This window comes from Globicephala melas, chromosome 1 (assembly GCF_963455315.2).
Source record: "Globicephala melas chromosome 1, mGloMel1.2, whole genome shotgun sequence".
NCBI classification, from domain to species: Eukaryota; Metazoa; Chordata; class Mammalia; order Artiodactyla; family Delphinidae; genus Globicephala; species Globicephala melas.
The window spans coordinates 38,027,462-38,257,046 of NC_083314.1; the positions used below are offsets into that span (position 1 = coordinate 38,027,462).

The 229,585-nt window shown below is 43.3% G+C and overlaps 5 protein-coding genes across 16 annotated transcripts; 3 read left to right on the forward strand and 2 right to left on the reverse strand.

The window, feature by feature from the left end:
* The first annotated feature begins 2,536 nt into the window (after nucleotides 1–2,536).
* On the forward strand, nucleotides 2,537–47,339 carry HSD11B1 (hydroxysteroid 11-beta dehydrogenase 1). Of its 4 annotated transcripts, none has more exons than XM_030872919.2 (7): nucleotides 2,566–2,759; nucleotides 17,950–18,085; nucleotides 18,827–18,957; nucleotides 19,680–19,791; nucleotides 19,923–20,114; nucleotides 44,991–45,134; nucleotides 46,744–47,339. In XM_030872919.2, the coding sequence occupies exons 2-7, from the start codon at nucleotides 17,998–18,000 to the stop codon at nucleotides 46,959–46,961; spliced, it is 885 nt and encodes a 294-aa protein (XP_030728779.1). In that variant the 5' UTR covers nucleotides 2,566–2,759; nucleotides 17,950–17,997; the 3' UTR covers nucleotides 46,962–47,339. The 4 variants fall into 4 exon arrangements, with proteins under 4 accessions (XP_060150148.1, XP_060150152.1, XP_030728779.1 ...); XM_060294161.1 differs by having other exon boundaries at nucleotides 2,570–2,759; nucleotides 17,972–18,085; nucleotides 46,744–47,338; XM_060294165.1 differs by lacking the exons at nucleotides 44,991–45,134; nucleotides 46,744–47,339 and adding an exon at nucleotides 40,919–42,793 and having other exon boundaries at nucleotides 2,537–2,759; nucleotides 17,972–18,085.
* Nucleotides 47,340–65,729: 18,390 nt separating this feature from the next.
* TRAF3IP3 (TRAF3 interacting protein 3) lies at nucleotides 65,730–89,379 on the forward strand. Its single transcript, XM_060294181.1, is given in 16 exon segments — nucleotides 65,730–65,957; nucleotides 69,512–69,915; nucleotides 71,552–71,699; nucleotides 71,832–71,895; nucleotides 72,178–72,202; nucleotides 72,464–72,493; nucleotides 72,587–72,682; nucleotides 79,342–79,413; nucleotides 81,682–81,822; nucleotides 81,945–82,082; nucleotides 84,059–84,194; nucleotides 84,727–84,789; nucleotides 86,279–86,338; nucleotides 87,432–87,473; nucleotides 87,476–87,558; nucleotides 89,046–89,379. Coding segments are annotated over 15 exon segments (1,515 nt in total). The 5' UTR covers nucleotides 65,730–65,957; nucleotides 69,512–69,570; the 3' UTR covers nucleotides 89,118–89,379.
* A 47-nt stretch (nucleotides 89,380–89,426) lies between these two features.
* C1H1orf74 (chromosome 1 C1orf74 homolog) lies at nucleotides 89,427–91,528 on the reverse strand. Of its 3 annotated transcripts, none has more exons than XM_030872922.2 (2): nucleotides 91,323–91,528; nucleotides 89,427–90,621 (listed from the first exon to the last, which is right to left on the reverse strand). In XM_030872922.2, exon 2 carries the CDS (start codon nucleotides 90,524–90,526, stop codon nucleotides 89,735–89,737), a length of 792 nt encoding a protein of 263 aa, XP_030728782.1. In that variant the 5' UTR covers nucleotides 90,527–90,621; nucleotides 91,323–91,528; the 3' UTR covers nucleotides 89,427–89,734. The 3 variants fall into 3 exon arrangements, with proteins under 3 accessions (XP_030728782.1, XP_030728785.1, XP_030728783.1); XM_030872925.2 differs by having other exon boundaries at nucleotides 91,319–91,528; XM_030872923.2 differs by having other exon boundaries at nucleotides 91,245–91,528.
* A 3,275-nt stretch (nucleotides 91,529–94,803) lies between these two features.
* Nucleotides 94,804–131,740, reverse strand: IRF6 (interferon regulatory factor 6). Of its 6 annotated transcripts, XM_070043693.1 has the most exons (9): nucleotides 108,516–108,561; nucleotides 107,875–107,961; nucleotides 106,664–106,840; nucleotides 102,894–103,098; nucleotides 101,746–101,874; nucleotides 99,164–99,322; nucleotides 97,736–98,128; nucleotides 96,906–97,024; nucleotides 94,804–96,249 (listed from the first exon to the last, which is right to left on the reverse strand). In XM_070043693.1, exons 2-9 carry the CDS (start codon nucleotides 107,923–107,925, stop codon nucleotides 96,025–96,027), a joined length of 1,458 nt encoding a protein of 485 aa, XP_069899794.1. In that variant the 5' UTR covers nucleotides 107,926–107,961; nucleotides 108,516–108,561; the 3' UTR covers nucleotides 94,804–96,024. The 6 variants fall into 6 exon arrangements, with proteins under 6 accessions (XP_069899794.1, XP_060150196.1, XP_030728791.1 ...); XM_060294213.1 differs by lacking the exons at nucleotides 107,875–107,961; nucleotides 108,516–108,561 and adding an exon at nucleotides 131,598–131,740; XM_030872931.2 differs by lacking the exons at nucleotides 107,875–107,961; nucleotides 108,516–108,561 and adding an exon at nucleotides 111,269–111,554.
* UTP25 (UTP25 small subunit processome component) lies at nucleotides 131,725–163,448 on the forward strand. Of its 2 annotated transcripts, XM_070043692.1 has the most exons (13): nucleotides 131,725–131,981; nucleotides 133,144–133,183; nucleotides 133,881–134,112; nucleotides 136,117–136,287; nucleotides 138,516–138,604; nucleotides 140,313–140,723; nucleotides 142,411–142,630; nucleotides 149,740–149,942; nucleotides 151,110–151,292; nucleotides 151,429–151,541; nucleotides 151,909–151,947; nucleotides 152,266–152,511; nucleotides 162,867–163,448. In XM_070043692.1, the coding sequence occupies exons 1-13, from the start codon at nucleotides 131,875–131,877 to the stop codon at nucleotides 163,108–163,110; spliced, it is 2,298 nt and encodes a 765-aa protein (XP_069899793.1). In that variant the 5' UTR covers nucleotides 131,725–131,874; the 3' UTR covers nucleotides 163,111–163,448. The 2 variants fall into 2 exon arrangements, with proteins under 2 accessions (XP_069899793.1, XP_030728787.1); XM_030872927.3 differs by lacking the exon at nucleotides 151,909–151,947 and having other exon boundaries at nucleotides 131,729–131,981.
* The last annotated feature ends 66,137 nt before the right edge of the window (nucleotides 163,449–229,585 follow it).

Genomic DNA, 229,585 nt, shown 5'->3' on the forward strand with positions numbered 1-229,585 from the left:
CTCAACTATAGTCTGAATCTAATGAGTTTCACTGAGTTCTCACGGCTTCTAAAATTTCTAACCAAGTACGTCTTTGTATAAAATCATTAGATCTCAGTCTTTGTGTAAAGTAAATAGAAATTTTAGTTTACAGATGTACATTCTGGTAAATAATTATACCTAGGCCTTTGTATATGGCCATTAGACATTTTGTCTGGGAGGTATACTATTGAGTAATTAGACATAGGTCTTGTACAAGTTCATTAGACTCTTTTATTGGAGGCATACCATTTGATAACTGCATTTGCCATTAAACTGCTGATCCCCTGCTGCTCACTTTGCTTTTGCTTTTGTTTATCTATATTGTAAAGTTTTATTTTACGTGTTTTTGTTTTGTACTGAAAAGCCTTATTTCTGATACACAAAGAAGTGTTCCATATGGAATGGCCCAATAAGTCAACAATCCAATCCAAGCTGGTCCTAGGGGACAACAGTTGGAGCTCCATTAGATTGTGACCAATTCAGGCAAAGGTAAATGATCAAACTTGGCTTTGGGTCTCCTTAAAACTTTGTTGAGAGCCGCTCTCTATCTATCTCACCAAGGTGTAAAAGAAGATCACTTTTAGTCTGTATTCTGAGGTCAAAGATTGTCAGGTCATTGATTACATGGCCCCTTCCTAACTTTTGCATAGAAAGGGAACCCAAGATACCATTCACAGGCACACATTCTTACTAAGTAGCCTTTCTTGTCTATCTTGGGTTCTTCTAATCTGCAAACTCCTCTTGGAAGAACTCCTGCTTCCTGTTGCACTATAATCCCAGTTCTTGCACTTACTTCGATAAAGCACAAAAACTGAGTTTAGAATAACGATCGTCAACATGGGGGAACTTTTGACATATCAAAATCAATAAATTAATTCATTTGAGGAACCCCCAAATAAATTAATACATTTAAGAGGAACCCCAGAAATCTAAAGAGTCAGTAGTTAGCTTCTTTGATTGGTATGCTGAGGTCTAAAAAACAAAATTCTAATTCCAACATGGTCTCCCGCAAAGACTCTAGTACCTTCTGAGCTCCACCCTAATTTCATTTCTCTCTCTTCCACCCACCTTTCTCCGACCTTCTATATGAAACACCCTTTTTTTCAGAGTTTTCTTTAGAAAAGATGCAATTACCTTGTAAATCTGCTAAACCAGAAGGCATCCCTAAAGAAGTTAAATTTAAACCCTGATCTGGAGCCATATTAAGAGTTAAAATTAAGGATCTTCCTAAATCTCAGGAAGCCAGGTAAAAAATTTTGACATAATTTAGGATTCTATTTGGTACTTATTCTTCTGGACTAGATCTTTACCAACTGGTTCAGTGAATTGTTAATCCTCCAGCTGGAGAAAAATATTTAAAAGCAGCAGGGTTAGAAAGGAAAATTTTAAATAAGTCAGCTGTGTAAAACGAAAAAAAAAGTGTTTTAAGGGGGGCAAGAAAAAAAAAACAGAAAACACAGTACAAAAGACAATTCTAGGGCTTCCCTGGTGGTGCAGTGGTTGAGAGTCCGCCTGCCGATGCAGGGGACACGGGTTCGTGCCCCGGTCCGGGAAGATCCCACATGCCGCGGAGCGGCTGGGCCCGTGAGCCATGGCCGCTGAGCCTGCACGTCCGGAGCCTGTGCTCCGCAACGGGAGAGGCCACAACAGTGAGAGGCCCACTTACCGCAAAAAAAAAAAAAAAAAAAAGACAATTCTAGAAGCCTTTCTTTTAAAGATACAGTGGACAAAAATTCAAAATTATAAGTTAAAAATGAAAACAGACTTCGGGAAACTTTCAAAGAGCATTCTGGAGTAAACCCAGCAGTTGAAGTATTAACCCAGGACCTGGCAAGGAGCAGGTGTTCATTAAATATTTGTTGAATATAGAATAAGTAAATGGATGAAGAAAGTAAACTTTTTGATGACCCATTGTTATCCGTGCCTTTAGTCCAAAAGAATGGAAACCTCTGAATTGGGATGTGACCCTCCATCATTAGTTGGTGTGAATCAGGCTGGCATTACTGTCCCTACTTGTGGAGACCCTACCCGATGTGGATCTGTCTCCCCACTGCCGTCCACTCCACACTCCCGCTGATGTGATCACCGTAATGGTCTATAAGTCATCTCGATGATTCCTAAGCAGTTTATAACTAAGAAACGCGTAGACACGCAGCCTCACAGAGTACATTAGGTTGCTGGTCTCTCTGGGTGGGAAAGAAAAATCTGCCCAAACCCAGTTCTTGTTTTAATTATTTACTTTGAGGCAAAGCCAGGAATCTGAGAGTGAGCGCTTGCTAAGGGTGGAACAGGGGTTCTGCCTGGTGTGCCTCTGGCATGTTCCGAGCTAGCAATAGTAATGGACAAGTCTCCAGGGCAACCAGGACCACTTCCAAGCATTCCCACCGTGGGCCGCTGCAGGGGCCCTCTATTCTTTGGGGAGCCCTGAACTGTGCTCATCTCCCAGTGCCTCCTGGCTGCAAGCTCAGTCCTAGCATGAGGGCTTTCTTCCTTGGCCCTTCCTTCACCTTCTTGTATCAGGTGGCAGACCAGCTGGTTCCAGTTCCGAATCAGATCTTCTGACTCCTCCCAGAAACCAACCACCTTCTGAGCAGGAAACCCTGCCCCTCCCCAAAGAGTGGGAAACCGCAGAGGAAGAGAGAGATGAAACAGAAGGGAAGGCAGAGGAGGAGGGAGAAAAGAAGCAAGAGAAAAAAGGAGATCAATAAAAAGAAGTCAAATCTGGTTGAAACCCCAAGGTAAGACTTTTTTAAATCACAATAATATGTAATAGCATCACCATTTGTGTCAGGGCCTAGTCCATCGCAGGTCCTCAAAAAACCGCTATTGAAATAATGCATCTATTTGGAATAAACCGGAGGGCTGGGCTGAAAGAGATTTCAATGTCAAATGCTGGTCAAAACAAGAAACCAAAAGAAATGCCCGATGAGCTTTGCATTCTTTTTTTTTTTTTTTTGGAGCTTTGCGTTCTGTAGGAGGGAAGATGTGATAAAACACAGATGGAACCAGATGTCTGTTACTGGCACTGAGCACATTCTGATCATTTTGGGACAGAAAGTTAAGTTGAAACCAAAAATTGCAAAAATAGTTTCAAAAATGTCTGCATGTTCTTTTGAAATCATACAAAGATTGCAGGTCTTAAGCATTTTTATAAAGCAGCTTTAAAGTAATGACAGAGCACAAACACTATGCTGTATCTTGGGAACTGCTAAGAGTGCAGATATCTGCCTTTTGCATCCAATCATCAGCTAGTTTCATATTTTTAATATTGAGATCTAGAGCTTTGAAGAAGGCATGTTTTATCTCAAGGAGTCTTATTCAAAGGACCAAGGGAGGCCTATAGTTGTCATTCAAAATTCTTCCTGTGCTGTTCATCTATTCCTTAATCCCAGCCCAGCCTGCTGCTTAGGCTACTGGCATTCTGAGCCTTAGAAGGGTCTAATCAGATTTCAAAGCCCCTGGTTTCAGGGCCATTAGAGGAAACCTAACAGGAGCAAGAAATAGCATTCCCCACGCTTTACACCCCCATTTGCCCAAACGTTCCCTTGCCATCGATAGCTAGTACCATCCAGAAGGTTGCAGTTTACTGATCCAGTCACTTGGGGGAATTAAAATAGTTAAACTCACACTTTGGAAAATGCCTGTAGACCATGATGGTGTGTTTTCACAACACTTGGCTTTGAAGAGTCCTGCTCCCGCAACTTTTCCAACAGAGCTTACCAATTCAAAGGGACACACTTGAAGTGTTTATTTTTCTTTTAGTGCCAGTATTTTCCTTTGGGTTTTCTGTGAGTGCATCACAGACGGAAGCTGAAAGGAAGGCGGGAGAGGTAAGGAGAGATGGAAGAATCTCACTTCTGCTTGCTTGCCAAAATTTGGAAGGAATTGCCTTTCCCTCTTATGTATGATATGAAAATAAAATCCAAAAATCCTAGCTCTTTCTTGATGCTGATTTCAGTACAGCTAAAAAGCTCCATGCATCCAATTTCTGAGCTGGAACAAATCTTAAAGGTAATCTAATTCCCCTTGTTTGCCAGGTGAGGGAATTGAAGCCAAGACAGGGGCAGGGTCTTGCCCAAGGTCACATATATGTCAGTGGAGGAAGGGAGACTGGAACTCAATTATCTGGGTCCCACCCAGGCGCCTTGCAAGAAACTTTATACAAAAGAGCCCCAGATACCCAAGGACACATAAACACGGCAACTCCTGATTAAATAAAATAAAATATTCAGTTAAAGATGCTCAACTAATCCTTACTTGGCAGAAATGGAAAATGGGAAAAGATTTTCCTAATAGTTAAGCTTTTCTAGATCTGTTTTGTAACTGTTAGGAAACTGGAGAGTAGAAGGATTCAAGACAGATTTGTCATGAAAGAGCCAGGATATTTTACATTCCTACCATTGATCCAGCATTTTACATATCTTACCTCTTTATATAATCGCATAGTATCCTCCTTTTACAAGTAATATATTTTTTAATTTGCTCAAATTCACAGAGAGAATAAGATATTATTATTTCTGCATCTTTCGTTAGTAGGCCCAGCATCACGCCGTGGACTAACGTGAATATTTACAGTTCAGTGGCTGTTGCATTCTTACACAGGCCATTCCCCAACATGGACCCCTGCTCCAGCCACTTCAAACTACTTGAGGTCGCTCTGAGGTATCAAGCTATTTCTAGACTCCTTACCTAAACACAAATAGCTCCCTCTGCTTGGTGTGGCCTTCCCCCAATTTCTTCATCTCCATAACTTGTACTTATTTCTTCAAAACTTAGCCCCAGGGTCACCTCCTCCCTGAAGGCTTTCCCACTCCCTGGGATGACTTGGCTGCCCTACTCTGTACTCCGTTAGCACCCTATGCACGTTAGTATTACACTACTGTGAGCTTTGACTTACTTCCCTACCCTCCTTATAGTTAACTAGAATCTCCTTGAAGGAAAGCATCAGATATCGATCAGCTTTTACAATACATTCCTGGCACCAAGCACAGTTTTGGACATTTATTAGTGCTCAATAAACATTTGGGGGAAATGGATGAATGAGCAAATGAAAGATTTCCCCTCCTTTTCTTCCACGTAAATGATTTAATAAAAAGTCTCACTCCCACACTCTTGAATTTTGGGTATCTTGGGAGGAATAGAAAATGGCACTACTATAGGCTTCTTCTCCCTTCAAACCTGACAGCCTGCTCAAAAGCACTCTCTAGGGTTATACGTGCCAGTTGAACAAACATTCATTTCTGCTCCCTTACAAAATGCACTGATCACAGTACAGCAGAAGAATGTGCATGCTATAAATCACAAGGACAGAGGACCAGGATGGAGACAACAACAGATGAGAAATGTCAATACCCTTTCAGAAGATGGAAAGTGGATGGACGAGGGATAAGGGACTTAGCAAACTGGAGACTGCTGAAGCCCAACAGCCCATGGAGGCCAACAAGAAGCCACAGAGCCCAGGAGAGTCCCAGGGATCAGGCCACCAGAAACCTCAATTCAGAGGGAGAGATGGGAGCAAAAATAGGAAGAGATGCTCCAAATCCCCTTTCTTTCCCTCCAAGAAGAAGGAAAGTTTATTTTCTGGAGAAATCGGCCAAAGAGATGCCAGGCTCAGGGACATCAGGCACAGCAAAGGGTGGGCTTAGGCAGGGAGCTAGAAACAGAGGGTTAGAGGAAGACGCCATCCTGAAAGATGAGACTCCTCAGCCCCTATCCTGACTCAGATCCCAGAACACGCACAGCCCTCTGCATTCTTATTCCAGCCCACCCCAGGCAGAAGAATGAAGCATTCCTCCTTGTAGAAAGTATACAACTAAAGAAAAAATGATTACAGACACTGATATTTGGGGGTCCCCCAATGATACTGCCGACTTCCCTCTGGGTTATCCTGCAGTGCATTCCCATAGTTGACAAGCCCTGCCCTTACACACAAAGCTTCCAACAGCCAAGGAATTGACTCCAAAGATCACCAAGCATAAAATGAAAGCCCCTGATATTGCCGATGGAGACCCCAACGTAGGTAATTCAGGGAGCAGAAGAAATCATTAACAACAGCCCTGGCAACGTCAATATCCCCCCCAGAGATAAAGGAAGGCAGTGTATACATCAATGAAGATCAGGAAGTCAGTGTTTCTAAAAATAGTGGAGAACAGAAAGGAGCTTTTTAAAATAAAAATACAGCTAGAAATTTAAAAATTGAAAAGAAATACTGGAAGATAAAATTGACAAAATCTCCCAGAAAGTAGGACAGATAGGTTAAGAGATGAAAAATAGGACAAAAACAATAAGAAACTTACAGGATCCATCCAGGAGCTCTGACATCTTCTAATAAGAATTCCAGGGCTTCCCTGGTGGCGCAGTGGTTGAGAGTCCGCCTGCCGATGCAGGGGACACGGGTTCGTGCCCCGGTCTGGGAGGATCCCGCATGCCGCGGAGCGGCTGGGCCCGTGAGCCATGGCCGCTGAGCCTGCGCGTCCGGAGCCTGTGCTCCGCAACGGGAGAGGCCACAGCAGTGAGAGGCCCGCATACCGTAAAAAAAAATAAATAAATAACAAGGATCAGAAGTCCAGACAGAAATTGAACTTCTCAGTATCAACACTGGAAGCTAGAAACCGAAAGGCAATGCAGCAATGTCTTCCAATTCCAGGAGAAGATAATCTCCAATCTTGAAATCCTTACCCAGCCAAACAATGAATCAGGGAGAGGGTAAAGTAAGGACAAGCAGGCAGGGCTGACACACTGGGCTGTATGTGGCCAGGGTCTGATGGACTAAAGCCCATGTAAAGATGTTTGATGTAAAATAGCACTCCTGCATCCAAGGTCTCAAAAAAAGTTCCCTACCATCATGAAGAAATAAACCAAGAAAAAGTCGGGGTTGCCAGGTGGATGGCAAAGGGAGGTCCCATCTACCAGCCTATCAGGCTCCTAGTCCAGATTGGAACAGGAAGAATGGGGCTCCCAGATGGATGTCTCCAAGGGAAAAATAGAGAGCTTATCCAATTAATTTGATCACTTTATTTGAGTTGTATTGCCCTTACTGGAGGATTTGGAGAACATGACAACTGAGTAAGCAAACAAACAAAAATGAGGTGATTATTGAATCCCGGGTCGGGGGTGGGGAATAGAAGAAAAGAAATGCAATCATAGTACATTATATTGCTGAGCTGCAAAAAATCCATCATAATAATATGAACACTGACTATTGATTTAATTAAAATTGTAATTTAATAGTGTTAGGAATCTAGAAGGAAGGGAATGAGTATCTGTGTGTACTGTTTAAAAAAAAAAAAGGAAAAGTCCTAATACTCCGTAGTGGAAAATCAGTACATAATCTCTAAAACTGCAAAATCAAGAAATAGCAGTAAATGTTTTTAAATATGCAGTTAATTCCCAGAGGAAAGAAAGAAGATTTTAAAACGTGGTTGCCTCTGGATGGGACTAGGGCATGGGGAAGGGAGAAACAAGGATTGCTGTTATCATCATAAGCCTTTTGATATCATGTGACTTTGTAACGCCTCTCATGTATTATATTAATAAATACAAAAAAGAAAGAAAGAAGAAAGAAAGAAAGAAAGAAAGAAAGAAAGAAAGAAAGAAAGAAAGAAAGAAAGGAAGGAAGAAAGAAAGAAAGGAAGGAAGGAGAGAAAGAAAGAAAAAGAAAGAAAGAAAGAAAGAAAAGAAAGAAAAAGAAAGAAAGAGGGAGGGAGGGAAGAAGAAAGAAAGAAAAGAAGAAAGAGAGGAAACGGCTCAGTTATAACAACATTCATGGATTACATTCTACTTACCACTCAACATGTTGATGGCTGGAGCCATTAGATTCAGTCTCAAACAAGCTATATTTAAAGTATTTACCTAATTACCCAGAAGAGTTTCCCAGTCTGTCTACCTAAAGATTACTTCAGAATCACCTGGGGAGCTGTGCAAAAATACAGATTGCTGGGTCCCACCCTGGATGGTTCTGATTCAACAGGCCTTGGTGGGGCTTAAGGATCTGCCCTTAGTTCCCCCAGATTATTCAATTGCACAGCAAATTTTAGGAATCACTGGACTAAAGCAGAAATTGTGAGTGCGTGTAGGGAGGAGTGAGGGAGGGGGGATTATGTGATTTGTGTGTGTGTAACTGTTTCTGTGTATATGTCGGTGTATTGCGAGTCTGTCTTCCTCCCTCCTTCCCTCTTTCATCTTCTTTTATCTTAACCCATAAACCCCTGTGGACTGCTGAAAACAATACCAGAAACAAAGACCCCATCCCCAAGATTTTAAACCCCAGCAGTCTGTGCTTTCTTTCTCAGCCCTGGGGCTCCCTCTTCTGGCAGAAACCTGTTAAAACTCGTAGCATCCTAAACCTAGAAATTCTCCCTCCGTTCCTGTAAGGCCATTTTCCTGGGTGATTTCCAAGCCCTCAAACTTCGTGAACCTCCCATCAGACAGAAAAGGAAAAATTCAACCACCCTGGGAAAGACTTTCCTGCCTTACAGGTGTGAATGCACGAAGATCAGGAACGGCGCGGGATGAGGCAGGTATGAGAATAGAAGTTACCTACTGTGGCCAAATCCGAGGAAAAGGAGACCTTAAGGAGTTCAACTCCCCGCCTGCTTCCTCGCCCTCCTCCAAGAGAGATGGACACATGGGGAAGCCTTAGCCATCTGCCTCTCAAAAATCGAAGGAAGGACACACGCTAGGCTAAAAAGCTCACGGAATTTAGAAGCAGACCGCAGGAGTTCAACAGCCACCCTCACCTTCCTTCCTTGAGTCTCCTTTTCTGGAGCCACGTGCTAGATCGTCGGACCCTGTAAATCCAGCGATTCCGTCTATGGACGCTGTTGGATCTTTCCCATACGCTGAAAATCTGCTCAGCCCAGCACAGTGTCTGGCACAGAGAAAATGCTCCAAAACTTTTGAATGAAACCTTAACTCACCGCTATCCTAAAAATCAGAGCCCTCCTTCAGATCTGCGTGCCTCCCAAGCTCCTCGAATGTCCCCCTTCTCCACACTCACACGAAACATGTCCTTTACTTCTATACATCACTCCTCAACCCTTAGCATCCTGGCTTTAGTGCCTTCACGACTCTGACAGGTCTCCAGCGATTCCCATTCCCAGACCCGATGTATTTTGGTCGCTTCTCATCCTCCTTGACCTCTCAGAAGCTGTGACCTCTCGCATCTCGTAGAGACCACCCTCCGTCCACCCCCACCCCTCCCCCAGGTTACCTGTTGCCTCAGGTCCTCCCGCTGCCTGTTCCTCCTTTGCTCCGCTCCACCAGTTCTCATCTTCTGTGATATCCCACTGTGCCCTTCACCCTCTCCCTGGGGGTGTCATCTGTCTGCTTTTAACTTTAGCTTATATGATTTCATTCTCCCAGATCAATATCTCTAGCCTAGAGATTTCTCCTGACCTTCAAATACCTAGCAGACATATTTATTTGTGTGTATAAGAGTCTGTTTCCATTAAGCACTCAGAAAATGCTTTCTAGCACTTGCACCATGTGCAAGCACCGTGCTAAGCACGGGAGATACACTGGTGAGATAGATCAAGCCTCTGCCCTCTCAGACCTGTGTGTAATGGGAAAAACAGACAAATGAGCAACTGTGAGTACAAAGTGATGGGAGCTATGATAAGAGAAATACCCAGTGTTTGGTGATACGTTACATGTCCAAGGGAGGGCAGGGAGGGTGACTTCAACGGGTAGAACCTGAAGGATAAGAAGGAACGGGGGTAGAGTGGTGAGAGGTTCCTGGGAAAGTATTTCAAAGCTTACAAAGAGCTTGTTAAAGCTAAAATAACGTGTTTGGACTGTATTCTAAGAACAATAAGGAGTCATTGAAGAAGAACTGGGTGCACTGAAGCCCACAGGGCACTTCCACAGTGTTGGCAACAGTCAGGTCTTAAGGTGGTTGGTAGGCCAGCAAGGCTTTTGCCTTATTATCATGCCGCCTAAATTGTTCATGTCTTCATCTATTGTTTTGTGCATATCAAATGTTTCACAAACTTTTTAAAAAATAAATCAATGTATTGGAGAAGGTGGGATAGGCAGAGAGAAGAGTGAGGATAGTCACAGCGAGGGTGAGGATGGAATGACATGGGTCTAGAGATATCCAGGAGGTAGAATTGCCTGGGCTTGGTAAGTAATGGGATGTGGGGAGATGGGGAAGCAGGAGTAAGGAAGGACTTCCAAGGTTCTGGAGCATTAACTGGATGGATGCTAAAGCCCTTGATTGAAATAAATCACAAAGTCATTGGAGAACAGTTTAGCAGTTTCTTTAAAAGTTAAATATAGATTTACCTCACAACCCAGCAAGACCACATAAAGACTTTCACACCAATGTTCATACAAGCACTATTTGTAATAGCCAAAGAGTGGGAAATTCTAAATGTCTGTGAATTAGTGAATGGATAAACAAAACGTAGTATATCCGTACAGCGGACTAGGATTTGGCCATAAAAAGGAACAAAGTACTGATACATGCTACAATGTGGATGAACCTCAAAAACAGGATAAGTCAAAGAAATCAGGCTCAGAAGATCACATGTTATGTGATTCCACTAAAATGAGAGACAGAAACTTAGATTATTGGTTGCCCAAGCCTGGGGATGGGGACTTGTCAATGGGTAAAGATGAACCTCTGGGGGGTGACGGAAATGTAAAATTGGATGGTGGTGATGGTTTCCCAACGTCGCAAATTTATTAAAAACCATTGAACTGTACACTTACCACGAGATACTTTTCTGGTATAAAAACGGTACTGGGCTTCCCTGGTGGCGCAGTGGTTGAGAGTCCGCCTACCGATGCGGGGGACACGGGTTCGTGCCCTGGTCCGGGAAGATCCCACGTGCCGCGGAGCGGCTGGGCCCGTGAGCTATGGCCGCTGGGGCTGCGCGTCTGGAGCCTGTGCTCCACAACGGGAGAGGCCACGACAGTGAGAGGCCCGCATACCGCAAAAAAAAAACAAAAAAGAAAACCAACAACAAGAAAAACGGTACTTCACAAAAGCTGTTAAAAAAATAATCAGGGCGGTTTCGGCATGTTGAGTTTGAGGTGTTTAGAAGGCATTAAGAGGGAGAGGTGGAGTAAACAGGTGGTTATGCTGCCTGAAATTTAGGATATAATGCGGCACAGGAAATAGAGATTTTTAATACTCATCAACTGAAAGATAGCAATTGGAACCATGAGAATGAGAGAAATCGCCCAAAGATAGAAAGGAGGAAAGAGTGAGGACAGAATCTAAAGAACACCAAGGGGAAGTAGTCTGAGGAGTAGGAAGAAAGCCCAGAGGCTATATATGGACAGAATCCAAGGGAAGAAGATCCTTGGGAGCAGGGGAGAGAGGCAAGAGCAGAAAGGGCTCCTGAGACATCAGATAAGTAAACAGAATCAAAAAGCGGAAGACGTGGTAGGAAAATCTACCTGCGTGTGGCTTGGGGAGCCCAGGAACATCACTCAGCAGAGCTCCAGAGCTGTAAGCCAGAGGGCGAGGCCAGGCCCAGCGTGGCCCTGGGAGAGCGAAGTGTTGATGGAGGCAGGGGGGCTGGATTGATGAGCCTGAGGTGGGCAGGGGATCCTGAATTTTCAGCATAAGGCTGTGAGGGATGCAAAAGGCCAGTGAACAGGCAGAGCGCTGGGAAGGGATTAGGGTGCCGAGGCTTCATGTCTGGCCGTAAACGCCAGAACAACAGATTCCAGCAGTAAATGTGTATGGCCCTCAAGGATGCGGTTCTGCTTACTTCTCCTGGCTGATTTCGCCCCACGTAACCCCACCCCTTGAAATTCAGTGATCCTGCCACGTGGAATTGTTTGCAGTTTCCCAAACACTCCATTCTCTTCCACACCTCCTTCTATTTTCTCACACAGCTTCCTCTGCATGGAATGTGCTACGGACCAACCCTCCTCTCTCTCCCACACACTCTGGAACCCTAGCAATGCTCCCTCCTATCCTTCTTCGCTTGCCTGGAGTATTCCTGCTCTTGCTTCAATACGGATCAGGGTTGACCTCTCCTCTGAAGCCTGCCCTACTGGCCCATCCCCCACTTTGAGAGACCTATTTCCTTCTTTACTCCCCACCGTAGACTTCCATCACAGCACTGACAATACTTTACACATTTCATTTATTGCCATGTCTAGTGCCTTCTAGGACTTGGAAGGCTTTTGTTCTTTCATAGGTCATAGGATCTGATCGGTCATACAACCTAAATAAATGAAGTCACTCAGCCAACATGCGGCATGTACCCTTTTCCTCCTTTGCTACTTATAGCCCTTTGGGAGCTGTCTGTGGCCGGGCAGCTGGATTCCATTGCGGGGAAGGTACACAAGGTATTCTCACCTTTGCTATCACTAGCCATGGTCAAGGATGCTTTGTCCACACCTAAGGTACAGTTTCTCCCAGCGTTCCCAAAGTTCTGTGCCAATTCCAGGGTTGCCAGATAAAACTCAGGGCACCCAGTTAAATCTGAATTGCAGATAAACAATGAATAACGTTTTAGTATTCGTATAATCCCGTGCAATAGTTGAGATTATATAAATCCTCAAAAAGCATTTGTGGTTCATCTGCAATTCAAATTTAACTGGGTGTCCTGTCTTTCTATTTGCTGAATGTGGCAACCCTACTTCGCCCCTAAGGGAAGTGGCCTCCCTCTAATGCTGTAGTCACTGGCACCCTAAGAATCCCACCTGGCGGAGGCTGCTATGCCAACCTGATGTGCTTCCTGAAAGCTGGGCTGAACAACCAAGAAAAAGCACCGGGTGGCCGAAGCCGTGCGGTAGCTTTGCCGGAGTCAGTCCTCTCCTCCCCGCTGTGTGGGCCTCTCCCATGGAGCCCTGGTGCTGCCCCTGTTTCACCAAACTTTCTGGGGAGTAACTTTACGGTTACTGTTCATGGCTACTCGGAGCTCCAGGGCAAGTTCACGTGCCATAGACCAGAGGAAAATCTTGAAAAACTGCATGCAAGTACATATTTAGAATTGTCTCTGCCCTACCCACACTGAGGGGGCAGGGATCGGGCCAAACTCTGGGCCTCATTAGGGTACTTGCTCTTTCCCAGGAGGCTCTCGGCTCTCCCAGGCAAACACATTCCAGGTAGTCTGCCTCATCAGTCCCCCTGCCATGGACTACATGTGACTGGTAGGGACAGGATGGCAGACACAGGGCAGGTTATCCCATCATTTTCCTGCATCTGAGCTTCCATTAGTTGGAAAAAATGAGTAAATCTGTACATTAGGAGTAGGGTCCTACAAAAGGGTTGACAAATAGAACTTGCCCTCTTGTTAGGTATACAGGGGAGGGAGAAGAAGGGGACGGGGTAAGGGAGGAAGGGAATCCATGTTATCAGACAAAATGACGTAAAATGATAGTTGTGTCGACAAAAAATGAATCAGTGGATTTAAGAAAGAAAAGGAAATTTTTATTTGAGTCAAATTTGAGGGTTACAACCCAGGAAAATCATCTCAGAAAGTTCTGAGAATTGTTCTGCCCGTTAGAAGTCAAGCCACAGTTATGTAAGTTTTCTGAGACAGAGGGCTGTATTATTGACGTATAATGACGGATTATTGACAATTTACATAATCCACATCTAAGCACCATGAAGGACTGTTATCTTTAAGGAATTGTCTTATTGGTGCTAGGAGAACATCGCTCTTATGGTTGAGCAGGTATTTCTGTCGATGGGGAAGGTTTGGGCCATGCATAATACAGATATACAATGCACAGTGGGAGGAGAAAGGAGGCCAAAGGGCAGCGAAGATTTTTTGTTTAAATTTTTCTTGTCTTGCCTTAAAATGAATTTAATGAATTTCATTTTACAGCTGTTTCCATGGCTAGAAACAGATTTTGGCAGCCATGGCACAGACTGAGGAGTCCTTAAAACCATCGGACCAGAGGAACTGGATTGGGGTGGGGAACAGGGTGGGAGGATGGAGGAAAGGGGAGAATTTTATGCGTTCTAACATTATGCTAAGATCCTTTCCTGTCTCAACCTGTTGGTGCTACTTTCCCAGAGAAGGCAGAACCTCGGAACAGAGAGCGTTCACCCACCTTTTACTCCAAGGTCTGCCCACTGTTCCACTGGCAGGATCAGTTTTCACAAGGAAGAGACCACTTTCTTAACAAAGCTACCAAACAGTCCCAGAAAGCCCTCCAGATGCTGCTGCTTCAGAAATGACAGGTGCTCCTTGCACGATCTACATTTTATGCCAAATGCACAGGAATTCCCCTGTGGCCGCCCCCCCTCACGTGTTTGCCACTTCCTGTGAGTCCTCCCAGATCTGGCCCATCCCTCCGAGGCCCTTTCCCATTCAACAACCCTGCACGTCTTCTCACCATCTCGCTTTTCTTGACCCCATTTATTTAGGTGGGGCTGATCAAGTCGGAGAGAATTCCTGGCTGGGCTCAGCCATGCACCTCCAGCTGAGAGTGACCCATGCTACGTGGGTTTTTGAAAATGACCAGGTCATGTTGAGGGCATTTCACTGAAACCCTGCTCTAAAATGTAGGTGGTCAATGCCTTACAAAGGAGGAGCAGCGTGAAGGAATGAACAGCTCAGTTCGTTGCTATGGCAGTGAAAGAAACTTTACTTGATTGGTGAAAATTCGTCCAAACAAATGCTAGGTGAAGTGTTCATATTTCCTTTGTCTTTTTTTCTTTCTTTTTTTTTTCAATTTGTTGAGCATCGCCAGAAGAGGATTAGGGGGGCAGGGGTTGATCAGCTCTGGCCAGAATGCTAAATCTCAGTGACTTCCCTGGATTAAATCAGGCTCCAGAAAGACAGCCATTTTCTCATCGCTGCAGTGCCTCGGAAACACTAAAACAGCAAAAGTTCACTGAATGCCTATTTTGGAGCAAAGCTAGAAGGAGATGGAGAGAGGTAAAGATGAAAAAGACATAGTCCGTGTCCGAGTTGACAAGCTAATGAGAGAACCAGACATGTAACTCTAGACATACAGTGGATCCATGTGTATTACATAATGTGGTCCAAGTGTGGTTCCCCGGGTCCCTGAGACCCTCTTGGGAGTTTGAAAAGTCAAAGCTGCTTTCATAATCATACTAAAACATTGTTTGTCCTTTTTCCTTCTCCTTCTCTCATGAGTTTCCCCAGCCTACAGGATGTGTAATAACACAGAGCTTAATACGTGGATGCTCATGCATTCTTGAGCTAAAAAAGAAATTCTCAGTCAATTTCTAATACATCCATGTCAATAGGTAAAACCACATACGCGAAAATTCTTTGAGATCCTCAATGATTTTTAACATTGTTAAAGGGATCCTGAGACCAAAACTTCTGAGAGCCTCTAAGATTGAATGTCATCAACCATTACGCAGTGTCCTCATTCTCACTGATGCATTTTATTGATTAAAAATTATGTCATCAGGGACTTCCCTGGTGGTCCAGGGTTTAAGACTCCGCACTCCACTGCAGGGGGCACCGATTCGGGTTCGATCCCTAGTCGGGGAACTAAGATCCCGCATGCCACGCAGCCACAAAAAAAAAAGATATAAAAAAAATTATTTCATCAAAGTCCATGAAAATTATTTTCTTGGATGCTCTCTCTGTATCCCTATTTTCCAACATGATAGCTCTTTGGCCATCTAATTATTAATCTGTTTGCAGCGTTTTTTATGTGTCTGCATTTAAATGTCTTTGGGGGCAGCACAACATTGGACTTCATTTTTTTTTTTTTTTTTTTGCGGTACGCGGGCCTCTCACTGCTGTGGCCTCTCCCGTTGCAGAGCACAGGCTCCGGACGCGCAGGCTCAGCGGCCATGGCTCACGGGCCCAGCCGCTCCACGGCATGTGGGATCTTCCCGGACAGGGGCACGAACCCGCGTCCCCTGCATCGGCAGGCGGGCTCTCAACCACTGCGCCACCAAGGAAGCCCTGGACTTCATTTTTTAATTCAGCTAACAATGAGCAATAGTTGACTTGTTTTATGTTGTCATCTACAGTTCCTCCTGCTCGTTGCTATTTTTGCTTTCTTTAAATTTATATTTTCTGTAGTGCACTTTAAAATTCTTTTTTTGTGTGTGTCAGGCAATAAACTTCCCTAATCTGTTCATCTTTCTATCATTTTAGCATCATCAGATTTGAAAGTCATTTTTCATTGTTTCCTATATTTTTGCTATTAATAGTATAGTATTAAGAAAATAAAACTTAAATTCCTTTTCCTGTAGAGATGAAAATGGAGTCTAGTGTGTAACATATCTTGGTGGCATAAAGTCCTTTATAAAACTATGCCTACAGGTCTTGTAGTTCTGACACTATGTAATGTAATTTTCCACTTGATTTTTAAACAACATGTTTTCTGGGCTTCCCTGGTGGAGCAGTGGTTGAGAGTCCACCTGCCGATGCAGGGGACGCAGGTTCGTGCCCCAGTCTGGGAGAATCCCACGTGCCGCAGACCGGCTGGGTCCGTGGGCCACGGCCGCTGAGCCTGCGCGTCCGGAGCCTGTGCTCCGCAGCAGGAGGGGCCACAGCAGTGAGAGGCCCACGTACCGCAAAAAAAAAAAAAGTATTTAAAAAACATGTTTTCTATTTTGTCCTCCATGAACCTTGAGCTCTATGTAGCCTTCAACTGTTCTCAAATCTGCATTGTTTTCTGGAAGTGAACTTCACAGCTGTGGGCCTTTGTTGGCAAATTATTTCATCTCCTCTGGGTCTTAACTTATTTTCCCTTGCTCTGAAGTGAAAATTCAGTGAGTGTTTCCAGATACTGTGCTTGGGGTCATAATTCAATTTCTCTTAATCTTGTGTGAATCCTCCAACCCCCGCCCTCAACCCACATTCCTCCTCCAAAGCACAGGTACCTATTCTTATTGCCATATTTAAATGATTTTCTTGGCTACGCTGGTAACTTGCAGAATTCTGGATTTGCTCTGTGATAGGGTAATGTGTATGGTTTGGTTAGTTGTTTTTAAGTCGAAAAACTTAACAATACTATATCTTAAATTCTTTCTTTGAAGATTGAGCCTTAATGAATTCTTGCTACAGACATACCAAGGTGGTTATTTCTATATTTCTGTGATAAATTAGTAGGGGTTTCTCCCCCCTGGTCCTTTTACTGTTACTAGATCAATTTTTAGCTGGATGTGGGCTTTTCAGGCTAGCTTTGCTTCAACGATGCTCATTCTTTTTTCTTCTACGTCAGGTCCCCTCTTCCTACCATCCTGTTCACGTTCTTGGTCCTCTGTCGCATTTATAAGACCTACTTTAACAGCTTAATGCCTTTTTTTCTTGGCACTCATTATTTCTTCTGTATTTGCTGCTAAATTAATAAGTGTACATTCCATTGCACTTGCCTGAGAGTCTTGACCCGGTCATGGGTTTCCCGCCATCTGGGTTCTGGCTGGCTTGCATTCCCCTTTGATGTTGTAATATTGTTCATTGAACTTAAGTGTGGGATTTATAGGGCTTCTTTGCTTTTTTTTTTTTCTCCAAAATGTGCACTTTTTTTTTTTTTAACTAAGCTTATTTTTCTGTTTTGTGCTGTTATTTTTAATTGCTTCCGACTAGGAGGTGGGGCTGAGAATGAGACTTGCTTGACTTTGGCTCTCTTTGCTATTACTCACACTTCCCCAGAAGCCCTGTGCACACTTTCTCTCTGCCTTTGATATACCACTTTTGAAAGGCCGTTGATGCTTGGAGTAAACGGCATTAAGAGGAAGACGGGCTCAGGGTAGGGATGCTCTGGAATCCGGTCCTGTACAATCATGAGCCTGGCCATCTGGAAGTCTCTTCTTGCTCAATGAAATGGAGTAAACATTGTCCATTATGAAATCCACCACACAGGCTGCCAGGGACGAATGGGATCCCACCCAAAGCCAATCGCTGCTCTGACAGGGAAATTGGCTAGGACTGCCTGAGACTAAACCAGCCTCCCCCATCCCTGATGTCACAATTCAGAGGCCGCTGCCTGCCTAGGAGGTTGTAGAAAGCTCTGTAGGTTCTCTCTGTGTGTCCTCCAGGGCTCCTCAGGCCAGGTCCCTGTCTGATGGCTTTTATGAAGAAATATCTCCTCCCCATTCTGGGGATCTTCTTGGCCTACTACTACTATTCTGCGAAGGAGGAGTTCAGACCAGGTAAGTACCAATGTGTCTAATTTTGGAGGAATAGATTTAAAAACCCAGGGATGGCTAGAGTGTTTCTGAGGATAAAAAGGAGTTCTTGATCCCCAAAGTTGCTGGACAAGAGGGGACCCTGAGGTGAGACTGTGTTTCTATGTCTTCCAGCCACAGGCTGGGTAATAGGGGTGTAGGGAGGGGTAATCATCGCGTTAGAAGATTACCAAATAGTCCATGTTTTATTTGGCACCTTTGATCAAAAGCAATTTCAGATCTCTTACCAAAAAAATAGGGCTATTCCAAAATTCACAACTTAGCCAGATAATTGGGCTCTGTGGAGAGATGGATAAGTGGCAAACAAGAAAGAATTCTGGAGTTGATGACTAAATAGAAGTGAGAGAAAGTATCTGGAATCTCTCTGAGCACATGTGTTTTGATGACTCTTTGAATTTTATTTCAATTGAGCAACTGGATGAATCCAGAAATGTCTGGAACTCCAGTGTTTTAGCTGTTCTCTTTCCATAGGGGTTTTCAGAAAAGGATAGCAGGAAGGCTTGGTTTTGAGCAACCAAAGCAAACTCCCATTTCAGAGAATGTTTACGGAAGAGTTGATCTGTTCCTTCATTGATTTATGCAATTTGAGATGAGTTGATCTGGGCTCATAACCTTTAGACACTGAGATAAGGCTGTCCACCTCTAAAGTGGGAGGAGGTATGTTGCTGACAGCTATGGTCCTTATTTTCTTTTGGGGTTTCCCAGAGATGCTTCGAGGAAAAAGAGTGATTGTCACAGGGGCCAGCAAGGGGATTGGAAGAGAGATGGCCTATCATCTGGCGAGAATGGGAGCCCATGTGGTAGTGACAGCGAGGTCAGAAGAAGCTCTAAAGAAGGTGAGGGTCCTGTGCCCACAGCCATAGGTACCCTCACGTGCCCAGATGTATTCCTATGTATGCTCACATATACATGCCAACACACAGAACTGGCACACTCAGACATAGATGCATACTCACACACACACACAGAGGGTTCAAACACCCAAACGAATATAAAAGTATGCATTTAAGTATTCATTCTCATGCATACATATCTAGACACAAAGTTCTTGGGCTCTATCTCTATCTATGAGATAGGCATGCCTATTCACACACATTGACACATGGAGTCACAGACATACATATATGTGCTCAGATACCAACATTCCAGGACGTACTCAGGAATTCATACTCTGGTACCCATGCAGACACATGCTCTCTTATATACTCAGACTCAGAAACCCAAGGATACACAAATATTCACAAACTTAGGGCTACCCACACAGGAACTAGCATCCCTACCAATAATGTGTTCAGAAACATCTGTTTACAGAAACTCATGAGCACAGACTTAAACTCCAGCACAGTGATTTATCCATTTATACCCTATCTTATTCCAGACAGTATTTCAAACAGGGGACTAATATTGTGTCAGTTGCATTTAGCAACACACACACACACACACACCCCTACCAAAACAGGGCTGTGAGCAACCTCTCATTTAAACCCCCATTATGTCAGAGACTGCCCCCCAAAAGTCTTCAGCCGAGATTGACGCCATGGCCGCTGTGCCTCTGCAGGTGGTATCCCACTGCCTGGAGCTCGGCGCATCCTCCGCGCACTACGTTGCTGGCACCATGGAGAACATGACCTTCGCAGAGCAATTTGTGGCCAAAGCTGGAAAACTCATGGGTGAGACAGCTTCTCCTCTCTCCTCTTCTGGACTTTGCCCTAGGGATTCACCAGGGAGCTTTTGAGACGGGGAGGAGGGGGAGAAGGTATCAACCTCAGATGGTTTCTCTCAACACAGCCGTCTCTTACAGGGGGACTAGACATGCTCATTCTCAACCACATCACCAACACCAACAATCCTATGACTGTATTTATCGATGACATTGACCACGTGCGCAAAAGCATGGAGGTCAACTTCCTGAGTTATGTGGTCCTGAGCGGGGCCGCCATGCCCATGCTGAAGCAGAGCAACGGGAGCATTGTGGTTGTCTCCTCGATAGCCGGTGAGTGGGGCAGGGGCCAGTGTGGAAGGCAGGAGTGGCAGAAGTGCCGGGGATGGTGTTGGGGGCTCTGCAGTGAACATGCATGTTATCAGTTTCCATCCCGAGAAGTAACACAATAGAAACTGGAAGCTGAAATGCTTGCCCAAATGCGTGGACAGGCAGATGTACGAATAAGAGCCTTGGGTATGGAAACTCACCGAGATGCATGCACGCTGAGTAAAAGACACAGTGTTAGGAACAAGTGAGACCATGAAAATGAGGGCTTGTTCAGGGTGGATAGACTACAAGATTCCTGGAAGTAACAGAGGAAGAGCAGCAGTTCGGAGTGCTTCCCTGAACTCGCCTGGTGGTTTGTGATCAACAAATGGGAGTCCAAAGGGTCATCGAGAGGCTGCTGGAGGGACAGCCTGTCCTGAGTTTCAGGGCGAGACCTGGTCATCATAGATAAACAAGATTTTGCTTCTTCCATGACCAAGAGCTCTAGGTTGGTAAAGTTAGTTGATACAAAGGTAGAACTGAGAGGTGAAGTGTTTGAACAACATACAGTTGTCTGATAAGTGGGTTGAGCCAAGACCAAATGAAATGAACAACAAAAACAAATGCACCGTATTATAACAGACCTGCCTGTATTGGGGTGTTCTCCAAAATCCGAACTTGCTACATCAAAATCCATTTTAATCCACCAAGAGGGTAGGGAGAGAGTGTGTACAGAGAAATATAAAGAGAACTCTGCGTGATCAAGAGGAGTGCCCTATGCTTCGGAGGGTGACAGCATTCGAAGTTATCACCAGTGAAAAGCCAGAGAGTTTCCAGCTTGGGGGATTCCTAGGCCCCTTTCATTATGGGTCCAGTAGAGAAGTTCCACACGTATTTGTCGATCAGTCCGTTAGAAGGATGTGCATGGAAGATGCAAACACCAGGATCAAAATTAGCCATCTACATGTGATTCCTAGCAATGTAAAAACAAATAACCTAGACTTTGTAATTTCTTAAGTACTTCACAAACATTAGTTATTACTGTGACTCAGAACACCATCTATGTTGTAAAGAGTTCTACTTCCAGGACGGAAAAGGCCTGCATAGTGATCAGTGATCAGATAAAAGGGCAGTGTGTCTGTTCTACCCGCCAAACAGGGTGATTGATATGCAACCCTGTGCTTCCTGGACAACACAGACTCCCCTGCCCCTCCCCAGACACAGCCTCTCTCTGGGCTGAAAGGAAGGGAGAGATCCTGGATGCATACTGAGTGAGAGGGTGCTGGGCACATCCCCAAACCATCCTAGGGCATTGGCCCAAACCCTCGCATCAGTCATGGTGTAGGTGGCTTTAATGATCTCAGTTGAATAAGTAATATATCCACTTTAGCCTTACAACACTACAGCCTAAATGTCCTCAGAAGGAACAGAGTTACTGTAGAAGTCCAAGGGTGTGATGAAATTCCGATAACCTCTGCTTCCACACATCTTCTCCACCTACCAAATGGCACCTCGTAATTTCTATGGACTCTGGGAGGTAGAAATCTAGCTGGACTACTAACCTTCGTGTCTATTGTTTGTATAGCCAAAAGTTCAGCCTGTTTGCTTTGAAGCATGTCTGTGAATTGGCAAAGTACAAACACTTTGCTTTCTCGCCCTAACTGAAGAATTTCTCTGCTCTAGGCTATATTCTTTCTTAAAATTGAAGCATAGTTGATTTACATAAGCTATGTTCTTTCAGACAGTCAGCAAATATGTTCCTTAATCCTTCCTCCGTAAAATCTGAATTCCACAAACATGGGACGCTAAACCGCAGATTGGTCCTAAGGTCAGCCAAAGAGTGTTGGGTTGGCTTTTTAATAATTCTTTCCAGGGACTGCCTTAAGTGTTTATTGAATTGCAGTAATCAGCAATTGTTTTTATCCCCAGTGCATTTCTAGGTATTGTGTTACATGGAAATCCCATACTTGTAATACGTTCTTTAAAGCCTCAGCTATTTCTTTAGCATCATCAAAGACAGTATGGCTGCCTCTGGGAATTTCCTTACAGTCCACATCCATCCACCACTCAACACTGTTTCTGGCAGCTACTGCTCAACTTTCTATGTATATGTGGCATCGATTAGTCTCCCCTCCTTCCTCCACATGCTAGTTTGGATATATTTTGAGCTACTATCACAAAAACCTAAATTTACAATGGCTTGAACAAATAGAAATTAATTTTTCTCTCATGAAACAGCCTGGGGTAAGCAGTTTAGAGCTGCAATGGGAGTTCTGCCCCATGGGATCGTCTAGGAACCTTCTATCACAAAACCACCATCCCTGGGTGTTATCCTCACCTGTATGTCCAAGGTGGCTCATTATCATGTCAGAATTCTAGCTAGAGAAAATGGAGAAAGAAGAATACAACTTGAATGTCATATACTTCTGCTACAGCTGATTGCAGTTGTGGACTTTATTCAAGGTGAACTTGTGTCCAGCTGAAAATCAGGGGTTCTATTTCTATAAAAGACACTGATGTTGACAATTAACAGTCTCCCCCATATCACCCATGCATATAAGACCAGAGGCAGTATTCCCTCTAGGCCACCCCACATGTGTACCTCACACCATACACACACACCCCAGACCCAATCTCTCTCACATTCAGGTCCATCACGAAAGCAAAACCCCTTCCACTGATGCAGGAGACAGTGGGGCAGGAGAAAGAATGGGAAGAAAATACCTAGATGGTATTTGTGAAACAAACTGAGACAGAGAGATTAACACTCCAATTTGCCTGAGAAAAATCACTGGATTGGGCACAGAACATGTGACAACATCTGGAAAAAGTTTATTTGCCCTGAGTCAAAAAGGTTGTCTTAGGTTCAATTTTAGAAAAGGAAAAGTCATTCCATTTTTGAATTCCCTGGTTCTGTGAACCCCATAACTATGGTAGTTACACACATGACAGCTGGACTCAGCATCTAATACTGCTTCTCTGCCCCTTCTTTACTCCCCCTCAGGGGGATCATGGACAAACCTGTCACCCCCACCAACAGCCCCACCTTTTTTCCTCTAAGGATCCATTTAACCTCACCTTCTATGAAGACTTTTTCAGTCCTCACCAGCTTCCTTTAAACGTTTCCTCTTACCTACTACATTTTCCTAAGTTACCTTTAGAAACCCTACTTCCTCTCTATTTCTCTTTTCTGGCTTCACTGGTAATACAAATACTAACAACAGCAATTATAGTACAAATGCCAACCACACTGGACCGGTACAAGTGTGAGGATGGTGATTCGTCTGTATCAAGAAAAATCCAAGGCCTATTTTGAAATGAAACTAGACATAATAAAACACTGAGTTTCTTTAAATATTCAAAGTGAAAAACACATCAAAAGGAGTAAAAGAGCCTTGCCAATAACCTCTGAATGCTCAGATCTCTCTTTGGAAGCTCCATTAAATGTCTCCAGTTACCTATTCATTTTTCTCCAAGTAAATCTTCTTTTAAAAAGATCAACTTTATATATATATATATATATATATATATATATATATATATATATATAAAGTTTAAGTTTAAGTCTTATTCAAATGTATTCCTTTCCTGGTTTACTCATTCCCAGCATTGTTTCATACTATTTTTTAGACAAATGTGTAGTATTTCAGGCTCATTATAAGCTGACTAGCCAGAGGCAAATACCTTGTAAGACAATGCTTTTGTGGGAAAACTCAAACCAAGGCATGAAGTCACTTGTTGGACCTTAAACTTTGTCGGTTGAGGGTTGGCTGTGCAGTCCAAACCTATTTCAAGAATTCTACATTACAAAGAGGAAAAAAGAAACAGATTTCTCAACTACACAGACCAACTAACAGGATTTGGAATATGCAAACTGCTGCTCTGCATAAAGACAAGAATGTACAGGTGTTAATCTCATGCCCCACCTTCACCTCTGGCACACACTTTTTCCTAAGAGATAGATCAATGCTTAGTGTATGGATATAACTTGAGTGGGGGGGAGAGGGTGGCAACCAAGGTCTAGGATGCAAAGGAGACTAAGAAATATAGTAGAATGGGGTAGTTTATCCCTCACCCAATTGTCCTAATTTTTCTAAGAAAGATGAATCTTTACCCTTAAACCTGATTACCTCAGAAATAATGTTCAGGGACCGCAATTTCCAAGGTAAGTGGGAGTGTATGCATGTGGATACAGGTATTTACGTGATGGGGGAGTGCTGCAGGTTTGGACTGTGTGGAGGGGCGTGGGGAGAAACACAGGGAGGTGAGGCCGGTGTGTGTATAGATTTGGATTGAGATTACTATGTTTTGGTACATTCATTAATGGATGTTATTATATGTATTGCTGTATAAAAACACTCATTGCTATGGGAAAATATTTGTAATAGAAAAATCATGCTACAAAACAGTGTGCATACTTTTATAAACAAAATATTTATGTATATAGAAAAACTGGAAGGCAACTGGAGTTAAATGTATATTGGGTGATGGAATTATACAAATTTTCCTTTCTTAAAAATATTTTCCAAGTTGTCTGTACTAAGTATGCAATCAGAAACAAATCTAATAAAAAATGTTAAAGCATAAAAAAAAAAAAGGATTTCAGAGTAAGAATCAACAGCCTGGACATAAAAATTTCAGGAGTCGTTGTTACCTAAATTCAAGAGACTGGGCTCAGGCAGAATCTGGAGGATTGAAACAACTTGATGCACTCGACATTGGAGTTCAGTATTGTATCTGTCCCCCCAGGAGGGGTGACTGGAGATTTTAAAGGGAAAGAGAAGACTCCCTGCTGATGACAGTGACAATTTAGTGCAGGCTGAGAACACTGTAATGCTATCCATGTGACCATTACTCCATTTACTCCCTTGAAAGGGGTGGGTGGGAAGAGCTTAAGTAGTCATGGCTCCTTAACCCTGCTGGACCATTATTTTTGTTCAAGTACTGTTCTTGACAAAAATAGCAGGGTTCTACCATCATCCATGCCTTTACGTTCACTCACCAAGGAGTTTCAAAAGGCTTACAACAAATACATTCTATTTGGAAACACCCAAATAAAAAACTAGGTCTTAAGAAAGAAAAGAAGAATATAAAAACACCAAAATTAAACTCAACATAGAAGCTGTGCTTAAGTTTCTAATTTGGCTCTTGAGTTTCTTAACAAAAAGGAAAAAAAAGAAAAAAAATAGTATCAGTATATACACAAGATTATATCCAAAAGGAGGAAGCACTGCAGGAAGCCAATAATTTCTGAAATAAACCTCTCATAAAAGATTATAAATTGAAGGCACAAAATAATGGAACTAGCAAGGCCCCTAACAACTTTTTTTAAATGTTTCTGTGATTATAAAAGCTACACATACACACACATTATGAAAATTGGGAAAATGAAGAGAAGCACAAAGCTGAAAATAAAGATCATCCGTATTCATGACAATATTTTGGAGAATTTCCTTCCAGGTACATATAGGTACAGAACAATTATTTTCCTACTGCCAGATATTTAGGTTATGTTACTGAACCAAACTCAGGTCTGCTCACCTGTCTCACAGCAAAGCCAATCTACTGACACCAGGTTGTGGTGAAGGAATGTACAGCATTTACTGCAGGTCACCCATGCAAGGAGAATAGGCAGTGTGTGCTCAAAAGACTCAAACTCTTTGTTGGCTTTTTTTTTGGCCAGCGTGTGGCATCTTAGTTTCCCAACCAGGGATCAAACGTGTTCTTCACTGGCTTTTAGACAAGGGTTTTTAAAGACAGTGTTGGGGAGAGGGTCATAGGATCAGCTTGAGGACCTTCTTCTGATTGGTTGATTGTGAGGTAACAGGGTGATGTTTCTGAGATCTCAATCGTCAGCCTTCTGGTTCCAACAGTCTGGGGTCCACAAGCTTGTGGTCAGCATGTAGTCATCATCCTCCACCGGAGTGAGGGGCTTAGTTCCTGCAGAACAACTCAAAGATATGCATCAGATTGTTACTTATATCCCTTCAGGAGGAAATAGGAGTCCTACGACTCTTGTCCTAATCATTAATGGCTTGAGTCTGCACTTTGGAACTTGGGGAAGGCCTAGGAGGTGAAAACCTTTTTTCTACAAACAAGAAATGGGGAGCATGGAAGGCCCCAGGAATGCCCCTCAGGGTCATGCTTGGTTTCAATCCCCCCTTTTCTTTGATGCTTCTCAATCTTGAGGGGAACAAGGGTGGGACAAGAAAGGGAATAAAGTTTTGGATAGAAAGATTGTTAACTCAGCAAGGGAACTCAGTTTAAGGGGGACTTGGTTTCAGTTACTCTCAATGTATTTTAAAAATTCTAAACAAGTATCTTGCACATAAATCTGTGGCCTGGTTGATGATTATTTCCTTGATAAATTCTTAATACTAGATTTATTGGGTGAAATGATGGAACCAATTCTAAGGTTGTTGGTACATATTTCCGAATCGCTTTATATAAAATGAAAAATAAAGGACCTGACTTTTTAAATATATAAAAATAAAAACCAGTTTAAATGAACATGAACATCATGTCCCATTCCCACCCTGAGTATACATATGAGTGTTCATCTCACACCTGCTTTGCAGAGTTAACAAAGTTTTCAGCCATTGACAATTTTGTAAGTAAAGGAGAAAGGTGTTTAGTGGTTATAATTTGAATTTCTTTGTTAACTTGTGAAATGGAATGTGAGGTCCCTGTCCCCTTGAGAGCAGTAGTGATCTCGGGTGGCCTCGTCCTGCAGCAGCTTGAAGCAGGGTTTCGGTTCCCGGCCAGTGATTGAGGTTGGGTCTCAGCGGTGAGAGCACTGATTCCTAGCCACTAGACCCGTGATCAGTGACAAGGCCCTAGCCCTACAGCTTTGCAGAAAAAGAATTCCCACAAAGACAGAAAGTAGTGAAACAAGTAAAGTATTTATTAAGAGGAAAAAAGAGTACATGTGGATAGACACACGGGCAGGCTCAGAGAGAGAGTCACGCCCTCGTGTCAGTTTGAATCACTTTTATGGTGCATTCCTTCCAGATTTCCTTTGGCCAATCATTCTGATCTGCCTGGTTCAAAGTCCATATTTGGTATAGCTCATGATTTCCCATGTGTGCATGCACATCTCTTAGCCAAGATGGATTCTACCGAAGAGGCCTATGGGTAGTGAGCATTAGTTGGCATCACTCCCTTTTTGACCTCCAAGGAGCCTTTCTGCACATATGTAGTCAGGGAGGTCTTCTGACTTCGAGAATGAGGAATATGTGGTCTCATCTTCTCTCTGGGCAGGTGCCAGCCTCCTCTCTCAGTTGCCCTGTTATTCCCATCTCGGAGGATTTGTCCACAAGGAACAAACTCAAACCGTTTGCCCTGGGGGCCCATCTGTCTCTTGTCTTAGTAGTATTCTATTTTTGGTTATACTTATTTCCTTATTTCCTACAACAGCACCTGGCACGTGGTGGATATTTCATAAAAGTCAGGTAATTAATGAATGAATGAATTTTCATGTGTTTATAGGTTATTTATATTTTCTATTCTGTGAGTTGTTTTTCTATGTCCTTGCCCATTGAGATGTTAGCAAAACTTTTCTAACAATATGTATAGCAAATCAATGTCATATGCAGCTTCTTGTTGCAAACTTTGACAAAGGTATATTGTTGAGACACAGCTAAACTTAAAGTTAATAAAGTGAAAAGTGAATGTGACGTGGTGTGACTATATAGCTTTAGATGGTTGAGCTTGACCCAAGGAGGATTCCTCTTGAAATAAGCATTGATTTCAATGAGGAGAAATCCACTTAAGCTACTTCAAAATGAGGACAGGGGATTTCCCCGGCGGTCCAGTGGTTAAGACTCCGCGCTTCCACTGCAGGGGGTGTGGGTTCGATCCCTGGCTGGGGAACTAAGATCCCACATGCTGCACAGCACAGCCAAAAAATAAAAAATAATAATAATAATAATTAAAAAATAAAACCATCTAAAATTTTTAAAAATCTTTAAAAAAAATGAGGACAGGCTGGGGAGAGAGAACATCACTTTACACCTGAGAAATATATTCTACAGATAAACTTGCACAAACGTTCCCCAAATACGTTCATTCATTTATTCAAAAGATATGAATGGAGGGTCCACTCTGAGCCAGGCACAGTTCCAGATGCCAGCCCTGTGACAAGGCAAGCCCCTGTCACCTTGGAGCCCACATTCCAGTGCAAACCGATTGCCACTGAATTGTTCATGGTCATAAAAAAACTAAAAACAACCTACATATCCACCACTAGGGACAGATTTCTAAATGGTGGTGAAATACTACATAAATTTTTATGCATACTGACTATAAAAATCATAAATTCAAGGAAAAATAATTTAGAGAACAGTATATATAGTATGAGCTCAACTGTGTCTAAAGAAAGGGCCTTTTACCTTTCATTTTATACACTTTGGAACTGCTTATTGTACAACAAGCTTGGTATGAATTTTGTTAGAATAACTTTGTTAAAGAAAAGTAAGGGGGCTTCCCTGGTGGCGCAGTGGTTGAGAGTCTGCCTGCCGATGCAGGGGGCACGGGTTTGTGCCCCGGTCCGGGAAGATCCCACATGCCGCGGAGCGGCTGGGCCCGTGATCCATGGCCGCTGAGCCTGCGCGTCCGGAAAAAAAAAAAAAGAAAAGTAAGGGATGAGGTTCTGTATGGTAACCAAAAGCAAAATATTTCACCTCTCAGGATGACTGACTTCAGGACGAAAGAGATTGTACTCCATCTCACAAGTAAACAAATAAATTGAAATGACTGAAAGTACTAAAACACCAAATTCAAACTATTAAATACCATGGAGTGGGTGGAGGTATTGTTTTTTCTTGTTTGGTTTGGTCTTTTGTTTGCCTACAACATTGTAAATTGTTGCAAACTTTGTTAACTCCACAAAGTAGGTGTGAGATGATGGGAAAGGGTATAGTTTTTTTATTCATTTTAACTGATTGCACTATTGATTTTTAAAAGTCTAGTACTTCATTTTTCATCTTACCTAAAGCAATCTAGCAATATGCATTCTATATGTAGAATATGAATATTCTATATTCAATATGTAGCCTCAAGTGTTCCCATCATTTTGTTACTGAACTCAGGTTCGGCTGCTCCCCACTCAAAAGCCAATAATTCAAGAGGCAAGTGTCAGTAGAAAGGAAAGTCACTTTAATCAGAAAAGCCAGCAATCTAGGGAGAAGGTGGACTCATGTCCGGAGACCAACTCCAAAGAATCTGCTCAGCCATGACAGTTTTTAAAGGGAAAAAGCGGGGGAAGAATCCCAGTGAATCACTGAGGCAGGAAGTTGGGTTCTGCATCATTCTCCATTATGTTCGTGCAGGCTGGCTGACTCTTCAGATGTTATCTTGCCCTTGTGTTCTGCCTGCAGGATTGCTAAGAGGGTTATTGGGGGTAGAGAGCTAGTCACTCTTTAACCACTTAATTCTCCATTCTTAATTCTTTTCATCTAAAAAAAGAATCAACAGCTTAGGCAAGGCATGGTGTGCATTCAGGAACACAGAAGTTAGTTTAAATTGTCTAGTGATCTCATTCTTATAATTAGGTTCTTTCAAGGTTAGACGGGAACAGAAATGGGCAAACAGGAAAGAGGCAAAAGAGCTGCTTTCAGTTCCCCACCGTCCAGCATCATTCCATTTCTATGGGATTAGGAGCAAAGGTACATCTTCCGTAACTTCTTCACGCTCGCATAGGGTGCCGTATTTTCAGAGTTGAAGATATCAGCATGGGTCTGTAGCATCTCTTTGCTGACAAGTTTAATTGCCCACTTACATATACAGGCAGAGCAAGCTATAATTATTTTGATGACCACAAAGATATAGATCATTATGAGCAATAATGTTAATCCCATTCTCTTGAGGCCAGTTCTTGGAATTGCATTAGGCATATATTTAGTACTGATCAAGATGGAGCAGCTTATGTCATGTCCTCTGGCGGCAGTTATAGTATCTGAAAAACAGCTCAGGAGTGTGCATGAGACACTGAGTCTGTGACTCTATTGTCCTAATCTTTGACTTCTCGAGCCCGCTCTTTTGTGACTGTAGGAGGCCTGGGAGACTTCAGGTTTCCTACAAACAAGAGGCAGGGGACATAGAGGGGCTCTTGTACTTGGGGTAGTGTGGAGTCTGCAGGGTTCTGCTTGGTTCCAACTTCACCCAGCAAATATAATGTTAAGAATCTGTCAAGGAATAATCATCAATCCAGTCAGAGATGTATGCACAAAAACATTTGTTGTAGGATTTTTTTCAACGTGTCTATGCACCTACAAGCAAAGCTACCAATGCTGAAAATAGGCAATGGACATGTGCCTGAAGTCAGATTCCGATTAACGTATGGCAGAGTTGAGTTGATTACATGGCTTTTAAATTATTTAACATTTTTCCATGAAGTTGTCTGGTTCAGGAACTTCCATGTAATAAGTGTATATAATAAATCCTTTACTTATAGCATTAGAAAATTAGTCTTTCCCTGTACTCACTAAATAATTAAATGTGAACAATATTTAAAGAATATTATTTGAAGGGCTGCCAAATTACTGGCCCACACTGGGCACACATCTGTCTCAGTCCATCCCTAGGGAGACAACTGGCCTTGGGGGAACTGCAGCTGGGATATCCCAGAGGTAGCATGGTCAGGTCATACCAGCTTCCCTCAGCACATCTGCTCCTCTTCCTTCTCTCCCTATTAAGCTCTGCTTCATGTGAGACAGAGTTCAATCTGGCTGTTACAGTCCTTTCTCAGCATGACAGTTCTCAGTGCACTCTTGACTTCAACCCCATTGCCAACATTCTTGGTCTCTCGATTTTCCAACTCTAAATTTCCCCCAAAGAAGGGGTGTCTAACTGGCTCAGCTGAATTTTATAAGTCAACCCCCCAAATTATTTATGAAGACCAGCCTAGAGAGGTACAGTCATTGACTCAGGTCTAATCAGCAAAGCCATGCTGAGGGAAGGCAGAGTTAGGCTAGAAGCAAGGTAGGCAATGGTAGACATGTCTGAGTTGCTTGCATAGCCTTTGGATAATCTGGCACGGGGTGTCAGAACTAAGAAAGGCAAAGAGGGTATGTGCAAGGGGGCTGCAATGGAACAGGCCAATGTGGAGTGAAGAGGGCATCTGTGTAGCCTGGCATGGGGGTGTCAGAGCCCAGGTACACTGGAGAGGGCATCCACGTAGAGGGCACAGAAGCCACTGAAGAATACACACATACAGGATCACTAATCAAATAAGTAGTATCTATTGAGGATAACAGAAGCTAGGCTCTCACTTTTGGAGTTATAAATATGAAAATAGAATGAATCCAGTGATGTTGAATTGGAATTGGAGGTGTTGGTATGAATCAATAGTTTTTAATATACATGGATAGATATGGAAATATAGATATATGTGTCTATATATGAGTGCATATATTCCCTAGCTCTGTCATCTGAGAGGCCCTGGGAGCACACTTAGCACCCAGATCTTAGTTTCTAAATATCATTCTCCACTAAAAGAAACCAAGACTTTCTGGAGAAGAGGTTGATTCCAGGACAATGGCCAGAAAGATGAACCCGAAAATCTCGTTGTGCCTGTAAGTAAAGAACTGCTCAAAGAAAAATAGGGACACATTACTAGAACACAGAAACTTCTCATGGGCTCCCACTAGCCAAATCTGGGACCACTTGGACAGTCAAATAAATAGCAAAGATAATAACAGATTATAAACCTTTACATACAATAAGAATTCAAAATGATATAAATAAATACATGAATAAATAAATGGGGAGAGAAGAAGGTTTTCCCATACAATAAAAAGCCAAGTGATAAATATAGATGGAATAATGAAATTAGTAAAATCACCATTTGGCAACTATCATAGTAATAATTTATCCAGGAAGCATAAATCGATGCTAAACCTAGTGGGTAAAAGTTTAATGAGAAACATAGTATTTACATAGTCTCAAAGTACCACCCTACCCAACAACCTGATTGAAAAATGGGCAAAGGACTTGAATAGGCACTTCTCCAGAGAAGGCATACAAATGGACAACAGGTATATGAAAAATGCTCAACATCACTAATTATCAGAGAAATGCAAATTGAAACCACAAGAAGATATCACCTCACAACTGTTAGGATGGCCTATATCAAAAACAAACAAAAAATAACAACTGTTGAGAAGGATGTGAAGAAATTGGAACTCTTGTGCACTGTTGGTGGGAATGTAGAATGTTGCAGCTGCTGTGGAAAATAGATGGAGGTTCCTCCAAAAATTAAAAATAGAATTGCCATATGATCCAGAAATTCCACTCCTGGGTATATACTCAAAAGAACTGAAAGCAGAGTCTTTTCTTCTTTTTTCCTTCTTTTTTTAAGTTGAAGTATAGTTGCTTTACAATGTTATATTAGTTTCAGGTGTACAACACAGTGAATCAATATGTTTGGAAAGCAGAGTCTTGAAGAGATATTTGTACCCTCACATTCATGGCAGCATTATTCACAATAGCTAAAACATGAAAGCAACCCAATTGTCCATCAACAGATAATAGATAAGCAACTTGAATTGTGGTACATATATACAATTCAGTCTTAAAAAGAAAGGAAATTTTGATATATGCTACAACATGGATAAACCCTGAGAACATTACTCTAAGTGAAGTAACTCAGTCACAAAAAGACAAATACTGCATGATTAAACTTATGAGTACTGAGAGTAGTCAAGGCCATAGAGAGAAAGTAAAATGGTGGTTGCCAGAGACTCAGAGGATGGGGGAATGGGGAGTTACTGTTTAATAGGTACAGAGTTTCCATTTTGCAAGACGAAAAGAGCTCTGGAGATAAAAAGTGGTGATAGTTGCACAATAATGTGAATGTACTTAATGCCACTGAACTGTAGAATTAAAAATGGTTAAAATATTTTTTAAAAAAACAAAAAAAGTATCATCCTACAAAATACTTATTGATTACAGAAGAAAAAAAGAGTAATTTTACAGTGGAGAGACCTGACAGACACCACATGAATCAAATGATCAAAGTTACTTAACATCGCCAGTAATGGAATAAATCGAAATCATGTATAATTTTATGGGATACAGTGTGAAAAGAAGATAATTATTCGTATGATTCTGCCAAAAATATATGCCTGAATCAAATCATAGGAAAAGAGAAATCCAAACTGAGGGACATTCATCTGCAGTGAGCTGGTAAATGTTTACCAACTAGCCCTTTAGAAGGGAAACATTAAGAACTCTGCTTGGTAGCATTTCCATGGTGTAAATAATCTCTTGATAGCCATATCAAGATCAACCTGCTTGCAAAACTCATGAAAATTGCACAACCAGCTCTCATGATCCAGGATAAACCAACTCCAGTACAAAATGACGTGGCATACTCTTCGACAGTGTCAAACTCATGAAAGTCAAGGAAAGACTAGAGAATGTTCCAGCTTGAAGGAAGCTAAAGAGTCATGACAACTATATGCAACATGTGATCCTTGATTGAATTCTTTGCTATAAAGAATATCATTGGGACATGTGACAAACTTGAATGGGGTCTTTGGACTAGATGAAATGGATACATCAATGTTGATGGAGTAGGTTGAATGGTGGCCTTCAGAAGATATGTCTACATCCAAACTCCCTGAACTTGTGTAGATGACCTTATTTGGGAAAAAAAAGAGCCTTTTCAGGTGTGATTAAGTTAAGGATCTTGCAATATATCATCCAAGATTATCTGGGTGGACCCTAAAACCAATGACAAATGTCCTTATAAGAGACAGAAGAGAAGACAAAGACAGAAGGAAACAAGGAGAGGTCCACGTGAAGATAGAGGCAGAGTTTGCAGCTGTAAGGAATGCTGACAGCCATTAGAAGCTGGAAGAGGCAAAGGAAGATTCTCCCTCCCCTAGAGCCTTTGGAAAGAGTGCAGCCTTGCCAACACCTTGATTTCAGACTTCTGGTCTTCAGAACCGTGAGAAAATACATTTCTGTTGTCTTAAGTGATCCAGCTTATTGTAATGTATTACAGCAGTTCTAAGAAACTAATAAATTACTTTCTTCATTTGGATGGTTATGTAGGAGAATCAGGTCAGCAACTACCTAAATTATAGCAATTACTCTCAAATAGTTCAGGAAGAGGGGTGGGTCATTTGTACTATTCTTGCAACTCCTCCATAGATCTGAAATTATTTCAAAAGAAAAAAAATCCCCACCTTAGGGCTCTATTGACTTGGAGGAAGAGAGGGTGGATTCTGTGGGGCTTTATTGTGGGTTCCTCAGAGATCCCCTGCAGGAGACCCCCTTGGCATGAACAGTGGTCCCTCTAGCTCACTCCTTTAAGTGTCCTCCTCAGCTCCAGGGCTTCAATAAATCCAGCCTTCTTGACACAGTCCACCCACCGTCCCTGAGTAGGTGACACCAAGCCAGTCCCCCTTCACCCTTCCCAGGTCTCTGGGAAGCCTGCTGTGTGTGGATATATTTGATCCCACAATGCACTCAGATCCACTCTCAAGCTAGAGCAGTTCCAGCCCTGCCTCTTGCCTTTAGACTTCCAGGTGTGTGTCAAATACCAATCCCCAAACTCCAGGATACTTGTAAAGGTCTCCAAAAAATCCTCTTGAAGTCCCTCTCATGCTGATTAAGATGAAGGCAATGCAAATGCCTCCCCTGACCCTTGGTGGAGGAACCTGACCCTTAGTGGATGAACTGACCTCTGGTGGATGAACACATAGGACACTGACAACTCTCCTCTCTCCAAGTACAACTATTTAGGCTGCATGTGGGAGAGGTGGTGATGCTGGTGGAACTGGTTTGGGTCCACCTTTCAACTATGGGGGTTCTTAAAATCTATTCTTTTATTCTTGCCTTGGGAGATGTGCTAAGGATCTAAGGAGGAGCTACATTTCCCAGGTCCCGTACCTGCACAGAAATGCTCTTGCCAAAGTTGCCTTGTGAAATTTTACAGGTTTTATCTCATCTCTGCAGGATTTTGTGCTGATTCTACACCATACACTCTCTTGTCTTCAGCCAAAATCCTTCCTTGGGTTTCCTCTAGCTGCTCTGACTGCCTGTCTCAGTTCTGTCTTGTTGGTTTCCTCAGGATTCTTTCCATTGTAAGCCCTTGTGTCTCTTTTCACCCGACATACCCTCCCTGGACAATCCCATCCACTCCCATTATTTCAATTATTATTGGATAACTGTGGGTTGTCTCAATACCTATGACGACACCTCAGGTTACCAAAGCTTGGAGTAAAGAGATGGATTTATCTTTAGCACCCAACTCAACCCAAACAACTAAAGAGTTTAGACCATGAGGGTCCTAGCTGAGAAGAAATATTCTAGGAAGAGCTAGAAAAAACGGGCAGGACCCAGGCTTTGAGGCATGATGAACCTCAAGCTGGGGCTTGCTCAACAGAGGATGTGGCACATTTTCCTGGGGTCACTCTGAAAGTCTAAGGGCATGCAGGAATGAAGCTTTTCAATCCTGTGCACTTTCTTCCGAGTTCTCAATTAAAGTAGTTTAAAATCTGCCTTTGAAATGGAAATCATTTCAAAATCTCAGCAAAGCAGTTGGGGATGGAGGGTGTGGAGTGGATGAACAAAAGCACCGAGGCCTGCTTTTGACCTCTTCTGCTCAGCTAACAAGCTCCAGCGCGCAGCTGATCTGCCAGCTCTCTGGCTCTTGCTGTTTCTACAGTGGCTAAGTCCCTGTGTTTCTGGGACAGAGTTAATTGCAGTCTGTCCCATTTATCACCAAGTCTGCACTCTTACTTGTCAGATTCCATGTCCCATATTTTGCTTCAGGAAATACGGTCACCATAGCTCTGGTTCTTTGTGGTCTAAAACTTCCCGGAAGATAAATCTCACTGCAGGCTCCATTCTCCCGACGTAAAGAAAAACTTAATCCTGACCAAAAGCACTCAGGCTTCTAATCCCTTCACTTTCATGACTGAGTCATGCATATTAGAACAGTTTATTTATTTGTTTGTTTTATTTATTCATTCATTCAGTTATTCATTTGATTTAATTAGGTTCATATTCTGGCATATTTTTTATGAGCAATGGTTGAACGGTGGATCTCGTAAGGCGCAATCAGAAAACAAACTTATTCTTTCCTTCAGACCTGTTCTATGGGTGAGTTCTTCTCTGAACCTGGCTGTGACTGAGGGCAGATGGCAACACTCTAGGATAACAAAAGATCCTCCAGCTGCTTCCAGTCTCAGGAAAGGTCTCACTTCAGTAATTAAAACGTCCATTCATTTGTAATTTAAGTAAAGCTTCTCCCCTCATCAAGCTTGAACCTGTTGTCATAGGAGACCTGGGATAGGAAAGAGACATGTGTTCAACTTTTCCTCCTGTTCCGCATCTCCCTACTCATCAGGCTCCCTCTAGCCTCTTCTATAAAAGGAAAGGGAGGATGCAGGGAAGAAAAGTTCAGGGTAGGAAAGATCTTCCTTGGCTGGTACCCAGCTATTACAGCATCAGTCTCCTCTGGACACAGTGCATGTTGAAAGCTCATGTTCTCTGGACTGGGAGGATGACCACACCTGACTCTTCCACTGGGTGCTTTCATGGGTTCTCTGGAGGTCCTTGCTGGGATATTGAGAGTTCTTCCTGTGAGCTGGGCAGCACTTGCTTATGTTATTTCCCTCAGACTCTGAGAATACAGTGGGAGTACAGGCGAATACACTTATCACATAGGGCTGTCCTTTTGGGCAGGACTGGAAATGACTCTAGGGGAGAAGGGATGAGCCCTGGGACAAGACCCGCAGGTTGGCAAGCAGAGTGTGGGCTGGATTTCAGGCCCCCCACAGGGAGAGTTCCCTTACGTACGACACAATTTGCACTAGCTCTGCAGTGGCCTTGCCCGTAACCAGCGCCTCTCAGGTTGGGTCAAACCCCAGCCCTTAGTGGCCCTCAAATTCCTGGGGACAAGTTCTCCACGAGGTGCCCTTGAAGCTCCTCTCACAAGGATTAACCCCTTCTTCTTGGAAGCTCATTGAGACACTGTTCTTTTCCTCTCCCTAACGCCTGTCCTTTCCAACCTCTTCACCTTCAGTCCTTTTTATTCCCTTGGGATGGTTAAGGGTCTACGTGTTGCAAACTAGATTTTATGTTTAGGGTTTTGGGGGGGGTTTGTTTGTGTTGCCACATCCTACATAAGGTGCACAGGTAGTCTGGAACCTCCCTTCAGAATACGGAGGCTTTCGCCATTTACTATGTTCTCAGTCTTTGAACCTCAGCTGAAATTAGAGCAGGAAAAGTCATATTTTAACATCCGGTTACATATTATTTATTCCATTTTGACCGGGGCCCCTTAGCTCAAAGATCCTTTTTGAAAAATAAAAGTGTGTGTTTTTAGAGGGCTTTTGCCCTTTTCAGCTCTCTGAAACTTCGAAATGTATTTCACCTAGAGCAGAATGCAAAGGTTTCCTCACACAAGCTAATTAGCATTATGTGGGGAGATGATTCATAGTGCTGTGAAGAGAAAACAGACTTTAACGAAATGCACCAAGATTGTTTGGAATCGTGAGAACCTAGGAGGTTTTTTCCTCTTTCCTCTTTTTTCTATTTTTTGATATGTTTCACCTTTCCTTTAGCGAGCCTAGACTGGTTTACAATCCTTTATCTGCAATTTCCAAAAATCCAAAAAGCTGTGTGGGGTAAAAGAAAAAAAAAAAAAAACACTCTGAAAACCAAGGATTTTTAAATTAATTCTATATGCAAGTAAATCCCCTACATACGAACCTTCAAGTTGCAAACTTTCAAAGATGCGAACATGCATTCGAATGTCCAGGCATGTAAGTTAGTTCACGTGTCTTGTGTACATTGTTACGTACGTGCATCCTCTACAAGTGGTTGTGCTTTTGTGTACTTTACTGTACAGTACTGTTTATGTGCCACACGAGGAGCTTACTAATGAGGACCTGATGGTATTGAAGGTCCAGAAAAAGGACAAAGAGAGACAAGAGGAAGAAGTAACTGAAGAACCAAAGAGATTCACAACGCAGGAAGTGGCAAGGGGATTTTCTTTATCTGAGGAGGCGCTGTTAGTTTTGAGGCACAGGACCCGAATGTAGAACGGTACATGAAGGTTGCAGCAGCCATTCAGAATGCAATCCAGTGCCACTGTGTCATCTATGACAAGAAAAAAAAAGAGCTACTACCCAGACATCACTGGATCGTTTTTTCAAGAAGGTAGATAGAACTGAATCCACCAAGGAGCCGGAACCTGTGCCATCAATGTCAGGCGTGAGTGAAATGGCAGCTCACCCCCCGTCTCCTATTGCTGACGATCCTTCAGCTCTACCACCTCCCACCTCCTCTCCCTCCTCCAGTCAGTAACTCTTCTTGCCTCTTCACTCTATGCCAGCCCTTGTATGCCAGCTGTTGTATTGTACTACTGTACCTTTCAAGGTACTATACTATAAGATTAAAAATGTTTTCGTTGTTTTTTTGTGTTTGTTTGTTTTTATGTATTATTTGTGTGAAAAGTATTATAAACCTATTACAGTACAGTACTATATAGCTGATTGTGTTAGTTGGGTACATAGGCTAATTTTGCTGGACTTACGAACAAAGTGGACTTAGGAACGCGCTCTCGGAAGAGAACTCGTTTGAATGTAAGGGACTTACTGTAATTAATTTAACTTGAACTAAAGTGAGGCTACTTAAAGCCTTTATCTCTGTGTGAACTTTCAAATATCTTAGTGCAGAAATAATAATGTGTTTGCTTACAGGATGCCTCCCCAGGCCCTACTGGGAGTGTTATGGAATACACTGCATAAGCCTCACACCATCTTCTAAATTCCAAAAATAATTCCATAACACGTCAGGCCCTAAGGGCTTTGGATAAGTGCTTATAAGCCTTTACTTCTACAGAGGAGAAAATATAATAAACTTTGTTGTTATTTCTCTTGTTCCTTTGGCTTCTCATTGTAACTAACTCATTCCCACCCCTAGTCTTTGTACAAACCGTTCCCCCACCAACCTGGCCCTTCCTGCACTTTCTTTCATCAAAGCAGAGCTCAGAACTTACCTCCTGCAGGTGAAGTTTCCTGGTTAGTCCAATATGTTTCTTCACCTGAATATCCACTTTAGATTTGGGACAGATGTTTTCCCTGATCATACTAGTGTGAGCTTTAAAGAGATCCAACAACTCATAATTTACTGATGGCTCATCCGATTATCATTGTAAGAGACTTCAGCCCCTTCCAAAGACCTTCCCCCTCCATTTCTCCTGTAAGTTCCTAGATCAAGTTCAATAAGCTTATGTCGCCATACCTTTCCTGCTCCCATATCCACCTTTAAAACTACCCTAGATATGGTTTATGACCCTCTTTCCTACTGAACCCTTCAGCACAGCCTCTACCCCAAAACACCAACTAGAAGACTCTGAGGAAGAGGTGGGCTCAAAACTGCATGTTCTTGACACATGGTGCTTACGGGAATTAAATATGAGAACTACTGGTTTAAAGGTTTGCAGATCAGTGGCAGGTCACAAAATTTAAGAAATGAAATATGGTTATAATGAATGTCAATGACAGCTGCAGCCTTCAGCTGAAAAACTGACAGTGCCCATAGGTAGTTAGGTTAAAGTGTACCTCATGCATAATTTTCATAATAAAGGTGAAAAACTTTCAGTAGTCTGTTCAATCTTGACCCTTGTCTAATAGTTCAGTATTTTGTGTGTGTGTGTGTGTGTGTGTGTGTGTGTGTGTGTGTTAGTTTCAGGTATACAGCAAAGTGATTCAATTATACATAATATACCTATTCTTTTTCGGATTCTTTTCCATTATAAGTTATTACAAAATATCGAGTATTGTTCCCTGTATTATAGTAGGTCCTGTTGGTTATCTGTTTTATATATAGTAGTGTGTATATGTTAATCCCAAACTCCTAATTTATCCCTCCCCACCTTTCCCCTTTGGTAACCATAAGTTTTCTATGTCTGTGTGTCTATTTCTGCTTTGTAAATTAGTTCATCTGAATTTTTTATTTTAGATTCCACATATAGGCAATATCATATGATATTTATCTTTGTCTGACTTACTTCACTTAGTATGATAATCTCAAGGTCCATGCGTGTTGCTGCAAATCACATTATTTCATTCTTTTTATAGCTGAGTAACATTTCATTATATGTATATATATTTCATTTTATACACACACACACACACACACACACACACACACACGTACCACATCTTTATCCATTCATCTCTCGATGGACATTTAAGGTGATTCCATGTCTTGGCTATTGTAAATAGTGCTGCAATGAACATTGGCATGTGTGTATCTTTTTAAATTAGAGTTTTTTCTGGATATATGCCCAGGAGTGGGATTGCAGGATCACATGGTAACTCTATTTTTAGTTTTTATGGAACCTCCATACTGTTCTCCATAGTGGCTGTACCAATTTACATTTTCACCAATAGGGTAGGAGGGTTCCCTTTCCTCCACACCCTCTCCAGCATTTATTATTTGTAGACTTTTTAATGATGGCCATTCTGACCAGTGTGAGGTGGTGCCTCATTGTAGTTTTGATTTGCATTTCTCTAATGATTAGCAATGTTGAGCATTTTTTCATGTGCCTGTTGGCCATCTCTATGTCAATTCAGTATTTCTCTTCACCATTTAAAACGTTTTTTGAAACCATACAGCTATCTGATGAATTTTTCAAAAACTCTTCTGCCATGGCTCCTTCCGTACCCCTCTCCTTTCTTCCTCTTTCCCTTTCTCTCTTTTCTCACCTTCCTCTCAGGAACAACAACAATAAAAAAAAAATCTGTCCCTTTTCTCCTGCAAAACAACTTAGAATCCTTTTTATTATTTTGATCGTTACCTAGGTCGTAATCAAGAATACAAAACGGGGGCTTCCCTGGTGGCGCAGTGGTTGAGAGTCCGCCTGCCGATGCAGGGGACGCGGGTTCGTGCCCCGAATCCGGTCCGAGGGATCCCACGTGCCGCGGAGCGGCTGGGCCTGCGAGCCATGGCGCCTGAGCCTGCGCGTCCGGAGCCTGTGCTCCGCAACGGGAGAGGCCACAGCACTGAGAGGCCCGCGTACCACAAAAAGAATATCTTTTACCTTGAGGTTATATATTCACACATATTTTATTATCTTATTTTCCACATATATTCTCTAATATAATTTGAATTTATTTATTAGAATGGCATTTTTCTTTTCTCCAAATAGCTAGCTATTTGTTCCAACGTGATTTTTGGAACAGCTCATGCTTTTCTCACCAATTTGAAATACTAATACTACTAATAATAGCATTTACTAAGTGTCAGTTTGTCCTAAGTCTGTTACATGGATTACTTCAGCTTAGTAATATCATTATCCACATATTACAGCTAAGAAATGGCATACTTGGGATTTCACACCCAGGTCATCTAACTCGAGAACTCATAGTTTTGACAATTGTGCTATTCTTATAAACAATTTGGATCTATTTTTGACTTAAACAAGAGGGAAATTATTGACATAAGTGGAAGCAGATGCAGGGCAGGCAACTGACTTGGCTCGAGCTCAGGGTCCCCGTGACTCTCTTGGCTCTGCTCTCCTCCATGTGTGGCTTCATCCCCAGGCTGACAGTGAGATAGATGTAGCAATTTCAGCCCTCATATCCATACACAGAAATGTCCAGCAGAAGAGAAACGGGATTTCTACTTTAAGAAACTCTCCCACAAGGAAAAGCACTTTCCCAGACACTCCAACAAGATTCCGCTCAAGTCTCATTGGTCCAAACTGGGCCCCATGCCCATTCCAGTAACAATCATGGGCAAGGAGGATGGTATTAAATAAATCATACAAGCCACCCCTAGAGTTAGAGATGGTATCAGCTTTCCTTTGGCACATGGGCTACATAAAAGTGAGGGAGACTCTCAACATGGATTAGGTGCAGCTCTCTGACACAGAAAACCTAAAGTAACAGTGGATGTAATAAGTTAAAAGGCAAATCAAGTCTGGAGGTAAGCAGTATAGGGCTAGGATGGCAGCTCCATGGTCACCCAGGTTCCTTCCTTTTCTCTAAATGCTCTGCCATTCTCAACATACGGCTTCTACTTCAAGGTCCATGATAGTTCTGGGGTCAACCTTCAGGAACCAAGAAGGAGGAAGGATTGAGAAGGGAGAGACTGATTTCTTCCTTTAAGGACATATCCCAGAAATCACGTGACACACTTTTGTGTACAACTTATTGGATGGTACTTAGTCATTTGGCACCATCTGGCTGAAAGAAGCTGAGAAGTGTGGACTTTATTCCAGATAACGGAGCCCAGCTACAAATCCGGGATTCTACTGCTAAGGAAGAGGGGCAGAAGATATTTGGAGAGAATACTGCAGTCTCTGCAACAGGTGGAAACATGAATTCAGTTGGGGTTCTGATACAGAGGAAGAAAAGGGAACTGATTTCTTGTTAAGCAACAACAATGTATCTTGATGCCCTGCTTGGGTCGTTGGTCCAACCTTAGACTAGTCAGTAACCCAGTGGTATCAGAAACTGTGATTGGCCATCCTGTGTTACACACCCATTCCTGGAACTTGACTGTAGAGTTATCTCAAGCCAAAACTCATGATTGAGGATTGAGGATGGAGTGTTTCCCTACAGAGATTTGTTTGTATTTTTTGAATTTTTAAGAGTTCTTTATATACTAAAGATTGATGATATTAAGCTTTTGTCTGACTAATATGTTGAAAATTATTTTCTAGTTTATCATTTACCCTTTATCTTTATAGTGAAATTATTATAGTTACCGTTTTGGCATATAGAAATTCTACATTTTGTTTAATAAAATATTCTTTGCCTTTACATGTTTTTTTACTTTTATGTTAGAATGATTTTTCATAAACGAGAATCTGGTAAGTGTTTGCCTATATTATCTTTCTATGATTGAATGTTTTCGTCAGTGAGGAGATTCATTCTGCTCCATGTAACAAAAACTCCACTTAAAATGGCTTAAACTAAATAGGATTTCCTTTTCTCAGGTAATAAGTTCAGGGCTGGTTTGATGGACTTACTATATCTTCAAGAATCTAAGCTCATTCCACATTTTTGTTCTATAGTCCTTAATTACATAATTAATATACAGCTTTTCCTCAAGTTCATAAATGACTACTGCAATTTTAGGCATCACATCTGTAGTCTACTTAGAAAAAAAGAGAAAGGGCAAAATGTAAAAGCTGCATGTCACCTGAATCCGTCTAGTTTATCAGGTAATCAATATCCTTCCTGGAGACCCCAACTACTAGATTTCTCATTGGCCAGATTTAGATCACATGACTACCCAAAAGAGCAAGGGAATCTTGAAGAAGTAAATATTTTTATCTGAACACATTGCTATCCTGAACAAAATTAGATTCTTTTATTAAAGAAAGGGAAATGGATATTGGGTAGACAACACCACCTGCCATAATTTTCCATGGATCATTTTCTGATATATGACATAAAACAAAGAGCTAACAATTTGTTCCAATTAGTTAACCAACTTTCCCAGCATCTTTACTGAATAAATCATTCTTCCTTCATTGGAAGAATGGAATTGGAATTGGAAACTTCATTATATTTTAAAAACTCACAGAGGTTCCAATTCCAATAATGGCAGGGTAATACCTAATACACCAACCTTCTCCAGATAACAAACTTAGACAAAATACAGAAAACAACCATTGAAAGCACTGAAGAGAAGAATCAAAAGAAGAAACTGGAGAGTTGTTGGCACTTGAAAGAGGGAAATGACACTAGATGAGTTTCCCAATTTTGTAGCTTGTGCTCAAGGGCAGACCCCAATCAGTGTCATTTTTAGGATTGAAATCTGCCATCTTACTACCTTGTAAAAGCAGAAGGAAGAGTTTGGGGTTTCTGTAGCAGCTGGAAAGTGAAGGGAGACATCCCAGAAAGGAAAGAGCCACAGTGCAAGAGCACCAAATTCTGTCTGTAAACCCTTCTCAAATCTCTATTTGTCCCCTGAAATACTCACAGGGCAGTGTAGATACCAAGAAGCCCAGTTAAGATTCAAATAATTAAACAGAGATTTCATCTGGTACTTACTGCAAGAGACACAGAGTTTCAGCCAAGTTAACTGCCTACCAAAAACTAAAAAATAAAAATGAATACTCTTTGGAGGAGTATGATAGAATCCAGAGACTCTTACAGTATCAAGGATACAATGAAAAATTACTGCACATACAAGAATAGGAATATGTGACCCATACTCAGGAGGGAAAGGCAATCAATGGATATCAGTCCTAAAATGACCCAGATTTTAGAATTAGCAGACAAGGATTTTAAAGTAGCTGTTATAATAATGCTGAGCAAAGAGTCTAAGGTCTCAGGACACCACTACTCTCTCATCTTGGAAAGGGTATAATGAATAGGTTATGCTATCAGGCATATGTCCACATATCCTCTAAAAACCTGAGTGAGAATTAACCAGGCTGATGAAAGTAAGAAAAGTGATATGGAGTAGAAAACAAAGACAGGAGTTTTCATTCCCCTTGCATAGAAAGTAAATCAGTGATAGGTTTCCGTGTAGACAGCCCTTGCCAAACCCTTCCAGCGCTCTTGGGTCAGAGGTGGAAAAGTTAGCAGCTGTGGAATTACATGGGTCTTTCATAATCCACATATTTACTATCTTTACTAAAAATCTAACTAATCCCTCTTCAGTGAAGGCTTTCCTGCAGCCCACTCCACACTGCATCCCAGTCTCATCAAGGGGAGTTTCTTTGATACCTTAATGTTTTTTCTCTTTCAGAAATTCAACACAGCATAATAATCTCTTTGGGGAGTAGAGAAAAACTAAGATTCAAAGGGTAAAAGGACTTCACAGGGGTTACAAAGCCTGCTACTGATAAAACACAGATCAGCTCTGTCAGAGTTGAAATAGGTCCCCGTGTTAACCCATCTCTATATCATTTAGGGAAAACAGCTAATCCACTTATTGCTGCCTATTCTGCAAGCAAGTTTGCTCTGGATGGGTTCTTCTCCTCTATCAGGGTGGAATATGCAGTGACCAATGTCAATGTGTCGATCACCCTCTGTATCCTTGGCCTCATAGACACAGGTAAGGTCAAGAGATTGGAATAAATGGCCTGTAGATGGATTGCCTTTCTTACCATTGTGGGTAAAGAGGGTGCTGAACTCCCTGATATTGTCATGTGTCATGCACTGAAAACCAGTGACAGCGCTATTCTCCCTTTAATGAAGGGGCTCCACTGTCATTAGTGGAGCCTCTGACTGCTCTTTGACCCTTCTTTCCATTCTGACCACCACGTGAGCTGAGTGACACCACACTCATCATTTGACCCTATTCTAAACACCTTATGTCCTCATGAAAACTCAGTGGCCATTACTTTCCTATGTGAGACTTATCAAATGTGAGTTTGTTTTCCTTAATAATACACCAGTAATGAGACATAGATATCATGAACCCTTTGATATGATGCACTGAGAAGGACACAGTATCATTTGGGGGGTATTCTTACCCAAAATTCATAACTTCATTCTAATTATAAGAACAGTGGACAAACCCAAATTGAGGGGCATTACACAAATCAGTTGAACAGTACTCTTCAACAGCATCAAGGCCATGAGAGACAAGGAAAGACTGAGGAACTGTCAGAGAGAGGGAAAATAAGAAGTAATTACTACTAAATGAAATCCTGGATAAGATCCTGGAATATATAAAGGATATTAGTGAAAAAATAAAGCCTGCAGTTTAATTAGTAAAGTTGTTCCAATTCTATCATATCTATTGTTGGTAATTGTACAATGGTTGTGTTGTTGTGATTGAAGGATATAAGGAAAAACTTTGTACAATTTTTACAACTTTTCTTTAAGTCCAAATGCAAGTTTATCTAAAACATGTGGCAAGTATGATAAGAAAACTTTATTTAAGGGACTTCCCTGTGGTCCAGTGGTTAAGACTCCATACTTCCACTGCAGGGGGCATGGTTTCTGTCCCTGGCTGGGGAACTAAGATCCCACATGCTGCGTAGCCAAATAAATAAATAAAAATTAAAAATTTTTTTAAAAGAAAACTTTATTTAAGAGGAATTGAATAAATTGAGTAGTAGTTACAGAACGAGAGAGAGAGAGAGAGAGAGAGACAAAGAAACACCATGAAACAAGGATGGAGAGAGAGACAGAAGCTGGGAAGAAGGACACGAATACCTGGAGGAAGAGAGCAGGTAACAAGAGTTTCCTTCTAAGTGAAAGTGATTGGTGTTGACAAGGGAGCAAAGGTCTGGATTCTCTCCCGTCATTTCCTTTTACAAATCAGTAGTCGTTATCATACCTCGCTCTGGTTTTGCCCACTGACACTTCCCATCATATGACCTCTATCCTCATTCTGCTCCCGCATATTACTCCCTCACTCCAGCCAAAACACCCGAGAGGAGTATGATTCAAATCTCCCAACAAGTAACCTCCAGCTGCCTCCACAAATCTTCATCCAGTTAGACGAGGCCCATATGAACACTAAGCCTCTCTTTGCCCAATAGGCCCTAAACATACCCAGTCTTCTCCACGTATTCCTGCCAGGGCCCGTGGACCTTGCCGAGGAAGCACTGGCCAACAGCCCCTGAAAGCTAAGCTGTTGGTGTCTGCAGGCCTTCTATCGTGTAGACTCTGCTAGTCTTAGATAACCCCACTCTTCTCTTGTCGTTCTACAGAAACAGCCATGACAGGAACTGCTGGGATATACAATGCAGAAGCATCTCCAAAGGAAGAATGTGCCCTGGAGATCATCAAAGGGGGAGCTCTGCGCCAAAAGGAAGTATATTATGACAGTTCGGTCTTGACTCCGTTCCTGCTGGGAAATCCAGGGAGGAAGATCATGGAATTTCTCTCCTTACGAAATTATAATATGGAAATATTTATAAACAACTAGGTACTTCCTTAGGGCTAGGCATGATAAGGGGGCTTGGAACAATTCTGCCTGATATTTACATGAGCTCCATCCTGAAGGTATCTCCCCAGAGAGATATGAGTGTTCCCAGGGGGTTGCAAGTCACATATCACATCTCAAAATTTAAAGAAACTCCTCTAACACTTATGCAGTAGAAAGTGTACGAATGTCATGAACCAGCAATTATGAACCTGATAGTAACAATAGATATAATTACAAGATAGTTATATCAAATTTATCTCATATGTAATTATGTTATAATGCTTAGTCAATATCAATTATAATAAAGGTCACATAAACTTTATAAATTCATATCTCATGGCTGTAACTTCAGTTCATTCAGTACGGCTCCATTAAAACCATAACCTATACATGTGAAACTTTTCAGTGTACATTTCTTATTTTGTGATATGAACCTTTTATCTCTTTTTGAGTCGAAGAAATCATCCTACTCTTCATTTAGTGAAGATCGTGTCTTTACCATTTTGTATATTTCAGATACTCTTTATATTATTTCATACTGCTCCTCTGGGAAGGAGGACATCTGGGTATGAACAACCAGGGCAAATCCAAAGAAGTGGAGGTTCCTGGAAACTGGAGTCATAGCACCTGCACTTGTTTATTGTACTCAGAGTGCATCAAGCAACTGTACTCTACATGTGAACGCTCAGTAGTATATTAGAAGTTTGTAGAGGAGGGGTTGGAGTTCAAATCCTGTCACTCACACATTTAGTCATTCATTCATTCAACTCACACATTTAGTCATTCATTCATTCAACAAATATCTATCAAACACTGGCCAGGCATCACGTGACTACAACCAAAGAGGAAACAAAACATTAACAACTCAACAAAGCCCTATACTGGCCAGGTCCCCCAACAGGTAAGAGTGGCAAACTGGATAATTTTAGTAGAGGCTAATGAAAAGGAGATTTTTTACAAAAGTGTGGGCAAGGTTATAGGGAAATCACAGAGGTAATGTAGCATCTCAGGGTTAGTTGCAGCTATTTCCAACCCTAGGCCCACCATCGGGAAAAGAGGTGAGAATGTTATAAAAGCCCAGATAGAAAGACGTGTTTGCAGAGTGCCACACGACAGGAGCTATGACATTCAGTTAAAGGATACCACCAGCCCATCAAGGACCACAGGGGAGGGATCTGGGGAAATAAATATACCAGCCTCATTCACTTCCCTCCCTCTGATTTCTGGCTGGTATTTTCTACTGGGTGAACAAAGGGGCAAAGTGTAGATTGATATAAACCATACAGGTCAGCATACCCATACACAGAGCGGGGTGGAAAAGGATGGAGAGCGTTTGGAGGGATAGATGGTGTATATCCAGCCCAAACCCAACACTCCCAAATGTAGAGTTTCCACGGGAAGTAATGCTGGGACACAAGACATGGGTCTGGAAGTGTAGGGTAAATTTCCTTTTCTCACTTCTTAATCGAAATGGCTGGTCAGCAGAACAGATTGGAGTCCATTGAGCTGCCAGCCGCATATACAAGGAGTTGGATCTGGGAGTGTGAATATGGCTGGACTTTTCTCAGTCCATAACATGGACCTTCTCAGGTTATGTCCAGGGCAAAGGGAGCAGGAGAGGCCTGACTGAACCTGTGTGTGAGAAAATGGACCAAAAACATGAAGTCTGGTTTCTGACTATATAGCATAATACACACACACACACACATACACATGTAAAATGAGGTCTAGTAGATGTCTTGGTTTCTGACCAGTCAGATTAACACTCCTCAGTCTCCTGTAGAAATGAGGCTCCCTCTTCACAGACTTTGTTGATGACATAGAGTGCAATAATTCCTTAACTGAAGGGTGGGGACAATATTAAAAGCGACTTAGCATTTGCTTGGGTACAGGTTAAACATCTTACTACACGAGGTTTTCCCCAGATTCCGAAGGGGATGATCTCAGAAATTAGGTCTGAGAACCAATACCATTGACACCCTCATCATTTGCTGTCTTCACTAACCTGGACATTACAATTCCCTTGTCTTCAGCAGCATGACCTTACTATTCCAAGCAATTTCTGTCCAGGAAGATAAATGTTGCAAACGCATTTAAAAATGCTCAGCTTGTCAATAGACAGCATCAAATGGCTATTCTCTTCAAGGCTCTTTGGAACCTGATGTCAAACCCTGTCGTCACCAACCTGAAATGTCTGCATCACGATCCTTCCCCAATCCTAATCAAGCCACCACACTGAAAGTCCACCTTGAACTAGACTCCAACACTTCATAAATACCCCGACTTTGCCCTCCCCATTCTGAAAGGCTGCTAAGTCTCCATCCAAGGTAGTACTTCCCCTTACCTGAGTGAGCAATAAACTCAGCTCTTTCTCTCACCCACAGGTGGTTGTAGTGATCTTTTCAGGGAGCCCTTCCCAAGATGCCCTCTCACGGTCCCTAACCCAGCTCCTTACCTGGCTTCCCTACCCCTAGATATCTGCCCACTGTCTCCAGAGGCAAGGTCCAATTTCAGTGATACCAGCAGCCTAAAGGCTTTTGTCATTGGATGAGTTCCATGTAAGAGAATCTGGCCTGCCTAGCTCACTTCATAATGAACTCAAAAATAGATGTGCAAGGATGTCTGTTTTCACCCACAGTGACACAAAAATTCAGCATTCCTTTGTGGATTCTAAAACCAATTCCACTCTCACTGAACGTATTAGTGAGCAATGTCACCTTTTCCTAATATTTCAGAGAGGGGAAGGAAGACTGGGTTTACATTCCATGGCTGGGCATCATTTAACTCAAAAGGGCCCCCTGGGCCAGGTCTCTTTCAGAGTGCTTCCTCCCAGCTCCACATCTTTCCTGACTCAGACCCCAGTGTGCTCAGCCCCCACCCTCCTTCTGCTCCATCATTTATCATGCAAAGTGGATTATGACTCCACCTGGAGGTCACCCAGAAATATTTTTTTAACAAAAATATTCTCTTACCATAAGGAATTACTGTCCTAACTGTTAGGAAAATTTTAAAGTCACCAAACATTACATTTGTGGTTACGGCTAATTCGAATCAAAACATTGAAAACAACTTTACTGTCTACCCACAGCCTATCAATACTATGAAATCACTATATCATGATAACAAGGGATGAGGTAGATTGAAACGTACTCACATGGAAGGACCTTCAGGACATACTGTTAAGTGTATAAGGCAAGTTGTTTACATATGTGTATAACATAATCCCATTTATGTTAAAATTATATATATAATATTTATATTATATATATATACACACACATAATGGGAGGCTTGTGCACACGTGTGTGTGAGTGTGAGTGTCAGTGTGAGTGTATGGAATGGGGCGGCTAACTTGCATGAAACACTCTTCTCAGACCTGACAGAATTAGGACTGGTTTCCCTCTGAAGAGCAGACCTGTGTTTCTTGCAATGGCAGTGTTGTGGGTTGAAGTGTGTCCCCACTAAAGATATGGTGAAGGCTTCATCTCCAGTACCTCAGAGAAACATTTCCTTCACTCATGAGTCTGCAGTCTGGGCAGGGCTCAGAGAGGGACAGCTCACTTCTGCTCCACTCAGCACAGCTGGGCTGGCTCAAAGGCCAGGCATTAAATCATCTGCAGGCCCCGTCGCACATGCAGCCTGTGCCTGAACTGGAAAGACTTGGCTAGCTGGAGCCTGGAACAGCTGAGGGTTCCTTGGGCCTCTCTAGCTTTCTGTGGCCTCTCCGCGTGGTCTCTCAGAACAGCAGCTTCAGGGCTGCCGGACTTCTTACATGGTGGCTCCGGGCTCCAAAGGCATGTGTCCTGAGAGACAGAGCCAGGCAGAAGCTGTACTGCCCATTACGACCAACCATATGCTATTAGTGAAGCAGTTTTATGAAGATCCACCCCATTTCAAGGACAGGACATACAGACCCCAGCTCTTGATAGAGGAGTGTCATGTCACATCGTAAAAAGAGCACGTGGTGTGCTCATAAGGAAGATCATAAGATGTGTGGATGCAAGTGAGAGACTGCTGTTCCGGACCCAGAATCGGGGGCTTCTGTGGGTGGCACAACTGGGGCAAGAAGCTGGGTTTGCAAGAGCTGAGGCCCTGTAGATTGTCGACAGGATGGGGGCAGGAGGCTGATGACGTGGAAAGGAGACGAATGCCGAGACAGGGGCTTGACCGGATGGCAAATTTACAGCCAAAGTCAGATTAAAATTAGTTTTGCCTTCAGGCTGAACTTTTAGGGCTCACGTTAGGCCCAAAGACATAATAAGACTTCAGCCTGGGACTTCCCTGGTGATCCAGTGGTTCGGAATCGGCTTTCCAATGCAGAGGATGTGGGTTGGATCCCTCATTGGGGAACTAAGATCCCACGTGCCTTGGGGCCACTAAGCCCATGCCTAGAGCCGTGCACAACAAAAGACCCTGCATGCCACAACTGAGACCCGACACAGCCAAATAAATAAATAAGTAAATAAAATTCAAGGATCTTTAAAAATAAATACATAAAAGACTCCAGCCTGAGTTCAGTAGAAATCAGCTGCTTCTTGATTCTGCTCACTTATAACTTACTAGACAGCATGGGGAAAGCAGAGAAGCTATGAAACGATATTAAGGTAGTTAGTAAACTAAACTTGTGGTCTTTCCAAGGGTGTGTTGGTAAATGCTTAACAACTGGCTCTCCCGAAAAGGAAAAAAAAGAGAAAAGCCCTGATGTGTAATATTTGCCTACTTCCATGATACAAGTACTCTCACCATGGCCAATTTGAAGCCACCAGCTGCCACCACTGAATCTGTATTAGCAGAGCTAAGCACCATCAGTTCGCTCAAACCTGCACAGCCGGCTCCAGCACTCGCCCTGACTTTCACTTTCCACATTCTTAACATAATTAGTTATTCTTAAAGGGCCAGCTCAATGCTGCTCTCCTCTTCCAAGGACTTGCAAGTAACAGGACAGCTTGTTTCCATCCTTGCTGGAGAAGAAGAGGGAACAAGGGCTCCCTGAGACAGGGGACGCTCACGCTCTTCAACTCTAAGGACGTCAGCATCTTGCATGAAGCCATGGCCTTAACCCAGGTGTCTGCGAGCCCTGAGTCCACCTTCATGTTCGCTAGCACTGCATTCCCCTGGGAGCAACAGAAAAACCCCTGCAATGGCTGAATCAAATAGAGATTTCTTTTCCTTCCATAACAAAAATTCTGGGAAGAGCAGACCAGCACCTCCGGCAGCCAGGCTCCTTCTATATTTCCAATTATCCATCTTCCTCCTTGTCACGGTGGGGTCACAAGACAGCTGCCCCACCTTCAGCATCATGCCAAAAAAAAAAGAGGAATGTGAAGGGTCAAATGTGTGCCCCGGCTGATTCTGACCCCTAACAAGCAGCCAACAGGAAAGCCCCAGTGAGGACTTCAGCTTACATCCCCTGGGCTAGGGTCACATCTTGGGATGTGAATATCCTAGGCCTCCCACCTCTTCAAATTCCCCTTTGAGAAACTATGAAACCTCTCCTCAGCAAAGAATATAATAAAAGGCCCTAAGATATCAGGTAGCAGGGGACCCTGAGGTTGATCTCAGAGGCTGTGACTCACATGGGCATGGGGGACAGTCATCCAGCTGCTGTTTCTGGAGAGCTCCCTCTCAAGGACAACTAAGTCCCACCTCGCCGCCAAGTCTGTCCACACAGGCTGGACCTTTCTCCTCAGCTGGGCTGCTCTGGGCCAGCATCACAGGCCTCCGCTAGAGTTCATGGCAAGCTCCAAAGATTCTCCAGAGCAGGGATCTCTGAAACTCTGGATCCCACACTTCATCATTAAAAAATGATTAGGCACATGTATTTCTGATAGATATATAGCTACTATTTATATAATATATCCATGTAATATTTACTAGCACAAAACATATGCAAAAATAGAAATCTTAAAAAGACAAGATTAAAAAAAAAGAGAAATTCTAATATTTTTCTCCCTACACCCCAGTAGTCCCTGCAACACATCCCCTTTGGAGACTAAGCCTCTAAAGTTGTGTGAGAGGAAGCAGTCAGCATATGTTATGCTACTAACCAGTCCTTTGGGACCTTAGTTACAGGCCTAACCTTCCCTTGGCTCAGAGTGTACTCCTGTTCCCCTCTGAGGATGCTACATGTTGGGTAGAACCCTTACCCCTTCTGGCATTGCCTGCTGTCCAGGGAATTTGCCAAGAACCCACATTCTTCTTCATTAATGTCCATCCCAGAGCACGGGGACACATATGCTAATGAAGTCCCAGAAGCATCCCTTAATTTCTCAAGGGAGGTATGAGAACCAAACTAACTTGGAGCATTGAGGGAAAAGAAAAACACATAACTACCCATGCTGTCTCACAATGTCTCCAGCAAGTCTGCCTCAGTGTCAGCCTCTCAGCGCCCCTAGATCAACAGCCCACCCCAGAGGGTCGCCAGTTCATGAAGGATGCCAAGAAAAGTCAGGATACCCCTTACTTGCTATATCCTCCCCCGCTAGTTGTTAGACTTTAACTTCTCTAGTTGTTAGACTCACAAGTTTTCTAGTTAGACTTAGAATATGTCTACATTCTTTGGTTTTTAAAGGTGGGGGAATGGGAGACAGGGACGAAGACAGGGCAAATGTGAAAACGAAAGGCAGACAAGAAAAGAGAGAATTTTTAAAAAGGTAAAATAGTATTTAGAACTACAACGCCCAGAGGCAGAAAAGCCAGGAGAAGCAGAATTAAGTCTGCACAGATCCCGAACACACAGGGTGAGGACACAGACACAGCGAACAGCAATGCCACAGGAAAAAGGAGAGGGGGAAATGGATTCCTAAAAAAGAAAAGTCCCAGATGAACACCCGCTGAATGGGGAGGCTTTGGAGATGGGAGTTGCTGGGAAGGAAAATAAGGAAAGAGAAGCCAAAGGGAAGGGTGTATTGGCTCATTGCATGACCTGGAACCAAAGGGTGGAAACTGGGGACAAGTCAAAAAACACACACCGGCCAGGGGTGAGGCCTGAAGGACCCGAAAAATGGCAGTGTTGGCTGACCTGGGACTTTTGGGTCGGTGTGCTTCCAGACCTCCCTCACACTGTCCTTGACCAGTCCTGTGGCCCCCGAACTCCAGGTAACAGAGTGGACGCAAAAGTTACCCCACCCCAAAGCAGCAAAGCAGTCCTATCCAGAGACTTACCCTTTTCACAGGTCTCCCTTTCTGCGGTCAGTGGTGGCAGCGCCACCCAGTGGCTGACTGCGGTGGTGTGGTGGACCGCACTTCACCACAATTCCTTCCCCCAGCTTGCCCAGGTTCTTCTCAAGGGCTACCACCACCTCCTCACTGCGTGTCTACGGGGAGTCACCTCTCAGGACGGATGAACAGACCCAGAGGAGGCGGGGCACACTCAAGCATCTGGTAGGGCCGCCGGGAGCTCGCAGCCTAGGACACCACCATTGGCCTTTAGCTGTGGGCAGCCAGATCTGTTCAATAGCGACAGCTAGTGGTCAACCTCAAAAGCAAGGTGCTCTGAGCCTCCAGGGGAAAGAAATGTCAAGGTATAGGGAAATCAAGACAGAGTCTTGGCTGCGAGTGGAGGCTAGCATATACCCAAAGCCATCCTTGGGTAAAATGGTACATAGAAAACCTAAACTCTTTACAGTGATGTGCAAGGACCCCGGCCACCTCCCCAGACACACCTCAGGTCACCTGCCATGCTTTGGATTCCCTGAGGACACAGAACCGCTGGCCCTCTGAAGGCGCCCTGCTATTCCCGCTGTACCTCTACCCAGGCCACCGCTTCTGCCCAGACACTCTTCACTCTCCCCGTAGTCTGCTTAAATCCTGCTCATCCTTTAAGACTCAGCTCAACCACTACCCCCTCTAGGAAAACTTGCCCCCTTCTGCCAGGGCCCAACCCTCAAGGCTGGGATGGGTGCTCTCCCACCCCTCTCCCGTGCCTCTATAAATTTCTGTATTTGCCTGCCTTGAGTTTACCAACTCTAAATTTACCTTTTAAATTGTCTTACATGACTACATCCAGGGACTTGCTGTATTTTACTCACTGTTGCATCCTTAGTACCAAACACAGATCTTGGCATGTATAAAGTATTTAATTAATATATCAGAAATAGAGGACTCTTAGACCCTAATACTGGGAAAGGCTTTAGGGGAAACTGAGACCCACAGGGACAAAACAACTTTGCATTTCAGGAGAGAGGCGTAGATGGATGTAAAAGTCATTTCTCCAGATTCCAGACCATTACTCTTTTCACCACACCACCCTGGTTTTGCCTCCTTGCCAACACCCAGCAGCACTGAGCTATCATGCTGGTAGGAGGGCCCTCCCCTCTCTGCAGCTCTCCTGACTTTGCCATCTCCAGCAGTGCCCTATACCTTAGCTCTACTCCTTCCGGCCCACTTCCTGCAAAACTTTCTCATCAGAAGGAAACCACGTCTTCCTGAAACCGCTCCAGCAAACCCACTGCTGAGATCTTCATCCTCAAGGATATATTTTAAAAGAAGAAAACGCGTAACTGTATGCACGCAGGTGCTCACTGGCAGCACCGTAGTAAAATCTAAAAATTAGAAATGACCAAAATCTCCATATAAATAAAATTAACCTCCTCCGTATAAATCAAATTATCAGTCACATAATGCAAAAGCTAAAGAGTATCGACATACTGGGATGATTGTTTAACTTCATTTATTAGCCAACATTTCCATATACTCACTATGTTCAGACATTATTCTACTGTATGAATATTAACTCATTGAATGCTCAAAATGAGGTAGCTGCTATTCTGATTCCCATTATTTATGTCAGAACACATTTGATTTGGTCCAATAAAAAATAGAAGTTAAGTGACCTACCAGACACTTATGTGGGGGGAGCTCTGTGAGGCACGTCAAATATTTTTCTTCCACAGAGTAGTGTAACACGTACTCTTAAAAGAACCTGGTCTGTTCAGTGAGTTTTAAAAGTTACATATTTTATTAAACACAAAAAATAGAATAATCATAAAGGTATTTAGATTGTCAAAAAATTACATATTTTAACTTTTGCCATCATCTCATGGATGGAGAGTTTCCACGTGTTTATTGGTCTTTTGAAGTGATAACTTTAAACATTTTTATCCTATAGATATACTTGTGAAATTATACCAGACAAAAACTCACTGAAACCACGCCTTCATATTCATGCAACTGCAGATCCAAGTGAGGATCCATTACCTCCACCACTGATAGGTCACAAGGGCTAAAATAATAGTGAGAGCTAACATGTACTGAGTACTACATAAGTGTTAGCTCATGTAATCTTTATTTATTTTTTTTGTGTGTGTGTGGTACGCGGGCCTCTCACTGCTGTGGCCTCTCCCGTTGCGGAGCACAGGCTCCGGATGCGCAGGCTCAGCGGCCATGGCTCACGGGCCCAGCCGCTCCCCGGCATGTGGGATCTTCCCGGACTGGGGCACGAACCCGTGATCCCTGCATCGGCAGGCGACTCTCAACCACCGCACCACCAGGGAAGCCCTCATGTAATCTTTAAATAATCCCATAGGGTAGGGATTATCATTATAGTCATTTTACAGAGGAAGAAACTGAGATAGAAAGAGGTTAAATAATTTACTAAACTGAAACAGGCAGTAAAGGTGAAGCCAGGCTTCCAACACAGGCAGCCCTACTTCGGAGCACCCTTGCTGCTTTATTGCCCTGGGCTGCCACTCAGGGCAAAACCCTTCAGAGTGAGCAAAAGGACGTATCAGATATGATACGTAAAGTAATCTTGTTCCAAAGTTGGAAGTTATCCCAGCTCTGAATTTATCATTGCAATCACAGAAAATTATAATATTATAACTCATAGTTATTTTTATGTCTATTAAATGGTATTAACCAGTGGTTAATCATTATCCTGAGCAATGCTAGGGAGGCATGGCTGTCATTCAATAATAAGGAAATTATTAAACAGATCGTAGCACACTCACATTATGAAAGATTGTGACAACACTAAAAAATAAAAATATGAAAAAAGGTAAAAATATGAAAAAAGGTAAAAACATGAAAACTATTTATAATACAGTATCAAATGGAAAGAAAACAATGGCAGGTTCACAACACAAAATCTATATTGTTAAAAAAAAGATGTGTGCATACAGGCAAAAACTAGAAGGGAATGTAAAAAATATGAATCTAATTTGTGTTTGGGTGGTAAGATGAAGTCTTTCTTTTTCTATTTTAAAAATTCTTTTAAGGGTATCAGATTACCCCTTTTTAGAACTGAAAAAAAGAAAATGAAAGAAAATCTGAAGGCTTTCTGACCCATTTCTCCACCAAGCTGCTTTCATCATTAGTCTTCAGAGCCCGGAATGCTCTCTGCAGAGCAGGCTGACAGCCGGCTAACATGTCAGCCCTCTGGTGAGGTCAGTCTGGGTTCATTTTACTGCATCAATTCAAATATTCTCTGTTATGGATAATAGATTGCGCTGAGTCTAAAACAGATCTGAAAGGTAAGGGTATAGATGTAGAGGTAAGATGTATTGAAAAGGCTCTGGAGGATATTACAGTTTGGGAATGTGAGGCCATCTGTGAAATAATTAGTATTGTTTAACTGAAGTTGTGGCCAAAAAATGACAATTGAAACTAGGAAGGAAAATTGTCAGTTTCAGAAAGAGGATAACACTATCAAATAACCTAATTTTACCGGAGAGCAAACGTCTCTGGAAGTACATTGTTAGTGAGCACAGTTCCTCTTGTTGAGGCTCTTAGAATTCTTGGCTTAAGACAAAGGTACTGGTTCCGACGACCCAGGCTATCCTGAAAAAACAATCTGCAAGTGAAGTAAAGTAAGTGAAAGCATGTTTTAAAGAATAGAAGCTTCATATTTTTAATTTTTTCTTAAATGGCTTTTGGTAGCTGAGTAATTTGTGTAAGTATATTGTTTTTAATAAATAAGGTGGCTTTTTAGTGATAAACTAGAAGTTCTCAGAGTCCTGTTATCGGACAACTCACCCTGGGGAGAGGAGGGCAGTGCTTCAATTGAACCCGAAAAAGCAGTAGTTTTTAAAGTTCAGAAAGGGGTATGGCATACCTAGGGGTTAATTCACGATGATATCTGATTCCGAGATAAGCCTTATTTTGTATTCTGACAGGCCCAAGGGGACACAATCCGAAACAAAGTCTAAAGGGAGAAACTAAGTTGCTCTGAAGACTAACACCCAGTTTTTCCTTTTAGTCCAAACAGATTGGTGTCTGGGAGGCCCTCCTTTTCTGGCCTACCTTCTTCTTCACTTTTCTATCTGTCCATTCTAACACACACACACGCACACACGCACACACCTTCCACCCCACCCCCAGGCTTAAAGTTGCATCCTGTCTGGGCCCTTCCAGGTCAAAGCCAGTGAGATGGTCCTTCTCAGGAGCCTCGAATGAAAAGTAACTTGTTCCTTGCTCAGTGCTGAGACCCACAAGAATGGATCCACAGTTAGTTGTGTGTTGGGGTTAAGCCTTTCAGATTCTTAGCATCTATACAATAGATGAATCTCATTCCAATGTTGATCATCTCTCACAGCGTAACCTGGAGGTGTTAGTACAGTAAAAGGTCCTCTTTCAACAATGATGACACAAAGCAACAAAAGAGAAGAGGACTGAGAATTCTGTCCTGCAATGAATGTGAAGTTGTAACTCCACTGTTAGAGAAGCAGACTTGCAAATGGACAAGTTAAGAAGATATTCATCTTCTCCTGATGAGTTTAGACTGTATCACCTCTGAGAATGAATATTTGTCCTAGGGATGTTTGTATGGACATCTGATTAAACAGTTACCAGCTAGACACTTGGAAGACTAAAGAGGAAAGTCCGCAAGTCTGCACTGGGGAAAACTTGAATGGGAACAGACTTAAGTATGCTCACCCTGAGCTGCTCTGCAGGACTTGGAGTTCCAAGCTCCCCTCACCACACACCCCTGGTACCTTCTGCAGAATGTGGGTTGCCAAGGCCACCAGGTACTATTCTGTTGAATGTCTGTGAACTTATTCTTTTTTTTTTTTTTTTTTTAAACATCTTTATTGGAGCATAATTGCTTTACAATGGTATGTTAGTTTCAGCTTCACAACAAAGTGAATCAGTTATATATATACATATGTTCCCATATCTCTTCCCGCTTGCGTCACCCTCCCTCCCACCCTCCCTATCCCACCCCTCCAGGCGGTCACACAGCACCGAGCTGATCTCCCTGTGCTATGCGGCTGCTTCCCATTAGCTATCTACCTTACGTTTGGTAGTGTATACATGTCCATGCCTCTTTATTGCTTTGTCACCGTTTACCCTTCCCCCTCCCCATAGCCTCAAGTCCATTCTCTAGTAAGTCTGTGTCTTTATTCCTGTTTCACCCCTAGGTTTTTCATGACATTTTTTTTTTCTTAAATTCCATATATATGTGTTAGCATACGGTATTTGTCTCTCTCTTTCTGACTTACTTCACTCTGTATGACAGACTCTAGGTCTATCCACCTCATTACAAATAGCTCAATTTCGTCTCTTTTTATGGCTGAGTAATACTCCATTGTATATATGTGCCACATCTTCTTTATCCATTCATCCGATGATGGACACTTAGGTTGTTTCCATCTCTGGGCTATTGTAAATAGAGCTGCAATGAACATTTTGGTACATGACTCTTTTTGAATTATCGTTTTCTCAGGGTATATGCCCAGTAGTGGGATTGCTGGGTCATATGGTAGTTCTATTTGTAGCTTTTTAAGGAACCTCCATACTGTTCTCCACAGTGGCTGTATCAATTTACATTCCCACCAACAGTGTAAGAGGGTTCCCTTTTCTCCACACCCTCTCCAGCATTTATTGTTTCTAGATTTTTTGATGATGGCCATTCTGACTGGTGTGAGATGATATCTCATTGTAGTTTTGATTTGCATTTCTCTAATGATTAGTGATGTTGAGCATTCTTTCATGTGTTTGTTGGCACTCTGTATATCTTCTTTGGAGAAATGTCTATTTAGGTCTTCTGCCCATTTTTGGATTGGGTTGTTTGTTCTTTTGTTATTAAGCTGCATGAGCTGCTTATAAATTTTGGAGATTAATCCTTTGTCAGTTGCTTCATTTGCAAATATTTTCTCCCATTCTGAGGGTTGTCTTTTGGTCTTCTTTATGGTTTCCTTTGCTGCGCAAAAGCTTTGAAGTTTCATTAGGTCCCATTTGTTTACTTTTGTTTTTATTTCCATTTCTCTAGGAGGTGGGTCAAAAAGGATCTTGCTGTGATTTATGTCATAGAGTGTTCTGCCTATGTTTTCCTCTAAGAGTTTGATAGTTTCTGGCCTTACATTTAGGTCTTTAATCCATTTTGAGCTTATTTTTGTGTATGGTGTTAGGGAGTGATCTAATCTCATACTTTTACATGTAGCTGTCCAGTTTTCCCAGCACCACTTATTGAATAGGCTGTCCTTTCTCCACTGTACATTTCTGCCTCCTTTGTCAAAGATAAGGTGACCATATGTGCGTGGGTTTATCTCTGGGCTTTCTAGCCTGTTCCATTGATCTATCTTTCTGTTTTTGTGCCAGTACCATACTGTCTTGATTACTGTAGCTTTGTAGTATAGTCTGAAGTCAGGAAGCCTGATTCCTCCAGCTCCATTTTTCGTTCTCAAAATTGCTTTGGCTATTTGGGGTCTTTTGTGTTTCCATACAAATTGTGAGATTTTTTGTTCTAGTTCTGTGAAAAATGCCAGTGGTAGTTTCATAGGAATTGCATTGAATCTGTAGATTGCTTTGGGTAGTAGAGTCATTTTCACAATGTTGATTCTTCCAATCCAAGAACATGGTATGTCTCTCCATCTATTTGTATCATTTTTAATTTCTTTCATCAGTGTCTTATAATTTTCTGCATACAGGTCTTTTGTCTCCTTAGGTAGGTTTATTCCTAGGTATTTTATTCTTTTTGTTGCAATGGTAAATGGGAGTGTTTTCTTGATTTCACTTTCAGATTTTTCATCCTTAGTGTATAGGAATGCCAGAGATTTCTGTGCATTAATTTTGTATCCTGCTACTTTATCAAATTCATTGATTAGCTCTAGTAGTTTTCTGGTAGCATCTTTAGGGTTCTGTATGTATAGTATCATGTCATCTGCAAACAGTGACAGCTTTACTTCTTCTTTTCCGATTTGGATTCCTTTTATTTCCTTTTCTTCTCTGATTGCTGTGGCTAAAACTTCCAAAACTATGTTGAATAAGAGTGGTGAGAGTGGGCAACCTCATCTTGTTCCTGATCTTAGTGGAAATGCTTTCAGTTTTTCACCATTGAGGACGATGTTGGCTGTGGGTTTGTCATATATGGCCTTTATTATGTTGAGGAAAGTTCCCTCTATGCCTACTTTCTGCAGGGTTTTTATCATAAATGGGTGTTGAATTTTGTCAAAAGCTTTCTCTGCATCTATTGAGATGATCATATGGTTTTTCTCCTTCAATTTGTTAATATGGTGTATCACGTTGATTGATTTGCGTATATTGAAGAATCCTTGCATTCCTGGAATAAACCCCACTTGATCATGGTGTATGATCCGTTTAATGTGCCGTTGGATTCTGTTTGCTAGTATTTTGTTGAGGATCTTTGCATCTATGTTCATCAGTGATATTGGCCTGTAGTTTTCTTTCTTTGTGACATCCTTGTCTGGTTTTGGTATCAGGGTGATGGTGGCCTTGTAGAATGAGTTGGGGAGTGTTCCTCCCTCTGCTATATTTTGGAAGAGTCTGAGAAGGATAGGTGATAGCTCTTCTCTAAATGTTTGATAGAATTCGCCTGTGAAGCCATCTGGTCCTGGGCTTTTGCTTGTTGGAAGATTTTTAATCACAGTTTCAATTTCAGTGCTTGTGATTGGTCTGTTCATATTTTCTATTTCTTCCTGATTCAGTCTTGGCAGGTTGTGCCTTTCTAAGAATTTGTCCATTTCTTCCAGGTTGTCCATTTTATTGGCATAGAGTTGCTTGTAGTAATCTCTCATGATCTTTTGTATTTCTGCAGTGTCAGTCGTTACTTCTCCTTTTTCATTTCTAATTCTATTGATTTGAGTCTTCTCCCTTTTTTTCTTGATGAGTCTGGCTAATGGTTTATCAATTTTGTTTATCCTTTCAAAGAACCAGCTTTTAGTTTTATTGATCTTTGCTATTGTTTCCTTCATTTCTTTTTCATTTATTTCTGATCTGATTTTTATGATTTCTTTCCTCCTGCTAACTTTGGGGTTTTTTTGTTCTTCTTTCTCTAATTGCTTTAGGTGCAAGGTTAGGTTGTTTATTCGAGATGTTTCCTGTTTCTTAAGGTAAGATTGTATTGCTATAAACTTCCCTCTTAGAACTGCTTTTGCTGCATCCCATAGATTTTGAGTCGTCGTTGTGAACTTATTCTAAAGTGGATAACTTAGACTTCAGGAAGGCATTGCTGAGAAAATATTGGACGGACAACTTCTTTTGAGCAATGTTGCCATTTCCCAAAAAATGAATAAGGAGTCATCCAGTAGAGTGGAAAGGCAGAACAAGATTAGAACTAGTAGCACCCATAGGGGGCCCTCCATGGGTTAACTAGGGGTTAACTTCATAGTGTTATTTCTTGGAGTATAGGAAAAGTCATATTAGCATACAGTTTAAAATTTTTTCTTTCATGATTGAGATTCCCGGTCATTACCCCAACCCTACCATAAACTCTGATAATCCTATACCTCCTTGTGTGATGTTGTGAAGGGTAAAGCAACAGGGTTCTAAAGCATAGCGTTTCTTATCCTATATTTACCCGTTCATGGGAGCTCATAGAGGGCTCAGCATCTATCAAGGAGACCATATCCCAAAGTTCAGAATATGACCATCAACAAAGGGACCTGGAAATAGTGAGGAGAAGCACAGAATGCTGGCCAGTAAATGCCAGGTGGTCAGTTCAACCGGGGCCTGATCTAAATCCTTCTCTTTACGAACCCACACTAGAGGAAGGGAACCCTCAGGCAGAGGCAGGCAGATGATTAGACCATCTACCTCTACTTGAGTCTAATTTGGTAAAGCAGAGTTTCTTAAATCCATCTTATCCAGATTTTCAAAACACTAGCATAGTTACACAAATAACTCTAAATTTACTTTAGTTTCCATTGAATTATGTTTACTTTCCATGTATCGTTAATACATTTTTACAGATGTGCTTTTGCTTTTTTAAATTGATTTGGCTTGCTAGTAGTTTATTTTATTGCTTTTTTCTTTCTATTGGTATTTATACCTCTCTCCACAAACACACACGAGGACCAGTTCCTGAATTTATTTATGAATAAATAAATGAATTCTACTCTAAATTCCAATTTATTCTATTGCTTTCCCCTTTTATCTCCCTTTTATGCTTACCTCCTTTCTTTTTTTAGAAATTTATTTGAAAATAAATAAATGGCTAATTTGTTTTTAATCCCCCTTATCTAAGTAATGAAAATATTTAAGACTACGAATACAAAAATATTTAAGACTATGCCTTGGCCACATCTCATAGATTTTGTTCTTAATATTCTCATTAGCATTGTTTTCAAGTCATTCTTAGTTACAGATTTGGTCTCCTCTAGATTTCAAGAGTAAACCAGGAGGATTCTTTTTCCAAGAGGTTGAAATGTTTATTTCTTCCAACTTTTGCTATTTATTTCTAATTTTACTGTACTATGGTTAGAAAATCCTGCTGTAAGAGATAAACTTGTTTTAACGTTGTCTCTTTTTCTATATTCTTTTGTATGCATGAAATATAATAATTTTTATTGTGGTGAAATATACAACATAAAGTTTAGAATTTTAACCATTTTTAACTGTACAGTTTAGTGGCACTACTTACGTAATTCACATTGTTATGCAACCATCCACCATTATCCATTTCCAGAACTTTTTCATCATCCCAAACTGTGCTTTTGGTGTCCCATTCAAGAAATCATTGCCAAATCCAATGTCCTGAAGATTTTGCCTTAAGTTTTCTTCTAAGAGTTTTATAGTTTTAGCTGTTACAGTTAGGTCTTTGATCCGTTTTGAGTTCATTTTTATTTATGTGATAAGGGTCCAACATCATTCTTTTGAGGGTAACACATTTTTAAACAGAAAGCAAAGAATCAGAAACTATTAGCTCCAGAAGGGGCCCTCCCCATTTATGAATGAAGAAATTGGGATAGAAATAAAATAATAAGCCAAGCTCACACAACGGATTGACGGCAGCAGCAGACTAAAAGTCAAAGCCTGTCTATTTTCAATGCATTACACTAATGTTTGCTTTTTTTAAATGAAGTTTGCTTTATGATCAATACAGTGAGTTTTTTGATGCTTCATGGGCATTTGAAAATAAGGTACATTCTCTGTTTTCAGAGTTCTGTGTGTGTGTGTGTGTGTGTGTGTGTGTGTGTGTGTGTATCTTTCTTTCTGTCCATATAACTAGATAGGTATGACAACCTTATTAATTGTATTATTCTCAGAACATAGTGTTAAGAGCTCAGGCTCTGATGCCAGGCAAACCTGTGTGACCTTGAACTCACACTTGTAACCTCTCCAAACCCCAGTTAAAGTACAGGTGGTATCCCATTGAATGCATAGCCCTAAAAGGGATTTCAATCTTCATACACATTTCTTTCTGACTTTCAATGGAACCCAAATAGCTGGCCCACAGGAACTCCTATTACCGTCACCTGTCCTCTCTTATGCTCTAGCGCCATAAACTCCCAGAACCCTCTCATAATTCTATGCCCATAACATTCTCTTGCTCTGCCATCTTGGGCTCCCCAGCCCCTCTGTCCTCATTCCCATCTCCATGTGCCAAGCTTCAGGCACAGGACCTTGGGCTATTGTCTCTCATCCTGAGGGAATGTCATTTCCCTTCAGTCCCAGTGCTTGAGAATTCATCCTCTTCATTTTCCCCTGCCTTCTCCTGTTCTCTCTCTCCTCAGAGAATGGAGGCAGTAGTAGGCAACCGAGAAGATTGTGACATACTCCCAACCTCTTAATAATTGTTGTCTTATCACAGCTATTTAAAAGTCTCATTACGTGCCTCACACGTGAAGTCTTAGACTTCATGGGAGACACATAAATCCTCCATTCAGACACTGAATGGGCCATTCAGACAAGATGAATTGCACAAAGGTTACAAAGCTACTCAGTCGACTTGTCCCAATCCGGTTCCCTCCCCACCGTCTTATACTGAACTTCTTGGAAATTTCCTATCGCATTTGTAATAGTTTCTTTTTAATGCACACAGATAAGTTCCTTTTAGTTTTTCCCCAAATGTCCTAGTTCAGTGGACTAGGAAATATTTTCATAAGATTCTGCCTGCTGTTGATCCCTGATTTCCCAGCCACCCAACCACCATCTTTTCACCTTCCCCTACCCCCTGTGTCCCGTCCCATTGCTTCAGAAAGAGGAAGTTCAGAGCTGACCTCATTCCAGAATTCTGAAAAAAAATACCAGTACTTTAGAAGAGCAGAAAGCCTTTACAACACCAGGATTGGGAAGAAATAAAGTAAGAAAAGAGAAAATCCTTACACAGGGAACTACCTGATACACATGAAAACCTACATTGGAACCTCTCTTCTAGGTCAAAAAGACCTTTTCTTCCCCTTCATAGAAACTGCAAGGTTTGAATCTGACCCAGAGACCCATCCTTGTCTAAGCTAGAAAGGGAATTTTGACTTGAAACTGACCGAGAGCTCAGACCAATCGAAGAGCAAGAGAAAGGGTGGCTGGGATGCCCGCTGGTGGGAGGAGCTCCTGAGCCCAGCCCTGAAGGCCTCAAGGGTTCAGGCGCCCCTCAGATCGCACCAGAGAGGAAGAGAGAGGAACTGGGGTGAGCAAGTATTGTGGTTTCCTGTTTCAGCAAGGCTGCTGTGCAAAAAGAAAGACAGTACCAAGAAGGGAAATGCTAAGGGGGCCCAGAGCCATGGATCGAGAGCTTGCCCCATCAGAGACCAGAGCCGAGATCTGCCCAGGAGCTGGGATGCTTTCCTGAGCTGCTTGGGTTGGAGCCTGGGACCCAAGGTAACTTAGGAGGAGGCTTTTGTGTCCAGGTTGGGGACCTCCGATTCTGGGGGGGGGCAAAAGAGGCTCTGTCTGCCAGCTTCCCTGGTCTGAAGGGGGAGACACTGGAGTGGATGTTGTAGTTTGAGTGTTGGGGGTTGGGTAAACAGGAAAGTGTCCCGCGTTGGTCTCCAGAGGCACAGCTTCCATCCCTCTCTGCTGCTTCCATAAGGTCAGATTAGCAGCGAGTCAGATGACTAAGGGTTCAGGCTCCCCAGTGACGGGAGGTACATTTTACAGCTCCCTTCACAGCAGGGACCCCATAGCACCAAGCTGCCTGCCCAGCAGCTTGCGTGCAGGCCCTTCTCTCCTACCTCACTCTGAGAGCTCTTGGCTAGGAAGGCCAGACCGTTCATTCATGCGGGAGGCCATTTATCACACACACAGCAGGAATTAGGAGCAAAGACCGGGAAAGGCAGCAACAAAGCACTGTCAGGTGAGGGCAGCGCCCTGATCTCCCCCTGGAGCAGTGAGGACAGTCTCCCCCAGCCAATACCACCCTTTCCCAGAGCCCCAGCTGGGCCCTGTCATGCCACCAAGTGCGGCCTGGGCAGTGGCCCAGTGACCTTTCTTTGAAGCACACGGGGACCCGTTCCATTTTCTTCTACAGCCCATCTCTGTCAGTCAGCCGTCCACATGACTTCTTGTGTTTAAGCAAATCAGAATAGCCAAGACCTCCCGGAGAGCTGGGTATGATTCTACCCAGGTGTGCCACACCAAATCCTACCCAGTGTGAGAGCCTGGGGGCCTGAGAACGCTCACATCTCTGAGGAGACTTTCCCACTGCAACTCCCAGCTTGGGTAGCAAGGGCTAACGTCTGCGCCCCCCCACCCCGGAAACAGAGCAGGGCAGCCATGCGTTTCAGTGAACTAGTGTAGACAGAGCCCACACACTTATCTCTCCCAGACAGCCCTCTCTTCCTCACAGCAGGAGGCAGGAGGATTCTCCACAATCAAGGGATCTGCCTCGTCTACGAAGCCTGAGGGATTACCTGGAACCAAACAGGGAGGGGACCTAGCGCCCCACATTTTAAAGGTGGGAAAGAGGCAGTCCTCTCTTCTTTGCCTTTCTGCCAGGCCTAACTGAAATGGCAGTTGTATCCAGACCACAGAGTAGTCCTTTCTCCCTGTAGCCTACACCCAGAAGTCAGAGGAACAGAGCAACAGTAAATATGATTTCAACTAGGGACCAGCATCGCCTCCGTGGGGTAGACAGTGCCCCTTCAAAGAGAAAGGGGCCAAGGGAGTTGGAGGATGAGGCATTCTTGGTCCTGGAGTGCTAGGTTAGCTCGGGGCGTTTGTCTTATCGCACTGAGTCTTCAATATCCAAGATCAGTAGGACAGGAGTGATAATAATCATATTATTATAAAAAGCTAACATTTATTGTGTGCTATGTCCCAGATGCTTGACGTGCATTTTCTCTTTAATCCTCATAACCTTAGGAGGTAGGTTCCCACTTTATAAATGAGGAGACAGAGACATAGAGACAGTTAATAGCTTGTTCAAAAGCACGTGGGTAGTAGATGACAGGGCCAGGACAGGAGTCCACACAGTCTGAGTCCAGGGTCGGGACACCCCGCCTCCCCCATTTACGGCAGAATCACTAGGGCCTATGGCTTAGGACACCACAAGTATAGATTCTGAAAGTGGAGTTTACCTGCACACCCAGTCCTTCATAATTTAATATGAATGGGCCTCTCAGATCCTTTCCTAAGTTTTTAAACAAAGAAAGTGGCAGGTGAGAAGTGAGGGGACCCTACAGAGTAGGAGTGAGGAGAAAAGCCTAAAGAAAGGGGAGAGGCACCCAGGGATGAGACGAGCGGACAAGCATTGACAACCTAACAGTTCTGCTTGGGGTCAGCACTGCCCAAGGCCAGGAGATGCCCCTCCAAGCCTGGAGAGTCAGGCATTGGAGAGCGAACAGGGTCTGACTGTATAAGACCCCCTCTCAGGGTGTGATACGACCCCACCCATGAGCCCCCGGAAGGAGTCGTATGACCAGAGAGAGAAAGAGAGAGCAAGAATCCTGCAGAGAATTCCAGACTGATCCAGGAGGAGCAAGGAACTCCAATGAAAGAGCGGAGAGGCTGCTACCTGTCGAGTCTGTTTGACTATAAATAAACCCGAAGGGCCAGTGCCAGCAAATGCCTCCTGGTTGGTGAAGCTGAGAAATCCCTTCACTGACCTCCCCGGGAACTAGATTCCCAGGGCAGTGGGTAGTGAGGCTGTGGGACAGAGAGAGGCGGCAACTGTAAGGGGAAGTCCCCCTCCCTTCTTCATTCTCTGGGCTGACCCCAGGGACCAGAATTTCCAGTGCTCAGAATCCAGCTTAGCCATGTCCAGCCCCAACTCAGCCAAGCTACCAGAGGGTTCTGGGAGAATGAACAAATTTGCAGAAGGTAGGTGAGGGAGCGTAGGAAAGAGAGAGAAGGGCACGGAGAAGGCAGAAGGGGTGAGGGTGGGGTTATGTGAGTAGCAGGTGAGGCCATGTAGAGGGGCAGCAAGGGTGGTCTCTACTCCAAGCCTGGTTCCCTGGGGACTTTTGGTTACTGTTTTTGTTTGTTCGCTTTGGTTTCCTTTTTCTTGGCAATAGCCTTATTTACGTATAATCCACATCGTTGCTGGTTTCAATGGCGCAATCTGTGTCTGGGCTGAGGAAAGCAGACTCGGCACCATACTTAGCCCTAACAGGGAGGTGATGCTAAAAAAATGGAACCTGCCACTTGAAGAGATACTGAGCTGAAAGCTCAGTATGAAATGAGTTTTGGCCCGCGATGGGCAAGTGGCAAGTAATCAGCCAGTACGGATCTGGGTTGTCCTGTACCTCAGAGTCAGAGCCCAGTCCTGGGCCAGGAGTGGAGTGCCAAGGGACCGAGGTCAGGGCTCCATGACTGTAGGCAATAGCGTGGGGTGTCCCTCCCGAACCATGCCCTGGACCAGGCTGGCAAGATAGCTGCTAAAGGCTAAACAGAGGACAGTGAGTGCTGGTCATAGGACTGGTAGCACCTCGAGGGGTTTGGCTATCCCTCCAGGCCTTGAGAAAAGTTGCTCACCTATGTGAGTAACAACTGGGCCAAGAGAGCAGTGAAGATTCTGGCTTTCCTTTTAGATTGGGGATCAGGGAGCCAATTTAACTGGTTCTTTAGAAGTCCCTGGAAAAGGAACACAGCCCCATCTGCCCTCCAGAAGGCTAGACGCTTTTAGTGATTTTTATCAATTATTTCTCACGTTCCCCTAACTTGGAGGCAGGGTGAGACGTTTGGTCAAGGAAGAAGTGGCAGCAGAGGAATCTCGCCACTTTGCAGAAGGGGAGACGCAGGCCAGAGAAGAGCAGAAATTAGTCTAGAGGCTGAATCCAGATGTCCTGAGTTCCCGTGTGACATCATCCCCTCTTCAGTTGTCAACCCACACATATGGGACGCTGTGCTATTTCTGCCCCCTCGTCCAGGAAGATGGCCATTTTTCGGCCCATCTCCTGACCCCTCCTCTTCGCCTCCCTGTTGGCACTTGGCAGATCCGGGCAGCTATTCCAGGAACTGGAAGCCAAGCACAACAGGTGCTCGGGAGGCCATCATGATCAGCCCAGACCCTAGGCCTGCCTCTGGCTTGGCCCGGTGGGCTGAGAGCTACGAGACCAAGTACGAGCGCCGGCAAGAGACCCGTGAGAGCCGCCGCTGCCGCCCCAATGTGACCACTTGCCGCCAGGTGGGGAAGGTGCTGAGGACCCAGCAGAGGGAACATCTCCAGAGGGCACGACAACAGCAGTTTTTCAGACGGAGGAACTTGAAGGTGGAAGAGAAAGGCGAGGCACAGAGCCCGCAGGCCGGGGAGCCAGGTCCCTCCAGGAGGCAAGGCCAGGCGACCGACCTCAAGGAGCCCTTGTCTTGGGCCAACAGGATTTCTTCCCCCAGACAGCAGGTGGGCCATGTTGAGGGACACAGTGCTCTGGAGGGGATGGGGTGCAGCACCAAGACAGGTGGGTGGGCTCAAGGTCACTAAGAAGTGATTTAAATGAAGTCTGTCCTTCCTCAGTCATCATAAAGTCTCCCTTAGCCACTTACTCAACAGATATCTTTGTTGTTGTGTTTTGGGGGTGTTTTTTGTTTAGCTATTTTTTTACTTTGCACTTGCCTTTTAGGAGAGAAAAGAATAATTTAAAAACAATTCCATAGCTAATTCCTAGTATTAGTTCAAATTCAGTCTATCTAGACATATCTCCTACAGCATTCATTCATCCGTCATTCAACATTCAATGAATGCTTACTGTAGGCCAGGGACACAGACCAATCTTCTTAATGTCTCCCTCAAATCACACACACACACACACACACACACACACACACACATTTCTCATCTCTATTCTTCTGTAAGGCTGCTGCATCACCCACCTTCTCTCTTTCTCTTGGGCCATCCCAATTCCAATATCGTTCACCTAAGGCCGCATCTGGCCCAGGAAGCCCTAGCTTCCCTAGCTTCTCCAGGCCACCTCTGCTCTCTGTGGTTTTTATGAGGTTATAAATCCTCTAAGATTGTATAACTTTTAGAGGGCCCATTAGTCCGCCCTGGGAAGGAGCAGTGTGGCAAAAGCCAGGGTACGTTGAAATGAGCTCAGCCAGCAAACCGTCTGTGTCTTCCTATCCACATTGTGAGCATGTGGACAGCAGGGATGGGTCCTCCGGATTCCCTGGAAGTAACTGGTATTGTACTGTCCCCAGAGTAGGTGCTCTGTTGGGCCTTCTTAACACAGTGCATGTGTTATCCACAACAGGAGGTGCTGTTCGGAAAAATGATCCTCGAGCCCAGCTGTAAAATAAAACCAACTGTGTACTTTCTAAGGCAAGAAGGTTTCTACGTGCTTTCGGTTGAAAAAATAATTTTAAGGAGAAATAGAACAGAAAACACAGTTACCTAAAGAACTCTTCCTGAGCCTATCAGTTATTTAAGGTTTCTTGAGATAGAGTTAGTCTGCAGGATTAGCTGCCACATGCATTTCTTAGCCTTTTAGTGTTATGTTACAAACATAAATTTTTTTAGTTTGTAAGAAGAAAATATAAAAATAGCAAGCAAAATTGTGACAACTGCTGCTACGTTCCTCCCTACAGCTGCCTAATTTACCTTCTCTTCACACAAAACCTCAACAATAGTCCAGCTGTTACTAAGAGGAAGGAAACCACCTCTAGAATAGGAAGGCACCTTGGACACCATCTACTCCAAGCTCCTCATTATACAGCCAGGAGACTGAGACCAAGAAAAGGCAGGACCTGATCCCAGATCCCCTCACTCCCACCTCAGACCGGTTCTCTTTCCGGGATCAGGGACTCTAGAGAGAGTAATTGGAGACAAGCCCAGCTCCCCATTTGCCTGAACTGAGGAGGACCGATCCCACCAGCCAGGACAAGAAAGGGCAGGAGCAGGGATAACCTTGTAGCTTTGAAGGCTTGAATGGGTTCCTTTGGTTTTCTGGACCTGAAACTTGATCACTGGCTCATCTTTCTGCAGTTAGCTGGAGAATCCTGTTCTAAGATGCTCTCAGCATCCCGCATTTGCTTTCCAGGTGTCAGGGACCAGCTCCGAGGTCTTTGCAACGCAACACCAGCCTCCCTCAGGCTCCTGGAGGGATCCGGCTGACCACCTCCCCTCCCAGGCTGGGGGCCTTCCACCACAGGACCCTCCCATCAAGAAGCCACCCAAACACCACCATGGTAAGAGCAGGGCCTTCCTCACTCACTGGGCCGAGGCATTTCCACTCGCTGGCAGTGGAGAGTCCCTATCCCTCCCCACTTCCCTCACTGCCTCTCCCATGGGTTCTGAATCACCTTATCCCTATCCCTCAGGCACTCAGACAAAGGCAGAAGAAACACAGCCAACAATTAAGCATGATGCCAGTCAGCAAACCAAGTGAGTACCTTTCATGTTCCTGACCTCAACTCCTTCACAGCCCATCCATTCCTCTCTCCTAAGCTTTTACCTGAACCCTCCCCCAGAATGTGGAGAGGAGCACAAGGAACTTCCACGTCCACCTTAATTAAGAAAAAGGAAAGCCTTCCCCCCCCCCTTCCCCATTGGCTCTTCAGAAGAGATCAGAGAAGGAATCAATACAACTGCCTCCTGACACTCTTATTTCTTTGATCCATTGTCATTTTTGTTTTTTATTTTTTTTGTTTTTTTCTTCTCTTCCAGTTATGGAGTTGCAGTTCTAGATAAGGTAAGAAAATCCTCATGGTGAAGGTGTTGAATCAGGTGGCATCTAATCTCCTCCAAGCTCTGACATTCTGGAATTCCATGGTAAACTCAGCTGGGATGGAGGGGTACCCTCTTCCTAGATGAGCATAGACATGGGGGCCTGGAGGGACCCTGAGTCAAGGAAGAAAGTTTACTCAGCACAAGCCAATCCTGGCTCGGGTTCCATGTTCTAGGATTTCAGGGAACCTACGATCTTCTTAAATACCTTTTTCTTTCTCTCTAGGAAATCATCCAGCTTTCTGAGTACCTCAAAGTAAGTAACATGTGAATTCTCCCTGCAGCTCCTCCATCCATCTGCTCCCTTCTCCTCCAACTTAATCTTACCCTCTTGCATTTTGCCCCCCAGGAGGCCCTACAGAGGGAGCTGGTTCTAAAACAGAAAATGGTGATTCTCCAAGACCTACTGTCTGCCCTGATTCGGGCCTCTGACAGCTCTTGGAAGGTAAGGGAAACCTTTGCTTGAACAAAGCTCATGGATTTCTATGTGTGCCTATCTCATTCTTCTTTCCATACCATCCCAGCAAGAGAAGGGGCTTTTTTGCTACTGAAGAGGCTGAAGGTGGGGGATGGTGCTAAGACCTAAAGGTCAAACATGTCACAGTATTGAGCTTGGCTCAGTCCAGGGTGGTCAGCTGAGGACACCCCCAGGGAAGACCCAGAACCAAGAGAGGCAAGATTTTCCATTTTTTAATTTGTTGGAAGAAAGAAAGGACGGTCCCAATTCAGTTAATATTACTGACTGTGATAAATGCAACTATTTTCATATGGGATTCACACCAATATTAATTCCAAGTCATCCTACACCTACTAGTCAGCCCAGACGTGAATGTCAAAGCGGGAAGGGACCTTGGAGATTAGCTAATTTTCTCATTTTGCCAATGAGGAAACTGAGTGTCAGAGAGGTCAGGTGACTAGTCCACATTCACACTTCTAGTTAGAGGCAGAATTGGAACTAAAATTCAGACCTCCTGATTTTAGTCCATTCATTCAACAAATATTCATAAGTCATGTTCTCTACACTGAGCACGGGAAATGAGATTAATTAGACAGGGTTCCTGCTTTTAGAGAGGCTGCGGGTCAGGGAGACAGAAGCCTAAACAATGCAGAGATGTGAGAAATAAATGTTTTGAGGATATAGTAGAATACAAGGAGGAATGAACGACTCCACAGAAGGGGAGAACCAGGGAAATATTTATAGTTATATTAGTATTTTCCAGGCAAATGTGGAAACAAGAACTATATTCTGGGCAGGGGATACAGCATAGGCAAAGAACCAGAGGCATGATATAGGCTAATGCAATGGGTCTCCAGCTTTTTAATCTCAGGACCCCTTTATACTCTTTAAAAAAAATTATTAAAATCCAAAGAACTTTTTATATTTACCACTTTGAAATGAAAAAAGGAATCTTAAAATATGTATTAATTTTAAAATAACAATAGTAAATAGATTACATGTGAACCTAAATTATATATTTTTGTGAAAAATAAGTATATATTTTTTTAAAAAAATAGTGAGAGGAGTGGCATTGTTTTATGCTTTTTCAAATTTTTGTTTGGTTTTGTTTTTTGGGTTTTTTTAACATCTTTATTGGAGTATAATTACAGTGTTGTGTTATTTTCTGCTATATAACAAAGTGAATCAGCTATATGCATATATATATCCCCATATCCCCTCCCTCTTGCGTCCTCCTCCCTCCCTCCTTATCCCACCCCTCTAGGTGGTCGCAAAGCACCGAGCTGGCAAATCTTTTTAATGTCTGAACGGAAGACAGCTAGATTCTTGTATTTGCGTCTGCATTCAGTCTGTTGTTAATACATTGTTTTGGTTGAAGCATATGAGGAAAATCCAGCCTCACACAGATATGTAGTTGGAAAAGGGAAGACCTTGCAGATCCTGGATTCCCAGGGGTCCTTGGACCCCACATCGAAACCCCTAGACTTTAATGTTCAGAGAGCATAAGCAGTTTGATGCGACTGGAGCAGAAAGCCCCGGGTGCACAGAGAGAACACACAACCTCCCAGCCTCCGTGAACATCTGACCTTACCACGTAGATGGCTGTGCTTAGACAGAGAGATGGGATGGGAGGACGTGGGACAAAACTAAGAAGTTTGCAGTGATGTCGAAGAGACTCCTAGGCTCAGCCCTCCCTCTTCGCGTCGGTCACTGTATCCGGATTTAGGTGTTTATGTTCAGGGCTCCTGCTGGTTAAGGAAGTTGTTTTCATAGCTGAGTAGGAGCCTGAGACAGACAGCTGTGCCTGCCAGGTGGTTTCCGGTGCTGAACTAAACTGAGATTGTCTCATTCGTTTATTCAACAGACATCTGATAAGTTCCAACTATGTGCTGGCTTGGGTGCTACAGGGACAGAGGTAGGGTCCTTTGTCTTTAGGAGTTCCAGTAGCAGCCAGGAAGAGACAGACAGGTCATAAATAACTCTACTGCAGTGTGCTAAAGCTGTAACAGCACTTTCTACAAAGTGACACAGAGAAAAGAGAAGGGAGCAATTCTTCTGCCTGAGGTGGTATAGGGCAGACTCCAAAGGAAACGGACCACTTTAGCGGGGTCTGGAAGGATTGAATAGGAGTTTACCAGTACAGAAGCAGGAATGATGAAGGGTAAGAAGAAGGAAAAAGGAAAAGGGTGCTTACAGTAAAGGAATCAGAATGATTACAGGCCTAGGTGTAACAAAGCATAGGGTATAGCAGAGTGTGATGGAAATGAAGGGACTGTGTCAGAGTAGCTCCAAAGATAAGACCGAAAGGGCCTCCGATAGGTCTCTAGAATTATGGCGCTTAAACTTTTTCTGTTGAATAGGGTATCTCAAACTTAATAGTTATAGATTCCCTCTTAAAGGAAAAGTATATATATATATATATATATATATATATATATATATATATATATATATATCTCATGAGAATGCATGCCACCCCAGTTTGAGAAACACTGCCACAGGCAATAAGCAGGGGAGCAGTGGGACCACATTTTCCTCAGGTTTAAAGCCCTACGCTTAGCAGTGTCCAGCCCATCCTGAGAAGGAGCTTGTCCAGTAGCCGTGGAGTTGCACTCGCTTGGCAGCACGTGTACTAAGATAGCTGTGGTGGGACTTCCTTGGCAGTCCAGCGGTTAAGACTCCACGCTTCCAATGCCGGGGGTGCGGGTTCGATCCCTAGTCGGGGAAGAAAGATCCCACGTGCTGTGCGGCGTGGCCAAGAAATAAATTAATTAATTAGATGAAATGAAAAAGATAGCTGTAGAACTGAGTTGAAAGCGATTGATCAGATCTGTGTTTTATAAACCTTATAAAAGGTTCTCTGACAACAATGAGGACCCTGGCTACCAGTGGGTGTAGGGGTGGTGAAAGTTCTTGCAATACTGCAGGTAAGACACAATCAGAACTTGAATTACAGCCAGCGTGGTGGGAATGGGGAGGATTTATTAAGAGACATTTCCAAGGTAGACTCTGAGGGTGGTTTAGCTCCATGCTCCTGCTGGGGGCAGGAGTTCCTCCAGCTGTGGTTTTCTCCCTCCCTTCTCCCCCCACCCCCTAATATTCACCCTTTTTGTCTTCTTCCTCCCCACAAACCCCTCAGCTTCCTGTTTTTAAGAAAAATAGTCTCAGGTTTTTTCAGTTAACAGCTCTTGCTTCCCCCAAAACAAGACAATTCAACCCCCTACCCCTTCCTTGGAAAGCTCAACTTCAATGAAAAGACAGTCCCAGACTGCCGTACTTGGGAAAAGTAAGTGGAAGAATGTGGCCAGAACAGGGACTCCGATATTCAGCCAAGTTCAGGCCTTTATTTTTTTTCCATTTGGCCTCCATAATTTGAATCTCCAACTGCACATGCAGAGAAGCTCACCACAAACTCTATTAGAACACCAGAGATCAGCTCCCTCTGTTGCCTCCACCTTCAAGCTGACTTTGGGCCTTTTGGATGTGACAGGCCCTGGGGCACAGCAGAGACTCCTGACTGGCTGCAAGCTTCAGAGCAGAAACAGTTCGGGCAGTAGAGAAAGCAAGCCCTCAGTATGGGGCAATACAAACCCAGAGCAGGGCACACATGGGTTTTAAGTCCTGCAAAGTGGAAATGAGATCTTAAGATGACAGCGCAGTGGGGGATTGGCTGCAGGCCCTAAGCAACCTCTAGTAGAGCAGAGAGATAAGTGGGCTGGTGCTTCTGCAGTGAGGCGGTGGTGTTTCTGGAGAGCAGATCAGAGGCAGGGGAAAGCCAAGCAGAGGCAGGAGCTGAAGCCCTCAGACCGGGTGTGTATGGCCTCCACCTTGCTCCCTTTTACAAGCGGGGGTACTATGCTCTCTGAACCCTGGGTTCCTGGGATGCTACTGCCAAAAAAGTTCCACAATTGGCCTGTAAAAAGTGCTCCTTTCCTCATACTGTACCACTGGGCTTCATGTGGGGAGAGCTGGGGCTCAGACCAGGAAACCACATGCCCCATTTGCAACAACTTGGCCGTAACTTCCCTGCCTGCCTTAGGGAGTCTGGGCAGGCGGAGCTGTGGATCAGAGATGTTTTCAAGCCCCAGACTTGGGTGGCCCTTCGTCTCCACTGAAGGGGCTAACTGAATTGTCTTCTATTACAACATGAATGGAAAAGTAATCTGGGGAGTGGCTAAAACACAAAAACAGTTGGAAGAGGCAAAAATACTGGATAGAAACCATACTAAGGAAGGAGAAGGGAGCTACCCAGAAAGGGTAGGAGACTGAGGGAACTGTAAGAATATTGCCTTGGGCTTGTTTGTTTTCTTCTGAAACTACCACAAGATAAACTGTCAAACTTAGTGGGTTTCATTGCATCCTGCAAAGTAAGAGTTTAGGCAAAGGAAAATACACAGTCAGACTCTCTGAACCCGGAGCTGCGATACAGGTAGAGGGAGTTGATTTCAGGACCTGTGGATTAAGAATGAACAGGCCATGCAGGGGAGTAACTTTTCCCAGCTACTCCAGAGCCCAGAACAGTGGAAGTCTTTTCCATCTGTTCTATCTGTCCCAAAGCCCTGTGGTTATTGTAGATGCCAAATCCTGACTCTCGGCTCTCACACCAGACATTATGAAAAACGTTAATAGCAGGAGGCACTTTGAAAAATTATTTTTGGCAAAGCCTTTTGCTTTTGCAAGGCCCCGCTGAGGAATACAGGAAGGAAAAAGGGTGGAGGTGCACCCTGGCTCCCAGGGTTAGAAGAATCGGCCAAACAAGATCAAAACAGGAGCTGTGAGATACCACTTCCTGCCTCTCCCAGGTGCCCTGAAACTCAGTGAGGGGGACAGACCTCAGAACAGAGGCTCGGGCTTCCCTGGTGGCGCAGTGGTTGAGAGTCCGCCTGCCGGTGCAGGGGACACAGGCTCGTGCCGCGGAGCGGCTGGGCCCGTGAGCCATGGCCGCTGAGCCTGCGCGTCCGGAGCCTGCGCGTCCGGAGCCTGTGCTCCGCAACGGGAGAGGCCACAACAGTGAGAGGCCCGCGTACCGAAAAAAATAAAACAAAACAAACAAAAAAAACAGAGGCTCCTCTGCCCTCTGGCCATTACAGACCAGAAACGTTGTAGGGGTTGGAAACGTCCAAGCCTTGTCCAAGCCGTCTCCCGACGGAGAGGGACGGTGGCGTCTCAGGCCTGAGGAGAAATGTAATTTCTAGACCTCACAAGCGTCCCACGGGGCCTGGTTGGAAAAGCCAGCGAAAGGATATGAGAACCGGTTACTGCTAAAGAGACCCATGGCCTTTTCTCTGAGAAACTGGCTCTCATCCACGGTACCTCCCCACCCTCACCCCCTCACACACACGACCTTAAATCAGACTCAGGACTGGAGGGACAAAACCCCTACCTGGGAAAAAGGAAGATGTCTACACGTGGAGGAAAGAATAAGGCAGCAAGGAAGCTGTCGGCTGCTCAGCAGAAATACTGCAAAACTGAGAAACAGATAACGGGCCTTCCTGCCTGCCTTTCGCCACCCCCGCCCTTGAGATTTACGTCCCTCTTGGAATGTCCAAAATGCCACTAGACAGACCCAGATCGTGAATAAATAGCGTGTGGCTCTCTGGGAGGTCCTCTCACCACCACCGTCACTACCACGCACGCATACACACCCTGCTCTAATATCCCTCCTCCCTTTCCTGCTTTCTTAAAGAATTTCTCATCTTGAGTCATGTGTGTGTGTGTGTGTGTGTGTGTGTGTGTGTGTGTGTGTGTGTGTGTGTGTGTGTGTGTGTGTGTGTAGGGCAGGGAGGGGACTGTATTCGTTTGCTAGGGCTGCTATAACAAAGTACCACAGACTGGGTGGCTTCACCAATAGAAATGTATCTTCTCACAGTTCTGAAGGCTAGAAGTGTGAGAACAAGGTGTTGACACGGTTGGTTTCTTCTGAGGCCTCTCTCCTTGGCTTGCAGATGGCTTTCTCCTCCCTGTGTCCTCATATGGTCTTCCCTCTGCATATCCTGATGTTCAAATCTCCTCTTCTTATGAGCACACCAGTCATATTGGATTAGGGCCCACCCTAAGGACCTCAATTATCTCTTTAAAGAACTTATCTCCAAATACGGTCACCTTTTGAGGTACTGGGGATTAGGAGGTCAACGTATGAACGTTGTGGGGAGGTTAGGGGGACATAATTCAGCCCATAACAGGGGATAAGGGAGGGATGTATGTTCCCCCTGGGAGGGGAGACCCCTTTAGTCCTATTGGCCTTTAGAGGTAAAGGGCCATGTACTAGACTGGGAGGAGGTGCGGAGTATATAAGTGCCTGGACAGACAGGGGAGAGAGGTAATGAAAGAAGAAAAGGAGAGCTTAGAAGCTTTCCTTCAAATGGGCCCCTGCTACGATACCCTGAGCCATTTGATACAAAACCTCAAGGTACACAGAAGACTTTGGGGGCCAGTCTGATTCTTCCTTCTCCTATTACAGAGAAAGAGGAAAAGATCCTTTTCTTTCCAAACATCTGTCATCTCTCCCTCTCTCTACCTCCTGAAAGAGCTCAATTCCACAAACACTGTTTATTCTAGGCAGTAGGCTGGAAATGCGGAACAAAACTCTTTGCATGCTGTATTCTGGCCCAAGCTGTGTTCTGGCTAACTCATCCCATTTGCTCCAGGGCCAGCTTAATGAAGACAAATTGAAGGGCAAACTGAGATCTTTGGAAAACCAGCTGTACACCTGTACCCAGGTAAGCATTCCGGAGGACACTTCTAGCCCAGGAATCTAGAATTAAGGGAGAGAATGCTTGAACGTCAAGCTTACTCTCTAGAAACATCACCTGCTAGAGATTAATGCACCCATCCCTACTCACCCAGTTCTGGCCTTTACCATTTTCACTTTGGTCTCCAATTCACCAAAACACTATCTCCATCCCCCTCTCCCTTTCTCCTGGTGTCCTTCACTTTGTACCCTAGGAAAGGAAGCCCAGCACTAAGCGCTTTGCCAGCTCCAGGGGAACCTTGAGAATACCTGGAAACGTAGGGAGAGGCCCTTGGTAAAGATTCAGCTCACCTGGATAGAACTTCACAGGCCCGAATATTTGAACAGATGAGTTGGATATTACAATGAAGTCTCGCAAAATGATTTTCATGCCATGGGCAACTTTTATCTAGCAGCAATCCCTGGGAGAAAGTAAAAGACTGTGACTCCTGGCTTTCTGTGGCATTGTTATCCAGCTCCGGTAATCTCTTGATTGGCCTGATCTTGGATTATATGAGATAGAAAAAAGTCAGTTTTCACACTCGAGAAGTGATAGATTTCTGACAGGCGGGGAGATAAGTCAAGAGAACGAGATGAACCGGCCAGACTGCTCCCACTTGATGTTAGGAAGATAAGGTGGCCATGTAGTTAGAATTTTGCAGGGGAACATAGTCTATATAGTCTATGGGTTTGCGGATCCACAACTTTTATTTTTTCAGTAATGCCAACCAAGCTCATAAGAGACTGACATATAATCCAGAATGCCAGTCTACTCGTTTTCAATGGGGGATAAAGCTGGTCAGTGACCAGCATGGTTAAGTCCAATAACCTGGACATAACCATGTATGATCTCAACCAGTAACTCCTGTATCTGGTTTCTAATGACAATTCCAAGAACATAAGACCCACTCAACATTTAAATCCAAACTTTCAGATGACTCCAAAGCTAAATGGAAATGATTTGATATTGAACTCTAAATTTGCATTATCTAGACTATCTCTTACCCAGTTGGGTAACCCAGAATTGATAGTAAAAGACTCCTGCTTTCCCAAAAATCACAGGGCATAAAAATGAAAAGCACTGGAAGGGCAAGACCCCCAGTGAATTTGCAAAGCTGCTCGTGTCTTTTTCTTTTTGATCTTGAAGCCAGGAGAAATTCTAAAAATACAAATGTATTAATTTTTAAAACTTGACTTTACTGAATATTGTTCAGATCCCCAAGCCTACAAAAATAATTTTATTTTTTTAAAAATGCTCCCTGCCTCAAAGGAGCTTACAGTCCCTTAAAGGAGACAGATGAGTCAATAGATTAGAAATATAGATACTATGTGAACACCAGTAAAACCACCTAATCCATAAAGAGTCGGGGGGTAGGTATGGTTGGCCAAGTTTATCAGAATTTATGATTCTAGGGCTGAATCTTGAACATGGGTAGAAGTTAACCAGGTGAGAAGTGTGGGTCACGATACTCTAAGTAGAAGAAGCTTTATGGGCAAAGGCAGAGGCTGAAAAGCACAGTGCTTAGGGGACCTACAAGCAGTTCAGCTTGCGTGGAGGCAGCATGAGATGAAAGTCTGGGCTTGTAAGTAGAAACCATGCCAAGGAGTTTGGACCTGATTCTTAGAACACTGAGAACCACTGAGAGATTTAAGCAGGTTGTGACGTGATCAGATTTAAGTTTTAGAAAGAACCCTCTAGCTGCAGGACTGAAAAGGGTTTGAAGGGAGGCAAGGCATGAAGATAATATATAGTCTCGATATAATCCATATAATAGTATTACTGGGGTCTGAACTAAGGAGGTGGCAGTAGGGATAGAGGATACAGGTACGAGCTGTTAAAGGCATTGACTTGACAAAGCTTGATGTTGAACTGATTCCTTGAAGAAGGTGAGAGAGAAATCAAGGGTGATTCCCTGGTTTAGGGTTTGGGAGACTTGGTGGGTGGTGATGCTGGTCACTGAGATAGGAGCAGGTTTAGAAAGATGATTTCCCTTTGGAAATGTTGGATTTCAAGTGCCTGTGGAAGGCCTAGGGGAGAATGCCCAGCATGCCCAGGGCAGTTTTTTATCCCCACTCACCTCTCAACATCACCTGAGGGACTCTCCCTGCCTGCCTCCAGCCTGGAAGAAGGTCCACCAGATTACTGACATCTCTGCCCTGTGGGCAAGGACCAATTTCTTTTCATTTCTGTATCCCTGCTCAGGCTTTAGCACACAGTAGCTCAATGTGTATTTGTTGAATTGCCTCAAATTTACAGAAATACACTCCTTGGGGAATGAATAAGGTGCTATTAGAGATGGAAGACCAGAAAAACAGCTATGAGCAGAAGGCCAAGGAGTCACTGCAGAAAGTGCTGGAGGAGAAAATGAGTGCAGAACAGCAGCTGCAGAGCACACAGGTGTGGGGACGCTCCGTAACCCTTGGGGCTGGGAACCCTGGGGCAGTCTGGGTGGCAAGGGAGCCAGCTGCACGACCTCCTGGAACCCCCAAGGCACCACCCTCTCCTCTGATCTCCCTCAGCGGTCCCTGGCTCTGGCCAAGCAGAAGTGTGAAGAGTGGAAGAGCCAGTACGAGGCTCTGAAGGAGGACTGGAGGACCCTGGGGACCCAGCACAGGGAGCTGGAGAGCCAGCTCCACGTGCTTCAGTCCAAACTGCAGGTACCAGGCCCTGGGAGTAGGGAGGTGGGGAGGGAAGGCAGGGTTTAGGGGAGGGAGGTGTTGACAGCAGTGATGAGAGAAGCTGCCGCTGGGCAGGGGGACCCAAAGCTAATTTTGAGTTTAGCAAGGATGTCTGCACTGCTCATGCAAATGACCTAAGTGTTCATTGAAATGACATCATCCGAATGCAAAGGGCTGGGCTGGAATAGTCATCAGCCTACTGTCATGCCCCAACCCACTCTCTGCACCCCATCCCAGCAGGGCATCCAGTTCAGAAATGCCCACTATTGGGGCAGAATAAACGTCACCAGTTTACTTACAGTTTGAGTATCAACTAACACATCTTGCCAATGTGTTTTTAAGTCATTACAGTAGACCCTTGGCATTCTCAAGGGTTCCATCATTTCCAATCCGTGTTTACCTTGGAGAAGTTAGCTAACCTCCTAAGCCTCAGTTTCCACATCGGTAAAATGAGGATAATAATGGTACCTCTACCATAGGATTGTTGTGAGGATTAGGTGAGGAAATCCATGCAAAGCACTTAGCACAATGCCTCGCACATATAAGCTCTCAATAGATATTAGCTATTGTTTTTCGCAGATTTTACTTACTTGGTTTGGAATGTTGAGGACCCACCTCAAAAGTGTCTCTTTATACTTTTACTGAAGCTGGGATCTGAGAATCCTAGTGTGTGCCAGTTCTAGAAATAAGATCAATTAAGTGTGAAAGTTGTTTTTGTTTGATTTGTTATGTTTTTTAACAACCTAAACCTTAATGTGTGGCTCTAAGGTGAGCAGGGAGAAAGGGGAACATTTTGAGTGATTGTAAAGAATTTGTTGGGGGGATGGTGGTCCAGATATCAATGTGTTTGAGTTTTATATACAATATCCTATTAGCAATGAAGAAGAGTGCAACTCTAGTTCAAAGTCATTAAAAAGACATTTGTAATTCCCTTATTACCTCGAGCAGTTTGTACTCATAGACATCACATTTGTTTTTGAAGAATTAATGTTCCAAATGTAGAAAAAGGAAGAACTGATCAGACAGAGGAATGGAGGTTAAAAACATTTAAGGTTGAGCTTCCCTGGTGGCGCAGTGGTTGAGAGTCCGCCTGCCGATGCAGGGGACACAGGTTCGTGCCCCGGTCTGGGAAGATCCCACATGCCGCGGAGCGGCTAGGCCCATGAGCCATGGCCGCTGAGCCTGCGCGTCCCGAGCCTGTGCTCCGCGACAGGAGAGGCCCGCGTACCGCAAAAAAGATTTATCTATAGATTTCCTTTCAAATCTACTAAAAAACAGAAACCTTAGAATTTGCTTCTCGCTTTTTTTGCTTTTTATATTCTTATGTACAAATTATTCTTATATTGTTCTTTAATTTTTTATTTTAAAAGGCAAAGAATTTCTCAAAGGACATTAAAATTCTTCTTTTTTTTTTTTTTTAAAAAAAAGCCCATTTGATAAGAAACAGCAAGTGAGTCGTCATATCACAGGAGGGAACCTCGCTGGGCGCTGCACCGCAGCCACATCTCACCCACTGTTCTCTTCCTTGAATCACCTACAAGGCAACCCTCCTGAAGGCCCTTTTCTTTTTAACCTTAATCCGTTGTGAAAAATGATCCTACCCGCCTCCTCCCCGCCCACCCCGCCTCCCCCCGCCACCCCGGATAGCGTGAGAATGAGAAGTAAAGACAAAGTGAAGACATCTAGAAAAGTGATGATTCAGTATTCCTTAATTTGGGCATTTACCCAAATGTATCCCTTGTGAACATCAAAAATCTAATGCACTGTTTGCTGTAAGCGTCAGGAATAGAGCAAAGCAAAGAATTTAAAAACTTTTCCTATTTTTCCATTTCCCTAAGCCTCCTTCCAGCTCTAAAATTCCACAGTTTTCTACAGTTTTCCTCTTCCTTGGGATCTGCCCCCCACCTCCACCCTAGCACTGACCTGCTTGTGTCCACCCCTCCTCCTCCTTCCAGGGAGCAGACAGTAGAGACTTACAGATGAACCAGGCCCTAAGGCTTCTGGAGAACGAGCGCCAGGAGCTGCAGACCAAGACTGAACGCCTGCAGCGGGACAGAGACCTGTGCAGCTCGGATACCCAGCACCTACAAGGTACCCTTCTCCTTGGAGGCCTCTGGCTGAAGGAGCCCAGAGAAAGGAAGCTGGGTGGAAAGGCTTCAGTCTTTCACTTGTTCTTTTGGTTGACTTGGCGATTTCATTTGACTTTGAGAAAAAGTCAAGGCTGTTTTAATCATCCAAGACTGAAAGTATCCAGCCCATTCCTCTAAGCCAGAACACAGCAGTCACGTGTCAAGGGCGCATTCCTAATTTAAAGGGAAAGGTCAGTTGAAACACAAGGCATAGTGAAGGTTTCCCAGTCACAGCCTCTGTCAGCTGAGAGAGGACCAAATTATGTGCACATATAACCCTTAATTCAGCCCACTGTTGATGCAGATGAAATCCCAGGTAGTCGGGTTCTGGTTCACCTCTTCCAAACTGGGACAAGCAGAAGAAAGAGCAACTTCCACTGGACACTTGTCAGATGCCATGGGCAAGACAGCATCTGTTACTAATTTCCAGCCTCAGGGGTGAGCTCATCAAGTCTTAGGTTCGTCTATTTTGGTTTGCATTATTTCATTTTCAGATCAACTAAAGAGGTCAGAGGAGGAGAAACTTGCCCTGGTGACCAAAGTACAGCAGTTGCAGAGTAAGTCCCTTTTCCAGATTCTGAAAGTAGCACAGGTGGCTTTTTGGTATTCTTGGGGCTCCTGCCCCACGATAGGCACCCAAAGGAGGGATGGGGAGCCTGGTCCTTGGCATATCCTCTACCTCTGCATTTTCAGACCCTCTTCTTCTGCAGTGAGGTCATTTACAGCTCTTCACAAGTTCCACATTAGCCTCTGGGTTTTTTTGTTTCTACTTTTCTCCGCCATGTTCTCTGACAACCACCTGCATTTCCCCCAGAACTGCAGATTTCAAAACGTGTTGAGTTTTCTAAGGTATTTCTTATTTTATATATTCTAATTTATTATGTACATATGTCACATAGACCTGTCACTAGGAATGGTTCAGAAAATAAGCTCACACCACATATGCCTCAGTCCACTTCAAAATTACATGTTGAGGCCAAAGAAGAAAAGGGACGTCTCAGAAGAAAAGCAGGCAATTTCTGAAAAGCTGGAGAACCTGATTCAATTAATAGCTCACACCTTAACCTCTGACACCCTGACAGAGAAGTTTCATGCAAACAGCAATGAATTTGAAAACAGCAAGGCAGCCACAGGGCTAAGGGGAAAAGAACACCAGCAGAAGCCGGGCTCCTACACAGCGGGAGCTGAATGGGCAAGTCACTTCAAAATCATGCCTTTATTTATTCAATACATATTTATTGAGCCCCTACCAAGTGCCAGACACCCTAGATACTCACTGGGGATACAGTAATGAACAGAGCTGGCACAGTTTCTTCCCTAACAAAGCTTACATTCTAAGGAAACACTACAGTGGACTACGGAGTTTCTGTGAACAAATATGTGGCAGGTATTAATAACGGCTACAGAGAAAAAAATAAAGCAGGTTAAAGAGAAAATAGTTGCTATTTTACACAGGGTCATCTGGGGAAGTCTTTCTTCTAGGGTAACATTTAAGCAGAGACTTAAATGTACATAGTAGGAAAAGACATAAGGATGGTGTGTTCAAAACACAGCACCACAAACTGGGTGACTTAAAGAACAGACATTTACATTCTCATAGTGCTAGAGGCTGGAAGTCCAAAATCAAGGTGTCAGGCAGGGTTGGTTCTTCTGAGGGCTCTGGGGGAAGGATCTGTTCTAGACCGCTTTCCTTGTTTTGGAGATGGCTGTCTTGTCCATCTCTTCACACGTCTTCCATCCATCCACGTCTGTGTCCAAATTTCCCCTTCTTATAAGGACGTCAGTCATATTAGGTTAGGGCCCATTCTAATGTCCTATTTTAACTTGATTACCTCTGCAAAGAACCTATCTCCAAATAGGGTCACATTTCTGAAGTACTGGGGGTTAGGGCTTTGACATATGAATTTGTGGGGGGCAGGTGGGGGAGACACAATTCAACCAACCACAGATGGGAACACAATCATTAAGGTTCTAAGCAAAGTTCTGAAAAGATACTCTTCGCAGTAAATATGCTGGCCCAGAAAAGTTCCTTGTGTTTTCCAACAGGTCTGCTTCAGAATCAATCCTTACAGCTTCAAGAACAGGAGAAACTCTTAACAAAGAAAGGTCAGCAAATTTATTTCCACAAATTCTAAGATATTGCCCTTTCCCTGTCCGCCTAGAGACAGAGGGATGGACTACATGACCTCTTGGAGTCCCACCCAGTTCTGGGAGTCTATTAGGTCAGGGAGCTAGAGGGCCATTTTAAGGACTCATCACTGGCTCTGAGAATAGTTTAGTTAGCCTCCTATCCTGAGAGGTATATAAACTGTGAAAAGGATTCCTACTCCCTCTGAAAACATATATCTGCATTGAATATTTCAATAAATTGATTCTGAACTCAGGATTTTATGTTAATTTTTACCCTTAACTTTCCAAACCACATCCAGCTCCCCACGTAGAAACCACGTCACATGGAACAGTCACCTCACTCTCAGTCCTCAAGTCTGCTGCCTTAGCGTCCTCAGAAGAATTCATCATACATCTGGAGGGGCAAAAGCTCCTCATTTATCCACTGCACATGGCCCTCTGTTTTGTCATCACAATCACTGGGTAGAATATAAAGAAGGAATTATTATGCCCACATAGGATGGATAAGAAAATGAAGGTAAATGAAGGTCTGTGGTCATACAAATTAAGGACACAGCTATGACCACAATCCAGAATTTCTGACTCCCAGGCCAGGGCTCTCTTCACCACGATGCAGACTGCCAGGTGGCTGAAAAACCATCTTTAACTACATGAAGATGAGTTATATGACTGCCATTCTCATCTCATCATTTTGAAACAAGGACAGAAGGAAAATGGAGTTATACTGAAGCATCCAGCAAACCTCCCAGTCTAAAAGATGTGCCATGCAACCAAAGAAACTAAAGTAATGAGTATTTTCTAAAAGTATCTGGCTTTAGACAGGACTAGAGATACAGACAAAAGTAAAATGCCAACCTTGCCCTCAAGGGGCTCAAATTCCCACTCTCTGAACAGTCTGGGCAGGATCCCAATGGATGTTCTTTAAAAATCAGAGAATTGCAATCCACACGGTCTGGCCAGGGACAGGCCCTTCCTTATTCCCTCCCGCTTAGGGCTTCTCTCAGTGTGTAGGGACCATTCCTCAGAGGTATGGGCCTCACTTTCACTGCGAATCTGGCTGATTTTTTAGATCAGGCTTTGCCTGGGCGGAGTCCAAAGCCCTCCCATAACGAAGTGGTCCAGGGAAGGAGAAGGACTGGGATTTCAGAGACCAGCTCCAAAAGAAAACTTTGCAGCTCCTGGCCAAGGAAAAGGAGGTGAGATGGTGACCTCCGATAGTAAGGGGCTCATCCTACAGTGACAGGGAAACTGCTGGGAGGCAGCCAGACAATAGGCATTTCTGAGCTTAAGTTGTGATTGGGTGCCTGCAGGTATTCATTTAGGCCTGAATAAAACATCTTTGCTTTCGGGTTAACTTGTCAATCTTTTCTCTTGTTTATACCAACCCTTATTCAAGGTTTTACTAAAGAGTTACTTTTCAGAAAGTCAACCTAAACTCAAACACATTTAACAAACACATTAACTCCTCAAACTTTGTCCTACATTGAAGCATCTTAAAACTTTATACAGTGTCTTTTAAATAACAAAACTCTTCCTATCTCTTCCTATCTTCCATACTCACAGAAATACGTAGCTCCTGAAGTGTTCACATGCAACTAGTTCCCAGCAAAGAGACTTGCACTAAGATCTCTTCCAGGTTGTGTGTGCTATAGGAACTTCATTTTTGTGTGTCTCCATTTACAAAGCACTGGCACATACAACTGTCACACATGTGTAATATATAATAATATGCATTATAATCAATCATTTAAATAAACACATTACAAACAAACTAGGTGAGACAGTCAGAAGGCAAACTGAAAGCTCTGAGAAAAGCTGGGAAGGGAGGATGGAGGTAAAAATTCCAAATGAATGACAGGGCAACTTACACAGGGCCCTCTCCCCTACCTGGGCTCTGTCCCTGACAGAACTGTCTTGATGACCTTGGTGGTGTTCTCCCGCAACGCCCCCCCCCCGCCCCCACACAGTGCAAAGAACTGCATTCAGAATTAGACAACCTCAGTGATGAGTATCTCTCCTGCCTGCGTAAGCTGCAGCATTGTCAAGAAGAGCTGAACCAGAGCCAGCAGCTGCCTCCCAGAGTAAGAGGGTCTATCCTCCCATACAGCCCTAGGTGATCGTGGGACAATTCCTCCTTTAGCCAAATCTTGCCCATAAAATTGTTCAGCCCCTGCCAACATCTGACCAGCCGGCCCCGTTCAGCTTGGTTTATACTGTACTGAGAGTATAGCAACCATGTAAAGAAACACTGGCTCATGCCTCCAAGCCCAATTTTCATGGAAAGCCTGAGCCTGAAGGGAAAAACTTACTACTAGCTGAAGTATGAAATGGTGTTCTTTTAGTCTATTATGAGTATTGTGGCAAGGACAGAGTGACGAGAAAAGGAATATAAACAGAATACAATTTCGCTGAGTTATTTTCCACTTTTGATTATTCATATCAGTATTGAAGTACCTGGCCCCCGCTAGCTGTGGTTCGCTGGGCCAGTGACCACTGGAAAGTGGTTTTATCCCGAGGGAGGTGGCAAAGTGAGAGAGACAGAGATATAAAAAGCTTTTTCTCCTCCACCAACCCAAGATTTTCCACTGGGCTAGAATGGGAAGAAGGAAGATTATTTTTGCCTGCATCTTCTCTGACCAACCCATGGCCTCTTTCTCTTCTCTCCCCCTCCCTCCTCACAAAGGCAATGTGGCCGATGGCTTCTGATGCTGATGGCACTGATTGCTATAGCAGTGGCAGTGTTCCTGGCCAATAAGGACAGCCTGAAGCTCTGAATAACTGGTGACAGCTGCCTTGGGTGAAAATCAGAAGCAAGAAATTCAGTAAAAAACTCAGGTCTGGGGCTTCCCTGGTGGCGCAGTGGTTGAGAGTCCGCCTGCTGATGCAGGGGACACGGGTTCGTGTCCCGCTCCGGGAAGATCCCACATGCCGCGGAGTGGCTGGGCCCGTGAGCCATGGCTGCTGAGCCTGCGCGTCCGGAGCCTGTGCTCCGCAACGGGAGAGGCCACAACAGTGAGAGGCCCGCACACCGAAAAAAAAAAAAAAAAAAAAAAAAAAACTCAGGTCTGGGTACTTTAATGTGTGGGTTTTTCCAACTCAACTGAGATTTCTGACTCTCATTTTTTTAACCTGCTGTAAAAATAAACAAACTTCACCTGATGGCCTCTGTTCCAAAGAACTCTGTTTATTCCTGAAGCATCCTGGTCTACTCTCCCTAGTCCAGTTCAGCATAAAAACGGCAAATTTATTACAGCATTCTTCCCTAGGTCCCCGAGATGCTTGGAATTGGCACTTGAGATGATTCCTATGTGCCATCTCTGACCTAGAGCTGATCATTTACCGAGCTCCTTCTACACAGGAAAAGAGTTAAAGTCAGAGGGCCACAGCCGGCAGTGTGACTATCTCAGAGGAGATGCTGAGGTCAGCGAAGTCATTCTGAGTCCTACATCGAGTTCTAAGGTCCTTCTCCCAAGTGTTTAGAATGTTCCTCAAGGATGGGAACAAGCTCTCTGGGACACTAAAGGAATAGAGCAAGACTGGTGGTTGACCACGTAGCCATGAGATCCGGGCGGTGAACACCCGTAGTGGAGTCTGGGCTAAGCAGTTGTCACCTCCCTGGTTCATGTGAAAAGTATAGGGGACAGGATAGCCCAGGAGGATCCCAAACACAGTACAGAGATTCCAGTCTGAGGAACGGAGCCTGCTGCAGGAGACTGCCAGGGATTGGTTCCTCCGTGGCCCCTGCAAATGTGTGATGATCTCAGCCACGAGGGCCTTTAAGTCCTGAAGCTGGTCCAGGGAGCAGATGGAAGGGTGAAGTTGAGAGCTGGAAACATCCACAAAGACTATGGTACCAAGCAGCACCTGCTCCAAGTGCCGACACACCTGCTCCGGAAGGACAATCAGGCTGTTTTCTCCAATCTCAAGGATGTGAAGTCCCTGGGCCGGGAAGCCCAGGCCCTGCAGCTCCTCCAGATAGCTCTGGAGCTCCGCTGCCCCTGCACAGTTGCAATCATAGAGCAGAGCTGGCTTCAGTCCCCTGGCCACAGCCAGCACCTCTCCGGCTAGATGAAGGCAGACAGCTCGGGGTGGGCCTCGTCTCTTTCCCATGCCCAGGGTCTGCTGAGCAGCTGCCACCAGCAGCTGAGGACTTGGTGCTGACATGGGACCTGGCAGCAACAGTAAGCATGGCCTCCTCAACTAGTCACATTTCCCTCCCCTGGGCTGCATCTCTGAGCTCCAGACACTTGAAGAAGGGCCTAAAATCAAAGCAGTAGCAGTGAGTTATTAACACCAGCTAGTGACATACCAGGAAACCTGCCAACAACTTTCCCTTAAGTCTTACAGCATCTTCCAGAGGCCATTTTCCCCTCCCTCTGCTTTGGAATGCTAACCCAGCCCAGACAAGATGGGGTCAACAATGCTATCTGATTTTTTGGTTGACTTGGCCTCCATTAGTCCCAAATTCATGTGTCTTTCTAGCCTACGCCTAGATTTATATTTTCTCTGGCTGAATTTTACCTGTTGTAATTTATTTTCTCTGATTCAAACGTTAAGGAGTTTGGGGCAGAAAGGAAGCAGGGGAGTTTTTGGCAAAATTCTGAGCATTTCACCTAAAACTGCCCTCTGAGATGGAGTTCTAGGTTCCAAATGCACTCTCTTCACTGCCAACTCCCCCTTCGCTTCCCGCCAATAGTTGTAAGAATAGCAATCTGATTAAACTAATATACACTAGAATGTGGACTACCAACCATCTCACCCTGAGACAGAAAAGTAAATAAATGAAATCGGGTAGAATTGCAAGAGGGTTGTACTTTAACTTCTGCTGGTCCCGCCTTCCCCTACTAGTGGACATCCACGGACCCTCGGACGATGGGCTCACCTCAACCCCTACACCGTTTCCTGAGCATAGTATCGTAATTTGTTAAATGAGGCAGAGGTCTCTCTCACACATACATACGTTCTTCTACTTCCGCTGCACGTTCAGGCTCAGGAACTCCTGCCAGTTTCCTGCCCGCTGCCAAGAAAGCCGCTAGGCGCCCGCCCTCTGCCACAAAACTGGAAATCCCACCCGCGTGGTCAGGTCCTTTACTGACGGCGGGGCCAGGGTGGGCGAAGTCGATCTATTGCGCATGCCCAACACGTCCCCCGCCTTCCTTGACGTCACCCAGTCCTAACGCGCGCCTCGCGTTAGAACTACCCGCAGGGCAGCCCGGCTGAGTGCCGGAAGTCTGGGCGCCTGCGGCCCGGCCCCTTCCGGCCCCTTCCGATTCTTACGCAGATGTGGGCCCCACCCGTCTGCGTAGGAATGGAAAGAGGCGGGTGAAGCTAGTATCCCGCCGCCGCCCGCCCTCGGCTCCGCCGCTTGCCCTCCTTCTGTGTTAAGTCCGGTGTCCCGTTTGACCCGGAAGGCGGAAGCAGGGCACTCGACGCAAAAGCACGCTTTGATTCGTTTCTGGAGAAATGTACTTTCCCCTCCAAACGAAACTTATCTCAAGACAAGCGACGTGTTTTGCATAATATCCTCACCTGTGGGTGCTGGAAAGTTTTTTGTTTTTTACTTTGACCTACCTAAATCCTGAGAGGCTGAATTCCGAGAAGTGGGTGGACAGGTGTCCTGGCCAAAGTTTGTCATCTCTAAGCAGGGTGTGAAGTGCATGAGTATTCACTCCGAACAAATGTGTGCTAGGTATGCTTCTGGGCGCTGGAAGTATTACAGCGTAGAAAACAGACAAAAACCCCACCTTCTTGGAGCTCAAATTGAGGAATTCAGTTTGCTGACTTCACATGAGAAATGAGAGGCAGAGGTGCAGAAGCTTTTCAGGTCATTAGGAAGAAAAAGTTATTTCACTGAAAGGTTAACTACCAGTGATATGACCCATACCACGAAGGGAGAGAATTTCTTGAGAAAATTCGTATCTGAAGAAATAGCCCAAATTTATTGATACGTGGGCAGGGCAGAGGCTAAGGGAACTGCAGTCACCTACGCTGGAAGTTTCACTCCTGGCTGTACCTTGGTGGTATCTTCAGACTGAAGAGACCACTGTAGAGTAAAGGTGGGGCCAGTCTGGAAGGAGGTCCAGCTTGTAGGGGCTCCCACACTAACGTGGAGCCAGAAGCAGAGCAGAAACTAATTTTAGAATTTTTTTCCATCCCCATATTTACTTTATTTTCCCATGGTAGTTAGCAATCAGTTTCTGAAATGAAGGACGTATTGAGTTAATGCATTTATTCTAACAATAAATATTTGAGAACATACTATGTACCAGACATTGTGCTAAGGGCTGACAGCAAAGTCCAAGACAAACAGTCCCTACCTCCAGCAAGTCTGTAGTCATGCAGGACACAAACTGAGTAATTACAAGGGAATTGATTATTCTGAAAGAGGAACTATAGGGTGCTATGGGAACATATAGCCAGGGACCTAATTATGTGGGCAAGGGACCAGTCCAGATCCAACATTTGCCCTCCCAATTTACACCTACAGCTAATCTAGTTTAGTGGGGTGGACAGTGAGAAAATGAAAAGCTGGGGACACCACCTAACTCCCTTCCCAGTCTTAAGCAAGCTGAAGGCAAGGAAGTAGAAAACACCAAGGGAATGAGTGGTGTAGCCACCAAAGAAGATAGCAGGCTGAGTCTCCAAGAAAGGACACCTGGCATCAGGACCACAGAAGGAGCACTGAGGGAGATCAGTGGAGAGCCCTGCATGCACTCTCCCAGTGTTCTGAAAAGGATAAAGAACAAGGAAGAAACTACACTACTGGGTTAAGACTACATAAAACCACTCATCCATTCCTCTAACATATTCATCAGCTTTTCATTACAATCACATACTAAAAGTTCAATCCTTCTTGGCACTTAAGAACACTGTTCTCTACACCCTTTGCCAGCTCACATTTTCTGGGCCCCCACCCAGGTGTACAGCCTGGCTGTTAGCATCTCACAGAATAAGGGGAAGGGCCCAGCCCAGATCCAGCAGTTGCCCTCCCAATGTATTTTCTGTGGGTTCTTTTTAACTTTGAGCTTTGCAGATAAGAGACAGAGGGAGCCAGACATCAAGACCAAATCCCTCACTTCACCCACTCAACAGAATGCCCCCAAAATATCAAGTTCCTATACCTTGCACATTTCCTGGTCTCTAGAAGCCCAACTTCTGCTCACAGCTGAGCACCTGAGCACCCAGATTTCTCTTGGTCATGCTTTAGTAACAGCAGATTCTACTAGGTCCCTTAGAGAGAACACCCAGATTTCTCTTGATCATGCTTTAGTAACAGCAGATACTACTAGGTCCCTTAGAGACCCTAAAACCACAGCTTAAGCTTTCTAAATAAATAAGTCCATTGCCACTTGTGATTGAGGGGTTTTTGAAATAAAGCTAGCCCAACTTTACAGCTAGCTCAACTACAGTAGCAAGTAGGAGGTGGCCTGCTTTAAGGGTAGCAGACCAGACATGGACTTTCTTAATATGGCATGGCACACATAGGTATCAGTATTCAGGAGGGTTGGAACCTGCAACCAGAGATAAGCATCTTGTTTTCCATTTAGGCCCTGGAGTTTAAATTATGTATAATTTCATCCTAAAACACAAAACAAAAACAAAACAGAGTCAAAGGGTCAGGGACAGAGCAAAAGTTAATAGATCAGACCAGTTTGTGGCAGCCAGAGCTGCAATGTTCTACACCTTAATCTACACTCTTCACCTTAAATGTTCACACCCAGCTACCTCCACCAGGAAGGGAGGCAAGCAGGTTTGTGCTAGGTGAGCCATTTCCAGAAAAGCACTGCCCAGCCCTTCTTCACCTTGACCTTGACACATTCAACACCCCATTTTTCCCATCCACAAAAACTCCAAATGACAGGAAGACTGTAAACATCTCCATACAAGGAGGAACTGTCCCTGTCTCCTCTGTGGTTACAGGAGTTGGTCCTGGATGCCCAGCTCACTCTCAGGTCTTCCTCAAAGAGGGGAAAAAAGAACAAGAGAGCTCTATCCTCTCCAAAGGTTATCACTGAGTTACATACTGTTGTCTACCGCACACACACAGTGGTACAGACATACCTCATTTTATCGTTTTGCTTTATGGCACTTTGCAGATACTGTGTTTTTTACAAACTGAAGATCTGTGGCAACCCTGCGTCAAGCAAGCCTATTGGCGCCATTTTTCCAATAGCATTTTTTCACTTCATGTCTGTGTGTGATGTTTTGGTAGTTCTCACAATACTTAAACTTTTTTATTGTTATGTTTGTTATAGTGATCTGTGATCAGTGATCTTTGATGTAACTATTGCAAAAAGATTATGACTTGCTGAAGGCTCAGATGATGGTTACCATTTTTTAGCAATCAAGTATCTTTATTTATTTTTATTTATTTATTTATTTATTTTTGGCTGCGTTTGGTCTTTGTTGCTGTGCGCGGGCTTTCTCTAGTTGCAGCGAGCGGGGGCTACTCTTCATTACAGTGCACAGGCTTCTCATTGCGGTGGCTTCTCTTGTTGTGGAGCACGGGCTCTAGGCATGCAGGCTTCAGTAGTTGTGGCTCGCGGGCTCTAGGGCGCAGTCTCAGTAGTTGTGGCGCACAGGCTTAGTTGCTCCGTGGCATGTGGGATCTTCCCAGACCAGGGCTCGAACCCATGTCCCTTGCATTGGCAGGCAGATTCTTAACCACTGCACCACCAGGGAAGTCCCCAAGTATTTTTAATTAAGGTATGCACATCTGTACTTTTAGACATAATGCTATTGCACACTTAAAAGACTACAGTATAATGTAAACATAACTTTTATATGCACTGGGAAACCAAAAAATTTGTGACTTGCTTTATTGCAATATTCACTTTATTGCAGTGGTTTGGGACTAGCCCTGCAATATCTCCGAGGTATGCCCGTATTTCAGTGGTGATAAGTTGAAAACCTGACAGCCAATTCTTCTACAGAATCCCTAAGCCTCTACATCAACACCTTCCCCTTAGAAGCTCAGTGTGTGAGTTTTTACTCCACAGGCTGGGTGACTTTCAGACTTTGGCACCTATTTCTATTTAGATATCTAGCTTGGTTCCCAAGCAACCAGCCGGCGCCCCTCCCTCCCTCTTCCCCCATCAGGGAGCCAGCTTACTATACTAGCAGAACAGGTCAAACGGAGATCAATCCTGGACAAATCAGTGCTTGAGGGAACTTTAATGAAAGCAAAAAAAAAAAAAAAAATGTGGTGCAAGAACAAGGCAGAAATGTTCTGTTCCAGGCAGTTTTGCCTTGTACAAGTAGAAGGAAGTCACTGAGTCAGAGTTTTAAAGCTGGCATTATTTCAGGCATCATTCCAACTCCTTCATTTTACAGTAATGAATCTGAAGCCCAGAGGCTAAATGACTTGGTTCAAGGTCACACCACTGGAAGCAAAGCTGCAGCTAGAACCCTGGTGTCCAAACTCCCAGGCCAAATCTCCTTCTACTACATTACACTACCATGGGGAGGTTTAAAAAAGAAAGGGAAAGTATGAAGGGTGATTTTTCCATAAATTAAATCAACTTTAAAAGCTAGGCATATTTGGAGAGTCAGAGAGTACTAATATTGTTAGAAAGAAGAAAGGTTTAAAAGCTGGTTAAATCTAATAAAAAATATCCATATGTACAATATTGTAAAAAAGAGAAGGAAGATGGCATTCATGATTACTGGGCTGGCAGGGCAGGGGACAGTTGCATGCTGGGGGTGGGCTGCATGGGCTGCCAGCTTTCCTGGGTTTGCAGGATGCGGTACAGCTGCTTCAGCTGAGCAACAATGTTATCCTTGATGTCTGGAGTTGAGATCTGCAGGCGGACACTGCCACTGTCAAAGGATCGTGTGAAATCACCAGAAAACATCTCATAGATCATCCGAGCCACCACTGGAATGACCTGTTCAGGACACAGAGCACACAGCTATCCACTGAGGAAAGGGTATTTTTAAACAGCAGGAGGGGCCCAAGATTGACGGAAGGACCAGTGAGGCTGTGGGGAACCCACCACTTTAATGTCTAGATACAGACTATGCCTTCATCTCTCTGGACCATCCTGCCAAGGTTCACTTTAGAATGTGGTTCAAATGAAGGTAAAGAACCTAGAAGTAGCATCACATCACATGCCTAAATAAATAACTGCCTATTTAGCAAGACTTTTACCCGAATTTCATCTGCTGCCTGTCTTGATGCACAAATCCACAGCCAGACCCAAGTGGTCTTGCTGCCATTTTCCAGAATGAGAACACGTTCTTAAAAGTACCTCAAAAGGTTTTACTGAAAGAGCTAGAAAGAGTCATAGCCTGTTAGGTTTCAGCAAGACTCTAACGTCAGTAAGAGAATAAGGTCTCCCCTGAATCAGTCACTCGCTTTGAGGACACTGTATTCTCCAGCCTGGTCCTACTTTGTACAACGTACAAAGCTCAAGTTGCTACATCTGATGGGATTAAAACCCACAGAGGCTGATGGATCCTCACTCAGGGCTCAAGCCCAGACCTAGGGGCTAAAGCATTGATAAAAAGGCAAAGAGTTGTTGACACATTATTATCTCCTCACCTGAACCAAGATGAGTTTCCTTTCCTGAGGTTTCCCATCTGGCCATTCTTCCCCAAAGCATAAGTAGATCTCAAATGGTGGCTGTTTCTCTATCTGTCCTTTCTGGTGGGCAATGAGATCTGCAGAACATGGAAGAGCATGGAGTTTGGGGTACTGGGTCATTCCACACCTACTCAGTAAACACTTTCTTTTATACTGTCCAGAATAGTAGCCACTGGCCACAACATGTGGGTATTGAATTTAAATTCATTAAAATTAAATAGTTCCTTAGTCACATTAGTTACATCTACATACTCAATAGCCACATGTGGCTAGTGGCTACCATATTGAACAACATAAATATAGAACATTTTCATCATTTCAGAGAGTTCTATTGGACACCGCTTAAACCAGACTTAGGGTTCAAATCACATTGGAAAATTCACATCTCAGTGCTCTCCCTAAATATGTCTGCTTAAATTTGCCATGCAAATATGTCCCAAATGAGAAGAGTATACGTTTTGCTGATTATGATGAACAGGGTCACCTTCCAAAGTTAAGGATAAGCTGGTAGAATGTGGGGAGCAATATCAAGGCTGTCTTCTTCTGCCAATAAAGGAGCCATAACCACCTAAAACTGGCTTCAAATGCACAGCTTTGGAGTGGAACACGCTTCTTTGTTGCCCAGGTCACTTTTCTTTTTCAGAATCAAGGTCCCCTTCTACCGTGACTTCCTCCAGAAGAAACTGTTTGGTTAAGATCTTTGCAGAGATAGGAAAAGGGGGAAGGAAGGAGGAAGACATACTTGCAGGGAGCAGTTCCCATCATCAATGGTCTGAAAAAAGACTCACCACTAAGGAACGTTTCCAGACAAAACAGTTTGACCTTCTTTTGTCTCTCGATCAGGTTGGGGGCAACAAGCGATGGGGCACATGGCCCAGACCAGTACACCTTGCACTGGCACAGCCTGATAGCATAGATGGCATGACCGCTGACCTCCAGGATCAGTCCTCTGTCCATGACGTCTAGCAGTTTGCTGGTGAACAGCTTCTGCTTCTCATTGGTGATGTGCTCCGGACCTGGGAACTTGACCTGCTCCAGGCTGACGGGACCAAAGAGCTCCTCCTGGTCAGGCATGGGACCCAAGTCTCCATAGAAGAGCCTGCAGCCCTGGGGGTTGCTCACCGTCATGGTCTGTGCATACTCCTTCCCACGGTACTGAAATTTGATGTCCAGGTCAGTCACTGCAAGGTGAGGGGGGACAGTGAGAGTCCTGCTCTGCTGCTCTGCCCATCCATCCCTAGGACTCATGCAAGTCCATCAAGATCAAGCCACCTTTCAACCAGCATTCAGGAAGGCCATTGCCATAGTTATCCTTCATGCAACAAAGGGAGACATCAACATATCCCTGGAATATTCACTCAAGAGGCTGCCTTGAAGCAAATAGCTCAAATTCCATCTATACTATCACTGTTCAGTCACCACACCCTAAAGCTAGAATTTCTCCAACCAAAGTTCTGGGTCCCGGTCTCCCCATTTTGTACTGACTGAGTCTTTACATCAATAGGCATTGGAAGGAGCTGAAAACTAAGGCAGCATCTGGTTTGTGTATCATCTTTGACTCACTGTTTAAAGAAACCAGAGGAACAATAAGAAATACCAAGGCATATTTCTGAAAATTACACAGATGAGCACACACTGTTGATATGTTCTAATAATATATCACAGAACGACACAGTGCACAACAAAGTAAATTTTCACTCAGCAAGTGTCCATTGAACCCTATAGGTCTTATCAAAGCTATCAGCCTCTTGGACAAAATGCTAGTACTCCCCTGGCACCTCCCCTACCATATGTAGTGTGAAAGGGAGGTGCAATGACAATGATTCTTCACTGAGATCAATTTGTACCCCATTCAGAAAGAGATTTTCTCTGGGTCCTAAAGTCCCTCAAAACCCAAGAGCCTCCTTGATCAAATCCAGTCATTAACTTCCCCAACCCACAACTGACCTTGTCCTCAAATCCCCTGGGCAAACTGATAAACCCAGGCCTTCCACCCACCTAATAGGTGAGTAACCTAGAGCTGCACAGCACCAATCAGAGAACCCCCATGGGCAAGTAGGTATGGGCTGGTGACTCATCAGCCAGCCAGGAACCAGACACAGAGGCTGCCTGGGGGACTATTCTATACATGGCAAAGAAATGGAGGCAGAAGGTGGGGCAGGAAATGGACTGTAATAGGAGCTGAAGATCCACCTAGAATATCAAGGCTCACTTACTTGGGAGAGAGCTGATCCACAGCTCTGGAGAGCTATAGAAAGGCTGTATAGGTGCCTGGGGTACTTCCATCTCCAGAGGTTCCGTTTTGGGCCACACTGCTTCGGGGCTGCAGTTGCCCACACTGCAGTTGCCCACACTGGCTGGTGCTATGGGAGAACCTAGAAAAGAAGGATGTGGGTGAGCAGGCAGGAGCACCACACGTGCATATCACCTGGGTCCGAAGCTCTCAAATCTAAAAGGTCCAACACTGGACCACGACTCAGTGTGGCAGCCCATCAGTAATTCCCCCAACAAACACCAAAAGAAATAAGGTTCCCCTGCTTCTGCTTCCTAATCTTATTAGTTCTCTCATAAACTCATAATTCTGAAAACATGCATTTGCTGATGATTAACAGACAAGTGGGTACTCTCTGGGGTTAAATTAGAGCAGGCATGAATGAGAGACTCCCTGTTACAAAATTTGAACCCAGCGATTAAACAGAAACTGGTTGTCTTCCATAAAATGAACTCAACTAAATTGATTGATTAGCTTCGAATAAGTGTTAATGTATAGAAATTCCTTTAAAAACAAACACATACGTTTTTACATGCATGAAACATCTGGAAGGATACTCAAGAACCTGGAAAGATCTGTCTCCTCCAGGGAAGGAGCTGTTCAGACAAGTTAGAAGGAAAACCTTTCAGCTGATTTCCTTTTTGTACCATTATGAATTTTAAACCATGTAAGAGTATTATTTATTCAAAAGTATCCAGTTAAAGCTTTTAAAAGAGAGAATGAAAAACACATCCTATATCCCTGCTATTGTCAAAGTTGGCTCACTCCAAAGTTTACAGATTTTTCCTCCTAGCCTCACCTTTTAAGCATCTATTCTTCAACAATTCTTCTTCCTCTGCCCAACAGCTCTGAAATCACAGAGGTTAAGGTTTCTTTGACCCTTTGTGTACGAGTCTGGTTATATCTATGTATTTTACTTTTTTATTTTTAATATATGTTCACATGTTTCCATAAAGGATCCAAGGTGGCCCATAACATAAGGCCACACAACATTAGCTTTAAAAAAACATGAGGGGGGGCTTCCCCGGTTGCACAGTGGTTGAGAGTCCTCCTGCCGATGCGGGGGACACGGGTTCGTGCCCCGGTCCACATGCCACGGAGCGGCTGGGCCCGTGAGCCATGGCCGCTGAGCCTGCGCATCCGGAGGCTGTGCTCCTCAGCGGGAGAGGCCACAGCAGTGAGAAGCCCGCGTACCGAAAAAAGACATGAGGGGCTCCCCTGGTGGCACAGTGGTTCAGAGTCCGCCTGCCGATGCAGGGGACATGGGTTCGTGCCCCAGTCCGGGAAGATCCCACATGCCGCGGAGCGGCTGGGCCCCTGAGCCATGGCCGCTGAGCCTGTGCGTCCGGAGCCTGTGCTCCACAATGGTAGAGGCCACAACAGTGAGAGGCCCGCGTACCGCCAAAAAAAAAAAAAAAAAAAAAGGGGAAATCAGGATTCTGGAAATGGGTTGCATCCTTTTAAGGGGTGAGAATAGCAGAATGAGTCAGCCAAAGATTTGGGAAAGGATCTCACATTTCCAAATGTCCAAATCTTAAAATTGCACCAAGTGGGAATGTAGCTGTAGCAGTATTAACCTGAGAGAGCTCTATGATCGTTGTCTTTACTCATCACTTGGTTGCAAAGTTATAAATGACAGGGTAAGTGAAGGAGGGCAAGTAGACAGATACGAGTCATTTCCTAATTCTCAAGAGAAGGGGCATCACCTAGAGTAGGGTACTCCAAAATCCTACAGGAATCATCTTGATATACTAAAGTTCCTAGGTGGCAAAAGTATCTCATTTGACCCTAGCAGCCAGATGGAACTTAGAAAAGTAGTGAAAAGCTACTCAACTGAATGCAAGTCATATGACTAGGAGCATGTCAGTGAAAAGTTCAAGTGAAGATGCTGTGGAAGAGCAATTCACCTTGTGTTTGAGCACCCTCAGAATGTGCAATGGGAGATGCAGTACCTGCTCTGTCTCACAGTGACCCTGCAACCTCTAAACTCATCTTTCCTGGGAAGTTGAATTCAAAAAGTCAATTCAAAAAAAAGATAAAAGTCTCTAGTAGATAAATTTTATCAGAGCCTAGTATTAAGAGCTGTAGAGCCACAAGTTTCCCATGATACAGCCTTAGCAGACGCTGTTAAGGCAGTGACAGAAAATTTATACCGAGGGAAATAGCAGAAGAGTTTGCCTACAATTCACGAAAATGATCTCTGCACTTGGCCTGAAGGAAATCAGCAAAATTTATAACAGCTTGTGTATTTGTATGCGGGATTGAGAATTAATTTAATTTTTTAATTTCTCTGAATTATCACATAAGATTCAGAAGATGCTCGCTCTGCCTAGAAGCCACCCCACTGGGATAACTATGCCTACGGAGTTCCTTTGCCTATGACTCCTACTTGCTAACAGACTGGCAGCCTGGCCACAGGGCCTGGTCGCTGCTCCCAGTGCAATGGTGGATATGGTGTCAACGGTTGCAAAATCAAAGCCCCTTACATCTTCTCCATGCCTCTGTCCCACCCCCCACCCCACTCACCATTGATGTTCAGGAAGGGGAAGGTGTCCTGGATGGGAACGTGGTGCTGTGACTGGTCCAGCTCATCCTCCTCATCTTCTTCATCCACATCATTATCTTTCTCATCCCAAGGAGCAGATCCAGTGGATCCTACCCGAGAAACAGACACACACAAAGGTCACAGGTGAGCCGCTCACCTTGCACTGTCATCCCTGCAGCTGACCCACTGTTCAAGCTAGGCACTGCCAGCACAGAGGCTCCTTGGGTTCAGTGTGCACCCTCAATGCCAAAGAGTGGGAACCAAGGGTGTTCACCCCACTCCCAGCTCCTCCTACGGAGCCCCAGTGCAAGCTCTCATCCCCTCCCCTATCCAGGAGCTGCAGACCCTACTCCCTTCTCCTAGAAATCTTTTAATTCCTACTCTAAACCCCTTTCTACACATTAGCATCCCTTCTAAGGACCCAAGGAGCACAGCTTCTCTCCTTTGTAAGCTTAATGTGAAGACAGACCCTTCCCTCATGGCAGAGCCTCACTAGATTCACTGGAGGTCAAGTCTAAATAATCTGGCTCTTAGTCGGAACTTGCTAAACATAGAGTAAACATAGGGATCAGGTGGTATTCTCCTAGGAAAAATACCATACAAATTAAATGATCACTTACCCATCATTTATAAAGAGAACTTAATAGCCTTCATAATGTCATGTCAATTGATTCTTAGAACAGCCTTTGAAATACACAGGAAAGATGAGAACCCAGATTTTATAGTGGAAGAAGCTGAGGCTCAAAAGGTTGAATGACTTGATTCAATGTCCCACAAGTAGTGAAATGGAAAGAACGAGGTTTATAACTCAGACCTTCTAAGTTTTAATCCCTCCTTCTTCTAAACTATCTGGCCTCTCTTCTCAGTGTTGAGTCCCAAGAGAAGTTATTTTTTTACAGAACTCAATACCCCCTCTTCTTTCTAATGCTTTACTGTTCCACTGGGTGGGCAGGAAGACTTTGCTGAGTTTATATCTTTTGTTCTCTGGGTTCTTTCTAGGGACAGGATTTCTTGCTTTACCAGTCTTCAACTTTGTAAGCGAGGCGACTTTCAAGTCGACTATCGCTTTAAGGGTCCAGCCCGGAACCCGGCACACTGTCCACCTTCTCCCCAGCAGCTGGGGTCTCACCTGGGTTAATGATAGAGCCCTGGGGCTGGGGGATGTCACACACTTGATATATCTTCACTGGGTTCATGGGCACCTCCTTGGTGCCGTCGTACATCAGGTTGAATTCCCTGCTCTTGTTGAGCGCACAGCGGAGCTGGGCCTTCCATTTAGCTGGGTCGGGGTCATCCACCCCTTCCTGGTACTTCCCTGTCTCCACAGCCCAGGCCTGAGGGATAGGAAACTGCAGTGAGTGCCTGCCTGTTGCCCAGAAACACTGGAAAGTGTGCCCGCCCTCCCTCATACAGACACAGATACACACAGCCCTGCCTGACCGCCCCATCACCCCAACTCCAATTTACAGAGACTGCAGCAGGAAACACCACACTGGGGACCAGGCAAGGCAGGGCCTGAGAGAAATTAAGCCAAATGCAAATACAATATTTTAAAAAGAGGAGCCTCGTCTCAAGTGCTTGTGCCAGCATCATCTGTCAAGACTACAATGGCCATAATGAAGGGTTGAAAATAAAGAAAAATCTGGAACAAATATACACCAAAATACTAATGGTAACTTTTGGATAGCAAGATTTCAGGTAATTTTGTTTTGTTTTGACTTATTTTTCACATGAATTGCTTATATAATAAGAAGAGAAAGGGAGATGCCGTATGATATGAAGAATTTAGGCTTGCTGTTCCCTCTCCCTTCAGTCTTCCATCTGATGCACAAAAACTGTTGAAACCAAGTACCTTTAGGAGTAGCAGACCATAGGAGGGCAGGAAGCACGCTCTGGGGGTTCAGCCTGCCTCAGTGGGAGGCTGAGGGCGTCAAGTCCTAATAAACTCACACCACCTGCCTTTCCCTGCTTCCTCAAACTCCCACATTGGGAACATTTTGCTGGGAACACCAGTGGCTGGTGGCCTGGGCCAAAACCAGTGTGGCCCCGCCTCTCTGGTTTTCAATTTCCAGCTCTAACAGGCATTTATGTGTCTGTTCACGGGATATCAGCCCTCCCCCATTGTGAACATATCTCAGATGTCTACACTTTCTTCAGGGCTTGTGACGTATGTGCTGGTGCAGAAAAGGGGGATGTCTTTTGCAGAGGACTCAAGATCAGGAAGTACACGGCAGCTTGTTCAAGTGGACAGGGCATATCGCTTGTCCAGTCCCAACTCCCCGCCTCCGCTCCTGAACGTAGACCGCTTCCTCAAGCCGAAATGGAATTTTTCTGGCCCCATCCTTTGAGCTCTCTGGTCTCCCTCAGTCAATCCCTGCAGAGCCTCACAATCACGAGGAAGCTTCTCCCAATAGCCGAGCTAAATTCTTCTCCTCCAATTCACTCATTTCTTCTTATCATCTTCTCAGACCTGGGGGCTCCTCCACTTGATGCGCAGTATGGAATGAAGCAGTCTGACAAAGCTGCTGCCCTTGGGCACTCAGCAGGCTCCACTCCATCCAATCCCCGTAGGGGATTTCAGCCTCACCAGTCCCTAGTGTCGGAGAGGCACATCTCCAGTTGCACCTGGCAGTACCTGGCTGCTGCCTCCTCACGTTTTCCCCTCTCTTTGTTGGATCCTCCGTGCCCGCTCCCCCTCTGGCCCCATCCAGCTGGCTTGGGCTGTGCTGACTTTGGCCCAGGTCTGCAAGCTTTCTGTGGCTCCCTGAATCCCTGCCCCTCCACAGAGAGCAGCCAGACTAACATCCTGCTCACGACACAGCCATTCCCCAGGGCCCACTCAGATGATGCAGAGAACCTGAGGCTGAGGCAGCAGAGGATGGTACACACCACGTGGCAATCGCTGTGCTTTATAAACATCCCTTATTCAAACCCATTCTGAGTCTTGCTTCTGAGAGTCTGGTCACTGAGCAGGTCCCTATTTCTCTTCCTAAAATGGACACAAGTCTCTGCATTTTTATGGCAATGTATGAGTCCCTTCCCATACACTGAGTTCACTCAATTCTCACAACAATCCTGTGAGGCAGGCAAGACTGGTTTTAGCCCCATTTTACTGAAGGGGAAGCTAAAGCCCCAAGAGATTATGTGACTTGTTCAAGACCACACATGCAAGTGATGGTAGTAGGATCTGAAGCCAGGTCTTCCAGCTCCTGGTCAGGAGGGGCCGTCTGATAATGGGGGAGCTGATAGGCCTGGGTTCAAAACCTAACCCCACCACTTATTGGCTGTGTGACTTGGGCAAGTTACATAGCCCCTCTGAGACTCAGCTTCTGCATCTATAACATGAGGGTGCCGCCCCCCTTACAGTGTTGTCGAGAAGCAAATGAGATAACGGACCTAGGGTAGGCAGCGGGCACCCACTTAATGCTAGTCAGAACTGCCCACACCCCATATCCTGCCAAAGGCCTGTCAGAGCTTGGGATCTGTGAAAGCACCCTCACTCTTCTCCTGACACCCAGGCCCTCCCTTAGCATTCTGCAAACAGATACACAGATATAAGTAAGACAAAGCAGCTTCCCACAGTCAATTTTTCCTCAAGCCCTAAGCATACAGAACATTCTCACGAGTGGAGCTTTCAGGAACCAGCCTCCTCCCCCGCGGCCAGCCACCACCAGGCACTTCAACAGCAAGTCCAGTTTCAGACCAAGGCCACAGCGAGAGGCCAACTGGGCCAGGGCAGGCCCATCCCCCTCTGATGCCAGCTCCAATAATTGGTGCTGATTTACGGATGTTTTCCTTACCACTTTCATGTCATTATTTAATTTTTACATTAAAAGCATTCATTTACTTTCTAAGTATTCACAGGCCAATTTTTTCTCTACCTCTCATCTCTACACCCAATATAACTGAGTTGGGTGGGAAACAACTGTAAGTTGGCTCTCCTTTGAGGTGTGAGCCCACCTTTCCTGGCCCAGTCTCAGCAAGAACCTGGAGCATCAATCTTGAGGGGCTCAGGGTAGGGACTGGATTTCACTTCTGACTTCCAGCTTATAGTCAGGGAAGAAATGGGGAAACTCATTTCTCCGTGTCTTGGGAGTGCAGGAACTAAAGCTACTCATGAGATGGAAGACTGACCAGCACAGAGAAGCTGGTCTGGAGCAGAGGCATGGGCTCCGGAGTTACAAACCACATAATACCCCTTCCCACAACTAGCTTCCCACCTACTTCTGTCTTAGACTTTGGTTTCACTTACATTTTATGAAATGCCATGTGATTCAATCTTATTTTCAGTGAAGCAAAATAACTCTCACATCAGAGCTACTCTTCGGTTAAGAAAACATATTTGTAGAATAAAAACCTGTAATTAAATCGCCTTTCATTTTTAAGTGGAGGTTATGGATGGGGCAAAATGTTTTAACATCAAAAGAAAAACTTGCAAAGGGCCCTCGACACCCATGCTACAGGCTGTTAGGAGCCTGCTAACACTCAGTAGCTGTACCCTGATCTGGACAGCCATTCCCGGGCCAGGGCAAGAGCCCTGAGCGAATGAAGGGTTGATTGCTGGCTGACCCTTGGGAGCTCTAGAACAACCACAGCATACACGCACTTACAGGAGTTTAGCCAATCACACCTGGGATCCCTTGGGATGTGAGTTGAGTAGCTTTGACCAATGGGAAAGAATAAATGCCCTCAACCATAACAGACATGCCCCAACAAGAGAAATTACTATGCCTGCTAAGTTTGCCCCCGCCCCACATCATAAACATTCTCTTTGTTGCATGAGCATTTTGGATCTAGTACCTTCTTCAAGCCAAAATTGAAAACAGAAGAACAAAAAACCAGAAAGGTCTGAGAGAACTAGAAAACACTTCAAGTCAGATGGTAAAAGAATACCTTTACCTTGAAAATGGTATTTTCCTCCTCCTGTTGGGGGCTATGCCGGGTGGCATGTTTCCAGGGAATCTGGAAGCGTTTGGAGTCCCTATGTAGCCAGATGAGCCCAGGGTACAGGCCACTATCCACTTGGGCCACCAACCAGGGCTTCAGCCGAACTCTGCGGGGGTGGAGAGCCATGATCTGGGTTGGCGGGAGGGGGAAGAAATGGGGAGAGGAGAATTAGGCCAGCCCCTGGGAAAAGTTCCCAGCCACTGTTCCCATATGATAGAGCTACAGTTTCACTAGATTACAGCAAAGAAACTAAATATGGGAATAAACTGTGCCAGGTGGGGAAGAAAAGAAAACAGGTTAAAAGGTTCTTTTGATTCTTATTCCAAAGCCATTTATTTTTCATGCTCTAGCCAAATCAGACTTATCACGTAAGTAGATCACATTTCTTCTATTTAAATCCTGAGGCAGAAAAATAAAGAGATGATGTCATCCCTGCTGGAAAACAGTCCTTCCGCAAGTACCAAGGGAAGAGAAGAGAAACTGCTCTTTTCAATCTCATCTCGGGAGAAGGAAGGAAAAAGTTATGGAAACAGCAGGTATATAGGCAAGAACTTGAAGCATGCTCTCTTCTTAGACAACTAAGGTGAATGGGAATATTTTAGTAAGAAATGACAGCATCGTGATAAGAGAGAAGTAGGCGAGGGATGGTCCCTGGTTCCAAAGTCCTCACTTACATAGATGAGCAGGCAGTGTATCCACAGGGATCTGAGAGCTGGGCCTCAAGTCAGTTTTCCTTTCTCTGGGCCACCCAAATGCGGGGTGGGGGGGGGGGGTCTGAGCTGGTTATCCCCATGACAATCCAGTGTCTAGGAGAAGGCTTGGGAGCACTGGAGACAAAGTGTAAGAACCCTGCCCTGTATCTGAGTCTGGTAAAGCTAAGATGCCCTAGAATGATCAAATACCACAGTTCCTAACCCTATAGAATACTAAAACCAGTCATAAGACAAGCTCTGTACTGCTAGGACAGCCTCCTCGCCTGGGTCTGTTTACCTCCCCACAGAGGCTGAATTGAACTGATTGGTTGCTGGAGCCAGCCTGGGTAAAGTCTGCAATTGAGTCTCATAAAGGGCATAGCGTAGCAGATAACATTCGGTGGCAGCCAGCACTCACAGCGGGAAACAAAGGCCTGCCCAGATTGGGTGTCTAAAGGAAAAAGCAGTTACCGGAGAAGTGTTTGCCTGGGGTGTTGTGTTTAGATTTTTTGGCGTTCTCATTTCTCTTTGTTTTTACTTCAGGTGAGAAAGACAGGCCTGCAAAAGAACGTTCATTCAACAAATATTTGTCCGTCAGCTACTGTGTGACAAGAGCGACATTAGTTACTAAACACAATGTCCTCATCAGACTCCCTGAAGAAATCCACATTGGAATTGCTCAAACATCCACTGACCTGAGAAAAGGAAGATAAATAAGTCACCTTCCCACCCAGAAAGATTCCCACCTGGATTGCGGTTCAGAAACCAAACCAGCTGAGTCAGCCGAAGGCTTCCCCCTCGGAGGAACTTAGCTTAAGGGGTGGGTCCTAAGGCCACTTCTCTCCCCAGCCAGGCTCCCAGCAAACGGGAAAACTCAAACCCAGCTCGGTCACTGGCACTTTAAGAACACGGCAGGACCTGCTCTCACCTGAGCCTTCTGACCCAATTACCAAATTCTGCAACTGAAACCTTCCCCCCTGGGAGCAGCTCACAGTGGGCAGGTGAGGTAGTACCCGGTATTCAAGGGCCCCCCACCCCCATGTTCTTGGCCTTGATGTAGATTGCTCTGTAGGACAGCAAAGTCAAGCTATCAAACCACAGAGAACATTTACCTTATAAGGAGGAGGGAATGCATATTCTCCCCAGGGCAAGTTCTAGCCTTCTCTTCCTCAGTCCTGGCCTGCGGGAAGGGGGATGGGGTAAGGGAAGAACAAAGAGAACAGGGAAATGGGCAGCAAACTGGTCCACCTAGTGAGGGACTTTCGAGAATTTCTGTTGCAATATTGGTCAGTCTTGTGTCGAGGCCTGGCAGACACGTGAAATCCACCTCTTGACAGATCATGGGCTTTGAAGAAAAGGGCTTATCCTAGTTGATCCACAGCACATCAAAAAAAAAAATTAAGGCAACCAGGCCAACGCAAGGAACTGCACAGAGTGACGGGGAGGGAGAGGCAGCCGCCCTTAGAGGTCGATGACTAAGATCTAGAGCCCTGCGTTCTCAGCGTTCTCCCAAGATGGCAGTACACAGGAGCAACGCTGCCCCAGCCTCCTCCTCCTCTATGCCCCACCTCCATCACAGCTAACCCTCTCCACCTTCTGAAAGTCCACCGAGATCTCCACCACCAGCCACCCAGCACCTAAGACTATAAGAACAGGCAGAGAGGGAAACTTTGGAACCAACCAAAATCACAGAGAAAAATATCTAATTAGACATTCGTAGGCTGCAATATCAAGTAGCCATTAACATCGAGGCATCTGAAGAATGTTTACTGGATTTGGGAAAATGTTTAAATATGTACTTAAGGGGGGAAAAGGCATCATACAATATTGACTGTATAGTAGTGTCTCCATCTTGTACCATAACATGCACTTGTGTACATAAGCACTGAGAATTGTTGAAAAGGGAAAGAAATAATACATCAATGCAACAAGAAGTTCTTAGTGGTTACCTGGTGATAGGACTGTGGGTGAATTTTATACATGCCTAAGTACTTTTATATACGATTCACATTTTCCTACAATGACGTGTTTCGATTCACAACTTAAAACACTACGTAGTATTTTTTTTTAACCACAGGAAGCTAAGACATTTCTTGGCCACTGGGAGATATAAAAGATGATGGCCTTCAGCTAATGAAACCACGGTAACAGCAATCCTCTATCTACATAGGCTTAACAGTTTTTACATGCGCTTTTATTTAACGTGTCTGATTTCATCCTCATAATGAAATTATCATCCCCATTGTTATCATCCCCATTTTACAGCTGGGTTAACTGAGGCACAGCAAAGTGTTTTATCTGGGGCCTGGACCCAACACTTCTCAGTCAGAGTCTGCTGTACCATATCCTGCCACTGCACCCAGGTTTCTAAGTCCCTCCCTTCTTCTATACACCAAGAAAGTAAATGAAAAACATCAACAAAGATCCAAGCAGCACGGAGGGCCAACGAAGTGGTTAGGGAGGAGACTGCATGACACCCAGCCTTAAACACACCTAAACCAGAGTTCTCTTTCAGAACACTCTCACCACCCAAATCCCAATGCCCACAGAACAAGCTTAGCCTAGTTTAACTCAGCTCTGGTATCTCTAGCTGCCATCACAGCAAAATTCAAGGCCTGTGTCTCCAACAGGTATTCAACTAGCCAAAGAACAAAGATTTAACCCATCCACTCCCCTCATACTGGGCACTGAGCAGGGACACTATCAACCTCCCCAAGGCATAAACCATCCTCTCTCACACCCCCATTCCAGGGAACAGGTCCCCTACAAACACCTGTACTGCCACCTCTGCGGCCCCTGCCCAGACTAGTTTCCAGGAACATGGCCACCCCAAAGCCAAGATTCAGTCGTCAATGGTTTGGCTCAGAGTAAAACACACACCCTCACTTCTTGCAGACAGGCCTCAGGCGTGGTCCTGCTTTTTCCCTTCCTCCTGGAGAGACCTGAAATGCCATCTTCCAAGTTCCCCAGTCTTTCCTCCATTTAGTTTAGCCCTGTTTAGGGGTAAATTCTGGACCTCTAACCATAATTCCCACGCCCTGCCTCCCTGCTTGATTGAAGTTGAGGGCTGGAGAGAGGGAGCTACAGGGTATAGGTGCGGCTGTCACGCATTACACAAACATCGAAAACTACTCTCCTAGGTCAACACCAGCCTTCACCAACCCCTACTCAAACGCCTTCTTCCTCTCCCTTCCCTGGCTTCCACTTGTGACATCCACCAAGCGAGCAGGGCTGGGGTAGGGATGACCCCTTTACCACACAGCAGGCTCCCTGTAAACAGTGGCACCCTGGGCCTGCTTTCCAGTCTGGCCTGGAAGACTTTCCCCACTTCTCTACACCAGGCCTCCAGCCCTTTCAGGCGAAGAGGGCCTCACCCCCCGAGCAACCACGCCCGGCGCCACCCTCGCCGGCAAGTAGCTTAGCTACTTGGAAATTCACGGGTGTCTCTCAGGCCCAGGGCAGGGGCCTGACTGCGCTAAACAAATCCCAGGAGAGGAAACAAACTGGCTAAATTTACTGGCCGCCCCGACGCGCAATTTCCCAAAACACCCACCAAGATCAAGGGCCGGCCGGCCGGCCTGGGAAATCCCCTCTTCGGGATCCAGGGGCCTGCGGAGCGGTGAGCTGGGAGGACCAGCGTGGTGGAGGAGCCTTAGCGCTCCCCGACGGTTGGTGGGTAGGGGCCCGAGAGCCGCACACTCCAGTTGGGCGGGAGGGAAAGGGAGTCGACAGAAGTAGGGGGTCGGTAAGGGCCCAGCGCCCCCGGGCTAGGACCGCCCGAAAGCTACCTGAAGCAGAGCGATGGGCACCCAGCCCTAGAGGGTATCCCGAAACAAACAGATGTCCTTAAGCAAGCTTTCCTCACCCCCACAAACTCTGGAGGGGACGCTTCTTCACCGGCGGGCGTGTCCTCCCTCCCTCAAGCGAGGCTCCAGACGTTGGCGCCCCCCCCTTTCTTCAATCCGGCTGCCAGAAGCGAACGTCCCTCCGAACCAAGTCCCAGTTAGGATCACCCGTCGCCACTGCTCTCCTCGGCCGGTTGGGCAAGCAACACCTGGCTCTGCGCAGGTAGGGACTGCAGGCTCCGCTCCCAGTCCCACACCGGCCCTCACCTTCCCCGCCCAGGTAAGCCAAGCTCACGTCAGCGCCTCGCCTCGGGACGCCGCGGACCCATCTGCCGTCCGGCCACGCCTCCCAGGTGTGGCCACGCCCCCATGCGTTCAGGATTGGCGGGTTGCGAGAAATATGATACTCTGTGTTCCAGGGCAGCCCAGCCCCCCCCAGCCCCTTCCCCACCGCCCTCCCCCGCTTCTAATCCGGGCTGAGAAAATTCCGGGACTGGGGTCTAGACCTGACCCCTTGGGGCTAGTGGTCTTCTGAACTGGAAGCGACTGGGAGGAAAAATAAGTCGAAAAGACTTAGATCTAAGTCGAGAAGGTGCCTCCCTTCCTTCATGCCCCATAATCACCCTGCGGTATGGAGACGGTTAACTACAAATAAGGATTTAGAGATTCTGGGTTGGCCCTAATACCTGTGGGCCTGTGTAAGTGGAGTGGGGTATTGGGAAGGGACTCAGGACACTTGGTCCCTTGTGAGGGAAGCCCTGTGGCTTACAGGGCAGGAATTCTGCCTTCACTCTGCCTTTTACCCCTATGACCCTGAGTGAGTTGCTTAGCTGCTCAGTTTCAGTTTCCTCATCTATTCAATGAGAATAATAGTCCTGCCTTTTCCAAACACTATCAGGTAATGATTAAAAGCATGGCCTCTGGAGCCAACTACTGATATTCAAATCCAACTCCATCAGTTACTACAGACTTGGGCAAGTTTTTTAAGCTGTCTGGGCCTCAGTTTCTTATCTGTAGAAGGAGGTAAATAATAGTACCCACCTCAAAGGGGCGTTGTGGGCATTCAAAAAATTACTTCATATAAAGTGCTTGGAACAGTATTTGGCACTTTCCAAGTGCAGTATAAATACCATTTTTATTGGTGTGAGGATAAAAAGTACCATATTGGCATTGCCTCATGGAATAAACAGACATCTACTGTTACGTGAAATTCAAGGCCTGTATGTCCCCTAACAGGTGCTTGATAAAAGTTCCCTCACCTTTCCCACTGCAGAGAACTCCAGTCCATGTAAAGTGCACGCTTACAGTGAGCTGTGTACTAGCACATGAGATGTGGAAGCACTAGGCTGTCACAGGTAAGAAGGGGCATAAGCAGGGTACTTAGGTTTTGGAGTTTCAAACAATGAGTTAGAGACCATGATGGAGTAGTGTTATGACTGAATTATGTCCCCCCCCAAATTCAGATATTGAGGTCCCATAACCTGCAGTATCTCAGAATGTGATTGTGCAATACTGTGGACTTGATTCCTAGTCCCAACTCAGCCTAGTGACATAGCCAGCAAAGGCCTGGGAAGGCAGCAAGGTCCAGATCCTGACTCAGGCAGCCTCTGTCTCAGTCACTGCTTGTGGCCACTCTTCCCTTCACTTAGGGGAAGGGAAGGGCTATCTCATCAGCACAGCCAGTCTATTACTGCTGATGAGCTCACCGGACAAGCCAAATCTTCCATCTGGCCCAGGGCTGGGCTCCTGAGACCAAGCAAACAGTCCACTGCAGGTGTGTGTGATGGAGGAAGACCACCAGGGGAGTATCATTTGAGGGGAGCCAAAAGCCCAATGGCATACAAGTATGAGTGCACACACGGACATTCACTTTTCCAGTAGCTGAAATTACCATAACTAAGGTGATTTCTTAGCGATCTTCTCTGGAAGACACATTTTTTTTTATTCTGCTCTGTGTGGCTTGTGAGGATCTTAGTTTCCTGACCAGGGATTGAACCCCGGGGCCACATCAGTGAAAGCTCCAAGTCCTAACCACTGGACTGCCAGGGAATTCCCTGGAAGACACATATTTTAGAATCAGAAAATTTGAGCTGGGAGGGCCCTTCAAATCCTCTAGTCTCGGGATGAGACTGGCTTAGAGATATTTGTTTGACCCACACGTTTTTTGGTTTTTTAAATTTTTTAAATTTTTTGCCTACATTGGGTCTTCGTTGCTGCACATGGTCTTTCTCTAGTTGCGGCAAGCGGGGGCTACTCTTCATTGCGGTGTACGGGCTTCTCATGGTGGTGGCTTCTCTTGTCGCAGAGCACGGGCTCTAGGCACATGGGCTTCAGTAGTTGCAGCACACGGGCTCAGTAGTTGCATCATGCGGGCTCAGTTGTTGTGGTTCACAGGCTTAGTTGCTCCGCGGCATGTGGGATCTTCCCAGACCAGGGCTCGAACCCGTGTCCCCTGCATTGGCAGGAGGATTCTCAACCACTGTGCCACCAGGGAAGTCCCCCACACAGTTTTTTAAACATTGGGAGATTTCACATACACATCCAGATCCTTAGCATCTCTTGAAGAGTCAAATGCTCTGGACAGCCTAGGTCAGCATTTCCAACAGGCAACAGCTGCCCATTTAGAGAGAGTCTACAGGTAGCAGTCAGGACAACCCCATCATATTGGATTCACTCATTTACTTTAATCTCCCGATTCTGTAGGCATATGAGTTTGCAACCTCTAGTCCAAATATCCTTTTTTTAAAGGTGAGAAAACTGAGGCCCAGGGAGGTCAAGTGATTTGCTTAAGGTCACATAGCAAATTAGCCACAAAGCCAAGACTAGAACCCAAGCCCAGAGCTCTTCCCGCTTGGACTCTGTTCAGCACCCCAGCCAGACTCTATTCTGACTGTGCTGCACTGGTCGTTAAGTTTTTTTTTTAAAGTTGCCCGTGCATCTAGACACTGTCGATACTATGGTGAACAACTCTTGTATCACTCTACTGAAGAATCAATGAAAGGGAATAAAGCCGGAGGAATTAAGGTAGAGATCAGGAGGAAATTTCTGGCTCTTCAAATTATGAGAGCTGGCAATAGGCCACCCTGAAGTCTCCTTTGCTTGAGACATACCTCATCTGCTTGGTCTGAGGAAGAAGAACACCTTGTGAGTCCCTGCAAGGGCTCTAGAGGAATCAGTTCTTCTATGTTCTCAAAAGAGCTGTCACGGGATTCAGACATCCCCAGTATGGCTTGAGCCTGCAGTGTTCCCAGCATTTTGCCCTATGTCCCTGCTCAGGTGAGGCATTACTGAGTCACTTGTGAGCCTGAGTTTCAGGCAGTGAGATGTACGTTTGAGCACAGAGGCCGTGATTCACAGCTACAGGGAATCAGGGAATTTCCCTCTCTGGCTCCCAGGCAACTCTTACCTGGTGAGGAGGGGTCTTTTTCACCACCCTGTGGCTTTAGCCTCTGCAGTATCAAACATATGACAATAAAGCCCAAATGTGACCCAAATCCCACCCTCTCCTTGGCAGAGCAGAGGGCATGGCAACTGGAACCTTTCCCAATGGCTCGCTATAGTGGAGAGTGTTCCTGGAATCAGTGACAACGAATAATCTCAGAGACTGGGCTGCACGTCAGTGGAGCTGCTGAAGAAGGGGTATTAGGGACTTCAAGCTAAACAATTCAATTCTGTGCTCTCTCAGAGGAACTCAGACCCCAGCCAGCCTCTGGAAGGCAATTCTGGAACCCATCAGGTCTACCCCCAGTCCTTTCTGTGCCCTGGTTTATCTCTGGCTCCATCAAGTGTTTCAAGGTACTGGGGCCACAGGTGGGCCTAATGCATTGCCTGAACAACAACCTAAATTGTAGTGCACATTGGTGTTGCCCCTTCCTCTGTCCCCTTACCCTCCATAGACTGCATCCCAGAATGCAATCCACATCCTAGAATCACTGAGATTTCTGCAACGGAAGCTGCAGTAGAAATCCATAAATGAATCTCACTTTCCAACCCAGACAATGAAACAGACTTTGGCTTGGGACTTTAGGAGAATTGCCCACTAAAGTGTTCAGAATTATTTGTTTCTGACTCTCTTCTTATCCTTGGACCAAGCTGAGCACTGGTACGTGTTCTCAGAGAAGCAGCTTTCTTTATTCCAAACTTGGATCTGTATAAGAGGAGGAGGAGGAAAAAGAAGGCTCAGTAACTCCCTTGGAAGTATGTTGCCCACCTGGGGCCCTCGCTCCAAACTTCTTCCCTTCAGCACCAATCTAACAGTCCACTTCCATCTCCCCTGGCAAAGAAAGTTGTCACTGGACCTGCAGATAAAAGAGCCAAACAAGAAGTTACAAGTACCATGAACATGAGGGTTCATAGTCCTGATTTCAAATATGTTTCCCTGTTGGGACAGAGCAGTGTCTTGACTTTGGTCAGCACCAAACTACCTATCCTGTGATTATCTATGGCTATGATATGAGATCGTGGATATGAAAGCTCTCTGAAATTGGACAAGCGCTGTGTGGATGGGAGGGCTTCTCACTGCTATTATCTGCTTTTTGTTTCCTCCTGTAAATCATTCTCTCCAGGCCTCAGTCAAGTCCTTGAGGGCAGCAAGGCACAGGCCAGAGAGGAACTCCTGTACGTCAGGAGCTCCTGGCACAGGGCTAGGGGCAGGGTGATCTCCGTGAGCAGCGGAGAATGTGTTGACTTCAGAAAAATGAGTTACCTGGGGATACAGGATCATTGGGGGTCAGTGAGACGAAAAACTGGACTTCTGTTCAATAAGACTGATTGACCAAATGTGTTTTATCTTGTCTCCCTCCCCAGGCCATTCCAGTAAAATGACAATGAAGGAATAAAAAAAAGATTTTAACCCACAAGGTTAAGAGAGGACAAAAGCACAGGCGGGGAGATAAGATGGATGAAAGATTTCAACAGAAAATATTAGGAGATGAAATATTATGTTAACAAAAATAAGGAGTGGGGAGGGCTGATATTTTGATTATAAAGATTTCAGTACTATTTAATTTTTAAAGCAGATATATATAAAATTTAAGAAAAATATTATTATCAGTATTTTTTTTTAAAGAAAGAAGAAAGAGCACCTGCGACTCAGGAGAGACCTGGGTGTCAGATCTTTCTTTGGTACTTGGTGACACGCAGAGCTTGTCACCGTCGCTGAGCCTGAGCCCCTTTATCTGAAGGAGTTGAACAAATCCCACAATCACCTTCCAGTTCTAACAATTCCTAGTTCTACAAGTAAATTATAGAGGCAGCACTGACGTCCTCAGAAAAACAACCTGTGCTTTGGAATTAGTCAAAAGTTGTCTCAGATTTCCCCTCTTTCAATTCCTAGCTGTGTGAGCTGGCTGGGCCTCAGTTTACTCAACTCATGCGTGAGGATACTGCCTATTTCTCAGGACTGACAAAAGGATTAAATGAAATAAGTAAAGCAACAAATAAGTAAAGCAGCAAATGTATGTTTTCTCCACTGCTGCACCTCCCGTATTTAGGCAAGGATCCGGCATAGTTCTGGGCACCAGGCATTGGTTTAATTAAAACCCGAAGAGTTCAGAAATGGGTTACTCTTATATTTATTCTTGGGGCAGGGAGAACGTGAAGCACCTCATTTCTGTTGATTGTATTAGGGGCAAGGTCCAAGTGTGGATATCAGAGCCTAGTATAATTCCTTTGAGGAGAGGTAGCTAATTAAAGGGCAGACAAGGGAGGGCATGAATGAGAGGTTCTTTGACCAAGTACCCTCCATCCTTCCACCCCTCCACTGTGGGAACTTTCTCTTAACAGTGTCCACGTACACAGCCTCAACCTAGACTAGCCTCCTATTCCATTACCTATAGTTCTGCAGAAAAGGTAAAGATGGTGTCCACAGGGATTTCCTCTGTCTTGAGTGGCTCTGGACTGGCACACTGATTTTCCACACTATGGGCTGCCTTCCACACTAACTTCTCCTCATCACTTAAGACTTTGGTTGTATAGCATTCAAACAGGTCATTCAATCTGGATGCTGCTCCTAGACACCTACAGCTCGACCCCCCTCCTCAGTTACCACAGTCTGAATCCCAATTTGTCTGAGTTGAACTGAGGCCTACAAGGTGATTAAATGCCATGGAGGGTTAGCCCAATCTAGGAAGAAAGGGAAGATGTACATACAGATATAAGAGTTCAGTGTTGATCTCGTGTAACCCCTGACCACGAGCACATCCGAGTCAAGATCAAAAAGGATTTATATCTTTTCTAAGACAGACCCAAACCAGAGCCCTGGGTCCATCCCACATGAGACACAAGCATCATTCCTTCATTCATCCTTCAGTAAATATTTATTCAGAGGCTCTTATATGCCAGACAAAATCCCTACCCTCATGAAACTTACTGCCTCCTATTGTTTTCTTTTATTCCTACTGAAGCCCTCTGTTTAAACTTTCACATGTGTATCCTTCTACTATTGTGGCCCTATCCTATCCCCTACCCTAATCTAGCCTAAGCCCCTTTGTGAGCTCTGATCAGTTTACTCTTCTGGTCAAAAACATTCTGTGATTTCCCAATGTTTATTGAATCAAGAAACTTGATTCACTCATCCAACAAATGTTTATTGTGTGTCTACTATGTGTCAGGCTCTGTTCTAGGTGCTGGGGATACAGCAGTGAGCAAGAGAAACAGATAAAAACTTCTGCTCTCATAGTGCTTATATTCTAGTGGGGGAGAGAGACAATAACCAAGATAAACATGTACGATAAGTAAAGCGTGTTAGTTGGTGATAAGTTCTAAGAACAATAAGGCAACAGGTCAGGAAGTGGAGGGGGTGAGGGAGAAGTAAAATTTTAGATAGACTAACCAGCAAGAAGAAGACATCTAAGTAAAGATCTAAGAAAATGAAGCAGGGAACCCTGGGGATAGCAGAGGGAATATGGGTCCAGAAAGAGAGGCTGGCAAGTGCAAAGGCCCTGAGGTAAGAGCACACTTTAAAGGATGAGCAGGGAGGTCAGAATGAGGCCCAGTGTCTGGCAGAGTGAGGAGAGAGGGGAGACGGTTGGCATGTGAGATCTGAGACCTAATAGCTGCAGGTTTTGCTCTGATAGAGATAGGGGGCCACTAGGGGTTTTGAGCAGAAGAGTGACGTGGGGTGACTTGTTTTGCAGGATCACTCTGGCTGCTGTGTTTAAAATAAAGAGAAAAGAGAAAATGGCCAAGCAGGGAGATGAGTTGGAAGGCCCCTTGCTGGCCCTCTTCTGTTTGTCCAATCACATCTCTTACTATTCTGCTACCCTGTAGCCCTAACAGACTCTTCTTCCCTGAACACACTTTGTAGCTGCTGACCTATCATCCTTGATGAAGTGGCCTCCACTTTGAATAATAATAACACCTGGAATAACAGCTGCTACTTATCCAGCATCAATAATTCCATTCAATTTTTTAAAAAGTATTGTCTAATTTCACTTACAGACATTATCTCATTTAATGTTTATATTTTGTCCCCACGTATTGGAAAAGCTGAGGCTTTTTACAAGTTGCCACCAATTCGAAGGTCCCTGGGCCCAACCATAAGATAAAGAACAATTGATTCCCCTTTGGTCTCAAGTGGACCATTTGCATCTTTGAGGGTCTCCAGAACATGTGACCCTCTAGGCATTTCCTCACAGGAAGCCTGCACAAAGGGAGAGGGAGATGTTTAAGATGACCCTTAAATGTCAACATTAATTATCTGGATAGAAAAACAGAAGCAAAGGACATTTAAGGCAAAGAAAATAGCACTGCACAGGTTCAGAGGTACCACATGGGATGGTCAGGAAACTGCAGTTTACTGGTGTGTAGCATTTATAGGGATGCATTAGGCAGGAAACAGATCTGGAAGGCCTTGAATGGAATGTCATATCGAAGAGCTAGACTTTCTCCTATTTACAGTGAGGGAACTTTGAAGGGTTTTAGGTAAACAAACAAGTAAACAAAAATATTGTTTAAGCTTGAACAAGGTAAGAGTGTCCGGGAATGTTGAGGACTGTGTCTACTTGGAAAGCCTGCGTTCCTTTTAAAGGAAGCAGCCAGGGTTCTGGCTGATGGTTGCTGAACAGAAAGACAGGCCCAGTTTTGCCACTGGGAAATCTAGATTTTTATATAAAATCTTCCAATTTTTTATATGTTTGCAACAAGTTTTTTTAAAAATTTTGATTACGTATAAAATTTTAATTGTATATAAAACCCCGCATAGCAGCCACCCTCTGGGGGCTTCTGCCTGGAGTATAAGTAAGCTCCAGGAGGACAGGGACTTTGTCTTATTTCCACTGTGTTCTCAGTGCTTGCCACAGAGCCTGGCACACAGTAGGTGTTCATACATGTTTGCTAAATGTATATGTATGTGTTAGTTACTAGTATTCGTATTGTACGCTTGAGGAAACTGAGGCTCATGGAGGATAATAGATGACACGGGAAGTGGCCACACTCAGGTTCAAGTTCAAATCTCTGAACTTGGAAATAGACAAAATGTCTTGCAAGAAAGATGGATTAAGATAGTCTAAGAGTAGAAGAGTAGAAACAGCTCTTCGTCACACCCTTACACCGCCCCCCATCCCCTATCCAGGATGTGGGGACAGCTCAGATGTCCTGTGTGTGGCTCCCACTTGATTTTAACCCCCCTGGGAAACTTCTGATCCCGTTCTCTGGGACTGTTTTCCCTCTCTTATCTTATTCAGACCTAGGAATCAGAGATGAGGCAGCCCACTCACCACCTGTCCCTCCCCAGCACAGTGACATCTGTAAAACGTTGAGTTGCTAGCAGTAGCAGTTTCTTCTGGGTATTTCAAATCCAAACAAGGACCCACCAGATCTTGCTGGCCAGGATCCTGGACGACTAAATCCCTAGGGGTACCAGGTAGCTACAAGGCTTTTTCTGATCTAGTTCACTCTTTTACAAACATTATTAGCAGAGCTGCTCATGGCTGCTGCATACGTAGAAATGAAAGGAGGTGGGCTGTACAGCAGAAACTAACACAACATTGTGAAGTAATAAAAATTAATTTAAAAAAAAGAAAGAAATGAAAGGAGGTGGGAAAACAATAGAGCCAGTGAAGGGGGATTTGGGGAAATAGAATTTCAGTGGTTGAGGCTTCTAAAATCAGAGTCAGGCTAAGATCTACTCAGTTGACATAAAATCAATCCTTCCTTCCTTTCCCTCTTTCTTCCTCTCTTCCTCCCTTCATCAAATCAGACAGTAGTTTAGTCAGTCAAGAAACATTTGTTGTTCAGTGTTCAACAGACTCCCATAATTGGCAGGTGATGATTTGAATGATGCCCGTGAACTGTGTCACATTTTATTCATATATTCATACACTTTCAATTTATTAAGAAGGGATAAGGAGAGAAGGAGACACTAGCGTGTTTTGCCAACTATTACAATTCGCAGGGGAAAGCTGTTGTTGTTCCTCTATACAATTCTGAGAGTAATTTACCAATTTCTGGACTCTTTCCAGAATCTTGTATTTGAAGGTACAGTCACGGCTCAGTGCTCTGCTTTCTGAACCAGAACCCCATGCACTGCATTGCTGGCCAGTCAGTTCATCTTGCACACATTCATTTTCCTTAAATGGATTTATTTTCAAGTCCATCAGGGGATTTTTCTTAAATTTAATCTTTAAAAGAGTCTTATCCAAGGTAAATGGATAAATTACCAGCTGGTAAATGGCGAGTAGGAAGCTGGCCAGGCCCGACCTGCCTGGCTCTGTGTCCTTTGCATTAGGTCATGGAGGGGAACCCAAGCTTTGGAATGTTAATCTTGCCCACGGGCCTGAAGTAATATCCCAGGATGTGAATGTGCATGACCATCTGTCTGTCCTGGGGGCGTGAAGAAGGCAAGACGCTCTGTCCTTGACCCTGACTGACTGAACCCAGGGGCTGGATCTGGAGGTTTAGGGGCCTGGGAACCTCTCTCTAAGTGCTTCAATGTCTGCAGGCCCCAAGAGTTTCGCTGTTTCATAGCAGGCATGGCCACCTCCCAGTTGCTATTCTGTGCTGTGGCAAGTGCCAGCTTGTCTTCCCTTCCCGCCCAGCCTGGGAAACCGGAGGCATTTCTAGCTCAGGCCCGGACCCGTCCTGGTGGCCTGGATTCCACCGCCTAAGCAGAAAGCTCATCTCAGCCCAGGGACCATTTCTCCCTGGGTTTTGTCACAGAGGAATTTCTATTCCAGCAGTTCAGGGCGATGGGGGTGGGTGGGTGGCCACAGGCTTCTTCTCTCTTAAGCTACAGAGTGGTGGGTGGATATCAGTGTGTAGAGAAGGACAGAGGGGAGGGAAGGGAAGCTTGAGACATTCCATCCCTGAGGTTGTTTCATCCCCAAATCCAAGGCAAATAAGGGAGTTGGGAAGGCTGGACTGTCTTCCCAGCAGCCCAGTCCTGAGTCCCTGAAAGGAGGACTTTCTCACATTCCTACAGGAGGGTGGGAAAGAGGCTGGGTCTGGACAGGTCTGGAGAGCACCTGTTCCCTGTGGCTTTGGGAGAACACGCCCCGACTTGCTGAGCTCTCAGGTAGGAGTCTCTGGGTAGGAAGCCCAGCCTCTGATTGTGCAGGGGCTGTGTGTGCGTGTGTGTGTGCGACAAATAATTGTTTAGTGCATCCATGCGCTTTTTGCTTAAATGAAATTCAAATTTAACTGAACTTATCTGGCAACCCCAATATAGGAGGCAGGACTCGGTTGAACTGGACTGAGGCTGACACTCCATCCCCCTGTCTCTCCAATTTCAGGGAGGCAAGGGCCAGTTTCTGGACACATAACCCTGTTTTGACCTGCTCCCCACCCTGAAGCAAGAGAATTCCTTGGGCATTGCCTGTCCCACACAGCTAGGGCCCCTCGGACTTCAGACTTCAGTTCTGAAACTCCAGAGACTTTCATGTCAACCGGTAATGCTCCATCCTGGAGTCCCTTTGAAGATGAAAAGCTCTCCTGAGAACTGAAGTGCTCTGTTATTGTAATTAACATAATTAACAGCACTTTTGCTCATAGCCCTGTAGGAAACTGGGGGACTTTGCTTTTTGTAAGAAATACCTACCTCACTCTCCCAGGAGATGGCCAACCTCTTCTAATCCAATACGAGGGTAGATGTCCCTGCCAGCCCCAGTCCCTGCTCCCACCTACCCTGACTTAGCCTTGTCTTTTTCCTTGTTCAGATGGTTTTTCACTACAACAAGGCACCCGGCTCTCCAGGCACAGTAGCCACCCTCTCCCGGGAGATGTCTGTGCCTCCTTGATGAATGGTAAAGTCCGGAGTAAAGCCTTTTGGTAAATGGTAAAAAGCCTTCTGTCCGGTCTACCCTAGCTCTGGAACGGACAGAAGGGGTGCCAGCTGCTGCCATCTCACTTCTCAACCCAAATGCCCCGACCACTAGGAGCAAACTCTTCCTTGATGCCAGGAATCAGGTTGTTGCTGTGTAGAGCGGCCATGTGGGAGGTATATAGCATTTCCTTCTGAAGGTAGCTGGTCACACAATGGTAACCAGGGCAGCTAAAGGTCATGCCCAGAGGCCTTGTCCAGAGTCTGTTGTCTTCATTATTTATTTCCAGGGGTGCATCCTTCTGCTTTCCCCAAGGAGGTGATCAACTCTTGCACAGGAAGAGCCAGAGCATTCCATTCCCTAAAGGCGTAGCGTAGAGGAGATGCTCAGCATTACTAGTTGGGTTGCGAAAAATGGATGTTTGTGATAGACCAAAGAAGCATGTCTGCCTCTCTCTGCATTCCCAGGGCTCTCAGCAGCTCTCTCTGGGTTTCCTGACATACCTACTGTATGAGTTTTATCTGGCCTGTTATGTGATTGTAAAAACGTACAGAAGTGTTCTATGTTGTTACTATTGGCAGTGCAAGGCCTCTGCCCAAACTGGCTGAAGGTTCAAGAATTTTAGACAGTTGACTCTGATGACGGCTAGAGGTTATAAAATTTCCCTGTCACCCCAAATCTGTCTTCAACATCTTGGTATTGTCCTTCCCTAGACTCTTAGGAAATCACAAGAAGGAAAATTAGAGTCCTGGACCTCTGTAGAATGTGCTCTCAGGTCTTTATAGCCTGTTCCTCTCCCCACAACATACACAAACACACTCATCCGTGAGTGGCAGAGTCAACTCCTCCCCACCTTCCTATTTCATTCAGTTTAATTTAATAGGAACTTATGCTTAGACAGCAAATGATGCTCAATAACAATAATGGCTCATATTGAGCTTTGTAGATCTAGTCTCTTTGAGATTCAGAGTCACCAGAACATGTCAGATGAACTAGAGGGGCCCTGACAAGGCTCAGTGACAGACAGTTGTGACAAGGCCACTGAAATGACCTTCACCGTAAGACAGTAGTGACCTAGGGCCTGGAGCCCATCATAGGGGTGAGTTGGCTCTGGGAACGGCATGAGGCTGACGCTGAAGCCTCCTTCCAACCCACCTGCCTTGACACTATGGGTGTGCCAAGGGAAATGGCCATGCACTCATCAAGTGAAGAACTCGGACCCTAAAGAGCTATACCACTGGGAGCTAGTGGCATGCCTGAGACTGAGTATAACAAATTGGGGGGAGCTGGGGGAGGGCACAGGGAGAGCTGGGGAGAACGTCTGCTCTCGCCCCCTGGAGCACAGCCAGGCTTCAGCAGTGACTGCTGATGAATGTAACCAGGACTGACCCTTTGGACTGGGTCAGCATCATTGAGAGACTTGGCCAAACCAGAGGGAAGACTGAACTCCTTGCTAATCTACTCATGGAGAAACTTGGTGTCTTAGTCCATTTGGGCTGCTATAACAAAATACCATAGACTGGGTGGATTATAGACAACAGATATTTATTTCTCACAGTTATGGAGGCTGGGAAGTCCAAGAAGATTTGGTGCCTGGTGAAGACCAACTTCTAAGTTCTTAGAAGGCCATCTTCTTGCTGTGTCCTCCCATGGTGAAAGAGACGAGGTTGCTCTCTGGAGTCCTTTTCATAAGGGCACTAATCCCATTCATGAGGGCTCCACCTTCAGGACCGAATCACTTTCCAGAGGCCCCAGCTCCTGCTACCATCACATTGGGGGTTAGGATTTCGACATATGAATTTGGGAATGGGGCGCGGGGACACAAATATTCAGTCCATTGTACTCAGTGTCATTGGGATTCCTACTTTAAAAGAGACTTGGTCCCTTTAGTTAAAGGCTGAAGTACAGGGACAACTCTGAAGAGCAGTTATTCTTCAAATAATATATACCCTTCATAGGAAATAAACCTTAACTATCTTTTCTAAGAGAAAAGGCTAGTGTTTTCTTCATTTTTGAATCAGGGCTACACAATTGTCTCATTTTATTTTTCTTTTAATGATTCTTCACGGTCTTTTTGTTTTGGGAAGAACAAACACTGGTTCCTGGGTATATTCCTGGCTGGTTGAAGAGAATGTCCTCCTTGGGTCCCAGCTAACAATGCTCAACACTTACCCATGCTGCCTTCATCTCTTTTCCTGCCTTGTCCCAGATACATTCACTGTCATCCACCCCAGCCATCGAAGAGACTATATAGTACAGTTACTTTAGGATTGGAGGACACAGTGATCCAAACATTCATCTGGCTCCCAAATCCCCTCTTCAGGCAGAGCTGGAGGAGCTCTAAGTCTGCAGAATGAAGGTAGTCCGCCTTCAACACTGACTTAACAAGCAGCTTTGCAATCTGCCTTTGTGGAATTTTCAGTGCAAGAATTTATGGTAAACTCATGAAGGACATCTTTAGCTGCAAACTTTATTTCTAAAAATTTTAGTTCTAGTCAGAATAAATGCACAGAGAGGAAAACAAGGAGAAAGAAAAACCACAAGAAGATGCTAGAAATCTTCTTCATGAGAAATGTATGGTTGTTCAATATGTGAAAGGCTGACATTCTTGGGGCTTCACTATCTGAATAAGAAAAGCTGCCTCCAAAATGGAAGGTAAATCATCGCCCAAGGAAAAAGATTAAGATCACTGAAGCCTCCCACACCAGATGTAACAGGCTGGGCAGTTAAGCCTGTGATGGGAGAACCACACCGGGGAGTGATTTGCTAACAGTCAAAAGTGGGAGAACATAGCAGTTGCTGTCAATTTGGGCTAAGAGGCAATTATAGATTCAATTTCATTCAAGATGGTAATTCTTAACTTCATTTTTTTAAATGTAGGACCGTAGTCTATATCCTGAGGATTTTTCCCCACTTCTTTTCTCCTAAAGAAAAGCATTCTCATAAACTGTCATGTAGGTTAACTGGTGGTGCTCAGAAGAGTCATGAATTTTACAGGCAAAATGGCACGTAAAAGGTGAATGAGAAAAAAAAGAAAGCATCACATTTAAGTCAGGTCATCGCAGCCTGGATTAATCACTCCTCCTCTGTTCTCTCGGTGCATGGCTCATACTTTCATTCAAGAATTTATCATGTTGTGATGTCATGGACAATCATCGGCTTCTAGGACTCCTCCTTCCCTCAGGACTCAGCTCCCTGAGGCCAGGGCCTCTGTTTTATTCTTTCTCATAAACTCCCTTGCCACTCCGTATATGCCCAGTGTACATTAATGCGCTATCAGTGATTACTGAACAAATACCCTCCAGGTCCTATACTAGTTCCAGTGGCATATATGAAGCGTAAACTCATTTTGTACTTACCGTGATGGAGATTTGAATCCAGATCCAGCTGAGTCCAATACCCTTGGTCTTAAGCCCTTTGTAAACCTGCCTTTCCTGAGAAGGATTGATCAGTGAATGGGAGACGATATCAGCTTTCCTGCTCCCCAAATGGCTGCTTCTTCTCCATCACCTTGCTGGTTCTTCCTCATCCCCCCACCCAGCCCCTGAAATTTACAAGGCCCCAGGGTTCAGTTCTCAGGCTCCTTCTCTGTATTTACATGTCATGATCTCATTCAGTCTCATTTCTAGGCTGACCACTCCCATTTGGGCATCCTGGACTCTCCCCTGAATCCCAGATGTGCATGCATATTTGACTGCCTCCTGGACCTCTTCATTAGATGTCTAACAGCAACCTCAAATTTAATGTGTGATTTGAGTGATCTTGACATTCTTTTTTTTGATATACCAAAGTAATAAATGCTGTTTATGACTCCTTTAAGTTTACATAGTGCTCCAACATATTAATACCCTCTGAGCTTCAAAAAACCAAATACATTTACAGGAGTATTATCAGTCACCAAAATGACAAGGAGGGAAACTTTACCTTGCGAGAATGCACAGATGTTCTCATTAAGGCAGTATTGACCCAGACGATCATTTTAGTATCTGTCAAGATGGATATAAGCGTCTCTGAGCCCCAGGAACAGAGGAAGAACAGAAGCAGTTAACAGCAATGGGGAGCACAGCCCATTAGCTTGGCCCCTACGATCCCCTCATGTTGTATCCACGCCCCACACAGGAACTAGCATGGATGGCGTGGATTTCACAAAGTGAATTCACTACAGTCTCCACTGAGGATAATTCTATGAGGAGAGACTTGAAATACTAGTTTCAAGAAATGTTGAGAAGTGGGAGGAAGCCTTTGGTAAAAACATGAAAAAGTCTCCAAAGTCTTTTGGAAGTGGGCAGCATCAGTAGCAAATCAGCTGCTCCAGGAAGGCGTCGGAAAGGAAGATTTAATGTCCTTGTCACCCACACAGACGTCACCGTGATTTTGCTAAAGTCCAAATCGGTTCACATAACCCCCTTGCTTGAAATCCTTTAAGGGCTCCTCACCTTACATGGGATTGGGCCTCAATGCCCCAGCAAGGCACGCAAGGCCTTTAGTGGGCTGAATCCTCACCTGTCCGTCACTCCAACCTCTCTACTCCCACCCACTCACCTCAGCAACAGGGACTACAGAGAGTTCTCCAAACACATCTTTCCACCTTGCTCATGCTACTCCCACTCCCTGGAACCTTCTTTCCCAGGAAACCCTGACTCAGTGCATCCTCTGTGCAACTCCCCATGACCTTTCCTCTCTCCTCCACAGCAAGAGGAGCTCCTTTATCTTCTGGGTTCCTAAAACCCTTTGTAGACACCATTCTAATCTATCCCATGACAACATAATTATTTGTTAATTGCTTTGTTTCCCCAAAGGTCTTCAAGGGGAAAGCCTGAGGTCTGAGCTTTTTAAATCCTTAATGCCTAACATTATGACAGGAACATGGTAACTGTTTAGAAAATGTTTGATGAATGAATGAAGGTTTGCCTGCTAAGCCTCTGCCAGAAAAATGTGAAAAACAGAATGTAGTTACACCAACATTCCACTAGAGGGAGGGATGTAAAACTTTATCCCCTCTAGTGTAGCATTTTAGCCTTGTTCTCAGTCAGATGAATATAATCTGATAAAATATTTCAGTTTTAGGCTAGATCTAATATAAAACAACCTCTGATAAGCTTGAGGAAACGTAATTATTACAGGTCACTCTATGCCAGGCTCTGGGTTTGACAATGGGTAGTTCTTCTGGGTACAGATGAATAGAAAGGGTAGGCACTATATATAACAGTGTTTTACATTTTCAAGTTATGTAGAGTGGATTGAAACGCATTACAAAGCTTTTCTCTTTCCAGACATAATCTTGTTATCTAAAACATGCTCCACCTAGAAAGCTCATTGCTCCTTACACAATAAACGCTGTGGAATCCGATGACTACCCAGCTTTCTAATTTCCTGTTGCCCTATATCCCTCATATCCTGTCTTGAACACACACACATGCTGTTCATGAAGTCAGCTGAAACAATTCATACAGCCTAAAATCTAGAATCTAGATTAATCTCAAGTTCAATACCGATGTTCAATGAACGTGACAGACTGACAAACGCTCAAGGGCAGCAGATGACCCTCCCCCTCAGCCCCCCAACCCCCAGCGGCCCCAAAACCCCGACCGAGCTGCTTCCTTAGCACCCAGCATCTATCAGTTTAGCATTTATCACAGTGTCTCGTAACAGTCTGCATACTTATCCATACCTGGGTGAGGCTGAGAGCTCCTTGAAGAGGCTGGACTGGATCTTATTCTTGCCCCCAGCCTCAGCTGCTAGCACAGCACCTGGCACATGGTGTTTAGTACATTTTTTTAAATGAATAAATGAGCTCATTTCATTATACGGGTAGCAAGAGACTGATTTCTGCCAGCAGTCTCAGGAAGAGGCTGGATGGCTTTGGGGTGTATACAGACATGTACGCATACATGTGGTGGAGGAGACGGTCTGATTTGAGGCATCTAGCAGACAGATGTGTGGGTGCACACACACCTTCCCCAGAATCTTCCCAAATCAGTAGCTAAGGTGTCGGAGCTTTCATAATTAGAGAGTCATACCTTTGGATTATTTATGGCTCCTTGTCAACATATCTTGAACACATGTGCCCTTGTCATCACTTATATTATCACATAAATTTCAAAACTCAAACTTCCGCAGCATCTGATCTGTATCCTCAAATTGTGCTCCTTCCCCACCTTCCCATTCCTGCTCTGTTGAGAATCTCAGATAGACTCCTGTTTACTTTCTGTGGTTTGTATTAGGACATAGTTTGTCTTTTCAAATACATCACCATATGTCAAATAAGCTCTTTCAAATCATGTACACCATAATATTTGCAAGGGATTAAAACACATCAATTTGTATAATTCCATGAGTTCATAATGATACTAAAAATTTTTTTGAAAACTTGATTGGTCAACATTAGAAGATCTAGTGAATTGACTCCTTGTGTTGAAAATTAGTAAATGAAAGGAGAGAATCAAGCATTTCTTCTGCTTTTCCTATACAAACAGCACCACTGGGTAAGCAAAATTTAGGGGAAGGAAAAGCTTGCTTTCATAGAAATAGTCCAGCAAGTAAGTGAAGAAGAAATGATAGAATATCACCTCATGATAGAATTAGAATGTGACCTCTAATGAATGAACGAATTTAGACATTGACTACCAATGACTGGTAACATCACAGAATGAAAGGCAACCAGACGGTATACGCCTCCTGATGGAAGTATAAAATATTAGCTATAATGAAATCTGATCAAAGTTCTAAATCCCACAATGTATTCACGAGAAACACAGAGAACAGCAGAACATGTTCAACTAACAGTGTAAAAAAAAAAAAAGACGACAATTATGAGACAATCAGAAATCTGAATACTGACTGGTTATATGATGATATTAAATAATTGTTATCACCTTTTTTTTCTGGGTGAAATAGTGCCATTGTAGCTATGTTAAAGAAAGAACCCTTATCTTTCAGATATTTAAAAATAAATATTTACAGATAAAATAATACACTGTCTGGGATTTGCTTCAAAAATAATACGGGGGCGGGAGTTAGGGGTAGTGTGTGGGCATACAAATGAAACAAGATGGCCTTGCATTGAAGCCGAGGGATGGGAACATGGGAGTGTGTTATACTGTTTTGTCTACTTTTGTATATACTTGAAATTTTCCAAAGAAAAAGTTTTTAATAAAGAAAAACTAACACTTTTCTAAATATTCTGACCATCTTGTCCTAAGGGACAGCCACCCCCCTCCCACCCCTTGAGATCGTTATCCTAGGGAGTCTCCCCGAATTGAAAATACCCAAGTAACATTAATTCATCAGCCTCGCTTTACAAACTAGTACAAAAGATTATTTCCTGGACTGTTTTTACCCCTGAAAATACTGAGTCCCTGAGGGCAAAGGTCAAAGAAAACCCTGCAGGAGGGAAAAGGAAGGGCTGAGTGTGGGAAGAAGAAAAGGAAGAACAAATTTTGCCTTTATTACAATTTTCCCAGGGCCTTCACTAGTTGGCACATGCATCTTCTTTGTGTGGGTTTTACTAAGAGAACTTTCACTGGAGGCATGAAAAATATGTTTAAATTCTGAACTCTCAGGTTAAAATTTCACAAAGCATACCCTTTTATGTTGTCAAAGGCTAATATAAATATTTTCAGAAGCAGGCTCAGTGAGCCAATGATGAGAGCACTTGGGTGGAGCTAGGGCACAGTTCTGTCTGAACCTGGGAACAGTCTAGACCTGTCCATAGGACTACAATGACATGGAAACCAGGAGAGAGTAAAGAGTCACATCAAATGCTCAAGAGTATAGCTTTTCATAGCAGATCTCTGGAAGAACACCAAGAATCTGGTTGCCTCTGGGGAGGGAAGCTGGGGCACTTGGAATAGGGTGGGAGGAGAAAAAACATTGTATGACTTTATTGTCATAGCGCCTTGATATGTATGATGACATTTGCAAACAGCCTTTTGTTGATGTAAGTGACTGTACTTTTTATCTTGAAATTAGACAGAAGACAGATGTCTCTTTGTTTATGGGTTCCTTGGCTGGGCCATCTGCTGGCACTACCTGCTGTTTGCATATTTTCTTGATACTCCCTCCCCTCGCCTCCCTACCCCACCCTAACCTCCCAGAATCTAACCACAAAAATAGGATTTTAATAGTTTTAGTGTGACTTCTATAGGTGTGACATGGTATTGGACAAAGGTCAGATTCTCTCACAGACGCTCCTCTATTAGCAGAGCCAGTGAACACTGTCTTTGATGGCTCCTATTTCACCTTATTCAGGTGAATTCTGTGGTTTATGATTGACATTGTAAGTTACTATTAGAAAAAAAGTGTCTCTGTGTTTATCCTGTGGTTTTTAAGTATCCCTGCACACTCTGCCTGTCTCTAGAGTATTCAGTCCAGTTGCATTGTTTTTTCCTCTTTGTTTATTGAGATTATTATTTACTTGCATTAAAATGTACCCATTTTAAAGGTACAGTTTGATTAATTTTGTTAATTGTATACAAGGTGTAACCACCACCACGATCCAGATATAGAAAAGTTACTTACCCTTTAAAAGTTTTTCATCCCAATTTGCCCCAATTCAGTTTTGAGACACTTTACTGAGTTTTACTGCTTTCTCTAACATCGACTCTCCGGGTGATTTAGGAAAGGCACTTTACCTCTCTGGATGTGTTTTTGCTTTTATAACATGAAAAATGCCAGAAGACATTTGTTACCAGGGGCCCTTGCAATACTTTCAGAAAATGAGGGGGTAGGGTAAGGGCGGGAATCTCAGCCTTGCGCCCCCATTCTTCACATAGCAGACGCATGTGGCAGATCCTAGTGGGAAAAGCCTGTGGTCGCCTGTGGTTTCCATCTCCTCTCTTGCTAGTGTGTATGTAACCTTTTGTAAGCATCAGCTTTCTCATCTCCGATATCAGGCTTATTAACAAGGCCTATTTGTTTACTGTTGTGAGGATGAACTGAGATGCGCCGGCAGCCTTAAATGTTAGTTGGTATTTGTATTATGGCATAATATAAAGGCACTGCATTCAACCATCTCGGTTACTACACGTTTATGCAGTCTGATTCTCACAGCCAAAACAGACTCACAAAGTACACTCACCCATTTACCCACCTGGGTAAGCCCGAAGCCTGCCTGCCGGCCTTCCTTTCGGGGCTCGGAGAAAAGCTGCGCACGCGTGCATGCGCTTCCAAAGAGCCTCGCTAGGGGACGGAATGGGAAACAGAAGTTCTAACGCCTGTCGTACAAGCGCGACGTAAAGCGGGTCTGCTTTACGGCACCCTGCTTCCGCCGTAAAGCGCCGTCAGAAATCCCGCGTGAGTGGGTTGACGAGACTACTTCCAGGTGGAAAGCGCGGTTCTTGGAAGTTGGCTGACTTGACGTCTACCCCATGGGCAAGCGCAGGAGCCGGAGCCAGAGCCAGCTGCTCAACTCCCTAACCAAAAAGCAGAAGAAGCATCTAAGGGATTTCGGCGAGGAGCATCCCTTCTATGACAGGTATGGAGAGGCAAGGCTGGGACCGGCGCTGCCGGCGTCCTTTCCCGGTGGGAGCCCGCGTGTCCCCGCGTTTGGTCCGCCGGTGCCCCGGGGATAGTGACAGGGCAGCTCCCGCCGCGTCCCACGCTGCCCCGGCGCCGGCCTAGCTCGCCCGGGGATCCTGGCGGCTTCCCGCCTGAGATGGGGTTCTTCACTCGTCTTTCTACCTTTTGTTTAGCCGGTAGCTTTATGCTAGACGGCACGCCTCCTGTGTGGCGACTGGGCAGAGATTTTATAAGCTTCTTTTCGTTTTATATGTTTTTAAAGAATTGCTTGGGGGCTTCCCTGGTGGTGCAGTGGTTAAGAATCCGCCTGCCAACGCAGGGGACAGGGGTTCGAGCCCTGGTCCGGGAAGATCCCACATGCCGCGGAGCAACTAAGCCCGTTCGCGCGCCACAGCTATTGAGCCTGCACTCTAGAGCCCGCGAGCCACAACTATTGAGCCAGGGTGCTGCAACTACTGATGCCCGCGAGCCTAGAGCCCCTGCTCCGCAACAAGAGAAGCCACCGCAATGAAGCCCGCGCACCGCAACAAAGAGTAACCCCCGCTCGCCACAACTAGAGAAAGCCCGGGCGCAGCAACGAAGACCCATAGCAGTCAAAAATAAATTAATTAAATAAGTTAAAAAAAAAAAAAAGAATTGCTTGGGACCCTGGACATCACCGATCTATTCAATGACAATGAGGAAACTAATGTTTGGGTAGTTGTGGGTTCCTCTATTAAGTGTCCAGACTCTCAGTTATGATCTTTGCGCTCATCCCACCACTTTGAGCTGCTTTATCAACAGTTAGAAGGATAGTCTACTTAAGAAATTTGCTAGAAAAGGTGAACCCCGAGGGCTTTTATTTGCCAAAATTTCCCATCTTTTGGATGAGAGCCTGTTACTATGTGACTGTAGTATTTGTCATGTGGTCTTGTTAGACTTTTTCATTTGTCTGTTATTATCTATTTGGCATATTGTTACAAAACCTGTCCAAATGCATATGGAGTTTTTACTTGACAATAGATATAATGTATTTATAACGGTATAGTCTGCCATGTTCATTTAAAGTTGTATCATTAGACTTTTCCTAAATGCTACATGCTAGTAGTTAAAGTTTAACATTACCTGTTTCTTCTCAGGGTTTCCAGAAAGGAAGCAAAACCACAGACTTGTCAACTGGTAATGCTTTATACCTTCTTTATGATAGTTGATTCTGGACTGTTACTTTTAAGATTATATAGTAATAAAGTTTGGCTATATTTCCACTCTTTGATTTTAGATGTAAGCTATATTTTAGTAATATTGCTTAGTTTTAAGTGCAGATGTCTGTTAAAATGCCATTGTGATAACTAATATAGTATAGAGTATGAAACTGTCCTGAGAGATAAGCCTGTTAGAACCTGTTAAGGAAGCTTACCAGAGGGCTCTTGGTGAATCCTAAGAGGGAACGTCTTGTTTGCTTAACATAAAATAGAGTGCAAAATCATCAAAGGTCTTATTTCATTACCACAGACTCAAAAGTAAACTACACTTTTTAGTTGTAAGTTTTCCTGTTGCTCCTTTAAAGGTGCCACATGTCTGACACATAGGTTAGATCGCCTTATAACCTAAAGCTCCATGTGTTTAGTTGGCTGTCTTTCCACGTGGAACATTAGCAGTTCAAAGAAGAGGAAGAGCTTCTAGAATCATAGCTAGATTCGCTGTTTTAAACAAATTTGGTGCTAGATTTGGTTGAATAGATAGGATTGCATATTTGCAGAAAAGCTAGTGTTTATTTAGAAAAGTCTGAACTTGGTTCCACTGTGGGCCTGATAGTCGTGGGGTAGCAACAAGAACAATATAATTTTTGTTTTTAAAATCCCTATTTTCCTTTTAGTCAGAGAGTTTAGATACTTCAAGTTCTGAAAGTGAAGCAGAGAGTGAACCAGAACAAGTTTCTGGTTACAACAGACTACTTGCCACATTAAAGGATGTTTCCAAGGAAGATGAGGAGGAGGAAGAGGAAGAAGACAGTGTTATAGATGAGACAGAAATGAATCTTGAAGATGGCGATAGTGACATCAGTGTGGAGGAAGAGACGGCAGTAGCGTCTACTGATGTGCAGAAGAGTAAGTGTCTTTGATGTGGGTTTATCATCTTTGCAGGGACCACAGACAGATTGCCCCAGGGGCATGGTGCCTTGTACTGTATGAGCTGGGTGAAAGCACATGGATTCAAAGCAGAGATTCTTAACATTGTTGGGCTCTGTGATATCGTCAAGAATCTGATGAAAACACAGGACCCTCTGGCCATAATAATGCAGAAATGACATTTTTGCTTATGATTTCCAGGATTTCATCAATCCTAGTTCAAATTCCCCTGATTGAGAGGAAAGGGAACATAATTCTGTTTTTGTAATGGTCTCAATTTATGAAAGATTATTGTTCCTCCCCTAGAGGAACCAAGTTTAATGGAAGATAGACATAAAATATACAAAACTTTTCAAGCATCAAATTTGAATGGAACCGATAAATATAAGGTGTTAAAGAGATGCAAAGTGGTCACATGCTGCCAGGGTAAATGAGGGGAGGCTTCAGAGAAGAGCTGGGATTGAAAGCTTCAAGGAACTCTGTCTCACTCAGACATCTAGGTGACTATTTTTTTATTATTATTATTTATTTATTTATTTTTGGCTGCATTGGGTCTTTGTTGCAGTGCGCCGGCTTCTTACTGTGGTGGCTTCTCTTGTTGTGGAGCATGGGCTCTAGGCACGTGGGCTTCAGTAGTTGTGGCACGTGGGCTCAGTAGTTATGGCTCGTGGGCTCTAGAGTGCAGGCTCTGTAGTTGTGGCGCACGGGCTTAGTTGCTCCGCAGCATGTGGGATCTTCCCAGACTAGGGCTCAAACCCACGTCCCCTGCATTGGCAGGCGAATTCTTAACCACTGTGCCACCAGGGAAGTCCCCATAGGTGACTTTTTAATTTAACTTTAAAATCATCTTTATTGAGGTATGAATTACATTCAACAAGGTGTACCCTTTTTAAGTATGTAATTTGATAAGTTTTGACAAATGTGTATATCTATATTGTCACCACCAAAGTCAAGATACAGAACACTTCCAATACTTACAAAAGGTTCCTTCTTGTCCTTTTACAGTCAGTTTCCCAGGCCTGGCATCAGGCAACCACTGACATCTTTCTTTCTGTATGTATTAGTGTTTCCTATTCTAGAAATTCATATGAATGGAAGCATACAATAAGTACCCTTTTGCGTGTGGCTTCTTTGGCTCCTCATGTTGTGACTCATCCGCGTAGTTCATGTTAGTAATTCATTTCTTTTATTACTGGAATAGTAGTCCATTGTCTGAATATATCTGGGTAACTTTTTATATCCTATTATCTTAATGCCTATTTGCATTACTGTATTTTTTTCTATACTTTAAGGTGTCACACACCATTCTTAGTATTTTAATTTATCACTTGTACTGGGATAAAAAACTCGTTGCCTCAGACTTAGGGGTTTTTTTGTTTAATTTTGTTGGTTTTCCAGTTTTCTTTCATGTTTTGGGTTTTTAAAAATGAAAAGTTTGTTTTTTTTAATTATAAAAGTAATATATATTTACTGTAAAATTTAAGAGGGTAATATAGTTAACGTATATCTCCTCCACCCTGAGATGAACACCTTTAACATTTTATAGAACCTTCCAGACTACATTTTTATGGATATGAGTGAATACAAGTATCTACATATATTTGTGTGTATGTGCATAATGGTCTTGTACATTTCTGTAACTTACTTTTTTCTTTAATAATATAACGTGTGTAACTGTGGGTTCACATTAGCTTAATCACATAGTATTTCATTGTAAATAATATGTGGTAATTTAATTAGTACCCCATCGATAGAAATGACGAAATCATTTTTTTTCTAGTTATTTGTTATATCAACGCTGATTTGAACATCTTTACATGTACTGGGTCAGTAGTCAAGCTCAATTTTGAAACTTATGTCTTCTACCTGAATTTGCTTAAAAGTAAATGATAGCCTAAGGAATTCGATTTCATTTGTCAACAGAAGTGTAATTATATTTATGAGTAGTAAATAATTTCACAAAATGTTTTATCAAAACTGCAGATGCGGCCTTACCTGCTGACCCTAAGGGAAAAGATGGGCACGGGCCACCTGGCACATTAGAGGAATCCCCAGAGGAGTTTACAGATGCAAAACATGAGTCACTCTTCAGCCTAGAAACCAACTTTCTCGAAGAGGAAAGAGAAGGCAACTGTTCTCTGAAAGCATTACAAGGTCACAGCACAGCTCGTGATGTTTGAATTCAGCTGGTGCTTAGTATGGGTGGTTGTGGTCTAATACCTGTTAAATCTCCTGTTATTGGAATGAGCAGTAATAGAAACAGATAGTTTAGCAGCGAGATGTAGAGCTGGAAAGAAATGCTTCTCCAAGATCTTTTGTGTTTTTCAGGGTTAGGCAGTGTTGGGAGTGGGCGCGGCTGTTCAGGAGAACAAACAGTTGAAGAATGATAGCAGGGAAGGCCAGTTCCCCAAAGCTCACATCCACAGCTGGAGTCAGGGGAAGACTTCTGATTTTTTTCCCCAAGCAGGGAAGGGAGAGAAAGAGGAGAAAAGTACTTTGCAATTTTCTCTCTATCCTTCACTTGCTCTTCCTCATTGGAGCAGTAATTTTCCAGATTTGTGAGACCCGGCAGTGGCTAATCTGATTGGTCCTTATTACCAGGAAGCACCTCAGAAGCCAGAAAGCTCCACCCTGTCTCCCCAGTCTCTCTCTTTATTTTTGGCTGCATTGGGTCTTTGTGGCAGTGGGCAGGCTTCTCGCTGTGGTGGCTTCTCTTGTTGTGGAGCACAGGCTGTAGGCACGCGGGCTTCAGCAGTTGTGACACGCGGGCTCAGCAGTTGTGACACACAGGCTCAGTAGTTGTGGCTCGCGGGCTCTAGAGCGCAGGCTCTGTAGTTGTGGCTCACGGGCTTAGTTGCTCCGCGGCATGTGGGATCTTCCCAGACTAGGGCTCGAACCCGTGTCCCCTGCATTGGCAGGCGGATTCTTAACCACTCTGCCACTGGGGAAGTCCCCATAGGTGACTTTTTAATTTAACTTTAAAATCAACTTTAATGAGGTATGAATTACATTCAACAAGGTGTACCCTTTTTAAGTATGTAATTCGATAAGTTTTGACAGATGTGTATATCTATATTGTCACCGCCAAAGTCAAGATACAGAACACTCTGGGCCATGCCTCTGTCCCCATGACTGTCACTTAGACAAGCCTCTGGTAGGCTGAGACAGGGCTCTGCTGTCTCTCAGATCCCTGTGTCTTAGCCTGTGCCTGGGTGGGCGAGTCAGGTTGGTCTCATTCTGTGTCCTGACTGCCTTTTTTTTGGTCCCAGTGCCATTCTTCAACCAGCTGTGCCATTGAAGTTGAAATTTTAATCCTCCTTTGGTTCTGTTAGCTATTCTAGACAAGAGGAAGAAGTAGCAGGTAGAATTTGGGCACAAACTGCATTCTGAACTCAAAAAAACTTAAAAAAAAAAAAACCTGGAGGAAACACTAGGAAGCTTGACTATCCTGAAGTTTCTCTGGTTGTTTGGTCTGTACTGATATATTATTACCTAGAATTCTTATTTCCTATTGTTCACCTTTATCTTAGGTCTTAATGTAAGGTGCACTGCATTTGAAGTTTTACTACCTGGGTCCTTGAATGAGTCATTTAACTTTGCTTCTTACATGAGTGGGACTGGAAGAGAAGATTGGGTGGCCAGCGCAGAGCACTGATACCCTGAGCAATGACCCTACCATTTTGATCATTTGTTCACCTCAGTTGAGTGTTGAGCATTTATATTTGTCTTCCAGTGCAGGTTAAATCAGACATGGAATCTGCCCTCAGGGATCTTGCAGTCTAGTTAGGTGAGGTAGGACATGCACATATATGTGTTGGTGTGGATAACTGAGGGCAGGGTGGGGCACTTGAGAGAAAGTGATGACTGTCTATAGGGGACCAGAGATGGCTTCTTTGGAGCCAGAACTGTGCCTGACACAGTAGGCTCCTGGGAAATAGCTATTTATTGTGATAGCTATAGGGGGTATAGCTATCACAATAGGGGGTAACATTCAACTGATACTATTTGGATATATAGAAATGTGGTGAACCAGAGAATAGAATTTTCAGTTAAAGGAAGGAAAGCCACAGTGGCAGAAGAATTTGAGAGCCATGTAATTCAAAAATTACATTAGAGAGGTAGGTTAGAGGTGTATGTTGAATTTCAGACCGAGACGTTTCTTCAAAGGTTTTTTAGCTGGGGAATAATGTGATTAAAGAAATGCTTTAGGGAGATGAACCTGTCAGAAACTTTTAAGCTCTGGACTGGGATAAATGATGGGGAAAGTTGATGGGGAAAAAGATGAGTTAACATCATGAAAACAGGATGTCATTCACAGGGGAAGACTGGAAAATCCCTGTCATTTGCTCTAAGTGTTCTAATATTCTTTATTTCTGAATTAGATCCATTTGCACAACATGTAAACAAAGAACTGAAAGAAAAAGAAATCCAGGCTGTTGCCACAAATCCCAAAACTACCCACCAGCTAAAAGTAAGCATTGTTCCATCATCACAGTCACAAATGGAGAAAAGCAGTGGTCTTGGGTTTTAGTGGTCTCCCTGAATGTATGATACACACCCGTGGCAGATGGCTTGATAGGGAGCAAGACAGAGGAAGACTGGAAGAGCCCAGTAAGGCACAGACATAGCTAGCAAAGGCACTGGGAAGCTGGAAGGTGGGGACCAATAAGATAAGAATGCTTTGGAGACAGGTACACCAGGGTTTAGACCAACGTCTTCAAGGGGCTATCTCATGACCTAAGGCAAGTTAATCTACCTTTTTAATCTTCACTGTTCTCATCTGTTAGAGGGGGACAGTAATGCCTGCATCAAAATAAAGTAATTTATTTTACTAGAAGATACATACAAAGTGTTCAGTCAAACAGTAGCTACTGCTGTTCATTTGTTTGAAATATCTGAGATAAGTTCACACCTAAATTATTCAGTATGGAGCAGTTTTTGCTTCTTTTTTTGGTGATTTTTTTTTTCACCACTGATGCTATTCATAAGAATTGGTCATCCTTGTTTCCTTGTTTCATTGAAATTTTTATTGAGATAATAATTATAGATGCAGTTGTAAGAAATAATACAAAGGTATCCCATGTGCCCTTTGCCCGGTTTCCCCCAGTGGTAGCATCTTACAAAACTGTAGTACAATATCACAAGTAGGAAATTTCCACTGATACAATCTACCTGTCTTATTCAGATTTCCTCACTTTTGCTCCTGCTCCTTTGTGTTATTTAGTTCTGTACTGTTTTATCACGTGTAGGTTGCCCTGGCCACCACCACAGTCAACATACAGAGCATTTCCAGCACCAAAGATCCCTCCTCTTCGCTGGTGCCATTTTATAACCACACCCACCTCCCTTCCCCCATTCCTAACCCTTGGTAACCACTAATCTGTTCTCCATTTGTATAATTTTGTTATTTCAAAAGCGTTATATAAATAAAATCATACAGGTTGGCTTTTTTCACACAGCATAATTCCCTGGAGATTCACCCAGTTGTTGGCATATATCAATAGTTAATTCTTTTTTATTGCAGAGGTCATCCTTTCTTTATTGCTAAGATCAGCAGTTTTGTTACAGTGCAAAAATTCCCAGACTGGTATTCCACAAAATATTATTCTTTACGATTCTAATATATGTCTCCCCCCAAAAAAAAAATCCAAAACAACAACAAAAACCTTGTTCTATATCCAAGTAAATTTGGAAAACTCTGGGTCAAACGAAGTGGAACAGAGTCCTTGTTACAGGACTCAGCAGAACCTTTAGTGTCTGATCTTCATGTGACTCTTCCTGAGGGGGATTAGGTTTTGTGGTGTTTACCGAAGTTATTTGACCGTCAGGCCCCCTTTTCTTTTGTCTAGAGTAAATTTTGACTTCCTACAGTGTGGTCCACAGGACAGTTTGTGACCCACTGATCTAGTGAAGAGCTCACAAAGTTTCTAAAGTCAGAAACCTTGGGCTCTAACCCTTAGCTCTGTTCTCCCCTGTTTGTCTGACTCCTATAACCTCTGAATCTCAGCATTTCCTAAACTGCAAGAAGAGCATTATAGTGTTTACCTTGTAAGGTTGTTGTGAGGATAAAGTGAGAGGATCTGTAAGTTGTGAAAGGCCTTGGTAAATTATAAAGCACTATATGAATGTAAGGTACTATAATTCATTTCTAACTTAGTTCTTGATCATTTCTCCCACAGTGGCCCATCCTGGGCCAGCTTGTCTTTTCATCCAGGTTTCAACAGTTGGAAACCTTTAAACCCCCAAAGGACATTGACTTAAAGTCACTTCATCTCCAGAAGCCTCTGGAATCCACCTGGATCAAGACCAACAGCCAGTTCCTCTCTGGCCCCCCAAATTCAAGTAGCCCCTTCACACCCCTCCAGAAAGAGCTCTTCTTAATTATGAATTCTTACCGGGACCTATTCTACCCAGAAAGGACTGCCCTGAAGAATGGGGAAGAGATCCGCCACGTGTACTGCCTGCATGTGATAAATCACGTCCTCAAAGCCAATGCCCAGGTGCTTGCCAACAACAGCAGATGCCGAAGCCAGAAACTTGGGGTGGGTGATGATGATGACTTCAGGGACCAAGGGCTAACGAGGCCCAAGGTGAGTGGCAGCAGCAGAACTTTGCCCTCAAGGAGGCTGTAAGGCACTAACATATAGGTCCTGGCACTTAGCAGGTTCTCAGATGTTTTAATGATTGGAATAATGAATGAGTCCAAGAATGAGCATATTAGATGGGCCAGGTAATGTCAGAGCAGTGCTGCAGACAGCTCAGTGGACTGTCTCTAACAGCAGATCTAACTGGAAACTGGAAACATGGAGGTACCTCCATGATAATTCTCTCCTTAAAGATAAACCCTGATCGTACATAAGTAACACTCCACTGTAAATCTCTTCTTTGTGATTGTCAGAGCTGGATGGGACCTTAAGGAGCCTTTTATTCAATCCCTACTTATTACACATGTGGACAGAGACCAAGGACTCTCTTCACTAAGCCACATAAATATGTAAACCTTGGAAAACAAAATCCCTATTTTTGCATTGTATCATTATTGCTGCTTAAAGTGATGATTACATTTATGTGGGCTCATAAGCCTAAGCTCCAGTGGATTGGGGGCTTACATCTTTTAATTCTGTCTACATTTTTCATGATGTCCTGGAGCTAGATACTGTGCCGCCCATACCCCCTTACCCCTTAGCCTCTGTGTCTATATTGAAGAAGCCTCATCTTCTTAGATTCTTCTCATTGAGCTTAATAGGATTTTAGGATTTTAATACTGATATGGCTCTTAGAGATTTCTTAGTCCAACCCTCTTGTTTGATAGTTGGGGAAACCAAAGCCTAGACACTTACTTAGTGTGACAGCCGGGACAGTAACTTGGCCCTCTTCAAAACTGATCCATCATCCCTGCACTGTACCAAACTGAATCACTACACCCATCTGGCTGTGCTGGTTGCCCTTCTGGGAAACTACCTCAGAATCTTGAACATCAGGATAATAAGATTATCTGTTTCCATTTAGAATTGCAAAATAGAATATGAGGTAGATTACCCATGAATCACATTCAGAATTTGGTGAATTGCCTGATCTGACTGGGGTTATATCCATTGATTGTATTGTTTACACAAGGGTAGTTAGAAGTTAATCATTTGTTAAGCATCTTCTGGGTTTTTACCTCAACAGTTAAAATTAAGCACTTTTGGAAATGTTTGGAAAACTGAATCCTATATTTCCCATTGAAATATGATCTTATTTCAGAAATCGTTTATCATTTCTGAAAAATATACTAGGAAATGTACTAGAAAAGTAATGATGTTTTAGTCCTTTCCTTACTAGCTTTATTCTCTACTTAATACATCTAATTCATTTGTTCAGCATATTCCTTGGGTCTTACGGATCAAAATACTGAACTTAGTTCTGTGGGAGACAGAAATGAGTAACATTTCTTGTCCTGAAAGACCTTTGTGTGTTTATGCCCTTGAGTTTTTGCTAATGGACACCTCTGTTAAAGGCATTGACTTAACCTCAAAAAGTATTTCTACGTTCTGCTTAAGAATTGCCCCCCCCGCAAGGAGCCATGAGATTGAAGTCCATAGGACATGGTGCTGTGGGTCGGAAAGATGCTCAGCCTTCAGTACTGAGCCAGGTCCTGTGTAAAGAGGGTGACACGGATGTGGTCCTTGGCCAGGGGCTGCGGAACAGAGGGCTCCTTAGGTCCTCAGCAGGCTCACCTCGAGCTGTCCTTCCTTCCCCTTGCCCGTCCAAGGCTGCCCATCACTCCCTCCACAGGTGCTGATAGTGGTGCCATTCCGGGAAGCTGCTTTGCGGGTGGTACAGCTCTTCATCAGTCTTCTTGAGGGCGACAGCAAGAAGAAAATAACTGTAAGCAACAAAAAGAGGTTTAATGGAGAGTATGGCTCAGATCCCGAGGAGAGACCACCCAACCTGAAGAGGCCTGAGGATTATGAAGCTGTATTTGTTGGCAACATCGATGACCACTTCAGGACTGGTAATTCCTCCTTGTCAAAACTGAGACCCTGAGGGACCTGAGGTGTGAGGTGCGCATAGCTGGAAGCTAGAAGCCTGGAATTAGGCATTCCTTCAGAGGGTCACTGACTCAGCCTCCTAGCAGAACCAGGATGCATTTGAGACGACTCGTCTGCCAGGGGAGAGTCTTGCCTTGGCTAATGGGGTACATACTCGGCTAATGGGATGGAGTGTCTGTGAAGGCATGTATGAAAGGCACATGCATGTTTATAACAAATGTCTCAGCATGCCTATAGCTGGTAGCTCATGGTCAATGCTACAGGGGTTCTTGGGGGAGTTGGAGGTGATGGGGCTGGGTGGGTCAGTCTGGGGAAGATGAATAAACTAGATCATCTGTACATAATGGACTTCCCTCCTGCCTGCCATGTGGAGTGCCCACATCTGAATTATCTCCACTCTGTACTTACTGACTCCCACCCAGCTTTGCACATTTTTGCTTGTCTGTCATTCAGCTCCCATGTACTTGGCTGGTTGTACATTGAAAAAGTTCCTGGAAAATATTTTTAGTCACGTATGCCCATTTACCAATTATTAAGCATCTACTATGTGCCAGGCACTGTTAAGAAGCTGGAGACATGGTATTAAAAGTTACTGTTAAAGAAGTCCAGCCTTAAGACAAATAAGACAGTATGGGATGAGATGTGTTATGGTTAGAGGATAGTGGGTGTTCTATTTAAAGTATTTAAAGCAAATATCCTTACTCAAAATGGGCACAGGACTGTTAGGGAAGGCCTTCTGTTGGAGGTACCTTCCATACTAAGTTGAAACCTGAGTAGGATTTAGCCAGGTACAAAGTGTGGTGATGAGAGTGGAAGAAAAAGTTTCAGACAGGAAACTGCATGTGTGGAGGCATCAGGGCGAATAAACCAAATAGACCTAAGATTCAGAGGCTGTAGCATGGCTGGAGTGTGCAGTGCAAGGGGATGAGAGCTTATGGTTAGTTTTGAACATATGCAGGTGGCCAACAAGCAGCTGGTAAGTCAGTCTTTTGTTTAATTGTTATATATAATTGACATATTAGTTTCAGGTGTACAACATAGTGATTCAATGTCTATACTTTACAAACTTATCACAACAATAAGTATAGTTACCATTTGTCACCATACAAAGTTAATGCAATATTATTGACTATATTCCCCATGGCATACATTGGATCCCTGTGACCTGTTCACTTTATAACTGGAAGTTTTATACCTCCTGATCTCCCCCATCCATTTTGCCTACCCTCCAACCCCGCCCTCCCTTCTGGCAACCACCAGTCTGTTCTCTGTATCTATCACTCTGGTTTTTTGTTTGTTTTGTTTTTTAGATTCCACATCTAAGTGAAATCACATGCTATTGATATTTGTCTTTGTCTGACTTATTTCACTTACTGTGATACCCTCAAGGTCTATCCTTGTTGTCACAGATGGCAAGATTTCATTCATTTATGGCTCAGTAATATTCCATTGTGCGTGTCTGTGTGTGTGTGTGTGTGTGTGTGTGTGTGTGTGTGTGTGCGTGTGCACGTGCACACCACATCTTTATCCATTCATCATCTGTGGACACTTACGCTGCTTCCATATTCCATATCTTGGCTATTATAAATGTTGCAGTGAATGTAGGAGTGCATATATCTTTTTGAATTAGTGTTTTTTTTTCTTTGGATAAACACCCAGAAGCTGAATTGCTCAATTGTATGGTGGTTCTATTTTTAATTTTTGAAGAACATCCATACTGTTTTCCATCGTGGCTGCATCAATTTACATTTCCACTAACAATGCACAAGGATTCCCTTTTCTCCACATCTTTGCCAGCATTTGTTATTTCTTGTCTTTTTGATAAGACCTATTCTGACAGGTTTGAGGTGATATCTCATTGTTTTTTTTTTTCTCTCTATGCTTTGGTTAATAGCAACTTATAATACATGGTGGCTATAAGAATTTATAACTCCAAAATCACAGCCTATCATTTTATATTATTTCATTTTGATCACAGCACTTACTAGCCACCTGATACATTCTTCTTCTTCTTTTTCTTTTTTCTTTTAATTGGAGTAGGTATAGTTGATTTACAGTGTTGTGCTAATTTCTGCTGTATGGCAGTGACTCAGTTATACACATATATACATCCTTTTTTATATTCTTTTGCATTATGGCATATCCCAGGAGATTGGATATAGTTCCCTGTGCTATACAGTAGGACCTTGTTGTTTTCCCATTCTAAATGTAATAGTTTGCATCAACTAACCCCAGACTCTCAGTCCATCTCTCTCTCCCCACCCCTGACCTTGGCAACCACAGGTCTGTGAGTCTGTTTCTATTTTGTAGATAGGTTCATTTGTGCCATATTTTAGATTTCATATATAAGTGATATCATATGGTATTTGTCTTTCTCTTTCTGACTGACTCCTCTTAGTATGATAATCTGTAGTTGCATCCATGTTGCTGCCAAATGGCATTATTTTGTTCTTTTTTATGGCTGAGTAGTATTCCATTGTATATATGTATCACATCTTTATCCATTCATCTGTCAATGGACATTTAGGTTGTTTCCATGTCTTGGCTATTGTGAATAGTGCTGCTATGAACATAGGGGTGCATGTATCTTGTTGAATTATAGTTTTGTCCAGATATATGCCCAGGAGTGGGATTGCTGGATCATATGGTAATTATATTTTTAGTTTTCCAAGGAACCTCCATACTGTTTTCCATAGTGACTGCACCAACTTACATTCCCACCAACAGTGTAGGAGGGTTCCCTTCTCTACACACCCTCTCCAGCATTTGTTATTTGTAGACATTTTAATGATGGCCATTTTGACCAGTGTGAGATGGTACCTCATTGTAGTTTTGATTTCTCAGTGTGATTTTGATTTGCATTTCCCTGATGATTAGTGATGTTGAACATCTCTACATTTGACTGTTGGCTATCAGTACGACTTCTTTGGAAAAATGTCTATTCAGGTCCCCTGCTATTTTTTAATTGGATTGTTTGGGTTTTTTTTTTTTTTTTTGCAGTACGCGGGCCTCTCAATGTTGTGGCCTCTCCCATTGCGGAGCACAGGCTCCGGACGTGCAGGCTCAGCAGCCATGGCTCATGGGCCTAGCCGCTCTGCAGCATGTGGGATCTTCCTGGACTGGGGCACGAACCCATGTCCCCTGCATTGGCAGGCAGACTCTCAACCACTGTGCCACCAGGGAAGCCCTTTAATCCATTTTGAGTTGATTTTTGTAGATGATGTAAGCTAGTGGTCCAGTTTCATTCTTTTGCATGTAGCTGTCTAGTTTTCCCATCACCATTTGTTGATGAGACTGTCTTTTCCACATTGTATATTCTTGCCTCCTTTGTCATAGATTAATTGACCATATAAATATGGATTTATTTCTGGGCTCTCTATTCTGTTCTGTTGAACTGTGTCTGTTTTTATGCTATTACCATACAATTTTGATTACTGTAGACTTGTAGTGTAGTTTAAAATCAGGTAGTGTTATACCTTCAGCTTTGCTCTTCTTTCTCATAATCAGTTGGGCTATTCAGGGTCCTTTGCAGCTCTCTGCAAATTTTAGAATTATTCTAGTTTTATGAAAAATGTCATGGGTATTTTGATAAGGATTGCATTAAATCTGTAGATTTCTTTGGGTAGTATGGACGTTATTTTTGAATTTTATTTACTTTTTTATACAGCAGGTTCTTATTGTCCATTTAATACATATTAGTATATACATGTCAGTCCCAATCTCCCAATTCATCACACCCCCACCCCCACCACCACTTTCCCCCCTTGGTGTCCAGTATGGACATTTTAACAGTACTAAATCTTCCAATCTATGAGCATGGTGTATTTTTGCATGTTTGTGTCATCTTTAATTTCTTTCATCAATACCTTGTAGTTTTCCAAGTACAAGTTTTTTACCTTCTTGGTTAGATTTTTTTTCTAGGTATTTTATTCTTTTTGATGCTATTGTAAATGGATTGTTTTCTTAATTTCTCTTTCTAATAGTTCATTATTAATGTATATAAATGCAACAGATTTTTGTTAATTCTGTATCCTGCAACATTACTAAATTTATTTATTAGTTCTGACAGTTTTTTGGTGGAGTCTTTAGGGTTTTCTCCATAAAGTATCATGTCATCTGAAAATAGTCAGTTTTACTTCCTCCTTTCCAATTTGGGTATCTTTTATTTCTTTTTCTTGCCTAGCTGCTGTGGCTAGGATTTCTAATACTATGTTGAATAAAAGTGGCAGAAGTGTGCATCCTTGTCTTGTTCCTGATTTTAGAGGAAATGCTTTCAGCTTTTCACCACTGAATATGATGTTAGCTGTGGATTTATCGTATATGCCTTTGTTATGTTGAGATACATTCCCTCTGTACCCACTTTGTCAACCCATCCTTGCATCCCTGGAATAAATTCTACTTGATTATAGTGTATGGTCCTTTTAATGTATTGTTGGATTCAGTTTGCTAATAATTTGTCAAGGATTTTTGCATCTATGTTTATCAGGCATAGTAGCCTGTACATTTCTTTTTTTGTGGTGTTTCTGTCTGGTTTCAGTATCAGGGTTATGCTGGCCTCATAAAATGAGTTTGGAAGTGTTTCTGCCTCTTCAGTTTTTTGGAATATGTTTGAGAAGGATAGGTATTAAATCTTTAAATATTTCGTAGAATTTACCAGTGAAGCTCTCTGGTCCTGGTCTTTTGTTTTGGGGGAGTTTTTTGATTACTGGTTCAATCACATTACTAGTAATTGATCTATTCACATTTTCTGTTTCTTCATGATTCAGTTTTAGAAGATTGTGTGTTTCTAGGAATTTATGTATTTCTTGTAGGTTATCTGACTTGGTGTATAATTGTTCATAGTGGTCTCTTATGATACTTTGTATTTCTGTAGTGTCAGTTATAACTTCTCTTTCATTTCTTATTTTATTTGGGCCCCTTCTCTTTTTTTCTTATTGAGTCTGGCTAAAGGTTTGTTAATTTTGTTTATCTTTTCACAGAACCAGCTCTTAGTTTCACTGATTTTTTTTTTTTGTCTCTGTTTCATTTATTCAGTATTTCTCATCTGGCTTTTATTATTTCCTTCCTTCTTTGTTGGAAGGTTTTTTTTCCTTTCAGCATATTCGAACATATCATGCCATCTCCTTCTGGACCACAAAGTTTCTGATGAAATATCAGCTGATATTCTTATGGGGATTCCCTTATCTATAATTAGTTGTTTTTCTCTTGCTGCTTAAGATTCCCTCTTTACCTTTGACTTTTGACATTTTAATTATAATGTGTCTTGATATGAATCTCCTTGGGTTCATTTTGTTTGGGACTCTTGGTGCTTGCTGGACCTGAATGTCTGTTTCCTTCACCAGGTTAGGGACATTTTTAGCCATGATTTCTTCAGATAAGTTTTCTGCCCCTTTCTTTCTCTCTGTCCTCCTTCTGGGACCCCTATAATGTGGATGTTAGTACCCCTTTCTCTCTCTTCTTCTGTGACCCCTTAACACCGATGATAGTACACTTGATGTTGTCCCACAGTTCCCTTAAACTGTCCTCATATTTTTAAAATATTTTTTCTCTTTGCTGTTCTGTTGGGGTGATTTCTACTACCTTGTCTGCCAGGTCACTGATCTGTTCTTTTCTACCATCTAGTCTGCTGTTGATTCCCTCTAGTGTATTTTTCAGTTCAATTACTATAATCTTCAGCTGTGTGAGTTCTGTTCAGAACTTTCTTATATTTTCTATCTCTTTCTTGAGTTTCTCACCGTGTTCGTTCATTCATCTCCCAAGTTTGATGAGCAACTTTATGACAATGACTTTGAATTCTTTATCATTAAATATTTTTTCTGGGGTTTTATCTTGTTCCTTCATTTGGAACATGTTCCTCTGCTTCCTCACTTTGCTTGACTTTCTGTGTTTGTTTCTATGTATCATGCAAAACAGTTATTGCCCCCTGTCTTGAAGGAGTGGCCCTGTGTGGGAGATGAACTGTGTTTTTAACTTTTTCCTAGTTCTTGGCTGTCTTATAAATTCTCTCTCTGTTTGTTTCACTCCCATGGAGTCTAGAAATGCAGTCCCACCCCCATCTGCCTGAGCCTGGTGCTCAAGGAGTGTCCCCTGTGTGGGCTGCATGCGTTTGTTGCCTCAGGTCGTGTCCTGCAAGTGGCATGAGATGGGGTAGGCATGGCTGCTGGTTGGCCATGTTTGTCAGTGCTGCACACAAGTAGTGCAGGGAAGTGGGGTGGGGGTACTCACCCACCACCACTGTTAGCAACTTAGAGTGAGAGTGCAAAAAACGGCACCCACCCGTGCCATCACGGTAGAGGGAACCTGTAAAAGTAGCATCTGCCAGCATTCTGTCCCCAGAGAGAGTCCCAGCCAGCTTCTGCCCCTCTGGTAGGTGCTTTAAGATTAGCAAGTGAATCTCCTTCACGTATGATCTGGGCTCTCTACAAACTGCTACTTGTTGCTTAGGAGAGAGATGTCGGCAGGAAATATAAATTTTTGTGATGATAATGTCAAAGCCATAATTAGTGAATATATTTATCCAAAGCTTTATGTAGAGTGAAAGAGAACTTGTGGGTGAATCCAGGGATTTGTAGAAGAGCTCTTTGAATATGGAAAAATAGATAAGGACCAGGTCAGTAATAGGAGAAGTAAGTGTTAAAGTCGTGGAAACCACCGGTAAGGAAAAGAACATTTCAAGGAGGGTGTGCTTATGCGTTCGTGACAAGAAACACTAAAGTGCCATTGAATTGGGAACTGAGAGCTGTTGGTGACCTTAGCAAGAGTCATTTCAGTGGTGTCCTGAGACTCAGGCAGATTGCAGTGCATTAAGGAGTGAGTGGGAGATTTTAAAGTAGAGACAATTTTCTGGAAGGTTTGCCAGTGAAGGAAAAGAAGAGGGTGGGAGCTAGAAGGGACCGTAGATGCAAAGGAGGGATGATGATGATGATTTTAATAATTAAAGCAGTTTGAGCACAATTATATGCAAAGGGGAAGATGTGGAAGGTACAAGGGGAGGCTGCAGTTTGAGAGGGTGGAAGCTAATGGCTTGGTGGTGACTTATGAACTGATGTGTGCTTGGCTGTTTTGTGTATAGGAGTGGCAATACTGCAGAGAAGCATCCGACTTTATGCCCCCTTCTATTCGTCAGACATCCTCATTGCCTCTCCTCTGGGCTTGAGGACCATCATTGGTGGAGAAGGAGAGAAGAAGAGAGATTTTGACTTTCTGTCTTCTATTGAGCTTCTCATCATTGATCAAGCTGACATTTACCTGATGCAGAACTGGGAGCATGTCTTGGTAATGCTGGTCATTAACATTTACAGACAAGAAGCTCAGTGGTTTGAGTCTGAAATGGTTATTAAAGTCCAGATTAAAACTCAGCTTGGAAATGGAAATATTCCACATTTTCCAATTTGAAAATGGGAAATGTTGTCCCCTCTTCTACCCACAAGTTGGTCAGTAAAGTATCCAGAAAGATAAAAATTCTTGTCAACATTTTCAAATCTCCAGAAAAGATTTCTTCCCCTTAAAAGTTGCTTCTAGTAATAGACCAGTTTAGTGTGGTTGGTTGGTTGGTTGGTTGAAATTCCTCCTCACCAGGAATGTTTTTATCTAAAATAGTTCCTCCTATTTATGCTCGTTCTCTTTTGTTTGGTCTTCTCTTCAGTGGAGATGGGAAAACATTGCTCATGGTTTCTTAATTTGTGATGCTTTGCAGAGAAATGTAAGATGTTTTTGTCCCCCTACTATAATTTGTGCTGTAATTTTTTTTCTCCCTCTCAACATACCCTGCAGTGTTTTGGGGTTTAGGGTTGTGCTTTGGAACAATCCTCATCACAGAACTATAGGTTTATTTTTCTAAGGCATGTGAGAATTTACCTTTTCTGCAACCCCAGGACTTGGAGTAAGTTTGGGACAAATAAAGGGGAGTACTTATTTATAAAGTAGGGAATAATCTTATAGTACTTGTGACCCTTCAATATACATTACAAGGTAAAAATATGATTAAAATAGAAAAGGCATGTCGATGGTTGAGTCATCTTTATTTTGAGCAAAAGGCACATGTAGTCACTCAGGGAATTTTCTAACATTGTTGGGAACTAAGTCATGGAAGGACAGCAGCTCTGTTTTCCATGTCATTTCCCTTCTTGTCCAAATCTGGAACTGAGTTGCTTATAGAGTGACCAGAGTGGCATTTCAGAATTTCCTTTAAAAGAAATATTCTGTATAGGTAGCATCTTGATCCTTTTTGAAAGATCCACGAGGTGGCCAGTTTGAGCTTTCTTCTTGTTCACTTGACTATGGGCAAGTCACTCAGCCATCTGAGCCTGTTTTCTTGTAATTTGGGAGATGATAGTATGTACTTCATGGGGTTAAATAAGATGATGGGCTTATAGAAAGGTTAGCAATGCCCAACAGGTAATTGTTCAATAAGTATTAATAGAGTATTATTTCTGCTCAAAGCATTTGATGAACCACATGAACCTACTGCCCTTGGACTCACATGGGGTGGACTTTTCTCGAGTGCGCATGTGGAGCCTCAATAATTGGTCCAAGTACTATCGTCAGACGCTGCTGTTTGGGGCCCTGCAGGATGCCCAGATCAACTCTGTATTCAACAAGTACTGCGTCAATGTGCAAGGCCAGGTGGGTTCTCTCCTTCTTTCTCTGAATTTTCATGAAGTATTGTGTATTGTTTGGGTCATGAGGCAGAAGGAGAGGATAGCATTTGGTCAACAATGGGGATAGCTCACTTCCTAATGTTCTCACTGACTCCTGGCAGGTGGCTGTGAGGAACGTCCCGATGACAGGCTGCATCAGTCATGTCCTGGTGCAGCTCCCACATGTCTTCCAGAGGATGGAAGCTGAAAACCTAGCTTCAGTGATTGATGCCAGGTACCCTCCCCTGTCCCATTGGACCCCTGGGGGTCACAGAGAGGGATTTTACTTGGGCATTCAAATTTAGAATTGTATTCCATGTTGGCTTTATTAGTTAACCATTTACAAAATGAAATGAGATAGTTGAATCCAGTCATGCCATTGACAGAGGAGGACACTGAAGGCCAGAGAAGTAGTGTCTTGTCCTAGTTCCAATAGTGGCAGGGTTAGTAAATCAGGGGTACTTTCCCCTAGACTGTGGCATTTTAAAATTACATTAATTTTTTAATGCCGCATGTCAACAACTTAATTCTAAGCCCTTCAGGGCAAGAACTGTTTTTCTAATTCTCTATGTAATTTTCCCCTGTCTTCTCATTGTGTTTAGTCAGGGGACCCATGGTAGCAGAATGGTGCTTAACACATGGTAGGTGTTCAGTAATTATTTGTTGACTGACTGATTGACACCTGAATGAATGAATGATACAGTTATGTACTTCCTAGAATAATTCTCTGGGATATACCAGCATCACATCTATTCTTCATGATGAATAGTGTTAGCACTTGCTTTTTAATGTGCTTAACAAGTTTTATCCTTACATAATCTCTTTGCAATGAGGTAGGCCAAGTTGGCCTCTTAGGGGAGGTAGAAGGAGATTGTGACTTGCCCAGGGTCATGCAGTCGGCAGTGGCACTATGGCTCACCTCTAGACCACTGACTTTGCCCTTTGCCTTTCCAAATCAGGTTTAACTTTTTCGTCAACAAGATTTTGCCTCAGTATCGTGATGCAGTCATGTCTCACACGCTTATCTATGTCCCCTCCTACTTTGACTTTGTGCGTCTCCGAAATTACTTCAAGAAGGAGGACCTGAACTTCACTCATATCTGCGAGTACACCCAGAAGTCTGGTGTCTCCAGGGCCAGACACTTCTTCCTTCAAGGAGAGAAGCAGTTCCTGCTCCTCACAGAGCGCTTCCATTTCTACAAAAGGTAAAGTAGGGCCAGGTTTCAAGTGTCCTCTCTGGAGGGCCTGCTTCCAAGTGCATGGTGGGCTTTGCTGTGTTATAAAGTCCTCCCTTGCTTCACCTCCTGCAGACAAGCCAGAGTCTGGGGGGCTGGACAGACTTTTCTTGATTGGTTGGTTGGTTTTCTTCCAAAATGGGCATTGTTGGAAAAGGTGGTAGAAACGAATGAGTGACTACAGCATAACCTGTATATAGATCTGGAGTGGGTCCATACTTAGGGTACCTCCTGTAGCTGTGGGTATACCCCTCAAGAAAGACATTACAGAGTTGAGCAGCTCTCAGCTGAATACAGGAAAGGGAGGAACCTGTCACAGAAGCACAGATGAAACATTGGGGACTGTGTGGTCTGTGGAGATGGAAGTTGAGTACAGTGTCAGTGTTCAGAAAGTTCTCATTTGTCCTGAGGCAGTGCACACACAACTTCTGCACCAAGGAGAACCAGGACTAAGGGGCTCCTTGAAGTTTATGAGAAGCAAAAGGTGAGGGGCTTAAATCAATAGAATTAGAAATGAAAAAGGAGAAGTAACGACTGACACTGCAGAAATACAAAAGATCATGAGAGATTACTACAAGCAACTCTATGCCAATAAAATGGACAACCTAGAAGAAATGGACAAATTCTTAGAAAGGCACAACCTGCCAAGACTGAATCAGGAAGAAATAGAAAATATGAACAGACCAATCACAAGCACTGAAATTGAAACTGTGATTAAAAATCTTCCAACAAGCAAAAGCCCAGGACCAGATGGCTTCACAGGCGAATTCTATCAAACATTTAGAGAAGAGCTAACACCTATCCTTCTCAGACTCTTCCAAAATATAGCAGAGGGAGGAACACTCCCCAACTCATTCTACGAGGCCACCATCACCCTGATACCAAAACCAGACAAAGATGTCACAAAGAAAGAAAACTACAGGCCAATATCACTGATGAACATAGATGCAAAGATCCTCAACAAAATACTAGCAAACAGAATCCAACAGCACATTAAACGGATCATACACCATGATCAAGTGGGGTTTATTCCAGGAATGCAAGGATTCTTCAATATACGCAAATCAATCAACGTGATACACCATATTAACAAATTGAAGGAGAAAAACCATATGATCATCTCAATAGATGCAGAGAAAGCTTTTGACAAAATTCAACACCCATTTATGATAAAAACCCTGCAGAAAGTAGGCATAGAGGGAACTTTCCTCAACATAATAAAGGCCATATATGACAAACCCACAGCCAACGTCGTCCTCAATGGTGAAAAACTGAAAGCATTTCCACTAAGATCAGGAACAAGACAAGGTTGCCCACTCTCACCACTCTTATTCAACATAGTTTTGGAAGTTTTAGCCACAGCAATCAGAGAAGAAAAGGAAATAAAAGGAATCCAAATTGGAAAAGAAGAAGTAAAGCTGTCACTGTTTGCAGATGACATGATACTATACATACAGAACCCTAAAGATGCTACCAGAAAACTACTAGAGCTAATCAATGAATTTGATAAAGTAGCAGGATACAAAATTAATGCACAGAAATCTCTGGCATTCCTATACACTAAGGATGAAAAATCTGAAAGTGAAATCAAGAAAACACTCCCATTTACCATTGCAACAAAAAGAATAAAATACCTAGGAATAAACCTACCTAAGGAGACAAAAGACCTGTATGCAGAAAATTATAAGACACTGATGAAAGAAATTAAAAATGATACAAATAGATGGAGAGATATACCATGTTCTTGGATTGGAAGAATCAACATTGTGAAAATGACTCTACTACCCAAAGCAATCTACAGATTCAATGCAATCCCTATGAAACTACCACTGGCATTTTTCACAGAACTAGAACAAAAAATCTCACAATTTGTATGGAAACACAAAAGACCCCGAATAGCCAAAGCAATTTTGAGAACGAAAAATGGAGCTGGAGGAATCAGGCTTCCTGACTTCAGACTATACTACAAAGCTACAGTCATCAAGACAGTATGGTACTGGCACAAAAACAGAAAGATAGATCAATGGAACAGGCTAGAAAGCCCAGAGATAAACCCACGCACATGGTCACCTTATCTTTGACAAAGGAGGCAGAAATGTACAGTGGAGAAAGGACAGCCTATTCAATAAGTGGTGCTGGGAAAACTGGACAGCTACATGTAAAAGTATGAGATTAGATCACTCCCTAACACCATACACAAAAATAAGCTCAAAATGGATTAAAGACCTAAATGTAAGGCCAGAAACTATCAAACTCTTAGAGGAAAACATAGGCAGAACACTCTATGACATAAATCACAGCAAGATCCTTTTTGACCCACCTCCTAGAGAAATGGAAATAAAAACAAAAGTAAACAAATGGGACCTAATGAAACTTCAAAGCTTTTGCGCAGCAAAGGAAACCATAAAGAAGACCAAAAGACAACCCTCAGAATGGGAGAAAATATTTGCAAATGAAGCAACTGACAAAGGATTAATCTCCAAAATTTATAAGCAGCTCATGCAGCTTAATAACAAAAGAACAAACAACCCAATCCAAAAATGGGCAGAAGACCTAAATAGACATTTCTCCAAAGAAGATATACAGAGTGCCAACAAACACATGAAAGAATGCTCAACATCACTAATCATTAGAGAAATGCAAATCAAAACTACAATGAGATATCATCTCACACCAGTCAGAATGGCCATCATCAAAAAATCTAGAAACAATAAATGCTGGAGAGGGTGTGGAGAAAAGGGAACCCTCTTACACTGTTGGTGGGAATGTAAATTGATACAGCCACTGTGGAGAACAGTATGGAGGTTCCTTAAAAAGCTACAAATAGAACTACCATATGACCCAGCAATCCCACTACTGGGCATATACCCTGAGAAAACGATAATTCAAAAAGAGTCATGTACCAAAATGTTCATTGCAGCTCTATTTACAATAGCCCAGAGATGGAAACAACCTAAGTGTCCATCATCGGATGAATGGATAAAGAAGATGTGGCACATATATACAATGGAATATTACTCAGCCATAAAAAGAGACGAAATTGAGCTATTTGTAATGAGGTGGATAGACCTAGAGTCTGTCATACAGAGTGAAGTAAGTCAGAAAGAGAGAGACAAATACCGTATGCTAACACATATATATGGAATTTAAGAAAAAAAAAAATGTCATGAAAAACCTAGGGGTGAAACAGGAATAAAGACACAGACTTACTAGAGAATGGACTTGAGGCTATGGGGAGGGGGAAGGGTAAACGGTGACAAAGCAATAAAGAGGCATGGACATGTATACACTACCAAACGTAAGGTAGATAGCTAGTGGGAAGCAGCCGCATAGCACAGGGAGATCAGCTCGGTGCTGTGTGACCGCCTGGAGGGGTGGGATAGGGAGGGTGGGAGGGAGGGTGACGCAAGCAGGAAGAGCTATGGGAACATATGTATATATATAACTGATTCATTTTGTTGTGAAGCTGAAACTAACATACCATTGTAAAGCAATTATGCTCCAATAAAGATGTTTAAAAAAAAAAAAAAAAGGTGAGAGGCTTAGAGTTGAATATTTAAGGGTTTCAGGGTTTGCTTAGCTTCCCCACCATATGCCTTTGACAAAATAAGTTGTATTGACCTTTTTTTTTCTTTTTCTTTTTTTTAATTCTAATTAGAGTGTTAGTAATATTGAGCCTTCTGTTACTATTTGGATTAGTTGCAGCCCTTTGTGCCCCCAGAGTTTGGTTATTTTATTGTTTTGCTAATTCTCTCTGCTGCCAAATGTAAAAGCCCCTTTTAAGCTCTTACCTAGAGAGACTGGAAATTGCATCCTATAACCTTTTCTTTCCTGATTCACAATAATGTCCAGTGAGTTTAAGTTCTGACTTTACTGTTTTATTGATTCTCAATTATAAGCTAATGAGGGGCACGTTTCCTCAGAGAATCCCTAACATCTAAGCCTGAATCTTCTAGGCTTTGGAACATATTAGATGATACACCTTGGCATTGCACTGCCTTTTAGTTCATGCCGATATTAGGATGGTGTTCCTCCGAAACGTTCTCCTTACCAGGATGGGGAGGGAGGGATCCAGCAGCCTGCCGGAGCGCAGCAAGCTGGCGTGACATGACTTCTTTGGGTATTCTGCTGCCTAGATGACCTGCTAGTGGAGAGTTGAGGAGTGACTACATTTGTGTTTGCTGGGCTTCATTCTTGGCTACCCAGACAAGGCTGTTTGGCCCAAGAGTGTTAACGAATGCCTTCTTGCTGGTATCATTATTTGCTTTGTTCCAGTGAGTTGTTGTTTTCATTCATGTTGGAAATGGTATTTTGGGGGAGTTTGCACTCAGCAGGTCTAATGAGCCCTTAGTTTTCCAAAAGCTTGATACATCAAAGCAAGTCCTTTAAATGAAGTGGATGGATTGGGAAACTTCCCAGCGTGATTGTCTGTAGCAAGTGTGAAGTAAGCTGGGATGAGGACTGCTCTCAAGTAGCAGCTTTTCAAGGAGAGGGCATGATGTCAAAGGAGCCCTTTCTCTTAAGTAGGCAGGACAGTCTCCTGTCTTACACTGTTCATTTATTGACCAAACTGTTTTGTCCCCAAAGTCACTATAAAGACAAACCGAACACATGCCATTGGCTTTATACCCTGGACCAGGTTAGTGGGTGTTTAAGTTGAATGGAGATAATCTACAACTGCCAATTATCTCAGAGTTCCTAGCTATAGATTTTTTTGCTTGAGAGGTCACCAAGGTGATGATGGGTATTTTGATCTGCAGTGTCTTTGTGATTTGATTTTTTTCATTTTACCTTGGGAAAAGTACATGTATTTTAAACTTTAGTATCCAGCTTTAAAATTCTGTATTTATATTCTCTATGGAAGTAGGCAGTGTTAGACATATTGCAGTTCGTTTGTGAGCTAGCAAAAAACTTTCAACCTGAGGATTTGTTTTCTTTGGGGAGATGAAACCAGTAGATTCTTAGGATGGGATGGGCATTTGGTCATGATGGCCCTCCTGAGGGGAGGACAGTTCACAGTTCTTTCTTTGAGCATTATCAGTGGGTTAGCACAGGAAGGAGGATTCTTAAGCAGGGGGCAATCAGAAACTCTGGAGGTAGGATTTCTGGAGGTGGGAAACGCTAGTGGGGTGTTTCTGAGTGTTCCCTGCCCCAGGGAGAACCCCAGTTGTAGAAGTAACAGACCTAGTCTTTATAGACTGTATGCAGGAGCCAGCCTTGCAAGTCAGTTGTGGGTGCCTCATTTATCTTTAACAGTTGTCAGATAACATAGACATCTGGAATGTCCTTAGTTTTAGGTCCTGTCACAGTGTTATGCCATATTTGTAGGGGTCACTGAAGACCCAAAGCACATACAGGAGAGGAGGAAGGCAGGGGAAGAGGTGCAGAAGATCATGGGAGTTGGTACTAACTGCCCCTCTGAAGGGGTTCTGGTCACGTTCTCTTATTTCCAGGAGATGCCTAGTCTCTACTGTGGACGATTTGGTACTAAGAGAGATTTTCTTGGTTTTTAAATGTAATACCTATTGGAATTGGTTTTGTTGTTTTATTTTGCTTTAAAAATACTCTCATTATAAGAGTATTAAACAATTATTGTAGAGAACCTAGAAAATCTAGGTTAAAAAAATGGGATCACCGGGCTTCCCTGGTGGCGCAGTGGTTGAGAGTCTGCCTGCCGATGCAGGGGACACAGGTTCGTGCCCCAGTCCGGGAAGATCCCACATGCCGCGGAGCCGCTGGGCCCGTGAGCCATGGCCGTTGAGCCTGCGCGTCTTGAGCTTGCGCGTCTGGAGCCTGTGCTCCGCAACGGGAGAGGCCACAACAGTGAGAGGCCCGCATACTGCAAAAAAAAAAAAAAAAGGGATCACCTATAATCTTATTGATATAAATACCCATTTTGGTGTATTTCTTTCCTGTCTTTTTAATGTAAAAAACGTGCACGTGCACAGACACAGGCATTTTAAAAAGGATACCAAAATTGGGATCACAGTGGACACATTTGGATTTTTTTCTTTTATCTTGAATATTTTATGTGCTTATTGAAAAAAATCTTAAACAAGTTAGCATTTAGGTATATATTTGTATGTTATGGATGTATTTTTAAGTTAATATATATATAGTTCTACTATATGTTGCCCCCACTCCAACTTTTTATTTGGGAAGATTTCATTTCAAAGACGTGCCCTTTGCCTTTTCTTGACAGTGAAGACTCTCCCAGTGAACATCTCTAACTCCTTCCACTTAGACTCCACCAGCTGTTAGCATTTTGCCACATTCTCATGCACCCACATTCTCTGTCTCTCCTTCTCTCTTTCCACTCACATCTCGTATTTTTTCTTCCTGAACCATTTGAGAGTAAATTACGGGAGGCTTCATGACACTTATTAACTCCTAAATCTTTCAGCCTGTAGAGCCTAAAAACAACACTCTTTTATCTAACCACAACACCATTAACATACCACTTGACATTACTGCAGTAATACCATCTAATATTTAGTCTGTATGCAAATTTTCCTAGTTGTTCCCAAAATGACTATTACAGCTGTTTCTCACCACCACCACCCCCAATCCAGGATTTAGTTAAGAATCCTACATTGCATTTGCTTGACATGTTTCTTTAGTCTATTTTAGCAGTTCTCAAGCAGGAGCAGTTTTGCTCCCCAAGGGACATTTGGAAATATCTGGAGACATTTTTGGTTGGTACAGTTGGAGGGTTATTTTAGTGGTCTAGTGGTTCAAGCGGGTCAAGGCCTGAGTGCTGCTAGACGTCCTACAGTGCACAGGACAGCCCTTACAACAAAGAATTACCTGGCTTAAAATGGCAGTAGTGCCAGGGTTAAGAACCCCTGATCTAGAATAATTCTCTTCCTTTGTTCCTTGTTGTGATACTGATATTTTTTGAAGAGTCCAGTCCAGTTTCCTGTAGAATGTCCCACATCTGGATTTGGCTGTTTTCTTATTATTTAGATCAGTGTTCCCAAACTTTGCTACATATTAGAATCCCCTTGGGGAACTTTTAAAAATCTGAATGCCGGGGCTTCCCTGGTGGCGCAGTGGTTGAGAGCCCGCCTGCCGATGCAGGGGACACGGGTTCGTGCCCCGGTCTGAGAAGATCCCACATGCCGCGGAGCGGCTGGGCCCGTGAGCCATGGCCACTGAGCCTGCGCGTCCAGAGCCTGTGCTCCACAACGGGAGAGGCCACAACAGTGAGAGGCCCGCGTACTGCAAAAAAAAAAAAAAAACTGAATGCCCTGGTCATACCCCAGTATCAATTAAATCATGGTGTTTGGGGATGGGGACCAATTACAGGTATTTTTCAAAAACAAATAGGTGATTCAATGAGCATCAGAGTTCAGGGACCAAAGATTTAAACATTATTTTAGTAAGAATTCTACATAGAGGATATTGTGTTCTTCCCCCTGCATCTCCTCAAGAGGCCCAAGGTGTCAGTTTATCCCATTTTTGGTGATACTAAATGTAATCATTTGGTCAAGGTAGGTCTGCTAAACCTTTACATTGTAAAAATACCTTTTCTGTGTAATTATAAGTAATCTTTAAGGTGTGTATAGCATCCTTTTTAATGGTTGCATAGTGTTACATTGTATGGGTATATAATTAAGCCAGTTTCCTTTTAATGGGCATATTGACTTGTTGTTTTCTGGTATTATATACAATAATGCCAAGAGCATCCCTATGCGTAGTTGATGGCATAGTTGCCTGGGCATTTCCTTAGGATAAATTTGGAAAGGAAAACTTACTTGTTCAAAAGCTGTACCCAGTTTACAATTTGCTGTGTGTTGCCACTCCCATCTTCTCCCCTCCCCGCTAAAATACACACTCACAATAATTTATACTCCATTAGCCTATTTCTGTAAAACCCTACTTTTTTCCAGTGACTTGATAGTCAAAACGATACCTCATGGTTTTAATGTCTTTTTCTTGCTTCTGTGTTTTTTGTAATTGTCAGTTGAACGTAGTGCCTGAGTAAGTAGTTGGCCTGGACACCTCTTCTGTCAGGCCACTAGTGTGGCAGGTGTGAATCTAGTTAGGATTTGGTTGTTACCATAGTTACCTTCTATTTACCACAGACTGCCAGTTCCTCCAGCAGACAGTGGCCCACTGTGGGGCCCGGTGCTGGAGGGCCTTGTCTCAGTGTCCTGCTCCCCTCTCAGCTTTCACCATGCCCTGCACCCCTGTGCCGAGGGAGAGCCTCTCCCACGCTCGGGCCCCTCCCCCAGCAGCAGGCTGCTCCTGCCCGCTCCTCCCCTAAGGCTTGAAGTGGGGCAGGTGTTCTCCTCCTGGTCCAGCTCAGATGCAGGCAGGTTCTGTCCATCCTGGGCTTTGGAGCTGGTGCTTTCTCAGGGCTCCTGCACCAGCCTCCACGGCGGCCAGCCTCTGCCTTGTTCTACGAGGGGTCTTGGTGGGAAACAGTTCCCAGCTTCTCTGCGGTGGTGGCAAACATCTGCTTCCATCAGTGCAGGATCTTGGACTGAACAGGCTTCATGCCCTTTCCCCAGGACAGACTGCTCTTTTCACTGGATGTAAGTCCTGTGGTGGGGAGGAATGGGGTGAGGGGTTAATGCCCCTCCCTTAAGGCACACAGTTTTGCTGCTTCTGACTCCACCCTGGCAGTTGACCTTTGCCCCTCTCATTGGCTTCAGGCTTTAGCTTCATGTACAACATGGCTCTGGGAAGAGAGTGAGTTTTCATGTCTGCACCACCATCGGGGTGTCTCAGGTCTTCTGCCTTGCCTCCAGTCTCTCCAGGGCTCCCAGTGGAGACCTAGGAAAAGCCCTCATGACTGTGAAGTAAAGGAGTGTCCGGGAATCCCAGGGATTCTGAACTGCCGTGCAAGCCCATAATTGCCCTTTAAGAACTTGTTAAAAGTGTAGCTTTTTTCTTCCTACCCACTTTCTTAGCAGCTGCCCTCTTCCCCACTGTGCTCTGCCAAAGGTGAAATGGTTCATATGTCCTGTCTTTCTTCAGACAATCTTGTCACTCTTTGGAATTCAGTCAGTGATGGGCTGAAGCTGGCTCATACCAGCTCTTAAGGTATGGTTGCACATCTCTTCCCAGTTCCAAGTTCAGCAACATGACACTGGTAGCTTGAAATGGAGTATTTACACCACAGAAATTGGCAAATGCTTCAAATCAGCACCTATCCTCCCCCACTGAGAATCAGTTGTTAAACACACACCAGGGCACCGTTGAATCAGTTCACTTGGTTTCCCTGTGACATCAGCTGTCTAGGCTCAGGAAAAGGAACACTGTTGTAGATTATCTTTTTCTTGTTAGCATGGGAGCAGTATTCTCTTGAGTTTTCTACATACTAAGCAGAAATGGAACTCTGTGTTTGTTTGTTTTGATAACTACTGAGATAGAACTGTGTTTTTTCAACATCATTAGCCATTAAAATTCCTTTATGGAAAGAGGATGTGGAAAGATGAACCAAGTAATTGACTGCAGTTATATTTTGGGAGAGGAGGGTCTCCAGAGAGATCAGGATGAGCTAAGGGATAAAAAGACAAGGAAAACTTATCATCCATGAATAAAATAAAATTCCCGAGGGAGTCTGACATCAGCCCTGTATGAGAGTCTAACAGGAAAAATCAGAACCTTGTCAACGTATAAAATCTTTGGTCATGGAGCCCAAGAGGAAATGATTGATCTCAACCTGAACCGTAAGGCGAGTCCCTAGGGTCTGCATGCACCCCCCCCCCCCACCATGCAGGCCTGTGCAGCAGGGAAAGAAGCGAGGAAGCTGTTGAAATTAATTGCCTTCCCATAATGCCTAATGGGTCCTCGGGCAGGATTTTGTAAATGGGTGAACTTGGGACATCTGCCATGGAGTTAACATGTCTACAGAATGACAAGAAAAGACTAATGGGAGTGTATTTACAGTTTATGCAGTTTATTTCATGTACTGGGTCTGGTCTGACCTCATCTCCATTATAGAACACTGTTTTGCCTGATTATAATAAGGATAGTTAAATTGGAAATGCCTGCTTTTCAAATTTTCTGCGGCAGATTTCTAATCCTTGTCTACTATTCTTCCCCACCCTACCTCAGTCTGCTCAGATTAGGCTCAAGAAGTGCAAATTCATTTTATCATTATCTTAAGCCAAACATTAGGAATTCAAATACGCTGTCACAAAAAATGAGCCCCTCCGGCTCAAATTAGAGTAACTTTTGGTCTGTGTGTTATTTGTGCCATGGTCTTTCTCCTGCGTGAAACAGCGAGAGTGACTGTGTCCCTGTAAAACTCTTCGGTGGCTTTTCCATAAAATTTCTCATGTAGACATAGCCTCTCTTTCTCCTTCTAACAGATACACAATAAAAGGCATCAGGAACCTGATTTTCTATGAACTGCCAACATATCCGCACTTCTACAGTGAAGTCTGTAACATGCTGCAAGCCACCACCAGAGGAGAGGAAGCTGCCTGGACCTGCACTGTCCTCTACTCCAAGTACGATGCCCAGAGGTTGGCTGCTGTGGTCGGGGTGGAGCGGGCTGCACAGATGCTGCAGTCCAAGAAGAACGTCCACCTCTTCATTACTGGAGAGAGATGAGAATTGGTTGGACAGGAAATGGTGTTTGGTGTGATATGTCATGCTTGGTTCTGTGTCGCTTGGACCTGATTCTGATCACTTACACCAAGAAGGGCTGCAACAAGGAAGGAGCACCAGGCAGGTTCTTATCAGATACTTCTTTCTTTTCAGATGATATATACCTGAAAAGTTCAGTGTAAACCAGATTTTGGTAAAACCCATCTTTCAGAGGTCAGGGGAGAGCTCATGGGACTCTGAGAAGTTGATAGAAGGAATCTTCTACTTGTGAATTTTTTTGTACGCCATAAATTCTTTTGTTGTGACTTCACCTCTAATTTATTACACTTGGTAAATTCTTTCAGATTTGCCTGTTTCTATTTGACACCTTCTTAAAGTGAGGCATGCATTTCTTTGCTTGTGAGAACTGGTTATGAGAAATTGGAATACTTCTTGCTGTTGAATATCATCTTAGTTTTGGATCACACAGGTTTTGCAAAACTGTTATTTTTCCCCAGCCAAACTTTTTTAAACCTTAAATATTCTATTTTAATTCGACCTAGAAGAGCACATTTGTTCACTGATCTTTTTTTAACTCCTAAATGTTTTGGTGAAAATATATACTTAAAAATCACATTATATAAAATAAAATTAATTTCTACTTTATTTCAAGAAATAATTTTGTGAAATTCTTGATGTCGCAAATTCATCTTCAGCATCACTGTCTTCATTGCTATAGTCATTTTTTAAGTCATATAACATGAAAAGGAAAAGAAGTTACAGCTTTAAAAACATTTTTAGGATGTTCCCTGGCGGTCCAGTGGTTTGGGCTCGGTGTTTTCACTGCCGAGACCCAGTTTCAGTTCCTGGTCAGGGAACAAAGATCCTGCAAGGTGCGCAGCGCGGCCAAAAAAAAAAAAAAAAAAAAAAAAATTGAACTATTCTCAGACAGAAAAATTACAAATTCAGAACCTGAATCATCTGAAAATAAATTGCCAAGTTGCTGGGCCTGTCACTCCTAAAAATCACTCCTGAATTTAGTATGTATTTCATGTAAACAAGACATTTTTCTATGTAACCTCAAAACAACCGTCAAATCAGGAAATTGCCACTAATCCTTGGGCCCCATTCAGATTTTGCCAGATGTCCCAATAATAACCTTTATAGCAAAAAGATGCAGTTCAGAGTTACATACTGCTTTGAGTAGTCATGTCTCTGTAGTGGCCTTTATTCTGAATGGTACCTCAGCTTTTTCTTGGCTTTCTTGACCTTGACACTTTATTTTTTTAATTTTTAAAAATTAAAAAAAAATTTTTAACATCTTTATTGGAGTATAATTGCTTTACAATGGTGTGTTAGTTTCTGCTTTATAACAAAGTGAATCAGCTATACGTATACATATATCCCTGTATTTCCTCCCTCTTGTGTATCCCTCCCACCCTCCCTATCCCACCCCTCTAGGTGGTCACAAAGCACTGGGCTGATCTCCCTGTGCTATGCGGCTGCTTCCCACTAGCTATCTGTTTTACACTTGGTAGTATATTATAAATCCATGGCACTCTCTCACTTCGTCCCAGCTTATCCTTCCCCCTCCCCGTGTCCTCAAGTCCATTCTCTACATCTGCGTCTACCTAGCCTGCCCCTAGGTTCTTAAGAACCTTTTTTTTTTTCAGATCCCATATATATGCGTTAGCATACGGTATTTGTTTTTCTCTTTCTGACTTACTTCACTCTGTATGACAGTCTCTAGGTCCATCCACCTCACTACAAATAACTCAATTTCTTTTTTTTTTTTTTTTTTTTGCGGTACACGGGCCTCTCACTGCTGTGGCCTCTCCCGTTGCGGAGCACAGGCTCCAGATGTGCAGGCTCAGCGGCCATGGCTCATGGGCCCAGCCGCTCCGCGGCATGTGGGATCTTCCCCGACCGGGGCACGAACCTGTGTCCCCTGCATCGGCAGACGGACTCTCAACCACTGCGCCACCAGGGAAGCCCTCAATTTCATTTCTTTTTATGGCTGAGTAATAGACGTTGACGCTTTAGAAGATTACAGACCAGTTATTTTGGATGGTGTTTCCTGTCAGATTAGGTTAGGTTAGGTTTAGTTTATGCATCTTTGGCAGGAGCAGCATAGAACCGATGCTGCATCTTCCTTGCTGCATCTCTTCAGGCGGTGCATGATTTCCACCTGTCCCATCATTATGACGCTGACTGACCACTTGTTTAAGGTGGTGCTTGCCAGACTTTTTCACTATAGAATCACTCATTCCCCCTTTATTAATTTATATTAATATTACAAGTATGGATTCTTCATTTTTTATTCAGTGAGTTGTAATTGGTTATTATCGTTATTCCTTTAGATGCTTAAATGGTCTCAGATATGGCCAGCAGGAACACCTTCAAGCTGGCTCCTGTGTCTTCTTGACACATCCCCCTTTTACTTGGGCATTTCTTTATTTTCTGACACTATAAGACATTCCAAGTTTGTCTTATACTTTCCCTATTCCAGCCCTGCTTTCTTAGTGGAAAATTATCTTAAAGCGAAGATTTGAGTGCTAAGTGTACTCAATACCGTTGTGGAGCCACTAGTGGTCCCAGGCCATCTCAGTGGTCAGAGCTGGGGAATATCTGCATGTGTGTATATGTATACACATACCTATGTGCCCACGACATCTAAATTTATTTCTGTGTCCATATATTGAAAGCCATGAATGTACACCATACCTCCAATTTCAGACTGACAACACAGGGTTCCTTTTGTTTTCTCCCTTTCCAAACTTGTAACTCCCTTCTCACATAGTGAGACATGTGGCTCCCATTAGGCTCAGTGGAACAACCCATATTGGTACAGATTTTCTTCCTCTTGGACATGCTTAAAATTGCTCATCAAAAAAAAAAAAAGTGAAATCACTTTTGGGGTACTTTTCCTGCTAGATATTTAAATAAGCATTTTTAGTTCTCTCTCAACATGAAGAGTAGAACTATTCATTCCATATATAGATGGGTTCCTAAAGTTTTGCAAATTTATAGGCTTAAGCCAGCCAAATTCATGCTACAAAGAACATTTTTTTTAATATATATTTTTAAAATGGAGTATAGTTGATTTACAATGTTGCATTAGTTTCAGGTGTACAGCAAAACAAATCAGTTACACATGTATCCACTCTACAAAGAACTGTTTTATCCATAGAGTGCCCGGTGGGTATTGGCATATTTGTGCTGTGTTTACCATAGAGCCTGTGTATTATGAGAAAAGAAACGAGTTATTTGCCTAGTTCAGAGATATGAGGAAGAAGGGACTCTGATTACCCCCATCTTCTATTTCCGTATTCTTTTCCCTGTGAATTGTAGCTAATTCATGGCTTTCATTATCACTATTCACAAGACTCTCAAATCTCCATCTTCTCTGGACCTCCACTCACATGTGAGCCTGGATTTCAAGTCTGTGATATAGCCCCAGAAATACATATTCTTTTAAGCATTCCTACTGATATTAATGTTAGCTTATAGCCAGCTAACTGCTTCTCACCTACAGAGAACACTGAGGGTTTCAAGTGCGAACCAAGCAGTATTGCTTCTGTTCCTGGCTCAGCACCTGGGAAAGAAGGTAAGCCTCGGCAGTGGCCCTGGCTCCTGAGTTGATTGCAAAGAGTTGACTTTTTGGAGTGGTTTCATTAAAAACATGCCTTAACATCAGGTCTCTCACTCACACAAAATAAGGGAGAGAAGAGGGTCTACTGGACCACGGATAATAAAACCTGAGCTGGAATTATACCCAATCTTGATATTTCTTAGCGAGGCTCATCTTCAGCAAGCAAGTACCTATGTAGTGCTGGTAGAAAATAGACAAAAGAATGGTCCCAATCCTGGGAAGAGGTAGAATTTTAAGGTAGGGAAAGGAACTTAACCAGAAAGTAAGAGTTTTAAACTTTTTTATTTTCTTCCCATAGTAATAACAGCTTAGCACTTTTCTCTTTGAGGGGAAAAAAGCTTTGAGTCATGAATGCTTTCTGCAGCTGGCTGCACCATATGCAGTATTCAAAAGACAAGAACTAGCTAATCATAGAGAACCAGCGGCAGCTTAACAGCCCTCTGCTGGCTCCCAAAGGGCTTATAATTGAGTGCAGATGGTCCCGGCAGGATGGGTATGAATCCCTGCTGACTCCTCACATCCCAGAGGGCCAAGGGGGGCTCATGAAGCCTCCCAGCCCTGATTGTGCCCTCGTGGGGGCCACTGAGGAAGGAGGGGAGGCAGGTGGTGCGAGAGCCTGCTGGCTGCCTTCTGCCCAGCCTTCCCTCGGCTGCCTGAACAGATCTTCGGGCTGCAGACTGTAGCTCTGATGAGTCTAGGGTCTCAAGATTACAGAAGTCCTGGGGTAAGGGAACAGGGTTGGGGGTTCTTTATAATCATTGGAAGAGCCTCATTGTGCAACCTGCAGGTGGCTGCAGGGCGCCAGAGCCTCACGGAGGAGGGATGTAGTGGGCATGCACAGACGGCTCCTTTCAGGGAGCATCCTCCTGGGGGTGGCGCCCTCACAGCTGGCCCGCCCTCTCCTTTCCCACTCTCTTGCCCATCTCTTTCCCAGCTTCCCTCTTTTTTGGGGGGGGGATACGCGGGCCTCTCATTGTCGTGCCCTCTCCCATTGTGGAGCACAGGCTCCGGATGCGCAGGCTCAGCGGCCATGGCTCATGGGGCCCAGCCGCTCCGCAGCATGTGGGATCTTCCTGGACCGGGGCACAAACCCGTGTCCCCTGCATCGGTAGGCGGCTTCTCAACCACTGCGCCACCAGGGAAGCCCCCAGCTTCTCTCTCTAAAGGAGTTATGGTAGTCATCCTTGCACCATTCACAAAAAGCTTTTCTGGCTTTTCTAGCTAAACAGAATTCTAAACTTCAGTCTCATTCAAAAAACTTTTCTAGCTAAGTAGAATTCTAAACAAATTTCAGTCTGCTCTTAATACCAGAGTCAGTGAATTGGGAGTAGATACACAGATAATCCAAAATTCATGTAGTCTTTGGAGGGGGAAAGAGAGAAGACAGCTCCCTCTCCTTTCCTTGGGGCCTAGCCATCCCTCCCACGTGAATCTACCACGTCTAGCTGACAGCACAAAGTGCATTTCTTTCTAAAGACTTGTATTTCTTCCTCTTATGCCATATGCTCCAGCCAGAGCTGCAGTAAAATTCTATGTATCATGTCCTGTTTCTGAGCTGAACACGCGTTCCTATCCCCTCATCGTTTGCCTTGTTTCTGTGAGGACCCTCCTTTCTTCAGATGTGGGAAGGAGTTCCCTCTGCATTGCTTGCATTTCAGTATAATTCCTGGATTTGCCTTTCACCCCTGGCCACGTTGCCATCATTCCTGTGGGAGGTGAGAGCACGAGAAAGAACAGAGGTCTGGGCCTCAATCAAACGGGCCGGCTGTCTCAGTCGTTAGAGTCCTATGCGCCAACGGAGTCAGGGCTGAGGGTGGATTGCTACAAGGCTTGCTCGCCCTGCACAGAGAAATCTGAACCTGGTGGGCAGCTCCACTTAGGTGTCACCCTCACTGCTGGGAGGAACACCCGCACTTGCTTGTCCTCCTGGCTCCCACAGTGGGCGGGGCATGGCACAGTCCTGGCCAAGTTGTCATGGTCTCCAGGCTTGGGTCTCTGCAGCTGGCTGGGACCGGTGGGAGCTGTAGCCTCGGCTGACACAGGGAAAGAAGGCAGTCTTTGCTGCTTGGCTGATTTGGAAGCTGTGCCGAATTCCTGCCCATCTGTTCTCCCAACTGAGCCAAGGCCAAAGCTGTCTAGCTCTTGCCAACCCAGGGAATGACATGGAGCCCTGTGTCCTGCAGCCCTCATTCTCACTGCCCTCTGCAGCCCCTCTCATCTGTCAGTTTGACTCCCCACAGAGATGGCCCTGGGCTCACAGCTGCTCTTTGCCCACAGATGTTCATGGGTTTTCTGCCTTGTATGTTCTCCATCATTTTTCAAAACCGACCCCGAGCTGGGTGTGGCACCGACATTACCACCAACCCACTGTGGCTCTGTGCAGGTCCTCCTGGCCACCTCTCAGCTTTCTTATCTTTATAAAGTGGGGTAGAGTCTCCACTATCCTGACAGAGGGACATGAGAGAAAGTAGAAGAGACTGCTGTCGTTTGCCCTGTACTCGCCTCCTACTTCCCTAGTAAGAGGACCCTGGATTTTATTGGCTGACAAAGTGCCCAGTCCCCCTTGCGGTAGGGTGTGGCCAGGGAAAAGAGCCTTAACCTTGGGGCAGACTCTTAGGAGAGCCCTTTGAAACTGGTAGGGACACTTTTTCCTCTTGTTCTTCCCTTTTTCCTGCCTGCAACACAGAAGTGATGGTTGAAGCTCTAAAGGACAGAACTCTATGCACAGAAGATGGTGGAGCCAAAAGACAGAAGGAGCCTGGCTCTCAGGTCATATCCTGAAGCTGCCGTCCCAGCTCTGCGTGGTCTCTCTTCACACTTTTCTATGAAAACCTAAATCCCTCATTTGTTTCAGCCACTGAGGCCAGGCTGTATTGTTGGCCTCAGGCTGAATTGCCAAGTCCTAACGGCTACAGAGGACAAAAATGGGATCACAAGTCCTGAAGTCCAAAGGCTCTGCCTATTCTTTCTTCTTGTCTGCAGGAAGCAGCATAGACATTGTGCTTCAAGGTTGACGCCTGGCCATTTGGTGACAGTGCAGAGTGAGCGCTAAGACGTGTCTGGCTTTGTGCCATCACTTCCGTAATCTCCAGTTCAACTGGATCTATAAGAATGAGGGAGGACATATGTCTTCTCATAGGGTTTATGGAAACTGATGGTAGCAGAAAAATAACTGGCAAGAAAACAGACTTCAATTCTCTGAAAGTTGGTGACCACCTGTTTGTCATTTCTCCAGGTGTATTGCAAAGCAAAATTAGGAAATGAGTCCGGATCCCCAGTTTGGTGGCAACTTAGAGAGGTCTTGTGGTCCAATCTGCCGCTTGACCCCTGAGTCGCCTATAGGTTGTCTCTGAGAGGCCTTCTTAAAAAAAAAAAAAAAACAGGACTGTCATACAGAGTGAAGTAAGTCAGAAAGAGAAAAACAAACATCATATATTAACACATATATGTGGAATCTAGAAAAATGGTATAGATGATCTTATGTGCAAAGCAGAAATAGAGACACGGATGTAGAGAACAAATGTATGGTTACCAAGGGAGAAGGGGTGGTGGTGGGATGAATTGGGAGATTGGGATTGACATATATACACTTTTTTTTAATACTTTTTTTTAACATCTTTATTGGAGTGTAATTGCTTTACAATGGTGTGTTAGTTTCTGCTTTATAACAAAGTGAATCAGCTATACGTATACATATATCCCCATATCTCCTCCCTCTTGCGTCTCCCTCCCTCCCACCCTCCCTATCCCACCCCTCTAGGTGGTCACAAACCACCTAGCTTACTTCTCTGTGCCATGTGGCTGCTTCCCACTAGCTATCCACCCTACGTTTGGTAGTGTATATATGTCCATGCCACTCTCTCACTTTGTCACAGCTTACCCTTCCCCCTCCCCATATCCTCAAGTCCATTCTCTAGTAGGCCTGAGTCTTTATTCCCGTCCTACCCCTAAACTCTTCATGACATTTTTTTTCTTAGATTCCATATATATGTGTTATCATACAGTATTTGTTTTTCTCCTTCTGACTTACTTCACTCTGTATGACAGACTCCAGGTCCATCCACCTCACTACAAATAACTCAATTTCGTTTCTTTTCATGGCTGAGTAATATTCCATTGGACATATATACACTATTAATACTATGTATAAAATAGATAACTAATGAGAACATACTGTATAGCACAAGGAACTCTACTCAATGCTGTGTGGTGACCTAAATGGGAAGAAAATCCAAAAAAGGGGATATATGTACATGTATAGCTGATTCACTTTGCTGTACAGCAGATACTAACACAACATTGTAAAGCAACTATATGCCAATAAAAATTCATTAAAAAAAATAACAGCTAGGATCTGAACCCAGGTAGTATGATTCCCCCAAACCCACATTGTTTTTCACTAGTTGATGCTTCTCTAAAACAAAAAAAAGCACTAAATAGATTGTAGCTATTATTATTACTACCCCTTTAAAAGGAGAGATCTGAAATTGTTGAACTCTTAAAAAGACAGGATTATAATACATTATTGGTGGTGGTAGCGTTGTTATAAACAAACACTAAATTGTTTTGTATGCCATCCTTCTGGATTGTATGACATTCTAAAGGGTGGTCTAGGCTTCTGAGAAGCTTAATGCCTCATATAGCAGATGATTATTGAAGGCATATTTTTAACTTGTTTGCTGCTCTGTTTATCCTTGGTCCATTGAGCTTTACCCAGGGAAATTTAATTCTTAATATCAGGCCAAATAAAAATTAAGAAGATACCTTTTCTTGAAACATGCACCTACACGGAAAAGCAGCATAACAGTGTTTAAAATCATGGACACTGAAGCAAGGCTGCCTGGGTTCAAATCTTTGCTTTGCTACTTTCTAGTGATTTTTATGAAATTCCTTAAACTCTCTGTGTCTCAGTAGCCACATCTGTAAAATGGGCTTATGGTAATAGTAATACCTGTCTCTAGAGTTGTTATAATAATTAAGTTACTTAATCCATGCAGGGCACTTAGTACTGCTTGGCACATAGTCACTGCTCAGTCAGTCTGAACTAGTATTACCTACAGACCTTCCGTCCCACAGTACAAAGCTCAAAGAAAACAAAGGAAAGTCGTGGGGCATCAGCTTCTGTTTGGGGTTATTCTTGCCTACAAGCCTTATTCTTTTTAAGTGAGTGAAAAAGAAATTTAGAGAGCGAGGGCTTCAGAAAATAGCTGTGAGGATTTTACTCAGCAAATTCCAGGGCTTAAGGACGAGGAAGTGTGACATTTTAATGAGTTATAAACACCAGGTGGTGCTGTAAACAAGTTCAGTAACTGGCTCTTCACCTCCCCTCTAGCTGCCTCTGGGCTGCCACTGCCCTGTGCCCTCTTGAGCTGAAGAGACCCAGAAAACCAAGCCTCTTTTTTTCCTTCTTCTTCTTCTTTTTGAAACAATTCCAACACATAGGAAATATGAAAATTCAAAGACAGTTACAAAAACTCGTGGTATAATTTAATTGTTTATAAGTTAACACCTTTTAAAAATGATTCCACAAATAACATGTTTATTTCAGGAAACAGTTTGTATAGAGCAGTGTACATTATGTTTTAAGAAATGGAAAATCACTACTAGGTGCAATCCATAATTAAACTCACAGATAACTGTTAAAAATTAACATTTTAAACACAAACCCCAAATTATAATAACTTGATGAATAACTTCCTTTGGAAATACAACCAAATTTGTATGTATGAGGCCCAAGTCAAATGGTCCCCTGCTTCCCGTTCACCAAGCTCTGGCTACACCTTTTGTGCAGAGAAAAGATTGGGGACATGACTTGGAATTCTGGTTGCTTGTCTGAACCTTCATTATAGGGGGCGGTCAGAGTTTTCCTCATAGAGAAAACTGCTGGGTACTTTCCTAGCCTCTTATCCACCCACCTCTTCCAGGCCTGGCTTGTCACTCACTACCTTCCTGAGACTGTCCATTTCCATACCTGCCCCAGAGCAGATGCCGTCCTAACACTTCATCCCTCTTTGGTCCTCCTCTTGGGAACAGTATTTCCCAGACCGAAAGATAGCAGGAGGCCACGGGGAAAGAGCAGTAAGTTAATATTTATTGAACACCTACTATGGGCCAGGAACTGTCCTGGGTGCTGTATCTGCATCATCTCATAACAACCGTAAACCTAGTATCTGTCACCATTTTTTTCATGTGGGGGAAACATGCTTGGAGAAATTAGATATCTAAGGCTTCCAAAGTTAAACAGCTAGTTAGTGGCCAATGCTGCATGTTTTTTCTGTCATCCCCATGTGATTGAGAAGGAGGTCAGGACTGGCGGCTCAGATGGAGATGAATCTGCAGGGGATTCTCTCAGTCTATGGCCACGTCTGGTCCATTTTGTTAAGCACAGCAACTCTTAAGCATGAGCTCTTCTCTCTGACTCCCTTTCCCACGGCTTGGCTTAGTTCAGGCCTTTGTTAGCCTCTTCCTGTGGTACAGTCCAGACTTTGGAACCTGCTAGCTTAGGCTTCAATCCCAGCTTTACCTTTTACTGGGTGTGTGACCTTTGTCAAGTTGCTTGCCTTTGTCTTACCTCAGTTTCCTTATTTGTAAGATGGAGATAATGACACCTTTCTTAGGGAGTAGAATTGTGGGGTTGAAATGAAACCACATAAGTACTTCTAGATCTCATCAAATCCCATTCTCTCCCTTTTGCTTGGACTGCCTACTGATTCATCCATGCTACAAATATGTACTGTGCACCCACCATGTGCCAGGAATTCTTCTGGGCACTTAGGATAGACCTGCTTCCTGCACTTGGAGAATTAGAGTGCATGGGGGAGACAGAAAATAAACAACTAGAAGCTAGATAAAAATATCATTTCAGATGGTGCTAAATGCTGGAAGAAAATAGAGCAGGTCAAGGGATAGAGCTCTTTGGCTATCCTGTTTCCTCTGCACAGAATGCCCTGTCGCCACTGCGGAACTCTTACCTTTCAAGACCCCCTTCAAATGATCCCCTCCGTGAAATCATCACGGCTCACTATCACATTTAATCATGGCCTCTCTAGACTTTCCCATTGGCTGTCCAAATCTATCTGTCTTACTCCTTGTTGTGCTCTGTCTTACTCCTTGTTGCACTTTCCAAACCGCTGTCCACCCTCAAGAAAAGCTCCTTGGATATACTGCAGAGGAGAGCTGACACTATCACCCTGAGAAACTGCCTGATGTGCCAGTTTGTGAGTGGCAAATCCTCGCGTGGAGAGAGAAAAGAAAGGGAGCAGACATCCTGGAACCTCTACAGGGGTCAAAGGAACAACCTTCCAAACAAATGGCAGAATGAAACATCCGCACTGTGTGTATGGGTGTTTCTAGCCGGAGGGACACTGGTTCTCTTTTCTCGAAAAAGCCCAAGAAGGCTTCCTGCAGGAAGCTGGCTTTCTGGGAGCTACTGGAATGAAGGCCCTGTACATTAAGGACACTGGGGGCTATGAGTCCACCTGACCCTCACTGACCCCCTCAGCCACCTGGGTCACCCATGCTCCAGCACCACAGTGGCAGATTCATCCTTTTTCATTAGGTACTCAGGGTCTGAGCACAGCTTCCCCCTGGGGTCCTCATCATTTCCTAGAAAGTGGCCACCCTGCACCCTGGAATTGGAGGTTTTGCCTTTTTTCCTTTCCACCTCCAGCTACACAGGGTGAGGAGGTGTGTTTGACAGGAGGAATGGATGTATCTACAACACCTGTCACAGAGTTCTTCCCAGCCACTGGGTGTGGGCAGGGAGGTGTCCTGGTTGTGTTCTATCTGTTATGAAACCTCAGGCAAAGACAAAATCAAGCTGTGCTGACTCAGCTCCCCTGGTCAGAAAAGCAGCTTGGGGCTCTTGGGCACAGAAAGGAATGTAACCCAGCAGCCATCGTTTGTAGGATTGCTTGATCCCCCCCAGGAATCTGAGTTTAGAGGAAACACCAGCCGAGTCCTGGGCTTGCTCCCTCCATGACAGAATTCCAGCTGCACTGCCCCTGAGATCCAGCTCTCAAGAGAGGAAACTGTGGCAGTTTCCTTAAACTGCATCAAAACAAAGCAGTTCTGGTGACTTACCCAGATACTAATTTACGCTCTGTTTTCATTGCTGTAGATGTTCTTGCCAATTCCCACCAAGAAGTTAGCATTCCTTTGTGTTTCTCTGCCTTGGGGAGCACTGGGGGGAAGGTGAAGCAGCATTTTCTAGGCCAAGAGAACTTTGTTGGCTGGTCCCGGAGGTAGAGGACATTGAGGCCGGGCTTGGAGGAAAAGAGGCAGAAGCAGCCAAAGGAAAAGAGTATTGAGGGGCTTCCCTGGTGGCGCAGTGGTTGAGAGTCCGCCTGCCGATGCAGGGGACACGGGTTCGTGCCCCGGTCCGGGAGGATCCCACATGCCGCGGAGCTGCTGGGCCTGTGAGCCATGGCCGCTGAGCCTGCGCGTCGGGAACCTGTGCTCCACAACGGGAGAGGCCACAACAGTGAGAGGCCCGCGTACCGCAAAAAAAAAAAAAAGAGTATTGAGGGCTTCTTCCAGACAGGGAAGGGTATTGCAAAGACCCGCTGTGCCCAAGCCTGGTCCAAAAGCAATGCAACTGCTCTCTTTCAGAGATCACACAAGTCTGGAAAGTGAGCAGGTCAAAAGAGGCCAGAGTGACTGAAGACCAGTTCAGAAGGCCTTTCCTCGATGTTGTAGACTGTAAGATTCTGTAAGACCTTTGCACAAATCTGGAAAGGGGAGGCCCAGCTGTGACTGAGATTGAATTTCTAGGCAACTCAGAAGGATGAGGTTCAGTACAGATTCAATCCGTTTTGAAGAAATAAAATGAAATCTGATATTGTTTAGAATTCTAAATTTTATGGAGCAGGGAATTCCCTGGCGGTCCAGTGGTTAGGACTCTGCGTTTTCACTGCCAGGGGCCTGGGTTTGATCCCTGGGGATCAGGGAACTAAGATCCCACAGGCCACGTTGCATGGCCAAAAATATAAAAAAATAAAATAAATTTTATGGAGCAGAATGTATACTTGAATCAAAATATTAGTATAGCACCTCATACACTCTTCCTATGAGTGAACAATAGGGCAGAACTGGGAAGCAAAACCCCAAATGGGACTCAAATAGCCTTATTCTCAGCCTTCTAAAAAAAGTCGGGGTGGGGAAGAATTAGGACCGAGGTGGAGGAGAAGGGTGAGCAACAGACATTCTGGAATGGGGAGGTTTTAGTTTGCTAGGGCTGCCATAACAGAATGTCACAGACGGGGTGGCTTAAACAACAGATATTTATTTTCAATTCTGGAAGCTCAACATCCAAGATCAAGGTGTCTGCAGAGTTGATTTCTTCTGAGACCTCTCTCTTTGGTTTGTAGGTGACTGTTTTTTCTCTGTGTCTTCGTATGGTCCCTCTGTGTTTGTCTGTGTCCTAATCTCTTCTTCTTCTTCTTCTTTTATACACCTTTATTAGAGTATAACTGCTTTACAATGTTGTGTTAGTTTCTGCTGTACAACAAAGTGAATCAGCTATATGTATACATATATCCCCCATCTCCTCCCTCTTGAGCCTCCCTCCCACCCCTCTAGGTCATCACAAAACACTGAGCTGATCTCCCTGTGCTATGCAGCAGCTTCCCACTAGCCATCTATTTTACATTTGGTAGTGTATATATGTCAGTGCCACTCTCTTACTACATGCCAGCCTCCCCTTCCCCACTGTGTCCTCATATCCATTCTCTACACTGCGTCTTTATTCCTGCCCTGCCACTAGGTTCATCAGTACCATTTTTCTAGATTCCATATGTATGTGTTAGCATATGGTATTTATTTTTCTCTTTCTGACTTACTTCACTCTGTATGATAGTCTCTAGGTCCATCCGCCTCACTACAAATAACTCAATTTCGTTTCTCTTTATGGCTGAGTAATATTCCATTGTATATATGTGCCACATCTTCTTTATCCATTCATCTGTCGATGGACACTTAGGTTGCTTCCATGTCGTGGCTATTGTAAATAGTACTGCAGTGAACATTGTGGTACATGTATCTTTTTGAATTATGGTTTTCTCGGGGTATATGCCCAGTAGTGAGAATGCTGGGTCATATGGTAGTTCAATTTTTAGTTTTTTAAGGAATTTGCATCCTATTTTCCATAGTGACTGTATTAATTTACATTCCCAACAACAGTGCAGGAGGGTTCCCTTTTCTCCACACCCTCTCCAGCATTTTTTGTACCTCTTCTTCTTATAAGGACATAAATCATAGTAGATTAGGGCCCACCCCAATAAAACCCATTTTATCTTAACCACCTTTTTAAAGGTTCTATCTCCAAATTAGTTACAGCTTAAAGTACTTCAACAGTTAGGACTTCAACAGATGGATTTGGGGGAAACACAATTGGTATGGACGACATCTGTGGGCTCCCCAGCAGATGGGGAGTGACCATGAGGAAGCATTCATTCTCCTGGCTCCTCCCTGATGGGCTGCTGATAGGCAGTGACTGCTTTCACTCTGAAAACCACAGACCCTGTTGGCCACCCTCTGCTACTACAGCCCACTCTCTGGATTCCCTCCTCTTGCCCTTGGGACACTCCACCTTGTTAATTTCCCCTAACCCTTCCTATACCTTTGTGAATAGACTTTTCATTGATCTCTCCTTCATAACTCATCTAAATGTTCCATGGTTTCCTCTCAGGACTCAGAACTTTCCTATGTGCTAAGTACTGCTATAAATATAAACATACATCTTCGCTTTTTTTTTTTTTTTTTTTTTGCGGTACGCGGGCCTCTCTCTGTTGTGGCCTCTCCCGTTGCGGAGCACAGGCTCCGGACGCGCAGGCTCAGCGGCCATGGCTCGCGGGCCCAGCCGCTCTGCAGCATGTGGGATCTTCCCGGACCCGGGCATGAACCCGTGTCCCCTGCATCGGCAGGCGGACTCTCAACCACTGCGCCACCAGGGAAGCCCCATCCCCTTTTTTATAAAAAGCTTTATTGAGATATAATTTATATACCATACAATTCACTCATTTAAAGTACACAATTCCATTGTTTTTCGAATATTCACAGATATGTGCAAACATCACCATGGTCATTTTTAGCACACTTCATCAACTTCACAAAGAAACCCCATATCCTTTAGCTATCAACTCCTTTAGCAACCCCCATCCACCTCAGCCCTAAGCAACCACTAATCTACTTTCTGTAGATTTCCCTATTCTGGACATTTCATATGAAAATATTCATATAGTATGTGGTCTTTTGTGACTGGTTTCTTTCATGTACCCTAATGTTTTCAAGATTCTTCCACATTATAGCATGTGTCAATACTCCATTCCTTTTTGTGGCTGAATAATATTCCATTCTATGGTTATACCATCTTTTATTTATACATTCGTCAGTTGATAGACATTTAGATAGTTTTCACCTTTTTGCTACCATGAATAGTGCTGCTGCAAACATTCAGGTACAAGTTTTTTGTTTTCATTTCTCTTGGCTTGGAATTGCTGAGTCATATGGTAAATCTACGTTTAACCATGTGAAGAACTGCCAGACTGTTTTCCAAAGGAGCTGCCCATATGGCATCTCTGATGTAATGTAATCAGATTTCTCTACATCCTCACCAACAATTGTTTATTATCTAAACTTTTAATTCTAGCCATCCTAATGGGTGTGAAGTAGTAGCTCATCGTGGTTTTGATTTGCATTTTCCTCATGCCTAATTATGCCGAACATCTTTCAATGTGCTTATTGGCATATATGTCTTCTTTTATGCTAACAACTAGTTTATGAGGTAAGTGGCTTATTAGCTCCATTTTACAGATGAGAAGACTGAGGCACAGTGAGGTGAAGTGACTTACCTAAAGTATACGGCTGGTGAGGGTTAGACTAGGATACGAACTCCAGCAGGCAGCTTTCATGTCCCTAACCATTACACAACACTGCCTTTGCATAAAAGAACAAGACCATTTGGGGGATAGCAGAGCAATAGGGCAGAATAGCCAAGGGACTTTTAAGAAGAGGAATATCTACTACTCACTTTTAAATAGTTTATATGCTGCATATAAATCTCTTTCATCTCCACGTGCGAATGGTTGTTTTATGGAAAGGGGACCAAGTTCTTTCATGTTTGGGTTAAAGCCAGGGTGAAAATAACAGAACAGTCATAAGATATAGGGCAGAGAACAAGAACTCAGCAGGGGCAGAAAGTTAGAGCCAGAGCTGAACAAGATCATATAGAGCCCCTAGTAATTCACAGAAATCTGGGAGAGGGCTCTCTCTTTGGAATAATCCAGGCAGTTCAAACAAACCTTATCTGGATCCGAAGGGACTGGGAGACCCCAGCTGGGTTTCACTGATAAAGTAGTTTAATGGAAGTATGGCCAGATGTGTCTCCACCTCCTCCCCACTCTACCCCAACCCAGTCCTTAGCCTCTTATCCAAATGGACATGTGGGTGCCAAAGCACACTCTTTGCTCCTTCTCTCTTTGTATCAACAGTGAACACACTGGCCTTTGTTTCTGACCTTGAAGAGACTGTACAATCAGCATCATTCTCTAAAATATTTCTCAAAGACGGGCCTATAAAAATTCAGAGACGTTAGGGCTTCCCTGGTGGCGCAGTGGTTGAGAGTCCGCCTGCCGATGCAGGAGACATGGGTTCGTGCCCCGGTCCAGGAGAATCCCACACGCCGCGGAGCGGCTGGGCCCGTGAGCCATGGCCGCTGGGCCTGCGCGTCCGGAGCCTATGCTCCGCAATGGGAGAGGCCATAACAGTGAGAGGCCCGCGTACCGCAAAAAAAAATTCAGAGGCGTTAGAGGACACCCCATTTAGAAGCTTTCTTCCCTTAAATTCATCCCAGGAATCTTCTCGCTTTTCGTCCAAGTACTCCCACCCCCACCCTACACACACACACACACACAAATACTCCTCCTGGTTCACTGCCACACTGCCTGATGATTCTCTCTGATTGAGAGGCTAAGCAAGGTAACAAGAAGGGAGGAATGAGTCTGTGAATCAAGTATATTTTCTGAATTTCCATCCTGTATCCCCAGCATCTGTCTGCTGATTTATCAAGAGAACCAGCGATGGTTTAGGAATGATGGGCAGTCCTCTGAGGAAGCAGTGCCAGAAGCATGATGAGCAGAAATGCTGAACAAGATGCTGGCTGGAGGGGAAATCAATCTCCGAGGCCGATTAGTTTGGGTGAGAGCCAAGAGAGGCAGAAACTTGTTACAGCTACACTCATCTTTCTTGCTACCTTTTTTTTCTAGATCCTAGAATAAAATTAGATTAGCCTCAGAGCTCAAGGTAGCTAACTGGTCTGAGCATATCATAGCAATGTCTCAATGTAGATGACTATTAAAAAATGCGTAAGATTCATCTTCCCAGTTCATCTGTAAGATATGTAAGGACAGGGCTCTGACCTATCTTCTGTAATTCATGGAGTAAACAGTACAACGCTGGGCCCAAATGGTCACTAAGCAACTTGCTGAAGTGAATTAGCTTCAAAGTAGAAACAAAAGGAACTTTCATTTTTTGAAAAACAAAAAGACTGTCTAATCTGCCAGCTGAGTCTAATTCGTTATGATGCACAGAGAATAAGATGGATAATTATAAACAGGGAAGCCCGCAGTGAATTTTGGTGGGGGTGGGGTTCTATAAAATGTTAAAAAACATGACTGTCATACAGACATGTAGTCAAAGATTTATCTAATTCATTAGTGAGAGAATCAGCAGGATGACAAAGCCCAGTCAATCAAAGGAGGATACAAGGGACTGTTTCATATGATCCTTAAAAGAAAGGATGTGGAAGTAGGTTTGCAAAGAAGATATAACTAGTTAATGTCATATATGGCAACAAGATCAGACCCTTTGAGGTTATGTTTTCTTTCTGAAAGAATTCATTTGCATTTCTACTGAATAGACGTCATTTGTACCTAGCAATATTCTCAAGTTAACATCTAACTTTACAGAGTCTGGGCCCAAATCATTAGTAATTAGTAAGTCTAACTATAAGTTACCTCTCTTTGAGCATCAGATGATCCTTAGGTGGGCTTGTTAGACAATGTGATGGCATGACATTAAATGGCATGTGTAATATTTTTTTGTCTTATTTCTGAGTTTTAGATAATTTTTCTTTTTTTAAATATTTATTTATTTGGCTGCGTCGGGTCTTAGTTGCGGCACACGAGCTCTTCGTTGCGGCACACAGGCTTCTCTCTAGTTGTGGCACGTGGGCTCTCTAGTTGTGGGGCACAGGCTTAGTTGCCCCATGGCATGTGGGATCTTAGTTCCCCGACTGGGGATCAAACCCGCGTCCCTTGCATTGGAAGGCAGATTCTTAACCACTGGACCACCACCAGGGAAGTCCCTAGGTAATTTTTCTTAATACACAGCTTCACTCCTTATAAGATACCATTTGCCTACAAATAAAGTCACCACACATGATCACAGGTAAGCCTAGAAAATGGTTTTCAGAAGTTATCTAACCCAAACTGCAGACCCTGCCTACTTTCCCTGCCCTCACTCTTTTGCCATTTTCACACCTCCGTCCATGGTCTTTAGTTCATGGCAGTAACCACCCATGTGGAATGAAGAGACTTACCTCTCTCTGTCTGACTTATTTTAAGCCCTATTTACAAGCCAATATTTATAAGCCAATATTTCCTACGATGGATGGGAATCACAGTTGTTAAGCAAGTGTTTGTTTTCTTTTGCTTTTTCCCTCACAGGCCAAAGCCATTCCTTTGGATCCCACTCAAGTTTAGGTTGGCTGTGCCAATACCATCAACTACATTGACTATTTTTAGGCAGTGGTATCTGACAATGAGGGAATTGCTTGTTGGATGACTTGGAGTTTATCCCCGCCCTATTGAACCAGGGTTAATAAACTCAGCAACAGAGCTTCGGAGGCGGAACTGTCCGCGTCCGAGGATATGGCTTGGGAAGAGCCCGAACTCGCCCTCTGCGGTGCTCTAACACCAGCCGAGACGGGTGAGGGGATTCGCACTGCTAACTGTCAGTGCCACCTGCTCTACCAGCCAGGGATAAAAACAATAGCATTTCACCTGTTCAGCCCCCTTTGCTGTGAACCCTCCAGCCTCGTCATAGCCCTCCCTGATGGTTCCAGGAGACCCCAAGGGGCGTCTCACATGCACACATAGAAGAGTCCTCTGGGTTATCACTAGCACTGGTCATTTTTTTCCAGTCCTGCCCCAGCCTGCTGGGCTGAGGTCTATCAGAGAGCTCGCTTATGCCCTTGAAGCCACCTGGAGGCAACCACAGACCACCACTCATTGTGCCGAAGCCCCCAACTGCAGGCCCACAAATCCCCTGTCTTACGCCCTCCTTGCCCCTGCCAGGTGCTGTGGAACTGCTCACTTAGTTTTAATTCTTTCCTTATTGCAGCCTTTCATCCTAGGACTCAGGCAGGTGTCCTTAGTGCATGGAGGGAGAAGCATCTGCGTGTCTCTCCTCCTCCCACAGGGACTTATCCTTTGCTCCATAAGATGAACTCTTTCCTGGGAGACTCATGGGAAACCCCTCTTAGGAGGCCCAGTGCTATGATTCTCCAAACACGCCCAAGTTTGTCTGAATCCAGGCTGGACAAAGTTCAGATTCAGGCTGAGACCCCATTACTCCTTCAAATGGACACACATGGGAAAATAGGACATCACCCAGCAGCTCTGAGAGGCTCAGGAATGTTTCCCTGGCAAAGCAGAGGAACACGGGACAGTTTCCTACCTCTTCTGACTCATATCTCTAAAGTGAGCTCTTGTTACTCAGGTGAAGAAAAAGTGAGGTAATGAAGAAGAGATACAAGGCAGTGGAGACCCAGAGCATCATGTCAACTGTGTTGTTAACAAGTCTGGGCAAGTCATTTCCTCTCCCTGGCCTCACTGCCCTCACATGTAAAATCAGAGTGGTGCTCTGTCTAGATCAGGGGTCGGCAAACCTTTCCTGTAAAGGGCCAGATAAATATTTTAGGCTTTGCGGGTCATACAGTCTCTGTCATAACGACTCAAACCTGCAGTTGTAGCACAAAAGCAGCTACATATGGACACCATATGGCTGCATTCCAACAAAATATGATTTATAGAAACAGGCAGTGGACTGGATTTGACCCGCAGGCCATAGTTTGTCAACCCTCTGTCTAGGTGGTCTCCAAAATCTCTTTACGTTTCAACAGTTCCTTTAGGTTAGAAGTGAATTACTTCGATACCAGACACCAATACATTTAAATGTAAGATCCCAAATGTAAGAACACCACCAGTTTACTTGTTTTTTAGATAACATCTTTTCTTTTGTCTTCCCTAGTGATGAACTAAATTTCAGCTGCATTTATGAAGAGCCTAGAATGTGCCAGGAGGTGCTCATGCTGTAGGGGAATCTAACAATATAATGACTAAATTGTACACCTCAAGTTATTCACAGGGTAATGAAAGAGATAATCAAGTAATTACATAATTACAAAACATTACAATTATTGCGATAATTGTGCTATAATCAGTTATCGAGACAAATCAAGTTCCATTACATCTCAGTTTCAGAGGATAGAGGGGACCGGGTTCAAGGACTTTGCCATGTCACACCTGTAGGATATACAGAATATCAGCTGGACTACCTGAAGTGCGTTCCTGTGAGAACTGATGGTCATGATTTCTCAGAGAGGTCCTGACTCAGGCTGGGACTGGTCCACAGAGCAATGTCATGACAGATTGTACTTGAGGCCTGAGGGGCGGCCAGTGGAGGTGAAAGTCAGACTTTCTGTAGGTGAGGAGTAGCCTAGGGTACAGAACACGTGAAGGGAACCTCTCATTTTGGAATGCGTCCGCGACATTACATATAAATGGGAAACAGTGGCGAGAGTGTGTGTCAACCCTCACGGGGCACCGTCCCCAGCTCCACAAAGCTTTGTATTTCTCGTTATGCTTCTTTTTTCAGGGAGATGAAGTGTTGGTAGAGGAGATGCTTAGACCACAAGCAAGATATTGTGCCAAGATTTCTGTCTTTGACATATTTATTTCTGAAATGTCATCATGACTTGATCTATCCTTTCCATAAAACCTGCAATAAACTCAGCATGCCTTTGACAGTGTGGCTAGAGGATCCAAAGTCTTATCTTAGCCAAGTCTTCAATGGCCACATGTATGTCATTGGAGGAGCAACAGTGCAGATAATTGAAAACACCCTCAACCCATTTCTACTTGACTTTGGGATGCAGCACATTTGTGCAGGAATAAATGTATATTTTTCATATTTTATGGACTCACTGAAGCTTAGAATTTTACCAGAGCCCTTCATCTTACAGATGCTAAAAGGCAAGCTTAGTGAAGGGTTATTCAGTACTTGCTTTCAGTCACATAGTTAGTTGACAGAAGAACCAAATTTAGAACCTAGGTCTTCCAATGCTGCCTTTAGAGCTGTAAGAACTGCATTTTATACTGTGACCCAGTGTGCATGCAAGAGCACACCTACATTCCTAAACTGATGTTTTCTGTTCTTTTCTCCTCCATTCGATTATCACCTTTTAAAAAGTGCTGGTCATGGGCTTCCCTGGTGGCGCAGGGGTTGAGAGTCCGCCTGCCGATGCAGGGGACACGGGTTCGTGCCCCGGTCGGCGAAGATCCCACGTGCCGCGGAGCGGCTGGGCCCGTGAGCCATGGCCGCTGAGCCTGCGCGTCCGGAGCCTGTGCTCCGCAACGGGAGAGGCCGCAACAGTGAGAGGCCCGCGTACCGCAAAAAAAAAAAAAATGCTGGTCATGACCCACTCAGTTGACTTTACAATCCAGTAAAAGGTCTCAGCTCAGTTTGGTTTTTGATGAACACTGCTCTAGGCATTACTCATATGCCATCACAACCTCACACCAAACGAAAAGGAATACTTTCTTACAACAGTATGAACAAATATATCCCTTTAAAAGATTACATGTGTATGCTACATTCCATAAGTGAGCAGAAAGAATTGGGAATATTGGGTTTTCTTGGGTAAAAAGAAGTTTAAATATGCATAAAGGGAGCCACAGATCTGTCAAATATTTTCAAACCACTTTCAAAGATCACTTTCTCCGTGAATTCCTTCCAGACTAAACTCATGGAGCTCTGATCCTCTCAACACTGATGTACATTTTTGCGGTCACTAATCCTAAACCTCATCTTTACCTCATTCCTTCTAGGAAATTGCAAAGAAAAAAAATGCCTATTGGTGTCTGGGAGACTCATGCCCTGCTAATTCCCAAGTCTGTGAGAGGGGGGATGGAGGCGCCAATCTGTAATGCAGAGTGACATGTCATCTCTACAGATCCAAATTCTGTATATTTGAGTGCTGAAAATGTAATGGCAGTGCACCAAAAATGTCCAAATCGTGCTGGTCTGGAATGGAACATAGGCTCTTATATGTATATATAATTAGATTTCCAATGCCATTGTAGAAACTTTTCAGCCTCTGGACAGCACAGACCAAACTTGATTCAACCTGCCACTAGTACTCCACCCCAAACATCCTTCAGAGTTATACACTTTCAGCAAGGATCCCTTTGAAATTCATTTTGTTTTCTCAGCTACCAGAGCTGCAGGAGGTCATGACTAGGGGGTAAGGAGCAGAAGGGAGAAGCACAGGAAGCAGAGAGCTTGAAAAATCCTTGTGCTGGAGAATCAGTCTACAAATAGGGGAATCACAGCCTGAGACAGTGGACTCCCGGAAGATTGTACAAAATGGCCCTCAGGCCTGATCTGCTCCTTTCGCAGCTTGAACTGTTCTTTCCTAAAGTGGTTTCAATTTCCTCCTTCTCTGAGAGGCGGCAGCAGAACGGAGGATGCCAGGAAGGCAGAGGCCCAGTGCTTTTCTCAGTGGCTGCCCTGGCTGTGCTCTGATAACTGAGCTGATAGGAAAATGGCTCCTAATTAAATCATTTCATAAAAAAGAGACCATTTTCCACCTGAATGCACCCCGCAGCTCTCGTATTGTGTAATTTGTTGTCCTAATAAGCTGGAGAGGTTGAATTCCAAGGTTGTAGCCACTGACGGTCCACAGAAACAGGGTCCATGCTTTGGCAGTGCCCTTGCCCTGTGGAGGGTAATGAGGAAACCTGACAAATGGCAGTTCCTTGTAACAATTCTGTTCACTGGAGACCTGGGGGCTGAGATTTGTGTTTCCCAATCCTTAGGTTTAGGATGATTCTATGTCACTGAGATAAAACAAACCCAGAAAAAAAGTCTCTGTGCCTTCTGTTAACTGAAAAAGAAGCAGGAGAGGACTTTTTGTTTTTTTGTTCGTAGATCTTGAAGTGATGGGGAAAGGAGGGTACTCCTTCAGCTATATTTGAACAGAAACATGGGAAATCTTCACCTCTGTTCAGCTACACGGTCTTAGGACAGCTGGAGGGGCGATGCCACCCAGTGTAAGTCTGTGGACTCTGAAGTTAGACCAAGTGTCAGTTCCTGCTCTAACACTTAGCAGCTCTGTGGCCCTGGGCAAGTTGTGGCCTTGGGCAAGTTGTGGCAATCGCTTTAAGCCTCATTTTCCTCACCTGTCAGAAGACAAGAATAACACCTCCCTCTTGGGGTGGTAGTGAAGAATAAAGAAGATTGTATTTGAAGAGTGTGTGCAATAGAAAACACTTATTAAATGGTAGAGAGAGAGACCGTTTTCTCCACGTTACAGAAGAGGAAATGGAGGATTAGAGAAATTAAGTAGTTTGAACAAGGTCATAAAACTAGTGAGCAGTAGGGTCAGGGTTTTGTTTGACTCTAAATCCAAGCACCATGGTTTCACTGTTGGTGCGCATCGAAGCAAACATTTAAATACATACAGTTTTAGGGCTTCCCTGGTGGCGCAGGGGTTAAGAATCCACCTGCCAATGCAAGGGACACGGGTTCAAGCTCTGGACCGGGAAGATCCCACGTGCCGCGAAGCAACAAAGCCCATGCACCACAACTATTGAGCCTGTGCTCTAGAGCCCGCGAGCCACAACTACTGAGCCCGTGTGCCACAACTACTGAAGCCCGCGCGCCTAGAGCCCGCGCCCTGCAATGAAGAGTAGTCCCCGCTCGCCGCAACTAGAGAAAGCCCACACGCAGCAACAAAGACCCAACACAGCCAAAAATAGATAAATAAAATAAATAAATTTTAAAAATAAATAAATAATACATACATACAGTTTTACTGGCTGTGAACTGAGCAGAAGTATTCTGATCTGTCTAGAGAAGGCCCATCACAGACCATACAGATTATACTCCCTGGGGTGTATCTTGGCAAAGATGATGCCAATTCCCTTTGGTTCTTGGGCCCAGCTTGCTCAAGGATTCCATTGCTCAGAGTCCCTGAGCCCATTTCTCTCTAAATGCTGGAACATTTGGTCTCTTGGGTACCCTGTATCCAGAGTCTGCGGCTTCACTTTTTTTCTTTAGCATCTAAAAAATATTTCTTCTCTTATTTCCTGAAACCCAAAAGAAAATTGGTGGTCCTGGCTCCCTGCCTTTTTACCTCCACTTTTCTCTCAAGTTTCTGTTTTAGTTTGGCTTCAGTGGAAAATTCCACTGCGGCCTTCTATGGATGAATGCAGACTCTTTAATTATATTGAATTTACAGAGATCAATTTTTATAACCCTAACAGGGTTAGTTCCTGAGTTCCTCTGCTTGTTAGATGATCGCGGACGCATTCCTCTGGGTCCAAAAGACCCTCAGGGAGGCTAATTGACAGTGGCCAGGCATCTGTCATGAGTCATTTCTATCGTGTTGGAAAAGAGAAATTTATGGCTTTGATCAATATGTATCCTTAGGGCTCGGCATCTCCTGATTCCATTCTCTTGCCGGCACTCTGGAGCAAAAGCATTTTTTTCCTTTTCTATTGGAATAAATTCCTCCTTGCTACAGTTTCTCTGAGGGCCTTGACTGCAAAATAACTCAGAAACCATACCATAATTTGGGCTCTGTTAGTTCTCTTTCTCCCTCCTGATTTTCTTGCCTTCCCCTCCTTCCTTCCTTTTTCTTTTTCCCCCCTTCCTTCACGTGCCTTGCTCTTCTACCCTCTCCCTCCCTCTTCTTATCATCTCTCTCTGAATTACTCCATTCTTTTCAATTCAATAAATGTTGATTAGATACCCAATCATTTGGGCTAGGTAACTGAGCATCCAAAAATGAGAATGTATCTGCCCTCAAGGAACCCATAACCTACAACCTAATAGAAACTTTTCCTATATTGCCTTTCTTTTTCCAGTTCATACTGAGGACTGAAAAAAATCTAGATATTATTTAGGGTCAGTAAAGATTATCACAAAATGTCAAAAACACTTTGAGAATTATGTGTGGATTAGTCATTCACACATTAGTATGAATTAATTCAGGAAGATTGCTTTCTCTCATACCTAGTTAAGCGGCTGCCCTGTAAGAATAAAGATTCTTGTTGGAGAAGGAGAAGTGGGGAATTGGGGATCACAAAAAGTTGGAGGTTGGCAGCTTCAGGAAAGCACTTCAAACAGAATATGGACACTGTTTATTAAGAGAGAAATTTGTTTCACCCCAAGGCTTGTCAAACATCTCTGTGAACTGTTGTCATAATTTGAACCAAGGCTGAATCAGAGAATTTGGTGGGCTTATAATTTTTATTTCCTCAGCTGTAAAAATTTTTGACCCTACTCTCAGCAACAGTAGATGGAACTTGTTTACTGAATATCTCCCCCACTAGACTGTAAGCTCCATGAGATCAGGACATCATCTGTCTTATTCATAACTATGTCCTCACGGCCTAGAACAATGCCTGGTCTACACATAGTACGCGCTCAGTAGATACTTGTTGGATGAATGAATGAATGAATGAGTGGAATGACAGTAGCATACAAACTGCTATAGGAGTACAAGGGAGGAGGAAACTACATCAGGTTGAAGGCTTGGTTTAGAAAGAGCTTCATGGAGAAGGTTTTTCAATGAAGAGTTAGGGGACTGGATGCCTGGAGTTCAAGGATAACCCAAGAAGAAAATAACTTTGCTGAGAACAAACAGGGGACACAACCAGTTGGAACAGTAACACTTTGAAAGAATGAACACTCTAACAATTAACTCTTGCTTGAACACAATGGAAACTACAATCAGATGTGTGCCTGTGTGGGTTGGTGGGATGATTTTACCTTCCTCTGACTAGTCTGGGAAATTGTCAGGAAAATGGAGGTAGCTTCAGGCCAAGAAAGGATTGCTAAGAGGACTGCCTGGTGGCCTGCAGGGTCACTTCAAGCTCCACAAGGCAAGGCCTCTCACTGAAAGCTCCACTGACCATTGGAATTCTCACAAGAGATGACAGGTGCTGTCTCTCTCAAGGGTTATCATTGCTTGAATCCAGGAGTCCTTCCCAAATTTGTTTTCTACAGGGTTGTGCTACCCAGAATGAGTGATGGGGTGACCATGCAGTCTCCTTTCAGTGAAGTCTTCCCGACCCAGGCTGGTATGGGCATGGGGATGATTCAGCCCCAAGGCAGGGAGGAGCCCAAATGTCCTTCAGAGAGCCCATTCAGCCTGAAAATACAAGATTACTCCTTGCAACTGGCGGCATACTGAAGACCTATCTTTCAGCTCCCTGAGTGATGGCAAGTGTGGTTAACTCAACTCTTTCATCTTCCGATGTGCATCAGTCCCCACCCCCCAACCTAAACCTGGAGATTATTCCTTCCTTCCTGGTGTCCTTTTTTTTCCCCCTTTGTCTCAGAAATAACGAGATATCATGAGTTTGCCATCCATCACCCTATCAGCAGCAAGTGGTGACTTCTGATTAGTGGGATACCACAGGTGCAGCAGGAGGGACCATGGCAACACCGGCTGCTCCTCCTGGCAGCCCTGTCACCCCTCAGTGACTGGCATTCTGTCTGTGTCAACAAGAATCTGTCTGAGGGTTATTCATGCAGCTGGACATAATGAATTCAGCTGTTTGCTAGTGCAGCAAATGGGTTTTTTGCCAGTGATATTAGGGTCAAGCTGAGTAACAGGATGTGTCCATACCAGAGGAATGTCCATTTATTAGCTTCTGTGGCAACACACATATTAAGAAAATCACATTTTGCATGGCTCTGTAGCTGAGGGAACTGCTTGTTAAAAATTTCCACTCAAGCAGCCTCAAGCTAAGGATGTATATTGCAAAGAGCTGGACCTATTTCACCAAAAGTATTTACTTGAGAAGTAGAAAAATCCCACAGGCTCAAAGAGCAAAAATAACTCTGCCTTATATAAAACCTCTGAAGGAAAGTTAGCCTTAGTGCAGGAGAAAAGCTGGAGGTCTACAGAGAGGGCAAATGGCTGACACATGATGTCTTTCAACATAATGTCAATTGGTTTTTTTTAATGACAACGTGGGATTGACTTTAATTGCCTGTGAGTTTACACTGGGAGCAAGAACAGATTTCTGTCATCGGGAGAAGTAGCTGCTTACTTCATTTCAGGGACTGGGGGAAATTTCCTTAGTCCTCCTCAGAAACCCCTCATCTGCTCAAGTGATGACTAAAATCCCACCATTTCAGATTTTTTCCTTGGCTTGATATTTGCCTTTGAAGTGTCACCAATTAAGCCTCAGAATTGCACAGCGCCAGCCTGCACAGCTGTATATGGCAGCCCTGTTAAGTGTTATCAGCATGAACAATTTGAGACTCTTTCTCACGAATGAGTTTTGAAGGAAGGCTCTGGGACCCGGTGGAGGGGAAAAAGAATATAGACATGGTAGAGAGATAATGAGTATAGTTCCAGAAAAGCAAGAAAAAGTGGATTTGAAATGGAGCCTGTTTCATGGTCTGACAAAGGAAAATTTAGTAAGTAGAAGTTCCAATCTTTGTCATTAAGGAGCTTACAAATCTAGGACACTTTGAAGGGTACATCTCATGCAGCCCAGACAGCTGGTCTCCACAAAACAAATTAATAGAGCTAATCAATGAATTTGGTAAAGTAGCAGGATACAAAATTAATGCACAGAAATCTCTTGCACTCCTATACACTAACAATGAAAAATCTGAAAGAGGACTTAAGGAAACACTCCCATTTACCATCGCAACAAAAAGAATAAAACACCTAGGAATAAACCTACCTAAGGAGACAAAAGAACTGTATGCAGAAAACTACAACACACTGATGAAAGAAATTAAAGATGATACAAACAGATGGAGAGATATATACCATGTTCTTGGATTGGAAGAATCAACATTGTGAAAATGACTCTACTACCCAAAGCAATCTACAGATTCAGTGCAATCCCTATCAAACTACCAATGGCTTTTTTCACAGAATTAGAACAAAAAATTTCACAATTTGTATGGATACACAAAAGACCCCGAATAGCCAAAGCAATCTTGAGAAAGAAAAACAGAGCTGGAGGAATCAGGCTCCTGGGCTTCAGACTATACTACAAAGCTACAGTAATCAAGACAGTATGGTACTGGCACCAAAACAGAAATATAGATCACTGGAAAAAGATAGAAAGCCCAGAGATAAACCCACACACATATGGTCACCTTATCTCTGATAAAGGAGGCAAGAATATATGGAGAAAAGACAGCCTCTTCAATAAGTGGTGCCGGGAAAACTGGACAGCTACACGTAAAAGAATGAAATTAGAACACTCCCTAACACCATACACAAAAATAAACTCAAAATGGATTAAAGACCTAAATGTAAGTCCAGACACTATAAAACTCTTAGAGGAAAACATAGGCAGAACACTCTATGACATACATCACAGCAAGATCCTTTTTGACCCAACTCCTAGAGAAATGGAAATAAAAACAAAAATAAACAAATGGGACCTAATGAAACTTCAAAGCTTTTGCGCAGCAAAGGAAACCATAAACAAGACGAAAAGACAACCCTCAGAATGGGAGAAAATATTTGCAAATGAAGCAACTGACAAAGGACTAATCTCCAAAATATACAAGTAGCTCATGCAGCTCAATATCAAAAACACAAAACAACTCAATCCAAAAATGGGCAGAAGACCTAAAAAGACATTTCTCCAAAGAAGATATACAGATTGCCAACAAACACATGAAAGGATGCTCAACATCACTAGTCATTAGAGAAATGCAAATCAAAACTACAATGAGATATCATCTCATACCAGTCAGAATGGCCATCATCAAAAAATCTACAAACGATAAATGCTGGAGAGGGTGTGGAGAAAAGGGAACCCTCTTGCACTGTTGGTGGGAATATAAACTGATACAGCCACTAAGGAGAACAGTATGGAGGTTCCTCAAAAAACTAAAAATAGAACTACCATATGACCCAGCAATCCCACTACTGGGCATATACCCTGAGAAAACCATAATTCAAAAAGAGACATGTACCACAGTGTTCATTGCAGCACTATTTACAACAGCCAGGACATGGAAGCAACCTAAGTGTCCATCGACATAGGAATGGTTAAAGAAGATGTGGCACATATATACAATGGAATATTACTCAGCTGTAAAAAGGAACAAAATTGAGTTATTTGTAGTGAGGTAGATGGACCTAGAGTCTGTCATACAGAGTGAAGTAAGTCAGAAAGAGAAAAATAAATACCGTTTGCTAACACATATATATGGAATCTATAAAAAGAAATGGTTCTAATGAACCTAGGGGCAGGACAGGAATAAAGATGCAGATGAAGAGAATGGACTTAAGGACATGGGGAAGTGGAAGGGGAAGCTGGGACGAAGTGAGAGAGTGGCATGGACATATATACACTACCAAATGTAAAACAGATATCTGGTGGGAAGCAGCCACATAGCACAGGGAGATCAGCTCGGTGCTTTGTGACCACCTAGAGGGGTGGGATAGGGAGGGTGGGAGGGAGGGAGATACAAGAGGGAAGAGATATGGGGATATATGTATATGTATAGCTGATTCACATTGTTATAAAGCAAAACTAACACACCATTGTAAAGCAATTATACTCCAATAAAGATGTTAAAAAAATTAATAGGCTTCAAAGTGTCTTCATGATATATTTTCTTCCAGTTGGGAAGGAAAAATCAGATGTGAAGGTGAAGGGTCTGAGGTGAGACAACCCACCTCTTCTTTCCCAACACAGAAGACCCGAAGCAGTCTTGTTGAATGATTCCCTGTTCCTCTATGGGAGTATCAAGCCACGCCTACCAGAGAAGGAAATCCCTTTGGCACCAACCTGGCATTCATAGCAGTCAGCTTTTTGTGATCTGGTGACATTATCCATGCTCCCTGGAAGACAATAAGGCCATTCCTTCAGCTCAGGTCAGAAAACACAGGGGTCTCCTGCCAGGTAAGCACTGTCTCAGCCCAGCTCCAGGGGCCTTGGTTCCCCTTCCTTCATCCCCGATGCCTCTCCAGGGGTCAGCTTGCATTCCTTCCCCCTCATAGGTGTCCCTCATACCTACTCTTCTAAGACCTCTTTTCTCCTCAGGACTAACTTCTGAGAAGGTTATTCACTCATTAACTACACTCTTTCTTGCTATCCTCAAAGACAAACACCTGGGCTCTTTTGTTCGTTTTTATCCAGTTGCCACCAGGAAGAAAAAACCAGGGTACATAGATGTTCCAAACGTGGGATGAACACAGAAGTTCCAGAACTTTGATGAGTTGTTCCAGGCACTGTCCCATACCATTATCCTCCCATGGCTGCTCAGTCCTTGGCCCCTTTTCTTCTTAGATCTGCGTAATCACACGATTGCACTTCTGCCATCTTTAGGCCAAAACCTTCCAAGTCTCCGTCTCTGGTCTCAGCTCTTTCTCTGAGCATGAAACCTCCACATCCAACTGTAGGATCAACAGTCTCACTTCAGTGTTCTCCATCCAGGACCGATGCAGCATGTCAAAAACAAAATTCATTAAGCCTCCCCCAGAATCTGCTCTTCCGCCTGAATTATTTATATTGGCTTCCACATCCACCCAATCACTTAAACCCCAAACCTGGGAACCTTCTCAGACAACTTCTGCTCCATCCCCGCACCCCTATAACTACCTGCAAATCTTACATCTTCCTACCCTCTCTGTTCCTGACCCCTCACTTCTTCTCTACCACTGCTCCCAACCCCAACTTAAGCTCTCATCATCTCTCCCTTGCACTGCTCCAGTAGTAAGGGTTTTCCCTGATCTATCTTTTGCAACGCTATGACAGACTCTTCATGCTTCCCACCTGATTAAAACCCTCAGCACACCATCCAAGCTTTTTAGGATGGTCTTTGAGGTAGTCTGCTTAACTCTGCAACTTTATCTCTAGTGAAGGCCCCCACCTGCCTCATCCCCCTTCCCACCGGCCTTGTTCCAGGCCATCCTCACTTCTTTACATCTCCGTACCTTATTCATTGTATCTCCTCTGCCTCTCACTGATGCCAATGCTAAGTCACTTGTTCCAAGAGAGCCTCCCTCTCTAGCAGGTAAGTCTGAAGTTAGATTTAAGGCACAGCAATAACGATGACGTAGCTGGCCAATAGCTCAGGATAATTCAACTGCCTTCCCACTCTTATGTCCATTATGGTGGTTTGGCATAAGGAAGGTGAACTGACCCTCTGTTTCCAGTATAAATTGAAATACACTTTAGCTTAGCTAATGTAAAGAACTTAAATAGATAAGGAAGGAACCACTGTAGTCAGAATGCTCGTGTTCTATTGCTCATCACTAAACCCTTAGTTTCCTTTTCTTTAAAATGGGACTAATAATAATCCTATCTCACAAGGTCATTGTGAGAGTAAAGGAATTAATACAAGTAAAGATCTTAGATCTTAGAACAGTGGCTGGCAGAGAGTAAGTGTTTAGTAAATGGTAGCTATTGATGTTAGCAGTAGCAGTAAGACTAGTACTAGTAGTAGTATTTATAGAATTCCATTTTCCCTATCAAATCATCAGAAGAATCTTTACCCCCGTAACTGTCAGAGAGAGTATGGGATGACTATGTGATTCAGGCATCATGTTTGTATTCTGACTGATGGCAGAAATTGATCAACAGATAGAGCGGTACAGATGAAAACACACAACGCATTCCTCCCCACACGCCCTGCTTTATATTTTGTAAAGGGAATTCATGGCCTGGTAGGTCTAGTATTGAGTACTTGTGCCTCTATTTAGGCTTATGGGCACCAGGGCCGCCCAAAATTCAGCCAGAGGCCAGGTACTCCAAATCACTTCATGATCCTCCGTCTCCATGGGCTAGAGTTTATAAGGCACTCCCACCTCCATGATCCCTTGTGATTTCTACCACAAACCTCTGAGGTTTTTATCTCCCCACCCATAGACAGACACTGTTACATACCTCTAGAAATGCTCTAGTTGCTGCCATTTGCACGGACACTCAGAAAACACCTTTTGAAAAAATCTAAACTATCTGCTGTGGTGGTTTTGTAAAGACACAACCCAAGGGAGAGACCCTCAGTGGGTAGGCTTAACTCAAACTACTGAGCAGGGAAAATACCTAGGATTTGGGCTGGCTTTATAAGAAGAGCCATATTTTTCAGCTGAATAAAAAGACTCTTAAAAAGGGAAAAGAGGAATGAAGGAACTAATGAGGCGTCCCTTTCCTCACGATAATGTGGGCTGTTCCCCCAGCGGTCTGCAGTGGCAGTAGCATCTTTTACACTTCAGTGACAATCAAATGCCTTGGAGATAAGGCAACAATTATGAGACCTGAGAAGAAACGAAGGAAAACCCAGTAGCAGCCAAATAGCACTGCCATCTATTAACAAATTATTACAGGCTGAGGCAGGCTTTAATGAGATTTTAACAAAAGAAATCTAGTCACGTTCCCCTGGGGCGAAGAGATTTTATCATGATGTGAATGATTAAGCAGGTAAGAGGCCCTCCCTGGGAGCTTCAATAAAGAAGAAAATGTGAGCCCCGCATCCTGACTCTCCAAGGGCTCTGACTCCTATTCCAGATGAAAAACTCTTGGAAAAAAGGGCTCGCGTAATACTGTTCCACAGGAAGTTTCAGTTTGGTACCTGGCCTGGTGAGCCATGAGAGTCTTTAGGAAAATTGTTCTAGACCTTTGTTTTGTGATTCCAATGAGTCATTGCAAATTTGGTTATCCTAAAGGGCATCACCAAATTCTCAAGAGATTCTTAAGTCAGAGGGTATCAGGGCAGCATTAATTTGGAAGAACAGTGAGGCTGGCTAGAGTCAGGACCTGCCTGCCCATGACCTTGTAAAACCACTGGGGCTTTCAGAAGAGGAGGTGATATGAGTCTAATGGTTCAAGAGAGGATAGAGAAAATAGGCTGCGCGGAGTAGGTCAGAGGGAGGGAGGCAAACATTAATTCAAGGAGGTCAGTGTGCACTCTTGTCCGGCGAACTGGACCACTTACATGTGATGGATTTTTCTTTTTATTTCTCCCACCCCTTGCATTTATCTACTAAATGAAAACTTGTAGTCAGTCAATAATATCAAGGAGAGGTATAACCATTTCAGCACTAATATTTCTGTGATCCTGGAATTTGTTTTGTTTGGAAAGTGTGCCTCTGATGCCTTATTGAAGGGAACTGCAGAACAGTGGTCTAGTAATGCCTGGGCTGGTAAAGAGTGTAGTTCCTCAGGAAGGGGACGCTGGACCATGGAAAGATACTGCAGGAAGGGTGAGTCAGTGGTCTCCCTCTGACCAAGATTCTTTGCTTGACCAAACTTTAGTTAGGATCCTGGACCTTCTCCCTAGGCCCGTCTGTGCACTTCCTTGTAAAATCCAGTTTTAGCAAGAGCCCCTGGTCCTTGATATCTGATCACCCTCTTTATCTGATGGCATTCCTCATCCTCCACCAGATGATATCTGATCACTCTGGCCTGTCTTCAGCAAGAATCCTGTTAGGTCAGTCTAGCAGAATCTCCCGACCCCCGCTGTTTCCTCTTAGAAATTTTCCATCCCCTGACCCCCACCGTGCTCCTTGGCTATAAATTCCCATTTGCCCATGCTGTATTTGGAATCAAGCCCGGTTCTATACTAAAGTCTCTTTTCTCACGTTGCAACAATACTGAGTAGAATCTGTTTTGACCACTGTAACTACTGTCTAGCTCTGGTTTTCCTTGACATCTACCTGAGGATGAGTCAGGGAGACTGACCCCTTGGTAGTTGGGGCACAGTGTAAGATTATGTCACCTTTTGTGGCAGAATAACAGCCAGAATAGCTACATAAGATGCTGATGATACTCCCTTTGGGACCAATGGCAGACACCAGCTGTTAAAATATTTAGTGTCTGATAATATATGATAAATGAGTAAGGAGTAGAGTAGCACTTCCCTTAATGGCTCACACTGTAGGAAAGAGATTTAATAGAACTGAGGATGAACTTACAATGACTTGGAAGATAAATCTCAGGAACATACATCTTTGGGATAGATAGCTCATTTTGTTAGAATCTAGTGCTATTATTATTATTTGCTAACATTTATTAAGCACTTACTAAATGTCCGGTGCCGTTTTAAGTGTTCAACGCGTGTTACTTCAGTCCTTTGCATACTGTCTGTGATGATGAACCAGTATGTTTTTAAAAAAATTCCCTATCTGTCATGGACAAATAGTTTTGTAGAATACAATAAAAATGTATTATTCAAAAAGTGAAATTTTTTTATTAAAAATGAAAATTCAAGGTTGCTTTTAACTGTTAGATTTAACAGATATAAAATTACTCTGGCAAATTGCTATCAAAGTTTCTCGATGCTTATTCTTTCTTTCTTTATTTTTTTGTGGCACGCGGGCCTCTCACTACTGTGGCCTCTCCCACTGCGGAGCACAGGCTCCAGATGCGCAGGCTCCGGACGCGCAGGCTCAGCGGCCATGGCTCACGGGCCCAGCCGCTCCGTGGCATGTGGGATCCTCCCGGACCGGGGCACGACCCCGTGTCCCCTGCATCAGCAGGCGGACTCTCAACCACTGCGCCACCAGGGAAACCCCAATGCTTATTCTTAATGCTATACTTATCTCCCCATGCACCAGTAACTGGCACCTGTCTAAGGACCATATGTTGAAGAGAACATATGCTAAAGAGGTTGTATTATCTCATTTAGCCCTCGTAGAAATCCTACAATGTAGTTAATTTTTCCATTTTACAGATGAGGAAACCGAGGCGCAAAGCAGTTATCTTGCTAATGAGGCCAAATTAGGTCCTTTAGTAGTCAATTAGCTTTGCAATGAGGAAAATCTCTATTTTATGACTATGGAAGTGTAGCTCACCTAGTCATTGTAAAACTGAGTAGCTTAAGAAAAACAAGCCTTAATGAGAAAGTATAAATGGAGTTCTATAATCTAGACCTCTATTAGGAAAACTGTTGAAGGAATATGCCAAACATTTTAGGAGTCTCAGTTTTGCTGTATTGAGCAACATGGTGACATGTTTAAGAGTGTGGCTTAGGTACTAGGCTGCCTGGGTTTGCTTCCTGGCTTGCCCACCTACTTGCTGTGTGAATTTGTTAGTTCCTACCTGAAAGTATGGTTGGAAGGAATAACTGTGTTAATATATATAAAATATTTTGAACAATGCCTAGCACATAGTAAGGGCTCAAAAAATGTCAGTTATTATTTTTGTATTTGAAAAACAATCCACTGTAAAAATTTCAGATTCCCCAAATGCCTCCATCTCTAATGGCCTGACTTCTGACTGAATAAACCAAACTTCCCTGCCTTAAACTAGCGCCACGGGTAGAACTCAGCAACGCTGCAGTGGTTGCAGCCAGACCTAGGGTACAGAGTGGGGTTTCTCAAGCACGCCGCTATTGACATCTGGGGGGGGTAGGATGTTGTGTGCATTGTAGGATAGCAGCATTCCTTGCCTTGACCCATTAGGTGCCAGTATCACCCCCTTCCAGTTGTGACAAACAAAAATGTCTTCAGTCATTCCCAGGTGTCTCCTGGGAGGAAAAATTGTCTCAAGTTGAGAACCACTGATAGAAAAAATATTAATAATAGTCCCTTATATATTTGTAGCTTTTCAGTTTAAAAAGCCTCCTACATGTTTTAACTCAGTTGGGTAAAAGAAAAAGAGGGAAAAGAGAGAGGAAAGAAAGCATATGAGAAAGGAAGGAAGGAAGGGAGGAAGGGAGGAAGAAAAGGAAGAGAGAGAGGAGGGAGGGAGCGATGAAGGGGGGAGGGAGTGAATGCAAAGAGCATAAATAGATGAAGAAAGGGCAGGCCCTCAACTAAGGAAGGAACGACTGAACAGGTATGTGCTCTTGTGTGATCTCCCACTAGTGCATCTATATCTGCATGTCCTGCCAGCACCCCAAACTCAACGTGTTCAAATCTGAAATCAGCAGATTTCCCCCCAGACATGAGCCTTCTGTGTTGCTGCAGTTTCTGTTACTGACCTCACCATTCCTCCAATCAGCCAGGTCTGGAAATGTGTCTTCTTAAAAGGGTACCTCCTACCAACCCTCCTCTCTCTAACACCTAATTAGTTATCAGGCTTCCTGACTCTACTTGTTATCTCCCTCAGGGTCAGAGTCATGCATTTACCTGATGTGAACGAGGAAAGGACCTTAGACATAGCCCATCACTCTCATTTCTTTCATAGATGAGGAAACTGAAGCTCACTGAGGTCTAGGGCATGACCTTGGACAGATTACTCTGAGTCTGGTTTCCTTGGCTGTAAAGCAGGGCTATGATATGCTTTACATATGCCTCATGGGGCTGCTGTGAGCTGGTGCAGACCTATCACTGTGTCCCCTTGTCTCCCATCAGTCAGTTACAGGCTGGTACCCAGCACTGTTCCTCATCCACCACACTGCCTCCTGTCCCTCACCTGCACCCAGGGCTCCTGTCCATTTGACCTCACCATCCTGTCCCGTTGCCGCTGCCCCATTCGTGGCCAGCCCTCGGGACTGCCCACCTAGTATGCTGTGAGAGCTGGACTCCTAGCTGGACTTCTGGCTCCAGACTCTCCCCAGACCATTCATTTTACGCATCGCTGTCAGGTTGGTGTTCTAAGACAGCACTAGGATCAAGCAGCTCTCATTTAAAAAAAAACCTTCACCCGTTCCTCATTACAAAACCGAAACTTCTTGGCCTCCTATTTAATATCATTCCCTCCCCCTCCTCCCCATGATATGTCCCCAACTCCCTAATCTTCATTCTCCATTCTGCTTCTTATCTCTTATTAAGCTAAAAATGCAGCTTCTCATATAGACCCGCTGCTTTCCTACCTCTGTCCTTTGCTCATGCTATTCATCTTGGAGTTCCCTTCCTAAATCCACGCAGCTTCAAGGGCTATTTCACCTAACTTCCTTCATGAAGTTCTAATCTCATCTTCCCGGTTAACATGCATTCAACCTCTCTCCTCTCTGAACTCTTATAGCACTTAATCTACATCTATTCTATGGTTTTGTGTCTTTCCACCTTGTATCATAAATATCTATATACTTATTTCATTTCCCCCACTAAACTAGAAGCTCCTTAAAGATCCAATATGTACAGATTGATTTATCTTTGCATCTTCCATGGGGCCTAATACAATAAATATTTACCTGGTCATATAAATGACACTAACTGTCATACTTCTTTATTCCTTATGGAACCCCTATGTACCTATCTAACTAAACCTGGCAGTGGTTTAAAAAAGAAAACCAACCCTAGCATACCGTAGCAGCATGAAGAGAGTCCCTATGTATAAGTAAAGACATGTGTAAGTCAAGAGTTTGTGTCATGTGAACACGTGTGTGAGCATGTGTGTGTGTGTGTGTGTGGTAGTGTTAATACAGTGACTCAGGGTTCTGAAACCACACAGAACTGGTTTCCAGTCCTAACTATAATGCTTGATGGGTATGTGACCTCGGACAAGTCTAACTTGCATATCTAACTTCATTTCCTCATTTGCAAAATAGAGATACATATTTTATAATGTTATTACGAGGACCATTTATTCATTTCATCAACAAGCATTTACTGAGTCTTCACTATGTGCCAGGTTCGTGGTAGAAACAACATAATATACATACAGTGTTTGCCGATGTACCTGGTACATATTGAATATTTTAATATGTTTAAAATTCAGCATTAGAGTAATTAGAGCAACAGTAGAGCAGTTATTCTCACACATAAATGTACACATAGAGAGACCTACAGATAGCAACTAAGAGTCTTTATTTGGAAATCTGGACAGAGGGAAGCCCAGTCTTATTCTTTAGTTGGAATTTTTTCTTCTCCAATTAGCTTGAATGTATTTTTCCCCTTCATTCTCTTAGTATCCATACCCATGGAAAAAGTAGGAGCTGTTAGTAATGCCATTTATTAAGTGTCTACTATGGGCTATTAACCTTCTAACAACTCTTGCAGACAGATTAGCTGGTCTCCATTTTATGAGACTCAAAGAGGATCGGACTTTCCAAGGGTCATACAGCCTGGAAATAGTGGAGTCCTCCAAATACCACTTTCTACCTGCCCTGGGCTCTGCTGGGGAGGCACCTTTAATGCCAGGCCAACGTGAAGAATGATTATTTGCTCTATCAATTTCTCAGAAGTTTCTGTCAATAATTCTTCTGGGTTCAGAGTTCTCTAACATATTGAAACAAAGTTGCTTTCAAACCCTGTCTAGAGAGGAGTGAACATTTTATGTTGGAGGGAGACTTCCTAGTACTCTCCCTGCATTCTCACCTCTTCCCAGAGGAGGTAACTGCCACCACCTGTTCAAATCTCCACTCTCAACTGGCTCTTCCCCAGAGAGGAAAAAAGGATGGATTACTGACTGTTGATAGCAAGCAGGGTTATTGGCCTCCAAAACAGGAATAGGCCCAGCAGGTCCTCTGGCACAGGTTCTACATCTGTCCTTCTGCAGGTAAAGCAGACCCCATGGCCTCTCCCTTGTCTGTGCAATAAAGAGAACTGTTTATCCTGCTTGTGGTGATGTGAATGATCTGGGCCTCAGCCTAGCAGCCTTGCTTTAGTGGGTTCACTTCAGACCCAGAGCCTCCAGTCCAGCTTACCCCCGGGACCCTCCTGCTTGTCCCAAGGCTCAGAATCCAGGGCAGAGGTGAGGGACGCCCACTTTGGCACCAGTTCTAAGCAGATTTTCTAGTCTAAGTTGCACCATAGATTCCCCACATTGTGGAGATTATTGGACACTTGCCAAGCCATTAATAAAGCTGATATTCTTGTCCCCTTTTGGCTAGTGGTCCTTACACATATTATCTAACAGTCCTAGCCCAGAGCGAGAAAGATGGTCATGGTAGGGCCAGAACTCCTGGCTCCATTATTAGGTCAGGGGCTTTCTGCATTGCTTTCTGCTTCTTTGTCTGTTCTATATCAAAGCTAACCTTATTTTCATAGATAAGCTAACCTGCAGGACTCTGCAGTAATTTTAAGCCATGTACATAAATACTATCTAACAGTCCTCAAAGATGACCTACCACAGGAAGTATGTTCATTTCACAGTTAACAAACATAAGGAGGATGGAGACTCTTCTGATAATTTTTGTTTAGGGGCCCAGAATTCAAAATTGAAAACTGCCTAAGTAGCTCCTACACGTTAACCAAGCTAATTCTGTCAAGTATCAGTCTAGGCAGCTTTACTTAGATTTCTACTTACCATCTTAAAACTAGTTTGGGCCCCAACCTTACCACCAAAGTCCTGTGACTTGGACAAGGCCCTTTTCTGGGCTGTAGCTTCCTCACCTAAACAGTGGATGTTTTGATCCAGACCATGACTGACATCCTGCTCCCGTATTCTATTTATATTCAAAAGTCAGTATTGGGGTCTGGATTGCCTTCAGGGTGTGTTGGTGGTTCTGAGAGGTTTTGGGAGATGAGTGAGTCTAGAGAAAAATATCTAATAAATGAAAAAGGAGGAAATTGCCAGATGCAAAGTGGGAGTTTATTCCAGGCATATTAAATTACCATGAAACACTTCCATCTACATTTATTAAGAACAGGAAACTCGGCTTTGCTTGCCTAAAGCCTTCATTTCCAAAGCATTAACAAATTATTCATTTCCTTCATAAGTTCTTTAGTCCTTGCGGTATTTAACACTAGGGGTTTGACCATATTATTACTTATTCTCATAACATGTGATAAAGATGATACTAAATATTTTACACAAATGACAGTAGATATGGCTTAGGGATCCTCATTAATTTATTTTGCTTTTAGCATAATAGCTTAATACTTTAACCATAGACTTTTTTTCACCCAAAGCAGAACTGGTAAGTTTCAGATTTGTGGTATTTTAGTAGATAAATACCACTGACCACATAGCAAAACATTCTTCTTTTATGCAAATATGTGTCAAAGATTATTGAAATGAGAAAAAGTTTTACTTTCTCAGCCGCTTAAAAAATAGGATTTTAAAACAGGCTGTATCACTATTTAGCTATGTACTCTGTGTTCGTTTTCTATTGCGGCATAACCTAGTACCACAAACTTATCTGCTTAAAGTAACATCTGTTTATTAGCCTGCACCTCTGTAGGTCAGAAGTCTGTGTGAGCTCTCCAGGGTTTTCTGTGTGGAGTCTGACAAGGCCAACATCAAGGTGTTGGCCAGCGGGCTCTTGTTGGGATGCTCTGGGGAAGAATCTGTTCATTTAGGTTGTTGGCCAGATTCGATTCCTGTGGTTGCAGGACTGAGGTCCCATTCCCTTGCTCTTGGTGGGAGGCAGGTCTTAGATCCTTTAGGTTGCTCCCATCCTTGGAAAATAAGCCCTTTCTTCTACAAGCCAGCAATGGTTTTTAGAATCCCCTTCATGCTTTGAATCTCTGACTTCCTCTTTTGTGGCTAGCCAGAGAAAACTCTCTGCTTTTAAAGGATGCGTCTTTTGTGTAAGGCCCACCTGGATAATTTCTATATCTTAAGGTCAACTGGCTTGGGACTTTTAATTACATCTGCAAAATCCCTTTTCAGCACTACCTAGACTAGTGTTTGGGTAACCAGGGGACGAGAATCTTGAGGGGTCATTTTTACAATTCTGTCTACCACATACTCTAACACAATTATGCAAATTACCTAACCTCAATAGGCATTTTAGGATCCTACTCTGACGGCTTTGATGACCAAACCGTTGAAGGGGTTTCACTTTCTAGAACTTTACAGCATCAGCTAATTAAAAACAAAACTAAAACAAACAAATAAAAACCCTCTCAGACTGGGTCTACAAGATGTCAATACATATGAACAAAAAAGAATCAGATTTAATTACAATACTTTCAGTTTTGCTCATTGCTATTTCCCTAACCCTTACAACAGTACCTGGCAGAAAGTAGGTGATCATTAAACATAGTGTTTGTGGAATGAAGGAATATACAACACTAATTAGAGCCCTTTGGTTATCTCTTTATCAAGAATTTACTGCACACGATGCATTTGTGCTGAGTTCACTGAAGAAAACGAAGATTCATAAGGCTCCACCCTCACCTATGATGGTTAATTTCATGTGTCAACTTGGCTAGTCTAGTTGTTTGGTCATGCACTAGTCTAAACATTGTTGTGAAGGTATTTTTTTAGCTGTGATTAACATTTAAATCAATAGACAGTGAGTCAAGCAGATTATCCTCCCTAATGTGGGTGGGCCTCATCCAATCAGTTGACGGCCTTAAGAGCAAAGAGAGAGTTCTATCTCCAGCATGTCTTCAAACTTAAGACTGCAACATCAGCACTTCCCTGGGCCTCCATCCTGCCAGCCAGCCTTGCAGATTTCAAACTTGCCAGCCCCCCAAATCATGTGGGCCAAATCTTTAAAATAAATATCTTTACACACACATGTGCACACACACACACACACATACACCACATACACACACACCTTATTGGTTCTATTTCTCTGATTAACCCTGACTTATACACCACCCTGAAGAGGTTAGAGGTTAGAATAATGTTGGGAAGATTGAAATGTGTATAAAGGAAAACGGCTAATAACATATGATTGCTCATAAAGGGAGGGAATCCGCTGTCTTGGATTTAAGGAGGATGGGTGATCAAAGAAGGCTTTATGAGCAGCGTGGGGTTTAATCTGTAGCTTAAAGAACAGATGACAGATGAACAGGTAGAAAAAAGACAGGAGGGTGTTGCACGTAAGCAGACCTGGGGAGGTGGGCAGACTTCTGTGTTCTGGTTACAGGAAGAGCAGCCCAGCTAAAGAGTCCTAACGGCTACCCTTTACGAAAACACTATTAGAAAGGGAATCTGGAGCCAGCTTGCAGAGAGCCCTTATCAGACCCGAGCAGCCCTGGGCCTAGCACATAGGTTGCCAAGAACTTTAAAGATTCTTCCTTGGAAACAAACAGCATTAAGTGCTCTCCTGTGGCAGGCTGCATCATCTTGTCCACGCCTCTCATCTTGCAGTGAGGAAACTGAGACCCAGGGTGACTGTCCTCAGGTCACACAGGAAATCAGTGGCAGAGCCCAGAGGAGAATGCAATCGCCCAAGGCCTCAGCTGCGGCCCTGATGACCACACCTTTCTGCTTTCTGCTGCTTCAGACTCATCTCCTACCCTCTCCCCCTCGCCTGCATTCGAGCCATGCTGGCTCCCCTGCTGTTCCCACACATTCCAAATTCATTCCCACCACTGAGCCACTGCACTTGCTCCCAGCCCAGCAGGGCTTTGCCTTGGGTTTTCACAGGCTGGGGCTTTTTGTCTCAGATCTTGGCTCAGCGACTGTCCCTCAGAGAGGGCTTCCCTAACCACCGGCTCAAACACTGTCTCCTCCAAACCTGTCCTGTAATAACCCTGATTTCCTCTCTTTATAGCATTTATCAAGATGAGGAATTTCTTTTTCTTTCTTTTTTTTTACTTCTCACGTGTCTCCCCAGCTAGAACATAAGAGAGCAGGATTGGTTCACTGGTGTCATTTGTTCACTGCTTTAACTCCAGCGCCATGAACAGTGCGTATTAGTCACTCTACAAACATGAATTGAATGAATGAATGTTGAATACAGGCAGAGCTGGGAGATGCTGCGGGTTTGGTTCCAGACCCCCGCACTAAACTCCATGGGAGGGGCTTCCCTGGTGGCGCAGTGGTTGAGAGTCCACCTGCCGTTGCAGGGGACACAGGTTCGTGCCCCGGTCCGGGAAGATCCCACATGCCGCGGAGCGGCTGGGCCCGTGAGCCGTGGCCGCTGAGCCTGCGCGTCTGCAACGGGAGAGGCCACAACAGTGAGAGGCCCACGTAACACAAAAAAAAAAAAAAAAAAAAAAAAAAAACTCCATGTGAAAGATGCCCTTCCTATACCAGAAGGAAAAGAACATCCTTATCCTCAGAGATGGGGAGTTGAGGCCAAAAGAAATCTTTACCAGCAGGCCTTGTTAAAGTGACGCTTATTTTCCTTAGTCTTCCCATATATTTCAGTTACTTTTCCATGATTACTACTCTTTGTTCAACCTAGTATATAAACACTGAGGCCTAACCACTTTGTGCGTCTTCCTTTTCCTATGAAGACTCCCACGTACATGTAAAAATATTAAATAAAACTTGTATGCTTTACTCCTGTTAACCTGTCATGTCAACTTAATTCTTAGACTCAGCTGGCCCTGAGAGGGTAGAGGTAACATTTTGTCTCTCCTACAGTACCTTGAGATGCTCATAGCATAGAGGGGAACAAAAACATATAAACACAACATTATTTCAGAAGAAGAGCTGCCCTGATAAGGGTCTGTGCAATCTTATAGATACTCAGGGAACAAAGAGACAGTGCCTCTCTCACAGTCTGAAGAGGACAGGGTGCCAGGACTAAGAGAGTGTGAATTTGAGGCAAGTCTAAAGAGAGAAGTAGGTTTTCCAGATTTCAACCATATCCTCCATATAATTTGAGAAATATTTTAAAACTTCATGAACAAACTTTTTCAGTGACAATACTTTGGCCATACTGAATGATTACCACATGCCTTTCTACTCCGCTGACCTACTTTTTCATGAGTGTCAAAAGAGATTTGTAAGCAACAGCTAAAAGAATAGTTATAAGGTATCAGGATGGAGTTTTGAATTAGAGGCTTCCATGTGCTGAAGCCAATGGTCTTGTAAGCTGAAAAAAGTCACTTTGCTATGAGAGAGAAGCAGAAGGAAGGACAGCAGGGCAAAAGGAGGAAGGAGCCTAGAGCAGGCCTGATGCTACTGAGTGGTGAAAGCTGGAGCCTGAGTCTTTCAGGGAATTTTTTATTGAAGTGTAGTTGATTTACAATATTGTGTTAGTTTCAGATGTACAGCAAAGTGATTCAGTTATATATATATATATATATTTTCAGATTATTTTCCATTATAGGTTATTACAAGATATTGAATACAGTTCCCTGTATTATACAGTAAATCTTTGTTTATTTTATATATAGTAGTGTGTATCTGTTAATCCCATTCTCGTAATTTATTCCCTCCTCCCTTTGCCTTTTGGTAACCATAGTTTTCTGTGTCTGTGAGTCTGTTTCAGATTCATGTGTATTATTCTTTTAGATTCCACTTATAATTGATATCATATAATATTTGTCTTTCTCTGATTTACTTCACTTAGTATGATAATCTCTAGGTCCAACCATGTGGCTGCAAATGGCAATATTTCATTCTTTTTTATGGTTGAGTAATATTCCATTGTATAATCTCTACCACATCTTCCTCTTTTTTTTTTTTTTTTGGCCATGCTGCGTGGCTTGTGGGATCTTGGTTCCCTGACCAGGGATCAAACCTGGGCCCCAGCAGTGAAAGCGCAGAGTCCTAAACCCTGGACCGCCAGGGAACTGCCTACCACATCTTCTTAAACCAATCGTCCATCCAGGGATTTTTAAAAAGTAGATACATCGTGATGCTTCTGGGAGAGCATATAATTTAACTGAGAGAACCTATACACTTATAAATTATAAGACAATGGTTAACCATGTAGACAAGGAGCTGGAGGAAGGGTGCCTTGTGTTTGAGACTGGTTATGTAACTGCTTAACAAACTGTCTATTGGTTCCTTTTCAGGGCTCTGAGTCAAAAGTAAGAATAAGAGCACATCAAACATGGTATTGTGGGTCAAACCAATTTCATTGCCAAAGGACAATTCATGGCATCAGTAGTAGCTGCCCTTAAGATTATCATCTAAGGCTATAGAGGTACCCTGTGCATTCCTAACTTCTTTCTATGAATTTCAATTTTTAAATTACTGAGTCAACAGCAATAAGCATTTAAACTATTTTTGATAACTATCATATTGTTTTTCAAATGGACTGTATTAATTTTACCATGCCACCAGCAGCATACATATATATACCAAATTCATGACAACCTTGATGACATTTAGCAAAAGTAGGTTGTTGAGTGAATAACTGGTGGTTCAGTAAAATTAAAATAGTACCTCAACATTGGCTTCATAAGCATTTCTTTGATTACTGGAGTTATCTCTTTATGCTGGCACAAAGCACTACAAGGTTTTCATGAGGAGACATGGGCATTTCCACTTAAATAATGTGACTATTTGAATAGGTCACCTGTTTCAAGATTTCTCCCTTCTTTTGTCCTCCATAGAAATCGACACATCCGGTCATTGAGTTCTTTTTTTTTAAATATTTGGCTGCGTTGGGTCTTCGTTGCTGCATATGGTCTTTCTCTAGTTGTGGTGAGTGGGGACTACTCTTCATTGCAGTGCGCAGGCTTCTTATTGCAGTGGCTTCTCTTGTTGTAGAGTACAAGCTCTAGGCGCACGGGCTTCAGTAGTTGCAGCACGCGGGCTCAGTAGTTGTGGCTCATGGGCTCTAGAGCGCAGGCACAGTAGTTGTGGCGCATGGGCTTAGTTGTTCCGTGGCATGTGGGACCTTCCTGGACCAGGGATCAAACCTGTGTCCCCTGCATTGGCAGGCGGATTCTCAACCACTGCGCCACGAGGGAAGTCCCTGGGTCTACTTGTTAAATAGGAATCTATTATTTTTTCCATGAATAAAATACTGCTCTTTCCTCTCTGAGATGTTAATTGTAAGAATTAAAAACAAAAAACAGAAAAACCTCTGCTTTCTGTATTATATTTCTTCAGAGTTCCTTTTCTCTGTTCCTTCAGGTCTCCCTCTTATCTTGGAGGTATTTGTTACTCAAATATCTGGTAATCTTTGGCTACAGATTCATGTTAAAAGCAAGATACTGGGGCTTCCCTGGTGGCGCAGTGGTTAAGGATCTGCCTGCCAATGCAGGGGACATGGGTTCCAACCCTGGTCCGGGAAGATCCCACATGCTGTGGAGCAGCTAAGCCCGTGCACCACAACTACTGAGCCCGCATGCTGCAACTACTGAGCCTGTGTGCTGCAACTACTGAAACTCGCGTGCCTAGAGCCCGAGCTCCGCAACAAGAGAAGCCACCGCAATGAGAAGCCCGCGCACTGCAACGAAGAGTAGCCCCTGCTTGCCGCAACTAGAGAAAGCCCGCGCACAGCAACAAAGACCCAATGCAGCAAAAAGAAAAAAAAAAAAAAGTGAGAGGCTGTCTAGCTTAGACTATCTACTGCAAATTGGTTTCAATTTCAGTTGAATTAAATAAAAACTCGTTTGAGGCTTGCTTTGTTGAATTCTAGGCACTTCCAAAGGTACAAAGAGGAATAAAACAAAGTCCTCAAGAAGCTTACAATCTAATGGAGTGGTTCAGTCTTTTCTTCCCCTTGAATCTTTATGCCATTTATTTATTTGTCCTAGGTCCCCCAGTGCAGTACTACACAGAAGCAGTGTTAGTGGACATTTGGGTCTTACTGCTAGTTTTTAAAATAACAGCTTTATTGAAATATAATTCACATACCATAAAGTTCACCAATTTAAAGTGTACAATTGAATATATTTTAGTATATTCAGACATATGGAATCTTCACCAAAGTCCATTCTAGAACATTTTCATTACCTCAGAAAGAAACCTCATATCCCTTATATGTTATCCTCCTATTACCCATCCTCTGCAGCCCTAACAACCACTGCATCTACTTTTTGTCTCATTCAGAAATACATTTCCCTATTCTGGAATTGTATGTGAATGGAATGATAGAATGTGTGGTCTTTCATGACTGGCTTCTTTCACTTAGCATGTTTTCAAGTTTCTTCCAGGTTATAACATGCATTCATACTTCATTCCTTTTTTTTTATTTTAAAAAACTGTGGTAATACATACACGGAACATAAAATTGACCATTTAAACCATTTTTAAGTCAATTCAGTGGCATGAAGTACATTCACGTTGTTGTAGAACCATCATAATGCTCAACTTCCAGAACTTTTCATTACTCCAAACGGAAACATTGTACCTATGAACAATAACTTCGCCTCTCCCCCAGCCCCTGGAAACCACTATTCTATCTCTATGTACATGACTATTTTGGGTACTATTTTTGGCTCATATAAGTGAAATCATACAATATTTGTCCTCTTGTTTCTGGCTTATTTCACTTATTTTCACCACACTGTTTTGAGGGGTTTTTTAGTGGTTGCTCTAGGGCTTACAATATACATCTTAACAGCTTCAAATTTATACTAACAATTTCAATGAGATATAGAAATGTTATCCTCTATAACTCTATTCTCTTTCCTCCCTTTTTGTGGTATTATTATACATCTATATTACATCTATAAATGTTATAAACCCAGCAATACATTGTTATAGCTATTACTTTACATAATTTTATGTTTTTTAAACATAAAGTTATAGTTATAGTTATTACTTTACATAATTTTGCTTTTTCAAGAAGCTAAGATAAAAAAGGAAAGTATATATTTATAGCTTTTGTTATATTAACCTTCTTATTTATAATTTCTGGTTCTCTTCATTTGTTCCTTTGGATTCAAATTACCACGTGGAGTCACTTTCTTATGCCAGTACAGCTTTGCTCTCACCTCCTTTGGGCTGTTAATGGCAAATGTAGTATAGTCCCATATGTTATATGTCCGACAATACATTACATACATGTTGCTCTATGCAATATGGGCATTTATCAGGTGAAACTTTGAGCCATCACTATTTATCATTGTTCTTTTCCCATCTCTTTATTCTTTATCTGTGTGTGCTTAAGAGATAGTAAAGGAAAAAGAAGAGGCCATAATTGATTCATAGCAGGTCTGGAGATGGTTAATTCCCATCAGGAAGAAACCCATGGAAGAAATGACCAGGCTGGATTATTTTGGCAGCATTTATAATATGCAGCAATATTCTGATAAAATCAAGAGCATATGCTTTTTTGGTCAGTTAGATTGCTACCTGTTAGCTGAGTGTCTTTGAGAAAGTAAATTATTTTTCTGATCCTCCATTTCCTTATGAGTATAATGGGTATAATAATATCTATGTGGCGTTGGGAGTTAAATGATGTAATATATATTAGGTGCTTGATAAATGATAGCTATTATTATACTTAACTAAGAAATAAAATTTCAGAGCATATCCCTACAAGGCTCAGGGATTACCCTAGTGGAAGGACCATGACTAACAGGAGGGATGATGACTCACGGTTATTCTGGTTGTCAATAGCAGGGCTGATGATATAATGACTTTGGTTGTCCATAGCAGGGCTAATGATATAATGACTTTGCATTGCAAAGCAAAGTCGAATTTAGGGACAAGGGATATAGGGCCAATGAGTATGATGTGAAGCTTTTCTATTATTTTATCCTTATCTTAGAATACACCTGCACACATTTGGAAGACAGATCATCAAAATCCCCTGTGACTACACAGTAGTGTAGTTTTGGGTTCATTATTTCTATGACAAAACATCTTATTTGTAGGTCTTTTATTTATATGCATGTTTGCTGGAGAGCTGTGAAAGCAGAATGAGGAGAAGAGGGAACATTTGCTATTAATGTACTTTGTTTCTCTTGCAGTCATAGTATAAATTGCGGAAAAAAAAATCCAAGAAGAGTATCTTAATTAGTCAACTGTGGTACATGATAACAACAGGTAGTAGAGTACTGAGGTAATTAGAAAAATCTTTATCAACAGGAACATACCTTTATAATGTATTGCTCCCAAATATTTCCTCTCCTCTTATCCTCGTGGTGTGGTTTCTTTTTTCTTTTCTTTTTTTTTTTTTTTTGCCACACCGTGTCACATATGGATCTTAGTTTCCCAACCAGGGATCCAACCCGTGTCCCCTTGCAGTGGAAGTACAGAGTCTTAACTATTGGACCACCAGAGAAGTCCCCCCTCATGGTGTTTTTAAGAATTTTTTTTTCTTTTTTTAGAAAAGTTTGTTGTCAAGTGAGTTCATGGGAAGAACTTTTAGAAATATCAATATTCTAGAGAAAATTATCAGAAAAAACTCATAAAGAGAACCGAGAGGTGGCTTGTCTTGCTAAAGTGACCCACCCCAGCTCTTAGGAGCTAGCATGTGCCCCATGTGGGAAGATAGTGCAGAGCCTTTGCCTCAACAAGGCAACAGAAGTCCTCCAAAGAGCTACTCCCTCTTCCTCTTCTGGATGCTAGGTTAATCACTAGGCTCATTTCCTAGCACGCCCAGCTGGGTACATACTGTACCTGAAAAGGGAGCAAAGAGGTTGTACCCAAAGAAGCTGCAAGAATTAGCTCGCATATACTGGCAGGATCTGGGGTGCTTGATCAAAGAAACCAAGTAAGATTAGATAAGCAGGATTTCATTAACCTGAGGACACTTCTAAATGGACGAAGGGGTGGTTCCTAGAAACCTGGAGAAAGTGATGGCTCATACTTAGTGGAGCTGAAATGCCTAAGTGGCCATGGCAGACGGTGACAGAAGGGATTTAAAGTATCAGGGAAATGGGCATGTTGGAATATATATATTATGTGAAGTAAGAAGACCCACCAGAGGATTATGTTCCACAGGAGGGCCTAGAAGTCACATCATTTATCAACCTATCAGGAATGTGCTCATGAGACGGGCACCAGAATTGCCAAGAAGTATTTGTTCTTCTCTGTAGGCCAGGGCTGATGGTAGGAAATGCAATCACAGAGTTGGGCTCATCAGTAGCAATGATGATGGGGTTATGAAGCAATGGAGGCCAGTTGGTGACCCCTGACTACCAGAATCCAGGAGAAAACAATTATGATTATGAGGGTAAATTTGGAGAGATCCCTAAGGAGAACTTAATCTACAAGGCAGCTGTGGAGATAATTAAGTGAAGATGGCATCCCTAGGGACAATAAATGAGAAGCCAAAAAGGGGTGAAATCAAAAGAAAGCAAGAGGGGACTTCCCTGATGGTCCAGTGGGTAAGGCTCTGTGCTTCCAATGCAGGAGGCCTGGGTTTGATCCCTGGTCAGGTAACTAGATACTGTGAATGGAAAAGTTCAGTAACTCTGACCTGATAAAGGAGTCAGGGGCTCAGACTCCTCAGAGACATGTGTTTGGCTACAACCATCCTATAACCTGCCAAGACCTCCAGAATCGATAGCTCAGTGTGTGTGAAATTTAGAATGCATAGTGGAAGAGGAAGGTGATGAGAGGAAGATGATGAGTTGCAACCCTCAGTCAACTGTACAGATGAGTGCTGTAGTTCATCCCACTAATCTAAGTTTCTTCTCAGGAAGGAAGCCCTATATGATGAACCATGGAGATGCTGAAAGATATGTTGCAGTGCTCGAGGCAAGGATATGCTCTCTCTAGGAAGAAACTGAGCTAAAGATTGAAAGTGGTAGAGAGACTAGGGTCTGGCCACTTCTGATCAAAGGGGAATTCCTCCAAGAGGCAATCTTTGCTCTGGAGCTCGCCATTAGACTGGCTGAAACTTCCTCAGAGTTGACTCACAAGTCTGATGCTCTTTCTACCCAATATCCTTCCTTCCCCTTCTTTTTTTAAATAAATTTTGATTGATTGATTGATTTTTGGCTGCGTTGGGTCTTCATTGCTGCGCGAGGGCCTTCTCTAGTTGTGGTGAGCAGGGGCTACTCTTCACTGCAGTGCGCGAGCTTCTCATTGTGGTGGCTTCTCTTGTGGAGCACGGGCTCTAGAGCGCAGGCTCAGTAGTTGTGGTGCACGGGCTTAGCTGCTCCGTGGCATGTGGGATCTTCCCGGACCAAGGCTCGAACCCGTGTCCCCTGCATTAGCAGGCAGATTCCTAACCACTGCGCCACCAAGGAAGCCCCCTTCCACTTCTTTAACAGAGATCAGACCTGCATTGTGTCTGAGGCTTTCTACTCCTACTCCTATTCCCTTTCCCCTTTCTCTTTCCATAAATCTCTTGCACTTCTAACTCTACCTTGGCATTTGCTTCCCAGAGAACCCAAAGTGACACACTGATTGTGAGACCTTTCCAGCTTGTGTTTCTGATTTAAGTGAATAGATCCTTTCTTATTTCTTTTCACTTTTTTCTTTAAATCCATGTATGTATACATATAGCTGATTCACTTTGTTATACAGCAGGAACTAACACAACATTGTAAACCAATTATGCTCCAATAAAGATGTTAAAAAAAAATAATCCAAGTTTTATGTGCACATAATTTAAAAATCAAAATATTCCTACAAGGTTTGTAATAAAAACCAGCATCCTCCTTGTTCTCTCCCACCATTTTCTTCCTCCTAATAGGCAACCATTTCCCCTTGTTTACCTGATTATTTTTGTATATCTACATATCTCTAAATAACATATTGTATTTTTACTACTCAATTTTTCCATTTTGGTTATTATTTATCCCACTAGAGAAGATAAGGGTTTAGCTCTCATTCCCTTCCCTACTCTTACCACACGTATGCACACTTTCCAAAGTTTTTATACTGCAAGGATGTTGTATTATACTTTGGCTAGATCAATATCAGTGTTTACATTGTGATGATGAAATGATTGCTATTCAGAGCTAAGCAATATAGTAAACGATGACTACATTTCCCTTCCTGCAAACTGAAGTTGATCACTGTCTTGTTTTTGCTTTAAAAAAAAATTCTTTGTTTTCTATGTACCCATCACTAATTGAAGCCCAAGTGTCCAAATACCCTTTCAAGATCTTCAGGCACCTCAAGTGTTCTATCAAATTCATCTTCATGAAGAAGTCTCTCTCTTACTGTCTTCTGACTTGGCCCACTAGAACTCATTGCCTTCTATGATTGTCCAAATGTCCCCCTGGGATCCCAAGAGTTTCTCTCACATTTTAGAGCTCCTGTTTCCTATAATCTGTATCTTCCTCTTCTTTGGTTTCTTTCACTACTATGTTGGAGAACTTTCTCAAATAATTATTTGAGAAAAGATGCATAGGAGGTAAGATTTTTTTGAGATCATAGAGGTCTGAAAATGTCTTTATTCTACTTTTCCACTTTATTTATAACTTGGTTGAATATAGAGGCTTAGGAAATATTTTTCTGCAGCATTCCAAAGGCATTGCTTTAATTCCTTTTAGTTTATGGTGGTGTTGCTTAAAAGTCTAAAGCCAACCTGATTCAATTTATTGAGCAACTATTATGCATCAGATTGTTCTACATTTATCCTTGTGATACATCTGTTTTCTGATCTTCTTGCTGTCCTCAACGTTCCACACATTCATGAGATGTGTTTTCATGTGGGTCTCTTTTCATTAATTTTCCTGGGCACTCAGAGTGCCCTTTCAATCTGTAAAATCATGTCCTTCAGATATGGGAAATTTCCTAGATTTTTTTCTTTGATGGTTTTTTCTCTTCTATTTTTCTGAAACTCCATTTATTTGAATATTGGAACTTCTGTGTCCACTTATGTTGTTTTCCCTATTTTTTATATCTTTGTCAATTTACTCAACTTTCTGGAGATGTCTTCAAGTGTATCCTTCAACCCTTATACTGAAATTTAATTTATATTATTTTTAATATCAAAAATCTTTTTTCATGTACTCTAAATGTTCCATTTTGTCCTATTCTTGTTTCACAGTTGAAATATCTTCTTTTATGTCAGACTTAAATTAAGGCTGGGAACAGGGCAGCTCTGGGGACCTTGGTGTCAAGAGTTAGTGAACTTCATTCTAAGCCTTTAGGTGATAGCTCCCAATTATTATGTTCGTTTACTTTCTCAGTTCAAATGAGAGAAAGAGGTTGACTGGGATTGATTGGTGCATCTGGGTTAGGTATTAGCCCTGGCCCAATCAATCATGGCCAAAGATTAAGGTATACTACACAAACATGACTCCCAGGGTCTCACCACTGGTAGCTGGGAAGACTGTTCTCAGAGAAGGGGAGATGTGTCATGGAATAGGAAGATATCCCAAAAGATTTGTTTCTCTAGTCTTTCTTCCTGAGACATAAAGTATTCTTCAATACTTTTTAAAGTTGAAAAACTTCAGTATATGTTATATTCCTGAACTTAAAATCATCTAGAGAGGGGAAAATATTCTGTATTTAAAATCAATCCTTATGGAGTAAAGATTTGCTTTTCATGAGAATCAGTTTCTTTAAAAAATATGGATCCTCAGGCTGTACCTCCAAAGGCTCTGATGCATTTGATGTGAGATGGAGCCTGGGAGTCTGTGTTTCTAACAAGTCTCAGGTGATACTCTTACAGTATTAAGAACCAGGGTTTGAGAAAAAGGAACACTCTTGCACTGCTGGTGGGAATGTGAATTGGTACAGCCACTATGGAGAACAGTATGGAGGTTCCTTAAAAAACTACAAATAGAACTACCATATGACCCAGGAATCCCACTACTGGGCATATACCCTGAGAAAACCATAATTCAAAAAGAGTCATGTACCAAAATGTTCATTGCAGCACTATTTACAATAGCCCAGAGATGGAAACAACCTAAGTGTCCATCATCGGATGAATGGATAAAGAAGATGTGGCACATATATACAATGGAATATTACTCAGCCATAAAAAGAAACGAAATTGAGCTATTTGTAATGAGGTGAATAGACCTAGAGTCTGTCATACAGAGTGAAGTAAGTCAGAAAGAGAAAGACAAATACTGTATGCTAACACATATATATGGAATTTAAGAAAAAAAATGTCATGAAGAACCTAGGGATAAGACAGGAATAAAGACACAGACCTACTAGAGAATGGACTTGAGGATATGGGGAGGGGGAAGGGTAAGCTGTGACAAAGCGAGAGAGAGTCATGGACATATATACACTACCAAACGTAAGGTAGATAGCTAGTGGGAAGCAGCCGCATAGCACAGGGATATCAGCTCGGTGCTTTGTGACCGCCTGGAGGGGTGGGATAGGGAGGGTGGGAGGGAGGAAGACGCAAGAGGGAAGAGATATGGGAACATATGTATATGTATAACTGATTCATTTTGTTATAAAGCAGAAACTAACACACCATTGTAAAGCAATTATACTCCAATAAAGATGTAAAAAAAAAAAAAAGAACCATGGTTTAAGAAACAAACATAGAGAAGGCCTTCTTTATGCTATGCTACACAAAAACGAAAAATCTGATTTTATTTCAGGAGTCAAGAAAATACATGAATTCTTTAAGGCAGGTATTTTAAAGAAACTTGGGTATTTAATACCCTGTTGGGGGACATTTTGCTTAACTCGCTAGTTTGGATGGCCAACAGAGTCAACTTTTCTTGGCAAAAGTTTTGAGGTTGCTGCCAAATGTTCTTTGTGAAAACTTCAAATTGAGAATTCAGATCATTGAGGGCATGGCACAATATCATAATTATCACAGCCACCTCATCACCTACTCGCCTAATCAATTTTCTGGGAAAGAGGTTTCTTATCTCTTAAAGAGAAGTCATATATTTTTAAATCCTCTGTGTCCTCAAATGTATCACTGTTATAACAATGACTTTGGACTTAAAATTTTTAAGGAAAGTGCAAAATATGCTATCGTGTGACTCAGAAATAGGATTCACGACGGAAAAATTTTAAAAACTTAATCCATTTTTGACTTAGCTTTAGAATGAGTTAGCATTCAAATCTCTCCTTTTCTTAGTTATTTTTTTTAAAGTTGTAAAGACACATCAGTAGGATATTTTCTTCTTGATCCTCGCTCACATTCTTTTAGATATATGAAATTGTTATTTAAAGCAATTACAGCCAGAAATATTTATGGTAAATGTTATTGTTTGTGTTGTTTATTATTTTGGCCTTAACCTTGTTTAACCTTTGTTAAAACAAATAAAAGATAGTTAATTTGAACTAATTGCCAAATTACATTAATGAAGACTATGTTGTTAGTAACAATTTCATATAGATTATGTAAAATATATACAAAATAAAAAATAGGGGAAGCCATCATCTCATTACATTGTAAAAGCCCAATGTACTATCTTGGTAAACTGATTTTACCTCCTAGTTTCAAGTAGTAAGTCTATGCTTTACCTACCTCTCATGCCTGAGACCCCTCACTAAGGTTCCAATCTTTTAGTAACCTCAATACCCTACAATACATTTTTATTTGGGTATCCTCTTGTGACTCGATCATCTCCCATAAAATGTTTCTAGTCCTCATATTTCTATGAATAATACCATTAATTTGGTCTCTTATGCTTATAACATTAATAAATTAGAACTAATTTTGCTTTTTTCCGTACTTAATCCTATATCTTTTAAAAATATATATATATATATATATTTTTGGTTGAAAATGATGGAGTTTGAATTGGATGAGAGCTAATGGGATTGAAACTCCACCTAGCTTAAGGAAAAAAGGGAATTTTCTGGAAGGATCCAGGGGTTGTTCACAGAACCGAAGAAAGAAGTGCAGGCACTAGAACAGGTCTAGGAACCTCTGGAATTGGGACCAGCAAACTGGTGCCACTAGAATGTGCTCTTTCTATCTGGATGATGGCTATACTTTCTGAGTATTTTTCACAAGGCTGGGACACCGGTAAAAGATGATGTCACAGCCTACAGCTCAAAGTGCATAAAGAAAAACTGAGTATGGTCTCCATTTTAAATTCAGCCAGTCTCAGGGAGGCATTCTTATTTGTCCAGCTTGAGTCACATGCTTATTCCTTGGACCAATCACTGTGGCTAGTGGATGTTGTACTATATTTGGGATTGGCAGTTGCAGTAGTCTGTGTCCTCTAAGAAGCAGATGTCAGAATGGAATTAAAATATAAGGACTTTATTCGAGGAAATGTCTGTGTGAAAGGGAGGGAGCTGGTCAGGGCTGGGAAGACATCAGACTATGATGCAGTCTGACCCTGAGTGAAGGAGAGAAAGTAGTTGGCCTAGATTGCTGTGCAGACTATGGAAGGTTCAGCAAAGCTACTGGGTAGTTCTTGAGCCAAAGGAAGTTGGCTGAAATAGGAGACCCTTGTCTCTCAGGAACTGATCTGCCTTGGTATTCCTGTCATACTCAGTGATTGGCAGGAGCAGGCTGCAGGAGGCGTGGCCTCCATGCAAATTTGGAGATGTGTTTCAAAGTGCAGCAGCTGGGTCCCTTAGTCAGTTGTGCTCCCCGCAGTAGGAGTTCTATGGGGAGCGATCTCTTGGCGGCATCTCAGTCCACTCTGAATCATACGGCTGGAGTGGGAGATGAGCAGCTCCTCGAAAAGAATGGATATATTTTTCTGGACAGATAAAACAATAATGTCTGGTACATTGTTCGTCAAAATTCTAACATGCCTCTCCAGTTCAAGTCTTTGTTTTTATTCCCACAGCTGCTGCCATTGTCCATACTTTCATGATCTTTTTCTTGGACTACCAGAGCCTCTTCTAATTAGTTCCTGCCTCTATTCTAAACCTTCTTCTACCAATCTACACTCCACCTTGTAATTTAATGACTAGAACCTCAGTTTGAACATATCGTTTTCTTATTACAAGAAACGTACATGGTTTTCGGAGAGTTCTCATTTTCCCTCTGGCATTCGCAACTTTCTAATATGACTCTTACTATTCCCTAATACAACTCCTGTATCTTGCAAATATCACCGTCCTTCAAGTACAACATGTTCATTTATACCCCAACCTTGTCTTAGAATCACAGAATCTCAGAAATGGGGAGTATCTATATGGGCATCAGTTGTTCTCCATTTTAGCTTCTTGACCTTAGGGAGATTAGAGGTGAATATGTGGGTATTAAATCAAAAATATAAATGAAGGGGAAGGAGATGAGATAGATAGAGATGGATAAGGGGTCTGGTCCATGTGACAAAATCAGCATATGGTCCTTATGATTTTGAGAGCAGGTAGCTGGGATAAAATGAAGGCTACTGGGGAGCTGGACTTTTGGAGAGGGAGGGATGAAGAGAGTATGGGATGGGTTCCAAGAAGAGGTTTTTTGGTTTTTGTTTGGCTGTGCCACACAGCTTACAGGATCTTAGTTCCCTGACCAGGGACTGAAGCCAGGCCACGGCAGTGAAAGCGCTGAGTCCCAACCACTGGACTGCCAGGGAATTCCCCGGGAAGAAAGCCCACCTGGGAAAACTTCATATAAGATGAATTTAAAAAAAAGCCAAGTGAGTAAGAGGGGAAAGAGATGGAAGGAAGGAGACATGGAAGCTTCCCAAATCTGCCATCCATCTAATGTTTTTGTTGACCGGCCCGTTAGCATTATTCTGTTCCAGTAGAGCTTGTATGCAGGGTATGATTACAATCTGGTTTACTGTGGTAAAAAAAAAATTCAATTATTTTACATACTAAACCAAGAGTGATTATTTGTAACAATAATAATCTGGGCACCAGGGTTTATAACAAGCCAAGATCTGTTTCTCTGCAGCTGCCACCCACTGGTTTTGGCGCTAACCCTTGCAACCGTACAGAACAAGCCTGCTTCCTTTACAGATGGCAGCCATTCGAATATTTGAAAACAATTATCATGGAGTCCCTGAGTCATTTCTTTTTCAGACGAAACATTATCAGCTTTTTAACCTTTTCTCATAGAATATAATTAGAAATATCTTGCTGCTGAATTCACTCCAGGTAGTTTCTTAACCAGGGCAGAAAAAGGTGGGATTACTGCTTTCTTTATGATAGATAATAAGCATCTAAAATGGCAGCCTAAAATCACATGAATAACTTTAGTAGGTACCCTATTTATGGAAATTAAACTTATTCTCAATGAAAACTCCAGGTCCTTTCCACTTGTGCTGCTTCTGGCTTAGGTCTTACCTCTTCTGTTTTCTTTCATTTATTGGAGGACTTTATTGAAGACTTCTCATTAATTAAATATATTTTTATTAATGAGGAACCACTGTGGGCTTGGCGCTGGGAGTGGGAAAGATTTATCACTGCTGGGATCCTCTCCCATTGCTGTGACCCAGGGAAGCTAGAGATGGCAGGACCCAGGGTTAGGACTAAGGGTGAGATAAGCAAAATGTCTAGGGTGCAAGTTTTAAGGAGGTACTTGCTCTCAGGTTTGTGCAAGTGCAGGAAAAATAGTGTAGTACTCTGGATAGAGTTCTTATCCAGTCGCCCACTCTAGCTTATTGCTTTGGATAATCTGGGAACATAGATCAGGTAGGTTTAGTTCAGCTCTTGGCCATTTTAACTACAAAACAAAGTTTTAGAGTTACTACTTTTATATTCTGTACAACCACACAAGCATATACTCTTATTTAATATACACTGGGGAAAATGAGAGTCATATATGGTCAGCGTGAGGGAGATCAGAATACAAGATTGGGGTTTTTTCTAGATCTTCCCATGGCAGTAAGGAGAAAAAGGAGAAGCATATAAATCCAACCCTTGCCCCCAATTTGGAGGTGCTTATACACAGGGGTTTCCTTTGGGCTGTGGATCCTTGATATCATTGTCCAAATTTTTCTTTAAAATTATCCCCTGGATCTAGATTCTCCCATTCTGTAGTGATACAGCTCAGAACATTAAGTGACTACCCAATGACCAGCACCAAAAGAAAAGCCCTACATAGGAAATTTGGAGAAAATAAAGAACTTCGCTATGATTATATAACTAAGCCTCAGACATAAAAGGAGGCTAAATCAAAAGGGAATGGCCCCTAACAGGGAGCAGTAAAGCCTTTCAAGGAAAACAAAGAAAAAGAGAGCACAGGCAAAGGTGAGTTGATATATACCTCATCCCTCAGGTTAGGTTGCCCTGTCCAGCGCAAACCAAATCCCTTTGAGGAACTTCCCATTTTATTCTCCTCGGTGAAAGGGGACCAGAAAGATGAATGAAACAGGATTCCTAAAGTAGGACTCAGCCTAAGGCCCATTCAATGATGAAGAGATACTCTAAATTTTATAATATATGTAAATGTAAAATGTCAGGCATGTTCTTCCCCCTGATTGAAGGGAAACAGGGTTGGGAGACATCACAGAGAGGAGGAGGAGCCATTTTTAACTTTACTTTCAGAATATAATTATATACTTTTAATTTTAAATGCTATTCTTGCTAGTTGTGAAAAATTTAAAGACCACAGAATGATAAAACATAAAGTGAAAGTCTAGGGGCTTCCCTGGTGGCGCAGTGGTTGACCGTCCGCCTGCCGGTGCAGGGGACGCGGGTTTGTGCCCCATTCCGGGAAGATCCCACATGCCGCGGAGCGGCTGGGCCAGTGAACCGTGGCCGCTGAGCCTGCGTGTCCGGAGCCTGTGCTCCGCAACGGGAGAGGCCACAATAGTGAGAGAGGCCCGCGTACCGCAAAAAAAAAAAAAATAAAATAAAATAAAATAAATAAATAAATAAGTGAACGTCTATCCCATGCTTCTGGCCTCCAAAAGAAACAACTGTTAACAGTTTGGTATATATCCATCCAACACTCCTGTGTCTTAAAAATGTGTTATTACATATGTATTAGTCAGGGTTCTCCAGAGAAACAGAACCAATAGTGTGCATGTATATCTATATATCTATATCTATATCATCTATCTATATAATATATATATGAGAGAGGGGGGGGGGGAATAAGGCATTGGCTCATGTGATTATAGGTCCTAAGATCTGCAGTTGGCAAGCTGGAGACCCAGGAGAGCTGATGGTATAGTTCCAGTCCAAGTCCAAAGGCCTGAGAGCCAGGAGAGCTGACAGTGTAAGTTCCAGTCCAAAAGCTGGCAGGCTGGAGACCAGCAGGAGAGCTGGCGTTTCAGTTTGAGTCCAAAGGCAAGAAAAGACCAATGTCCCAGCTCAAGGCTGCAGGCAAAATGAACTTCCTCTTACTCAGTCTTTTTGTTCTGTTCAGGTCTTCAACTGACTGGATGAGATCCACTCACATTAGGGAGGGCAATCTGCTTTACTCAGTCTACTAATTTAAATGTTAATTTGATCCAGAAATACTTTCACAGACACATCCAAAATAATGTTTGGCCAAATATCTGGGCACACTGTGGCCCAGTCAAGTTGACACATAAAATCACAACATATATTTATTATATAAAACATAATAAATGGGCTCATAGTGTATGAACTGGCCTATAACCTATATGCATTACACATTCACATCAAGAACGTGGGCTTCAGAATCAGTGGGCCTGGGTTTGAGTTGTGACCTTGGTAAGTCACCAAATGGTTCTGAACTTTTTTTTTTTTTTTTTTTCCGGTACGCGGGCCTCTCACTGTTGTGGCCTCTCCCGTTGCGGAGCACAGGCTCCAGACGTGCAGGCTCAGCGGCCATGGCTCACGGGCCCAGTCGCTCCGCGGCATGTGGGATCTTCCCGGACCGGGGCACGAACCCACGTCCCCTGCATCAGCAGGCGGACTCTCAACCACTGCGCCACCAGGGAAGCCCGGCTCTGAACTTTTGTTTCCTTATTTATAATACTGATCTAATAACATGATATACCTTACAGAGTTGTGATGAGAGTTAAACAAAACATTGCAAATTAATTGCCTATTGGAGAATAAGCCCTCCAAATGCTAGATTTAAAAGAAAAAGTCCTAACACATCATGGATATCTTTGTATGTCAATAAATATGGCTCAACTTTATCCATTTTTGATAAATGCATAGTATTCTATTGTATGGGTGAATCCTAATTTATTTAATGGACTCCTGTTGATGGACATTTAGGTTTTTTCTAATTGTTTACTTTTCTAAACAAACAAACAAAAAAGATAGCCTTGCAAACTTAATTATTTATTTAGGAGAAATTCATAAAATTAGAATGACTGGGTCAAAAATATATTACAGTTGACCCTTGAACAAGATGGGGGTGAGGGACACCAACTCTTTTCACAGTCAAAAATCCATGTATAACTTATAGCTGGCCCTCCATATCCACAGTTTCTGCGTATCAGTGGTTTCACATCCAAGGGTTCAACCAAGGGCAGATCATTTAATATTATTGTATGTATTCATTGAAAAACATCCGAGTATAAGTGGACCCATGCAGTCTGAACCAATGTTGTTAGAAGTTCAACTGTAGGTATCTTTAATTTTGATTAAGATTGCCACATTGGTCTCCTGAAACATTTTATCAATTTATCCCAGCCACTCCCCTCCCTTGTCCTCACATTTGGGAGCGTGTCCATTTTCCCCATACCCCTGTCAGAACTAAGCACTATCAAACACTTAACTCTCTGCCAAACTGATACTTGAAAGAAGTCTCATTTGTTTTAAATTCCATTGCCTTTTATCAATGGTAAACTTGAGCAATTATTGCCCATTAGTATTTCTTCTTTTGTGAATTGACTCTTCATATCTACAACCCCTTTTCTAGTGGATGCCAACATATTGTTTTCTTATTGATTTTAAGTGCTCTTTAAAATCCTCAACAATACAATAATATCTAAAACTTATATGCCACCTAGTATAAGCCAGGTTCTAAGTACTTTACATGTACTAATTTCTTCCTCAAAAACATCCTGTAGAGTCAGTACTATTATTATTGCTATTTTACAGATGAAGAAACTGAGGCATATGAAAGTTAAATAGCTTGCCCAACACCTTGCTGCTGTTAGGTGGTAGAGCCAGTTAGTAGGCATTTTGGCGCTGGAGTCCATGCTCTAACTACTTTCTTTACTGCTCTCCAACTGCTGCGAATATTTCATTTCCCAATTTGTATTTATCTTTAAAGTTTGTTTATAGTGTCCTAAATTTTTACATAGTCTAATTTCTCCTTTTTAAATGATTTCTTGCTGACCTTATTCTTTTACTTTTTTTTTTAAATTAAAACTCTATTTTTTTAAAAATTATTTATTTAGCTGCGCAGGGTCTTAGTTGTGGCACAACAGGGATCTTTATTGCCACGTGCGGGATATTTAGTTGCAGCATGTGGGATCTAGTTCCCTGACCGGGGATCGAACCCAGGCCCCCTGCATTAGGAGCATGGAGTCTTAGCCACTGGACCACTAGGGAAGTCCCCTTGCTGATCTCATTCTTAAACGATGAATAGAAATTTCCCCGGCAAAGAAGATCTCTAGCTTCCACCTTAAGACAGAAAGATAATTGTGTACAAAAGACATGCATGAAGGTGTGAGAGAGCAGGGGACATTCAGGAAAAACTGAGATGATCAGATACATGAATTCTGGGAGACAAGCTTGAAAAGGTCATTTGGAATTAGACTGTCAAGAACCTTGGAAGTATGGATTTTATCCTGAGGGTAGTGAAAGTGGGAGCTGCTTAACTTATGCTTTTGTTTTTAATAAAACATACTCATGTATAGAATGGTATAAAACAAAATAAAAAGAAATATTTTCCAACTGAGACTTCCCATACACCCAGCATATTCCCAAGAGGTAAGCTTCTTTTATATGTTTCTGGTTTTGGTTCTTGCGATTATCACCATAATTCTAAAGAATGTACTTACAGTTCTCTTTATTAATTTATAAGTTTAGACAATATCTATTTACTCCCATTTATGAAGGAAGAGGAATTTGGCTTATACGTACTATTTCTCACCTTTTCTCCCTTCACCCTCTCCTCCTAAATATATATTCAATACTATACCATATATATGAATGATAAAAGAATATATATACCCATGTTCTATTTTTCATTTATATCAATCAAAAATATATAAAACTTCTACTTATCTTTCATCAGTTAAAAAAGAAAACTTCTCATTCTGCATTATGTAAGATGAGAGAAATTACCATCCCTAAACTATTCTTTTTCTCTCATCCCTTTGCTTTACTTCTTAGCCTCTGATGGCTCTGTCCTTACTTTGATGTTGTCAAGATTGCTAACATTTACATTCTGTTTTTTTTTTTTAGATGTTGGGGGTAGGAGTTTATTAATTAATTAATTAATTTTTGCTGTGTTAGGTCTTTGTTTCTGTGGGAGGGCTTTCTCTAGTTGTGGCAAGCGGGGGCCACTCTTCATCGCGGTGCGCGGGCCTCTCACTATCGCGGCCTCTCTTGTTGCGGAGCACAGGCTCCACACGCGCAGGCTCAGTAGTTGTGGTCAGGGGCCTAGTTGCTCCGCGGCATGTGGGATCCTCCCAGACCAGGGCTCGAACCCGTGTCCCCTGCATTAGCAGGCAGATTCTCAACCACTGCGCCACCAGGGAAGCCCAACATTCTGTTCTTTACGGTAAGTATTTCATACTCTTTCTAACACCTTAGAGCAAATATTGTATTTTAATATTTTATAATATTATGATTAAATAAATATTATTTATTTTGATGCAAGGTATATGATTAGCAAATGTAATTGTATATTGCTAAATCAGTGTTGACCCAAACAGTGTCAAGGTCAAATGGATTTTCTTGTCTTAAACCCTAACAGCTACTCAAAATCATACCCTATTTAATTTGCTTGATGTATGGAATATATGGTTTTCCCCTGTAGACTATCTAATTGCCTTTCTTTTTTCTACTGAGAGAAGAAATAGATACCTTTTTCATGATAATAAGATCTTCCAGCTTTGTAATATATTAATTGTTGAATGGAAAGAATTTTCTCCCTGAGCATATTCTTCAGACTTTCTTTTCTAATTTAAATGTGTTGCTTTCTAGGCTTGCTGCCCAGCTGTCATCCTATGATTTCTTTTCATTGTATTCATAGGTTAGTTTCACCGTTTCTTGGATCCATAGCTTTCTCTTCCTTGGATTCCGTTCTCATTTTGTCGGGCTATATCAAGTTAAAAATCTAAAATAAAAAAAAGTGCACGAGAGAATCCATGCATTCCTTCAATAACTTAATTTTGTCCTCACTCTTGACTAAGTTTGATTTGACACAGAATTTGAGTTCCGTAGTCATTCTCCCTTCAGTACTCTGTACACATTGTTCCATTCTTTTCTAACATCCACTTTGTTATTGAGATTTCTGACCAATTTGAATCTCATTTTTCTGGCATTGACTTTTTAATTTTATTTTTTTCCATCTCATCATTGTCCTATAATAGATTGTTGTGGCCCAACAACAATCTATTATAATCTATTTCTGAATCCTCAAAAGATATTCCATAATTCCTTTAATAAATTGTTCCACCTTAAAATGAAAAAGATCAATAAATTTTTTAACGTCAGAGTATGGCATGTTATATGAAACTCTATGAAATGTTCCCTTTCATTTATAACAGTATATAGTTAAGCAAAGAGAAATTCTATATTGGGAAAAAATAATTGGGAAGATAATAATGAGAAATACGATTCTAGATAAAAAGTTCTTTAAGTTTCTTAAAGAGTTCTTTTAAGTTTCTCTTTATCACCATCATCAATGGCTATTTTATCTTATTGGTGTACAGATGTACACTTCAAAGCTTAAGAACAACTAATATAAAAGATCTAGGCACCTAAGCCTATTATGATTTATTTATTCAACAAAAATTTAGTAGGTACCTACTTTTATCCAAAGAATTCTATGCTTGTCCTTCTTGTATTTGATAAATGTAAGCAATAAAAGCTCTTAGTGACCTTCTCTGAATCAGGCCCACACATTTATAGTTATATGAACTAAGGAGATTTGAATGACTTTTGTAGCAGTAGATTTTCTCATCTAACTCAGAGTATCAATTATTTTCTTCAGTGTAGAATTCAATTTCCTTCCTACAATATGTGTTCTTGAGACCTTCTACAAGCTGCCTTCTGCTTTCTACATGATAGGTGGCTGCATTTACTGGTGTGTGACATAATTATGTCCTTGAAAAGGTCTGTGGTATATTTTTTGACCTTTAAGTTAAAATTGTTATATAACTGTCACTTGTCATTATAGGAGCATCTAGCTGTGAAAAAATGTATTTATTTATTTGGCTGCATTGGGTCTTCGTTGCTACGCGTGGGCTTCCTCTAGTTGTGGCGAGCGGGGGCTACTCTTCGTTGCGGTGCGCAGGCTTCTCATTGCGGTGGCTTCTCTTGTTGCGGAGCACAGGCTCTAGGCTCGTGGGCTTCAGTAGTTGTGGCTCGTGGTCTCTAGAGCGCAGGCTCAGTAGTTGTGGCACACGGGCTTAGTTGCTCTGCGGCATGTGGGATCTTCCCAGAGCAGAACTCGAACCTGTGTCCCTTGCGTTGGCAGGCAGATTCTTAACAACTGCGCCACCAGGGAAGTCCCAAAACATTTTTAAAAATCTAATCAAGTACTCCTACCTAGAACAAAATACTACTTTGCTGTGAATAAGAATGTTTAGCTTATTTAGTTTGTATCCCCGTAAGCATGTACTTGTTGAACATTTTGTGTCAAATTGCTCTATATGTTTAGAAGTTCCATTCACTCCTCCACACTGACAGGCCAGTATCCTGCTGTGTTGTAACTGTGTCAGTAAACCACAGTGTACTGCTCCATACATTTAGCCGATAGCAATAACTTCACTGATCAATAATAAATATTAAAAGAGATTATACAGGAGCACAACGTATTTGGAGATGAAAAGGGAGAGGAGTGTAGGTGGCTCTTCAGTCTGCATGAAAGGCTTAGAAAATATAATGGAAGAAAGTGTAGGGTAGTAAATTAGCGTCTATGCTATTTGCTCTCTTTTTTCTTTTCTTTGGTAGAGCTTGTGCCATCTCTAAAGTTTTAGAGGGCAAGAAGGAAAGCTACCAGTTGATCTAAGTGAATAAAAAGAATTCTAGAATGCTCCACGTTTATTTTCTGTCTTAGCTATTACTTTGCTGCCTGTAGTGGAGTAAGTGACAAGTCTTGAGGAAAATAATTGGTGGAGGAAATCGAAGAGAAAAAAGAATTGTTCTGATTTATGTTTACTTTTATTTTTTCTTTCCATTTTCGTCATTAATTACCTCCACACAGCAGGATAGATACACTTCTTATTGTACCACTCTATCAGGTAGAGTATCCACAAATGGGAAGTTATTACTCTTCTCCTCCCACCAAAGACATTACAGTTTATCCCACCAAGTAAGTGCCCACTGAGCAATCTTCTCTGGCAGTCCCTCCCTGAACCCCACCATGCCATTTCTGTAGCTCTAAGGCTGTGCTGTCTGATACAGTAGACACTAGCCACATATGGCTAGTAGCCAGTGTATTGCGTAGCACAAATATAGACAGTTTTCATTATCGCAGACAATTCTTTTGAACAGTTCTGCTCTAAGAGAACCTCAGGGAAGTGTGTTGAAGTACAGTACCCTTGCAGGCATCACTTAAGTTTTCTCTGTCCAAGAATCCCTTTCTGGGAACCATTTTCCTTTCTCCCCCGTTCATCCGTATAGGTCCCATGGGGGCCACTGTATTCCTCCATGACCCTCCCATTATGGCCACAGAGGTTTTGTCAGAGGTATGCACCTGACCCAAGCTAGGCTAATTTTATTATCTGGCTTCCTAACTTGTATGGGGTAGGTTACCTTATTTAAGTAGAGCTAGTGACATCCCACCTTTTTTGGAATTTATGGACTTGGGGCACAGAAATGTGGCAGAATCTGTGAGCTGTAAAGCTTGGAATTTCTCAGGAGTCATGTTTTCCACCATAGGGATAAAGTTAGCTTGTGGTGAGAAAGCAGAAAAACCAACATGCAGAACAGGTAGAGATAAGGAGCAGAAAATATTGTGATAGCGTTCAGATTCCCGAGGTTGCTGATACTGAGGCCCAGCTTTATGTTTAACTTTATAATTAACTTTCCAGTTTTCATAAGCTAGTTCAAGTTGAGTTGCTCTGATTGGAAAAAGTTCCTAGAATAAATAACTAATATATAAATGTTTCCATGACATTGTGATTCATGAAAGAAATGCAATATTAATGGTTTTAACTAGATTTTCATTAGATCCTTATATCTAGCCACATCTTCTCAGATAATTGCAACTGCTAATAAAGCTTAAAGTTTAAAAATGTCTCTCTTATGCAAACATTCAAAATCCCTGGATAAC

Coding starts and splice junctions, on each gene's coding strand:
- UTP25 (XM_070043692.1), top strand. CDS start 131,875: ATGGGCAAGCGCAGGAGCCGGAGCCAGAGCCAGCTGCTCAACTCCCTA. Junction 142,631..149,739: donor CGATGACCACTTCAGGACTG/GTAATTCCTCCT, acceptor TTTTGTGTATAG/GAGTGGCAATACTGCAGAGA. Junction 149,943..151,109: donor AGAACTGGGAGCATGTCTTG/GTAATGCTGGTC, acceptor TTCTGCTCAAAG/CATTTGATGAACCACATGAA.
- C1H1orf74 (XM_030872922.2), bottom strand. CDS start 90,526: ATGTCAGCACCAAGTCCTCAGCTGCTGGTGGCAGCTGCTCAGCAGACC.
- IRF6 (XM_070043693.1), bottom strand. CDS start 107,925: ATGAGAACGCCAAAAAATCTAAACACAACACCCCAGGCAAACACTTCT. Junction 98,129..99,163: donor GTGGATCAGCTCTCTCCCAA/GTAAGTGAGCCT, acceptor CTCACCTTGCAG/TGACTGACCTGGACATCAAA. Junction 96,250..96,905: donor GGAAACTCATCTTGGTTCAG/GTGAGGAGATAA, acceptor TGTCCTGAACAG/GTCATTCCAGTGGTGGCTCG.
- HSD11B1 (XM_030872919.2), top strand. CDS start 17,998: ATGGCTTTTATGAAGAAATATCTCCTCCCCATTCTGGGGATCTTCTTG. Junction 18,958..19,679: donor CAGAAGAAGCTCTAAAGAAG/GTGAGGGTCCTG, acceptor GTGCCTCTGCAG/GTGGTATCCCACTGCCTGGA. Junction 19,792..19,922: donor CAAAGCTGGAAAACTCATGG/GTGAGACAGCTT, acceptor CGTCTCTTACAG/GGGGACTAGACATGCTCATT.